The sequence below is a fragment of the Podarcis bocagei genome (genome assembly GCF_964188305.1).
Source record: "Podarcis bocagei genome assembly, chromosome: 2".
Lineage (NCBI taxonomy): Eukaryota > Metazoa > Chordata > Lepidosauria > Squamata > Lacertidae > Podarcis > Podarcis bocagei.
Window position 1 is genome coordinate 977,749 of NC_138126.1, and position 288,358 is coordinate 1,266,106.

At 46.6% G+C, this 288,358-nt stretch overlaps 7 protein-coding genes and 1 long non-coding RNA gene across 13 annotated transcripts in view; 6 read left to right on the top strand and 2 right to left on the bottom strand.

The window, feature by feature from the left end:
* The first annotated feature begins 7,227 nt into the window (after positions 1–7,227).
* LOC308580639 (uncharacterized protein) lies at positions 7,228–95,480 on the top strand. The gene is made up of 2 exons (XM_081182590.1): positions 7,228–9,874; positions 94,516–95,480. Exon 1 carries the CDS (start codon positions 7,652–7,654, stop codon positions 9,428–9,430), a length of 1,779 nt encoding a protein of 592 aa, XP_081038716.1. The 5' UTR covers positions 7,228–7,651; the 3' UTR covers positions 9,431–9,874; positions 94,516–95,480.
* LOC308581367 lies at positions 10,427–11,481 on the bottom strand. The gene is made up of 2 exons (XR_014005014.1): positions 11,090–11,481; positions 10,427–10,679 (listed from the first exon to the last, which is right to left on the bottom strand). It is a non-coding gene; the product is annotated as an uncharacterized lncRNA (long non-coding RNA).
* LOC308579715 (uncharacterized protein) lies at positions 18,871–211,798 on the top strand (the record flags this gene model as incomplete). The annotated part of the gene is made up of 3 exons (XM_081180647.1): positions 18,871–18,928; positions 208,800–210,716; positions 211,758–211,798. The coding sequence occupies exons 2-3, from the start codon at positions 208,877–208,879 to the stop codon at positions 211,796–211,798; spliced, it is 1,881 nt and encodes a 626-aa protein (XP_081036773.1). The 5' UTR covers positions 18,871–18,928; positions 208,800–208,876.
* LOC308580747 (uncharacterized protein) lies at positions 23,521–26,831 on the top strand. The gene is made up of 2 exons (XM_081182876.1): positions 23,521–23,839; positions 24,983–26,831. The coding sequence occupies exon 2, from the start codon at positions 25,063–25,065 to the stop codon at positions 26,623–26,625; it is 1,563 nt and encodes a 520-aa protein (XP_081039002.1). The 5' UTR covers positions 23,521–23,839; positions 24,983–25,062; the 3' UTR covers positions 26,626–26,831.
* Positions 36,588–127,845, top strand: LOC308580586 (uncharacterized protein). 6 transcript variants are annotated; one of them, XM_081182449.1, is made up of 3 exons: positions 99,942–99,969; positions 106,891–107,036; positions 125,647–127,845. In XM_081182449.1, exon 3 carries the CDS (start codon positions 125,794–125,796, stop codon positions 127,459–127,461), a length of 1,668 nt encoding a protein of 555 aa, XP_081038575.1. In that variant the 5' UTR covers positions 99,942–99,969; positions 106,891–107,036; positions 125,647–125,793; the 3' UTR covers positions 127,462–127,845. The 6 variants fall into 6 exon arrangements, with proteins under 6 accessions (XP_081038576.1, XP_081038574.1, XP_081038575.1 ...); XM_081182450.1 differs by lacking the exons at positions 99,942–99,969; positions 106,891–107,036 and adding an exon at positions 36,588–36,693 and having other exon boundaries at positions 125,628–127,845; XM_081182448.1 differs by lacking the exons at positions 99,942–99,969; positions 106,891–107,036; positions 125,647–127,845 and adding exons at positions 36,588–36,693; positions 86,748–89,138.
* LOC308580587 (uncharacterized protein) lies at positions 183,832–192,691 on the top strand. The gene is made up of 2 exons (XM_081182454.1): positions 183,832–186,018; positions 191,727–192,691. Exon 1 carries the CDS (start codon positions 184,038–184,040, stop codon positions 185,955–185,957), a length of 1,920 nt encoding a protein of 639 aa, XP_081038580.1. The 5' UTR covers positions 183,832–184,037; the 3' UTR covers positions 185,958–186,018; positions 191,727–192,691.
* Positions 211,799–244,198: 32,400 nt separating the features above from the next.
* The window catches only part of LOC308580709 (uncharacterized protein), a 263,178-nt gene continuing 219,018 nt past the window's right edge, over positions 244,199–288,358 (top strand). Inside the window, exon 1 of the mRNA XM_081182766.1 lies at positions 244,199–244,304. The gene's annotated coding sequence lies outside the window, so the exon portion shown is untranslated. The remainder of the gene's footprint in view (positions 244,305–288,358) is intronic.
* LOC308581176 (uncharacterized protein) overlaps positions 287,727–288,358 on the bottom strand; it is a 270,653-nt gene continuing 270,021 nt past the window's right edge. The window contains exon 2 of the transcript XR_014004883.1: positions 287,727–287,756. The gene's annotated coding sequence lies outside the window, so the exon portion shown is untranslated. The remainder of the gene's footprint in view (positions 287,757–288,358) is intronic.

Sequence of the window (288,358 nt, forward strand, 5' to 3'; positions counted from 1 at the left end):
GGCAAGGGAATTCCAGAGCAAGGGAATCCCTCCCTGCCTCATCTCCAGCAGGAAGGGGGGATTTCCAGACTGGGACCCTTCCCTCTTAGGGGGGGGAGGGGCTGGGGCCTGGGCAGCTGGATGGATGGATGGACATCAGCCTGCAGAAATGCTCCCCCCCTTCCTCTCCCAGGACTGTTGTGGTCTTGCATGGGAGTGACAAGGCCACACTCAAGGACACCTCTCCATCCAGGGGGGGGAGGGGCTGGTGTTTGAAGCTGGGCTGGGCTGTCCGGGGGCGAAGCCCTTGCTCTGCCTGCAGAAGGACCCCGGCTGAGGGCTTGGCCTGCAGAAGGAGGCCCAGAAGGAGACCCTCCCCCCCCCGGCCTCCACTGGCCCAGTTGGGGGGGGCGGGGGCCGGGTCCCCATGGAGCCCCCAGAGCAGGAGGCCAGAGGCAGCGCCGCCCCCTCGCCTTCCCCTCCGGACACAGGGAGGGGGGGCTGCTCTTGCAGACGTGGCTCTAGGGACACGCGCGTCGGGAAAGGCGCCGGAAGTGGCGTCGGGAAAGGCGCCGGAAGTGGCCAGAGAGGGAAAGGAGGAGGAGGAGGAGGGGCGTCGCTGAAGAGCCCCCCCGCCCCCCCCCCCGCCGCCCTTTCTCTTGCAGAGAAGGAGAGCGGACTAATCCGGAGCCAGGGAGGCGGAGGACCAAGAGGTAAAGGGGGGGGAGAGAAGGGGGGGGAATAGAGGGGGGGACAAGGGGGGAGGAGGAGGAGGAAGAGACCCCCCCCCGCAAGGAGAGCGCCCTCCCTGGGGCCCGTCGACAGGGGCCCCGATCCAGGCCCCGACCCAGGGGGGGGAAGGGGGGACCCAAGACCTGCAAGGTCTCCTGGGCAGCAGCAGCAGCAGCCCCGCCAGACTCCCCTTCCTCCTTCCTGGGGGGCCGAGAGAGGCTCAGCTGCCCTGGCGGGAAGGGGAAGGAGGACCCCAAGCAGGGCTGGGGGTGGGGCTGAGGCCCCCCATTCTCCCGGCTTCCCCCTGGCAGAAATCCCTGGGGTCGTGGGGCGCCTGGCTGGGGAAAGGGAGAGAGGGAGTCCAGGGAAGGGTTAATGGAAGGGGGAGGAGCCTCGACAGAGACCCCTCCCCTTCCATCACATCTTATTCCCCAGTCTCCCTGCTGGCAGTCCCAGATCATCATTGCCATACAGGATTGTCCTGAATACCACCATTTGCTAGCCAAGCCCAAACCCAAAAGTCCCGCTGAGATGATGATTGATAATATTGTCATTTATCCGTTTTAGACCCCTAAGTAGTAGCAATTGCAAGGACATTGTGCTGCTCTCCTCTGCACAGTTCCACCCCTATTTCAGGCCTTGTGGCTGATTTAAATGTTTATCTGCTGATAACATGGCAATATTTAGCAGGTGATATTGGAGGTTTAGCTGGTGATAAACCACAAGTGATATTGTGAGGTTTGGTAATGATAACATTACAATCTTTATCTGCTGATAACATGACAACGTTTAGCAGGTGATATTGTGAGGTTTAGCTGCTACTAACATTACAGCGTTTAGCTGGTAAGTTATCGCAATGTTGAAAAGCAGGTGTTGCCTAGTCCTTGCAGACATTGTGATTCGTAATATATTGCCAGCTCAGTATTAGGAAACAGTTATCACGATGTAAACTTCAAGCCAGTCTTGGGCAATATACCAATTTATCGCCCAGCTCTAATCATGACCTATATTTCTGACCCAGTGTAGCATTGCTGATTTTAGCAGTTTGTCCCCAGGAATCCCTGGGGTTGTGGGGCGCCTGGCTGGGTCCCTTTTGGCTGGGGAAACGGAGAGAGGGAGTCCATGGAAGGGTTAAAGGAAGGGGAGGAGCCTCAACAGAGACCCCTCCCCTTCCAGCACCCCTGACCTCCCCATCACCCAGCCTCCCTGCTGAGGGTGTTGGCTTTCCCAGATCATCTGCATTCACTAGGACTCATCTCCATACTTTGGATTGTCCTGAATACCACCAATTATAGCCTAGCCCAAACCCAAAAGTCCTGCTAGGATGCATCTTGGCTTCCCTGCTGATGAAACTGAGTGTGTGATGATTGAGAATATTTTCATTTATCCGTTTCAGACACCTAAGTAGTAGCAGCTGCCAGGACATTGTCCTGTTCGCCTCTGTATAGTTCCATCCTTATTTCAGACATTGTGGTAGATTGCAATCAGGGTGAATTTGATATAAATCAAATTGATTTCAATCACAATTTACGGTAAATCACTAGTCAGTATGATTCTATTTAAATCAAAAATTTCTGATTTGGTTATACTATTAGAAATACACAGACAGATAATTATGAAATCATTCTGAGGTTTAATAAGTTAACTGTCTATATTTGGACAACGGTTCTGCTGTAATTTATTGGAAGGAGAAAAATAATCATTTCCTTAATAACAACTTAAACGATTTATTTAACTAAAACAATAATATTATAGCATGTTGGTAAAAATATTTTTTTATATCAAAAACAACAACCAAGCAGACTGAGTTTTAGCACACATGAAAAACTCGGAACTTAAGCATTTCACCACCTCCACTACCAGCCACCCCTTTGGATTGGCTTCTGCATCCAGGTGCCTATTCTGTACAGTTAAGTGTTAGTGAAGTTGTTGGAACCCAGTGGGATTGGGAAGAGGTTGCCAGCCCTGAAGAGCCTTCAGCACTTGCCTCAAGTCTGACATGCACAATTATTACACAAAGACCCCAAGATGTGTGGAGTATTCTGCTCACAAGGTTGCACTTTCATTTTTACTGCTTCACACTTAGCTACTTGTGCAGATCTCTTCCACTGCAAACCATCTGTTCATTGAACCTCTTGGAACTTAGAATTTAAGGGGTTGATTCTGTGTATATAATTCTGCATTGGAACAATGGGATTAAGGTTTTCCGTCAACTCTGTATGTTTATTTTATAACATTTTTCCTGTGAAGAAAAGGCATGTTATCTCTGCAGATACACAAATTCACACTTTTGAGAATGGCAAAAACAAGCATCTGTGACAATATCGTCTCTTTAGAAAAACTTCCCCAAATAATCTTACAGAATTCCCCCACCTCCCGCAGAAGCCGCACACCCTTTAAAAAGCACGCCGCTCTTGGGGGCTTTTCCCTGAGGAGGGAGAAGGGACTGACTGGCTGCGTCAGTCCCTTCTCCCACCTCGTAAAAAAGCTCGCAGGAGCCGCACGCTCCTTAAAGGGTCACAGCTCCTGTGGGCTTTTGCGGGAGGTGGGGAATACTCCCAGAGCTTGTCAGGGCTGGCGGGGGAAGCCCGGGATGAAGGCTTGCTGCTGCCCTGCGGAGGCTTCGCAGGCTACCTCAGAAGCCAGAACAGCTAGAGAGAGCGCTGCGCAGCACTCCCTCTAGCTGTTTTAGCTTCTGCCTTAGTGGCGCAACGCCTCCGCAGGGCACCGGGGAGCTCTGCTCAGCGCTCCCTTTAAATAATATTTTTCTTCTTGAATTCCCCCTCTAGAAACTAGGTGCGCCTTATGATCAGGTGTGCCTTATGGCGCGAAAAATACGGTAGGTAGGAGAAAATAACAGAGGCCAACCAGTGTATATGGCGAAGCAAAGCGGCTAGTAAGCCTGATCTTTATTGCAACAGTGTCCCCCCCCCCTCACCACAACCAGGAGGGAGGTGTGCAAGGCCTTAAATAGTCTTTTGAAATTGCCCACCCAAGACCACCCCCCCCCCAAATATCATACAGAAGGAGACTGTCTACAGCAGGAATACATCACAGGAGGCGGTCTACAGCAGAAAACCTGTCCCCAAGGATACCTGTTAATGGTCACTAACTGCATTACCTGGGCAGCCTGGCCATTCTTTTGTGATGGTAAATACTTTAGTTCCTGAATCCAGGTCACAGGCCCACCCTGTTCATCCCTCCTTAACACAGTATTCGTAAGCACAAAGACAATGAGAAGGCTTCCATTTGCCTCCTTTACTGCAGAGGAATATTTGAGTACGTTTCCGGGCACAATTCAAAGTGTTGGTGCTGACCTTTCAAGCCCTGATCGGCCTCAGTCCTGTATACCTGAAGGAGCGTCTCCACCTCCATCGTTCAACCTGGACACTGAGATCCAGCCTCGAGGGCCTTCTGGCGGTTCCCTCATTGCAAGAAGTGAGGTTACAGGGGACCAGACAGAGGGCCTTCTGGGTAGTGGCGCTTGCCCTGTGGAATGCCCTCCCATCCGATGTCAAGGAATTAAGCAGCTATCCTATTTTTAAAAGACATCTGAAGGCAGCCCTGTTTAGGGAAGTTGTTAATATTTAATGCTGTATTGTTTTTAACCCTCAATTGGGAGCCACCCAGAGTGGCTGGGGAAACTCAGCCAGATGCGCTGGGAATAAATAATAAATTATTATTACTATTATTATTATTATTATTATTATTATTATTATTATTATTAGTCTGTGGTGCTCAATGTTTAGATATAGTAAATATTAGGATTTAATTAGAACTTGTGTGTTATAGCGGGGATATGTTATAAGATGGTCTCCTTGAATTTTAGAAAGGGAGTTATGTAAAGGGTTTTTCATGTTTTATCTGTGTTTCTGTGTAAATACTGTGTGTCAGACTGAGAATGTCATCAGGAAGGTCTAGGAAAGGGTGCACCTGCTTCTGAGCATCAGAAATGAGCACGGAAAGAGTTAATATCATTAACCTACCGGAATCGGCCCCCACCCTTTGTAACAAGCAGCTGTAGTTGGGATTTAATATCAGCTCATGAAAAGTTGGGCACATGACCTGGAAAGCTGCCTGGCTCCCTCCGTCTGAAGGCGGAGATATGCACCACACGCCATAGTCGAATTCGGCTGGACTTGCCGTGGGAACGCAGAAGGGGCAAGCAAGGAAGGGGGAGACGGCCAAAGAAACCTGCTCTCCCACAAGTGCCCCCCCCTGCCAATTCCGTAACATTAGCAAAGCCCAAGTTCAAACACCAGCCCCTATTTAAAAGAGGCCCCCGTAATTTCGACACTGGACTGCCCTTTAGGGTTGCCGTAAGTTACTCTTCCAAGTCCCAAAAGCGCGCAGCAACTCCGGTCTATTTTGCAGGGCTGTTGTAATGGGGACACCCTACGCCACCGCCCAGGGCAGCCCAAAGTGACGTATAACCAATTGTTGTTGTTGTTGTTGTTTTCCACAGTGAGACTCCAAGGTCTTCTGTGTCATGTTTCCTGTGCAGTGGACGCTTAGGTTGCAAATGTGATCTGTGCAGGAGGCACATTCACAACCCGCAGCGTCGCGTCTGTGCATTTGTGGGTTGCAATTTGGTGCTTCTGCACATGTGCAAAGAGTGAATTAGTGGTTCTGCACACGCGCGAAACCTGGAAGTAACCTGTTCTAGTACTTCCGCGTTTGGCGCGGTGCACAAAACCGAAAACACACATCTCGAAGCGTCTGTAACCCGAGGTATGATTGTATTTTGGAAGGCAGCGGGAAGGCTTTTCTCAGGGCCTGCTCCATCGTTAGGGAAACTGAGGCAGCCCCCTCAGGCAGCAGATGCAGGGAGGGGCAAGGAGGGGATGGAGCTGAGTCCCATTTGGCCAGCCCTGATTTAACCCTCTATCCCAGGCATAGGCACCTTAAGGCCCATGGGCCAGAAGTTTGGAAAAACTTTAAAAAGTATAGGAACTCACATTAGGTAGTCAAAAATTAGTAATTTAAACAAAATGCTTATAAAAATAAGATAATTACTTAACATTTAGCTTCTGTTACACATTATATCCACATAAGTCAATAGAAAAAGTATCAAGAGATGATGTTCAAGATGTGCCCTTTGGGAAATTTGGTTTTGGCAAACGCAAAACAACATCCTTGAAATCAACACTTGCAATAGGGAAGACAAACATACAAGATTCTGGTTTTTTCCTGAGATATGACACTTGTTTAGAGATTATTGTACACTAAGTGGGACACTTTTATACATATCAATGCGTCCCATGTCTTAGTGTATCAAAGTGCCCCAACAGACATTTTCAATGTCAACTAGCAATTGTTAATAAAACCACTGAACTTATTTGAAAATCACGTGTAATCCTGATTACTAAATGGAATAACTTACCTTTGGTATTTTTAAATGTTAACTAAATGACGTAAAAAAGTGTTGGAACACTTTTACATTTCACATAATTTTTTAGTTGGCCGTGCTAAAAACACACCTACTCTTTTCAAACGCCAACGGCTAAACTGGCGGGCAGCACAGTCGCAACTGTTCTACTCACACATGTATAGACACATTTTGGTGATGTCGCAACACGAATACCATTTCTCGATATTGAAATATTGCTGGTGTGTCAATGTGCCCCGCCTCTCCCATTCCGCATTTTCAGAGGAGGGGGAAGAAGGGGAAAGTGTGTCCCACCAGATAATACTCCCATCCTCCCTGGCCATGGGCCATCCTTACTTGGGCAGGTGGTACTTTGAGTCCAACCACATCTGGAGAGCCAGAGATGCCTGAACTCAGCATAGAAGGTTCCTCTAGGGTTCAGTGTTACCGGGAATTGGTGAACCTGGATCTTAAGGGTTTTTGACAAATTTCCTAGGGATTATGATTGGTATCCAGACCCTAACATGCTAAAGCCAAGGTGTCCACACTGAGCAGCTTATTAACCCTGCTGGCCGCTGGGGAAGACCTTCTGAAGGAAATAATTTCCCCCAAAGTTAATTCCTTCCTTCTTCCGCTGCTGCTGCTGCTGCCCACACTAAAGGAATGTCTGGATGAAATCCCAGGGATGTCTGCCTCCTATTACAAAGAGATACAGTTGATATTCTAGAATAAATTGTGGCTGAGAAATAGTGACTGAGAAATACAGCCAGGGAATATGAAACTGATTTGAAGATTGGTTTGTTCTTTACGCATTATTATTATTATTATTATTATTATTATTATTATTATTATTATTATTATATTATATTCAGGTGGACACACCACGGGTTTCATCTTCTTTCTTTTCTTTCCCACAATCAGTGTTATTCACCTTTAACACTCACCTTTTTCAGTGTCACACATATTTTTATCTTGTGATCTTCAAATGAAGAGAGGTATAACAATTTACTAAGTAATTCCCAGTTGGAGCAGAGCTAGAATATCCAGAAGCCCTTGGCCACCCACGGCAAAGGAGGAAGAACAGTGAGAGAGGCCTGGACAGGGAATCTCCGCTAAGATAAGCCAGTGTCAGGAGGCGGGTGCGAGACCCGGCGGCATGTAATTATTATAAATCATAATTGGGGTGGGTGTCTCAATCTGGCCTTCCCAGCAGTCAGGCTCCAGCTGCTTTCCTTCTGCATCTCCAGCTCTCTCCATTCAATAATGCAAGGCTGAGGGATGGAGGTCCAACCCCAAGAACATGCTCCAACTGAGCACTCCTTCAACCGACCACAAGCACCAAGCCTTGTCACTAGACTTATATATGGGTTTCCCAAAATGGTCACTATGCACCTCCTGAGGCCAAAGGGACGTTAAAATAAGAGCAGGTGTTAATTATAATAGTACTTTGTTCTCTTCCTAGAAAACAAATAGGATTTTCTCCCCACCCCATCGAAAGAAGACAATGGAGAAGGCAGTCAGAATTCTGGTGGGCCACGTCCAATGGAATTAACGAAGAAACCATTTAAATAAATGGAGTGTGAAAAGAGAGAACATAAACAATTTGAAAGTATGGAGTGTGGAAAGAGCTTCACTGGCAGTGCAAAACTTAGAAAACATCAATGGACTCACACAGGGGAGAAACCATTTAAATGCTTGGAGTGTGGAAAGAGCTTCACTGAGAGTGGACACCTTAGAATTCATCAACGGAGTCACACAGGGGAGAAACCATTTAAATGCATGGAGTGTGGAAAGAGCTTCAGTCAGAGTGGACACCTTAGAATTCATCAACGGAGTCACACGGGGGAGAAACCATTTAAATGCATGGAGTGTGGAAAGAGCTTCACTGAGAGTGGACACCTTAGAATTCATCAACGGAGTCACACGGGGGAGAAACCATTTAAATGCATGGAGTGTGGAAAGAGCTTCAGTCAGAGTGGACACCTTAGAATTCATCAACGGAGTCACACGGGGGAGAAACCTTTTAAATGTATGGAGTGTGGAAAGAGGTTCAGTCGGAGTGGACACCTTAGAATTCATCAACGGAGTCACACGGGGGAGAAACCATTTAAATGCATGGAGTGTGGAAAGAGCTTCAGTCGGAGTGGAGACCTTAGAATTCATGAACAGAGTCACACAGGGGAGAAACCATTTAAATGCATGGAGTGTGGAAAGAGCTTCAGTGGGAGTGGACCCCTTAGAATTCATCAACGGAGGCACACTGGGGAGAAGCCATTTAAATGCATGGACTGTGGAAAGAGCTTCAGTCAGAGTGGAGACCTTAGAATTCATCAACGGAGTCACACTGGGGAGAAACCATTTAAATGCATGGAGTGTGGAAAGAGCTTCAGTGGGAGTGGACCCCTTAGAATTCATCAACGGAGTCACACAGGGGAGAAACCATTTAAATGCATGGAATGTGGAAAGAGCTTCAGTGGGAGTGGACACCTTAGAATTCATCAACGGAGTCACACAGGGGAGAAACCATTTAAATGCATGGAGTGTGGAAAGAGCTTCAGTGCGAGTGGATACCTTAGAATTCATCAACGGAGTCACACAGGGGAGAAACCATTTAAATGCATGGAGTGTGGAAAGAGCTTCAGTGGGAGTGGACACCTTAGAATTCATCAACGGAGTCACACAGGGGAGAAATCATTTAAATGCATGGACTGTGGAAAGAGCTTCAGTCGAAGTGCACACCTTAGAATTCATCAACGGAGTCACACAGGGGAGAAATCATTTAAATGTATGGAGTGTGGAAAGAGCTTCAGTCACGGTGGACACCTTAGAATTCATCAACGGAGTCACACAGGGGAGACACCATTTAAATGCATGGAATGTGGAAAGAGCTTCAGTCAGAGTGGAAACCTTAGAATTCATCAACGGAGTCACACAGGGGAGAAACCATTTAAATGCATGGAGTGTGGAAAGAGCTTCAGTCAGAGTGGACACCTTAGAATTCATCAACGGAGTCATAGTGGGGAGAAACCATTTAAATGCATGGAGTGTGGAAAGAGCTTCAGTCAGAGTGGACACCTTAGAATTCATCAACGGAGTCACAGTGGGGAGAAACCATTTAAATGCATGGAGTGTGGAAAGAGCTTCAGTCAGAGTGGACACCTTAGAATTCATCAACGGAGTCACACAGGGGAGAAACCATGTAAATGCATGGAGTGTGGAAAGAGCTTCAGTGGGAGTGGGCACCTTAGAATTCATCAACGGAGTCACACAGGGGAGAAACCATTTCTTCTGCTCCAAAGAAGCAGACACGGAGCAGTGGATCCAAACTACAAGAAAGAAAATTCCACCTAAACATTAGGAAGAACTTCCTGACAGTAAGAGCTGTTCGACAGTGGAATTTGCTGCCAAGGAGTGTGGTGGAGTCTCCTTCTTTGGAGGTCTTTAGGCAGAGGCTTGACAACCATATGTCAGGAGTGCTCTGATGGTGTTTCCTGCTTGGCAGGGGGTTGGACTCGATGGCCCTTGTGGTCTCTTCCAACTCTATGATTCCATGATTCAAATGCATGGAGTGTGGAAAGAGCTTCAGTCAGAGTGGAGACCTTAGAATTCATCAATGGAGTCACACAGGTGAGAAACCATTTATGTGCATGGAATGTGGAAAGAGCTTCACTACTACTGGAAACCTTAGAATTCATCAACGGAGTCACACAGGGGAGAAACCATTTAAATGCATGGAATGTGGAAAGAGCTTCAGTCAGAGTGGAAACCGTAGAATTCATCAACGGAGTCACACTGGTGAGAAACCATTTAAATGCATGGCATTCCCTGGCATAACCAGGAAAGGCTCTGTTCCCAGCTGCACGTCTTGCATGAGGAGGGAAGGGGGCACAGGGAAGAAGGGGCCATACCAGAGCATCTCAGAGCAATGTTGGGAGGGGGCACATGGTGATACAAGTGTGTGTAGAATGCTATCCCCAAAATAACGCAGGCGAGAAACAATATGGATGAGTATAATGTGGAAGGAGGTTCAGGCAGGTCCCAAACCCAGAGTGCTAAGCGTCAGCTTCCTCCAATTCCACCAGCTGCCCCAAGGCACGACCCCCCCTCTGGGCCCTGAGGGTGGAAAGCCTCCTTGCACTTTTGCAACTGGACATGATCCGAGGGAGTCCTCCTGCCAGCAGAGCACAATGCATACTATTGATGTAATTATCTTATTGTTGCTGTTGCCATCAAAGACTGGCTGGATGCAGAGAAGGGGGGGGGAGACCCTTCTTTTCGCTCTCCTAAATCTTCCACCATTCCTGCTTCATGCTTCACTGGATTCCATGAGTTTTAGTTTTATTGGGGGGGGGGGCTTTTCTCTATCCTCTTTCTCCATTCTATCTGACATGTCCTTCCTTCCTCGTCTTCTCTCCAAACTGAAAGGTCCCATACTGAACTGTGCACAGTACTCCAAATGTGTTCACACCATAGATCTCCATAAATAATTTCCATTCATCCTTAAGGAGCAGCCATGAGATTGGTACGTGTCTGTTTACATTCCAGCACAGTATGCTGGGAACTTCTGTTGTGCGTATAGCTTTTGCTTTTCTCTGTCTCTCTGAGAATACAAAGAGAGAGACAGAATGTTTCTTTGTCCTGATTTATGATTAATAAATCTGTAGTTGTAGTATGCTTCCACAAGCCTCACGCCTTCGCTCTGCTTATATAGTGTGCCCTGGCTTCGAAGCTTGGGTCGCTGATTTACATCGGAGCAGAGGCTGATGGGTCTTCGCAGCGGGACGGCTGGAAGGAGATGACCCACCTGGGACTAGCCAGCTGGCCTTGCGACCCTCTGCATGCCAACAAGATCTGCACTACAACCATTAGGAGAGTGGCAGGTGTATTTTCAATCGGTTCCCTAAACATCCCCAGCGTGAGATTTGCAGTTTCCCGAGCCAGTGCACACAGGGTCAACAATTTCCCAGAGTTACCTAGCATGACCCCAAGGTCTCACTCCTGGTCCCTCACCTCCTCCTCATCAGCCCAACGTGCATCTGTTTAATCTTGTTGACCATGAACTGGAACCCTGCCAGAACCAATGGATGGATGGTGCCAGCTTGGTTCTATGACAAAGGAACATGTAAAATGTCAAAAATAAAGAATTCCCCTGAAGGCCTTCATAGGTCTTCCAAAAGTTACTTTCTCTCTTTGACATCTGATGATGATGATGATAAATTATTATGGGGGTGTGTGTTCCACAGGGAGGGCGCCACTACCAAGAAGGCCCTCTGCCTGGTTCCCTGTAATTATGAGGGAACTGCCAGAAGACCCTCGGAAGTGGACCTCAGTGTCCGGGCTAAATGATGGGGGGATTTTCTTTCCTTGTGTTAGATGGATGTTGAAACAAGGTGTGATTGACTAGGCCATGTCTGGATCACAGATTTATAACCAAGAGCCACAATTGCTTTGAAGTCTCCCTGCTGGCAAGGGAATTCCAGAGCAAGGGCCCCAAACTAGACCCCAAGCAGCTATTTAAGGGCAGTGAGGGAAGAATTATGAGTTTGGAAGCCAGGAAGGAAGAACAGTCCTGGAGGAAGAATTATACACATCAAATGGGAAGAAATCAGACATTTACATACTGTATGGGATGCAGCAGGTGGTGAGGGGGGTTTTATACAGCCTTCTTTCTAAAGAAGCAGAGAGAAGCTCCAAAAGCCAGATATATGAGCAGAAATCAGGGCGAATGAGAAGAAATCCACTCAGAAAGCAGGGAGCCCGGGGAATCTGCCTCCTCGGCGCCTGAAACTGAGGCGAGGCTGAGATCCCGAAGGGCGGGAAGTTGGGAAAAGGCGGGAAAAGTCGTTGAGGGGAAGCAGCAGCGGGGGGAGGGGCTCCTCCTCTCTCGCCCCTCAGAGACACGACAGGGACCCTCTTGGGAGGGGGGCAGAAAGGGGTCTCTCTCTCCCCCCCTCACAACCCCATTGCAGCGGGGGGAGGGGCTCCTCCTCTCTCGCCCCTCAGAGACACGACGGGGACCCTCTTGGGAGGGGGGCAGAAAGGGGTCTCTCTCTCTCTCCCCCCTCACAACCCCATTGCAGCGGGGGGAGGGGCTCCTCCTCTCTCGCCCCTCAGAGACACGACGGGGACCCTCTTGGGAGGGGGGCAGAAAGGGGTCTCTCTCCCCCCCTCACAACCCCATTGCAGCGGGGGAAGGGCTCCTCCTCTCTCGCCCCTCAGAGACACGACGGGGACCCTCTTGGGGGGGGCAGAAAGGGGTCTCTCTCCCCCCCCTCACAACCCCATTGCAGCGGGGGGAGGGGCTCCTCCTCTCTCGCCCCTCAGAGACACGACGGGGACCCTCTTGGGAGGGGGGCAGAAAGGGGTCTCTCTCTCTCCCCCTCCCTCACAACCCCCTTGCAGCGGGGGGAGGGGCTCCTCCTCTCTCGCCCCTCAGAGACACGACGGGGACCCTCTTGGGAGGGGGGCAGAAAGGGGTCTCTCTCCCCCCCCTCACAACCCCATTGCAGCGGGGGGAGGGGCTCCTCCTCTCTCGCCCCTCAGAGACACGACGGGGACCCTCTTGGGGGGGAGCAGAAAGGGGTCTCTCTCTCCCCCCTCACAACCCCACTGCAGCGGGGGGAGGGGCTCCTCCTCTCTCGCCCCTCAGAGACACGACGGGGACCCTCTTGGGAGGGGGGCAGAAAGGGGTCTCTCTCCCCCCCCCTCACAACCCCACTGCAGCGGGGGGAGGGGCTCCTCCTCTCTCGCCCCTCAGAGACACGACGGGGACCCTCTTGGGAGGGGGGCAGAAAGGGGTCTCTCTCTCCCCCCCTCACAACCCCCTTGCAGCGGGGGGAGGGGCTCCTCCTCTCTCGCCCCTCAGAGACACGACGGGGACCCTCTTGGGAGGGGGGCAGAAAGGGGTCTCTCTCCCCCCCTTACAACCCCATTGCAGCGGGGGGAGGGGCTCCTCCTCTCTCGCCCCTCAGAGACACGACGGGGACCCTCTTGGGAGGGGGGCAGAAAGGGGTCTCCCCCCCCACAACCCCCTGGCACTCCTCTCATGGCGGAAGGGGAGCCCACCCTCTCCCTGCCGGGCCAAGGGGGTCTCTGGGCGCAGGAGAGCCTGGGGGGAGGAGGGGGGAGAGGAGAGGAAGCGCCCCTTCTCTCTCTCTCAGGCAGCCCCATGTCTCTCCCCCCCCCCGAGGCTGGGTCCATCTCTGGGCTTCACAGAGGACCCCCCTGGGCTGGGGGGGGAGGGACCCCCCCTGGCTTCCCCGGCTCAGCCCCTCCCCCGCTCTCCTGACCCACAGGGGGAGGGGCAGCCCTTCCCTCCTTCTCTCCCCGCAAACCCAGGTCACCCCCAGATATTCATGGAACTTTGGAGTGTCAGGCATAGCCCTACTGGCTTTAGCCCAAACGTAGCAGAGTTTTCCTGCACAGCGAAGAAGCTAGTTGCGGCAGTAATGACTAGTCAGCTAGACTCAGAAGAACTATTTACAGGATTTATTAAAAGGAGAAAATAAAACCAGCAGAGTTTCTGCATACAAATAAAAGCAAAATAAATCCTATCTTTCTTTCTCTCTCTCTCTCATAACCATACACAGCACTTCTAACTCCTAACACACCTCACATCAAACTGTGCTAGCAATCCCTAGATAACAGAGTTGAGTGCTGCTCGTTAACCAATCAGAGTGAGTAGTTTCTAGGTCAAGCAGACCTGGGCTTTCTGCCAAGAGTAAATTGACACCAGCTTGAGTTAATTGGTGAAGCTAGAATCTGCAAGTTTCCCACGAGAACCAATTAACAGAAACTGAAACAGAAACTGAACACCCCCTCACAGATTCTGCTGAACAATTAACACCAAATACACCTATGTAGGAGATTATTTTTCCAGCAAACCTAAACCCTTGCACATTCGCTTGTTCTTTACCTTTGCCAATGGTTTAGTTAACACATCTGCTACATTTTCTTCACTTGACACATAAGTACAGGTGATTACATTGTCTTGTACACAGCAACGTACATTTTGGTATTTTACAGAGATATGTTTGGAACGCGATTTGAAACCCTCTGTTTTACTTAATGTTATACAAGCTTGATTATCAATGTAAACTTGTACTGGTTCTCCACAATTTACATTTAAATCTGCCAACAAATGCTTGAAATAAATCACCTCGTTGCACAATTCACTCAATGCAGCATACTCTGATTCTGTTGATGACACACTTACAACGTCTTGCTTGCGAGACCGCCAGCTGATTAAAGCTCCACCGACCCTTATGACTAGTCCTGTGACAGATTTTCTATCTGGCAAATTTCCCCAGTCACTATCGCAGTAGCAACTCAACATTTCATCCTCTGAAGAATTTAATTGTAACATATAGCCAATTGTCTGTTTGAGATATCTCAGAACTTGTTTTACCCCTTTCCAGGCATTTAGTGTGGGTTTTGAGACCAATCTACTTAATATGCCTACTGCATAGCTAATATCAGGTCTGGACCACTGTGCTATATACAATAAACTTCCAATTACAGAGTGATATACATCAGGATGTTCAAATTCAGGACTCTCATCTATGTGAAGTGTTTTTATGAAACCTGGATCCATAGGCACCGCTGCCCCTTTGCAATCCTGCATCCTGTATGTAGTCAGTAGTTGTTTAACTTTGTTCTGCTGACTAATTAGGCAGCTGCCATCTTGGGCCCAGCACACTTCCAACCCTAGATATGTCCTAACCGGGCCTAAGTCCTTCACTTTGAACTTACTGGACAATTGCTTGGCAAATCTTTTAGTTTGTTTATCTGTTTTGCAGGCATACAAAACATCATCTACATAAATCAGACAAAACTCTTGATCACTGCCTGTACCACGTACATAAACACAATTGTCAGCTATACTCTGCTTGAAACCAAATGACACTAAGGCCTCATGGAAACATTTGTTCCAAGATCTTGCAGCCTGTTTGAGACCGTATAGAGCTTTGTTTAATTTCAACACTCTATTGGAACCTGTCTCATAACCAGGCGGTTCGGCTAGATACAGGTCTTCTGATATTGATGCATGTAAATATGCAGTCTGAATATCAAAATGGTTTAACAGGAGTTTTCTCTTTGCTCCAAGCGTTAGAATCAGCCTTACACTGTCCCCCTTAGCAGTAGGGGAAAAAGTCTCGTCATAATCTTTTCCAGGCCTCTGAGAGTATCCTTGAGCCACTAAACGAGCTTTGTATTTGTACTCTCCTGTCACCAGAGGTTTAAGTTTGTACACCCACCTGCAGCCTACAATCTTTGCCCCCTCAGGCGCTGCTACTGGTGTAAAAACCTTGTGCTCATTCAGAGAGGACATCTCTTCCTCCATTGCCTGTTTCCAGCGCTCTGCCTCCTCTTTTGGTAACTTTAACACCTCCTGAAAACTCTTGGGTTCTGCACTTACACTAAACACATTTGCAGTATCAGGAGAAAAACGCACCGGAGGCACTCCTTTGTTTTGTCTTTTAGATCTTCTGGGAGAAAATTTTTCTTCTGACCCACTTTCCTCCTCAGAACTATGACCTCTCTTTTGTTGCTTAGCAACTGGTCTCTGGCTAACTCCACTTTCTTGAGAGCTCTTATCTGAACTTTCCTCCCCCTCAGACTCTGACTCTCTGTGTCTACCTTCAGAGTCATGAAGCTCCTGGGAAGGTTCAAACCAAACCTCAGTATTGGCATGTAGTCTCTCCCAGCCACTATGTTCACAAAAACTGGCATTCCTGGAGATCACAATGCCATTTGTCCCTTCAGCAAAGCGGAAACCTTTTCCCAGCTCCTGGTAACCCACAAACACTAGCTGTTTGGTCTTAGGATCTCCCTTCTTTCTCATTTGTTTCGGAATTAATACCCAGGCTTTTGATCCAAACACATGCAAATGGTCAATTTTAGGTTTTTTCTGAAACAATTTAAAGTATGGGGTTGTACCTATTGTTTGGTGAAAGAGCCTATTTTGGAGATAACACGCGGTGAGCATGCTCTCCCCCCAATAAGACATGGGCAAATCAGCATCATCAAGCATGGCAAACATCATATCTTGTAAAGATCTGTTTTTCCTCTCTGCAACGCCATTCTCCTCTGGGGAAAAAACGTTCGTTTTTCTATGCCCAATGCCACGCTTTTGTAACCAATCTTTAAAGGCATTTGACATAAATTCGCCACCTCTGTCCGTCTGAATCCTTCTGAGTTTAATGGACAGAAATCTTTCCACAGATGCCACCCAGCCTTTAAACTTAGTGAACACATCACCCTTATTCTTCATGGGAAAAACCCAAGAATAACGCGTGGCGTCATCCACAATTGTTAGTGAAAAGCGCGATCCACCCCTGCTTACAGCAAATGGACCAATTACGTCCATGTGAACCAGCTGTAGCGGTGATTCACTAACTCTGTCGCTTCTGGGGTAAGAGACTCTGTGGGTTTTAACCATTTTACAGACATTACAATCAAGGTACTTGTTACAACTCTTTAAATTACCCCCATCAGCCAATTCAGACATTTTTAGTACACTTTTCCAGCAAGCATGCCCCATTTTCCTATGCAATAAGTGCACACAGTTGTCATGTATAGCTTTGTTATTCACTGCAGGCTGAGATTTACTGACTACTGCTGCAACTTGAGATCCTGCTTTAAGCCAAAACAAGCCTCCCTCTGACTTAGCAGTGCCTAAAATCTCACCAGCCTTCTTAATAATGCAACTGTCTCCTTCAAAATACACTTTAAACCCAGCTTTTAGCAAACAATCTACAGACATCAGATTGCTCCTTAATGACGGCACACAAAGTACATTTTGCAGGCATTCACGAAGACAAGGAACAAAAACTGCACCCCCCGAAATCACTTCGGAAGTACTTCCGTCTGCTAGAGCCACCTGGCTGCGCTGTGCTGAGTTCTTGGAAACAAACAATTCATCTGAATTCACGATGTGGCGAGACGCTCCCGAATCGACCACCCAGACCGCTTGTTTCTCATCAGCAATCTTGACCTCGCCGGTCACCAGCTGAGCCGACTGTTTTTGTTTGAAGAATTTCCTTTTACGCTGCTGCTGCTGCTGATCTCGTCTCTGCTCCTGCACCGGCAACTGAGACTTGACCAACTCCGGACATTGTCGTTTTAGATGCGCTGAAGACCCACATCGGAAACAACGCCTAACAGCAAACGCTGACTCCTCACCGGTACGCTGCTTTTGCTCCACCTCTGGCACGGCATGAGAACTCCTTCCAAACCGCCCACCAGTAGAAGTCTCTGCAGCCAACGCCCTTTCTTGCCTCTTCTGCCAATCTTCAATCAAACGCCCAGTAACGTAACTGACTGATAAATCATGCTCCTGCATGCCTTCTAGAGACAAAACTAAATTATCCCAGCTTTCCGGGAGAGAACTCAAAATAATAGCCACCTTCTCCTGCTGGTCTAAGGCACAGTCTCTTTCCTGTAGCGCAGCAAACTTTAACTGTAAACTGTGTAGGTGTTCCTGCATTGTAACCCCAGGCTGTAACATTGCCTTGTACAATGCCTTGCGAATGAACAGCTTGGAAACCGCTGTCTCACGCACATGGAGTTCTTTAAGTGCTTGCCACACACCTCTAGCTGTCTTGATTCCCCTCACATACGGCAACTGGGAATCTTCCAGCCCCAAGACAATTGTGGCCCTTGCTCTTTGGTCTTTATCGAGGTCTTCATCATCAGGCTTCATAGGAAACTTACTCACCACTTGCCAGAGACGATCCCTCTGCAGCACTGCCTGCATGCGTTCCGACCACAGCAAGTAATTGGAGTCATTCAGACGCTCAAAAGCCATCTGAACTGGTTGTGAGGTCATCTTGAGAGCGATGTCCCTGGAACCCGGAACCAGCTACTCACGACCACTGAGAGAGAAAACAGAAACCACAGCACCCAGCACTCGCACGCTGCAGCTGTTGTCCTTCTGTCCGCTGCGTCACCAGCTCACCACGGTCAGGAACCAGCCAGAAAACAACAACTTCTGGAACTACTGGAACCAACGCCGTTGATGCTGACACCACCACAACTCAGGCTGGCAGCACAATGCCCATAACCTCATGGAACTTTGGAGTGTCAGGCATAGCCCTACTGGCTTTAGCCCAAACGTAGCAGAGTTTTCCTGCACAGCGAAGAAGCTAGTTGCGGCAGTAATGACTAGTCAGCTAGACTCAGAAGAACTATTTACAGGATTTATTAAAAGGAGAAAATAAAACCAGCAGAGTTTCTGCATACAAATAAAAGCAAAATAAATCCTATCTTTCTTTCTCTCTCTCTCTCATAACCATACACAGCACTTCTAACTCCTAACACACCTCACATCAAACTGTGCTAGCAATCCCTAGATAACAGAGTTGAGTGCTGCTCGTTAACCAATCAGAGTGAGTAGTTTCTAGGTCAAGCAGACCTGGGCTTTCTGCCAAGAGTAAATTGACACCAGCTTGAGTTAATTGGTGAAGCTAGAATCTGCAAGTTTCCCACGAGAACCAATTAACAGAAACTGAAACAGAAACTGAACAGATATGATGCCCCCCCCTGGCCGCCATCTCGCCCCCTGCTGTGGGGAGGAGGAAGGAGGGGGGCCAGGTCCCCATGGAGCCCCCGAGGCAGCGCCGTCCCGTCCTCTTCCCATCCCAACACAGGGAGGGGCTGCTCTGCGGATGTAGCTCTAGGGGCAAGCACGTCCCAAAAAGAACCGGAAGTGTCGTCGCGAAATGCGCCGGAAGTGGCCAGACAGGGAAAGGGGAGGAGGGGCGTCAGTGGAGAACCCCCCCCCCGCCCTTTCTATTGCCGACAAGGAGAGCGGACTAATCCGGAGCCAGGGAGGCGGAGGACCAAGAGGTAAAGGGGGAGGGAGAGAAGGGGGGGGAATAGAGGGGGGGATAAGGGGGGAGGAGGATGAAGAGACCCCCCCGCAAGGAGAGCGCCCTCCCTGGGGCCCGTCGACAGGGGCCCCGATCCAGGCCCCGACCCAGGGGGGAAGGGGGGACCCAAGACCTGCAAGATCTCCTGGGCGGCAGCAGCTCCGCCAGACTCCCCTTTCTCTTTCCTGGGGGGCCGAGAGATGCTCAGCTGCCCTGGCGGGAAGGGGAAGGAGGACCCCAAGCAGGGCTGGGGGTGGGGCTGAGGCCCCCCATTCTCCCTGGGGTCGTGGGGCGCCTGGCTGGGGAAAGGGAGAGAGGGAGTCCAGGGAAGGGTTAATGGAAAAGGGGGAGGAGCCTCGACAGAGACCCCGCCCCTTCCATCACCTCTTATTCCCCAGTCTCCCTGCTGGCAGTCCCAGATCATCATTGCCATACAGGATTGTCCTGAATACCACCATTTGCTAGCCAAGCCCAAACCCAAAAGTCCCGCTGAGATGATGATTGATAATATTGTCATTTATCCATTTTAGACCCCTAAGTAGTAGCAATTGCAAGGACATTGTGCTGCTCTCCTCTGCACAGTTCCACCCCTATTTCAGGCCTTGTGGCTGATTTAAATGTTTAGCTGCTGATAACATGGCAACGTTTAGCAGGTGATATTGTGAGGTTTAGCTGGTAATAAACCACAAGTGATATTGTGAGTTTTGGTAATGATAACATTACGATCTTTATCTGCTAATAGCACTGCAATGTTTAGCAGGTGATATTGTGAGGTTTAGCTGGTAATAAACCACAAGTGATATTGTGAGGTTTGGTAATGATAACATTACAATCTTTATCTGCTAATAGCCCTGCAATATTTAGCAGGTGATATTGTGAGGTTTAGCTGCTACTAACATTACAGCGTTTAGCTGGCAAGTTATCGCAATGTTGAAAAGCAGGTGTTGCCTAGCCCTTGCACACATTGTGATTTGTAATATATTGCCAGCTCAGTATTAGGAAACAGTTATCACGATGTAAACTTCAAGCCAGTCTTGGACAATATACCAATATATCGCTCAGCTCTAATTATGACCTATATTTCTGACCCAGTGTAGCATTGCTGATTTTACCAGTTTGTCCCCAGGAATCCCTGGGGTCGTGGGGCGCCTGGCTGGGTCCCTTTTGGCTGGGGAAACGGAGAGAGGGAGTCCATGGAAGGGTTAAAGGAAGGGAGAGGAGCCTCATCAGAGACCCCTCCCCTTCCAGCACCCCTGACCCCCCCCATCACCCAGCCTCCCTGCTGAGGGTGTTGGCATTGCCAGATCATCTGCATTCACTACGACTTATCTCCATACTTTGGATTGTCCTGAATACCACCAATTATAGCCTAGCGCAAACCCAAAAGTCCTGCTAGGGTGCATCTTGGCTTGCCTGCTGATGAAACTGAGTGTGTGATGATTGATGATATTTTCATTTATCCATTTTAGAACCCTAAATAGTAGCAGCTGCCAGGACATTGTCCTGTTCGCCTCTGTATACTTCCAGCCTTATTTCAGACGTCGTGGTAGATTGCAATCAGGGTGGGTTTGATATAAATCAAATTGCTTTCAATCACAATTTACAATAAATCACTAGTCAGTATGATTCTATTTAAATCAAAAATTTCTGATTTGGTTACACTATTAGAAATACACAGACAGATAATTATGAAATCATTCTGAGGTTTAATAAGTTAACTGTCTATATTTGGACAACAGTTCTGTTGGGAGCCAGTGTGGTGTAGTGGTTAAGAGCGGTAGTCACGTAATCTGGGGAACCGGGTTCGCTTCCCTGCTCCTCCACCTGCAGCTGCTGGGTGACCTTGGGCCAGTCACACTTCTCTGAAGTCTCTCAGCCCCACTCACCTCACAGAGTGTTTGTTGTGGGGGGAGGAAGGGAAAGGAGAATGTTAGCCGCTTTGAGACTCCTGAAGGGGAGTGAAAGGCGGGATATCAAATCCAAACTCTTCTTCTTCTTCTTCTTCTTCTTCTTCTTCTTGTAATTTATTGGAAGGAGAAAAATAATCATTTCCTTAATAACAACTTAAATCATTTCCTTAATAACAACTTAAACCCCTTTGGATTGGCTTCTGCATCCAGGTGCCTATTCTGTACAGTTAAGTGTTAGTGCGGCTGTTGGAACCCAGTGGGATTGGGAAGAGGTTGCCAGCCCTGAAGAGCCTTCAGCGCTTGCCTCAAGTCTGACTTGCACAATTATTACACAAAGACCCCAAGATGTGTGGAGTATTCTGCTCACAAGGTTGCACTTTTATTTTTACTGCTTCACACTTAGCTACTTGTGCAGATCTCTTCCACTGCAAACCATCTGTTCATTGAACCTCTTGGAACTTAGAATTTAAGGGGTTGATTCTGTATATATGAATTTGTAAAGGAACAATGGGATTAAGGTTTCCTCTCAACTCTGTATGTTTATTTTATAACATTTCTCCTGTGAAGAAAAGGCATGTTATCTCTGCAGACAAAATTCACACTTTTGAGTCTGTGACAATATCTTCTCATTAGAAAAACCTCCCCAAATTATCTTACAGAATTCCCCCACCTCCCGCAGAAGCCGCGCGCTCTTTAAAGAGCACGCCGCTCTTGGGGGCTTTTCCCTGAGGAGAGAGAAGGGACTGACTGGCTGCGTCAGTCCCTTCTCCCACCTCGTAAAAAAGCTCGCAGGATCCGCACGCTCCTTAAAGGGTGCGCAGCTCCTGTGGGCTTTTGCGGGAGGTGGGGAATACTCCCAGAGCTTGTCGGGGCTGGCGGGGGAAGCCCGGGATGAAGGCTCGCTGCTGCCCTGCGGAGGCTTCGCGGGCTACCCCAGAAGCCAGAACAGCTAGAGAGAGTGCTGCACAGTGCTCCCTCTAGCTGTTTTAGCGTCTGCCTTAGTGGCGCAACGCCTCCGCAGGGCACTGGGGAGCTCTGCTTAGCGCTCCCTTTAAATAATATTTTCCCCCTTGAATTCCCCCTCTAGAAACTAGGTGCGCCTTATGATCAGGTGCGCCTTATGGAGCGAAAAATACGGTAGGTAGGAGAAAATAACAGAGGCCAACCAGAGTATATGGAGAAGCAAAGCGGCTAGTAATCCTGATTTTTATTGCAACAGTGTCCCCCCCCCCTCACCACAACCAGGAGGGAGGTGTGCAAGGCCTTATATAGTCTTTTGAAATTGCCCACCCAAGACCCCCCCCCTCCCAAATATCATACAGAAAGAGACTGTCTACAGCAGGAATACATCACAGGAGGCGGTCTACAGCAGAAAACCTGTCCCCAAGGATACCTGTTAATGGTCACTGACTGCATTACCTAGGCAGCCTGGCCATTCTTTTGTGATGGTAAATACTTTAGTTCCTTAATCCAGGTCACAGGCCCACCCTGTTCACACCTCCTTAAGACAGTATTTGTAAGCACAAAGACAATGGGAAGGCTTCCATTTGCCTCCTTTACTGCAGAGGAATATTTGAGTACGTTTCTGAGCACAATTCAAAGTGTTGGTGCTGGCCTTTAAAGCCCTAATGGCCTCAGTCCTGTATACCTGAAGGAGCGTCTCCACCTCCATCGTTCAACCTGGACACTGAGGTCCAGCACCGAGGGCCTTCTGGCGGCTCCCTCCCTGTGAGAAGTGAGGTTACAGGGGACCAGACAGACGGCCTTCTGGGTAGTGGCACTTGCCCTGTGGAATGCCCTCCCATCAGATGTCAAGGAATTAAGCAGCTATCTTATTTTTAAAAGACATCTGAAGGCAGCTCTGTTTAGAGAAGTTCTTAATATTTAGTGCTGTATTGTTTTTAACACTCGGTTGGGAGCCGCCCAGAGTGGCCGGGGAAACTCAGCTATATGGGCAGGGTATAATTAATATTTATTATTATTATTATTATTATTATTATTATTATTATTAGTCTGTGGTGCTCAATGTTTAGGCATAGTAAATATTAGGATGTAATTAGAACTTGTGTGTTATAGCGGGGATATGTTATAAGATGGTCTCAGTGTATTTTAGAAAGGGAGTTATGTAAAGGGTTTTTTGTGTTTCTTTGTAAATACTGTGTGTCAGACTGAGAATGTCATTAGGAAGGTCTAGGAAAGGGTCACCTGCTTCTGAACATCAGAAATGAGCATGGAAAGAGTTAATATCATTAACCTACCGGAATCGGCCCTCTCCCTTTGTAACAAGCAGCTGTAGTTCTTTTGGGATTTAATATCAGCTCATGAAAAGTTGGGCACACGACCCGGAAAGCTGCCTGGCTCCCTCCGTCTGAAGGCGGAGATACGCAGCACACGCCATAGTCGAATTCGGCTGGACTTGCCATGGGAACGCAGAAGGGGCAAGCAAGGAAGGGGGAGACGGCCAAAGAAACCTGCTCTCCCACAAGTGCCCCCCCCCGCCAATTCCGTAACCTTAGCAAAGCCCAAGTTCAAACATCAGCCCCTATTTAAAAGAGGCCCCCGTAATGATGACACTGGACTGCCCTTTACGGTTGCCGTAAGTTACTCTTCCAAGTCCCAAAAGCGCGCAGCAACTCCGGTCTATTTTGCAGGGCTGTTGTAACGGGGACCCCCTACGCCACCGCCCAGGGCAGCCCAAAGTGACGTATAACCAATCGTCGTCGTTGTGTTCCACGGTGAGACTCCAAGGTCTTCTGTGTCATCTTTCCTGTGCAGTGGATGCTCAGGTTGTGAACGTGATCGGTGTGGGAGGCACATTCACAACCTACAGCGCTGCGTCTGCGCATGTGTGGGTTGCGATTTGGTGATTCGGCACACGCACAAAGCGTGATTTAGTGGCTCTGCACATGTGTGAGCGCTGAAACCCGGAAATAACCCGCAACCCGAAAACGCACAACTCGAAGCATCTGTAACCCGAGGTATGACTATTTTGGAAGGCAGCGAGAAGGCTGTTCTCAGGGCCTGCTCCACCGTGAGGGAAACTGAGGCAGCCCCCTCAGGCAGCAGATGCAGGGAGGGGACGGAGCTGAGTCCCATTTGGCCTGCCCTGATTTAACCCTCTATCCCAGGCATAGGCACCCTAAGGCCCATGGGCCGGAAGTTTGAAAAAACTTTAAAAAGTATAAGAACTCACATTAGGTAGTCAAAAAATAGTAATTGAAAGAAAATGCTTATAAAAAATAAGATAATTAACATTTAGCTCCTGTTACACATTAGCTCCTGTTACACAAAAGTCAATAGAAAAAGCATAAAGAGATGATGTTCAAGATGTGCACTTTGGGAAATTATAAATCCTATTATTGTTATTGTTGTTGTTGTTGTTGTTATTATTATTATTATTATTATTATTATTATTATTATTATCATTACATTCAGGTGGACACACCACTGATTTAATCTCCTTTCTTTTCTTTCCCACAATCAGTGTTATTCACCTTTAATACTCACCTTTTTCAGTGTCACACATATTTTTATCTTGTGATCTTCAGTTGAAGAGAGGTATACAAATTTAATAATTCCCAGTTGGAGCAGAGCTACAATATCCAGAAGCCCTTGGCTTTTTATCTTGTGATCTTCATATGAAGAGACGTATACAAATTTAATAAATAAGTCCCAGTTATTCCCAAAATGGTCACTATGCAGCTCCTGAGGCCAAAGGGAATGTGCAGGGGATGAATAAAAAACTAGAGGTCGAAGGGGACAAAATGTGGCCCAAGGGGTAGAGGATTATAGTGCAGCAGATGAAGAACTTCATAATGAACTTAGGACCCTGAGGAATATTGGCCAGGTTCATGGAACATAGAGCAGCTCCCGTTCCTGTGAGAAACCACTTTTTATAAAACGTAAACCCCACAGTTCAACCGTATTCTAAGATAATGCTGCTTCATTAGCAATAATTAAGGGTTATAAAAGGCTGATGATGCATGACCATTATTTTAAATTATTTCATTTGCCTTTCCTAAACATTTGGAACATATGGAAGACAGGAGAGATTGTACAAGACGTTAAAATAAGAGCAGGTGTTAATTGATGTGTGTAATATTCCTTTGTTTTCTTCCTAGAAAACAAATAGGATTTTCTCCCCACCCCATTGAAAGAAGACAATGGAGAAGGCAGTCTGAATTCTGTTGGGCCATGTCCAATGGGAATAACAAAGAAAGCATTTAAATACATGGAGTGTGAAAACAGAGAACATAAACAATTTGAAAGTATGGAGTGTGGAAGGAGCTTCACTGACAGTGGAAACCTTAGAAAACATCAGTGGTCTCACTCCGGGGAGAAACCATTTAAATGCATGGAGTGTGGAAAGAGCTTCACTACTAGCGGAAGCCTTAGAATTCATCTACGGACTCACACGGGGGAGAAACCATTTAATTGCATGGAGTGTGGAAAGAGCTTCACTACTAGCAAAAGCCTTAGAATTCATCTACGGACTCACACGGGGGAGAAACCATTTAAATGCATGGAGTGTGGAAAGAGCTTCAGTCAAAGTGGAGACCGTAGAGTTCATCAACGGACTCACACGGGGGAGAAACCACTTAAATGCATGGAATGTGGAAAGAGCTTCACTACTAGCGGAAGCCTTAGAATTCATCTACGGACTCACACGGGGGAGAAACCATTTAATTGCATGGACTGTGGAAAGAGCTTGACTACTAGCAAAAGCTTTAGAATTCATCTACGGACTCACACGGGGGAGAAACCATTTAAATGTATGGAGTGTGGAAAGAGCTTCAGTCAAAGTGGAGACCTTAGAGTTCATCAACGGACTCACACGGGCGAGAAACCATTTAAATGCATGGAATGTGGAAAGAGCTTCACTACTAGCGGAAACCTTAGAATTCATCAACGGACTCACACAGGGGAGACACCATTTAAATGTATGGAGTGTGGAAAGAGCTACAGTCAGAGTGGAAACCTTAGAATTCATCTACGGACTCACACAGGGGAGAAATCATTTAATTTCATGGAGTGTGGAAAGAGCTTCACTACTAGCGGAAGCCTTAGAATTCATCTACGGACTCACACGGGGGAGAAACCATTTAATTGCATGGAGTGTGGAAAGAGCTTCACTACTAGCGAAAGCCTTAGAATTCATCAATGGAGTCACACAGGGGAGAAACCATTTAATTGCACGGAGTGTGGAAAGAGCTTCACTACTAGCAGAAGCCTTCGAAATCATCTACGGACTCACAAGGGGGAGAAACCATTTAAATGTATGGAGTGTGGAAAGAGCTTTACTACTAGCGAAAGCCTTAGAATTCATCAATGGAGTCACACAGGGGAGAAACCATTTAATTGCATGGAGTGTGGAAAGAGCTTCACTACTAGCAAAAGCCTTAGAATTCATCTACGGACCCACATGGGGGAGAAACCATTTAAATGCATGGAGTGTGGAAAGAGCTTCAGTCAGAGTGGACACCTTAAAATTCATCAACGGACTCACACAGGGGAGAAACCATTTAAATGCATGGAGTGTGGAAAGAGCTTCAGTCAGAGTGGAGACCTTAGAATTCATCAACGGACTCACACGGGGGAGAAACCATTTAAATGCATGGAGTGTGGAAAAAGCTTCATTCAGAGTGGAGGCCTTAGAAGACATCAACGGACTCACACAGGCGAGAAACCATTTAAATGCATGGAGTGTGGAAAGATCTTCACCGACAGTGGAAGACTAACACTACATCAACCGGCTCACATTTAAATGCATGGAATGTGGAAAGAGCTTCAGTCAGAGTGGAGACCTTAGAAGACATCAACGGACGCACACAGGGGAGAAATCATTTAAATGTATGGAGTGTGGAAAGAGCTTCACTGATAGTGGACACCTTAGGAGACATCAACGGACTCACAGGGGAGAAACCATTTAAATGTATGGAGTGTGGAAAGAGGTTCAGTTGTAGTGGAAGTCTTACAAGGAGTCATTTTGGACTCACAGCTGTCCATGGAGGCACAGGTTAACTCTGTGTCCAGGGCAGCTGTCTACCAGCTCCATCTGGTACGCAGGCTAAGACCCTACCTGCCCGTGAACTGTCTCGCCAGAGTGGTGCATGCTCTAGTTATCTCACGCTTGGACTACTGCAATGCGCTCTACGTGGGGCTACCTTTGAAGATGACCCGGAAACTGCAATTAATCCAGAATGCGGCAGCTAGACTGGTGACTGGGAGTGGCCGCCGGGACCACATAACACCGGTTCTGAGAGATCTGCATTGGCTCCCAGTACGTTTCCAAGCACGATTCAAAGTGTTGTTGCTGACCTTTAAAGCCCTAAACGGCCTCGGTCCTGTATACCTGAAGGAGCGTCTCCACCCCCATCGTTCAGCCCAGACACTGAGATCCAGCGCCGAGGGCCTTCTGGCGGTTCCCTCATTGCGAGAAGTGAGGCTACAGGGAACCAGACAGAGGGCCTTCTCGGTAGTGGCGCCCGCCCTGTGGAACGCCCTCCCATCAGATGTCAAAGAGAAATAATTACCTGACATTCAGAAGACATCTTAAGGCAGCCCTGTTCAGGGAAGTTTTTAATATGTAATGCTGTACTGTTTTTAACACTTGATTGGGAGCCGCCCAGAGTGGCTGGGGAAACTCAGCCAGATGGGCGGGGTATAAATAAATTATTATTATTATTATTATTATTATTATTATTATTATTATTATTATTATTATTACAAGCCATCAAAAGACTCCGAGGGGTAAGAGCTGTAATAGTGGAAACACCTTCAGGCCATCAATTAACTCAAGAGAAGGATTTAGACAGAAGGAGTGTTCATCCTGCTTTGGTTATTATGCAACACTTTTTAGAGTGTAGGACCTGTTTTTCTCTAAGTTGACACTTTCTTTTTTATAGGTTTTATTTTGCTTAAACAGGTAAAAATAAATATAAACAGCCAAAAATTACAAAGGAAAATTTCTTAAGAGTAATGAAAAAAAAGTACAAAAAGTATTGAAGTACATGACACAGAACATAAGCAACTGTAGGAAAGATAAAAGAAAAGAAAAAATGCAGGGGAAATGTGTGTGTGTCCTATGGGGTGAATACAGGCTTTTTTTTTGCGCACCGACCCCTCTTGCTCTCCAGCCTTCGCGGACCTCCCCGCAAGCAGCGGGAGCCAGCGCTGGGCTCCCACGGCTTGCAGAGAGCTGCCTGTTTGGGGGCTGGGGTCGGGGGAAGCTTGGGCCTCCCCCGACCCAGCCCCACGCCTGGGGGGGAAATAATTTTTTCGCCTTTATTTCCCCCCCAAAAAACTAGGTGCGCCTTATGGGACGGTGCGTCCTATAGGGCGAAAAATACGGTAAATAGCCCAGTTTTGTTTTTGGGAATAGTATCTGAAACCATTCCTAGTAAAAATTCTTCCGGTTTCTTGCTAAACGTAGTTATTATCAATCTCTTTATCTCTTCATAAATCATGTTCCAAAATCTTTGTATCTCTAGACAGGACCACCACATATGGTAGTATGTTCCTATCTGTTCCTTACATCACCAGCACTTATTATTATTTGATTTATTTATTTTTGCAAGTTTTACAGGGGTCACGTACCACCTATAGTACGTTTTCATAAGATTTTCCCTTATAAGGAGACAAGCTGTGAATTTTATATTTTTAGTCCATAATTCGTTCCCAATATTGGGTTTGATCGTATGTCCCAGGTCCCTCTCCCATTTTACTGTAATTTCTTTGATATCTTCCTCCTTTTTTGCCAATTCAAAAGTAGTTTGTACATTTTAGAAAGTGTCTTTTGATTATTATATAAAATATCCTTCTCTAGATAGGATATTTTTTTGTCAAATCCTTTGGTTCTTTTATCCTTTTCAAGGGCGGCTTTTAATTGATAATACTCCAGCCAGGATATTCCCTTCTGTTTCAATTCGCCTAGGTCCTTTATTTTTGGATCACTACTTGTTTCCTCTACTAAATCCTTATATGTTAGCCAATCGCTGTTCATATTCAGTCTGTGGACCGACATAGATTCCATTGGTGACAGCCACCATGGTGTTTTGGTTACTACTGATTTTTTACTCCTCTCCCATACTTCATATAATGCCCTTCTCACCATATGATTTAAAAATCCTTTGTGAGATTTAACCTTGTTATAGCCTATGTAGCCATGCCACCCATACACAATATCCCATCCCTCCAGATCTAGGACTTCCATGTTTTTAATTAATATCCATTCCTTAATCCATGTCCAGCACACTGCCTCAAAGTACAGTTTAAGGTCAGGGACCGCGAAGCCTCCTTTTTCCTTCAACTCTGTTAGTAGCTTAAATTTTATGTGTGGCTTTTTTCCCTTGCCAAATAAACTTGGCAAGGTCTTTCTGGCAATCCTTAAAACACTTTACGCCTCTAATTATAGGTATTGTTTGGAACATAAAAATCATCTTTGGCAATACCATCATTTTAACTGTGGATATTCTCCCCCACAGGGACAAATTCAATTTTCCCCAAGTCTCTAATTCTTTTTTTATTTCCTTCCACTTCTTCTCATAAGTGTCCTTATATAAGTTTATATACTTTCGTTCACATCAATAACAGGAAATCAATCTTAAACGCATGCAGCGTATGTGAGCTTTTGTTGTTTGCATGTAATGTTGTCTAGACATGTATTTAAATAATCTATAAAGATGAATGTATTGCCAAGAATGCTGTTTTTGTTCCAATCGTTACAAATTTTAGATAAAACGGACTGTTTCAAGAAGTGGCAGAGAGACATTTCTAAATTCGTCTGGCAAGGCAAGAAGCCCAGAATAAAATTTAAAATACTAACGGATGCAAAAGAAAGAGGGGGATTTGCCCTGCCAGACCTTAAACTTTATTATGAATCAGCAGCTTTCTGCTGGTTGAAGGACTGGCTGCTTCTTGAGAACACAGACATTTTGGACTTAGAAGGTTTCAACAATGTTTCTGGGTGGCATGCATATTTGTGGTACGACAAGGTTAAAGCACATAAGGCATTTAAAAACCATATTGTCAGGAAAGCACTGTTTAATGTCTGGATACGATATAAAGACTTACTTGAAAATAAAACCCTAAGGTGGTTGTCACCGATGGAGGCAAAAGCTCAGAAAAGGCTCAGTATGGAGGCCAAGTGGCCAAAATATTGGGAGATCTTGGAGCAAGAAGGACATAAATTGAAATTGCAGAGTTTTGAGAAATTAAAAGTGTGAGATTGGCTTCATTATTATCTAATAAGAGAGGTATATAATTTGGACAAAAAAATGGGCTTCCAGGTGGAAAAATCAAAGTTGGAAACAGAATTGCTAGATCCCAATACAAAGATACTTTCAAGAATGTATAACTTGCTGTTAAAATGGAACACTCAGGATTAAACGGTCAAATCCGCTATGATTAAATGGGCACAGGATGTTGGACATAACATTATGTTTGCTGACTGGGAACAGTTGTGGACCACAGGTATGAAATTTACGGCATGTAATGCCTTAAGAGAGAATATTATGAAAATGATATATAGGTGGTACATGACACCAGTCAAGCTTGCAAAAATCTATCATTTGCCCGATAATAAATGCTGGAAATGTAAAGAAACTGAAGGTACATTCTTTCACCTTTGGTGAACGTGCCCAAAGATTAAGGCTTTCTGGGAGATGATCTATAATGAAATGAAAAAGGTATTTAAATATACCTTTCTGAAGAAACCAGAGGCCTTCCTCCTGGGCATAGTTGGCTAATTGGTGCCAAAGAAGGATAGAACCTTTTTTATGTATGCAACAACAGCAGCAAGAACACTGATTGTAAAGTATTGGAAGACACAGGATTTACCCACACTGGAAGAATGGCAGATGAAAGTGATGGACTATGGAATTGGCAGAAATGACTGGCAGAATCCGTGACCAGGGAGAAGAGTCGGTGGAAGAAGACTGGAAGAAATTTAAAGACTACTTGCAGAAATACTGTAAAATTAAGGAATGTTAAAATGATATCGGATGGAAAATAAGTGGTATTGGTAAAAAGATTATTAAGAATATGTAAATATGGATTGATAATGGTTATAAACACATGGTTATAATAGGTTAAGATACTGGGTAAAGATAAATGACAGAGGGTAAGGATTTGCTGAAAGGACTTTTAAACGGGAATACAAAAGTGGAGGTGTGAGGAGGTCAAAGAACTAAGGAAAGGAGTTGAAAGGTTATTGAAAGATGTTTGTGTTCTCTTTTTGCTGTTTTGCTGTCTTATTGTATTGTTTTTTGTTCTTTTTTTTTTTTTGCTTTTCTTGATGTATTGTATGATTTATTTTTTTATTGTTCTTTTTATTTTTCTGTATTTTCCAAACCCTTAATAAATATCATTTTTTTAAAAAATAGACATGTATTTAAATAATGAAGGTAACATTTCACAATAGTAAGTAGAATATAATATTTAACGTGAATCTGTAGTGTTGCTTCTGAATGAGGATGGACTGAGAGTGAGCTGGTTTGGGTGTTTGGTGGAGGGAGCTGGAAATGTTTGTATCTGGGAATGGAGAGTTGCTCAAAGGGGAGCTGAGACTGGTAGTGTTGCTTTGGAAGCAGAGTTAGACTAATATAGGAACAGCAGCCTAAGTCCCATTGTTATAATTGCAATAGTGGAACCATGAGGACACAGAAAGATTGAAAGCACCTACTTATATGCCGGAGGTAATCTTGAAACCCTGATCTATTCTTTTGATTTATAGATACATTGTGTCAGATATAATGTGTATAGATATATTTGATGGCAGGAGAAATAAAAGGGGCATTCCCTGGCATAACCAGGAAAGGCTCTGTTCCCAGCTGCACGTCTTGCATGAGGAGGGAAGGGGGCACAGGGAAGAAGGGGCCGTACCAGAGCATCTCAAAGCAATGTTGGGAGGGGGGCACACGGTGATACAAGTGTGTGTAGAATGCTATCCCCAAAATGACGCAGGCGAGAAACAATATGAATGAGTATAATGTGGAAGGAGTTTCAGGTAGGTCCCAAACCCAGAGTGCTAAGGGTCAGCTTCCTCCAATTCCACCAGCTGCCCCAAGACAGGATCCCCCTCTGGGCCCTGAGGGTGGAAAGCCTCCTTGCACCTTTACAACTGGACATGATCCGAGGGAGTCCTCCTGCCAGCAGAGCACAATGCATACTATTGATGTAATTATCTTATTGTTGCTGTTGCCATCATGGACTGGCTGGATGCAGAGAAGGGGGGGGGAGGCCCTTCTTTTCGCTCTCCTAGATCTTCCACCATTCCTGCTTCATGCTTCACTGGATTCCATGAGTTTTAGTTTTATTGGGGGGGGGCTTTTCTCTATCCTCTTTCTCCATTCTATCTGACATGTCCTTCCTTCCTTGTCTTCTCTCCAAACTGAAAGGTCCCAGATACTGAACTGTGCACAGTACTCCAAATGTGTTCACACCATAGATCTCCATAAATAATTTCCATTCCTCCTTAAGGAGCAGATATGGGTTTGTTATGTGTCACATGTCAGTTTACATTCCAGCACAGTATGCTGGGAACTTCCGTTGTGTGTATAGGTTTTGCTTTTCTCTGTCTCTCTGAGAATACAAAGAGAGAGACGAAATGTTTCTTTGTCCTGATTTATGATTAATAAATCCGTAGTTGTAGTATGCTTCCACAAGCCTCACACCTATTCTGTGTCCGCAGTTCGCTCTGCTGATATAGTGTGCCCTGGCTTTGAAGCTTGGGTCGCTGATTTACATCGGAGCAGAGGCTGATGGGTCGTTGCAGCGGGACGGCTGGAGGGAGATGACCCACCTGGGACTAGCCAGCTGGCCTTGCCACCCTCTGCATGCCAACAAGATCTGCACTACAACCATTAGGAGAGTGGCAGGTGTATTTTCAATCGGTTCCCTAAACATCCCCAGCGTGAGATTTGCAGTTTCCTGAGCCAGTGCACATAGGGTCAACAATTTCCCAGAGTTACCTAACATGACCCCAAGGTCTCACTCCTGGTCCCTCACCTCCACCTCATCAGCCCAACGTGCATCTGTTTAATCTTGTTGACCATGAACTGGAACCCTGCCAGAACCAAAGGATGGATGGGGCCAGCTTCGTTCTATGACAAGGGAACATGTAAAATGTCAAAAATAAAGAATTTCCCTGAAGGCCTTCATAGGTCTTCCAAAAGTTACTTTCTCTCTTTGACATCTGATGATGATAATGATGATAATGATAATAATAATAATAATAATAATAATAATAATAATAATAATAATGATAATAATAATAATAATAAAATTATTATGGGGGCGTGTGTTCCACAGGGAGGGCGCCACTACCAAGAAGGCCCTCTGCCTGGTTCCCTGTAATTATGAGGGAACTGCCAGAAGACCCTCGGAAGTGGACCTCAGTGTCCGGGCTAAATGATGGGGGGATTTTCTTTTCCTTGTGTTAGATGGATGTTGAAACAAGGTGTGATTGACTAGGCCATGTCTGGATCACAGATTTCTACACAGGAGCCACAACTGCTTTGCATTCACAAACGCTATGTGAAATATCACGAGTAAATAGAATAATTTAAACAAGGAAACCAACAACAGTATTAAAATTGCAGGGAGAGAGAGAAAAACTGGATTTGAAATGACCCAACCACAAGATGAGAAGTCTCCCTACTGAATGAGGGAAGGGGGGCATGGGGGGGGGGCTTTTGAAGTCTCCCTGCTGGCGAGGGAATTGCAGAGCAAGACGGCCTCTGTCTGTCTGGATCCCTCACTGCCTCATCTCCAGCAGGAAGGGGGGATTTCCAGACTGGGACCCTTCACTATTAGGGGGAGGTGCTGGGGCCTGGGCAGCTGGATGAATGGACGTCAGCCTGCAGAAATGCTCCCCCTTCCTTTCACAGGACTGTTGTGGTGTTGCGTGTGTGTGACAAGGCCACACTCAAGAACAGTTCCCACCAACCAACATTACATCATTCCTCCACTGCCCACAAGAGGGCGATCTTTCCTCTACACATGGTAGAATCCTAGAATTGCAGAGTTGGAAGGGGCCACGAGGGTCATCTAGTCCAGCCCCCTGCAATGCAGGAATATTTTGCCCAAAGTGGGGCTCAAACCCCCGACCCATAGATTCAGAGTCTCATGCCCTACCGGCTGTGCTCTAAAAGGGAGTTTCAGTTCAAGCAGAGCCCAGAATAATTAGGGTTGCCATATTTCAAAAAGTAAAAACCAGGACAAGCCCAAAATTGCAGTGCTTTTTTTTTTTTTTTAGACAAGGCCCCAAATAAATGCCAAAAAAGCCCATGATTTTTTGATTGACTTGTCTTAAATTCAGGACAAAGTGCCATCTTTTGGAAATTCCGCCTTTGAAATCTTTTGCAAGTCCTTCTTTTGAATGGGGTGGGGGGTTTCAATCTGGCCAGTCCCCATACAAAAGAATAAATGGAAATGTATCAAAAAGGGCAGCATTTGGAAACCACCCTGGTTGCAAACCACTCCGGGTCCTTTGGCCTCCTGCTAGCAGAACTGCCTGAACTGCTGGCTCAGCACATGGGAGCAGAGTAGGACTTACTTCCGAGTAAGCAGGCATCGGATGGAAAATTGTGTATCAATATGGCTTTTGGCCGTGAATTTATACCTGTAGCAGGAACCCCCCCCACCCCAATCATTCTGTTTCCACAAACTTCACTCACACTCACACACTACATACGCCACATTTCTGTTATAAATTCATAGAAAATCAACCATACATCGGATTTGCACTGTTCCATTTTTTACTCCATGTGACAAGGACTATCAAAGGGGGGTGCTTGGTTTCTGGTCAGCCATAATCCCTTCACCATCCCAGCACATCCACAGGAGCCCTGCCCAGTTGCTATGTCAACCCTGATAATCCCAGACAGAAGACAATCAAAATCACAAAGAACAGTGGATTCACCACAGGCTGAAACAAAGGACAATGATCAGATCTTCCCTCTGGGGGCAGGAAACTGCAAACTCCCCATTGTCACCTGGAAAGTACTCATGGGGAGGGGGAAAGGAGGAACCAGCTGGGTGACTGGACACTCAGGTTACCACCACAACTCCTCCCTCAACCCCTCCTTTCTGTAATGTATGCATGATGTCAACCCCTCCTTTCTGTAATGTATGCATGATGTTTCTGGGGGTGGGCTTGACCTAGAGGAGGGGAATTTCAAAAGTTTTTATAAGGTCTTGCAGCCCATTGTTCTGGGTCTTTCCTCTCTCCTGCGAGTGAGGGGAATACCCTGTTGCAACAGTTCAATAAAGGCCAAGCCTACAGGCTGCTGTTTTGCTCCAAGTTATCCTGGTTGGTGTCTTTACTTTTTGTCCAAGAGAGCCCTCGGATTTTTTCCTTTAACAACCTACAGCTAAAAGGAAAAATGAAGAAAGACAGTCAGTTAGGATTACCCCCAAAACCCTAAAAACTATTTGTGACCCCCCCCCAGCCAGGCCTCAAAGCCTCGCCTCAAGCATCTGCCCTCAAGTGGTGCAGGGGCTCTCAGATGCAGCTTCCGGGCTGCCTCCACCTTCCCCAACCCCAGCAACTATTCAGCCTGGCTGCCTTCACGGGGTTGCAGGGGATCTGAGGCGGAGGGGGGGGGCTCCTTTAAAATTCTCCCTTGAGGGGAGTGCAGCCTCAAACCCCTCAACGGAAAGGGTGACGGAGCCTGTCCCTCCCCAGCTCAGCAGCCCCCATCCAGCTCCTCTTCCCGTGCAAGCAGCAAACTGATGGATTCTGCAGTCCAGGAATTCCCCCTTTCAAAGGATATCTCAGCCGCGCCCCCCCCCCCAGTAAAAAGTCCTCTGGGGCACGAAGGGGGCAGAGTGTCATATTCCCCGCAAGACCTACATTGGATCCCAGTACGTTTCTGAGCACAATTCAAAGTGTTGGTGCTGACCTTGAAAGCCCTAAACGGTCCAGTATACCTGAAGGAGCATCTCCACCCCCATCGTTCTGCCCAGACCCTGAGGTCCAGCTCCAAGGGCCTTCTGGCGGTTCCCTCCCTGCGAGAAGCCAAGCTACAGGGAACCAGGCACAGGGCCTTCTCGGTGGTGGCGCCCGCCCTGTGGAACACCCTCCCAGCAGATGTCAAAGAGAACAACAACTTCCAGACTTTCAGAATACATCTGAAGGCAGCCCTGTTCAGGGAAGTTTAAATAGGTTATTGTATTTTAATATTCTGTTGGAAGCCACCCAGAGTGGCTGGGGAAACCCAGCCATATGGGCAGGGCATAAATATTATTATTATTATTATTATTATTATTATTATTATTATTATTATTATTATTATTATTATCATCATTATTATTGGTTGGAAGGTCTGTCAATACTGCACTCATTTTACCGGGGGAATCCAGGGGGTGGTGTTTTCAACGGGGGGGGGGGAGAGGGGCTGGTGTTTGAAGCTGGGCTGGGCTGTCAGGGGGCGAAGCCCTTGCTCTGCCTGCAGAAGGACCCCGGCTGAGGGCTTGGCCTGCAGAAGGAGGCCCAGAAGGAGACCCTCCCCCCCCGGCCTCCACTGGCCCAGTTGGGGGGGGCGGGGGCCGGGTCCCCATGGAGCCCCCAGAGCAGGAGCCCCCAGGCAGCGCCGCCCCCTCGCCTTCCCCTCCGGACACAGGGAGGGGGGGCTGCTCTTGCAAATGTAGCTCTAGGGGCGAGCGCGCCGGAAAAGGAGCCGGAAGTGGCGCTGCCAAACGCGCCGGAAGTGGCCAGCCGGAAGAGGAGGAGGGGCGTCGCTGAAGAGCCCCCCCCCCGTCGCCGCCGCCCTTTCTATTGCAGACAAGGGAAGCGGACTAATCTGGAGCCAGGGAGGCGGAGGACCAAGAGGTAAAGGGGGAGAGAAGGGGGGGAATAGAGGGGGGAGGAGGAGGAAGAGACCCCCCCCAAGGAAAGCGCCGTCCCTGGGGTCGCCCGTCGACAGGGGCCCCGATCCAGGGGGGGGAAGGGGGGACCCCAGACCTGCAAGGTCTCCTGGGCAGCAGCAGCAGCAGCAGCCCCGCCAGACTCCCCTTCCTCCTTCCTGGGGGGCCGAGAGAGGGAAGGGGAAGGAGGAGCCCAAGCCGGGCTGGGGGTGGGGCTGAGGCCCCCCATTCTCCCTGGGGTCGCCTGGCTGGGGAAAGGGAGAGAGGGAGTCCAGGGAAGGGTTAATGGAAAAGGGGGAGGAGCCTCGACGGAGACCCCGCCCCTTCCAGCACCTCTTATTCCCCAGTCTCCCTGCTGGCAGTCCCAGATCATCTGCATTCACTAGGACTCATCTCCATACTTTGGATTGTCCTGAATTCCACCATTTGGTAGCCAAGCCCAAACCCAAAAGTCCTGCTAGGATGCATCTTGGCTTCCCTGCAGATGAAACTGAGTGTGTGAGGATGGATAATATTGTCATTTATCCCTTTCAGACCCCTAAGTGGCAGCAGTTGCCAGGACATTGTCCTGTTCGCCTCTGTATAGTTCCAGCCTTAGTTCAGATGTTGTGGTAGATTGCAATCAGGGTGGATTTGATATAAGTCAAATTGATTTGTCCAGTATACCTGAAGGAGCGTCTCCACCCCCATCGTTCTGCCCGGACGCAGAGGTCTAGCGCCGAGGGCCTTCTGGCGGTTCCCTCATTGCGAGAAGCAAAGCTACAGGGAACCAGGCAGAGGGCCTTCTCGGTAGTGGAACGCCCTTCCAGCAGATGTCAAAGCGATAAACAACTACCTGACATTCAGAAGACATCTTAAGGCAGCCCTGTTCAGGGAAGTTTTTAACGTGTGATTTTACTGTATTTTTGGTTTTACGGAAGCCGCCCAGAGTGGCTGGGGAGGCCCAGCCAGATGGGCGGGGTATAAATAAATTATTATTATTATTATTATTATTATTATTAATTTCAATCACAATTTACAATAAATCACTAGTCAGTATGATTCTATTTAAATCAAAAATTTCTGATTTGGTTACACTATTAGAAATACACAGACAGATAATTATGAAATCATTCTGAGGTTTAATAAGTTTACTGTCTATATTTGGACAACATTTCTGCTGTAATTTATTGGAAAGAGAAAAATAATCATTTCCTTAGTAACAACTTAAACAATTTATTTAACTAAAACAATATTATAGCATGTTGGTAAAAAGATTTTTTTTATATATAAAAAACAACAACCAAGCAGACTTGAGTTTTAGCGAACATGAAAAACTCGGAACTTACGCCTTTCACCTCCTCCACTACCAGCCACCCCTTTGGATTGGCTTCTGTATTCAGGTGCCTATTCTGTACAGTTAAGTGTTAGTGCGGTTGTGGGAACCCAGTGGGATTGGGAAGAGGTTGCCAGCCCTGAAGAGCCTTCAGCGCTTGCCTCAAGTCTGACTTGCACAATTATTACACAAAGACCCCAAGATGTGTGGAGTATTCTGCTCACAAGGTTGCACTTTCATTTTTACGGCTTCACACTTAGCTACTTGTGCAGATCTCTTCCACTGCAAACCATCTGTTCATTGAACCTCTTGGAACTTAAGGGGTTGATTCTGTGTATATAATTCTGCATTGGAACAATGGGATTAAGGTTTTCCGTCAACTCTGTATGTTTATTTTATAACATTTTTCCTGTGAAGAAAAGGCATGTTATCTCTGCAGATACATAAATTCACACTTTTGAGAATGGCAAAAACAAGCATCTGTGACAATATCGTCTCTTTAGAAAAACTTCCCCAAATAATCTTACAAAAACCTCTGGAAGAGCATGACATTGTGAATGGATTAATGGAATTCATTTACCCAAAAAATTAAATATTCCATATAAAGCCTCATGCTAGATAATTAAAAAGAAATCCTTATTTCCTGATGAATAGCCTTTGGACTATAATGTAATTAAATATAAAACTATCTTTAGATAGACTTTTTCCTCTAAAAGCATTTTATTTTTTTTTAAATTCTGATTTAAAAAATCTGATTTAAATAAAAAAATCCGATTTTAATTTTTTTAAAAAAATCATTGATTGTATCCACCCTGATTGCAATCTTTAGCTGCTGATAACATGGCAACGTTTAGCAGCTCATATTGTGAGGTTTAGCTGGTGAGAACATTGCAACTGTTAGCTGACGAGTTATCACGATATTGAAAATCAGATATTTCCTAGTCCTTATGCACATTGGATCTGCGATATAATGTCAGCTCAAATATTAGGAAACAGTTAGCACATTAACATCAAGCCCAGCTCTAATTATGACCTAAATTTCTGGCCAAGTGTATCATTGCAGATTTTACCAGTTTTATTTTGCTTCCCATTCTAATAGTATCTCATACATTTTGGAAAGTTTTTTTAAAAAATTGTTCAGTAGTACCTAAGAGACCAACTAAGTTTGTTCTGGGGATGAGCTTTCGTTTGCATGCACACTTCTTCAGATTGGACAATTTTCTACCTGAAATTTGGGAAACACTTTTTCTTTCCTCGCCATAATATCTCTTTCAAACTGTGAACTTTCAGTCCAAAAACCTCTCCCTTTATCTTGTCCAAACAAGATGATTTGATGGTATTGAAACCAATCTGCCATCACACCTCCCACCTCATCCTGTTTATTCAGTTTTATTTCTTCTTCCGAAAAGTCCAAAAGATCTCTGTAAGTTGCCCATTGCTTCTTCCGTATTGCATTTTTTAAAAAGCTGTTGCTTTTGTGGGTGGAAGCCAAAGAGGTGTTTTTCTTTCCAGCGGGTTATTATATTTATCCCATACTGTAAAAAGGATTTTCTGAATAACCTGATTCATAGAGCTCTTGTGTGTTTTAGTTTTATCCTGCCATAAATAAGCGTGCCAACCAAACATATTCTTGTTTGATGTTTAGTCGTGTCCGACTCTTTGTGACCCCATGGACTAGAGCAGCCAGGCACCCCTGTCCTCCACTGCCTCCCGCAGTTTGGCCAGACCCATGTCTGTAGCTTCGAAGACACTGTCCAACCATCTCGTCCTCTGTCGTCCCCTTCTCCTTGTGCCCTCCATCTTTCCCAACATCAGGGTCTTTTCTAGGGAGTCTTCTCTTCTCATGAGGTGGCCAAAGTCTTGGAGCCTCAGCTTCACGATCTGTCCTTCCAGTGAGCACTCAGGGCTGATCTCCTTCACAATGGATCGGTTGGATCTTCTTGCAGTCCATGGGACTCTCAAGAGTCTCCTCCAGCACCATAATTCAAAAGCATCAATTCTTTGGCGATCTGCCTTCTTTATGGTCCAGCTCTCACTTCCATACATCACTACTGGGAAAACCATAGCTTTTACTATACGGACCTTTGTTGGCAAGGTGATGTCTCTACTTTTTAAGATGCTGTCTAGGCATCTTAAAATATTTTCTTACGACCTTTGTTGTAAGAAAAAACCTGCTCCTTTCCCCTTATGGGGTATTCAAGAGCCCATATAGTCCTTAAGTGGGTTCCATATTGGTAGGAGAAAATAACAGAGGCCAAGCAGAGTATATGGAGAAGCAAAGTGGCTAGTAAGCCTGATCTTTATTGCAACAGTGTCCCCCCCTCACCACAACCAGGAGGGAGGTGTGCACGGCCTTATACAGTCTTTTGAAATTGCCCACCCAAGACCACCCCCCAAAATATCATACAGAAGGAGAATGTCTACAGCAGGAATACATCACAGGAGGTGGTCTACAGCAGAAAACCTGTCCCCAAGGATACCTGTTAATGGTCACTAACTGCATTACCTGGGCAGCCTGGGCATTCTTTTGTGATGGTAAATACTTTAGTTCCTGAATCCAGATCACAGGCCCACCCTGTTCACACCTCCTTAACACAGTATTCGTAAACACAAAGACGATGGGAAGGCTTCCATTTGCCTCCTTTACTGCAGAGGAATATTTGAGTACTTTTCTGAGCACAATTCAAAGTGTTGGTGCTGACCTTTCAAGCCCTGAACGGCCTCAGTCCTGTATACCTGAAGGAGCGTCTCCACCTCCATCGTTCAACCTGGACACTGAGATCCAGTGCCGAGGGCCTTCTGGCGGTTCCCTCATTGCAAAAAGTGAGGTTACAGGGGACCAGACAGAGGGCCTTCTGGGTAGTGGCGCTTGCCCTGTGGAATGCCCTCCCATCAGATGTCAAGGAAATAAGCAGCTATCTTATTTTTAAAAGACATCTGAAGGCAGCCCAGTTTAGGGAAGTTGTTAATATTTAATGCTTTACTGTTTTTAACACTCGATTAAACTCAGGGGAAACTCAGCCAGATGGGCAGGGTATAAATAATAAATTATTATTATTATTAGTAGTAGTAGTAGTCTGTGGTGCTCAATGTTTAGGTATAGTAAATACTAGGATTTAATTAGAACTTGTGTGTTATAGCGGGGATATGCCCAGGCTTCAGCATACAGGCAACTCTCTGCAAGCCGTGGGAGCCCAGCGCGGGTTCCTCCTACGTCTTGCGGAGATCTGCGTGACGCCTGGAGAGCGAGAGCGACCCTTCTCGCTCTCCAGGCTTCAGCGAAAGCCTGCATTCGCCCCATAGGACGCACACACATTTCCCCTTCATTTTTGGAAAAGTGCGTCCTTGTCAGTGTTTGTAAAAAGCAAAAAAAAAAAAAAAAAAAAAAAGGAAAGGGTTCTGACCTCCCTTTGTCTCCTCAGTCTCCTTGATATTCTAGAATAAAGTGTGGCTAAGATTCTGAGTCACAATCATGGCTGAGAAATACAGCCAGGGAATATGAAACTGATTTGAAGATTGGTTTCTTCTTTACACATTATTATTATTATTATTATTATTATTATTATTATTATTATTATTATTATTCATTCAGGAGGACACACCACGGGTTTCCTTCTTCTTTCTTTTCTTTCCAACAATCATAATAATAATAATAATAATTATAATAATTATAATTTATTATTTATACCCTGCCCATCTGGCTGGGCCTCCCCAGCCACTCTGGGTGGCTTCCATAGAAACCAAAAATACAGTAAAATATCACACGTTAAAAACTTCCCTGAACAGGGCTGCCTTAAGATGTCTTCTGAATGTCAGGTAGTTGTTTATCGCTTTGACATCTGCTGGAAGGGCGTTCCACAGGGCGGGCGCCACTACCGAGAAGGCCCTCTGCCTGGTTCCCTGTAGCTTTGCTTCTCGCAATGAGGGAACCGCCAGAAGGCCCTCGGCGCGGGACCTCAGCGTCCGGGCAGAATGATGGGGGTGGAGACGCTCCTTCAGGTATACTGGACTGAGGCCGTTTAGGGCTTTAAAGGTCAGCACCAACACTTTGAATTGTGCTCGGAAACGTACTGGGAGCCAATGTAGGTCTTTCAAGTTATATGGTATTGGCGGCCGCTGCCAGTCACCAGTCTAGCTGCCGCATTCTGGATTAGTTGTAGTTTCCGAGTCACCTTCAAAGGTAGCCCCACGTAGAGCGCATTGCAGTAGTCCAAGCGGGAGATAACCAGAGCATGCACCACTCTGGCCAGTGTTATTCACCTTTAATACTCACCTTTTTCAGTGTAACACATATTTTTATCTTGTGATATTCAGATGAAGAGAGGTATAACAATTTAATAAATAATTCCCAGTTGGAGCAGAGCTAGAATATCCGGAAGCCCTTGGCCACCCAGGGCAAAGGAGGAAGAACAGTGAGAGAGGCCTGGAGAGGGAATCTCCGCTAAGATAAGCCAGTGTCAGGAGGCGGGTGCGAGACCTGGTGGCATATAATTATTATAAATCATAATTGGGGAGGGTGTCTCAATCTGGCCTTCCCAGCAGTCAGGCTCCAGCTGCTTTCCTTCTGCATCTTGAGCTCTCTCCATTCAAGAATGCAAGGCTGAGAGATGGAGGTCCAACCCCAAGAACATTGTCCCACTGAGCACTCCTTCAACCGGCCACAAGCACCAAGCCTTGTCACTAGACTTATATATGGGTCTCCCAAAATGGTCAGTATGGACCTCCTGAGGCCAAAGGGACTCTGCAGGTGATGAATAAACATCTAGAGGTCGAAGGGGACAAAATGTGGCCCAAGGGGTGGAGGATTATAGTGCAGCAGATGAAGAACTTCATGATGAACTTAGGACCCTGATGAATATTGGCTTCATGGAACATAGAGCAGCTCCCTTTCCTGTGATAAACCATTTTTTATCAAACGTAAAGCCCACAGTTAAACTGTATTCTAAGATAATGCTGCTTCATTAATGCTTAATTAAAGGTTAGGAAAGGCTGATGATGCATTACCATTATTTAACATTATTTCATCTGTCTTTCCGAAAAATTTCATATGGAGGACAGGAAAGAATGTACGAGATGTCAAAATAAGAGCAGGTGCTAATTGATGTGTGTAATATTCCTTTGTTCTCTTCCTAGGTTTCCTTTCCCCCCCGCTCCTCCCTGTTGAAAGAAGACAATGGAGAAGGCAGTCAAAATTCTGGAGGGCCATGTCCAATGGGAATAACAAAGAAACCATATAAATTCATGGAATGTGAAAAGAGAGAGGAGAAACAATTTGAAAGTATGGAGTGTGGAAGGAGTTTCACTGACAGTGGAACACTTGGAAAACATCAATGGACTCACACAGGGGAGAAACCATTTAAATGCATGGAGTGTGGAAAGAGTTTCACTCAGACTGGATACCTTAGAATTCATCAACGGACTCACACGGGGGAGAAACCATTTAAATGCATGGAGTGTGGAAAGAGCTTCACTGAGCGTGGAAAACTTAGAATTCATCAACGGAGTCACACGGGGGAGAAACCATTTGAATGCATGGAGTGTGGAAAGAGCTTCAGTCAGAGTGGACACCTTAGAATTCATCAACGGAGTCACACAGGGGAGAAACCATTTGAATGCATGGAATGTGGAAAGAGCTTCAGTCAGAGTGGACACCTTAGAATTCATCAACGGAGTCACACTGGGGAGAAACCATTTAAATGCATGGAGTGTGGGAAGAGCTTCAGTGAGAGTGGACACCTTAGAATTCATCAACGGAGTCACACTGGGGAGAAACCATTTAAATGCATGGAGTGTGGAAAGAGCTTCAGTGGGAGTGAACACCTTAGAATTCATCAACGGAGTCACACGGGGGAGAAACCATTTAAATGCATGGAGTGTGGAAAGAGCTTCAGTCAGAGTGGACAGCTTAGAATTCATCAACGGAGTCACACGGGGGAGAAACCATTTGAATGCATGGAGTGTGGAAAGAGCTTCAGTCAGAGTGGAGACCTTAGAATTCATCAACGGAGTCACACGGGGGAGAAACCATTTGAATGCATCGAGTGTGGAAAGAGCTTCAGTCAGAGTGGAGACCTTAGAATTCATCAACGGAGTCACACTGGGGAGAAACCATTTAAATGCATGGAGTGTGGGAAGAGCTTCAGTGAGAGTGGACACCTTAGAATTCATCAACGGAGTCTCACAGGGGAGAAACCATTTAAATGCATGGAGTGTGGAAAGAGCTTCAGTGGGAGTGGAAACCTTAGAATTCATCAACGGAGTCACACAGGGGAGAAACCATTTGAATGCATGGAATGTGGAAAGAGTTTCACTCAGAGTGGATACCTTAGAATTCATCAACGGACTCACACAGGGGAGAAGCCATTTGAATGCATGGAGTGTGGAAAGAGTTTCACTCAGAGTGGATACCTTAGAATTCATCAACGGACTCACACAGGGGAGAAGCCATTTGAATGCATGGAGTGTGGAAAGAGCTTCAGTCAGAGTGGAGACCTTAGAATTCATCAACGGAGTCACACAGGGGAGAAACCATTTAAATGCATGGAGTGTGGAAAGAGCTTCAGTCAGAGTGGAGACCTTAGAATTCATCAACGGAGTCACACAGGGGAGAAACCATTTAAGTGCATGGAGTGTGGAAAGTGCTTCAGTCAGAGTGGAGACCTTAGAATTCATCAACGGAGTCACACAGGGGAGAAACCATTTGAATGCATGGAATGTGGAAAGAGTTTCACTCAGAGTGGATACCTTAGAATTCATCAACGGAGTCACACGGGGGAGAAGCCATTTAAATGCATGGAGTGTGGAAAGAGCTTCAGTCAGAGTGGAGACCTTAGAATTCATCAACGGACTCACACGGGGGAGAAACCATTTGAATGCATGGAATGTGGAAATAGTTTCACTCAGAGTGGATACCTTAGAATTCATCAACGGAGTCACACGGGGGGGAAACCATTTAAATGCATGGAGTGTGGAAAGAGCTTCAGTCAGAGTGGACACCTTAGAATTCATCAACGGAGTCACACTGGGGAGAAACCATTTAAATGCATGGAGTGTGGGAAGAGCTTCAGTGAGAGTGGACACCTTAGAATTTATCAACGGAGTCTCACAGGGGAGAAACCATTTAAATGCATGGAGTGTGGAAAGAGCTTCAGTGGGAGTGGAAACCTTAGAATTCATCAACGGAGTCACACAGGGGAGAAACCATTTGAATGCATGGAATGTGGAAAGAGTTTCACTCAGAGTGGATACCTTAGAATTCATCAACGGAGTCACACTGGGGAGAAGCCATTTAAATGCATGGAGTGTGGAAAGAGCTTCACTGAGAGTGGAAATCTTAGAATTCATCAACGGAGTCACACGGGGGACAAACCATTTGAATGCATGGAGTGTGGAAAGAGCTTCACAGAGTCGACACCTTAGAATTCATCAACGGAGTCACACAGGGGAGAAACCATTTAAATGCATGGAGTGTGGAAAGAGCTTCAGTCAGAGTGGAGACCTTAGAATTCATCAACGGAGTCACACAGGGGAGAAACCATTTAAGTGCATGGAGTGTGGAAAGTGCTTCAGTCAGAGTGGAGACCTTAGAATTCATCAACGGAGTCACACAGGGGAGAAACCATTTCTGCTGCTCCAGAGAAGCAGACACGGAGCAATGGATCCAAACTACAAGAAAGAAGATTCCACCCAAACATTAGGAAGAACTTCCTGACAATAAGAGCTGTTTGACAGTGGAATTTGCTGCCAAGGAGTGTGGTGGAGTCTCCTTCCTTGGAGGTCTTTAAGCAGAGGCTTGACAACCATATGTCAGGAGTGCTCTGATGGTGTTTCCTGCTTGGCAGGGGGTTGGACTCGATGGCCCTTGTGGTCTCTTCCAACACTATGATTCTATGATTCTAAATGCATGTAGTGTGGAAAGCTTCAGTCAGAGTGGACACCTTAGAATTCATCAACGGAGTCACACAGGGGAGAAACCATTTAAATGCATGGAATGTGGAAAGAGCTTCACTACTAGTGGAAACCTTAGAATTCATCAACGCACTCACAGGTGAGAAACCATTTAAATGCATGGAGTGTGGAAAGAGCTTCACTGAGAGTGTAGATAGCTCTTCAATCCTGATGTTCTTACAAAACATCAATGGACTCACAAGGAGGAGAAGCTTTAAGAGTTGAAACCCAACAATCTACCAACAAACTGAAAAAGCAGAAATGATTTGAATGGAAGGAGTGTGGGAAGTTCTTCTATTACCTTATATGTATATAATTTTATATGCAATTTGTTTTTATATGGAATTTATTTACAAATTGCTACATACTTTCCAGATACACATTTATTTCATACTTGACTTCCTCTCCATGGTTTCCCCATAGAATTTTTAAATTGCTGCATATTTCAGATATTTACACCTTACCTTTTCCACACTCTTCTCCAGCAAGTTTTCAACTGTTGTTTTCCATTCAGCTCCTACTTGTGTTTGTACATGTTTACAAAAATTCTTTAAATATTCAACAAAAGGTTTCTACTCCTCCTTAATGTCTGTCTTGATCTCTTATTTTCATAGTTAAATTTGCCAATTTGACATATTCCATCACTTTTAACTGCCGCTCTCTTGATCAAGTGTAGCTATCTCTTGATTTTGCCATTTTTGTGCATAAAGTACTTTTGCTGCTGTCGTTCATCTGTCTTCATGGAACATTTAACCCAGTTATCCCTAAAAGAAATGGTTTCTTCAGGAGCATCACCCTAAGTAAAGTAATTTTCTCCCTAGTTATAATTCATCTGGTTGGCTGAAAGCCACAAAGATGTTTTCTTTTCCAACAAATCCTTATACATTTCCCAAGCTCTTTATAAATTCTTCCTAATTACATAATTAATTACAAAAAAAGTATTTGGTATTTTGCCTTCTTTTGAGATACCTTTCTGCAGTGTTCTGTCTTAGTCCAGTGATACTACTCCATTAAAATCGCCCATAATAATTATATTTCCAACATAAACCCCAGACATACTTTCATCCAATAGTTGGAAGAAATCTTTCTTTTTCCTCATTAGGTGCGTCAGCTCCCACCAATAATATTTTTTTCTCCTTCACCATCACTTTCACTGCAATAAATCTTCACCTCTAAAGATCTGTTTAGAGTCCAGTTTGGAATTCATATATAGTAAAAGGTAAAGGTACCCCTGCCCGAACGGGCCAGTCTTGACAGACTCTGGGGTTTGTGCGCCCATCTCACATCTAGAGGCCGGGGGCCAGCGCTGTCCGGAGAGACTTCCGGGTCACGTGGCCAGCGTGACAAAGCTGCTCTGGCGAGCCAGAGCCGCACACGGAACGCCTCATATATAGTACCACCCCTCTTTTCTTTGTTTTATATGAATTCCTGTCCTAGTCCTTTATTTACCAATCATCATTTTTGTTGTTGTTTCCTTGTGAAAATATGTGTAATTTTATTTCATTTGGTTTTGTTGTTCAAACCATTCACATTCAATGAAAACAATTTTAAATCCATCATTGAATCCTTTAAACAGTTTTAAGTCCCCTTTCCCCTTATCAGCTATCTCCCTCCTCCAGCTCGTCTCCCAGCTCTTTTTTAAAATATATTTCCTCTAGAATGCTTCTGTTTTTATTGGCCCTTGCCATCTTTGTTTCTTCCCTATGTACATAAAAAAATTCCCTTCCAGGAATTCTCAACTAAAGGGAATTGAATTCTTCTTGAGCGCATCAGCCAGAAACTTATAGCTGTCAGGAGTGCTCTGATGGTGTTTCCTGCTTGGCAGGGGGTTGGACTCGATGGCCCTTGTGGTCTCTTCCAACTCTATGATTCTATGATTCTATGGTTCTTTTCTTCAGCAATTTTGAGCATTGTAATCAGTTTTTCTGGTAGTGTGTTTGGAGTTCTTGATCTTGAGTTTCATAAAATCAATCAAACTCCTGGTAGTTTATTTGCTTTTGCATAAGCTGGTTTCACTCTGAAAGCAAGAATCTCCATCAAGTCGGTTTTTTCTTTCTTTCTCCTCTTGTTTCTCCTGCTCTACTTTGGTTGAGGGTGTCTTCCTCGTCTGGCCCATAGTCAAGTTCTTGTTAACACCCAACATTTTTATAGCTTTCCACTTTAGGCAGAGTGCTCCGATGTTCCAGTAACCCCAGAGCCTTATGGGGGGGGCTATACCCACACTCTCTCTCCCACCCCCATGGCACCTGTAGTAAAGTTAGTACTTTGGCCAAGCGGAGAGTGAGGCCTTGTGGGAAACCAGCAAGAATTATGGGAACTAGGTCCTGTTGCTTTAACCCGTAGACCCGTTGGCTCCAAGGGCGTGAAAGGTTTACTATGGGAGAGGAATTCTCTGGATAATGTGAAGGGTTGACACCTGTGAGGGAAGTTATGTATATCCAGCCGGTGATGTTATCTCCCTGTTAATTGCCCAAAGGAGGTGCATTTGCATAAGCTCCAAGAAAGGGAGGAAACAACTTTGATCTAGGCTCTGGAGTCTTAATTGGCCCAGCTGTCAGAAGTTAAAATTATTAGCCCACAAGCTGGTCATTGGAGAATTCAAATGTAACCAAGAGTGGTGATTGGGCCTGGGGGATCTGATTCCACGTGCAAATTAGGGATAAAAGATCTTGAGAATGGCTGGGAAGGCGCGCTCTGCAATCCACAAAATCGCCCGGCTGCTGATGTTCCACCTAAGCACCGGTCTTTTGTGATGAAGATTTCCTAAGACCTCTGAATGCGGATTTCTGAAGGACTCTGAACTCTCCTATCTTTGCCTTAGAGTGTAGAAGTGAGTATTAGCTAGCTATGTTTTGCAACGTTTTTCTTTTCTCTTTACTTGTAATCTACCAAAAGATGTGCCTGCTTTTTAGCATGTTCTTTATGTTTTAAAATAAATTTTAAGCAAGAAACTTTCTCTTGTATTGTGCGTGCCTATCCGGGGGAATAGCTAAATCCAACGCCTAGCTTCTTGGTTGCGCCTTACTAAAGAATTTCTGCCTGCAAGCTTGTGGAAGCAACTTGTAGTTTGGGGTTAACCAGTAACAAAGAAGCACGGCCGTCTCCCTTGAGCTGTGGCTTAAGGTAACCCTGGGACAAGGGAGCCTTACCAGTTCTGTTTCGTCCTGTTTCTGAAAAGGAAAAAGGGTCTGCCAGTGATACGGAAGGGGGGGCATGTCTTCTTTACCTTCTTCGCTACAATATATCCATTTATTCCCAATTGTCAATGTCAAAAGAGACTAAAATCTATGAAATTCATAGAAACTCAACGTGCCAATTTGCTCAATTTCTCTAGGACCCCATGACACCTCCCCTGTCCTCCATAATCCCTCAAGCAAGGTGTCAAGACCCTAATCCTGTCAAATCACTCTGCCAAATATTTCCTCCGGGCAATGCCAGTACATGGATCATTGTCTTCTCATCACTGGTACTCAGGATGTGCTTATCTGCACATATCTCCAGCTCTGCATATCCCCCCTCCCTCCTCCATATGTTAATCCATGTAACCCAACCTCTTCTTAATGTATTCATGATGTAACTGGGATGTATTTTGCACTGTATTCTGGGACATGGAGGGAAATCTCAAAAGTTCATGTCACCCCTTTCTCGCTGTTCAATCTCGCCTTGAACCTGTTGCGCAATAAACTTGGATCTTCTGCAGCTTGCTCCTGTCTCCGGCTGAGCTCATTTTCCTCCGCAGGGACCCGCGGACTTAGTCCGACAAGCTGGGTGGCAGAGCAGCCTTGCACCCAGATTTTGTTGTAACATCCAGCCTTGCTCCAGAAACCTGGTCTGGCCGGAGAGCAAAGACAGGTGAGGGAGGGGCTAATGGTTGGGGACCATTTTACCACAGGACCTGATCTGCTGCGGAGGGTGCATGGCAGGCGACTGAACTCTGATGCGACAACCTGGAAGTCCCAGAGCGGTGCATCAGTTAGAATGGGGTGCTTAAGAAACCTCTACAGATTCTCAAAGGGGAGAAGAAAACATTTAGATGTATGGAGTGTTTGACGTATTTCTCTCAGAGTCCACTTTCCTTTCCATCAATGAACTCAGATAATGGGAAAGCAGTCTTAAATGCATGGAGTGCATGTGAAGTTCTGGTATTTGTATATAAAGTTGTATAGACAGGTCTTTAAAGAAATGAAGGTCATGTCTCACAAGTATAATAGCAGATATAATATAATGTTAGATAGGGAGGGGGAGAATCTGGAGTGCTGGGGTGAGTGATGATGGGCTGAGAGCCAGCTGATTTTGGGGCCTTGGTGGAGAGAGTTGGAAATGTTGGTGTTAGGAGTTGTGGTGGTAGTTTGGGAGCAGGGTTGGTGGGATTAGCATTATAGGAACAGCACCATAACTCCCATTGATGGAACAACAAAGACACAAAAAGACGAAAAGCATCTTGTACATTTTGATGCTATGGCCTGTTGGCTACACAAATAAAGTCTATTCATTCATTCATCTTATACATAGACTGAAAGGGCTTAAGCTCAGTGAGAAAGAGGAGGATTGGTTTGAGAAGACACTGAATTATTTGGGTAGGTTTGAACAATTTGGGGCAATTAAAATGTTTAAAGTTAAATAAACCTTGTGGAGGGAGGAGCGTTAAGGTACAGTGGTGCCCCGCAAGATGAATGCCTCGCAAGACGGAAAACTCGCTAGACGAATTTCCTATGGGCTTGCTTTGCAAGACGAAAATGTATTGCGAGTTCCTGCGGGGGTTTTTTCCTCCCCCCTTTTTCTAAGCCGCTAAGCCGCTTATCCGCTAAGCCGCTAAAAGCCGCTAAAAGCTGCTAAGTCGCTAATAGCGCTAATCCGCTAAGCCGTCAATGGGCTTGCTTCGCAAGACGAAAAAACCGCAAGACGAAGAGACTCGCGGAACAGATTCTTTTCGTCTTGCGAGGCACCACTGTATATAGAATTGTACATATGTTATTATTGAATATTATTGAATATGTATATTATTGAATATTATATAGGTAAAGGTAAAGGTACCCCTGCCCATACGGGCCAGTCTTGACAGACTCTGGGGTTGTGCGCCCATCTCACTTAAGAGGCCAGGGGCCAGCGCTGTCCAGAGACACTTCTGGGTCACGTGGCCAGCGTGACATTGCTGCTCTGGCGAGCCAGAGCCGCACACGGAAACGCCGTTTACCTTCCCGCTAGTAAGCGGTCCCTATTTATCTACTTGCACTCGAAGGTGCTTTCGAACTGCTAGGTTGGCAGGCGCTGGGACCGAGCAACGGGAGCGCACCCCGCTGCGGGGATTTGAACCGCCGACCTTTCAATCGGCAAGCCCTAGGCGCTGAGGCTTTTACCCACAGCGCCACCCGCGTCCCGAATATTGTATACCCAATGTATTTTTTATTAATCTTGGCAGCCACTTTATCTTGGCAGCCACTGATGTAGCGACTTGCTTCATATTTAGCTATTCCATCTCTTTCCATTTGCCAGAGGGGTTTATATCTTGGAACTTTCTGTGTGGAATATATTTTAAGGTTGGTGTTTCCCTTCCTGTTGTAATCTATTATTTCCTGTATTCCCCACCCCAACCCCACTCCGAGAACTTGATTCTTGCTGTGCCATCGACTCTCCCATCTTTCATTGGCATTTTGCCTTTTCCCAGTAGTGATGTATGGAAGTGAGAGGTGGACTGTAAAGAAGGTTGATTGCTGAAGAATTGATGCTTTTGAATTATGGTGCTGGAGGAAACTCCAGCACCATAATTGGACAATGTTCTCGAAGCTACCAGCATGAGTTTGACTAAAGTGCGGGAGGCAGTGGAAGACAGGAGTGCCTGGCGTGCTCTGGTCCAGGGGGTCACGAAGAGGTGGACACGACTAAACGACTAAACCACAACAACAAGGGCTGACTTCCAGCTTTCCATTACTAATTACCATCCATTAATAATTATTTTCCATTAGGAATTATTTTTCTTGAGTGAAGGATTGCCACAACATAAAACAATGTAGTACATGTATACAGAAAGAACAAAGGCTGTTAGGATTTCAGGCTCCCCAATGCTGATTTTATGTTTGATATATTTCACACGCCTGCCTGAGTGGAGCGTGAGAAAGGAAGACTGTCTTATCTCCCTTCCGGTGTGAGACTGTGAAACTACTTTCACTTTTATGTCGTTCTGTTTTGTTGTTGGAGCTGAGGAGAATGGATGCCATTATGCATATGTATGTAAATGTTATGTAAATAAATAGTAGTTTAGAACTACGATGCTTCTTTCTTCTGCTGTGTTAAGCCAGAAGGCTAGTGTGCACAAATCAAGATGGTTTATGTCGCTGGAGAAGGGGATGCCTTTTCCAGAGCTATGCTCACCGGAGGACGCTCGGAGGGAGATCCGGAAGGGGGGCTGCAGGTAGGCCAGAGCGTTTTCCAACAAAGGCTTCCCTTCACTCACCTTCCAATCCGGCCAGACAGGAAGGACTGGCCTCCTAGCTGCGAATCTTGCATGAAGGGGGAAGGTGGCAGAGCAGAGAGTGGGCAGTGCCAGAGAGACCTCGATGCAATGGGGAGGTGGCCTAAGTGTGTGTTAAATGCTTCACTGGAAGCTCCTATCACATTATCCCCAAGATAACACACCTAGGGGAGAAATCCTGTGGATGTCTATAGTGTGCAGGTCCCAGACTTAAGGGTCAACTTTCTACAAATCCACAAGCTGCCTGGAGGCAGGAGCCACCTCTGAGCATTGAGGCAGCCACGAGGAAGCCTCCTTTGAAGGTCATAGGGGCACGTGGACCTGGCGTGGCCAGTTTTCAGGGCTCTTTCCAGGAATGGCTGAACCCATCCTTCACAAGGGAGGCCTGGTGTGCTCTCAAAGGGGTGGGGAAGGGAGGAAGAGGCCCAAAGTCTCTGCCTCCTCCACACCCCCTGGGGTTTAGCCTGTATCTGGACTGCACCACTTCAGCCTGCAAGGAAGACCCTCTTTTCTGGGACACATCACATTGATTCCACCACTTGGGGAAGCAGACCAAGTCAGGGGGGAGGAGATGTCCAGCCAGGACCCTCCTCCCTTGGGAGAAGGAGGGCACTGGGGAGCAGCCCATCCTGCCAGCTGCCTCCCCTGCAGTCTGAGGCGGGACAGATCCTGCCCAGCCATAGATCCACCACTCGGGAGGAGTGCAACTTGCGCTATTGATGCTCCCCTGAGATTTCCTGTAACAGGAATAGCAGCTCTGCTGGGTCACGTCCTTGCATAACAGAATGAGTAACAAAATGAACTTCAACAGGGACAAATGTCAGGTCCTGCACTTAGGCAGGAAGACCCACCTGCACAAATAGAGGATGGGGGACACCTGCCTGACTAGCAGTACATGTGAGAAGGATCCCGGGGTCTTGGTGGACCACTAGCTTAACCTGAGTCCGCAGGGTGATGCAGCAACAAAGAAAGATTATTCTAGGCTGTAGGGTAGGACTCGAACCCATGGCCTCAAGCTGCAAGAAAGGCAATTCTGACTAAACCTTTGCCAGCAAGAGCTGTTTGGCAGGGGAAGAGACTCCCAGGAGAGGGGGCGATGCTCTGGCTCTCTCTTCAAAGGGGGAGAGGAAGGGGGGAGCCCTGGATCTGGAGAGGAGGGGCGGCGGAAGAGCGCTTTGCTACGAAGGGGGAAAACCTTGGCATTTCCATCTTGCCTTTGAACCAAAGCTGTCCTGCCAGCAGCTCACACAAAATCAGCGGAGATATATATATATATATATATATGCTTTCGTAGATTTTCACGGGTACAGGAATGTAGGTTTTGGTGTCTTCGGGTGTCTTCCCGTGTAAGAGTTGGGGTGTCTAGGCGACGTTTCGACGAGGTCTCACTCGTCATCTTCAGGCTGGTGCTTTCGGCTTCTTGTTACTAGAACAGAGCAGGATCTCAGTGTTTGAGTTCCTATAAATACTGTTGAGGGGGTGTGGTGTATAGCCTCCAACGTTCTGGGCAGATAGGAAGTTCCTAGGTTAATGTGCCTTTTCTTCTTTTGTTCATTAATTACTTGAGGGATATCTTGAGTGATTACTTGAGTGATATTCTGAGTACCACTTAGGAGGGTCATTAGGTGTGGATTAGTTGCTAAAGCTTTCGTGTCTTGACCTCTTGACCTTGTGAAGAGTTTTTCTGAGAAGATGGCTGTACTGCACTTAGTTGTGCTCTGGCTTGGCTTCGTGTATAGGGGCGAGCTGTGGTTTTGTGCCCTGTGCCAGCCAGATCTGTGTAGGGATTGCAGGGGGGTGCAGCATCCGGAGGTGCCACTATGGTTTGGCTACTGGATGGTGTCTGTAATTTATCTGTGGAGAGGGTCTGGGTTTGGGTCTGGAAATTAGCCCTCCCCACAAAAACCGACACCAGAACCAGAGGCACACAGAACGCCATCTCCAATCAACCACACCAGACCCAAACCCAGACCCTCTCCACAGATAAATTACAGACACCATCCAGTAGCCAAACCATAGTGGCACCTCCGGATGCTGCACCCCCCTGCAATCCCTACACAGATCTGGCTGGCACAGGGCACAAAACCACAGCTCGCCCCTATACACGAAGCCAAGCCAGAGCACAACTAAGTGCAGTACAGCCATCTTCTCAGAAAAACTCTTCACAAGGTCAAGAGGTCAAGACACGAAAGCTTTAGCAACTAATCCACACCTAATGACCCTCCTAAGTGGTACTCAGAATATCACTCAAGTAATCACTCAAGATATCCCTCAAGTAATTAATGAACAAAAGAAGAAAAGGCACATTAACCTAGGAACTTCCTATCTGCCCAGAACGTTGGAGGCTATACACCACACCCCCTCAACAGTATTTATAGGAACTCAAACACTGAGATCCTGCTCTGTTCCAGTAACAAGAAGCCGAAAGCACCAGCCTGAAGATGACGAGTGAGACCTCGTCGAAACGTCGCCCAGACACCCCAACTCTTACACGGGAAGACACCCGAAGACACCAAAACCTACATTCCTGTACCCGTGAAAATTACGAAAGCAAATATATATATATATATATATATATATATATATATATATATATATATATATATATATATATAATGGCGAGGGAGGGCAGCATTTAGGGTGGTCGTAAGTTACTGCTCCGAGTCCCCAAAGGGCGCAGCAACTCCGGTCTACTTTGCAGGGCTGTTGTAACGGGGACCCCCTGCGCCCCGGCCCTGCCTCCCCCCCGTCGGGAAATGGGGGTGAGACTGACCGGACCCCCCCCCCGGCAAGGGATTAAAAGGGGGGGATATCACCTTCCTGCCCCGGAGGACTTTTTCCCAGTGGGGGGGGTCTCCTTCCCTGCCGCCTCCGGGGATCGAACTCGGGACTTTCTCAGTGTTACGGAAAAATCTGGGTGCGGGGTTACACCCAGCTCATCGGACTAAGTCCGTGGGTCCCTGCGGAAGAAAAATGAGCTCAGCCAGACGCAGGAGCAAACTGCAGAAGATCCAAGTTTATTGCGCAACAGGTTCAAGGCGAGATTGAACAGAGAGAAAGGGGTGACATGAACTTTTGAAATTTCCCTCCATATCCCAGAATACAGTGCAAAATACATCCCAGTTACATCATGAATACATTAAGAGGTTGGGTTACACAGATTAACATATGGAGGAGGGAGGGGTGAATATGCAGAGAGCTGGATGGAGGAGGGAGGGGGGAATATGCAGAGAGCTGGATGGAGGAGGGAGGGGGGAATATGCAGAGAGCTGGAGATATGCGCAGATAAGCACATCCTGAGAAGACAATGGTCCATGTTTGCATAGTCTGTCACCTGGCATCGCCCGGAGGAAGGGCTTGGCAGATGGAAATAAATGGATATATTGTAGCGAAGAACAAGGTGAAGAAGACATGCCCCCCCTTCCGTATCAGTCCCCCATTCGGAGATAGATTTGCATTAAAGTTCTGTAAGAACTTGCAAATCTTTTCTCCGCACCCTAAATCTCGGTGAATGGGATGTGTGGCTTTATGCAAACCTGAAAGGGACTTGCAAGCCATGCCTCTTACGGTCCTTTGCAAGTATAGCAGTGCAGGTAGCTGCATATAGGGTATTATATAAAGAACACCTCTTGTATTTTGTTGCTAAATTACTTGTGGCATTCTAACACTTTGGGAGAGACCATTTACTCAATAGTGTTCTATGCTTTACACCTAGCAGGAAGGTCCACTAATGACTGAAAAATGCAGTTGGTGTTTTGTCCTTCGCCATTTTTGTGTGTTTCTCAGGTGTCAAGCTAGCTCTTCTGTGGTCTCACACTGACATAGTGCTACAGCAACACATCCTGTCTGTTGAATCCCCTCGGGGCTTTCATTTAACCATGTTGCCTGGCATTCACCATAGCTGGCACAGGTTTGGACATCTTGTGAGGGAGATGTCTTCGCCTTGCATCCCCTCATTATCATTTGTGCTGTGGGAGAAAAGAAAGGACTGTTAAAAGGTAAAATTATTTCATGTGAGAGGTCTGTCAGGAAATGCTGTTCCTAAAATGTATAGGCACACACACACACACACACACACACACACACAACAACAACAACAACTTATAAAATTTAAATTCCATTGGGAGGCGAACATTAAGGGTGATTTCCCTCAATGGTTCCAAGTTTTACATAAGGAAATTTGTATAGGATTCACAATCTCCAAACCTTCTCTCCCCCCTCCTCCTTTCTCTCGCTCTCTCTTTTTTGTAAGCTGATCTAGCCTCTGTGCATGTGCAGAGTTCATGTCTCAGCAAACCTTTTATACCATTGAAAATGTTGCATCTTTTGGCTCAATTAGAATAAGGAAGGGAAAGGTAAGGGGTAGATTTTAAAAATAGGGTTAGATTTTAAAACAAAAAAGAGAAACTCAGCAATTTAAGTATTCACCAAAGCTAGCAATTTCAGCCCAAGCAAAAGGAGTGCTTCCTTTATGGACAGGAAAGGGCTATCATTATTGGTCATTTTATCTGGTCATTCGTGGAACAATCAACCGCTCTCTTATTTATGAGTAAAAATGGCCAGAGAGTTAGAATTCATAGGATTTTTTTTTAACATTCTCAGTCATTTCAGCTTTACCATTTGCAGACAAATTTTACTGCCCTTTATTTACAGGATTGGTCAAGGCTAATTCTACTTGACTATATGAATTTTTATGTGCTTAAACTTTTAATAGACTTTTAAGTTTGATTTTTTTAAATAATAGACAAAACGATAAACACTGTAATCATTTAAATGCCTGATATCACCAGTTCTGCTTCAAACATCATGGCTTCACCTCACACCTTTTAAAAAACAAAGAGCAAATCTGGGCTGAATTTCAACTCATCAGCCACAAATTGGGAAAGTTGAAAGGGACCTGGGGTCATCTAGTCCAACCCTAAAATACAGGGTTCATAGCAAGATTTGTACTACCAGAAACACACACATACTTATGTACACAGATACACAGATACAACTGGAGAAGAGATCACAAGCCATGCGCCTATCATGTACTAAGGAATAGGAAAATAAAAGTACCCAATTCTATTTGTTGTTTAGTCGTTTAGTCGTGTCCGACTCTTCGTGACCCCATGGACCAGAGCACGCCAGGCACTTCTGTCCTCCACTGCCTCCCGCAGTTTGATCAAACTCATGCTGGTAGCTTCAAGAACACCATCCAACCATCTCATTCTCTGTCGTCCCCTTCTCCTTGTGCCCTCCATCTTTCCCAACATCAGGGTCTTTTCCAGGGAGTCTTCTCTTCTCATGAGGTGGCCAAAGTATTGGAGCCTCAGCTTCACGATCTGTCCTTCCAGTGAGCACTCAGGGCTGATTTCCTTCAGAATGGAGAGGTTTGATCTTCTTGCAGTCCATGGGACTCTCAAGAGTCTCCTCCAGCACCATAATTCAAAAGCATCAATTCTTCGGCGATCAGCCTTCTTTATGGTCCAGCTCTCACTTCCATACATCACTACTGGGAAAACCATGGCTTTTACTATACGGACCTTTGTTGGCAAGGTGATGTCTCTGCTTTTTAAGATGTTGTCTAGGTTTGCCATCGCCTTTCTCCCAAGGAGCAGGCGTCTTTTAATTTCGTGACTGCTGTCACCATCTGCACTGATCATGGAGCCCAAGAAGGTAAAATCTCTCACTGCCTCCATTTCTTCCCCTTCTATTTGCCAGGAGGTGATGGGCCCAGTGGCCATGATCTTCGTTTTTTTGATGTTGAGCTTCAGACCATATTTTGCGCTCTCCTCTTTCACCCTCATTAAAAGGTTCTTTAATTCCTCTTCACTTTCTGCCATCAAGGTTGTGTCATCTGCATATCTGAGGTTGTTGATATTTCTTCCGGCAATCTTAATTCCGGCTTGGGATTCATCCAGCCCAGCCTTTCGCATGATGAATTCTGCATATAAGTTAAATAAACAGGGAGACAATATACAGCCTTGCCGTACTCCTTTCCCAATTTGGAACCAATCAGTTGTTCCATATCCAGTTCTAACTGTAGCTTCTTGTCCCACATAGAGATTTCTCAGGAGACAGGTGAGGTGATCAAGCACTCCCATTTCTTTAAGAACTTGCCATAGTTTGCTGTGGTCAACACAGTCAAAGGCTTTCGCATAGTCAATGAAGCAGAAGTAGATGTTTTTCTGGAACTCTCTAGCTTTCTCCATAATCCAGCGCATGTTTGCAATTTGGTCTCTGGTTCCTCTGCCTCTTCTAAATCCAGCTTGCACTTCTGGGAGTTCTCGGTCCACATACTGCTTGAGCCTTCCTTGTAGAATTTTAAGCATAACCTTGCTAGCGTGTGAAATGAGTGCAATTGTGCGGTAGTTGGAGCATTCTTTGGCACTGCCTTTCTTTGGGATTGGGATGTAGACTGATCTTCTCCAATCCTCTGGCCACTGCTGAGATTTCCAAACTTACTGGCATATTGAGTGTAGCACCTTAACAGCATCATCTTTTAAAATTTTAAACAGTTCACTGAACAAACAAAAAACTAAGGTACTGGGGAAAAACTTGACATCTTCAGAAACAGATGAGTTTCAGAGGGAAACAGAATTAAATGTGGTTAAAAAAGTGAAATACCTGGGGGTCAACTTGTCTTCCAAGAATTTGAATTTATTTAAAGATAATTATGAAAAATGTTGGTCTGAAGTTAAAAAAGATCTAGAAATTTGGTCAAGACTGAAACTTTCCTTGTTGGGCCGAATAGCAGCTATAAAAATGAATGTTTTGCCAAAAATGTTGTTTTTGTTCCAAACCTTACAGATCGTGGACAGAGTGGAATGTTTTGGAAAGTGGCAGAAGGATATATCAAAGTTTGTTTGGCAGGGCAAAAAGCCCTGAATAAAGTTTAAAATACTAACTGATGCAAAAGAAAGAGGGGGTTTGCCCTGCCAGACTTAAGGTTATACTATGAAGCTGCAGCCTTCTGCTGGATGAAAGATTGGTTGATGTTAAAGAACACTGATGTCCTAGATCTGGAAGGGTTCAATAATTCGCTGGGATGGCATGCGTATTTGTGGTACGACAAGGTAAAAACACATAAAATGTTCAAAAACCATATTGTCAGAAAAGCAATATTTATAGTCTGGACAAAATATAAAGACCTATTAGAAAGTAAAACTCCGAGGTGGCTATCACCAGTGGAGGCCAAGGCTCGGAAAAAAACCCAATATGGAGGCCGGCTGGCCGACATATGGGGAGATAACAGAAAAAATTGGTGACACTTGGAGGTTACAGAGTTATGAAAGACTAAAGGATAAGGTGCAAGATTGGTTTCACTATGCCCAAATTCAGGAGATGTTTAAGATGGACAAAAAAGCAGGCTTCCAGGTGGAAAAATCGAAACTAGAGACAGAATTGTTAGAACCAAAGACTAAGCTATTATCAAGAATGTATAATTTGCTGCTTAAATGGAATACTCAGGATGAGATAGTCAAATCAGCCATGATAAAATGGGCACAAGACATTGGGTACAACATTATGTTTGAAGACTGGGAAAAGTTATGGACCACCGGTATGAAATTTACGGCATGTAATGCCTTGAAAGAAAATATTATGAAAATGATATACAGGTGGTACATGACCCCAGTCAAGCTGGCAAAAATATATCATTTGACTGACAATAGATGTTGGAAATGTAAGGAGGCTGAAGGGACATTCTTTCACCTATGGTGGACGTGCCCTAAAGTGAAGGCCTTCTGGGAAATGATTTATAATGAGTTAAAAAAGGTGTTTAAATACACCTTTCCCAAGAAACCAGAGGCCTTCCTTCTGGGCATAGTCGGCCAAAAGGTGTTAAAGAAAGATAGAATATTTTTTATGTATGCAACTATAGCAGCAAGAATCCTTATTGCAAAACACTGGAAGACTCAAGATTTGCCCACACTGGAAGAGTGGCAAACGCAGCTGATGGACTATATGGAACTGGCCGAGATGACTGTCAGGATCCAAGATTTGGGAGAAGAAGCAATGGAAGAGGATTGGAAAAAGTTTAAGGACTATTTGCAAAAGTTCTACAAATTACATGAACTATAAGAACTCGCACGACTTGGAGAAAATAGCTCCAGCAATGAGAGTGGAGGACATTGAAATTAAACAACAAATTATGGAAAGGACCAATGTTTAAATGGTTAAAAATGTTATTATATTGGCTTTTTAAAGTAAATGGATAATAAGTAATTTAAACTAAAAGGTAAGATTTAAAGTAAAAAAGAAACGCATGTGTCAGAGCTGCTTCCAGATCCTAGCTCACAGAGGATCACGCTAGCCAGCGGTCATTAAGTAAAAGTCTTTATTGAATTACAGTTTCCATTCTCACGCTGCTGTCTGCAACTCTACGTCTACTAGCTAGATCGGCGAGGCTCCGTCTGAGTCTCCGCCCCGTGCGCACCAACTTAATATCCTAGCCTTGCTCCACCTTTTCCTCCTGACTGTCCTCCTCTGGGTCCCTCTACCCCCCGGGGCTTCTTCCTTCCGGGATTCTTCTGACGCTGACCCGGACCCTTCTGCCTCCTTGCGCCGGGCTTTAGGACCTGGTTCCCTTTCGGGGCTGCTCACTGCGCCGCCTTCCTCTGCATTTGAACTTGGCGCGCGCGCCCAACCTTCCACTTTCCTCTTAACCGTTTCTTCGCTCCCTGATGGAGGTGTGGCCACTCCTGACTCCTGCCCTCCCTCCTGTGGTGAGCTGCCAGCGCTTCCCCCCTGGCTCCTTTCCTCTTCCCTGCTTCCTGGCGGTGACGCTGGTCCCGATTTCCAGCTGCTCCCCCCTGAGTCTCCTCTGGCTCTATCTTCCTGGGGTGCCTCCCTAGACTCCCCCCTTGCCCTGGCCACTGGTGCTCCTTTCTGTGAATCCTCTGATTCACTGGAAAGACTGGGAGATCTCGGGTCGTCGTCATCACTCATCCTTTCCTCTGTCTCCTCCCCTTCGCTCTCTGTTTCCTCCCTTGCCCGTGCCTCTGCACCTAAACCCCTGACATCCATCCCCCCCTCGAAGCCCCCCAGTCCCCCCTCCCCTCCTTCCGGTGCTGGAGCTGGGGGCTGCTGTTGCAAAGGGACGAACGTCGGATATCGGTCGCTTCCCGTGGCAGGCCTCCATCGGAACTCTTCCGGGTCTTCCTCTCTGCTCTCGTTGACGACAGTCACCTCCTCTTCCATCTCTGTGCCGCCGTGCTCGAAACCCGGGTCGTCCCCGAAAATGTCCATGTCCGTCTCTCCCGCACTTCCTCCAGGCGGCGTTGCTCGGCCGGAACAGTCCAGCCACTTCCTGCGGAACTGCTCCTCCGGCCTATCGTCCCACCAATACGAGGGTTCTGAGACAGATCCCGAGGGTGACCCCTCCGGGGAACGGACGTCTCGTGTTGGTTCCTCGTCCGAGTCGAACCCCCTGAACGTGCTGTCCGAAAGCGTGGGCGTGAAAAGCCAGTCGTCGAAAAAGTCTGCTGGCATAGGTCTATGTGGGAAGAGGGCATGAAACTCGTCTTTGAGCAGAGGTTCGTCCAAAGCGTAGCCCGGCACCCAGCTGTTCGCACTGGCCGGGGTGCCCTCCCTGGCGAGAAAGTATTCTACTCCCTCTTCCCCCCATCTGGAGTCCAAAATCTCCGTGACTTCGTTGATGCGCTCCTCCTGTGCCACTCCCGCGTGCCCCGTTCCTTCTCTGAGCGGACTCGGCGCCGTTCCGGGTTCCTGGAACCTGTGCGGTGCCTTGTAGGGAGTGAGCACCGATCTGTGGAACACCGGATGCATTCTGGAACCCTCCGGAAGCGCCAGCCTGAAAGCCACCGGGTTGACCTGCTCTTCGACTTGGTATGGCCCCAGTTGTTTATGCCCTAGTTTCTTCTTGGCCAACGACCTGGCCGGCACTGCGTGTGCTGCTAACCAGACCCAGTCTCCCACGTGGAGCTCTTCGCCAACCCTTCTGTGTTTGTCCGCTTGTACCTTGTATGCGTGTTTAGCCAGCTCCAGGTGGCGCCGCAGCTGATCGTGGACTTCCTGCAGGTCCGACGCGAACGCATCTGCTGACTGCGGCTCCCCTTCTCCCCTGCATTCCAGTCCCGGGAAGGTTCTAGGGTGCCGCCCGTTGTTGGCGAAGAACGGCGTGACGCCCGTGGATACGTGCTTCGTGTTGTTGTAGGCAAACTCTGCAAGCGGCAGGTAATCCACCCACGTCGCAGGCTGTTGGTTTGCATAACATCTCAGGTACTGCTGCATGATGGCATTGGCTCGCTCCGCTTGCCCGTTGGTCTGCGGGTGTCTCGCCGACGCCAGATTGATCTTGACGTTTAGGAAGCCCATCAGCTTCTGCCAGAAGTTCGAGATGAACTGCCGCCCGCGGTCGGACAGAATAGACCGTGGCAGACCGTGAACCTTGAACACGTGGTCTATGAACAGTTTGGCGGTTTGCTCTGCCGTGGCCACCTTAGCACACGGAATGAAATGCGCCATCTTGGAGAACAGGTCCACAACCACCAACACTGCCGTCTTGCCCCTTGAGCTGGGCAGATCCGTGACAAAGTCCAGAGCCACCCTTTCCCAAGGTTCGACCGGAGTTTGCAGCGGCTCCAACAGTCCAGCCGGCGGTTTGTGCACCGGCTTTGCCCTCTGGCAGGTGTCACACCTCGCCACGTAGTCTGCGACCTCCCCTCTCATTCCAGGCCACCAGAAATCCCTGGCTACTAATTCCACCGTCTTCTCCTTGCCAAAGTGCCCGGCCGTGGGTGCGTCGTGCAGCTGCTGTAGCACCTTGGCTCGAAGTTCGTCACCCGGCACGTAGATGGCCCCTTTACGGATGAGCAATCCATCTCGTAGCTGGAAACCGTCGGCCGCTGCCTTGCCCCTTTGCACCTCTGCCATCTTTGCTCGTGCGAAGGAGTCCCCCTGCAACGCTCGCCGCACCGCCTCTAGGTCCACGGTCGCCGCGGCGCACGCCCACACTGTCGGTGCAAAGATGTGCATGGCGGCCGCTGGTGTTGCGTCCTCCAGATACTGTGGCTTGCGGGAGAGAGCGTCTGCCATGATGTTGGTGTCCCCCGGGACATACTCAATGCGGAAGTCGAAGTCCGCAAAGAACTCAGCCCAACGTATCTGCCTCTGGTTCAGGAACTGTGCCGTGCGCCAGTGTTCCAGATTCTTGTGGTCCGTGCAAACCTGCACCGTGTGCTTGGCGCCGATCAGAAAGTGCCTCCACGCCTTGAACGCTGCATGAATGGCCAGCAACTCCCTGTCCCATATGGTGTAGTTCTGCTCGGACTTGCTGAGCTTCCTGGAGTAAAACGCTCCCGGCCGCCACACGCCCTGCGGGTCCTTCTGCAGCAGGACCGCCCCCACTGCTCTGTCCGAAGCGTCTGTCTCCACCCTCATCGGCATGCTGGGGTTGACATGAAGCAACTGCTCTTCCGACGCGAAGAGACGCTTGAGGGCCTGAAAGGACTGCTCCGCCTGCTCTGTCCAGATGAACTTCTTCTTCTTGGAGCTAAGGGTGTCAGTGATGGCCGCCGTCTGCATCGCGAAGCCCTTGATAAACTTGCGATAGAAGTTCGCAAAGCCGACAAACCGTTGGACCTCCTTCCGGTTGCGTGGGCTCTTCCAATCCAACACTGCTCGAACCTTGGCGCTGTCCATGGCGAGCCCCTTGTCAGACAGCTTGTAGCCCAGAAAATCCACCTCCGGCACGTCAAATTGGCACTTCTCCAGCTTGGCGTAGAGCCTGTGTTGCTTTAGCCTGCCCAGCACTTCCTTGACGTGCTTGTCATGTTCTTGCTGCGACTCCGAAAAGATCAGGATGTCATCCAAGAAACAGACGCACGTCTTGTAGAGAAGTCCCGCCAACACGTGATGCATAAATGCTTGAAAAACGTGAGCGCCATTTTGCAGTCCAAAAGGCATAACTCTGTATTCGTAGGTACCCAGTGGCGTGAACATGGCTGTCTTCCACTCATCACCCTCCCGCATGCGAATGAGGTTGTACGCCCCCCGCAGGTCCAACTTGGTGAACACCTTTCCCTTCCGTACCTTCGCCAGGAGGTCGTCGATGCGGGGCATGGGGAAGTCCGACGGCTTGGTCACACTGTTCAAAATCCTGTAATCCACTACGAGTCTTTTTTGGGGCGTGTCTCGCTTCTTAACAAAGAATACAGGACTGCCCCCCGCTGCCTTAGACTCCCGGATGAAACCGCGCTCCAAATTATGATCGATGAAGTCTTTGAGTTCCTGCAGTTCGTCCTCAGACATGGAATACAGCTTCCCTTTAGGCAGCGCCGCCCCCGGCAGCAGGTCAATTTTGCAGTCATATGGTCTGTGAGGGGGTAGCCTGTCCGCCTCCTTCTCGCAGAAAACTTCCAGAAATTCTGCGTACTTGTGGGGAATCGCTTGCAGCGTGCCTAGCAGCAGCTGTGACTCCTCTTCGTCTCCTTCCTGCCTGGGTACGATGCAGTGTTCAGCACAAAAGGAAGAGCCGAAGACCAGCTGCCTCTGGAACCAAGCCATCGTTGGGCTGTGCTTGTCCAGCCAACTCATGCCCAATACAATGGGCGTGTCAGACAGTTGAGTGACGTTGAAGCTGATGACTTCCCTGTGATTCCCAAGTCGCATCACCATTGGTGGCGTCTGCTTCACCACTTGCCCCCCTAGCAGCTCCCTGCCATCCACCGTGACAACCTGCAGGGGCAGTGTGGCCGGCAGCAACTGCACAGCGTGCCTGTCGACAAATTCCTGCCCTATAAAGTCCGCGTTGCTGCCGGAGTCGATGGTGATTGGCACGTCCATGGTGATTCCATTGGGCAGCTGGAGAGATGCTGTGAGCCTCACTACTGGTTTGGGCGGGAGGGGGTTCACTGGCTGTAAAATTTCTGGGGACTGCGTCACTAACACGTCTGGCTGGGCCCCAGTGCCTCTTCCTCCAGCCAGACATCGTCGTTTCCCTGCTGTGGTCCTCCCTGCTGCGTTGCTGCATTCACCATTGCTGAGGCTGCAGTAAGCTTGTGGGGCCTCTGGGGACACTCTTTCGCCATATGCCCTGGCAGCTCACAGACGTAACACTTCCTGGTCCCTCTAGGAGGCTTCGCCTTCACTGCTGCCGGTGCTAGGGCTCTGGTTGCTGACTGAGCCCTTGCACCTCCAACCTCCATAGGTTCGGCTCCTCCTCCTGGCGGAGGCGTGGATTGCGCCCGCGCTGCTTCTCTGGGAAAGAAGGAGGGGCCCCCGGCTGGTTCGCGCCCTCCACGTCCTTCGTCCTTGCTCCACGGACGTCCTTCCAGCCTCACCCCCACTGTCAGTGCCCTCTGAACGACCTCCTGGGTGGTTCGGGGTCTCTCCCCCCTCGCTATCTCATCTTTAATCGAGTTGTGCAGTCCCTCCCAAAAGAGGTCTCTTACAGGAGCCGAATCTCTGTCCCATTCCAGGGCGCTGACCAAGGCGAAAAAGCGGGCATGATACTGTCTGACGCTGGCCCTCCCTTGTCTCAGCCCATGCACCTCCTTCCGTGCAAGATCAATGTCAATACTTGATAAGAAACACCCATCCATCGCTTTAATAAAGGCATCCGCATTCTGGAGCGCCGGATCGTTATCTCTCCATAAATTGCGCAACCATGCTTTCGCCTCCCCATGCAGATGGGACATGATGAACCCCACTCTCTCCTGTTCATCTCTAAAGTCTTTATGTAACAGTTGCAGTGCGCACAGTACGTCGGCTCTAAAGTTGGGATACTGTTGCAGGTTCCCATCGAAGTGAGAGAGCAGCCCGCCTGTCCGTCTCGCCAACCCAATTCCCTCCTGCCGGGGTGTTTGCTTTGCCAGTACGTCTAACCTGACCTGGAGATCCCTGCAGGCGGCAGCTGCCTCGTCCTCTCTCTTCCTGGATGCAAGAACCTCGGCGTTCAGTTGTGCCACTGCTTTTCTGAGGTCCTCTATCTGCTGCTCAGCCGTCATGTCTCCTGCCGTTCGTGAGCTCGCTAGTGGGCGCCTGTTTCTCTCCCCTCCTCGAGGCTGCAGATGCCCACAATGTCGAGACGGAGCCTACTGTCAGAGCTGCTTCCAGATCCTAGCTCACAGAGGATCACGCTAGCCAGCGGTCATTAAGTAAAAGTCTTTATTGAATTACAGTTTCCATTCTCACGCTGCTGTCTGCAACTCTACGTCTACTAGCTAGATCGGCGAGGCTCCGTCTGAGTCTCCGCCCCGTGCGCACCAACTTAATATCCTAGCCTTGCTCCACCTTTTCCTCCTGACTGTCCTCCTCTGGGTCCCTCTACCCCCCGGGGCTTCTTCCTTCCGGGATTCTTCTGACGCTGACCCGGACCCTTCTGCCTCCTTGCGCCGGGCTTTAGGACCTGGTTCCCTTTCGGGGCTGCTCACTGCGCCGCCTTCCTCTGCATTTGAACTTGGCGCGCGCGCCCAACCTTCCACTTTCCTCTTAACCGTTTCTTCGCTCCCTGATGGAGGTGTGGCCACTCCTGACTCCTGCCCTCCCTCCTGTGGTGAGCTGCCAGCGCTTCCCCCCTGGCTCCTTTCCTCTTCCCTGCTTCCTGGCGGTGACGCTGGTCCCGATTTCCAGCTGCTCCCCCCTGAGTCTCCTCTGGCTCTATCTTCCTGGGGTGCCTCCCTAGACTCCCCCCTTGCCCTGGCCACTGGTGCTCCTTTCTGTGAATCCTCTGATTCACTGGAAAGACTGGGAGATCTCGGGTCGTCGTCATCACTCATCCTTTCCTCTGTCTCCTCCCCTTCGCTCTCTGTTTCCTCCCTTGCCCGTGCCTCTGCACCTAAACCCCTGACAGCATGAAACAAGGATATAATTTGCTGATGTTTTTATGGTAAAGAATGCATTGTGGGGAGATGTGGGGAAGTCCGATGATTGACTGAAATGAGTTTCGAAATGGTTATTTCTTCTCTCTTCTTTCTTTTCTCTTTTTATAATTGATGTTTTTCTGTGTAAATGACTGAAGATCTTTATCTGTAAAAAATGCAATAAAAATAATTTTTAAAAAATAAAATAAAATTTTAAACAGTTCAGCTGGAATACCATCACTTCCACTGGCCTTGTTATTAGCAGTGCTTTCTAAGGCCCATTTGACTTCACTCTCCAGGATGTCTGGCTCAAGGTCAGCAACCGCACTACCTGGGGTGTACGAGACATCCATATCTTTCTGGTATAATTCCTCTGTGTATTCTTGCCACCTCTTCTTGATGTCTTCTGCTTCAGTTAGGTCTTTACCACTTTTGTCCTTTATTATGGTAATCTTTGTACGAAATGTTCCTTTCATATTTCCGATTTTCTTGAACAGATCTCTGGTTCTTCCCATTCTGTTGCTTTCCTCTATTTCTTTGCATTGCTCGTTTAAGAAGGCCTTCTTGTCTCTCCTTGCTATTCTTTGGAAGTCTGCATTCAATTTCTTGTATCTTTCATTATCTCCCTCGCATTTTGCTTGCCTTCTCTCCTCCGCTATTTGTAAGGCCTCGTTGGACAGCCACTTTGCTTTCTTGCATTTCTTTTTCATTGGGATGGTTTTAGTTGCTGCCTCCTGTATAATGTTGCGAGCCTCCATCCATAGTTCTTCAGGCACTCTGTCCAGCAAATCTAAATCCTTAAACCTGTTCCTCACTTCCACTGTGTATTCATAAGGGATTTGGTTTAGATTGTATCTTACCGGCCCAGTGGTTTTTCCTACTTTCTTCAGTTTAAGCTTGAATTTTGCTATAAGAAGCTGATGATCTGAGCCACAGTCAGCTCCAGGTCTTGTTTTTGCTGACTGTATAGAGCTTCTCCATCTTTGGCTGCAGAGAATATAATCAATCTGATTTCGATGTTGCCCATCTGGGGATGTCCATGTGTAGAGTCGTCTCTTGTGTTGTTGGAAAAGCGTGTTTGTGATGACCAGCTTGTTCTCTTGGCAGAACTCTATTAGCCTTTGCCCTGCTTCGTTTTGATCTCCAAGGCCAAACTTGCCAGTTGTTCCTTTTATCTCTTGAGTCCCTACTTTAGCATTGCAATCCCTTATAATGAGAAGAACATCCTTCTTTGGTGTCACTTCTATAAGGTCTTGTAAGTCTTCATAGAATTGGTCAATTTCAGTTTCTTCAGCACCAGTAGTTGGTGCATAGACTTGGATTACTGTGATGTTAAAAGGTCTGCCTTGGATTCGTATCGAGATCATTCTATCATTTTTGAGACTGCATCCCAGTACAGCTTTCGCCACTCTTTTGTTGACTATGAGGGCCACTCCATTTCTTTTACGGGTTTCTTGCCCACAGTAGTAGATATGATGGTCATCCGAACTGAATTCGCCCATTCCCCTCCATTTTAGCTCACTGATGCCCAGGATGTCAATATTTATTCTCGCCATCTCATTTTTGACCACATCCAACTTACCCAGGTTCACGGTTCTTACATTCCAGGTTCCTATGCAATATTTTTCTTTACAGCATTGGACTTTCCTTTCGCTTCCATGCATATCCGCAACTGAGCGTCCTTTCGGCTTTGGCCCAGCCGCTTCATCAGCTCTGGATCTACTTGTACTTGTCCTCCGCTCTATACAGAATTCTATACAGAACCCTTTTAGCAGATCTTGAAGCTAGTTTGAGTGGGAGTTTACTTCCTTAGACTAAAGAGTGAAAGTTCCTAGATAAATTATCTTTAAAGACTGAAGTGAACATTTTTCCTAAGATAGGGAGAGGATCTCTTATAAAGCATAGTTAAAACAGCCATAGATTTGATTTAAAAGGAATACAAAAGTGACAATTTTCCTGAACTTGCAGAGGAATAGTAAGCCTAATCTATGCCCCCCCCTTGCAGTTTCCTTTAAAGGAAGCTTACTCGGGAGTAAATTTACCTGGCACAGAAGAAGAAGGAGAAGGGGGGGGAAACCCTGAAAGAGACAGAATGAAACAAGGGGGGGGCATTTTCTAAGAAAAGAGGCCAGGACGTCTTATAGAGACTGATATCAGGAGCCTTACAATAACTCTTCTGTCCAACCAAATCAAAGTTAAAACTGGACTCACATAATTTTCTTAGAAGGAACACCATACTTTCATAGGCATATGCTCAATGAAGTACATACACTGCATTTTAGCTTGAGAGAGCAGTTGGCTCAACTAGGCTTTTGCAGCAGAAACATTAGGTTATCAGCACCTTCCAAAATAAGACTGTAGACTCACAATCTCAAAAGTTGGGGCAAAGCAAGAGGTGGGGTAAACATTTGCACACTTCATTCTCATTTTCTCTTATTTAGGACTGCTAAGTTCCAGCATGGCTTCTTTAGATTTAAATTTTGAAGCAAGCTTGCAGTTTAAACTATGCACACTTAAGAAAGGCAGTCTGCCAGAGACAGAAGGAACAGACAACACACATAACAGACAACATGTAAACATACATATTCTCATATATGTATTAACAGACAACACACATAACAGACAACATGTAAACATACATATTCTCATATATGTATTAACAGACAACACACATAACAGACAACATGTAAACATATATATTCTCATCCTTTAGTTGGTTATTGCAAGGAGTTGGGCCACTACCTTTGGCTTCATTAAAACACACCACCAGTTAATCAAACTGGTAGGGCTCACAACGCTTGGTTGACTGGGTACCCCTTTATAGATGCATGCGTTGCTGTTGTTGCTTTTTTTGCTTTTTCCTTTTTTTGGGGTGTGTGTGTCTGGGATAGGGAAGGGGGAAAGAGAGGGGTTGATTAGGATTGGTATGTCTAGGGGTTTGGTATGCTTAGTACAGGGACGTATAGTAAAGAAGAGAAGGGGCTTCTAGTTGCCTGGCAACTTCCTTAGTGGGTTTTAGAGAGCTCTAGCTATCCGGTTCCTTGCGTTCCCTTTTCCTATTTCCTTATTTCCTTATTTCCTATAACCTGGGGTCTCTTTCCACTCTGCCGGTCCTGCCCAGTTCCTCATGGGCTATCCCTCCTGGCAACCTCCTACCTATCGTCACATCTCAGGAAAAGGGGCCCTACTGGACGCCCGCGCCATGCGGTGCCAGATCGGGTGATCCCTGGATAGAATTTTGAATCGAAAACCCCCCTTGCTTTCGGAAGCGGGCTTACGATACACGTGGTACGTAGCTCCGACCGGTGCGGCTGGGATTGATACAGAAAGCCAGACCACTTCCTGCCCCCTAGCAAGGACACTCGGGAAGTTCGGAAAGAGAGCTCCAACCCCTTGCTTTCAACTGGGATGCCCGTTGCGGGGAGTCGGCAATCTTTCAAGTCGGGTCTCTCCGTCTTACTTTCGGGCTCCCAATTGGTGCGGCTGGCTGGAGATTTTAAGGAAAAGAGATAGAGCTCAGAACCCCCCTTTCGGGTTGAGCAGCGGTCCACGGTCTCTCTCACTAACCGGACCAAGAGAAAGGCAAGAAGGAGCGATAGAGAGGAGGGCAGAGAATTCAGTTGCCAGGAGATTCCACCGCCTTCCCACCAGTGCACTGGATTTTCCTTTTTCCTTATACTCACGCGTCTTCTATGATGATCCCGGGATCGATGAATAAGCCGGCTGGATCCCTCTTTTGCTCCCCGGCTGAACTCCTAGGGCTTTCGATTACCGCCCGGAAGATGGCTGGGGGTCCAAAAGGATCTTCCCAGGCAAAATGGCCCGGAGCCGGCTGAAGATTTCGGGGCCCCCAGTCAGCAGCTCGGGAGAACCGCAAGCCCCACGTTGGGCAGCCAACTGTTACGGAAAAATCTGGGTGCGGGGTTACTCTGCCACCCAGCTCATCGGGCTAAATCCGTGGGTCCCTGCAGAAGAAAAATGAGCTCAGCCGGACGCAGGAGTAAACTGCAGAAGATCCAAGTTTATTGCGCAACAATAAGGCGAGATTGAACAGCGAGAAAGGGGTGACATGAACTTTTGAAACTCCCTCCATGTCCCAGAATACAGTGCAAAATACATCCCAGTTACATCATGAATACATTAAGGAGAGGTTGGGTTACACAGATTAACATATGGAGGAGGGAGGGGGGAATATGCAGAGGGCTGGAGATATGGAGGAGGGAGGGGGGAATATGCAGAGCTGGAGATATGCGCAGATAAGCACATCCTGAGAAGACGTAGTCTGTCACCTGGCATTGCCCGGAGGAAAGGTTTGGCAGAGTGATTTTGACTGGATTACTTGAGAGATTATGGAGGACAGGGGAGAGGTGAAGGAGTCCTAGAGAAATTGAGCAAATATATTGTAGTGAAGAAGACATGCCCCCCCCTTCCGTAACACCTTCCATCACATTTTATACCCCAGTCTCCCTGCTGGCAGTCTGGCAGTCCCAGATTATCTGTATTCACTAGGACTCATCTCCATACTTTGGATTGTCCTGAATACCACCAATTATAGCCTAGCGCAAACCCAAAAGTCCTGCTTGGATGCATCTTGGCTTCCCTGCTGATGAAACTGAGTGTGTGAGGATTGATAATATTTTCATTTATCCCTTTCAGACCCCTAAGTAGTAGCCGTTGCCAGGACATTCTCCTGTTTGCCTCTGTATAGTGCCATTCTTATTTCAGACATTGTGGTAGATTGCAATCAGGGTGGGTTTGATATAAAGCAAATTGATTTCAATCACAATTTACGGTAAATCACTAGTATGATTCTGTTTAAATCAAAAATTTCTGATTTGGTTACACTGTTAGAAATGCATAGACAGATAATTATGAAATCATTCTGAGGTTTAATAAGTTAACTGTCTATATTTGGACAACAGTTCTGGTGTAATTTATTGGAAGGAGAAAAATAACCATTTCCTTAATTACCACTTAAACAATTTATTTAACTAAAACAATAATATTATAGCATGTTGGTTTTTATTTTTATAAAAAAACAGCCAAGCAGACTGAGTTTTAGCTCACATGAAAAACTCGGAACTTACGCCTTTCACCACCTCCACTACCAGCCACCCCTTTATATTGGCTTCTGCATTCAGGTGCCTATTCTGTACAGTTAAGTTTTAGTGCGGTTGTTGGAACCCAGTGGGATTGGGAAGAGGTTGCCAGCCCTGAAGAGCCTTCAGCGTTTGCCTCAAGTCTGACTTGCACAATTATTACACAAAGACCCCAAGATGTGTGGAGTATTCTTCTCACAAGGTTGCACTTTCATTTTTACTGCTTCACACTTAGCTACTTGTGCAGATCTCTTCCACTGCAAACCATCTGTTCATTGAACCTCTTAGAACTTAGAATTCTAAGGGGTTGATTCTGTAGAATCATAGAGTTGGAAGAGACCACAAGGGCCATCCAGTCCAACCCCCTGCCAAGCAGGAAACACCATCAGAGCACTCCTGACATATGGTTGTCAAGCCTCTGCTTAAAGACCTCCAAAGTAGGAGACTCCACCACACTCCTTGGCAGCAAATTCCACTGTCGAACAGCTCTTACTGTCAGGAAGTTCTTCCTAATGTTTAGGTGGAATCTTCTTTCTTGTAGTTTGGATCCATTGCTCCGTGTCCGCTTCTCTGGAGCAGCAGAAAACAACCTTTCTCCCTCCTCCATGTGACATCCTTTTATATATTTGAACATGGCTATCATATCACCCTTTAACCTCTTCTCCAGGCTAAACATGCCCAGCTCCCTTAGCTGTTCCTCATAAGGCATCGTTTCCAGGCCTTTGACCATTTTGGTTGCCCTCCTCTGGACACGTTCCAGTTTGTCAGTGTCCTTCTTGAACTATGGTGCCCAGAACTGGACACAGTACTCCAGGTGAGGTCTGACCAGAGCAGAATACAGTGGCACTATTACTTCCCTTGATCTAGATGCTATACTCCTATTGATGCAGCCCAGAATTGCATTGGCTTTTTTAGCTGCTGCGTCACACTGTTGGCTCATGTCGAGTTTGTGGTCAACCAAGACTCATAGATCCTTTTCACATGTACTGCTCTCAAGCCAGGTGTCCCCCATCTTGTATTTGTGCCTCTCATTTTTTTTGCCCAAGTGCAATGCTTTACATTTTTCCCTGTTAAAGTTCATCTTGTTTCTTTTGGCCCAGTTCTCCGGGCCCAAGACAGAACCCTGTGGCACCCCACTAGTCACTCTTCTCCAGGATGAAGAGGAACCATTGATGAGCACCCTTTGGGTTTGGTCAGTCAGCCAGTTACAAATCCACTGAGTGGTAGCATAGTCAAGACCGCATTTTACCAGCTTTACAAGAATATCATGGGGCACCTTGTCAAATGCCTTGCTGAAATCAAGGTAGGCTACATCCACTGCGTTCCCTTCATCTACCAGGCTTGTAATTCTGTCAAAAAACGAGATCAGGTTAGTCTGACGTGACTTATTTTTCAGAAATCCATGCTGACTATTGGTGATCACAGCATTCCTTTCTAGGTGCTCACAGACTGTTTGCTTAATGATCTGCTCCAGAATCTTCCCTGGTATTGATGTCAGACTGACTGGGCTGTAATTCTTTGGGTCCTCTCTTTTCCCCTTTTTGGAAATAGGGACAACATTTGCCCTCCTCCAGTCTGTTCTCCAGGAATTCTCAAAGATGACTCCCATTGGTTATCAGATCACATCTGCCAGTTCTTTTAATACTCTTGGATGCAGTTCATCTGGCCCTGGAGACTTGAATACATCTAAGCTAGCCAAGTATTCTTGTACTGTCTCCTTAGTTATTCTGGGCTGTGTTTCCTTTGCTGAATCATTTGCTCCAAATTCTTCAGGTTGGGCATTGTTTTCTTTATCGGAGAAGACTGAGGCAAAGAAGGCATTGAGGAGTTCAGCCCTTTCTGTGTCCCCTGTTTACATTTCACCATCTTCTCCTCTGAGTGACCCCACTATTTCTTTGTTCTTCCTTTTGCTATGAACATACCCATAAAAGCCTTTTTTGTTGCTTTTAACCTCTCTAGCAAGCCTGAGTTCATTCTGTGCTTTAGCTTTTCTGACTTTGTGTCTACACGTGCTGGCTATTTGTTTGAATTCCTCTTTGGTGGTTTCCCCCCTTTTCCATTTTTTTGTACACATCCTTTTTAAATCTTAATTCAGTTAAAAGTTCTTTAGATAGCCACCCTGGCTTCTTTAGGCACCTTCCATGTTTACGTCTCATTGGTATTGCCTGAAGTTTTGCTTTTACTATCTCCCTCTTAACAAACTCCCAGTCATCATGAACTCCCTTTCCTTTTAGTATTACTGTCCATGGGATCTCACCCAGCACTTCCCTAAGTTTTATGAAGTCGTCTTTCTTAAAGTCAAGAAATTGAGTCCTAGTATGCTTGGCTGCTCCTTTCCGCTGTATAGTAAACTTCAGAAGAGCATGATAACTCGCGCCTAATGATCCTTCCACTTCTACCCCACTAACCAGGTCATCAACATTGGTTAGGAGCAGATCTAAAATGGCTGTTCCTCTTGTTGCTCCTCCCACTTTCTGGACAATGAAGTTGTCTGCAAGGCCAGTGAGGAATCTGTTTGACCTTATGCTCTTGGCTGAGTTTGACATCCAACAAATATCCGGGTAACTGAAGTCCCCCATTACTACTATCTCCCTTCTTTTTGCATGCTTGGCCATCTGTTCCAGGAAGGCATCATCTATGTCCTCCGTTTGGCTTGAGGATCTATAGTAAACTCCCACAATGAGGTCACTGTTATTCTTCTCTCCCTTAATTTTGACCCAAATGCTCTTCACTTTGGCTTTGAGGTTCTAAATCTTGGATCTCTTCACAAGTATACACATCCCTGACATATAACGCCACTCCTCCTCCTTTCTTGTCTGGTCTGTTTCTCTGAAATAGATTGTATCCCCCCATTATTACATTCCAATCGTGGGACTTATCCCACCAGGTTTCAGTGATGCCTATTATGTCATATTTAGTTTGCTGTACCAAGAGCTCAAGCTCATCTTGTTTATTTCCCATGCTTTGCGCATTAGTGTACAGACATTGAAGTCCATTAATCATTCCCCCGTGTCTCTCATTTAAGGATTTTTTCCTCCCACCACTAGGTCTGCGTGCTTGACATGGGCATGTCTGGATCACAGATTTCTGCCCAACACCACTCCTCTTCCGGGACATACCTGTGATGTTTTGATGACACTGTGAGAATGTGTTGTGGGAACTATTAAAAACTCATGTCATCTTTGTTCTGGACATATTATTTTTTGCTCTTCTTAGAGATTGAGACCTTTGTTGCAACAAATAAACGATCAGTCCTTCTGGCCACTGATTTCCTTCCTCATTGCTTGCCTCCCATCTCACGTTTTCTGATCAATCCAGCATCCGCAGGGCTAGACTCCAGCAAAGTTGGAAAGCTCCGCCGGGGCTGCTGCTTCTGTCTTCTCCGGCCAACGCAGCCTCCTGCCCTGCCCTGGCACCTGGCTGGAGAAGCCCAACTGGGGCTATTGGGACGACAACTGGGACAGGTAAACCCAAACATCTTCAGGCCTCTTTGTGGGCAGGCCAAAATCGCTCATTTCCCCCCGAAATATAGTCCGGCCCCCAACAAGGTCTGAGGGACAGTGGACTGGCCCCCTGCTGAAAAAGTCTGCTGACCCTGATCTAGTAGATCCATTGTTGTAACCATATCAAAAAAGTATTTGGTATTTTACCTTCTTTTGAGACACAATCCCTCAGTGTTCTGTCATAGTCCAGTGATACTACTCCCTTAAATTCGCCCGTAATAATTATATTTCTACCATAAACCTCAGACATACTTTCCTCCAATAGTTGGAAGAAATCTCATGTGAAAAGAGGACTTCCGGGGTGGCGCCACCGGCAATGGCGGACTCCCTCTGAACTGGAGGGACTGGCTCCGCGGTAAACAGGGTCTTCTCCGCTATGGCGAAGCGGGGACCCTTTTAAAATCACATGCGGATGAAGCCTGTGACCATGGGACTCGGCGGGCACCTCTAGCGCCCCCCCAATCAGCTAAGGAGCCCACTAACGGGCTCCGAAGTGAGGAGGGGGAAGCGGCGTCGTGCTGTGTCAATCGCTATTTCCATGGAGCGAAGCCGCATAGCTGTTGCCGGAGAGCGCTGCCTTTTTCCTGGGACAATTTGGACTCTAAAATAAGCACCTGTGAGTACCGAGAGTTTGAACAATTGGATATCAAACAAAGATTTGTGAGTAGGGCAGAATCGGACTTTAAAAAACTTAACTTGAATTTGGTACGGAACGGAAAGGGCTAAACAGGAAGTCACTCTTCCGTTCTTTTGTAAACAGAACAAAGCAAAGGCAATTTAAACTAGAGCTTAGAAAATCGTTTTTAAAAGATTGGATTTCAACATTTTAAATTGTGAACCTTTTTTGGGGGGGGACTGTTTGAAGTGATTTTAATTTTCCTCCGTCCTGACCCTGGAGCGGGGTGTCAGGACTGACGTGGAAGTTCATTGACCAAAGACAACTGCTTTTTGACAGATAGTTAAAAGAAGAGAAATTTTGCGATTCCACTGCTCCCTTTTGCATTTTAAAGGAATATATATGGACAAAGTATCTCAAAAAAGGAAATTCTGTAGCAAGAATAAACATAAGTCTTCCCCCTAGGGGAAGCTTGTGAAATTGTAACTAACTCCAAGGAAGCGACATCTGTTACAGAATAACCGTGGGAACAAGTACGTGACCTTGTAGGACAATGCATTCAGAAGCCTTGTTGTGTGCTTTTTACAAAACAAATGCTCTGCTGGAAGAATTACATGAAAAGGTGAACTGGATGGTGACTTCGACTAGAAATCTTTCAACAGGCAGTGGAACATTTTGACCAGACAGTGGGAAAACATGTGGAGCCCACTCAGGATTTAAACCAGGAGTGTGTTTTGACAGAACAGGAGGTTGTGGCATTAAATCAGGAGTGTGTTTTGACAGAACAGACCCAACAGGAGTATGATCTTTTGGATTGTACAAATGAATTTGAAAAGCCAGATCTGGAAAGGAAAAACTTGGTGTGGTTTGGAAATGGGGGGCTGGATTGACCCCCCTATGTTGGGATGTCTGGACTTTATAAATATGGTAATGGGCTGCGAAATGTTCAGGATTACGGAGGCTCTCAATTTTGGAGGGCCCTTGAAACATGCTTTTAAATTCTACATGGAATGCAGCGACGATTACGGAAAAGGGTCTGATCTGTCGAGAAGGGTTAAAAACATTGTCAAGTGGGAGCTACCACGAGCAAGAGACATTGTCAAGCTGGAGTTACCACGAGCAGGAGATAAAGGGAAATTACAGCTATAAATATGAAGAAGAGCCGCGGAAGGGCCATGGAAGTGACTTGAGGGCCTCGGACATAAGGATACCAGGTTAATGGGCTAGTCTGATGAGAATAAGGACTGACAAAACCCGGAACCAGGAGGAAGGGACGTTGGAAAAAAATTGGATTTGTTTGTACCTTTCTTTTTTTTATTACTAGAATGTTTTATAAAGTTGATGAATGATAGAAAAAATGTTGGAAGAAATTACCTGGCTTTAGCAAAGATGCTTAAAGAATTATGAAAGAATATTATGATTATAAGAAGCTGGTAAGGTTAAAACTTAAGTTTTAAATTTTAAGGTTTATTCTATTATAGAAAGATAGGATCAAAATAGTCTAGGGTAATGTAATGACAAAATTTTATGAAACATGGAATGGAAAGGATTTGCTGGGATAATTAATAACTAGGATACAAAGGAAGGGAGGAGGAGGAAGTCTAAGAAAGAAGGCTATGACAGTTAAGGGTCTGAAAACAATGAATTTGTTTTAAAATATTTTTAAAGGTTAGGGTTTTTTGTATTTTTGCCACTTTTTTGTTTTCTTTTTATTGATTTTTTTCTTCTTTTTTCTTCCTTTTTCTACAGTGGGAAGGGGTTTGCTTTTTTCTTTTTACTCTGTTAATTATTTTTATTTTCTGTATTTCCTTTTGATTCTACTTTGTTTGTTTTTTCTTTTGTAATATATTGAAAACTTTAATAAATATCTCATTAAAAAAAAAAGAAATCTCATGTGAAAAGTGGCTCTGAATCTGAAAGTCCCAGTCCCAAATCTTAATCCTGCCACCCTAAGATATTATAAGCAGGCCCCACATACCTCTTTCCACCTGCAATAGGGAGGTTAGAACAACACTTAATACCCTGCAGGGATCACAAGAGCCAGAATTGCTTTGCATTCACAAATGCTATGTGAAATATCACTAGTGAACAGAATAATTCAAACAAGGAAACCAACAACAGTATTAAGAGAGAGAGAAACTGGATTTGAAATGACCCAACCACAAGATGAGAAGTCTCCCTCCTAAATGAGGGAAGGGGGAGGCATGGGGGGGGGGCTTTTGAAGTCTCCCTGCTGGCAAGGGAATCCCAGAGCAAGGGCGCCTCTGTCTGTCTGGAGTCCCTCACTGCCTCATCTCCAGCAGGAAGGGAGGATTTCCAGACTGGGACCCTTCACTCTTAGGGGGAGGTGCTGGGGCCTGGGCAGCTGGATGGATGGATGGACATCAGCCTGCAGAAATGCTCCCCCCCCTTCCTCTCCCAGGACTGTTGTGGTCTTGCATGGGAGTGACAAGGCCACACTCAAGGACACCTCTCCATCCAGGGGGGGGAGGGGCTGGTGTTTGAAGCTGGGCTGGGCTGTCAGGGGGCGAAGCCCTTGCTCTGCCTGCAGAAGGACCCCGGCGGAGGGCTTGGCCTGCAGAAGGAGGCCCAGAAGGAGACCCTCCCCCCCCGGCCTCCACTGGCCCAGTTGGGGGGGGCGGGGGCCGGGTCCCCATGGAGCCCCCAGAGCAGGAGCCCCCAGGCAGCGCCGCCCCCTCGCCTTCCCCTCCGGACACAGGGAGGGGGGGCTGCTCTTGAAGACGTGGCTCTAGGGACACGCGCGTCGGGAAAGGCGCCGGAAGTGGCGCTGGGAAACGCGCCGGAAGTGGCCAGAGAGGGAGAGGAGGAGGAGGAGGGGCGTCGCTGAAGAGCCCCCCCTCCCCCCGCCGCCCCCCCCGCCGCCCTTTCTCTTGCAGACAAGGAGAGCGGACTAATCCGGAGCCAGGGAGGCGGAGGACCAAGAGGTAAAGGGGGAAGGAGAGAAGGAGGGAGGAGGAGGAAGAGACCCCCCCGCAAGGAGAGCGCCCTCCCTGGGGCCCGTCGACAGGGGCCCCGATCCAGGCCCCGACCCAGGGGGGGGGAAGGGGGGACCCCAGACCTGCAAGGTCTCCTGGGCAGCAGCAGCAGCAACAGCCCCGCCAGACTCCCCTTCCTCCTTCCTGGGGGGCCGAGAGAGGGAAGGGGAAGGAGGAGCCCAGGCAGGGCTGGGGGTGGGGCTGAGGCCCCCCATTCTCCCTGGGGGCGCCTGGCTGGGGAAAGGGAGAGAGGGAGTCCAGGGAAGGGTTAATGGAAAAGGGGGAGGAGCCTCGACACAGACCCCGCCCCTTCCAGCACCTCATTCTCCCTGGGGTCGTGGGGGGCCTGGCTGGGTCCCCAAGAGACCAGCTGAGCTTGTTCTGGGGATGAGCTTTCGTTTGCATGCACACTTCTTCAGATTGGACAATTTTCTACCTGAAATTTGGGAAACACTTTCTCTTTCCTCGCCATAATATCTCTTTCAAACTGTGAACTTTCAGTCCAAAAACCTCTCCCTTTATCTTGTCCAAACAAGATGATTTGATGGTATTGAAACCAATCTGCCACCACACCTCCCACCTCATCCTGTTTATTCAGTTTTATTTCTTCTTCCGAAAAGTCCAAAAGATCTCTGTAAGTTGCCCATTGCTTCTTCCCTATTCCATTTTTTAAAAAGCTGTTGCTTTTGTGGGTGGAAGCCAAAGAGGTGTTTTTCATTCCAGCAGATTATTATATTTATCCCATACTGTAAAAAGGATTTTCTGAATAACCTGATTCATAGAGCTCTTGTGTCTTTTAGTTTTATCATGCTATAAATAAGCGTGCCAAACAAACATATTCTTACGACCTTTGTTATAAGAAAAAACCTGCTCCTTTCCCCTTATGGGGTATCCAAGAGCCCATATGGTCCTTAAGTGGGTTCCATATTGGTAGGAGAAAATAACAGAGGCCAACCAGAGTATACTGAGAAGCAAAGGGGCTAGTAAGCCTGATCTTTATTACCCTGTTGCAACAGTGTCCCCCCCCCCCCTCACCACAACCAGGAGGGAGGTGTGCAAGGCCTTATGTAGTCTTTAAGGTGCTACTGGAAGGAATTTTTTTTGTTTTGACTATGGCAGACCAACACGGCTACCTATCTGTAACTCCACCTCCATCGTTCAACCTGGACACTGAGATCCAGCGCCGAGGGCCTTCTGGCGGTTCCCTCATTGTGAGAAGTGAGGTTACAGGAACCAGACAGAGGGCCTTCTGGGTAGTGGCGCTTGCCCTGTGGAATGCCCTCCCATCAGAGGTCAAGGAAATAAGCAGCTATCTTATTTTTATTTTTAAAAGACATCTGAAGGCAGCCTTGTTTAGGGAAGTTTTTAATATTTAATGCTGTATTGTTTTTAACACTCGATTGGGAGCCGCCCAGAGTGGCTGGGGAAACTCAGCCTGATGGGCAGGGTATAAATAATAAAATATTATTACTATTACTATTATTATTAGTTTGTGGTGCTCAATGTTTAGGTATAGTAAATATTAGGATTTAAATAGAACTTGTGTGTTATAGCGGGGATATGTTATAAGATGGTCTCAGTGTATTTTAGAAAGTCTAGGAAGGTCTAGGAAAGGGTCACCTGCTTCTGAGCATCATAAATGAGCGTGGAAAGAGTTAATATCATAAACCTACTGGAATCGGCCCCCACCCTCTGTAACAAGCAGCTGTAGTGCTCATGAAAAGTTGGGCACACGACCCAGAAAGCTGCCTGGCTCCATCCGTCTGAAGGCGGAGATATGTACCACACGCCATAGGCAAATTCGGCTGGACTCACCATGGGAAAGTAGAAGGGGCAACCAAGGAAGGGGGAGACGGCCAAAGAAACCTGCTCTCACACAAGTGCCCCCCCCTGCCAATTCCGTAACATTAGCAAAGCCCAAGTTCAAACACCAGCCCCTATTTAAAAGAGGCCCCCGTAATTTTGACACTGGACTGCCCTTTAGGGTTGCCGTAAGTTACTCTCCAGGGACGCGGGTGGCACTGCGGGTTAAACCTCAGAGCCTAGGCCTTGCTGATTAGAAGGTTTTAATCCCCGTGACGGGGTGAGCTTCCATTGCTTGGTCCCTGCTCCTGCCAACCTAGCTGTTCAAAAGCAGGTCAAAGTGCAAGTAGATAATTAGGTACCACTCCAGCGGGAAGGGAAACGGCGTTTCTGTGCGCTGCTCTGGTTTGCCAGAAGCGGCTTAGTCCTGGCCACATGACCCGGAAGCTGTACGCCGGCTTCCTTGGCCAATAAAGCAAGATGAGCGCCGCAACCCCAGAGTCGGCCATGACTGGACCTAATGGTCAGGGGTCCCATTAGCTTTAAGTTACTCTCTAAGTCCCAAAAGTGTGTAGCAACTCCAGCCTACTTTGCAGGGCTATTGTAACAAGGACATCCTACACCTCGGCCCTGCCTCCCCCCCCCCCCGTCGGGAAATGGGTGTGAAACTGACAGGACCCCCCCCTCCCAGCAAGTGATTAAAAGAGATGAAGGGGGAATGTCACCTTCCTGCCCCGGAGGACTTTTTCGGAGGTGGGGGTGGGTCTCTTTCCATGCTGTCTCCGGGGATCGAACCCGGGACCCTCTCAGGAAAGAATCAAGAAAATGGAGCTTGTTTGGAAGGAGAATTTGTCTGTCCTGGGAGGGAGGGGCCACTCATTCCTCCCCCCCCCCCGGTCAGTGAGCTCCGCTTCCTAGAGAGGCAGGGAGGTTTGGAGGGGGCAAGGGGGAGGGGAGGAGCCTGATCCACATTCCTGGAAGAGGAGCAGCTCTGCAGAGGAGGAGGGAAAAGAGGTGCAAAATATATCTATATATTGGGGGGGGGAGAGAGACTGGGGAGTCCATGGAAGGGTTAATGGGGGCGAGAGAGGCCGGGATGGAGACCTCCCCCCCCCCCAGTCTCCCTCCTGGGATGAGGAGAGATTTGGGAGGAAGGCTGAGCTGGCCAGGGGGTCCTCTGGGGAAAGGGGACCCTTGGAGGTGGAGGGAGGAAGGGGAAAAAGTGTACATTCAGGTAGACACACCACTGGTTTCATCTTCTTTATTTTCTTCCCCACAATGGATGTTTGTTGTTGTTTAGTTGTTTCGTCGTGTCTGCCTCTTCGTGACCCCATGGACCAGAGCATGCCAGGCACTCCTGTCTTCCACTGCCTCCCACAGTTTGGTCAAACTCATGCTGGTAGCTTCGAGAACACTGTCCAACCATCTCGTCCTCTGTCGTCCCCTTCTCCTTCTGCCCTCCATCTTTCCCAACATCAGGGTCTTTTCCAGGGAGTCTTCTCTTCTCATGAGGTGGCCAAAGTACTAGAGCCTCAGCTTCAGGATATGTCCTTCCAGTGAGCACTCAGGGCTGATTTCCTTCAGAATGGAGAGGTTTGATCTTCTTGCAGTCCCATGGACTCTCAAGAGTCTTCTCCAGCACCAGAATTCAAAAGCATCCATTCTTCGGCGATCAGCCTTCTTTATGGTCCAGCTGTCACTTCCATACATCACTACTGGGAAAACCATAGCTTTAACTATACGGACCTTTGTTGGGAAGGTGATGTCTCTGCTTTTTAAGATGCTGTCTAGGTTTGCCATCGCCTTTCTCCCAAGAAGCAGGCATCTTTTAATTTCGTGGCTGCTGTCACCATCTGCAGTGATCATGGAGCCCAAGAAAGTAAAATCTCTCACTGCCTCCATTTCTTCCCCTTCTATTTGCCAGGAGGTGATGGGCCCAGTGGCCATGATCTTCGTTTTTTTGATGTTGAGCTTCAGACCATATTTTGCACTCTCCTCTTTCACCCTCAATAAAAGGTTCTTTAATTCCTCCTCACTTTCTGCCATCAAGGTTGTGTCATCTGCATATCTGAGATTGTTGATATTTCTTCCGGCAATCTTAATTCCGGCTAGGGATTCATCCAGCCCAGCTTTTCGCATGATGAATTCTGCATATAAGTTAAATAAGCAGGGAGACAATATACAGCCTTGCCGTACTCCTTTCCCAATTTTGAACCAATCAGTTGTTCCATATCCAGTTCTAACTGTAGCTTCTTGTCCCACGTAGAGATTTCTCAGGAGACAGATGAAGTGATCAGGCACTCCCATTTTTTTAAGAACTTGCCATAGTTTGCTGTGGTCGACACAGTCAAAGCCTTCTGAATAGTCAATGAAGCAGAAGTAGATGTCTTTCTGGAACTCTCTAGCTTTCTCCATAATCCAGCGCATGTTTGCAATTTGGTCTCTGATTCCTCTGCCTCTTCTAAATCCAGCTTGCACTTCTGGGAATTCTCGGTCCACATACTGCTTAAACCTGCCTTGTAGAATTTTAAGCATAGCCTTGCTAGCGTGTGAAATGAGTGTAATTGTGTGGTAGTTGGAGCATTCTTTGGCACTGCCTTTCTTTGGGATTGGGATGTAGACTGATCTTCTCCAATCCTCTGGCCACTGCTGAGTTTTCCAAACTTGCTGCCATATTGAGTGTAGCACCTTAACAGCATCATCTTTTAAAATTTTAAACAGTTCAGCTGGAATACCATCACTTCCACTGGCCTTGTTATTTGCAGTGCTTTCTAAGGCCCATTTGACTTCACTCTCCAGGATGTCTGGCTCAAGGTCAGCACTGGGGTGTACGAGACATCCATACCTTTCTGGTATAATTCCTCTGTGTATTCTTGCCCCCTCTTGATGTCTTCTGCTTCTGTTAGGTCCTTACCACTTTTGTCCTTTATTATGGTAATCTTTGTACAAAATGTTCCTTTCATATCTCCAATTTTCTTGAACAGATCTCTGGTTTTCCCCATTCTATTGTTTTCCTCTATTTCTTTGCATTGCTTGTTTAAGAAGGCCTTCTTGTCTCTCCTTGCTATTTTTTGGAAATCTGCATTCAATTTCCTGTATCTTTCACTATCTCCCTCGCATTTTGCTTGCCTTCTCTCCCCCGCTATTTGTAAGGCCTCGTTGGACAGCCACTTTACTTTCTTGCATTTCCTTTTCATTGGGATGGTTTTCGTTGCTGCCTCCTGTATAATGTTACGAGCCTCCATCCATAGTTCTTCAGGCACTCTGTCCACCAAATCTAAATCCTTAAACCTGTTCCTGTTTCCTGCTTGGCAGGGGGTTGGACTCGATGGCCCTTGTGGTCTCTTCCAACTCTATGATTCTATGATTCTATGATTCCTCACTTCCACTGTGTATTCATAAGGGATTTGACTTAGATTGTATCTTACCGGCCCAGTGGTTTTTCCTACTTTCTTCAGTTTAAGCTTGAATTTTGCTATAAGAAGCTGATGATCTGAGCCACAGTCAGCTCCAGGTCTTGTTTTTGCTGACTGTATAGAGCTTCTCCATCTTTGGCTGCAGAGAATATAATCAATCTGATTTCGATGCTGCCCATCTGGTGATGTCCATGTGTAGAGTCGTCTCTTGTGTTGTTGGAAAAGCGTGTTTGTGATGACCAGCTTGTTCTCTTGACAGAACTCTATTAGCCTTTGCCATGCTTCGTTTTGATCTCCAAGGCCAAACTTGCCAGTTGTTCCTTTTATCTCTTGATTCCCTACTTTAGCATTGCAATCCCTTATGATGAGAAGAACATCCTTCTTTGGTGTCACTTCTATAAGGTGTTGTAAGTCTTCATAGAATTGGTCGATTTCAGTTTCTTCAGCACCCGTACTTGGTGCATAAACTTGGATTACTGTGATGTTAAAAGTTCTGCCTTGGAATCATATCGAGATCATTCTGTCATTTTTGAGATTGCATCCCAGTACAGCTTTCGCCACTCTTTTGTTGACTTATGAAGGCCACTCCATGTCTTTCTTGCCCACAGTAGTAGATATGGTGGTCATCCGAACTGAATTCGCCCATTGCCGTCCATTTTAGTTCACTGATGCCCAGGATGTCAATATTTATTCTTGCCATCTCATTTTTGACCACATCCAACTTACCCAGGTCCATGGTTCTTACATTCCAGGGTACTATGCAATATTTTTCTTTACAGCATTGGACTTTGCTTTCACTTCCAGGCATATCCGCAACTGAGCGTCCTTTTGGCTTTGGCCCAGCTGCTTCATCAGCTCAGAATCTGCTTGTACTTGACCTCCGCTCTTCCTCAGTAGCATGTTGGACGCCTTCCGACCTGAGGGGCTCATCTTCCAGCATCATAACTTTTATATTCCTGTTGTCTTTGTCCATGGAGTTTTCTTGGCAGGGATACTGGAGTGGCTTGCCGGGTCCTGCTCCAGGTGGATCACGTTTGGTCAAAACTCTCCACCATGACCTGTCCATCTTGGGTGCCCTGCACGGCATAGTTCATAGCTTCTCTGAGTTATTTAAGCCCCTTTGCCATGGCAAGGCAGTGATCCATGAAGGGGACAATGGGTATTATTCACCTTTAATACTCACCTTTTTCAGTGTCACACATATTTTTATCTTGTGATCTTCAGATAAGAGAGGTATACAAATGTAATAAATAATTCCCAGTTGGAGCAGAGCTAGAATATCCAGAAGCCCTAGGTCACCCACGGCAAAGGAGGAAGAACAGTGAGAGAGGCCTGGACAGGGAATCTCCGCTAAGATAAGCCAGTGTCAGGAGGCAGGTGCAAGACCTGGTGGCATATAATTATTATAAATCATAATTGGGGTGGGTGTCTCAATCTGGCCTTCCCAGCAGTCAGGCTCCAGCTGCTTTCCTTCTGCATCTCCAGCTCTCTCCATTCAAGAATGCAAGGCTGAGAGATGGAGGTCCAACCCCAAGAACATTCTCCAACTGAGCACTCCTTCAACCGACCACAAGCACCAAGCCTTGTCACTAGACATATATGGGTCTCCCAAAATGGTCAATATGGACATCCTGAGGCCAAAGGGACTGTGCAGGTGATGAATAAAGATCTAGAGGTCGAAGGGGACAAAATGTGGCCCAAGGGGTGGAGGATTATAGTGCAGAAGATGAAGAACTTCATGATGAATTTAGGACCCTGATAAATAGTGGGCAGGTTCATGGAACATAGAGCAGCTCCCTTTCCTGTGAGAAACCATTTTTTATAAAACATAAACCCCCACAGTTCAACCGTTTTGTAAGATAATGCTGCTTCATTAACAATAATTAAGGGCTATAAAAGGCTGATGATGCATGACCATTATTTTACATTATTTCATTTGCCTTTCCTAAACATTTGGAACATATGGAGGACAGGAGAGATTGTACAAGACGTTAAAATAAGAGCAGGTGTTAATTGAGGTGTGTAATATTCCTTTGTTCTCTTCCTAGAAAACAAATAGGATTTTCTCCCCACCCCATTGAAAGAAGACAATGGAGAAGGCAGTCAGAATTCTGGTGGGCCATGTCCAATGGGAATAACAAAGAAACCATTTAAATACATGGAGTGTGAAAACAGAGAACATAAACTATTTGAAAGTATGGAGTGTGGAAGGAGCTTCACTGACAATGGAAACCTTAGAAAACATCAGTGGTCTCACTCAGGGGAGAAACCATTTAATTGCATGGAGTGTGGAAAGAACTTCACTACTAGCGGAAGCCTTAGAATTCATCTACGGACTCACACAGGGGAGAAACCATTTAAATGCATGGAGTGTGGAAAGAGCTACAGTCAGAGTGGAAAACTTAGAATTCATCAACGAACTCACACAGGGGAGAAACCATTTAAATGCATGGAGTGTGGAAAGAGCTTCACTGAGAGTGGAAAACTTAGACTTCATCAACGGACTCAGACAGGGGAGAAACCATTTAAATGCTTGGAGTGTGGAAAGAGCTTCAGTCATAGTGGACACCTTAGAATTCATCAATGGAGTCACACGGGGGAGAAACCATTTAAATGCATGGAGTGTGGAAAGAGCTTCACTACTAGCGGAAGCCTTAGAATTCATCAACGGACTCACACAGGGGAGAAATCATTTAAATGCATAGAGTGTGGAAAGAGCTACAGTCAGAGTGGATCACTTAGAAACCATCAACGGACTCACACAGGGGAGAAATCATTTAAATGTATGGAGTGTGGAAAGAGCTACAGTCAGAGTGGATCACTTAGAAACCATCAACGGACTCACACAGGGGAGAAATCATTTAAATGCATGGAGTGTGGAAAGAGCTTCAGTCAAAGTGGACAACTTAGAATTCATCAACGAACTCACACAGGGGAGAAACCGTTTCAATGCATGGAGTGCGGAAGGAGCTTCAGTAAGAGTGGACAACTTAGAATTCATCAACGGACTCACACAGGGGAGAAACCATTTAAATGCATGGAATGTGGAAAGAACTTCACTGAGAGTGGATCACTTAGAAACCATCAACGGACTCACACAGGGGAGAAACCGTTTCAATGCATGGAATGTGGAAAGAACTTCACTGAGAGTGGATCACTTAGAAACCATCAACGGACTCACACAGGGGAGAAACCGTTTCAATGCATGGAGTGTGGAAAGAGCTTCACTGAGAGTGGAAAACTTAGACTTCATCAACGGACTCACACAGGGGAGAAACCATTTAAATGCATGGAATGTGGAAAGAACTTCACTGAGAGTGGATCACTTAGAAACCATCAACGGACTCACACAGGGGAGAAACCGTTTCAATGCATGGAGTGCGGAAGGAGCTTCAGTAAGAGTGGACAACTTAGAATTCATCAACGGACTCACACAGGGGAGAAACCATTTAAATGCATGGAGTGTGGAAAGAGCTTCACTGAGAGTGGAAAACTTAGACTTCATCAACGGACTCACACAGGGGAGAAATCATTTAAATGCATAGAGTATGGAAGGAACTTCAGTCAGAGTGGACACCTTAGAAGACATCAACGGACTCACACAGGGGAGAAACCATTTAAATGCATGGAATGTGGAATGAGCTTCACTGAGAGTGGATCACTTAGAAACCATCAACGGACTCACACAGGGGAGAAACCGTTTCAATGCATGGAGTGCGGAAGGAGCTTCAGTAAGTGTGGACAACTTAGAATTCATCAACGGACTCACACAGGGGAGAAACCATTTAAATGCATGGAGTGTGGAAAGACGTTCAGTCAGAGTGGACACCTTAGAAGACATCAACGGACTCACACAGGGGAGAAACCATTTAAATGCATGGAATGTGGAAAGAACTTCACTGAGAGTGGAAAACTTAGACTTCATCAACGGAGTCACATAGGGGAGAAATCATTTAAATGCATGGAGTGTGGAAAGAGTTTCAGTACAAGTGGAGCTCTTACAAAACATCAACAAACTCATACAGGGGAGCAACAATATATATTCTAGGGAAGTGGACCGAGGTTCAGTTGTAGTGGAAGTCTTACAAACCATCAAAAGACTTCGAGGGGTAAGAACCGTAATAGTGGAAACACCTTCAGGCCATCAATTAACTTGAAGAAGAGAAAGGATTTAGACAGAAGGAGTGTTCATCCTGCTTTGGTTATTATGCAACACTTTTTAGAGTGTAGGACCTGTTTCTCTCCAAGTTGACACTTTTTTTTAATAGCTTTTATTTTGCTTAAACAGGTACATATAAATATAAACAGTCAAAAATTACAAAGGAAAATTCTTTGATAGTAATGAAGAAAAAAACCTGCAAAAACACAAAAAATATTGAAGTACATGACACAGAACATAAGCAACTATGGGAAAGATAAAAGAAAAGAAAAAAGAAAAATAGGAGAAAAAGAAAAAGGAAGATGAGCCAAGGCAGGAAAGCTCATCTATTGTACACTTCCGTCAAACTCAAGAGATCATTATTCTTACCAATTAACTCTTATCTGCATTCCAAAGGAATCCCTCATCTTGGTATCAGGGAGCATTTCTCTATGCGGTATCATTCTAAACATAGCCAGGTCTTTCTTGCTGAGCCCTTGTCCCCTAAATAATTATTTAAACATTCCCATTCTTCTTTCACCAATTTTTTAGGTTTATCTCTTATTGCATCCGTCAGGTTTGCGAGCTCCAAGTACTCGCACAATTTGACTACCCATTCCTCTTTAGTGGGTATATTTTTATCTTTCCAGTGTTTTGCCACTATAACCCTTGCTGCTGACTTTGCATACATAAATAGCCTAGTTTTGTTTTAGGGAATATTATCTGAAACCATCCCTAGTAAAAATTCTTCCGGTTTCTTGCTAAATGTAGTTTTTATCAATCCCTTTATCTCTTCATAAATCATGTTCCAAAATCTTTGTATCTAGACAGGACCACCACATATGGTAGTATGTTCCTATCTGTTCCTTACATTGCCAGCACTTGTTATTGTTTGATTTATTTATTTTTGCAAGTTTTACAGGGGTCAGGTACCACCTATAGTACATTTTCATAAGATTTTTCCCTGATAAGGAAACAAGCCGTGAATTTTATATTTTTAGTCCATAATTCGTTCCAAATATTGGGTTTGATCGTATGTCCCAGGTCCCTCTCCCATTTCACTGTAATTTCTTTGATATCTTCCTCCTTTCTTTGCCAATTCAAAAGTAGTTTGTACATTTTAGAAAGTGTCTTTTGATTATTATATAAAATACCCTTCTCTAGATAGGATATTTTTTTGTCAAATCCTTTGGTTCTTTTATCCTTTTCAAGGGCGGCTTTTAATTGATAATACTCCAGCCAGGTTATTCCCTTCTGTTTCAATTCGCCTAGGTCCTTTATTTTCGGATCACTACTTGTTTCCTCTACTAAATCCTTATATGTTAGCCAATCGCTGTTCATATTCAGCCTGTGGACCGACATAGATTCCATTGGTGGCAGCCACCATGGTGTTTTGGTTACTACTGATTTTTTACTCCTCTCCCATACTTCATATAATGCCCTTCTCACAATATGATTTAAAAATCCTTTGTGAGATTTAACCTTGTTATAGCCTATGTAGCCATGCCACCCGTACACAATATCCCATCCCTCCAGATCTAGGACTTCCGTGTTTTTAATTAATATCCATTCCTTAATCCATGTCCAGCACGCTGCCTCAAAGTACAGTTTAAGCTCAGGGACCGCGAAGCCTCCTTTTTCCTTCAACTCTGTTAGTAGCTTAAATTTTATGCGTGGTCTTTTCCCCTTGCCAAATAAACTTGGCAAGGTCTTTCTGCCAATCCTTAAAACACTTTACGCCTCTAATTATAGGTATTGTTTGGAACATAAAAATCATCTTTGGCAATACCATCATTTTAACTGTGGATATTCTCCCCCACAGGGACAAATTCAATTTTCCCCAAGTCTCTAATTCTTTTTTTATTTCCTTCCACTTCTTCTCATAAGTGTCCTTATATAAGTTTATATACTTTCGTTCACATCAATAACAGGAAATCAATCTTAAACGCATGCAGCGTATGTGAGCTTTTGTTGTTTGCATGTAATGTTGTCTAGACATGTATTTAAATAATCTATAAAGATGAATGTATTGCCAAGAATGCTGTTTTTGTTCCAATCGTTACAAATTTTAGATAAAATGGACTGTTTCAAGAAGTGGCAGAGAGACATTTCTAAATTCATCTGGCAGGGCAAGAAGCCCAGAATAAAATTTAAAATACTAACGGATGCAAAAGAAAGAGGGGGATTTGCCCTGCCAGACCTTAAACTTTATTATGAATCAGCAGCTTTCTGCTGGTTGAAGGACTGGCTGCTTCTTGAGAACACAGACATTTTGGACTTAGAAGGTTTCAACAATGTTTTTGGGTGGCATGCATATTTGTGGTACGACAAGGTTAAAGCACATAAGGCATTTAAAAACCATATTGTCAGGAAAGCACTGTTTAATGTCTGGATACGATATAAAGACTTACTTGAAAATAAAACCCCAAGGTGGTTGTCACCGATGGAGGCAAAAGCTCAGAAAAGGCTCAATATGGAGGTCAAGTGGCCAAAATATTGGGAGATCTTGGAGCAAGAAGGAGATAAATTGAAATTGCAGAGTTTTGAGAAATTAAAAAGTAGAGTGCGAGATTGGCTTCATTATTATCTAATAAGAGAGGTATATAATTTGGACAAAAAAAGGCTTCCAGGTGGAAAATCAAAGTCAACATTATGTTTGCTGACTGGGAACCGTTGTGGACCACAGGTATGAAATTTATGGCATGTAATGCCTTAAGAGAGAATATTATGAAAATGATATATAGGTGGTATATGACACCAGTCAAGCTTACAAAAATCTATCATTTGCCCGATAATAAATGCTGGAAATGTAAAGAAACTGAAGGTACATTCTTTCACCTTTGGTGAACGTGCCCAAAGATTAAGGCTTTCTGGGAGATGATCTATAATGAAATGAAAAAGGTATTTAAATATACCTTTCTGAAGAAACCAGAGGCCTTCTTCCTGGGCATGGTCGGCTAATTGGTGCCAAAGAAGGATAGAACCTTTTTTATGTATGCAACAACAGCAGCAAGAATACTGATTGCAAAGTATTGGAAGACACAGGATTTACCCACACTGGAAGAATGGCAGATGAAAGTGATGGACTACATGGAATTGGCTGAAATGACTGGCAGAATCCGAGACCAGGGAGAAGAGTCGGTGGAAGAAGACTGGAAGAAATTTAAAGACTACTTGCAGAAATACTGTAAAATTAAGGAATGTTAAAATGATATCGGATGGAAAATAAGTGGTATTGGTAAAAAGATTATTAAGAATATGTAAATATGGATTGATAATGGTTATAAACACATGGTTATAATAGGTTAAGATACTGAGTAAAGATAAATGACAGAGGCTAAGGATTTGCTGAAAGGACTTTTAAACGGGAATACAAAAGGGGAGGTGTGAGGAGGTCAAAGAACTAAGGAAATGAGTTGAAAGGTTATTAAATTTTTGAATTTTTGTATTCTGTTCCTATATAAACTAATAAAAATTATGCATGAAAAAAAGAAAGGTTATTGAAAGATGTTTGTGTTCTCTTTTTGCTGTTTTGCTGTCTTATTGTATTGTTTTTTGTTCTTTTTAGTTTTTTTGCTTTTATTGATGTATTGTAAGGTATTGTTTGATTTGTTTATTTTTTATTGTTCTTTTCCTTTTTCTGTATTTTCCAAACCCTTAATAAATATCATTTTAAAAAAATAGACATGTATTTAAATAATGAAGGTAACATTTCACAATAGTAAGTAGAATATAATATTTAACGTGAATCTGTAGTGTTGCTTCTGAATGAGGATGGACTGAGACTGAGCTGGTTTTGGTGTTTGGTGGAGGGAGCTGGAAATGTTTGTATCTGGGAATGGAGAGTTGCTCAAAGTGGAGCTGAGACGTGGTGTTGCTTTGGAAGCAGAGTTAGACTAAGATTATTGGAACAGCAGCATAAGTCCCATTGTTATAATTGCAATAGTGGAACCATGAAGACACAGAAAGATTGAAAGCACCTATTATATGCCAAAGATAATCTTGAAACCCTGATCTATTATTTTGATTTATAGATACATTATGTCAGATATAATGTGTATAGATATATTTTGTGGCAGGAGAAATAAAAGGGGCATTCCCTGGCAGAACCAGGAAGGGCTCTGTTCCCAGCTGCACGTCTTGCATGAGGAGGGAAGGGGGCACAGGGAAGAAGGGGCCGTACCAGAGCATCTCAGAGCAATGTTGGGAGGGGGGCACATGGTGACATAAGTGTGTGTAGAATGCTATCCCCAAAATGACGCAGGCGAGAAACAATATGGATGAGTATAATGTGGAAGGAGGTTCCGGTAGGTCCCAAACCCAGAGTGCTAAGGGTCAGCTTCCTCCAATTCCACCAGCTGCCCCAAGACAGGATCCCCCTCTGGGCCCTGAGGGTGGAAAGCCTCCTTGCACTTTTGCAACTGGACATGATCCGAGGGAGTCCTCCTGCCAGCAGAACAATGCATACTATTGATGTACCGGTAATTATCTTATTGTTGCTGTTGCCAACCGCTCTGGGTCCTTTGGCCTCCTGCTAGCAGAACTGCCTGAACTGCTGGCTCCGCACATGGGAGCAGAGTAGGACTTACTTCCGAGTAAGCAGGCATCGGATGGAAAATTGTGTATCAATAAGGCTTTTGGCCGTGAATTTATACCTACAGCTAAAATGAGAAAATGCAGGCCTCAAACTAGACCCCAAGCAGCCTGTGCAGAAGCTATTTCCATCGCCGCGGACATGCACAAACGCGTTTTCCAGCATCGCACTGCATTGGTCAGGCCCAGGGACAATCTCTGCAGGAGTGATAATGGCCCATGGCCATTATCTGGCAACATTCACCAAGTGATCTTGTGAGGTTTAGATGGTGATAACATTGCAATGTTTAGCTGGTGAGACCACGATGTTGGAAGCCAGATATCGCCTAGTCCTTACACCCATTGTGTTTCGCAATATATTGTCGGCTCAAATATTAGGAAACAGTTACCACAATGTTAACTTCAAGGCAGTCTTGGACGATATATCGCCCAGCTCTAATTATGACTTATATTTCTGGCCTAGTGTATCACTGCTGATTTTACCAGTTTGTCTTTTATTTCCCATTCCAATAGTATCTCTTACATTTTGGAAATCACTTTCTCTTTACTCTCAATGATATCTCTTTCAGTGTGCAAACTTTGAGTCACAAAACCTCTCCTTTTATCTTGTATAAAAAAGATAATTTAATGGCATTGTAACCAATCCACTGCTGTACCTCCCACCTCACCCTGTTTATTCAGTTTTATTTTTTCTTCCGGAAAGTCCAAAAGATCTTTGTAAGTTGCCCGTTGTTATTCCATATTGCATCCTTTAAAATCTATTGCTTCTGTGGGTGAAAACCCAAAAGGTGTATTTCATTCCAGCAGATACTTATATTTATCCCATACTCTAAATTTGTTTTTCCTAATAACATGATTCACAAAGCTCTTGTGTGTTTTAGTTTTTTGATACCATGAATAAACATGCCAACCAAAGGTGTTCTCATGACCTTCTAAATCCAGTAGCTTAGTGTCTTTCACTATCACACACTTCTTAAGCCGGCAGAGGCCTCATAGTACAAACATAAATCTGGCAGTCAGAATCCACCTCTCTCCTAAGTATCCATTATAATTTTATATTTAATTCTTGGTTTCTTTCCTCCCAGATAAACCTAAAATGTGTTCTGGAGCTTTCAAAAACTATCAGTTGGTTCTGGAAAGAATGAACACTCACTCAGCCCAACAATGTTGACAGATTGAGATCTCGATCCAAGAACATTTTCCTATCTGAGCACTCCTTCAGCTGACCGCATGCACCAAGCCTTAGAAAACATCAAGGAACTGACATGGGAGAATCCTTTTTAATGTACAAGGCAGAATACAGAGCTTGATATGCATCAAGGGACCCACACAGGAGAGCAACCGTTTAAATGGATGGCGTGTGGAAAGAACTTCAGTAGAAGTGGAAACCAGAGGAGACGTCAACAAGCTCAGACATAGGAGAAGTCATGTAAATGTCAAGAATATAGATGGAGTTTCAGTCAAAGTTTAAATCTTTCATGTATAGACATGAAGGTAGGATCTCACAATAGTAAGCATAATGTAAGATATAATCAAAACAAAATAAAAAAGAATTCCTTCCAGTAGCCCCTTATAGACCAACTAAGTTTGTTATTGGTATGAGCTTTCGTGTGCAGCCACACTTCAGTCCCCAGAGGGGGCGCGTCCTTGGAGAGCCCCCAGCTCTTTGTATTGCAGGAAAGGAAATCGGAATAGAATAGCAAAGCGATGGCAGTGGAGGGCCAGAGAGGACAACAAGGCAGAGCTGTAGGGTGGGGAAGGGGGCAATAGGTGGGGGGAGAAAGGGGCAGAGACCCCCAACAGCAACTCGCTTCCTGGGTGCTATATATTTTTCCTTTTTTTAAATTGGTTTCTCCCCCCATGTTTATTTCCATGCTTATTACATACCAAAAAACAAAACAAAAACCCAATACCGAAAAACGTTACAACTTAAGAGGGGAGGGAAAAGAAAAGAAAATTAACACAATCTGTTAATAAGATAAAAATTATGGCATAAATTAGTGATTGCAATTTCATGTTACAATAAAAATAAAAATCTCATTATCTTTTATACCCGACCTCCCATTTATTCCTTAATTCTTTTTACATGAATTTACTGCCATATCAAAATACTATTTTTTCTATTAATATTTTCACAATCTATAAATATTTATATTTATATAAGCAATTATTAAAAACTGCTGGGATCACTCAAAAGCTGCTGCAGATTTTAACATGGTATAATTTTGTTTAAGATATGTTCTGAAGGCCTCCCATTTTGATACAAATTCAAATCTCGCTTTATTTTTTTTCAGATAGGCTATCTAATTCAGCATATTCAGTCAATTTTTGTATCCACTCTTGTCTAGAAGGAATTATATCACTCTTCCACCTTGTAGCTATAAGAACTCTTGCTGCCACTGTTGCATACAAAAAAGATCTTTACATTTTTTAGGAATATCTGAACCAGTAATGCCCAACAGATATGCCTCTGGTTTCCTAATAAATGAGATTCTTAACTTTTTCTCTAGTTCAAGGTGGATTTCCTCCCAAACTTTCTTTATTTTGCTACATTGCCACCATATATGGTACACTACTCCATTAAATACACCCATAATAATTAGTATTTGGTATTTTGCCTTCTTCTGAGACACTTTCCCTCAGTGATCTGTCATAGACCAGTGATCCTACTCCATTAAATTCACCCGTAATAATTATATTTCTGTCATAAACCTCAGACATACTTTCCTCCAGTAGTTGGAAGAAATCTCATGCGAAAAGTGGCTCTGAATCTGAAAGTCCCAGTCCCAAATCTTAATCCTGCCACCCTAAGATATTATAAGCAAGCCCCACATTCCTCTTTCCACCTGCAATAGGGAGGTTAGAACAACACTTAATACCCTGCAGGGATCACAAGAGCCAGAATTGCTTTGCATTCACAAACGCTGTGTGAAATATCACCAGTGAACAGAATAATTCAAACAAGGAAACCAACAACAGTATTAAGAGAGAGAAAAACTGGATTTGAAATGACCCAACCACAAGATGAAAAGTCTCCCTCCTAAATGAGGGAAGGGGGAGGCATGGGGGGGGGGGGCTTTTGAAGTCTCTCTGCTGGGGAGGGAATTCCAGAGCAAGGGCGCCTCTCTCTGTCTGGAGTCCCTCACTGCCTCATCTCCAGCAGGAAGGGGGGATTTCCAGACTGGGACCCTTCCCTCTTAGGGGGAGGTGCTGGGGCCTGGGCAGCTGGATGGATGGATGGACCTCAGCCTGCAGAAATGCTCCCCCCCCTTCCTCTCCCAGGACTGTGGTGGTCTTGCATGGGAGGGACAAGGCCACACTCAAGGACACCTCTCCATCCAGGGGGGGGAGGGGCTGGTGTTTGCAGCTGGGCTGGGCTGTCAGGGGGCGAAGCCCTTGCTCTGCCTGCAGAAGGACCCCGGCTGAGGGCTTGGCCTGCAGAAGGAGGCCCAGAAGGAGACCCTCCCCCCCCGGCCTCCACTGGCCCAGTTGGGGGGGGCGGGGGCCGGGTCCCCATGGAGCCCCCAGAGCAGGAGCCCCCAGGCAGCGCCGCCCCCTCGCCTTCCCCTCCGGACACAGGGAGGGGCTGCTCTGCGGACGTAGCTCTAGGGACACGCGCGTCGGGAAAGGCGCCGGAAGTGGCGCTGCCAAACGCGCCGGAAGTGGCCAGACAGGGAAAGAAGGAGGGGCGTCGCTGAAGAGCCCCCCCTCCCCCCGTCGCCGCCGCCCTTTCTCTTGCAGACAAGGAGAGCGGACTAATCCGGAGCCAGGGAGGCGGAGGACCAAGAGGTAAAGGGGGAGGGAGAGAAGGGGGGGGATAGAGGGGGGAGGAGGAGGAAGAGACCCCCCCGCAAGGAGAGCGCCCTCCCTGGGGCCCGTCGACAGGGGCCCCGATCCAGGCCCCGACCCAGGGGGGGGGAGGGGGGACCCCAGACCTGCAAGGTCTCCTGGGCAGCAGCAGCAGCAGCAGCCCCGCCAGACTCCCCTTCCTCCTTCCTGGGGGGCCGAGAGAGGGAAGGGGAAGGAGGAGCCCAAGCCGGGCTGGGGGTGGGGCTGAGGCCCCCCATTCTCCCTGGGGGCGCCTGGCTGGGGAAAGGGAGAGAGGGCGTCCAGGGAAGGGTTAAAGGAAAAGGGGGAGGAGCCTCGACACAGACCCCGCCCCTTCCATCACCTCTTATTCCCCAGTCTCCCTGGGGTCGTGGGGCGCCTGGCTGGGTCCCCAAGAGACCAGCTGAGCTTGTTCTGGGGATGAGCTTTCGTGTGCATGCACATTTCTTCAGATTGGACAGTTTTCTACCTGAAATTTGGGAAACACTTTCTCTTTCCTCGCTATAATATCTCTTTCAAACTGTGAGCCTCTCCCTTTATCTTGTCCAAAGAAGATGATTGGATGGTATTGAAACCAATCCGCCACCACACCTCCCACCTCATCCTGTTTATTCAGTTTTATTTCTTCTTCCGAAAAGTCCAAAAGATCTCTGTAAGTTGCCCATTGCTTCTTCCGTATTGCGTTTTTTAAAAAGCTGTTGCTTTTGTGGGTGGAAGCCAAAGAGGTGTTTTTCTTTCCAGCGGATTATTATATTTATCCCATACTGTAAAAAGGATTTTCTGAATAACCTGATTCATAGAGCTCTTGTGTGTTTTAGTTTTATCCTGCCATAAATAAGCGTGCCAACCAAACATAGTCTTACGACCTTTGTTCTAAGAAAAAACCTGTTCCTTTCCCCTTATGGGGTATCCAAGAGCCCATATAGTCCTTAAGTGGGTTCCATATAGGTAGGAGAAAATAACAGAGGCCAAGCAGAGAATATGGAGAAGCAAAGCGGCTAGTAAGCCTGATCTTTATTGCAACAGTGTCCCCCCCCCTCACCACAACCAGGAGGGAGGTGTGCAAGGCCTTATATAGTCTTTTGAAATTGCCCACCCAAGACCACCACCCCCCCCCCCAATATCATACAGAAGGAGAATGTCTACAGCAGGAATAGATCACAGGAGGCGGTCTACAGCAGAAAACCTGTCCCCAAGGATACCTGTTAATGGTCACTAACTGCATTACCTGGGCAGCCTGGGCATTCTTTTGTGATGGTAAATACTTTAGTTCCTGAATCCAGGTCACAGGCCCACCCTGTTCATCCCTCCTTAAGGCAGTATTCGTAAACACAAAGACAATGGGAAGGCTTCCATTTGCCTTCTTTACTGCAGAGGAATATTTGAGTACATTTCTGAGCACAATTCAAAGTGTTGGTGCTCCCTTGGACAAAACAAAGACACCAACCAGTTATAACTTGGAGCAAAACAGCAGCCTGTAGGCTTGGCCTTTATTGAACTGTTGCAACAGGGTGTTCCCCTCACTTGCAAGAGAGAGGAAAGACAAAGAAAAATGGTGTGCAAAGTCTTATAAAAACTTTTGAAATTCCCCTCCTCTAGGTCAAGCCCACCCCCAGAAACATCATGCATACATCACAGAAAGGAGGGGTTGAGGGAGGAGTTGTGGTGGTAACCTGAGTGTCCTGTCACCTGGCTGGTTCTTCCTTTCCCCCTGCCCATGAGTCACTTCCAGGAGACAAAGGGGAGTTGGCAGTTTCCTGCCCCCAGAGGGAAGATCTGATCATTGTCCTTTGTTTCAGTCGGTGCTGAATCCACTACCATATGCAAGTTCTTTGTGATCTTGATTGTCTTCTGTCTAGGACCATCAGGGTTGGCATAGCAGCTGGGCAGGACTCCTGTGGATGTGCTGAGAAGGTGAAGGGATTATGGCTGACCAGAACCAAGCCACCCCCCTTTGATAGTCCTTGTCATATGGAGTAAAATAAAATGGAGCAGTGCAAATCCGATGTATGGTTGATTTTTCTATGAATTTATAACAGAAGTGTGGCGTATGTAGTGTGTGAGTGTGAGTGTGTGTGAAGTTTGTACAAACTGAATGATTGGGGTGGGGGGTTCCTGCTACAGTGCTGACCTTTCAAGCCCTAAACGGCCTCAGTCCTGTATACCTGAAGGAGCGTCTCCACCTCCATCGTTCAACCTGGACACTGAGATCCAGCGCCGAGGGCCTTCTGGCGGTTCCCTCATTGCGAGAAGTGAGGTTACAGGGAACCAGACAGAGCGCCTTCTGGGTGGTGGCGCTTGCCCTGTGGAATGCCCACCCATCAGATGTCAAGGAAATAAGCAGCTATCTTATTTTTAAAAGACATCTGAAGGCAGCCCTGTTTAGGGAAGTTGTTAATATTTAATGCTGTATTGTTTTTAACACTTGGTTGGGAGCCGCCCAGAGTGGCTGGGGAAACTCAGCCTGATGGGCAGGGTATAAATAATAAAATATTATTATTATTATTATTATTTTATTTATTAGGCAGCCAGGCTGAATAGTTGCTGGGGTTGGGGAAGGTGGAGGCAGCCCGGAAGCTGCATCTGAGAGCCCCTGCACCACCTGAAGGCAGCCAGCCGCTCCTCAGCGGATCTCTCAGCGCAAAGCCTCCACTTCGGAGAGATCTCCACCCTGCTCCAGAACAGGGCTGCCTTCAGAGGTCTTCCAAAAGGTATTGTCAGGGTTGCTTCCAGATCCTAGCTCACAGAGGATCACGCTAGCCAGCGATCGTTAAATAAAAGTCTTTATTGAGTTACAGTCTCCATTCTCGAGCTGCTGCGTGCAACCCTACGTCTTATGCTTAGATCGGCGAAGCTCCGTCTGAGTCTCCGCCCCTTGCGCACCAACTTAATATCCTAGCCCTGCTCCACCTTTTCCGCCTGACAGTTCTCCTCTGGGTCCCTCTGCCCCCCTGGGTCTCTTCCTTCCGGGATTCTTCTGACGCTGACCCCCCTGACTCTCCTGTCTCCTTGCGCCGGGCTTTAGGACCTGGCTCCCTTTCCGGGCTGCCTACTGCGCCACCTTCCTGTGCATTTGAACTTGGCGCGCGCGCCCAACCTTCCACTTTCCGTCTAACCGTCACTTCGCTCCCCGATGAAGGTGTGGCCACTCCTGACTCGTGCCCTCCCTCCTGTTGCGAGCTGCCAGCGCTTGATCCCTGGCGCTCTTCCTCTTTCCTACTCTCTGGCGGTGACGCTGGTCCCGATCTCCAACTGCTCCCCTCTGAGTCCCCTCTGGCTCTATCTTCCTGGGGTGTCCCCCTAGTCTCCCCCCTTGCCCTGGCCACTGGTGCTCCTTTTTGTGAATCTTCTGATTCACTGGAAAGACTCGGAGATCTCGGGTCGTCGTCATCACTCATCCTTTCTTCTGCCTCCTCCCCCTCGCTCTCTGTTTCCTCCCTTGCCCTCGCCTCTGCTCCTGAACCCCTGACATCCATCCCCCCCTCGAAGCCCCCTCTCCCCCCCTCCCCTCCTTCCGGTGCGGGAGCTGGGTGCTGCCGTGTCAAGGGGACGAATGTCGGGTACAGTTCGCTTTCCGTGGCGGGCCTCCATCTGAAGTCTTCCGGTTCTTCCTCCCTGCTCTCGTCGACGACGGTCACCTCTGCTTCCATCTCTGTGCCGCCGTGCTCGAAACCCTGGTCGTCCCCGAAAACGTCCATGTCCGTTTCTCCCTCGCTTCCTTCTGGAGGCGTTGCTCGTGCTGGACCCTCCAGCCACTTTCTGCGCCACTGCTCCTCTGGTCGATCATCCCACCAATACGAGGGTTCTGAAGCAGATCCCGAGGGTGACCCCTCCGGGGAACGGGCGTCTCGTGTCGGTTCCTCATCCGAGTCGAACCCCCGGAACGTGCTGGCTGAAAGCGTGGGCGTGAAAAGCCAGTCGTCGAAAAAGTCCGCTGGCATTGGCCTATGGGGGAAGAGGGCATGAAACTCTTCCTTGAGCAGAGGTTCATCTAAAGCGTAGCCCGGCACCCAGCTGTTGGCACTGGCCGGGGTGCCCTCCTTAGCGAGAAGGTATTCTACCCCCTCTTCCCCCCATCTGGAGTCCAAAATCTCCGTGACTTCGTTGAGGCGCACCTCCTGTGCCACTCCCCGTTGCCTGGTTCCCTCTCGGAGCGGACTCGGCGCTGTTCCGGGTTCCTGAAACCTGTGCGGTGCCTTGTAGGGAGTGAGCACCGATCTGTGGAACACCGGATGCATTCTGGAACCCTCCGGAAGCGCCAGCCTGAAAGCCACCGGGTTGACCTGCTCTTCGACTTGGTAGGGCCCCAGTTGCTTATGCCCTAATTTCTTCTTGGCCAACGACCTGGCCGGCACTGCGTGGGCTGCTAACCAGACCCAGTCTCCCACATGGATCTCTTCGCCAACCCTTCTGTGTTTGTCTGCCTGCACCTTGTATGCGTGTTTGGCCAGCTCCAGGTGCCGCCGCAGCTGATCGTGGACTTCCTGCAACTCCGACGCGAACGCATCTGCTGTATGCGGCTCCCCCTCCACCAGTCTTTCCAGTCCCGGGAAGGTTCTGGGGTGCCTCCCGTTGTTGGCGAAGAACGGCGTGACCCCCGTGGACACGTGCTTCGTGTTGTTGTAGGCGAACTCGGCGAGCGGCAGGTAATCCACCCACGTCGCCGGCTGTTGATTCGCATAGCATCTCAGGTACTGCTGCATGATGGCATTGACCCGCTCCGCTTGCCCGTTGGTCTGCGGGTGTCTCGCCGACGCCAGGTTGATCTTGACGTTTAGGAAGCCCATCAGCTTCTGCCAGAAATTCGAGATGAACTGCCGCCCGCAGTCGGACAGAATAGACCGTGGCAACCCGTGAACCTTGAACACGTGGTCTATGAACAGTTTGGCGGTTTGTTCCACCGTGGCCACCTTCGCACACGGGATGAAATGTGCCATCTTGGAGAACAAGTCCACCACCACCAGCACGGCCGTCTTGCCCCTCGAGCTGGGCAGATCCGTGACAAAGTCCAGGGCCACTCTCTCCCATGGCTCGACCGGAGTTTGCAGCGGTTCCAACAGTCCGGCCGGCAGTCTGTGCACTGGTTTGGCCCTCTGGCAGGTGTCGCACCTCGCCACGTAGTCCGCGACCTCCCCTCTCATTCCGGGCCACCAGAAATCCCTGGCGACTAATTCCACCGTCTTCTCCTTGCCAAAGTGCCCGGCAGTGGGCGCGTCGTGCAGCTGATGCAGTACCTTGGCGCGAAGTTCGTCTCCCGGCACGTAGATGGCCCCTTTGCGGATGAGCAATCCATCTCTCAGCTGGAACCCGTCGGTCGCTGCCGTGCCCCTTTGCATCTCTGCCATCTTTGCTTGCGCGAAGGAGTCATTCTGCAACGCTCGTCGCACCGCCTCCAGGTCCACTGTCGCCGCAGCGCACGCCCACACTGTTGGTGCGAAGATGTGCATGGCGGCCGCTGGCGTGGCGTCCTCCAGATACTGTGGCTTACGGGAGAGCGCGTCCGCCATGATGTTGGTGTCCCCCGGGACATACTCTATTCGGAAATCGAAGTTCGCAAAGAACTCAGCCCAACGTATCTGCCTCTGGTTCAGGAACTGTGCCGTGCGCCAGTGCTCCAGATTCTTGTGGTCCGTGCAGACCTGCACCGTGTGCTTGGCTCCAATCAGGAAGTGCCTCCATGCTTTGAACGCTGCATGAATAGCCAGCAACTCCCTGTCCCAGATGGTGTAGTTCTGTTCGGACTTGCTGAGCTTCCTGGAGTAAAACGCTCCCGGCCTCCAAACCCCCTGCGGGTCCTTCTGCAGCAGGACTGCTCCGACGGCTCTGTCCGAGGCGTCTGTTTCAACTCTCATCGGCCTGCTGGGGTCGACATGAAGTAGCTGTTCTTCCGACGCGAAAAGACGCTTGAGTGCCTGAAAGGACTGCTCCGCCTGTGCTGTCCAGATGAACTTCTTTTTCTTGGAACTGAGCGTGTCCGTGATGGCCGCTGTCTGCATAGCGAAGCCTTTGATGAACTTGCGATAGAAGTTCGCGAAGCCGACAAACCGTTGGACCTCCTTCCGGTTGCGTGGGCTTTTCCAATCCAACACCGCTCGAACCTTGGCGCTGTCCATGGCGAGCCCCTTGTCAGACAACTTGTAGCCCAGGAAATCCACCTCCGTCACGTCGAACTGGCACTTCTCCAGCTTGGCGTAAAGCCTATGCTGCTGTAGCCTGCTCAGCACTTCCCTGACGTGTCTGTCATGCTCCTGCTGCGATTCCGAAAAGATCAGGATGTCATCCAAGAAACAGACGCACGTTTTGTAGAGGAGCCCCGCCAACACGTGATGCATGAAAGCTTGAAAAACGTGGGAGCCATTTTGCAATCCAAAAGGCATAACCCTATATTCGTAGGTGCCCAGGGGCGTGAACATGGCTGTCTTCCACTCATCTCCTTCCCGCATGCGAATGAGGTTGTACGCCCCTCGCAGGTCCAACTTGGTGAACACGCTGCCTTTGCGTACTTTTGCGAGGAGGTCGTCGATTCGGGGCATGGGGAAGTCCGATGGCTTGGTCACACTGTTCAAAATGCGGTAGTCCACTACGAGCCTTTTTTGGGGCGTGTCTCGCTTCTTCACAAAGAATACAGGACTGCCCCCCGCCGCCTGGGACTCTCGGATGAAACCGCGCTCCAAATTATGATCTATGAACTCTTTGAGTTCCTGCAGTTCGTCTTCAGACATGGAATACAACTTCCCTTTGGGCAGCGCCGCCCCCGGCAGCAGGTCAATTTTGCAGTCATATGGTCTGTGGGGGGGTAGCTTGTCTGCCTCCTTCTCGCAGAAAACCTCCAAAAATTCTGCGTACTTGTGGGGAATCGCTTGCAGCGTGCCGAGCAGCAGTTGTGACTCCTCTTGCTCCCCTTCCTGCTGGGGCATGATACAGTGTTCAGCACAAAAGGAAGAGCCGAAGGTCAGCTGCCTCTGGTAGCAAGCCAGCGTCGGGCTGTGCTTGTCCAGCCAACTCATGCCCAATACAATGGGCGTGTCCGACAGTTGAGTGACGTTGAAGCTGATGATTTCCCTGTGATTTCCAAGCCGCAGCACCATAGGTGGCGTCTGCTTCACCACTTGCCCCCCTAACAGCTCCCTGCCATCCACCGTGACAACCTGCAGGGGCAGCGTGGCAGGCAGCAACTGTATAGCGTGCCGGTCGACAAAGTCCTGCCCTATGAAGTCTGCATTGCTTCCCGAGTCGACGGTGATTGGTACATCCATGGTGATTCCATTGGGTAGCTGGAGCGATGCGGTGAGCCTCACTACTGGCTTGGGCGGGAGGGGGTCCATGGGCGGTAAAATCTCTGGGGACTGCTTCACTGACACGTCTGGCTGGGCCCCAGTGCCTCTTCCTCCAGCCAGACATCGTCGTTTCCCTGCTGTGGTTCTCCGTGCTGCGTTGCTGCAGTCACCATTGCTGAGGCTGCAGTGTGCTTGTGGAGCCTCCGGGGACACTCTTTCGCCATATGCCCTGGATCCTCGCAGATATAACACTTCCTGTTCCCTCTAGGAGGCTTCGCTTTCACTGCTGCCGGTGCTAGGGCTCTGGCTGCTGACTGAGCCCTTGCACTCCCAACCTCCATCGGTTCCACCCCTCCCCCTGTTGGAGGCGTGGATTGCGCACGCGCTGCTTCTCTGGGAAGGAAGGAGGAGCCCCTGGCTGGTTCGCGCCCGCTGCGCCCTTCGTCCCTGCTCCACGGACGTTCTTCCAGCCGCACCCCCACCGCCAGCGCCCTCTGAACGATCTCCTGCGTGGTCCGGGGTCTCTCCCCCCTCGCAATCTCATCTTTAACCGAGTTGTGCAAGCCCTCCCAAAAAAGGTCTCTGACAGGAGCCGAATCTCTGTCCCATTCCAGGGCACTGACCAAAGCGAAAAAGCGGGCATGATACTGCCTTACGCTGGCCCTCCCTTGCCTTAGTCCATGCACCTCCTTTCTGGCAAGATCCACGTCAATGCTTGATAAAAAACAGCCATCCATCGCTTTAATAAAGGCGTCCGCATTTTGGAGCGCAGGATCCTTATCTCTCCACAAATTGCGCAGCCATGCTTTTGCGTCTCCATGCAAATGGGACATGATGAACCCCACTTTCTCTTGTTCATCTCTAAAGTCTTTGTGCAGTAGTTGCAGTGCACACATTACGTCTGCTCTAAAGTTGGGGTACTGTTGCAAATTCCCATCGAAGTGAGAGACCAGACCGCCTGTGCGTCTCCCCAACCCAATCCCCTCTGATTTGGGTGTCTGTTGCCCTTGCTTCGTAAGCACGTCCAACCTGACCTGGAGATCCCTGTAGGCGGCAGCTGCTTCCTCCTCTCTCTTCCTGGACGCCAGCGCCTCGGCATTCAGTCGTGAAACTGCTTCTCTGAGTTCCGTTATTTGCTGTTCGGCCGTCATATTGTCTGCCGTTCGTGAGCTCTCTTGTAGGCACCCGCTTTCTCTCCTCTCCGCGAGGCCGTGGATGCCCACAATTTGATGGGACGGAGCTTACTGTCAGGGTTGCTTCCAGATCCTAGCTCACAGAGGATCACGCTAGCCAGCGATCGTTAAATAAAAGTCTTTATTGAGTTACAGTCTCCATTCTCGAGCTGCTGCGTGCAACCCTACGTCTTATGCTTAGATCGGCGAAGCTCCGTCTGAGTCTCCGCCCCTTGCGCACCAACTTAATATCCTAGCCCTGCTCCACCTTTTCTGCCTGACAGTTCTCCTCTGGGTCCCTCTGCCCCCCTGGGTCTCTTCCTTCCGGGATTCTTCTGACGCTGACCCCCCTGACTCTCCTGTCTCCTTGCGCCGGGCTTTAGGACCTGGCTCCCTTTCCGGGCTGCCTACTGCGCCACCTTCCTGTGCATTTGAACTTGGCGCGCGCGCCCAACCTTCCACTTTCCGTCTAACCGTCACTTCGCTCCCCGATGAAGGTGTGGCCACTCCTGACTCGTGCCCTCCCTCCTGTTGCGAGCTGCCAGCGCTTGATCCCTGGCGCTCTTCCTCTTTCCTACTCTCTGGCGGTGACGCTGGTCCCGATCTCCAACTGCTCCCCTCTGAGTCCCCTCTGGCTCTATCTTCCTGGGGTGTCCCCCTAGTCTCCCCCCTTGCCCTGGCCACTGGTGCTCCTTTTTGTGAATCTTCTGATTCACTGGAAAGACTCGGGGATCTCGGGTCGTCGTCATCACTCATCCTTTCTTCTGCCTCCTCCCCCTCGCTCTCTGTTTCCTCCCTTGCCCTCGCCTCTGCTCCTGAACCCCTGACAGGTATGTAGTTCTTTCTCTCTTTGACATCTGATATTGGGGGGCGTGTGTTCCACAGGGAGGGTGCCACTACCGAGAAGGCCCTCTGTCTGGTACCCTGTAAATGTGAGGGAACTGCCAGAAGACCCTCAGAAGTGGACCTCAGTGATGATATTTTCTTTTCCTTGTGTTAGATGCATGTTGAAACAAGGTGTGATTGACATGGGCATGTCTGGATCACAGATTTCTGCCCAACACCACTCCTCTTCCGGGACATACCTGTGATGTTTTGATGACACTATGAGAAATGTGTTGTGGGAACTATTAAAAATTCATGTAATCTTTGTCCTGGACATTTTCTTTTTTGCTCTCCTTAGAGATTGAGACCTTTGTTGCAACAAATAAAGGATCAGGCCTTCTGGCCACAGATTTGCTTCCTCATTGCTTGCCTGCCGCCTCGCGTTTTCTGATCAATCCAGCATCCGCAGGGCTAGACTCCAGCAAAGTTGGAAAGCACTTTAAGGTAGGGCACCCCAAGAATTGTTATTTTCACCTGGAAGGAGTTGGGGAGCTGTCAAAACCAAACCCCAGTTTTCCCCATGTGGCAAGACCACCTGGAATAATTTTACCCTTATGATTTCTATATAATCATATATATCCGTATGTATCCATATATCCATGTATCTAACTGATTTTTAATAGCTAAGGCTTCAAGGCTTCAGCAGAACTAAAATGCTTAGATTTTAGAAATCCAAAGCTGACCTCTGTCCCATTTCTCCCCCAGTGTCTTGCTAACATTTGAAGGAAATAATAAATCTGATGTGCTGGCACTTTCCTCCCTTGGAGACAGCTCCTCAGCGGCTGAGTCGGGGGAACTGGAAAAAATAGTTAACCGCAATGTTCTAGCCAGTAGCGGGGGCGGGGGGTTGTCCATGCTTTCAAAATAAGTTTCTTTTCCTCTTTCTTACTGTAAATTGGGGAAAAGGGCAGGCTGACGTACCATCTGAGAAAAAAGCAGAAGCAAGGGCATTCTTTACATGGTCAGGGGAAAAGCTTGTGTGCGCGCTCATTGGTTTGATTTTTGCTGCCATATACGATTATGTCAGGTTGCGGCTGTTTGTGCTGCAGTATAAAACCCCACTCCATAAGGATTTTGCTGCCCAGGCTCTGGAAATTATTCCACTGGGTCATTATTGCTCAGCAATAAAATATAACCTTCTTTTTCTCCACTGCTGTGTCTGTCAATTCTTGGACACAACTTGAGTGGGCCACAGGTATTCTAGATCAGTGTTTCCCAACCTTTTTTGGGCAAAGGCACACTTGTTTCATGAAAAAAATCTTGAGGCACACCACCATGCCAGATGGGGAAAGGTCACTTTTTACTTATGTAAAAAAAAATAAAAAAATAGTAACAGCATAGAAGGTAATGGTTAGGCTAGCATCCCTCTTCCAAATATGCTAGGTTTTTATTTGCAGGGACTGTTGTACATGGGAAGGGGAAAGGAAAGTTAATAGAAGGAAAGGCGGGTGGGAGAGAAAGAGAAAGAAAGAGGGAAGGAAGGGGGGAAGAGAAGTGGAAAGGAGGGAGACCGAGGCGGGGGAGAAGCGTCTGGAGAGTTGCTCTGAAGTTTGGGGGGCCGCGGGGGTGGGCGCGCGTCCCAGGAGGCGGAGGCCAGCCCGGGCTGGGAGCCGCGCCGCGGCCCAGGGGCGGAAGGCGGACCGCGGCTCCTAGGATGTGAAAAGGGGACGGCGGCGCAGGGGGAGGAGACCCGCACGGCTAGGGCAGCGCGCAGGGGGAGGGGAGTGGGCCAGAGGCGGGCGAGGGGGGCCGCGATCCCGCGCGCCGTGAACATGGCCTCCTTCCCCGCGGGCCCCGCCGAGCCCCCCGGCCTGGGAGGGCGGCGCGCCCCCGCCGCCGGAGGAGAGCAGAGGCAGGAGGAGGAGGACGAAGGCGCTGCCGAGGAGGCGCGCCAACTTCTGCCAACTTCGGCACCCGCCCCGTCACCGCAGGCTCCTCCTGGCCGAGAGCCAGAGGACGGCGGCGGAGCAGGAGGAGGAGGATCGGGTTTGGCGACGGCTGCTGCGTCCTCTCCAAGCGCAGGGCTGGCCTCCGCCGCACTCGCCGCGCTTCTCGGCGGAGCAGGTCTCGTGCGTGTGCGAGGTGCTGCTGCAGGCTGGCGACCCCGGCCGGCTGGGCCTCTTCCTGGGCTCGCTGCCGCCCGACGCCGAGGCGCCGTGCCTGGAGGCGCAGGCGGGCGAGAGCCTGGCCAAGGCGCGCGCGCTGCTGGCCTTCCAGCGCGGCGACTTCGCCGAGCTCTACCGCCTGGTGCAGAGCCGGCGATGGGATGTGGGAGGTAGCTCGCTCGCCGCCCCGCGTGTGCCTATGTGGGGCACGTTACAGCCCTGTGACGTCAGCGCCACGCAGGCAGGCAGACGGCGAGAGCCCCGCACTGGGCGGCCTCTCCTCGCTGCCGCCGCCCTGCCTCTCGCCGCCCGACTCGCCCGCCTCCCTCCCATGGCACACCAGGCAACGTCTAGTGTGCCGCGGAACACCGGTTGGGAAACACTGTTCTAGATATCCTTGCCACACCCATGACACAGAAGTTGCAGAGTCCGGCCTGCTGCTGGATGTGTCCCAATCCATAAAACAGTGTTGGAGAGGCTGCGTCTAAGACCACGTCTTTCCTTTTTGGTGGGGAGAAGATAGTGTTCCCCAGGTGACTGCTCAGTGTCCCAGTGGGGCTGCTTTTTTGGGGGGGAGCACTCTTCTCTGCCCCCCCTCCCTCAAGGCTGGCTCCATCTCTGCCCTTCAAAAAGGATCTTGCAATGCAAACATTGGGGGGAGCCCCCCAGCCCTTCTCCCACCCTTCTGATCCACGGGGAGGGGAGCCCTTCTCTATCTTCCTCTCCCTCCCCAAACCTCCCAATCACGTGGCCCCTCTTCCTCCTCCTCTCCAGGCCTCTTCTCTTCCGAAAATGAGGGAGGAGACCCTTCCCCTCTAACCTGCCTCTCTCTTAAACAACTTCTTTCCTCTCTGGGAAGTGGAGCTCAGTGACCAAGGGAGAGGAATGTGGGGCAAAAAGGGATTCTTCCCCGTCCCAGGAAACATCATTTCCCTTCCCTCCAAACAAGCTCTTTCAGTTCTTTCCTGAAAAGGTCTCAGGATCCATCCCCGGCAGCGGCACCCCCCCCCAATCCCTGAAAAGACTCCTCCTGGGGGCAGGAAGGGGGCACAGCCTGACCCCCTCCTGCCCCCTCTCCACTCCCCGCTATGGGGTGCAGAACTTGCCCCAGGACCCCGCAGGGCAAGTCAGGCCCACATCTCCTCCTCCAGCGACGCCCCCACTCGACTGGCAGCCACCCAGAGTGGCTGGGGAAACTCAGCCAGATGGGCAGGATATAAATAATAAATTACTATTACTATTATTATCACTAGTATTATTATTATTATTGGTCTGTGGTGCTCAATGTTTAGGTATAGTAAATATTAGGATTTAATTAGAACTTGTGTGTTATAGCGGGGATATGTTATAAGATAGTCTCAGTGTATTTTAGAAGGTATAGGAAGGTCTAGGACAGGGTCACCTGCTTCTGAGCATCAGAAATAAGCATGGAAAGAGTTAATATCATTAACCTACCGGAATCGGCCCCCACCCTTTGTAACAAGCAGCTGTAGTTGGGATTTAATATCAGCTCATGAAAAGTTGGGCACACGACCCGGAAAGCTGCCTGGCTCCCTCCGTCTGAAGGCGGAGATATGTACCACACGCCACAGTCGAATTCGGCTGGACTCGCCATGGGAACGCAGAAGGGGCAAGCAAGGAAGGGGGAGACGGCCAAAGAAACCTGCTCTCACACAAGTGTCCCCCCCCCGCCAATTCCGTAACATTAGCAAAGCCCAAGTTCAAACACCAGCCCCTATTTAAAAGAGGCCCCCGTAATGACCACACTGGACTGCCCTTTACGGTTGCCATAAGTTACTCTCCAGGGACGCGGGTGGAACTGTGGGTTAAACAACAGAGCCTAGGGCTTGCTGATCGGAAGGTTTTAATCCCCGCGACGGGCTGAGCTCCTGTTACTCGGTCCCTGCTCCTGCCAACCTAGCTGTTCGAAAGCAGGTCAAAGTGCAAGTAGATAAATAGGTACCACTCCAGCGGGAAGGTAAACAGCGTTTCCGTGCGCTGCTCTGGTTTGCCAGAAGCGGCTTAGTCCTGCTGGCCACATGACCCGGAAGCTGTACGCCGGCTTCCTCGGCCAATAAACCAAGATGAGCGCCGCAACCCCAGAGTCGGCCATGACTGGACCTAATGGTCAGGGGTCCCATTAGCTTTAAGTTACTCTCTAAGTCCCAAAAGTGTGTAGCAACTCCGGTCTACTTTGCAGGGCTGTTGTAACAGGGACATCCTACGCCTCGGCCCTGCCTCCCCCCCCCCATCGGGAAATGGGTGTGAAACCGACCAGACCCCCCCTCTCCCTGCAAGGGATTAAAAGAGATGAAGGGGGGTGTCACCTTCCTGCCCTGGAGGACTTTTTTGGAGGTGGGGGTAAGTCTCTTTCCCTGCTGTCTCCGGGGATCCTCTCAGGAAAGAATTGAGAAAATAGAGCTTGTTTGGAAGGAGAATTTGTCCTGGGAGGGAGGGGCCACTCATTCCTCACCCCCCCCCAGGTCAGTGAGCTCCACGTCCTAGAGAGGCAGGGAGGTTTGGAGGGGGCAAGGGGGAGGGGAGGAGCCTGATCCACATTCCCGGAAGAGGAGCAGCTCTGCTGAGGAGGAGGGAAAAGAGGTGCGAAATATATCTATATATTGGGGGGGGAGAGACTGGGGAGTCCATGGAAGGGTTAATGGGGGCGAGAGAGGCTGGGATGGAAACCTCTCCCTCCCCCCCCCCCCGTCTTCCTTCTGGGATGGGGAGAGATTTGGCAGGAAGGCTGAGCCGGCCAGGGGGGGCCCTGGTGAAAGGGGACCCTTGGGGGTGGAGGGAGGAAGGGGAAAAAGTGTGTGTCCCCAGATAAGACTCCCATCATCCCTGGCCATGGAATATGAAGCTGATTTGAAGATTGGTTTCTTCTTTACATATTATTATTATTATTATTATTATTATTATTATTATTATTATTATTATTATTATTATTATTATTATTATTATTATATTCAGGTAGACACACCACTGGTTTCATCTTCTTTCTTTTCTTTCCCACAATGGATGGATGTTGTTGTTTAGTCGTTTCGTTGTGTCCGCCTCTTCGTGACCCCATGAACCAGAGCACGCCAGGCACTCCTGTCTTCCACTGCCTCCCGCACTTTGGTCAAACTCATGCTGGTAGCTTCGAGAACACTGTCCAACCATCTCGTCCTCTGTCATCCCCTTCTCCTTGTGCCCTCCATCTTTCCCAACATCAGGGTCTTTTCCAGGGAGTCTTCTCTTCTCATGAGGTGGCCAAAGTACTGCAGCCTCAGCTTCAGGATCTGTCCTTCCAGTGAGCACTCAGGGCTGATTTCCCTAAGAATGGAGAGGTTTGATCTTCTTGCAGTCCATGGGACTCTCAAGAGTCTCCTCCAGCACCAGAATTCTAAAGCATCCATTCTTTGGCGATCAGCCTTCTTGATGGTCCAGCTCTAACTTCCATACATCACTACTGGGAAAACCGTAGCTTTAACTATACGGACCTTTGTTGGCAAGGTGATGTCTCTGCTTTTTAAGATGCTGTCTAGGTTTGCCATCGCCTTTCTCCCAAGGAACAGGCATCTTTTAATTCCGTGGCTGCTGTCACCATCTGCAGTGATCATGGAGCCCAAGAAAGTAAAATCTCTCACTGCCTCCATTTCTTTCCCTTCTATTTGCCAGGAGGTGATGGAACCAGTGGCCATGATCTTCGTTTTTTTGATGTTGAGCTTCAGACCATATTTTGTGCTCTCCTCTTTCACCCTCAATAAAAGGTTCTTTAATTCCTCCTCACTTTCTGCCATCAAGGTTGTGTCATCTGCATATCTGAGGTTGTTGATATTTCTTCCGGCAGTCTTAATTCCGGCTTGGGATTCATCCAGCCCAGCCTTTCGCCTGATGAATTCTGCATATAAGTTAAATAAGCAGGGAGACAATATACAGCCTTGCCGTACTCCTTTCCCAATTTTGAACCAATCAGTTGTTCCATATCCAGTTCTAACTGTAGCTTCTTGTCCCACGTAGAGATTTCTCAGGAGACAGATGAGGTGATCAGGCACTCCCATTTCTTTAAGAACGTGCCATAGTTTGCTGTGGTCGACACAGTCAAAGGCTTTTGCATAGTCAATGAAGCAGAAGTAGATGTCTTTCTGGAACTCTCTAGCTTTCTCCATAATCCAGCGCATGTTTGCAAGTGGGTCTCTGGTTCCTCTGCCTCTTCTAAATCCAGCTTGCACTTCTGGGAGTTCTCGGTCCACATACTGCTTAAGCCTGCCTTGTAGAATTTTAAGCATAACCTTGCTAGCGTGTGAAATGAGTGCAATTGTGCGGTAGTTGGAGCATTCTTTGGCACTGCCCTTCTTTGGGATTGGGATGTAGACTGATCTCCAATCCTCTGGCCACTGCTGAGTTTTCCAAACTTGCTGCCATATTGAGTGTAGCACCTTAACAGCATCATCTTTAATATTTTAAATAGTTCAGCTGGAATATCATCACTTCCACTGGCCTTGTTATTAGCGGTGCTTTCTAAGGCCCATTTGACTTCACTCTCCAGGATGTCTGGCTCAAGGTCAGCAACCACACTACCTGGGATGTACGAGCCATCCATATCTTTCTGGTATAATTCCTCTGTGTATTCTTGCTACCTCTTCTTGATGTCTTCTGCTTCTGTTAGGTCCTTACCACTTTTCTCCTTTATTATGGTAATCTTTGTACAAAATATTCCTTTCATATCTCCTATTTTCTTGAAGAGATCTCTGGTTCTTCCCATTCTGTTGTTTTCCTCTATTTCTTTGCATTGCTCGTTTAAGAAGGCCTTCTTGCCTCTCCTTGCTATTTTTTGGAAATCTGCATTCAATTTCCTGTATCTTTGGCTTTAGCTTCTCCATCTTTGGCTGCAGAGAATATAATCAATCTGATTTCGATGCTGCCCACCTGGTGATGTCCATGTGTAGAGTCGTCTCTTGTGTTGTTGGAAAAGCGTGTTTGTGATGACCAGCTTGTTCTCTTGACAGAACTCTATTAGCCTTTGCCCTGCTTCGTTTTGATCTCCAAGGCCAAACTTGCCAGTTGTTCCTTTTATCTCTTGATTCCCTACTTTAGCATTCCAATCCCCTATAATGAGAAGAACATCCTTCTTTGGTGTCACTTCTATAAGGTGTTGTAAGTCTTCATAGAATTGGTCGATTTCAGTTTCTTCAGCACCCATACTTGGTGCATAAACCTGGATTACTGTGATGTTAAAAGTTCTGCCTTGGATTCGTATCGAGATCATTCTACAGTGGTGCCTCGCAAGACGAAAATAATCCATTCCGCGAGTCTTTTCGTCTAGTGGTTTTTTCGTCTTGCGAAGCAACCCGATTAGCGGATTAGCGCTATTAGCGGATTAGCAGCTATTAAAGGCTTAGCGGCTTAGCGGCTAAAAGGCTATTAGCGGCTTAGAAAAAGGGGGGGGGAGAAAGCGAAAAAAAATCGGAACACTCGCAAGACGTTTTCGTCTTGCGAAGCAAGCCCATAGGGAAATTCGTCTTGTGAAGCAGCTCAAAAACGGAAAACCCTTTCGTCTAGCGGGTTTTCCATCTTGCGAGGCATTCTTCTTGCGGGGCACCACTGTATCATTTTTGAGATTGCATCCCAGTACAAACTTGACATCTTCAGAAACAGATGGGTTTCAGAGGGAAACGGAGTTAAACGTGGTCAAAAAAGTGAAATACCTGGGGGTTAACTTGTCTTCCAAAAATTTGAATTTATTCAAAGACAACTATGAAAAATGTTGGTCTGAAGTTAAAAAAGATCTAGAAATTTGGTCAAGACTGAAACTTTCCTTGTTGGGCCGAATAGCAGCTATAAAAATGAACGTTTTGCCAGAGATGTTGTTCTTGTTTCAAACCTTACAGATCGTGGACAGAGTGGAATGTTTTGGAAAGTGGCAGAAGGATATCTCAAAGTTTGTTTGGCAGGGCAAAAAGCCCCGAATAAAGTTTAAAATACTAACTGACGCAAAAGAAAGAGGGGGGTTTGCCCTGCCAGACTTAAGGTTATATTATGAAGCTGCAGCCTTCTGCTGGATGAAAGATTGGTTGTTGCTAAAGAACACTGACGTCCTAGATCTGGAAGGGTTTAACAATTCCCTAGGATGGCATGCGTATTTGTGGTACGACAAGGTAAAGACACATAAAATGTTTAAAAACCATATTGTCAGAAAAGCAATATTTATAGTCTGGATAAAATATAAGGATTTGTTAGAAAATAAGACCCCGAGGTGGTTATCACCAGTGGAGGCCAAGGCTCGGAAAAGACCCAATATGGAGGTCGGCTGGCCGACATATGGGGAAATAATAGAAAAAAATGGAGATAATTGGAGGTTACAGAGTTATGAAAGACTAAAGGATAAGGTGCAAGATTGGTTTCATTATGCCCAAATTCAGGAGGTGTTTAAGATGGATAAAAAAAAAACAGGCTTCCAGGTGGAAAAATCGAAACTAGAGACAGAATTGTTAGAACCAAAAACTAAGTTATTATCAAGAATGACTTCCGGGGTTGGCACGATCTGGAAATGGCGGATCCCCTCTGAGCTCCGGAGGGAATCGGCTCAGCGGAGGATGGGTCTTTGCCGTGCCGGCGACACGGGGACCCTTAAAAACCGCAGGCGCGGAAGCCTGCGGACTGAAGACTCGGTGGGTGCCTTAAACGCCCCCCCGATTCACGAAGAGCCTTTTTAAAGGCTGCGGAGGGGATACGGGGGGCGGCGCGGCGCTGAGAGTCGATCGCTACCTCCGCCGAGTGAAGCCGCGAGCCATGACTGGAGAGCGCTGACTTCCTTCCTTGAAATTCGGACTGAAAAATAACCCGTGAGTAAAACGGAATTGGACTTTTAGAAACTTTTCCTGTGAATTTGAGACGACCGGGGTGTGTGCTAAAAGGAAGTCCGCACCCCCCCCCTTTGCAGACGATTTAGAGCAACGACATAAGAACTAAGCTGGAGAGTCCACCCTATAAGGGGTGAGTTAAAAAAGACAGTAACTTCCAAGATTTCGTAAAAAAGTAATTTTGAGCAGGAGAGTGGAGTTTCGGAAGTCTCTTTTTTTGTTGTAAACAACCCCCCCTCCCGGGCCCGGGAGCGCCCTGTTTCGGAGCTTGTGTAAGAGGAGCAGAGTTTGACAGCTGTCAAAGCTGTCAAACGGGCAATTTAAAGTGGAAAAACTTTTATTTAAGATCCCTTTGGATTAAAATGAGTTACAATTGAATAAAATTGTTGGAAATAAAGTAACAACAATAAGTTTGAGGATTGTTGGAGAAAAGAACACTAAGTATCCAGATTCCCTCTAGGGGGAATTCTGTGAAACTACAATGGCTGTGGATGGAAAAATACTAGGGGAAATCGAAAGAATGTTTCAGCTGGTGGGAATCCTACAAGAGCAGACTTCAGCTATGAGTAAACAACTTATGACCTTGACTCCTGGAACAAGCAGTTTTGCTGAATGTAGTGAGGACCTGAATGAGAAAGAATCCACAGCTGAATCTGAAATGATATCTAAAGAAGTGCAAGAGACTAAACAAGAAAAAGAGAAAGTAAAGTTGGAAAGTACCAACCAGGAACTGACACCTGTGGAATATAAGCAAGGAGACTTTTGGATTAAGTTTACTACAAATCTACGAAAGATGCAAAAGACGAAAGTGGAGGCCCCGGGAATTTATGGAATGCAGGACTTTAAAATAAAGAAATATAATTGGGGCCTCCACGCTCACGCTGACTCTGACTTTGACTACGATTTTGAAGATCCAGGCCTTGTGGAAATTCTTCAGCAGCTGTTTCCAAAAATGCGTATGGGAAGAGATTATGGGTTGATTCTGACAGAACTTTTTCGAGACTTGATGACCGACATAAAAGACTACCAACAAGACCGGCGGAGAGGGACTGAAAGAGACTTGAGAGCCTCGGACGTGTGGGACCCAGGCTAAGAACTGACATTTTGGACATGTATTGGGAAGGGACGCAAATCGGGGATGGGAGGGAGGGAAGGATGTATTTAACAACACTCAAAATTATGTGGTTTAGTTAATATGACTTTTATCTAAGATAATTCGGGAAATCGACGGAAGAGAACTGGGGTCCAACTTAGAAAAATTTATTTTGCTTTTTTTTTTAATATATATATAAGGACTAATATGATGCATAAGAGGAGAACTGCCAATTTGCTGATATAATTTTGGGAATAGGGATGCAAGGGAGGGGGTGGGGGGAAGTCAAGGAGTAAGGTTAGGAAAATAAGACTTTCTGAAATTATACATGTTTTTTGTGTTTTTTATTTGTCTGTTTTTGTGTTTGTATTTGTCTGTATAAAATGTGAAAAACCAATAAAAAATTTTTTAAAAAAAAGAATGTATAACTTGCTGCTTAAATGGAACACCCAGGATGAGACAGTTAAATCGGCCATGATAAAGTGGGCTCAAGACATTGGGTACAACATCATGTTTGAAGATTGGGAAAGGTTATTGTCAGGGAACTGCCATCGGAGCATCAGGTGGTGGAGGGGCTCAGGGAGGAAGAAAGAGACTCAACAGCTGAAGCAGGCACCAGCAGGGGGAGGAGTGGAGCTCTGAGGGAATGCGAGCAGGAGGGAGGGCTCAGGGATGCTTCCAGCGAGAACAGTGGGGAAGTATCTGAGTCTCCCATAGGGAGACCCACACCTCGCCGGAAACTGTCACGCCGTGAGTCCAGGAGACGCGTTTCCGTTAAGGAGCTCCTTTGCTGGAAACGCTTCCGCAGGCAGCCACTGTCGGACTCTACTAGTGACTAGAGCAGACATGTCTGAGGAGCTCCGTCACACACTGAGGTTTGTGGGGTCGCACAAACTCTGAGGGAGCACGTTTTCACGCACAAGCAGCTAATCAATCCCTAACAGCAGTCCGACAGTCTTTGTACGCTGCCTGTGCAAGAGAAAGCATCATGAGCGAACCAACCGGAACCGGAGGAGCGGGGGTTGGAGCTGGTCCAAGCTTGGAAGATAGATACCGAGCGTTGGAGGTCCAACTGGCGCTGCAGACGGCGAGGCTGGAGGAGAGAAGGGCTCAGGATGCAGACAAGAAGGGGAGAGCCACTCAGTTCCCCAGAAAGGTACCAGGATTGGTGCAGAAATTTGGGGGGGACCCCAAGGATTACCATGCCTTTAGGACAGAGATGCAATATGCCCTTAATGTGCAGTTTGATGAGTTCCCTGATGAGGAATCGCGAGTTGCTTTCGTAATTGGGCATCTTGAGAAAGGGGCGAGGGACTGGGTTCGACCCCTAATGGCAACGCACAATGACGTACTAAAGGACACGATGAAGTTCTTTCGTGCAATGGATATCATGTTTGCCAGCGATATTGAGGAAGGGGTGGTGCGCAGACAGCTAATGGCTTGCAAGCAGGGAAGCCGATCTGTCCGTGAATACTGGACTGAGTTTACCATGCTGATTCACAGACTGGGTTGGGATTTATCGGCGGCACCCATTCAGATGCTATTTGAAGAAGGTCTTTCTTCGGCTGTGAAAGACGAGCTGTCACGGAGCCCCAGGGCGGAGTCTATGGATCAGCTGACCAAATCTGCGCTGACCATAGGAGCGCGCCAGGAGGCAAGAGCCTTGGAGAGGCGGGAAGGGAGAGGGGAACGTTGGAAGGAGTTCCGCATTCCAGACATTCCTGAGCCAGCTTTCCCGCCGGCAGAGCCGATGGAAATCGGGACAGCGCGCGCGCGCGCATTTTCAAAACCCAGCGAGGGGGCTAAGAAGGAGGGAAAGGGCGCCCGGAAATGCTATCTCTGCCAACAGCCAGGCCACTTTGCCAGAGTCTGCCCCCAGAGGAAGGAATGGCAAGGGATGGTGGGAGCTGTTGAGGGGGGAGAGCAGGGGGGAACGGAGCAGGTAAAAGCCAACGCCTGGTTGCCACAATCGGGGCACTGCAGCCAGGCCAAAGAGCAGTGAAAGTGCCCGTGCCAGAAGCTCCTCAACCTGCTCTAGTGATTGAAGTGTCGCTAGAGCTGCAAAATGGACACCCCCTAAAAATAAAGGCGCTATTGGACTCAGGCAGCTCCTGCAATTTTATGAGCAAGGAGTTTGCTGCTGAACACCAGATACAGACTATCCCTTTAAGCAACCCCCTGCAGGTGACCACGATTGATGGCAGGGAGTTGTTGGGAGGAGGAGTCAGCTTGCAGACTGTCCCAATGATAATGAGGGTGGCAAGGCACACAGAACTGATAGCGTTTAATGTGGCCACCTTGGGAGGCGCTCCCATTATTTTAGGAATGAGCTGGCTAGCTCTACATGATCCGCTGGTTGGCTGGCATCAAAGAGTGGTGTCCTTTGGTTCAGCACATTGCTTAGAACACTGCAAAGGGGAAAAGGGTTCAGCAGGGGCCCAAGCCACCCTAGCAGGGACTGAAGTAATGGAGAAGGTGAAGGTACCACCACAGTATGCAGATCTCAGCGACGTGTTCAGCGAGAAGGAAGCTGACCAACTACCCCCCCATAGGCCCTTTGATTGCCAGATCAATTTACTCCCTGGAGCACAGCTTCCTGTGGGCAAGTTGTATGCCATGTCTGACAGAGAAATGCAGGAGTTGCGAGAGTTTATTGACAAGAACCTGAAGAGAGGCTTCATCAGAGAGTCCAAAGCTGCGGGGGGTAGCCCAGTGTTTTTTGTGGATAAAAAACACACGAACAAACCGAGACTTGTATGTGATTTTAGGAGGTTAAATGCAGTGACTGAACCAGTGGCTTTCCCTATGCCCAGGATTGATGATATTTTGACCAGGGTGAGGAAGGGAAAGATTTTTACAAAGCTGGACCTAAGGGGAGCGTACAACCTGATACGTATAAGGAAAGGGGATGAATGGAAAACCACCATGTTTACCCCTTTGGGGGCATTTGAATATCTCGTTATGCCATTTGGATTACAAGCAGGCTCAGCGTGCTTTCAATCTTTTATGAACCATGTACTGGGCCCTTTGCTCTACAAGAATTGCGTTGCTTTCCTAGATGATGTGTTGGTGTATTCGGAGAATGAGGAACAACATGTGAGAGACGTCAGAGAAGTGTTGAGCAGACTGCAAGCCAACAGGCTGTGGGTGAAACTGGAGAAGTGTCAGTTCCATACCAAGGAGGTGGAATTCCTGGGGTACCGCCTGTCAGACAAGGGATTAGCCATGGATCCCGGCAAGGTACAGGCAGTGCTGGACTGGAAAACACCCAAAACCAAGAAGGATGTGCAGAGGTTCCTAGGGTTTGGAAACTTTTATCGTAAGTTCATCCGCAACTTCGCCCATCTGACGGCGCCCATTACTGACTGTCTCAGCAGTAAAAGGAAGTTTGTATGGACGGCGGAGGCGGAGCGAGCGTTTGAGGAGCTGAAAAGGGCCTTCGCCTCTGAAGAACAACTTCTGCATGTGGATTTACAAAAGAAGCTAAGGGTCGAAACAGACGCATCTGACAGAGCCATAGGGGCGGTGCTTCTTCTGCAGCCGGGGAAGGAGGAGTCAGAGTGGCGACCGTGTGCCTTCTTTTCGCGAAAGCTGAACAAATCCGAGAGGAACTACACGGTGTACGACCGAGAACTTCTTGCTATTTATGAGGCGTTCAGGAGATGGAGGCATCTGCTAATTGGTGCACAACATAAGGTGCAAGTGTGCACGGACCATAAAAATTTAGAGTATTGGAGAACTGCGCGAGTGCTCAACCAAAGGCAGTTGAGATGGGCCCAGGAGTTCTCCAAATTTAACTTTGAGATTTGTTACGTACCAGGCCCAGAGAATGTTAGGGCGGACGCTCTCTCACGCAAACCTGAATATTTGGAGGGGGAGGGAGCACCCGAAGAAACCCATATCATTCCAGAGGACCGCTGGGTGTGTGGGGCGACTTTGGTCGGGCAAAGGGAATTGGTAGAGGGTACGGTGCATGATGCATACGCCCAGGACAAACTCAGGGGTCTCAGGAGGGAGGAAGACAAACCCGGTGGTTTTGAGGAGAGAAACGGGGCATTGTATTACAAGGGAGCGTTATATATACCCGAAGGGGAATTGAGGGAGAAGGTACTCAAGCAGCTGCACGATAGCCCCACAGCAGGGCATTTTGGGCAACACAAGACCATGTGGCTGGTTACCAGGGAATTTTGGTGGCCCAAAGTCAGGGAAGATGTGCGGGAGTATGTGAGAGGGTGTGAACAATGCCAAAGAGCCAAGGGGGAGAGGCGGGCGCCGGCTGGTTTATTAGAACCACTGCCCACACCTGAAAGACCGTGGGAAGCAGTGGCAATAGATTTCATGACTGATCTGCCAAGGTCTAGAGGGAAAACAGCCATCATGGTTGTGGTAGACCTGTTAACTAAAATGGCCCACTTTATAGCCTGCTCACATGCGGTCACAGCAGAAGAAACAGCCAAATTGTTTGTAGAGAATGTGTTTCGGTTGCATGGCGCCCCCTTGAGGGTGGTTTCAGACCGGGGGAAACAATTTACTTCCAGGTTCTGGAGGAAGCTCATGAGCTTACTGCATGTAGAGGTTAATTTCTCAACGGCCCGTCATCCAGAAACCAACGGGCAGGCGGAAAGAGCAAATGGGGTTCTCCAGCAATATTTGAGGTGTTATGTTAATGACAGAGAGAATGATTGGGTGGAGAAGCTGGCGTTGGCAGAATTTGCCTACAACAATGCAGAGAACGTGTCCACGGGGATGAGCCCCTTTTTGGCTAATCACGGGTGCCATCCTAGAGCCTTCCCAGGGGGGGAAGGGGAGAACTGGAGCGTTCCAGCTGCAGAACAGTTCGTTGAAGAAATGGAAGCGATTCATCGCCAGCTCCAACTCAACTTAAACAGGGCTAAGGAGGAATATAAGAGGCAGGCAGACAAAAACAGAAGGGAAGGTGAAAGCATTAGGGTGGGGGACCAGGTGTGGCTGTCAACCCAAGGGTTGCCATTCAAAGGAGGTTGTAAGAAGTTAAGACCCAAAAGGCTGGGTCCGTTTGAAGTCATGCAGCAGGTCAACCCAGTGGCTTTCAGACTCCGGTTACCGAACCACATGAAGCTGCACCCAGTTTTTCACAGGTCGTTGCTGTCACCGTATAGAGGAGACAGTGAAGGGAGGGTCACTAGGGGACCAGCAATGGAGGAGAAGGAACACAGCTACCATGTAGCGGAGATCCTCGATTCCAGGTGGAAGGGAGATCAAGTAGAGTATTTGGTAATGTGGGAAGGGGAACCGGAGTCGGAAAACACCTGGGTTAGGGCAGAGGATGTCAATGACGAAGTTTTAATAGAGACTTTTCATCAGAGGTTCCCACGTAAACCTCAGCCTGTAGCGAGGTTCCGAAGGGAATACTTTGCCACCACCGATGAGGAAGAGGAGTTGGAGGGGTTCCCAGATTCTGAGGAGGAAGAGGATTCAGCGAGCCAGGACGACGATCGATGGAGGGAGTTGTTCGAGACGTCTGAAGATGAGGAAGATTCTTTTCGGGGTTTTAGTCCTTCACCTCCCAGGGGGGAGGAAATGGGAGGGGTGAGGGGGGCCCTGGAGGGGAGGTGGATGTCAGGGAACTGCCATCGGAGCATCAGGTGGTGGAGGGGCTCAGGGAGGAAGAAAGAGACTCAACAGCTGAAGCAGGCACCAGCAGGGGGAGGAGTGGAGCTCTGAGGGAATGCGAGCAGGAGGGAGGGCTCAGGGATGCTTCCAGCGAGAACAGTGGGGAAGTATCTGAGTCTCCCATAGGGAGACCCACACCTCGCCGGAAACTGTCACGCCGTGAGTCCAGGAGACGCGTTTCCGTTAAGGAGCTCCTTTGCTGGAAACGCTTCCGCAGGCAGCCACTGTCGGACTCTACTAGTGACTAGAGCAGACATGTCTGAGGAGCTCCGTCACACACTGAGGTTTGTGGGGTCGCACAAACTCTGAGGGAGCACGATTTTACGCACAAGCAGCTAATCAATCCCTAACAGTTATGCACCACTGGTATGAAATTTACGGCATGTAATGCCTTGAAAGAAAACATTATGAAAATGATATACAGGTGGTACATGACCCCAGTCAAGCTTGCAAAGATATATTATTTGACTGACAATAGATGTTGGAAGTGTAAAGAGGCTGAAGGGACATTCTTTCACCTATGGTGGACGTGCCCTAAAGTGAAGGCCTTCTGGGAAATGATATATAATGAGTTAAAAAAGGTGTTTAAGTACACCTTCCCTAAGAAACCAGAGGCCTTCCTCTTGGGCATTGTCGGCCAAAAGGTGTTAAAGAAGGATAGAACGTTTTTTATGTACGCAACTACAGCAGCAAGGATTCTCATCGCAAAACATTGGAAGACTCAAGATCTGCCCACACTGGAAGAGTGGCAAACGCAGCTGATAGACTATATGGAATTGGCTGAGATGACCGCCAGGATCCGAGATTTGGGAGAAGAAGCAATGGAGGAGGACTGGAAAAAATTTAAGGACTATCTGCAAAAGTTCTATAAATTATTTGAATTATAAGAATTCGTACGACTTGGAAAGAATAGCTCCAGCAAAGAGGGTAGAAGATATTGAAATTAAATAATAAATTAATGAAAGGATTAAATGTTTAAAGGTTGGAAATGTTATTATATTGGTTGACTAAAGTAAATTGACAATAAGTAATTTAAACTAAAACGTAAGCTTTGAAGGTACAAAAGAAACGTATGAAACAAGGTTATAATTTGCTGATATTTTTATTGTTAAGAATGCATTGCGGGGGAGATGTGGGGAAGTCCGATAATAGACTGGAACAAGCTTGAAATAATCAATTTTTCTGTCTTTTTTCTTCTTTCTTCTTTCTGTAATTGATACTTTTTCTGTGTAAATTGATGAATATATTCTATCTGGAAAAAAGCAATAAAAATATATTTTTTTAAAAAAATCGGAACACTCGCAAGACGTTTTCGTCTTGCGAAGCAAGCCCATAGGGAAATTCGTCTTGTGAAGCAGCTCAAAAACGGAAAACTCTTTCGTCTAGCGGGTTTTCCATCTTGCGAGGCATTCTTCTTGCGGGGCACCACTGTATCATTTTTGAGATTGCATCCCAGTACAGCTTTCGCCACTCTTTTGTTGACTATGAGGGCCACTCCATTTCTTTTACGGGTTTCTTGCCCACAGTAGTAGTTATGATGGTCATCTGAACTGAATTTGCCCATCCCTGTCCATTTTAGTTCACTGATGCCCAGGATGTCAATATTTATTCTTGCCATCTCATTTTTGACCACATCCAGCTTACCAAGGTTCATGGTTCTTACATTCCAGGTTCCTATGCAATATTTTTCTTTACAGCATTGGACTTTCCCTTCGCTTCCAGGCATATCTGCAACTGAGCGTCCTTTGGGCTTTGGCCCAGCTGCTTCATCAGCTCTGGATCTACTTGTCCTTGTCCTCCACTCTTCCTCAGTAGCATGTTGGACGCCTTCCGACCTGAGGGGCTCATCTTCCAGCGCCATAACTTTTATATGCTTGTTGTCTTTGTCCATGGAGTTTTCTTGGCAGGGATACTGGAGTGGCTTGCCGGTTCCTGCTCCAGGTGGATCACGTTTGGTCAAAACTCTCCACCATGACCTGTCCATCTTGGGTGGCACTGCACGGCATAGCTCATAGCTTCTCTGAGTTATTCAAGCCCCTTTGCCACGGCAAGGCAGTGATCCATGAAGGGGACAATGGGTATTATTCACCTTTAATACTCACCTTTTTCAGTGTCACACATATTTTTATCTTGTGGTCTTCAGGTAAGAGAGGTATACAAATGTACCGTATTTTTCGCCCTATAAGATGCACCGTCCCATAAGGCGCACCTAGTTTTTTTGGGGGGGAAATAAAGGGGGAAAAATTAATTCCCCCCCAGGCGCGGGGCTGGGTCGGGGGAAGCCCGAGTTTCCCCCGACCCCAGCCCCCAAACAGGCAGCTCTCTGCAAGCCGTGGGAGCCCAGCGCTGGCTCCCGCTGCTTGCGGAGAGGTCCACGAAGCCTGGACGTGCTGAGCACAACGCGTGCAGGCTTCAGCATACAGGCAACAGCATGCAGGATGCGCACCGACCCCCCTCGCTCTCCAGGCTTCAGCGAAAGCTTGCATTGGCCCATAGGACGCACACACTTTTCCCCATCATTTTTCGAGGGGGAAAAGTGCGTCCTATAGGGCGAAAAATACGGTAATAAATAATTCCCAGTTGGAGCAGAGCTAGAATATCCAGAAGCCCTAGGTCACCCACGGCAAAGGAGAAAGAACAGTGAGAGAGGCCTGGACAGGGAATCTCTACTAAGATAAGCCAGTGTCAGGAGGCAGGTGCGAGACCCGGTGGCATATAATTATTATAAATAATAATTGGGGTGGGTGTCTCAATCTGGCCTTCCCAGCGGTCAGGCTCCAGCTGCTTTCCTTCTGCATCTCCAGCTCTCTCCATTCAAGAATGCAAGGCTGAGAGATGGAGGTCCAACCCCAAGAACATTCTCCAACTGAGCACTCCTTCAACTGACCACAAGCACCAAGCCTTGTCACTAGACTTATATATGGGTCTCCAGAAATGGTCAGTATGCACCACCTGAGGCCAAAGGGACTGTACAGGTGATGAATAAAGATCTAGAGGCCAAAGGGGACAAAATGTGTCCCAAGGGGTGCAGGATTATAGTGCAGAGGATGAAGAACTTCATGATGAACTTAGGACCCTGAGGAATATTGGAACATACAGCAGCTCCCTTTCCTGTGAGAAACCACTTTTTATAAAACGTAAAGCCCACAGTTCAACCGTATTCTAAGATAATGCTGCTTCATTAACAATAATTAAGGGTTATAAAAGGCTGGTGGTGCATGACCATTATTTTACATTATTTCATTTGCCTTTCCTAAAAATTTGGAACATATGGAGGACTGGAGAGATTGTACAAGACATTAAAATAAGAGCAGGTGCTAATTGATGTGTGTAATAGTCCTTTGTTCTCTTCCTAGAAAACAAAAAGGATTTTCTCCCCACCCCATCGAAAGAAGACAATGGAGAAGGCAATCAGAATTCTGGAGGGCCATGTCTAATGGGAATAATGAAGAAAACATTTAAATACATGGAGTGTGAAAATAGAACATAAACAATTTGAAAGTATGGAGTGTGGAAGGAGCTTCACCGACAGCGGAAACCTTAGAAAACACCAATGGAGTCACACAGGGGAGAAATCATTTAAATGTATGGAGTGTGGAAAGAGCTTCAGTAGGAGTGGACACCTTAGAATTCATCTACGGACTCACACGGGGGAGAAACCATTTAAATGCATGGAGTGTGGAAAGAGCTTCACTGATAGTGGACACCTTAGAATTCATCTACGGACTCACATGGGGAAGAAACCATTTAAATGCATGGAGTGTGGAAAGAGCTTCACTAATAGTGGACACCTTAGAATTCATCTACGGACTCACACGGGGGAGAAACCTTTTAAATGTATGGAGTGTGGAAAGAGCTTCAGTACTAGTGGAAACCTTAGAATTCATCAACGGATTCACACAGGGGAGAAACCATTTAATTGCATGGAGTGTGGAAAGAGCTTCAGTGGGAGTGGAGACCTTAGAAAACATCAACGGATTCACACAGGGGAGAAACCATTTAAATGCATGGAGTGTGGAAAGAGCTTCAGTCAGAGTGGACAGCTTAGAATTCATCTACGTGCTCACATGGGGGAGAAACCATTTAAATGCATGGAGTGTGGAAAGAGCTTCACTGGTAGTGGAAACCTTAGAATTCATCAACGGACTCACACAGGGGAGAAGCCATTTCAGTGCATGGAGTGTGGAAAGAGCTTCACTAATAGTGGACACCTTAGAATTCATCAACGGACTCACACTGGGGAGAAACCATTTGAATGCCTGGAGTGTGCAAGGAGCTTCACTGATAGTGGAAACCTTAGAATTCATCAACGGACTCACACTGGGGAGAAACCATTTGAATGCATGGAGTGTGGAAGGAGCTTCACTAATAGTGGACACCTTAGAATTCATCAACGGACTCACACTGGGGAGAAACCATTTGAATGCATGGAGTGTGGAAAGAGCTTCAGTGGGAGTGGACACCTTAGAATTCATCAACGGACTCACACAGGGGAGAAACCATTTAATTGCATGGAGTGTGGAAAGAGCTTCAGTCGGAGTGGAGACCTTAGAATTCATCAACGGAGTCACACTGGGGAGAAACCATTTGAATGCATGGAGTGTGGAAAGAGCTTCACTAATAGTGGACACCTTAGAATTCATCAACGGACTCACACTGGGGAGAAACCATTTAATTGCATGGAGTGTGGAAAGAGCTTCAGTGGGAGTGGAGACCTTAGAAAACATCAACGGACTCACACTGGGGAGAAACCATTTAAATGCATGGAGTGTGGAAAGAGCTTCACTAATAGTGGACACCTTAGAATTCATCAACGGACTCACACTGGGGAGAAACCATTTGAATGCATGGAGTGTGGAAAGAGCTTCAGTGGGAGTGGACACCTTAGAATTCATCAACGGACTCACACAGGGGAGAAACCATTTAAATGTATGGAGTGTGGAAAGAGCTTCAGTCAAAGTGGAGACCTTAGAGTTCATCAACGGACTCACACGGGGGAGAAACCATTTAAATGCATAGAATGTGGAAAGAGCTTCACTACTAGTGGAAACCTTAGAAACCATCAACGGACTCACACAGGGGAGAAACCATTTCAATGCATGGAATATGGAAGGAGCTTCAGTACAAGTGGAGTTCTTACAAAGCATCAACAAACTCATACAGGGGAGTAACAATATAAGTCCTAGGGAAATGGACAGAGATTCAGTTGTAGTGGAAGTCTTACAAACGATCAAAAGACTCCGAGGGGTAAGAGTTGTAATAGTGGTGACACCCACAGGCCATCAATTAACTCAAAGAAGAGAAAGCGTTTAACTAGAAGGAGTATGGATCCTGCTTTGGTTATTATGCAACGCTTTTTAGAGAGTTGAACCTTTTTCTCTCCAAGTTGACACTTTCTTTCACATCAATAGTAGGAAATCAGTCTTAATTGCAGGCAGCGTGTGTGAGCTTCTGTTGTTTGTAACGTGGTCTAGACATTTATTTAAAGTAATGAAGGTAACATTTCACAATAGTAAGCCTAATTAATATTTAATGTGAATCTGTAGTGTTGCTTCTGAAAGAGGGTGGACTTGGAGTGAGCTGGTGTTGGTGTTTGGTGGAGGGAGCTGGAAATGTTTGTATCTGGGAATAGAGAGTTTCTCAAAGTGGAGCTGAGACTGGTGGTCTTGCATGAGGAGGGAAGGGGGCACAGGGAAGAAGGGGCCATAGCAGAGCATCTCAAAGCAATGTGCTGGGGGGCGGGAGCCATGGTGACACAAGTGTGTGTAGAATGCTATTCCCATAATGACGCAGGCGAGAAACCGTAAGGATGAGTATAATGGGGAAGGAGGTTCAGGAAGGTCCCCAACCCAGAGTGCTAAGGGTCAGCTTCCTCCAAATCCACCAGCTGCCCCAAGGCAGGAGCCACCTCTGGGCCTGAGGGTGGAAAGCCTCCCTCCACCTTTGCAACTGGACATGATCCGAGGGCAGTGATGGCAAACCTTTTAGAGATGGAGTACCCAAACTGCAACACAAAACCCACTTATTTATCACAAAGTGCCAACTACTGCAATGCGCTCTTTGTGGGGCTACCTTTGAAGGTGACCCGGAAACTACAACTAATGCAGAATGTGGCAGCTGCACTGGTGACTGGGAGCGGCCGCCGAGACCACAGAACACCGGTCTTGAAAGGCCTAAATTGGCTCCCAGTACGTTTCCAAGCACAATTCAAAGCGTTGGTGCTGACCTTGAAAGCCCTAAATGGCCTCGGTCCAGTATACCTGAAGGAGCATCTCCACCCTCATCGTTCTGTCCAGACACTGAGGTCCAGCGCCAAGGGTCTTCTGGCAGTTGTCTCCCTGCGAGAAGCCCAGTTACAGGGAACCAGGCAGAGGGCCTTCTTGGTGGTGGCACCCGCCCTGTGGAACACCCTCACACCAGATGTCAAAGAGAACAACTACCACCAGACTTTTAGAAGACATCTGAAAGCAGCCCTGTTTAGGGAAGCTTTTAATGTTTGATGCATTATTGTAATTTAATATTTTGTTGGAAGCCGCCCAAAGTGGCCCAGCCAGATGGGCAGGGTATAAATAATAAATTATTATTATTACTATAACGCGGCAATTCTACCTGTATATTTAATTTTTTTCTGTTTGTTTCACATTTCTTCTCTATGACTACTGTTGTAATAAATAATCCTTCATAAAAGTTATTTCCTTACATTCTTCATTAAATTGTCTTTCCATTGATCTGTAATGTTATGGTATAACTGAGTGCTTTTTTTCCTAAAAAAAAATGCTTAGGGGGTACTTGTTCCGTTCGCAAAGTAAAGGAAGGATGGAACTCTGATTAATAAGAATACACACAGAGGCTTGAACCAGCAAGACTCTGGGAAGGGTGCGTATAATCGTCTCTCTGTGCTTGTCCGATTCCCACAGCCCCCGCCCCAGGCCGGTTTATTCACAAAAGAACTTTTTACAGTGTGTTCGTAAGAACTAATCAGATTTCTTCTGAGCATTTCCACAAACCCACGTGGGGAGAAAGTTAAACTACTAAAACTAATTAAGCACAAATATTTCTGGGGTAAACAAAGAAGAGCATTTAGCAACCCCGGAGGTCATAAACAAGCAATACACATGATAAGGAGGATGACCAGGAGGACAAAGGATCATTATCTCCTTCATGTGAGATCTGTTTCCTGGCCCTAAGATTAAGATCCTAAGATTACCATATAGAAACCTACTTCAAAGAAACTTGCCCACTATCTCTATGGCCCAGGATGCCTGCCTGGCGAAGCAAGAAGCAACTGGGCTGTGTACGTGACAGGAGAAATGGGCAACAGGGAAAATGGCATGAAAAGGACACGAATGTAGAATCTTATGGGATTTAATCAGAAATTATCGTCAGTATATCAAACCCAGTCAACACAATGTCTTCATTGTGGACACAATGGCTTGATGTACATTTTATAATTCCTCATGGTAATCCCAGCTGATCCCTACAGTACTCTCATTTTGACTCAAGAAAATCACCACCGGGGGAGGGAATAAATACAGTTGTAATTGGGGAAAATAAATACAGTGGTACCTCAGTTTTCAAACAGCTTAGTTCTCAAACTGCTTGCAACCTGAACTCTTCAAACCCAGAAACGAGTGTTCCAGTTTTGGAACTTTTTTTGGAAGCCGAACATGCTCTGTTCTGAGTATAACTTCCGTTTTGAGTGCCATACTTCTGTTTTCCTTGTGAGGGAAGGCGGGCCGGGCGGCAAGTAGGAATGGGATGGGGCTGCTCCGCTAGGCAGCGTTGCTGCTTGCACGGGAAGAGGAGCTGGATCGGGGCTGCTGAGCTGGGGAGGGACAGGCTCCGTCACCCTTTCCGTTGAGGGGTTTGAGGCTGCACTCCCCTCAAGGGAGAATTTTAAAGGAGCCCCCCCCTCTGCCTCAGATCCCCTGCAACCCCGTGAAGGCAGCCAGGCTGAATAGTTGCTGGGGTTGGGGAAGGTGGAGGCAGCCCGGAAGCTGCATCTGAGAGCCCCTGCACCACCTGAAGGCAGCCAGCCGCTCCTCAGTGGAGCTTCCCGCTGCTGCTCCTACTTGTGTGCAAGGAGGAGTGGAGGCAGGGATCTCTCATCGCAAAGCCTCCACTTCTGAGAGATCTCCGTCCTGCTCCAGAACAGGGCTGCCTTCAGAGGTCTTCCAAAAGGTCTTCTGTTCAGTCGTGAACAGAATAATTTAAACAAGGAAACCAACAACGGTATTAAAAGAGAGAAAAACTGGATTTGAAATAACGAAACCACAAGATGAAAAGTCTCCGTACTGAATGAGGGAAGGGGGAGGCATGGGGGGGGGGCTTTTGAAGTCTCCCTGCTGGCAAGGGAATTCCAGAGCAAGGGAATCCCTCACTGCCTCATCTCCAGCAGGAAGGGGGGATTTCCAGACTGGGACCCTTCACTCTTAGGGGGAGGTGCTGGGGCCTGGGCAGCTGGATGAATGGACGTCAGCCTGCAGAAATGCTCCCCCTTCCTTTCACAGGACTGTTGTGGTGTTGCGTGTGTGTGACAAGGCCACACTCAAGAACAGTTCCCACCAACCAACATTACATCATTCCTCCACTGCCCACAAGAGGGCGATCTTTCCTCTACACATGGTAGAATCCTAGAATTGCAGAGTTGGAAGGGGCCACGAGGGTCATCTAGTCCAGCCCCCTGCAATGCAGGAATATTTTGCCCAAAGTGGGGCTCAAACCCCCGACCCATAGATTCAGAGTCTCATGCCCTACCGGCTGTGCTCTAAAAGGGAGTTTCAGTTCAAGCAGAGCCCAGAATAATTAGGGTTGCCATATTTCAAAAAGTAAAAACCAGGACAAGCCCAAAATTGCAGTGCTTTTTTTTTTTTTTTAGACAAGGCCCCAAATAAATGCCAAAAAAGCCCATGATTTTTTGATTGACTTGTCTTAAATTCAGGACAAAGTGCCATCTTTTGGAAATTCCGCCTTTGAAATCTTTTGCAAGTCCTTCTTTTGAATGGGGTGGGGGGTTTCAATCTGGCCAGTCCCCATACAAAAGAATAAATGGAAATGTATCAAAAAGGGCAGCATTTGGAAACCACCCTGGTTGCAAACCACTCCGGGTCCTTTGGCCTCCTGCTAGCAGAACTGCCTGAACTGCTGGCTCAGCACATGGGAGCAGAGTAGGACTTACTTCCGAGTAAGCAGGCATCGGATGGAAAATTGTGTATCAATATGGCTTTTGGCCGTGAATTTATACCTGTAGCAGGAACCCCCCCCACCCCAATCATTCTGTTTCCACAAACTTCACTCACACTCACACACTACATACGCCACATTTCTGTTATAAATTCATAGAAAATCAACCATACATCGGATTTGCACTGTTCCATTTTTTACTCCATGTGACAAGGACTATCAAAGGGGGGTGCTTGGTTTCTGGTCAGCCATAATCCCTTCACCATCCCAGCACATCCACAGGAGCCCTGCCCAGTTGCTATGTCAACCCTGATATTTTTTTTTTTATATAGATTTTTTATTGCGTTTCTTTTCACAGGTTAACAAATTTGTTTACATGGCAACATACAAGAAACATTTTTTATATATATGTATATGAAGAAAAATAAACAAAGAAAAAATATTAAGAAACTTTCCTTAACGTCCTTCAACAGTCCTTCAACTTTTGGACCTCCTCACATCCTCTCAGCATTGCATTCATTGTTCTAGCCAGTTCAGCAATTTGTTATCTTGTTTCTCATCTTATTATACCTTTAAATATATTATGTTACCAATTTCAAAAATTTGTAATTTAATTTTAAGACTCTTAATAAACATAATATTTTGTTTCAAATATGTCTCGTTTTTCCATCAATGCTTACTTTATCATTTGCTTAAAATAAAATGCAGAAGCATAATGTTTCTTAATCGTGCGCTATCTTAACATTCAAACAACTTATAATGTTTTTGCAAATAGTCCTTAAATTTTTTCCAGTCCTCCTCCATTGTTTCTTCGCTCAGATCTCGGATTCTGCCAGTCATTTCTGCCACCTCCATGTAGTCCATCAACTGCGTCTGCCAGTCCTCCAGTGTGGGTAAATCTGGTGTTTTCCAAAACTTAGCGATGAGAATCCTAGCTGCTGTGGTTGCATACATAAACAAGGTTCTATCCTTCTTTGGCACCTTCCGGTCCACCATGCCCAGGAGAAAGGCCTCTGGTTTCTTAGAAAAGGTATATTTAAATACCTTTTTCAGCTCATTATGTATCATTTCCCAAAAGGCCTTTACTTTCGGGCAGGTCCACCAGAGGTGAAAGAATGTCCCTTCTGCCTCCTTGCATTTCCAACACTTATTATCAGAAAGATGATATATTTTAGCCAACTTGACTGGGGTCATGTACCACCGGTATACCATTTTCATAATGTTCTCTTTCAAGGCACTACATGCCGTGAATTTCATACCGGTGTTCCATAACCTTTCCCAGTCCTCAGACATAATGTTGTGTCCTACATCCTGTGCCCATTTAATCATAGCAGATTTAACTGTCTCATCCTGTGTGTTCCATTTAAGCAGCAAGTCATACATTCTTGAAAGTACCTTAGTCCTTGGTTCTAGTAACTCCGTCTCCAGTTTCGATTTCTCCAACTGGAAACCCACTTTTTTATCCATTTTGAATACCTCTTGAATTTGAGCATAATGTAACCAATCTCGCACCTTACCTTTTAGTTTATCCTGGCTTTGGAGCTTCCAATTATCTCCAACTCTTTCAATCAATTCCCAATATTTTGGCCAATAGGCCTCCATATTGGGCCTTTTTTTAGAAATCTTAGCTTCCACAGGTGATAACCACCTCGGGGTCTTACTTTCTAATAAATCCTTATACTTCATCCAGACGGCAAAAATTGATTTTCTGACAATATGGTTTTTAAACAGTTTGTGAATCTTCGCCTTGTCATACCACAAATATGCATGCCAACCATACACATTGTCAAACCCTTCCAGATCTAGGACATCGGTGTTTTCCAACAGAAACCAATCCTTCAACCAGCAGAAGGCTGCAGCTTCGTAGTACAACCTTAAGTCCGGCAGGGCAAATCCCCCTCTGTCTTTTGAGTCGGTTAGTATTTTAAATTTTATTCGGGGCTTTTTGCCCTGCCAGACAAACTTAGAGATATCCTTCTGCCATTTTCCAAAGCATTCCATTCTGTCCACGACCTGAAGGGTTTGAAATAAAAATAACATTTTTGGCAAAACACACATCTTTATAGCTGCGATTCGGCCTGACAAGGTAAGTTTCAATCTTGACCATATATCCAAGTCTTTTTTGATTTCCAACCAACATTTTTCATAGTTATCTTTGAAAAGATTTAAATTTTTAGTGGACAAGGATACTCCCAGGTATTTCACTTTTTTAACCACACTTAACTCTGTCTCTTTCTGATACCCCTCTATCTCTGTAGGTGTCAGATTTTTAACCAAAACCTTAGTTTTTTGTTTGTTTAACTTAAATCCCGCCACCCGACCAAACTCCAGGATAAGTTCCAAAACTCTTTTTGTGCTAGATTCTGGCTCCTGTAATGTCAAGACTAAGTCATCTGCGAAAGCTTTCAGTTTGTATTGTTTCGCTCCGACCACTATACCTTGCACCAACTGGTCCTCCCTAATCATATTCAGCAATACCTCCAGAACAGAAATAAATAACAGAGGGGATAAAGGGCACCCCTGTCGTGTCCCTTTTTCAATTCGAAGTTCCTCCGATACCACATTGTTCACTATCAGTTTAGCTTTTTGTTCTGCATAAATTGCTTCTAATCCATTTTCAAACCCCCGTCCCACTCCCATCCCTTTCAAGTTCTTCTTCATAAACATCCAAGAAATGTTGTCAAATGCTTTCTCCGCATCAATAAAGATTAAAGCAGCCCTTGTGTTTCTAATTCGCAACAGCTCCAATATATCAATAATGTTCCTGGTATTGTCCGACATGTGTCTACCAGGGAGAAAGCCTGCTTGGTCCTTGTGAATTACTTCATTTAATACATTTTTAAGTCTACTTGCTAAAATGTCTGCAAATATTTTGTAATCCACATTCAGGAGTGAGATGGGACGGTAGTTCTTAAGCTGAGTCTTTTCCCTTTCTGACTTGGGAATCAATGTGATGAATGCTTCTTTCCACGTTTCCGGTGCCTTTCTCCCCTCCATGATCTGGTTACAAACCTCCAACAACGGTTGTATCAAGAAATCCTTCAAAGTTTTATAATATTTGGAGGTGAGTCCGTCCGGGCCTGGAGATTTGCCCAGCTGCATGTTTTGGATGGCACCTTCAATTTCCTGTTGAGTTATTTTGCTGTTAAGGATTGATCTTTTATCTTGGCTTATTTTAGGTAGTCCATTTGTTTCCAGGAATTGGTCCATTTCCGATTCTTTCTGAGGCCCTTGTGCGTAGAGCTCTTTGAAATATCTATGGAAACACTTTCTTATTTCTTCTGGTTTCTGAACTATTTTTCCTTGAATCTCCAAATTTGTAACCGTGTTTAACTTTTGTCTTTTTTTCAATTGCCAAGCCAGCAACTTTCCACATTTATTTGCTGATTCAAACGATCTCTGCTTCATTTGTTTGATTTTCCACTCAATCTCTTGATTGATCAGTTTCGAATATTGTGCTTGATGAAATTTGATCTCTCTTAGCACCTCTTTTGACTTTGGTTTAATTCTCAGCTTTTTCTCTCCTTCACTTATTTTCTCTAAAATTTTTTCTTTTTTTCCATTCCAATATTTTCTTTTTATCGAATTCTGTTGAATCAGAAACCCTCTCATTACAGCTTTACTTGCGTCCCAGATTGTTCTTTTCTCCACCGTAGTGTTCAAATTTATTTCAAAGTAGTCCTTTAATGTTTTTTGGGCCTTCTTCACAATCTCTTGATCTCTTAACAAGGTGTCATTCATTCTCCATCTGAAGGATCCAGTTGGAAAAAGTCTCAGTTCCATTTTTAAGGCATTATGGTCGGAGCAGGTTTTTGGGCAGATTTCCACTTTTCTCGTTTTCGGAGCCAGCCCTCTAGATATCCAAATTTGGTCGATTCGTGTCCATGACAAGTGGGCCTCAGAATAGAAGGTTCCTTCTTTACCCAAGGGGTTCCTTGTCCTCCAGATGTCAATCAAGTCCATATTGTCTGTCATTTCAAAAAAGGTTTTAGGGAGTCTGCCGTCTGTTGTCAAGTTTTGATTTTGGGATTTGTCCATATTTGTAGACACCACCCCATTCATATCTCCCATCACAATGATATTAGCATAGTCCAAATAGTCCATCATTGTCTCATGCAGCTTCTTGTAGAATTCTGATTTTCCATCATTTGGCGCATAAATTCCTAATATCAAAATCTTCTCTCCTTGTGTTTGAATTTCAATTGCGAGAATTCTTCCATGATCATCTTTGAATAAAAATTTTGGCGACAGGTTCTCCTTTGCATAAATTACAACACCTCTTTTTTTAACTTTGTCTGATGAGATAAATTCTTGACCAAGTCTTTTATTGATTAATACTTTCCTGTGGAGCCTAGTCACATGTGTTTCTTGCAAACATATTACATCCAATTGTTCTTTTTTTAGGATATGAAATATCCTTCTCCTTTTTTCCGGAGAATTCCCGCCATTTATGTTCCAACTAAGTAGCTGCAGAGACATCCTGTTTTATTTAAAATGTTCTTAAGATGGGGTGTCTTCCTTTTTCTCAGATCCCGAGGGTGTAGGCGTTGGCCCACTTCCGGGCAGTATTGGTGCTGGTAAACCTGGAAGCCAATCTGCTCCTTTTTGGAGATCTTCTCCGTGGTCGTGAAGGAACTTTTGGTTATCTTCAGGTGTTCTTATTTTAACCTTCCTTTCTTTGTAGGTGAAGGATAATCCCTGTGGAAACTCCCACCTATAGGGAATTGCGTTGTGTCTCAGCAATTTTGCTAATTCTGTGTAGGTGGCTCTAAGGTCCAGCAGTTGCCTCGGGATATCTCTGTAAATTTCCACCCTTTTGTCTTGTATTTCAATTGCTTTTTTGAAATGAAGGCCTAGGATCTTGTCTCTCTCTTCCTTTGTTCTTAAAATTATCAAACAGTCTCTGGATCTGTCTTTCCTTACCAGTCTTCCCAGTCTGTATGCCGAGACTATCCTGAAATCTGTATCTTCCTTTAAACCCCAGAACTTCGAGAATTCCTGTGTTAAGTATCCAATCAAGTCTCCTTGCTCGAGTTCCGGGATGCCTCTCAATTTGATGTTGCTCTCGCGGTTTTTCAGTTCCACCATTGACAGATAGACTTGTTGTTCACCCACCTGTTTGTGCAGGGGCCTAACTTCTCCTTTTATTTCTTCAACCTCTTTTTGTAGAACTCCCACTTTCTGGATTGCTTCTCCAGCTAATTCCCGATTTTCCGCTGTTGCTCCTTGCAATTTCTCTATGGCTTGCGTGTGCTGGGAAACTTGGTCAGTCAATTTTTGAATCGAGGAAGTTGCTTTATCTATCTTCACAGACTGGTCGTCCACCTTCTGGTTTAGACTTGATAATTGCTCCAATATTTGTTTTAATAGTGTATCTGACCCACCTGCTGCCATATCTTCCTCAGTGGACTTCTCAGTTGTTTCCCCTTGTTCTCTATGGGTCACCAGTACAGCTGGAACCGACGAACGGCGTCCTTGGGTCAACGTTGTTTGTACAAATTGTCTTCTTTCCTTTTCTTTTTCCTTAGCCTCTTTAGTTTCCTTTGCTTTAGATGCTCTTGTTCTCCCTGCACCACTCATTACACATCTGTCAATGTTCAAGGTCAAATTGTCTGTTGTTCCATGGGAAAGGCAAATTCAGAAGTAAACAACCAGTGAGATGGAATTCAAAACAAAAGTCAGTTCCCAGGATTTTATAATCCGAAAGCCCTGTAGGGGGAGTACCACCAGGTTTCAAAGACAAAGAAGGAAGTAATCCGCCATTAAAGTTCCAAATTGTTTCAAAACAGTAGATTCATTAGTCCAAAAGTCCCTTCATAAACTCAAAGTTTCCCAAAGCACCTTTTATAGATCAACAAAGTTTCATGAAAGGTGCTTGTAACAGTATCCCATTCAGTCTTTTCTGCTCAAATATAACAGTTACGTTTCAGCAAAGTTTTGCAACTGTTTCCGCAGTTTGACACAGTCTCTCTCTCTGGCAGCCCGACAATCTGGCTCTTTAAAAAAGACAGCCCAAAGGAGAAAAAAGATAGGAGGAAAGTCACCATTTACTACTTCTTTTAGTCTATGTCCATTTCCACCTTCAGCTCAGTAAAATAAGCAGATCTTATAGCACGAAAAAGTTTAAGCTTCCCACAGTCCCGTTTCAAACGCTTCCATTTTTAAAAGCTTTGCTTTGATCTTGTCAGCAATGTCGGAAGACGGACTTCCCTTTTCTCGTCTCCCGCTTTCAGCCAAATTTACCGAATTTCTTCTGTCAAATTTAAAACCCCTTTACTCACGGGTATGTTGCTTGCAGTTTAGCGTTGATTTTAGGAAGAAGGATCAGCGCTCATCTGTAACAGCCGCGCGGCTTCGCTTCCGCGGAAAGAGCGATGAACTCACAGCACCGCTACCCCTCCTTCACTCCGGGTCTCCTTACGGGGTCCCTTCTGTGTTTTCGGAGCAGCTTCTGGTGCCCGCCGAGTCCCACGGCCACGGGCTCCCTCTACCCGTGGTTTATCTTGATGGGTCGTCGCTATGCCGCAGCGAACGACCCTTTTCCGCGGAGCCCCTCTTCAGAACTCGAAGAGGACCGCCATTACAGTTTCGCGCCGCCCCCGGAAGTCCCCGCTATGTCAACCCTGATAATCCCAGACAGAAGACAATCAAAATCACAAAGAACAGTGGATTCACCACAGGCTGAAACAAAGGACAATGATCAGATCTTCCCTCTGGGGGCAGGAAACTGCAAACTCCCCATTGTCACCTGGAAAGTACTCATGGGGAGGGGGAAAGGAGGAACCAGCTGGGTGACTGGACACTCAGGTTACCACCACAACTCCTCCCTCAACCCCTCCTTTCTGTAATGTATGCATGATGTCAACCCCTCCTTTCTGTAATGTATGCATGATGTTTCTGGGGGTGGGCTTGACCTAGAGGAGGGGAATTTCAAAAGTTTTTATAAGGTCTTGCAGCCCATTGTTCTGGGTCTTTCCTCTCTCCTGCGAGTGAGGGGAATACCCTGTTGCAACAGTTCAATAAAGGCCAAGCCTACAGGCTGCTGTTTTGCTCCAAGTTATCCTGGTTGGTGTCTTTACTTTTTGTCCAAGAGAGCCCTCGGATTTTTTCCTTTAACAACCTACAGCTAAAAGGAAAAATGAAGAAAGACAGTCAGTTAGGATTACCCCCAAAACCCTAAAAACTATTTGTGACCCCCCCCCCCAGCCAGGCCTCAAAGCCTCGCCTCAAGCATCTGCCCTCAAGTGGTGCAGGGGCTCTCAGATGCAGCTTCCGGGCTGCCTCCACCTTCCCCAACCCCAGCAACTATTCAGCCTGGCTGCCTTCACGGGGTTGCAGGGGATCTGAGGCGGAGGGGGGGGGCTCCTTTAAAATTCTCCCTTGAGGGGAGTGCAGCCTCAAACCCCTCAACGGAAAGGGTGACGGAGCCTGTCCCTCCCCAGCTCAGCAGCCCCCATCCAGCTCCTCTTCCCGTGCAAGCAGCAAACTGATGGATTCTGCAGTCCAGGAATTCCCCCTTTCAAAGGATATCTCAGCCGCCCCCCCCCCCAGCAAAAAGTCCTCTGGGGCACGAAGGGGGCAGAGTGTCATATTCCCCGCAAGACCTACATTGGATCCCAGTACGTTTCTGAGCACAATTCAAAGTGTTGGTGCTGACCTTGAAAGCCCTAAACGGTCCAGTATACCTGAAGGAGCATCTCCACCCCCATCGTTCTGCCCAGACCCTGAGGTCCAGCTCCAAGGGCCTTCTGGCGGTTCCCTCCCTGCGAGAAGCCAAGCTACAGGGAACCAGGCACAGGGCCTTCTCGGTGGTGGCGCCCGCCCTGTGGAACACCCTCCCAGCAGATGTCAAAGAGAACAACAACTTCCAGACTTTCAGAATACATCTGAAGGCAGCCCTGTTCAGGGAAGTTTAAATAGGTTATTGTATTTTAATATTCTGTTGGAAGCCACCCAGAGTGGCTGGGGAAACCCAGCCATATGGGCAGGGCATAAATATTATTATTATTATTATTATTATTATTATTATTATTATTATTATTATTATTATCATCATTATTATTGGTTGGAAGGTCTGTCAATACTGCACTCATTTTACCGGGGGAATCCAGGGGGTGGTGTTTTCAACGGGGGGGGGGAGAGGGGCTGGTGTTTGAAGCTGGGCTGGGCTGTCCGGGGGTGAAGCCCTTGCTCTGCCTGCAGAAGGACCCCGGCGGAGGGCTTGGCCTGCAGAAGGAGGCCCAGAAGGAGACCCTCCCCCCCCGGCCTCCACTGGCCCAGTTGGGGGGGGCGGGGGCCGGGTCCCCATGGAGCCCCCAGAGCAGGAGGCCAGAGGCAGCGCCGCCCCCTCGCCTTCCCCTCCGGACACAGGGAGGGGGGCTGCTCTTGCAGACGTGGCTCTAGGGACACGCGCGTCGGAAAAGGCGCCGGAAGTGGCGCTGGGAAACGCGCCGGAAGTGGCCAGAGAGGGAAAGGAGGAGGAGGAGGGGCGTCGCTGAAGAGCCCCCCCTCCCCCCGCCGCCCCCCCCGCCGCCCTTTCTCTTGCAGACAAGGAGAGCGGACTAATCCGGAGCCCGGGAGGCGGAGGACCAAGAGGTAAAGGGGGGGGATAGAGGGGGGGGAATAGAGGGGGGGAAATAGAGGGGGGAGGAGGAGGAGGAAGAGACCCCCCCGCAAGGAAAGCGCCCTCCCTGGGGCCCGTCGACAGGGGCCCCGATCCAGGGGGGAAGGGGGGACCCCAGACCTGCAAGGTCTCCTGGGCAGCAGCAGCAGCAGCCCCGCCAGACTCCCCTTCCTCCTTCCTGGGGGGCCGAGAGAGGGAAGGGGAAGGAGGAGCCCAAGCCGGGCTGGGGGCGGGGCTGAGGCCCCCCATTCTCCCTGGGGTCGCCTGGCTGGGAAAACAGAGAGAGGGAGTCCAGGGAAGGGTTAATGGAAAAGGGGGAGGAGCCTCGACAGAGACCCCGCCCCTTCCAGCACCTCTTATTCCCCAGTCTCCCTGCTGGCAGTCTGGCAGTCCCAGATCATCTGTATTCACTCGGACTCATCTCCATACTTTGGATTGTCCTGAATACCACCAATTATAGCCTAGCCCAAACCCAAAAGTCCTGCTAGGATGCATCTTGGCTTCCCTGCTGATGAAACTGAGTGTGTGAGGATGGATAATATTGTAATTTATCCGTTTCAGATCCCTAAGTGGCAGCAGTTGCCAGGACATTGTCCTGTTCGCCTCTGTATAGTTCCAGCCTTAGTTCAGATGTTGTGGTAGATTGCAATCAGGGTGGATTTGATATAAGTCAAATTGATTTGTCCAGTATACCTGAAGGAGCGTCTCCACCCCCATCGTTCTGCCCGGACGCTGAGGTCTAGCGCCGAGGGCCTTCTGGCGGTTCCCTCATTGCGAGAAGCAAAGCTACAGGGAACCAGGCAGAGGGCCTTCTCGGTAGTGGAACGCCCTTCCAGCAGATGTCAAAGCGATAAACAACTACCTGACATTCAGAAGACATCTTAAGGCAGCCCTGTTCAGGGAAGTTTTTAACGTGTGATTTTACTGTATTTTTGGTTTTACGGAAGCCGCCCAGAGTGGCTGGGGAGGCCCAGCCAGATGGGCGGGGTATAAATAAATTATTATTATTATTATTATTATTATTATTATTGATTTCAATCACAATTTACAATAAATCACTAGTCAGTATGATTCTATTTAAATCAAAAATTTCTGATTTGGTTACACTATTAGAAATACACAGACAGATAATTATGAAATCATTCTGAGGTTTAATAAGTTTACTGTCTATATTTGGACAACATTTCTGCTGTAATTTATTGGAAAGAGAAAAATAATCATTTCCTTAGTAACAACTTAAACAATTTATTTAACTAAAACAATATTATAGCATGTTGGTAAAAAGATTTTTTTTATATATAAAAAACAACAACCAAGCAGACTTGAGTTTTAGCGAACATGAAAAACTCGGAACTTACGCCTTTCACCTCCTCCACTACCAGCCACCCCTTTGGATTGGCTTCTGTATTCAGGTGCCTATTCTGTACAGTTAAGTGTTAGTGCGGTTGTGGGAACCCAGTGGGATTGGGAAGAGGTTGCCAGCCCTGAAGAGCCTTCAGCGCTTGCCTCAAGTCTGACTTGCACAATTATTACACAAAGACCCCAAGATGTGTGGAGTATTCTGCTCACAAGGTTGCACTTTCATTTTTACGGCTTCACACTTAGCTACTTGTGCAGATCTCTTCCACTGCAAACCATCTGTTCATTGAACCTCTTGGAACTTAAGGGGTTGATTCTGTGTATATAATTCTGCATTGGAACAATGGGATTAAGGTTTTCCGTCAACTCTGTATGTTTATTTTATAACATTTTTCCTGTGAAGAAAAGGCATGTTATCTCTGCAGATACATAAATTCACACTTTTGAGAATGGCAAAAACAAGCATCTGTGACAATATCGTCTCTTTAGAAAAACTTCCCCAAATAATCTTACAAAAACCTCTGGAAGAGCATGACATTGTGAATGGATTAATGGAATTCATTTACCCAAAAAATTAAATATTCCATATAAAGCCTCATGCTAGATAATTAAAAAGAAATCCTTATTTCCTGATGAATAGCCTTTGGACTATAATGTAATTAAATATAAAACTATCTTTAGATAGACTTTTTCCTCTAAAAGCATTTTATTTTTTTTTAAATTCTGATTTAAAAAATCTGATTTAAATAAAAAAATCCGATTTTAATTTTTTTAAAAAAATCATTGATTGTATCCACCCTGATTGCAATCTTTAGCTGCTGATAACATGGCAACGTTTAGCAGCTCATATTGTGAGGTTTAGCTGGTGAGAACATTGCAACTGTTAGCTGACGAGTTATCACGATATTGAAAATCAGATATTTCCTAGTCCTTATGCACATTGGATCTGCGATATAATGTCAGCTCAAATATTAGGAAACAGTTAGCACATTAACATCAAGCCCAGCTCTAATTATGACCTAAATTTCTGGCCAAGTGTATCATTGCAGATTTTACCAGTTTTATTTTGCTTCCCATTCTAATAGTATCTCATACATTTTGGAAAGTTTTTTTAAAAAATTGTTCAGTAGTACCTAAGAGACCAACTAAGTTTGTTCTGGGGATGAGCTTTCGTTTGCATGCACACTTCTTCAGATTGGACAATTTTCTACCTGAAATTTGGGAAACACTTTTTCTTTCCTCGCCATAATATCTCTTTCAAACTGTGAACTTTCAGTCCAAAAACCTCTCCCTTTATCTTGTCCAAACAAGATGATTTGATGGTATTGAAACCAATCTGCCATCACACCTCCCACCTCATCCTGTTTATTCAGTTTTATTTCTTCTTCCGAAAAGTCCAAAAGATCTCTGTAAGTTGCCCATTGCTTCTTCCGTATTGCATTTTTTAAAAAGCTGTTGCTTTTGTGGGTGGAAGCCAAAGAGGTGTTTTTCTTTCCAGCGGGTTATTATATTTATCCCATACTGTAAAAAGGATTTTCTGAATAACCTGATTCATAGAGCTCTTGTGTGTTTTAGTTTTATCCTGCCATAAATAAGCGTGCCAACCAAACATATTCTTGTTTGATGTTTAGTCGTGTCCGACTCTTTGTGACCCCATGGACTAGAGCAGCCAGGCACCCCTGTCCTCCACTGCCTCCCGCAGTTTGGCCAGACCCATGTCTGTAGCTTCGAAGACACTGTCCAACCATCTCGTCCTCTGTCGTCCCCTTCTCCTTGTGCCCTCCATCTTTCCCAACATCAGGGTCTTTTCTAGGGAGTCTTCTCTTCTCATGAGGTGGCCAAAGTCTTGGAGCCTCAGCTTCACGATCTGTCCTTCCAGTGAGCACTCAGGGCTGATCTCCTTCACAATGGATCGGTTGGATCTTCTTGCAGTCCATGGGACTCTCAAGAGTCTTCTCCAGCACCAGAATTCAAAAGCATCAATTCTTTGGCGATCTGCCTTCTTTATGGTCCAGCTCTCACTTCCATACATCACTACTGGGAAAACCATAGCTTTTACTATACGGACCTTTGTTGGCAAGGTGATGTCTCTACTTTTTAAGATGCTGTCTAGGCATCTTAAAATATTTTCTTACGACCTTTGTTGTAAGAAAAAACCTGCTCCTTTCCCCTTATGGGGTATTCAAGAGCCCATATAGTCCTTAAGTGGGTTCCATATTGGTAGGAGAAAATAACAGAGGCCAAGCAGAGTATATGGAGAAGCAAAGTGGCTAGTAAGCCTGATCTTTATTGCAACAGTGTCCCCCCCTCACCACAACCAGGAGGGAGGTGTGCACGGCCTTATACAGTCTTTTGAAATTGCCCACCCAAGACCACCCCCCAAAATATCATACAGAAGGAGAATGTCTACAGCAGGAATACATCACAGGAGGCGGTCTACAGCAGAAAACCTGTCCCCAAGGATACCTGTTAATGGTCACTAACTGCATTACCTGGGCAGCCTGGGCATTCTTTTGTGATGGTAAATACTTTAGTTCCTGAATCCAGGTCACAGGCTCACCCTGTTCACACCTCCTTAACACAGTATTCGTAAACACAAAGACGATGGGAAGGCTTCCATTTGCCTCCTTTACTGCAGAGGAATATTTGAGTACTTTTCTGAGCACAATTCAAAGTGTTGGTGCTGACCTTTCAAGCCCTGAACGGCCTCAGTCCTGTATACCTGAAGGAGCGTCTCCACCTCCATCGTTCAACCTGGACACTGAGATCCAGTGCCGAGGGCCTTCTGGCGGTTCCCTCATTGCAAAAAGTGAGGTTACAGGGAACCAGACAGAGGGCCTTCTGGGTAGTGGCGCTTGCCCTGTGGAATGCCCTCCCATCAGATGTCAAGGAAATAAGCAGCTATCTTATTTTTAAAAGACATCTGAAGGCAGCCCAGTTTAGGGAAGTTGTTAATATTTAATGCTTTACTGTTTTTAACACTCGATTAAACTCAGGGGAAACTCAGCCAGATGGGCAGGGTATAAATAATAAATTATTATTATTATTAGTAGTAGTAGTAGTCTGTGGTGCTCAATGTTTAGGTATAGTAAATACTAGGATTTAATTAGAACTTGTGTGTTATAGCGGGGATATGCCCAGGCTTCAGCATACAGGCAACTCTCTGCAAGCCGTGGGAGCCCAGCGCGGGTTCCTCCTACGTCTTGCGGAGATCTGCGTGACGCCTGGAGAGCGAGAGCGACCCTTCTCGCTCTCCAGGCTTCAGCGAAAGCCTGCATTCGCCCCATAGGACGCACACACATTTCCCCTTCATTTTTGGAAAAGTGCGTCCTTGTCAGTGTTTGTAAAAAGCAAAAAAAAAAAAAAAAAAAAAAGGAAAGGGTTCTGACCTCCCTTTGTCTCCTCAGTCTCCTTGATATTCTAGAATAAAGTGTGGCTAAGATTCTGAGTCACAATCATGGCTGAGAAATACAGCCAGGGAATATGAAACTGATTTGAAGATTGGTTTCTTCTTTACACATTATTATTATTATTATTATTATTATTATTATTATTATTCATTCAGGAGGACACACCACGGGTTTCCTTCTTCTTTCTTTTCTTTCCAACAATCATAATAATAATAATAATAATAATTATAATAATTATAATTTATTATTTATACCCTGCCCATCTGGCTGGGCCTCCCCAGCCACTCTGGGTGGCTTCCATAGAAACCAAAAATACAGTAAAATATCACACGTTAAAAACTTCCCTGAACAGGGCTGCCTTAAGATGTCTTCTGAATGTCAGGTAGTTGTTTATCGCTTTGACATCTGCTGGAAGGGCGTTCCACAGGGCGGGCGCCACTACCGAGAAGGCCCTCTGCCTGGTTCCCTGTAGCTTTGCTTCTCGCAATGAGGGAACCGCCAGAAGGCCCTCGGCGCGGGACCTCAGCGTCCGGGCAGAATGATGGGGGTGGAGACGCTCCTTCAGGTATACTGGACCGAGGCCGTTTAGGGCTTTAAAGGTCAGCACCAACACTTTGAATTGTGCTCGGAAACGTACTGGGAGCCAATGTAGGTCTTTCAAGTTATATGGTATTGGCGGCCGCTGCCAGTCACCAGTCTAGCTGCCGCATTCTGGATTAGTTGTAGTTTCCGAGTCACCTTCAAAGGTAGCCCCACGTAGAGCGCATTGCAGTAGTCCAAGCGGGAGATAACCAGAGCATGCACCACTCTGGCCAGTGTTATTCACCTTTAATACTCACCTTTTTCAGTGTAACACATATTTTTATCTTGTGATATTCAGATGAAGAGAGGTATAACAATTTAATAAATAATTCCCAGTTGGAGCAGAGCTAGAATATCCGGAAGCCCTTGGCCACCCAGGGCAAAGGAGGAAGAACAGTGAGAGAGGCCTGGAGAGGGAATCTCCGCTAAGATAAGCCAGTGTCAGGAGGCGGGTGCGAGACCTGGTGGCATATAATTATTATAAATCATAATTGGGGAGGGTGTCTCAATCTGGCCTTCCCAGCAGTCAGGCTCCAGCTGCTTTCCTTCTGCATCTTGAGCTCTCTCCATTCAAGAATGCAAGGCTGAGAGATGGAGGTCCAACCCCAAGAACATTGTCCCACTGAGCACTCCTTCAACCGGCCACAAGCACCAAGCCTTGTCACTAGACTTATATATGGGTCTCCCAAAATGGTCAGTATGGACCTCCTGAGGCCAAAGGGACTCTGCAGGTGATGAATAAACATCTAGAGGTCGAAGGGGACAAAATGTGGCCCAAGGGGTGGAGGATTATAGTGCAGCAGATGAAGAACTTCATGATGAACTTAGGACCCTGATGAATATTGGCTTCATGGAACATAGAGCAGCTCCCTTTCCTGTGATAAACCATTTTTTATCAAACGTAAAGCCCACAGTTAAACTGTATTCTAAGATAATGCTGCTTCATTAATGCTTAATTAAAGGTTAGGAAAGGCTGATGATGCATTACCATTATTTAACATTATTTCATCTGTCTTTCCGAAAAATTTCATATGGAGGACAGGAAAGAATGTACGAGATGTCAAAATAAGAGCAGGTGCTAATTGATGTGTGTAATATTCCTTTGTTCTCTTCCTAGGTTTCCTTTCCCCCCCGCTCCTCCCTGTTGAAAGAAGACAATGGAGAAGGCAGTCAAAATTCTGGAGGGCCATGTCCAATGGGAATAACAAAGAAACCATATAAATTCATGGAATGTGAAAAGAGAGAGGAGAAACAATTTGAAAGTATGGAGTGTGGAAGGAGTTTCACTGACAGTGGAACACTTGGAAAACATCAATGGACTCACACAGGGGAGAAACCATTTAAATGCATGGAGTGTGGAAAGAGTTTCACTCAGACTGGATACCTTAGAATTCATCAACGGACTCACACGGGGGAGAAACCATTTAAATGCATGGAGTGTGGAAAGAGCTTCACTGAGCGTGGAAAACTTAGAATTCATCAACGGAGTCACACGGGGGAGAAACCATTTGAATGCATGGAGTGTGGAAAGAGCTTCAGTCAGAGTGGACACCTTAGAATTCATCAACGGAGTCACACAGGGGAGAAACCATTTGAATGCATGGAATGTGGAAAGAGCTTCAGTCAGAGTGGACACCTTAGAATTCATCAACGGAGTCACACTGGGGAGAAACCATTTAAATGCATGGAGTGTGGAAAGAGCTTCAGTGGGAGTGAACACCTTAGAATTCATCAACGGAGTCACACTGGGGAGAAACCATTTAAGTGCATGGAGTGTGGAAAGAGCTTCAGTCAGAGTGGAAACCTTAGAATTCATCAACGGAGTCACACGGGGGAGAAACCATTTAAATGCATGGAGTGTGGAAAGAGCTTCAGTCAGAGTGGAGACCTTAGAATTCATCAACAGAGTCACACGGGGGAGAAACCATTTAAATGCATGGAGTGTGGAAAGAGCTTCAGTAAGAGTGGAGACCTTAGAATTCATCAACGGACTCACACAGGGGAGAAACCATTTAAATGCTTGGAATGTGGAAAGAGCTTCACTGTGAGTGGAAAACTTAGAAGACATCAATGGACGCACACAGGGGAGAAACCATTTAAATGTATGGAGTGTGGAAAGAGCTTCAGTCAGAGTGGACACCTTAGAATTCATCAACGGAGTCACACTGGGGAGAAACCATTTAAATGCATGGAGTGTGGGAAGAGCTTCAGTGGGAGTGAACACCTTAGAATTCATCAACGGAGTCACACAGGGGAGAAACCATTTAAGTGCATGGAATGTGGAAAGAGCTTCAGTCAGAGTGGAGACCTTAGAATTCATCAACGGAGTCACACTGGGGAGAAACCATTTAAATGCATGGAGCTTCAGTCAGAGTGGAGACCTTAGAATTCATCAACGGAGTCACACGGGGGAGAAACCATTTAAATGCATGGAGTGTGGAAAGAGCTTCAGTCAGAGTGGAGACCTTAGAATTCATCAACGGAGTCACACGGGGGAGAAACCATTTAAATGCATGGAGTGTGGAAAGAGCTTCAGTCAGAGTGGACAGCTTAGAATTCATCAACGGAGTCACACGGGGGAGAAACCATTTGAATGCATGGAGTGTGGAAAGAGCTTCAGTCAGAGTGGAGACCTTAGAATTCATCAACGGAGTCACACGGGGGAGAAACCATTTGAATGCATGGAGTGTGGAAAGAGCTTCAGTCAGAGTGGAGACCTTAGAATTCATCAACGGAGTCACACTGGGGAGAAACCATTTAAATGCATGGAGTGTGGGAAGAGCTTCAGTGAGAGTGGACACCTTAGAATTCATCAACGGAGTCTCACAGGGGAGAAACCATTTAAATGCATGGAGTGTGGAAAGAGCTTCAGTGGGAGTGGAAACCTTAGAATTCATCAACGGAGTCACACAGGGGAGAAACCATTTGAATGCATGGAATGTGGAAAGAGTTTCACTCAGAGTGGATACCTTAGAATTCATCAACGGACTCACACAGGGGAGAAGCCATTTGAATGCATGGAGTGTGGAAAGAGTTTCACTCAGAGTGGATACCTTAGAATTCATCAACGGACTCACACAGGGGAGAAGCCATTTGAATGCATGGAGTGTGGAAAGAGCTTCAGTCAGAGTGGAGACCTTAGAATTCATCAACGGAGTCACACAGGGGAGAAACCATTTAAATGCATGGAGTGTGGAAAGAGCTTCAGTCAGAGTGGAGACCTTAGAATTCATCAACGGAGTCACACAGGGGAGAAACCATTTAAGTGCATGGAGTGTGGAAAGTGCTTCAGTCAGAGTGGAGACCTTAGAATTCATCAACGGAGTCACACAGGGGAGAAACCATTTGAATGCATGGAATGTGGAAAGAGTTTCACTCAGAGTGGATACCTTAGAATTCATCAACGGAGTCACACGGGGGAGAAGCCATTTAAATGCATGGAGTGTGGAAAGAGCTTCAGTCAGAGTGGAGACCTTAGAATTCATCAACGGACTCACACGGGGGAGAAACCATTTGAATGCATGGAATGTGGAAATAGTTTCACTCAGAGTGGATACCTTAGAATTCATCAACGGAGTCACACGGGGGAGAAACCATTTAAATGCATGGAGTGTGGAAAGAGCTTCAGTCAGAGTGGACACCTTAGAATTCATCAACGGAGTCACACTGGGGAGAAACCATTTAAATGCATGGAGTGTGGGAAGAGCTTCAGTGAGAGTGGACACCTTAGAATTTATCAACGGAGTCTCACAGGGGAGAAACCATTTAAATGCATGGAGTGTGGAAAGAGCTTCAGTGGGAGTGGAAACCTTAGAATTCATCAACGGAGTCACACAGGGGAGAAACCATTTGAATGCATGGAATGTGGAAAGAGTTTCACTCAGAGTGGATACCTTAGAATTCATCAACGGACTCACACAGGGGAGAAGCCATTTAAGTGCATGGAGTGTGGAAAGTGCTTCAGTCAGAGTGGAGACCTTAGAATTCATCAACGGAGTCACACAGGGGAGAAACCATTTCTGCTGCTCCAGAGAAGCAGACACGGAGCAATGGATCCAAACTACAAGAAAGAAGATTCCACCCAAACATTAGGAAGAACTTCCTGACAATAAGAGCTGTTTGACAGTGGAATTTGCTGCCAAGGAGTGTGGTGGAGTCTCCTTCCTTGGAGGTCTTTAAGCAGAGGCTTGACAACCATATGTCAGGAGTGCTCTGATGGTGTTTCCTGCTTGGCAGGGGGTTGGACTCGATGGCCCTTGTGGTCTCTTCCAACACTATGATTCTATGATTCTAAATGCATGTAGTGTGGAAAGCTTCAGTCAGAGTGGACACCTTAGAATTCATCAACGGAGTCACACAGGGGAGAAACCATTTAAATGCATGGAATGTGGAAAGAGCTTCACTACTAGTGGAAACCTTAGAATTCATCAACGCACTCACAGGTGAGAAACCATTTAAATGCATGGAGTGTGGAAAGAGCTTCACTGAGAGTGTAGATAGCTCTTCAATCCTGATGTTCTTACAAAACATCAATGGACTCACAAGGAGGAGAAGCTTTAAGAGTTGAAACCCAACAATCTACCAACAAACTGAAAAAGCAGAAATGATTTGAATGGAAGGAGTGTGGGAAGTTCTTCTATTACCTTATATGTATATAATTTTATATGCAATTTGTTTTTATATGGAATTTATTTACAAATTGCTACATACTTTCCAGATACACATTTATTTCATACTTGACTTCCTCTCCATGGTTTCCCCATAGAATTTTTAAATTGCTGCATATTTCAGATATTTACACCTTACCTTTTCCACACTCTTCTCCAGCAAGTTTTCAACTGTTGTTTTCCATTCAGCTCCTACTTGTGTTTGTACATGTTTACAAAAATTCTTTAAATATTCAACAAAAGGTTTCTACTCCTCCTTAATGTCTGTCTTGATCTCTTATTTTCATAGTTAAATTTGCCAATTTGACATATTCCATCACTTTTAACTGCCGCTCTCTTGATCAAGTGTAGCTATCTCTTGATTTTGCCATTTTTGTGCATAAAGTACTTTTGCTGCTGTCGTTCATCTGTCTTCATGGAACATTTAACCCAGTTATCCCTAAAAGAAATGGTTTCTTCAGGAGCATCACCCTAAGTAAAGTAATTTTCTCCCTAGTTATAATTCATCTGGTTGGCTGAAAGCCACAAAGATGTTTTCTTTTCCAACAAATCCTTATACATTTCCCAAGCTCTTTATAAATTCTTCCTAATTACATAATTAATTACAAAAAAAGTATTTGGTATTTTGCCTTCTTTTGAGATACCTTTCTGCAGTGTTCTGTCTTAGTCCAGTGATACTACTCCATTAAAATCGCCCATAATAATTATATTTCCAACATAAACCCCAGACATACTTTCATCCAATAGTTGGAAGAAATCTTTCTTTTTCCTCATTAGGTGCGTCAGCTCCCACCAATAATATTTTTTTCTCCTTCACCATCACTTTCACTGCAATAAATCTTCACCTCTAAAGATCTGTTTAGAGTCCAGTTTGGAATTCATATATAGTAAAAGGTAAAGGTACCCCTGCCCGAACGGGCCAGTCTTGACAGACTCTGGGGTTTGTGCGCCCATCTCACATCTAGAGGCCGGGGGCCAGCGCTGTCCGGAGAGACTTCCGGGTCACGTGGCCAGCGTGACAAAGCTGCTCTGGCGAGCCAGAGCCGCACACGGAACGCCTCATATATAGTACCACCCCTCTTTTCTTTGTTTTATATGAATTCCTGTCCTAGTCCTTTATTTACCAATCATCATTTTTGTTGTTGTTTCCTTGTGAAAATATGTGTAATTTTATTTCATTTGGTTTTGTTGTTCAAACCATTCACATTCAATGAAAACAATTTTAAATCCATCATTGAATCCTTTAAACAGTTTTAAGTCCCCTTTCCCCTTATCAGCTATCTCCCTCCTCCAGCTCGTCTCCCAGCTCTTTTTTAAAATATATTTCCTCTAGAATGCTTCTGTTTTTATTGGCCCTTGCCATCTTTGTTTCTTCCCTATGTACATAAAAAAATTCCCTTCCAGGAATTCTCAACTAAAGGGAATTGAATTCTTCTTGAGCGCATCAGCCAGAAACTTATAGCTGTCAGGAGTGCTCTGATGGTGTTTCCTGCTTGGCAGGGGGTTGGACTCGATGGCCCTTGTGGTCTCTTCCAACTCTATGATTCTATGATTCTATGGTTCTTTTCTTCAGCAATTTTGAGCATTGTAATCAGTTTTTCTGGTAGTGTGTTTGGAGTTCTTGATCTTGAGTTTCATAAAATCAATCAAACTCCTGGTAGTTTATTTGCTTTTGCATAAGCTGGTTTCACTCTGAAAGCAAGAATCTCCATCAAGTCGGTTTTTTCTTTCTTTCTCCTCTTGTTTCTCCTGCTCTACTTTGGTTGAGGGTGTCTTCCTCGTCTGGCCCATAGTCAAGTTCTTGTTAACACCCAACATTTTTATAGCTTTCCACTTTAGGCAGAGTGCTCCGATGTTCCAGTAACCCCAGAGCCTTATGGGGGGGGCTATACCCACACTCTCTCTCCCACCCCCATGGCACCTGTAGTAAAGTTAGTACTTTGGCCAAGCGGAGAGTGAGGCCTTGTGGGAAACCAGCAAGAATTATGGGAACTAGGTCCTGTTGCTTTAACCCGTAGACCCGTTGGCTCCAAGGGCGTGAAAGGTTTACTATGGGAGAGGAATTCTCTGGATAATGTGAAGGGTTGACACCTGTGAGGGAAGTTATGTATATCCAGCCGGTGATGTTATCTCCCTGTTAATTGCCCAAAGGAGGTGCATTTGCATAAGCTCCAAGAAAGGGAGGAAACAACTTTGATCTAGGCTCTGGAGTCTTAATTGGCCCAGCTGTCAGAAGTTAAAATTATTAGCCCACAAGCTGGTCATTGGAGAATTCAAATGTAACCAAGAGTGGTGATTGGGCCTGGGGGATCTGATTCCACGTGCAAATTAGGGATAAAAGATCTTGAGAATGGCTGGGAAGGCGCGCTCTGCAATCCACAAAATCGCCCGGCTGCTGATGTTCCACCTAAGCACCGGTCTTTTGTGATGAAGATTTCCTAAGACCTCTGAATGCGGATTTCTGAAGGACTCTGAACTCTCCTATCTTTGCCTTAGAGTGTAGAAGTGAGTATTAGCTAGCTATGTTTTGCAACGTTTTTCTTTTCTCTTTACTTGTAATCTACCAAAAGATGTGCCTGCTTTTTAGCATGTTCTTTATGTTTTAAAATAAATTTTAAGCAAGAAACTTTCTCTTGTATTGTGCGTGCCTATCCGGGGGAATAGCTAAATCCAACGCCTAGCTTCTTGGTTGCGCCTTACTAAAGAATTTCTGCCTGCAAGCTTGTGGAAGCAACTTGTAGTTTGGGGTTAACCAGTAACAAAGAAGCACGGCCGTCTCCCTTGAGCTGTGGCTTAAGGTAACCCTGGGACAAGGGAGCCTTACCAGTTCTGTTTCGTCCTGTTTCTGAAAAGGAAAAAGGGTCTGCCAGTGATACGGAAGGGGGGGCATGTCTTCTTTACCTTCTTCGCTACAATATATCCATTTATTCCCAATTGTCAATGTCAAAAGAGACTAAAATCTATGAAATTCATAGAAACTCAACGTGCCAATTTGCTCAATTTCTCTAGGACCCCATGACACCTCCCCTGTCCTCCATAATCCCTCAAGCAAGGTGTCAAGACCCTAATCCTGTCAAATCACTCTGCCAAATATTTCCTCCGGGCAATGCCAGTACATGGATCATTGTCTTCTCATCACTGGTACTCAGGATGTGCTTATCTGCACATATCTCCAGCTCTGCATATCCCCCCTCCCTCCTCCATATGTTAATCCATGTAACCCAACCTCTTCTTAATGTATTCATGATGTAACTGGGATGTATTTTGCACTGTATTCTGGGACATGGAGGGAAATCTCAAAAGTTCATGTCACCCCTTTCTCGCTGTTCAATCTCGCCTTGAACCTGTTGCGCAATAAACTTGGATCTTCTGCAGCTTGCTCCTGTCTCCGGCTGAGCTCATTTTCCTCCGCAGGGACCCGCGGACTTAGTCCGACAAGCTGGGTGGCAGAGCAGCCTTGCACCCAGATTTTGTTGTAACATCCAGCCTTGCTCCAGAAACCTGGTCTGGCCGGAGAGCAAAGACAGGTGAGGGAGGGGCTAATGGTTGGGGACCATTTTACCACAGGACCTGATCTGCTGCGGAGGGTGCATGGCAGGCGACTGAACTCTGATGCGACAACCTGGAAGTCCCAGAGCGGTGCATCAGTTAGAATGGGATGCTTAAGAAACCTCTACAGATTCTCAAAGGGGAGAAGAAAACATTTAGATGTATGGAGTGTTTGACGTATTTCTCTCAGAGTCCACTTTCCTTTCCATCAATGAACTCAGATAATGGGAAAGCAGTCTTAAATGCATGGAGTGCATGTGAAGTTCTGGTATTTGTATATAAAGTTGTATAGACAGGTCTTTAAAGAAATGAAGGTCATGTCTCACAAGTATAATAGCAGATATAATATAATGTTAGATAGGGAGGGGGAGAATCTGGAGTGCTGGGGTGAGTGATGATGGGCTGAGAGCCAGCTGATTTTGGGGCCTTGGTGGAGAGAGTTGGAAATGTTGGTGTTAGGAGTTGTGGTGGTAGTTTGGGAGCAGGGTTGGTGGGATTAGCATTATAGGAACAGCACCATAACTCCCATTGATGGAACAACAAAGACACAAAAAGACGAAAAGCATCTTGTACATTTTGATGCTATGGCCTGTTGGCTACACAAATAAAGTCTATTCATTCATTCATCTTATACATAGACTGAAAGGGCTTAAGCTCAGTGAGAAAGAGGAGGATTGGTTTGAGAAGACACTGAATTATTTGGGTAGGTTTGAACAATTTGGGGCAATTAAAATGTTTAAAGTTAAATAAACCTTGTGGAGGGAGGAGCGTTAAGGTACAGTGGTGCCCCGCAAGATGAATGCCTCGCAAGACGGAAAACTCGCTAGACGAATTTCCTATGGGCTTGCTTTGCAAGACGAAAATGTATTGCGAGTTCCTGCGGGGGTTTTTTCCTCCCCCCTTTTTCTAAGCCGCTAAGCCGCTTATCCGCTAAGCCGCTAAAAGCCGCTAAAAGCTGCTAAGTCGCTAATAGCGCTAATCCGCTAAGCCGTCAATGGGCTTGCTTCGCAAGACGAAAAAACCGCAAGACGAAGAGACTCGCGGAACAGATTCTTTTCGTCTTGCGAGGCACCACTGTATATAGAATTGTACATATGTTATTATTGAATATTATTGAATATGTATATTATTGAATATTATATAGGTAAAGGTAAAGGTACCCCTGCCCATACGGGCCAGTCTTGACAGACTCTGGGGTTGTGCGCCCATCTCACTTAAGAGGCCAGGGGCCAGCGCTGTCCAGAGACACTTCTGGGTCACGTGGCCAGCGTGACATCGCTGCTCTGGCGAGCCAGAGCCGCACACGGAAACGCCGTTTACCTTCCCGCTAGTAAGCGGTCCCTATTTATCTACTTGCACTCGAAGGTGCTTTCGAACTGCTAGGTTGGCAGGCGCTGGGACCGAGCAACGGGAGCGCACCCCGCTGCGGGGATTTGAACCGCCGACCTTTCAATCGGCAAGCCCTAGGCGCTGAGGCTTTTACCCACAGCGCCACCCGCGTCCCGAATATTGTATACCCAATGTATTTTTTATTAATCTTGGCAGCCACTTTATCTTGGCAGCCACTGATGTAGCGACTTGCTTCGTATTTAGCTATTCCATCTCTTTCCATTTGCCAGAGGGGTTTATATCTTGGAACTTTCTGTGTGGAATATATTTTAAGGTTGGTGTTTCCCTTCCTGTTGTAATCTATTATTTCCTGTATTCCCCACCCCAACCCCACTCCGAGAACTTGATTCTTGCTGTGCCATCGACTCTCCCATCTTTCATTGGCATTTTGCCTTTTCCCAGTAGTGATGTATGGAAGTGAGAGGTGGACTGTAAAGAAGGTTGATTGCTGAAGAATTGATGCTTTTGAATTATGGTGCTGGAGGAAACTCCAGCACCATAATTGGACAATGTTCTCGAAGCTACCAGCATGAGTTTGACTAAAGTGCGGGAGGCAGTGGAAGACGGGAGTGCCTGGCGTGCTCTGGTCCAGGGGGTCACGAAGAGGTGGACACGACTAAACGACTAAACCACAACAACAAGGGCTGACTTCCAGCTTTCCATTACTAATTACCATCCATTAATAATTATTTTCCATTAGGAATTATTTTTCTTGAGTGAAGGATTGCCACAACATAAAACAATGTAGTACATGTATACAGAAAGAACAAAGGCTGTTAGGATTTCAGGCTCCCCAATGCTGATTTTATGTTTGATATATTTCACACGCCTGCCTGAGTGGAGCGTGAGAAAGGAAGACTGTCTTATCTCCCTTCCGGTGTGAGACTGTGAAACTACTTTCACTTTTATGTCGTTCTGTTTTGTTGTTGGAGCTGAGGAGAATGGATGCCATTATGCATATGTATGTAAATGTTATGTAAATAAATAGTAGTTTAGAACTACGATGCTTCTTTCTTCTGCTGTGTTAAGCCAGAAGGCTAGTGTGCACAAATCAAGATGGTTTATGTCGCTGGAGAAGGGGATGCCTTTTCCAGAGCTATGCTCACCGGAGGACGCTCGGAGGGAGATCCGGAAGGGGGGCTGCAGGTAGGCCAGAGCGTTTTCCAACAAAGGCTTCCCTTCACTCACCTTCCAATCCGGCCAGACAGGAAGGACTGGCCTCCTAGCTGCGAATCTTGCATGAAGGGGGAAGGTGGCAGAGCAGAGAGTGGGCAGTGCCAGAGAGACCTCGATGCAATGGGGAGGTGGCCTAAGTGTGTGTTAAATGCTTCACTGGAAGCTCCTATCACATTATCCCCAAGATAACACACCTAGGGGAGAAATCCTGTGGATGTCTATAGTGTGCAGGTCCCAGACTTAAGGGTCAACTTTCTACAAATCCACAAGCTGCCTGGAGGCAGGAGCCACCTCTGAGCATTGAGGCAGCCACGAGGAAGCCTCCTTTGAAGGTCATAGGGGCACGTGGACCTGGCGTGGCCAGTTTTCAGGGCTCTTTCCAGGAATGGCTGAACCCATCCTTCACAAGGGAGGCCTGGTGTGCTCTCAAAGGGGTGGGGAAGGGAGGAAGAGGCCCAAAGTCTCTGCCTCCTCCACACCCCCTGGGGTTTAGCCTGTATCTGGACTGCACCACTTCAGCCTGCAAGGAAGACCCTCTTTTCTGGGACACATCACATTGATTCCACCACTTGGGGAAGCAGACCAAGTCAGGGGGGAGGAGATGTCCAGCCAGGACCCTCCTCCCTTGGGAGAAGGAGGGCACTGGGGAGCAGCCCATCCTGCCAGCTGCCTCCCCTGCAGTCTGAGGCGGGACAGATCCTGCCCAGCCATAGATCCACCACTCGGGAGGAGTGCAACTTGCGCTATTGATGCTCCCCTGAGATTTCCTGTAACAGGAATAGCAGCTCTGCTGGGTCACGTCCTTGCATAACAGAATGAGTAACAAAATGAACTTCAACAGGGACAAATGTCAGGTCCTGCACTTAGGCAGGAAGACCCACCTGCACAAATAGAGGATGGGGGACACCTGGCTGACTAGCAGTACATGTGAGAAGGATCCAGGGGTCTCGGTGGACCACTAGCTGAACCTGAGTCCGCAGGGTGATGCAGCAACAAAGAAAGATTATTCTAGGCTGTAGGGTAGGACTCGAACCCAGGGCCTCAAGCTGCAAGAAAGGCAATTCTGACTAAACCTTTGCCAGCAAGAGCTGTTTGGCAGGGGAAGAGACTCCCAGGAGAGGGGGCGATGCTCTGGCTCTCTCTTCAAAGGGGGAGAGGAAGGGGGGAGCCCTGGATCTGGAGAGGAGGGGCGGCGGAAGAGCGCTTTGCTACGAAGGGGGAAAACCTTGGCATTTCCATCTTGCCTTTGAACCAAAGCTGTCCTGCCAGCAGCTCACACAAAATCAGCGGGGATATATATATATATATATATATATATATATATATATATATATATATATATATTTGCTTTCGTAGATTTTCACGGGTACAGGAATGCAGGTTTTTTTGTCTTCGGGTGTCTTCCCGTGTAAGAGTTGGGGTGTCTAGGCGACGTTTCGACGAGGTCTCACTCGTCATCTTCAGGCTGGTGCTTTCGGCTTCTTGTTACTTGCCAGCCTCTTTCACTTGGCTGCTTTTCCGAACACTGGCCGCACTGTTGATGGATTTTCTCCTGCCACGGCAGGTCACCGCTTCTTCCCCTTGTTTTTGCCAAAGCCGCTCTCCAATTTTGCTCTATTCTCCGGTGAATATGCGGTTCCGCAGCAGACAGGTGGTGTGGGCACAGACTGGGGGTTTTCGTAGATCTTGCAGCATCCAGAGGAGGCAGATGTAGTCTCGTCCCTCTGCACTAGAACATCTCTGTTGAATTTTGATGTATTCGTGCAAAGGCGATGAGAGCTGCCGGGAAGCAGCAGCGGCGGCGGCGGCGCCAGCAGCCTCTCCGGACACGAATACATCAAAATTCAACAGAGATGTTCTAGTGCAGAGGGACGAGACTACATCTGCCTCCTCTGGATGCTGCAAGATCTACGAAAACCCCCAGTCTGTGCCCACACCACCTGTCTGCTGCGGAACCGCATATTCACCGGAGAATAGAGCAAAATTGGAGAGCGGCTTTGGCAAAAACAAGGGGAAGAAGCGGTGACCTGCCGTGGCAGGAGAAAATCCATCAACAGTGCGGCCAGTGTTCGGAAAAGCAGCCAAGTGAAAGAGGCTGGCAAGTAACAAGAAGCCGAAAGCACCAGCCTGAAGATGACGAGTGAGACCTCGTCGAAACGTCGCCTAGACACCCCAACTCTTACACGGGAAGACACCCGAAGACAAAAAAACCTGCATATATATATATATATATATATATATATATATATATATATATATATATATATATGTAGGTTTTGGTGTCTTCGGGTGTCTTCCCGTGTAAGAGTTGGGGTGTCTGGGCGACGTTTCGACGAGGTCTCACTCGTCATCTTCAGGCTGGTGCTTTCAGCTTCTTGTTACTGGAACAGAGCTCTGTTCCAGTAACAAGAAGCCGAAAGCACCAGCCTGAAGATGACGAGTGAGACCTCGTCGAAACGTCGCCCAGACACCCCAACTCTTACACGGGAAGACACCCGAAGACACCAAAACCTACATTCCTGTACCCGTGAAAATTACGAAAGCAAATATATATATATATATATATATATATATATATATATATATATATATAATGGCGAGGGAGGGCAGCATTTAGGGTGGTCGTAAGTTACTGCTCCGAGTCCCCAAAGGGCGCAGCAACTCCGGTCTACTTTGCAGGGCTGTTGTAACGGGGACCCCCTGCGCCCCGGCCCTGCCTCCCCCCCGTCGGGAAATGGGGGTGAGACTGACCGGACCCCCCCCCGGCAAGGGATTAAAAGGGGGGGATATCACCTTCCTGCCCCGGAGGACTTTTTCCCAGTGGGGGGGGTCTCCTTCCCTGCCGCCTCCGGGGATCGAACTCGGGACTTTCTCAGTGTTACGGAAAAATCTGGGTGCGGGGTTACACCCAGCTCATCGGACTAAGTCCGTGGGTCCCTGCGGAAGAAAAATGAGCTCAGCCAGACGCAGGAGCAAACTGCAGAAGATCCAAGTTTATTGCGCAACAGGTTCAAGGCGAGATTGAACAGAGAGAAAGGGGTGACATGAACTTTTGAAATTTCCCTCCATATCCCAGAATACAGTGCAAAATACATCCCAGTTACATCATGAATACATTAAGAGGTTGGGTTACACAGATTAACATATGGAGGAGGGAGGGGTGAATATGCAGAGAGCTGGATGGAGGAGGGAGGGGGGAATATGCAGAGAGCTGGATGGAGGAGGGAGGGGGGAATATGCAGAGAGCTGGAGATATGCGCAGATAAGCACATCCTGAGAAGACAATGGTCCATGTTTGCATAGTCTGTCACCTGGCATCGCCCGGAGGAAGGGCTTGGCAGATGGAAATAAATGGATATATTGTAGCGAAGAACAAGGTGAAGAAGACATGCCCCCCCTTCCGTATCAGTCCCCCATTCGGAGATAGATTTGCATTAAAGTTCTGTAAGAACTTGCAAATCTTTTCTCCGCACCCTAAATCTCGGTGAATGGGATGTGTGGCTTTATGCAAACCTGAAAGGGACTTGCAAGCCATGCCTCTTACGGTCCTTTGCAAGTATAGCAGTGCAGGTAGCTGCATATAGGGTATTATATAAAGAACACCTCTTGTATTTTGTTGCTAAATTACTTGTGGCATTCTAACACTTTGGGAGAGACCATTTACTCAATAGTGTTCTATGCTTTACACCTAGCAGGAAGGTCCACTAATGACTGAAAAATGCAGTTGGTGTTTTGTCCTTCGCCATTTTTGTGTGTTTCTCAGGTGTCAAGCTAGCTCTTCTGTGGTCTCACACTGACATAGTGCTACAGCAACACATCCTGTCTGTTGAATCCCCTCGGGGCTTTCATTTAACCATGTTGCCTGGCATTCACCATAGCTGGCACAGGTTTGGACATCTTGTGAGGGAGATGTCTTCGCCTTGCATCCCCTCATTATCATTTGTGCTGTGGGAGAAAAGAAAGGACTGTTAAAAGGTAAAATTATTTCATGTGAGAGGTCTGTCAGGAAATGCTGTTCCTAAAATGTATAGGCACACACACACACACACACACACACAACAACAACAACAACTTATAAAATTTAAATTCCATTGGGAGGCGAACATTAAGGGTGATTTCCCTCAATGGTTCCAAGTTTTACATAAGGAAATTTGTATAGGATTCACAATCTCCAAACCTTCTCTCCCCCCTCCTCCTTTCTCTCGCTCTCTCTTTTTTGTAAGCTGATCTAGCCTCTGTGCATGTGCAGAGTTCATGTCTCAGCAAACCTTTTATACCATTGAAAATGTTGCATCTTTTGGCTCAATTAGAATAAGGAAGGGAAAGGTAAGGGGTAGATTTTAAAAATAGGGTTAGATTTTAAAACAAAAAAGAGAAACTCAGCAATTTAAGTATTCACCAAAGCTAGCAATTTCAGCCCAAGCAAAAGGAGTGCTTCCTTTATGGACAGGAAAGGGCTATCATTATTGGTCATTTTATCTGGTCATTCGTGGAACAATCAACCGCTCTCTTATTTATGAGTAAAAATGGCCAGAGAGTTAGAATTCATAGGATTTTTTTTTAACATTCTCAGTCATTTCAGCTTTACCATTTGCAGACAAATTTTACTGCCCTTTATTTACAGGATTGGTCAAGGCTAATTCTACTTGACTATATGAATTTTTATGTGCTTAAACTTTTAATAGACTTTTAAGTTTGATTTTTTTAAATAATAGACAAAACGATAAACACTGTAATCATTTAAATGCCTGATATCACCAGTTCTGCTTCAAACATCATGGCTTCACCTCACACCTTTTAAAAAACAAAGAGCAAATCTGGGCTGAATTTCAACTCATCAGCCACAAATTGGGAAAGTTGAAAGGGACCTGGGGTCATCTAGTCCAACCCTAAAATACAGGGTTCATAGCAAGATTTGTACTACCAGAAACACACACATACTTATGTACACAGATACACAGATACAACTGGAGAAGAGATCACAAGCCATGCGCCTATCATGTACTAAGGAAGAGGAAAATAAAAGTACCCAATTCTATTTGTTGTTTAGTCGTTTAGTCGTGTCCGACTCTTCGTGACCCCATGGACCAGAGCACGCCAGGCACTTCTGTCCTCCACTGCCTCCCGCAGTTTGATCAAACTCATGCTGGTAGCTTCAAGAACACCATCCAACCATCTCATTCTCTGTCGTCCCCTTCTCCTTGTGCCCTCCATCTTTCCCAACATCAGGGTCTTTTCCAGGGAGTCTTCTCTTCTCATGAGGTGGCCAAAGTATTGGAGCCTCAGCTTCACGATCTGTCCTTCCAGTGAGCACTCAGGGCTGATTTCCTTCAGAATGGAGAGGTTTGATCTTCTTGCAGTCCATGGGACTCTCAAGAGTCTCCTCCAGCACCATAATTCAAAAGCATCAATTCTTCGGCGATCAGCCTTCTTTATGGTCCAGCTCTCACTTCCATACATCACTACTGGGAAAACCATGGCTTTTACTATACGGACCTTTGTTGGCAAGGTGATGTCTCTGCTTTTTAAGATGTTGTCTAGGTTTGCCATCGCCTTTCTCCCAAGGAGCAGGCGTCTTTTAATTTCGTGACTGCTGTCACCATCTGCACTGATCATGGAGCCCAAGAAGGTAAAATCTCTCACTGCCTCCATTTCTTCCCCTTCTATTTGCCAGGAGGTGATGGGCCCAGTGGCCATGATCTTCGTTTTTTTGATGTTGAGCTTCAGACCATATTTTGCGCTCTCCTCTTTCACCCTCATTAAAAGGTTCTTTAATTCCTCTTCACTTTCTGCCATCAAGGTTGTGTCATCTGCATATCTGAGGTTGTTGATATTTCTTCCGGCAATCTTAATTCCGGCTTGGGATTCATCCAGCCCAGCCTTTCGCATGATGAATTCTGCATATAAGTTAAATAAACAGGGAGACAATATACAGCCTTGCCGTACTCCTTTCCCAATTTGGAACCAATCAGTTGTTCCATATCCAGTTCTAACTGTAGCTTCTTGTCCCACATAGAGATTTCTCAGGAGACAGGTGAGGTGATCAAGCACTCCCATTTCTTTAAGAACTTGCCATAGTTTGCTGTGGTCAACACAGTCAAAGGCTTTCGCATAGTCAATGAAGCAGAAGTAGATGTTTTTCTGGAACTCTCTAGCTTTCTCCATAATCCAGCGCATGTTTGCAATTTGGTCTCTGGTTCCTCTGCCTCTTCTAAATCCAGCTTGCACTTCTGGGAGTTCTCGGTCCACATACTGCTTGAGCCTTCCTTGTAGAATTTTAAGCATAACCTTGCTAGCGTGTGAAATGAGTGCAATTGTGCGGTAGTTGGAGCATTCTTTGGCACTGCCTTTCTTTGGGATTGGGATGTAGACTGATCTTCTCCAATCCTCTGGCCACTGCTGAGATTTCCAAACTTACTGGCATATTGAGTGTAGCACCTTAACAGCATCATCTTTTAAAATTTTAAACAGTTCACTGAACAAACAAAAAACTAAGGTACTGGGGAAAAACTTGACATCTTCAGAAACAGATGAGTTTCAGAGGGAAACAGAATTAAATGTGGTTAAAAAAGTGAAATACCTGGGGGTCAACTTGTCTTCCAAGAATTTGAATTTATTTAAAGATAATTATGAAAAATGTTGGTCTGAAGTTAAAAAAGATCTAGAAATTTGGTCAAGACTGAAACTTTCCTTGTTGGGCCGAATAGCAGCTATAAAAATGAATGTTTTGCCAAAAATGTTGTTTTTGTTCCAAACCTTACAGATCGTGGACAGAGTGGAATGTTTTGGAAAGTGGCAGAAGGATATATCAAAGTTTGTTTGGCAGGGCAAAAAGCCCTGAATAAAGTTTAAAATACTAACTGATGCAAAAGAAAGAGGGGGGTTTGCCCTGCCAGACTTAAGGTTATACTATGAAGCTGCAGCCTTCTGCTGGATGAAAGATTGGTTGATGTTAAAGAACACTGATGTCCTAGATCTGGAAGGGTTCAATAATTCGCTGGGATGGCATGCGTATTTGTGGTACGACAAGGTAAAAACACATAAAATGTTCAAAAACCATATTGTCAGAAAAGCAATATTTATAGTCTGGACAAAATATAAAGACCTATTAGAAAGTAAAACTCCGAGGTGGCTATCACCAGTGGAGGCCAAGGCTCGGAAAAAAACCCAATATGGAGGCCGGCTGGCCGACATATGGGGAGATAACAGAAAAAATTGGTGACACTTGGAGGTTACAGAGTTATGAAAGACTAAAGGATAAGGTGCAAGATTGGTTTCACTATGCCCAAATTCAGGAGATGTTTAAGATGGACAAAAAAGCAGGCTTCCAGGTGGAAAAATCGAAACTAGAGACAGAATTGTTAGAACCAAAGACTAAGCTATTATCAAGAATGTATAATTTGCTGCTTAAATGGAATACTCAGGATGAGATAGTCAAATCAGCCATGATAAAATGGGCACAAGACATTGGGTACAACATTATGTTTGAAGACTGGGAAAAGTTATGGACCACCGGTATGAAATTTACGGCATGTAATGCCTTGAAAGAAAATATTATGAAAATGATATACAGGTGGTACATGACCCCAGTCAAGCTGGCAAAAATATATCATTTGACTGACAATAGATGTTGGAAATGTAAGGAGGCTGAAGGGACATTCTTTCACCTATGGTGGACGTGCCCTAAAGTGAAGGCCTTCTGGGAAATGATTTATAATGAGTTAAAAAAGGTGTTTAAATACACCTTTCCCAAGAAACCAGAGGCCTTCCTTCTGGGCATAGTCGGCCAAAAGGTGTTAAAGAAAGATAGAATATTTTTTATGTATGCAACTACAGCAGCAAGAATCCTTATTGCAAAACACTGGAAGACTCAAGATTTGCCCACACTGGAAGAGTGGCAAACGCAGCTGATGGACTATATGGAACTGGCCGAGATGACTGTCAGGATCCAAGATTTGGGAGAAGAAGCAATGGAAGAGGATTGGAAAAAGTTTAAGGACTATTTGCAAAAGTTCTACAAATTACATGAACTATAAGAACTCGCACGACTTGGAGAAAATAGCTCCAGCAATGAGAGTGGAGGACATTGAAATTAAACAACAAATTATGGAAAGGACCAATGTTTAAATGGTTAAAAATGTTATTATATTGGCTTTTTAAAGTAAATGGATAATAAGTAATTTAAACTAAAAGGTAAGATTTAAAGTAAAAAAGAAACGCATGAAACAAGGATATAATTTGCTGATGTTTTTATGGTAAAGAATGCATTGTGGGGAGATGTGGGGAAGTCCGATGATTGACTGAAATGAGTTTCGAAATGGTTATTTCTTCTCTCTTCTTTCTTTTCTCTTTTTATAATTGATGTTTTTCTGTGTAAATGACTGAAGATCTTTATCTGTAAAAAATGCAATAAAAATAATTTTTAAAAAATAAAATAAAATTTTAAACAGTTCAGCTGGAATACCATCACTTCCACTGGCCTTGTTATTAGCAGTGCTTTCTAAGGCCCATTTGACTTCACTCTCCAGGATGTCTGGCTCAAGGTCAGCAACCGCACTACCTGGGGTGTACGAGACATCCATATCTTTCTGGTATAATTCCTCTGTGTATTCTTGCCACCTCTTCTTGATGTCTTCTGCTTCAGTTAGGTCTTTACCACTTTTGTCCTTTATTATGGTAATCTTTGTACGAAATGTTCCTTTCATATTTCCGATTTTCTTGAACAGATCTCTGGTTCTTCCCATTCTGTTGCTTTCCTCTATTTCTTTGCATTGCTCGTTTAAGAAGGCCTTCTTGTCTCTCCTTGCTATTCTTTGGAAGTCTGCATTCAATTTCTTGTATCTTTCATTATCTCCCTCGCATTTTGCTTGCCTTCTCTCCTCCGCTATTTGTAAGGCCTCGTTGGACAGCCACTTTGCTTTCTTGCATTTCTTTTTCATTGGGATGGTTTTAGTTGCTGCCTCCTGTATAATGTTGCGAGCCTCCATCCATAGTTCTTCAGGCACTCTGTCCAGCAAATCTAAATCCTTAAACCTGTTCCTCACTTCCACTGTGTATTCATAAGGGATTTGGTTTAGATTGTATCTTACCGGCCCAGTGGTTTTTCCTACTTTCTTCAGTTTAAGCTTGAATTTTGCTATAAGAAGCTGATGATCTGAGCCACAGTCAGCTCCAGGTCTTGTTTTTGCTGACTGTATAGAGCTTCTCCATCTTTGGCTGCAGAGAATATAATCAATCTGATTTCGATGTTGCCCATCTGGGGATGTCCATGTGTAGAGTCGTCTCTTGTGTTGTTGGAAAAGCGTGTTTGTGATGACCAGCTTGTTCTCTTGGCAGAACTCTATTAGCCTTTGCCCTGCTTCGTTTTGATCTCCAAGGCCAAACTTGCCAGTTGTTCCTTTTATCTCTTGAGTCCCTACTTTAGCATTGCAATCCCTTATAATGAGAAGAACATCCTTCTTTGGTGTCACTTCTATAAGGTCTTGTAAGTCTTCATAGAATTGGTCAATTTCAGTTTCTTCAGCACCAGTAGTTGGTGCATAGACTTGGATTACTGTGATGTTAAAAGGTCTGCCTTGGATTCGTATCGAGATCATTCTATCATTTTTGAGACTGCATCCCAGTACAGCTTTCGCCACTCTTTTGTTGACTATGAGGGCCACTCCATTTCTTTTACGGGTTTCTTGCCCACAGTAGTAGATATGATGGTCATCCGAACTGAATTCGCCCATTCCCCTCCATTTTAGCTCACTGATGCCCAGGATGTCAATATTTATTCTCGCCATCTCATTTTTGACCACATCCAACTTACCCAGGTTCACGGTTCTTACATTCCAGGTTCCTATGCAATATTTTTCTTTACAGCATTGGACTTTCCTTTCGCTTCCATGCATATCCGCAACTGAGCGTCCTTTCGGCTTTGGCCCAGCCGCTTCATCAGCTCTGGATCTACTTGTACTTGTCCTCCGCTCTATACAGAATTCTATACAGAACCCTTTTAGCAGATCTTGAAGCTAGTTTGAGTGGGAGTTTACTTCCTTAGACTAAAGAGTGAAAGTTCCTAGATAAATTATCTTTAAAGACTGAAGTGAACATTTTTCCTAAGATAGGGAGAGGATCTCTTATAAAGCATAGTTAAAACAGCCATAGATTTGATTTAAAAGGAATACAAAAGTGACAATTTTCCTGAACTTGCAGAGGAATAGTAAGCCTAATCTATGCCCCCCCTTGCAGTTTCCTTTAAAGGAAGCTTACTCGGGAGTAAATTTACCTGGCACAGAAGAAGAAGGAGAAGGGGGGGGAAACCCTGAAAGAGACAGAATGAAACAAGGGGGGGGGCATTTTCTAAGAAAAGAGGCCAGGACGTCTTATAGAGACTGATATCAGGAGCCTTACAATAACTCTTCTGTCCAACCAAATCAAAGTTAAAACTGGACTCACATAATTTTCTTAGAAGGAACACCATACTTTCATAGGCATATGCTCAATGAAGTACATACACTGCATTTTAGCTTGAGAGAGCAGTTGGCTCAACTAGGCTTTTGCAGCAGAAACATTAGGTTATCAGCACCTTCCAAAATAAGACTGTAGACTCACAATCTCAAAAGTTGGGGCAAAGCAAGAGGTGGGGTAAACATTTGCACACTTCATTCTCATTTTCTCTTATTTAGGACTGCTAAGTTCCAGCATGGCTTCTTTAGATTTAAATTTTGAAGCAAGCTTGCAGTTTAAACTATGCACACTTAAGAAAGGCAGTCTGCCAGAGACAGAAGGAACAGACAACACACATAACAGACAACATGTAAACATACATATTCTCATATATGTATTAACAGACAACACACATAACAGACAACATGTAAACATACATATTCTCATATATGTATTAACAGACAACACACATAACAGACAACATGTAAACATATATATTCTCATCCTTTAGTTGGTTATTGCAAGGAGTTGGGCCACTACCTTTGGCTTCATTAAAACACACCACCAGTTAATCAAACTGGTAGGGCTCACAACGCTTGGTTGACTGGGTACCCCTTTATAGATGCATGCGTTGCTGTTGTTGCTTTTTTTGCTTTTTCCTTTTTTTGGGGTGTGTGTGTCTGGGATAGGGAAGGGGGAAAGAGAGGGGTTGATTAGGATTGGTATGTCTAGGGGTTTGGTATGCTTAGTACAGGGACGTATAGTAAAGAAGAGAAGGGGCTTCTAGTTGCCTGGCAACTTCCTTAGTGGGTTTTAGAGAGCTCTAGCTATCCGGTTCCTTGCGTTCCCTTTTCCTATTTCCTTATTTCCTTATTTCCTATAACCTGGGGTCTCTTTCCACTCTGCCGGTCCTGCCCAGTTCCTCATGGGCTATCCCTCCTGGCAACCTCCTACCTATCGTCACATCTCAGGAAAAGGGGCCCTACTGGACGCCCGCGCCATGCGGTGCCAGATCGGGTGATCCCTGGATAGAATTTTGAATCGAAAACCCCCCTTGCTTTCGGAAGCGGGCTTACGATACACGTGGTACGTAGCTCCGACCGGTGCGGCTGGGATTGATACAGAAAGCCAGACCACTTCCTGCCCCCTAGCAAGGACACTCGGGAAGTTCGGAAAGAGAGCTCCAACCCCTTGCTTTCAACTGGGATGCCCGTTGCGGGGAGTCGGCAATCTTTCAAGTCGGGTCTCTCCGTCTTACTTTCGGGCTCCCAATTGGTGCGGCTGGCTGGAGATTTTAAGGAAAAGAGATAGAGCTCAGAACCCCCCTTTCGGGTTGAGCAGCGGTCCACGGTCTCTCTCACTAACCGGACCAAGAGAAAGGCAAGAAGGAGCGATAGAGAGGAGGGCAGAGAATTCAGTTGCCAGGAGATTCCACCGCCTTCCCACCAGTGCACTGGATTTTCCTTTTTCCTTATACTCACGCGTCTTCTATGATGATCCCGGGATCGATGAATAAGCCGGCTGGATCCCTCTTTTGCTCCCCGGCTGAACTCCTAGGGCTTTCGATTACCGCCCGGAAGATGGCTGGGGGTCCAAAAGGATCTTCCCAGGCAAAATGGCCCGGAGCCGGCTGAAGATTTCGGGGCCCCCAGTCAGCAGCTCGGGAGAACCGCAAGCCCCACGTTGGGCAGCCAACTGTTACGGAAAAATCTGGGTGCGGGGTTACTCTGCCACCCAGCTCATCGGACTAAATCCGTGGGTCCCTGCAGAAGAAAAATGAGCTCAGCCGGACGCAGGAGTAAACTGCAGAAGATCCAAGTTTATTGCGCAACAATAAGGCGAGATTGAACAGCGAGAAAGGGGTGACATGAACTTTTGAAACTCCCTCCATGTCCCAGAATACAGTGCAAAATACATCCCAGTTACATCATGAATACATTAAGGAGAGGTTGGGTTACACAGATTAACATATGGAGGAGGGAGGGGGGAATATGCAGAGGGCTGGAGATATGGAGGAGGGAGGGGGGAATATGCAGAGCTGGAGATATGCGCAGATAAGCACATCCTGAGAAGACGTAGTCTGTCACCTGGCATTGCCCGGAGGAAAGGTTTGGCAGAGTGATTTTGACTGGATTACTTGAGAGATTATGGAGGACAGGGGAGAGGTGAAGGAGTCCTAGAGAAATTGAGCAAATATATTGTAGTGAAGAAGACATGCCCCCCCCTTCCGTAACACCTTCCATCACATTTTATACCCCAGTCTCCCTGCTGGCAGTCTGGCAGTCCCAGATTATCTGTATTCACTAGGACTCATCTCCATACTTTGGATTGTCCTGAATACCACCAATTATAGCCTAGCGCAAACCCAAAAGTCCTGCTTGGATGCATCTTGGCTTCCCTGCTGATGAAACTGAGTGTGTGAGGATTGATAATATTTTCATTTATCCCTTTCAGACCCCTAAGTAGTAGCCGTTGCCAGGACATTCTCCTGTTTGCCTCTGTATAGTGCCATTCTTATTTCAGACATTGTGGTAGATTGCAATCAGGGTGGGTTTGATATAAAGCAAATTGATTTCAATCACAATTTACGGTAAATCACTAGTATGATTCTGTTTAAATCAAAAATTTCTGATTTGGTTACACTGTTAGAAATGCATAGACAGATAATTATGAAATCATTCTGAGGTTTAATAAGTTAACTGTCTATATTTGGACAACAGTTCTGGTGTAATTTATTGGAAGGAGAAAAATAACCATTTCCTTAATTACCACTTAAACAATTTATTTAACTAAAACAATAATATTATAGCATGTTGGTTTTTATTTTTATAAAAAAACAGCCAAGCAGACTGAGTTTTAGCTCACATGAAAAACTCGGAACTTACGCCTTTCACCACCTCCACTACCAGCCACCCCTTTATATTGGCTTCTGCATTCAGGTGCCTATTCTGTACAGTTAAGTTTTAGTGCGGTTGTTGGAACCCAGTGGGATTGGGAAGAGGTTGCCAGCCCTGAAGAGCCTTCAGCGTTTGCCTCAAGTCTGACTTGCACAATTATTACACAAAGACCCCAAGATGTGTGGAGTATTCTTCTCACAAGGTTGCACTTTCATTTTTACTGCTTCACACTTAGCTACTTGTGCAGATCTCTTCCACTGCAAACCATCTGTTCATTGAACCTCTTCGAACTTAGAATTCTAAGGGGTTGATTCTGTAGAATCATAGAGTTGGAAGAGACCACAAGGGCCATCGAGTCCAACCCCCTGCCAAGCAGGAAACACCATCAGAGCACTCCTGACATATGGTTGTCAAGCCTCTGCTTAAAGACCTCCAAAGTAGGAGACTCCACCACACTCCTTGGCAGCAAATTCCACTGTCGAACAGCTCTTACTGTCAGGAAGTTCTTCCTAATGTTTAGGTGGAATCTTCTTTCTTGTAGTTTGGATCCATTGCTCCGTGTCCGCTTCTCTGGAGCAGCAGAAAACAACCTTTCTCCCTCCTCCATGTGACATCCTTTTATATATTTGAACATGGCTATCATATCACCCTTTAACCTCTTCTCCAGGCTAAACATGCCCAGCTCCCTTAGCCGTTCCTCATAAGGCATCGTTTCCAGGCCTTTGACCATTTTGGTTGCCCTCCTCTGGACACGTTCCAGTTTGTCAGTGTCCTTCTTGAACTGTGGTGCCCAGAACTGGACACAGTACTCCAGGTGTGGTCTGACCAGAGCAGAATACAGTGGCACTATTACTTCCCTTGATCTAGATGCTATACTCCTATTGATGCAGCCCAGAATTGCATTGGCTTTTTTAGCTGCTGCGTCACACTGTTGGCTCATGTCGAGTTTGTGGTCAACCAAGACTCATAGATCCTTTTCACATGTACTGCTCTCAAGCCAGGTGTCCCCCATCTTGTATTTGTGCCTCTCATTTTTTTTGCCCAAGTGCAATGCTTTACATTTTTCCCTGTTAAAGTTCATCTTGTTTGTTTTGGCCCAGTTCTCCGGGCCCAAGACAGAACCCTGTGGCACCCCACTAGTCACTCTTCTCCAGGATGAAGAGGAACCATTGATGAGCACCCTTTGGGTTTGGTCAGTCAGCCAGTTACAAATCCACTGAGTGGTAGCATAGTCAAGACCGCATTTTACCAGCTTTACAAGAATATCATGGGGCACCTTGTCAAATGCCTTGCTGAAATCAAGGTAGGCTACATCCACTGCGTTCCCTTCATCTACCAGGCTTGTAATTCTGTCAAAAAACGAGATCAGGTTAGTCTGACGTGACTTATTTTTCAGAAATCCATGCTGACTATTGGTGATCACAGCATTCCTTTCTAGGTGCTCACAGACTGTTTGCTTAATGATCTGCTCCAGAATCTTCCCTGGTATTGATGTCAGACTGACTGGGCTGTAATTCTTTGGGTCCTCTCTTTTCCCCTTTTTGGAAATAGGGACAACATTTGCCCTCCTCCAGTCTGTTCTCCAGGAATTCTCAAAGATGACTCCCATTGGTTATCAGATCACATCTGCCAGTTCTTTTAATACTCTTGGATGCAGTTCATCTGGCCCTGGAGACTTGAATACATCTAAGCTAGCCAAGTATTCTTGTACTGTCTCCTTAGTTATTCTGGGCTGTGTTTCCTCTGCTGAATCATTTGCTCCAAATTCTTCAGGCCGGGCATTGTTTTCTTTATCAGAGAAGACTGAGGCAAAGAAGGCATTGAGGAGTTCAGCCCTTTCTGTGTCCCCTGTTTACATTTCACCATCTTCTCCTCTGAGTGACCCCACTATTTCTTTGTTCTTCCTTTTGCTATGAACATACCCATAAAAGCCTTTTTTGTTGCTTTTAACCTCTCTAGCAAGCCTGAGTTCATTCTGTGCTTTAGCTTTTCTGACTTTGTGTCTACACGTGCTGGCTATTTGTTTGAATTCCTCTTTGGTGGTTTCCCCCCTTTTCCATTTTTTTGTACACATCCTTTTTAAATCTTAATTCAGTTAAAAGTTCTTTAGATAGCCACCCTGGCTTCTTTAGGCACCTTCCATGTTTACGTCTCATTGGTATTGCCTGAAGTTTTGCTTTTACTATCTCCCTCTTAACAAACTCCCAGTCATCATGAACTCCCTTTCCTTTTAGTATTACTGTCCATGGGATCTCACCCAGCACTTCCCTAAGTTTTATGAAGTCGTCTTTCTTAAAGTCAAGAAATTGAGTCCTAGTATGCTTGGCTGCTCCTTTCCGCTGTATAGTAAACTTCAGAAGAGCATGATCACTCGCGCCTAATGATCCTTCCACTTCTACCCCACTAACCAGGTCATCAACATTGGTTAGGAGCAGATCTAAAATGGCTGTTCCTCTTGTTGCTCCTCCCACTTTCTGGACAATGAAGTTGTCTGCAAGGCCAGTGAGGAATCTGTTTGACCTTATGCTCTTGGCTGAGTTTGACATCCAACAAATATCCGGGTAACTGAAGTCCCCCATTACTACTATCTCCCTTCTTTTTGCATGCTTGGCCATCTGTTCCAGGAAGGCATCATCTATGTCCTCCGTTTGGCTTGAGGATCTATAGTAAACTCCCACAATGAGGTCACTGTTATTCTTCTCTCCCTTAATTTTGACCCAAATGCTCTTCACTTTGGCTTTGAGGTTCTAAATCTTGGATCTCTTCACAAGTATACACATCCCTGACATATAACGCCACTCCTCCTCCTTTCTTGTCTGGTCTGTTTCTCTGAAATAGATTGTATCCCCCCATTATTACATTCCAATCGTGGGACTTATCCCACCAGGTTTCAGTGATGCCTATTATGTCATATTTAGTTTGCTGTACCAAGAGCTCAAGCTCATCTTGTTTATTTCCCATGCTTTGCGCATTAGTGTACAGACATTGAAGTCCATTAATCATTCCCCCGTGTCTCTCATTTAAGGATTTTTTCCTCCCACCACTAGGTCTGCGTGCTTGACATGGGCATGTCTGGATCACAGATTTCTGCCCAACACCACTCCTCTTCCGGGACATACCTGTGATGTTTTGATGACACTGTGAGAATGTGTTGTGGGAACTATTAAAAACTCATGTCATCTTTGTTCTGGACATATTATTTTTTGCTCTTCTTAGAGACTGAGACCTTTGTTGCAACAAATAAACGATCAGTCCTTCTGGCCACTGATTTCCTTCCTCATTGCTTGCCTCCCATCTCACGTTTTCTGATCAATCCAGCATCCGCAGGGCTAGACTCCAGCAAAGTTGGAAAGCTCCGCCGGGGCTGCTGCTTCTGTCTTCTCCGGCCAACGCAGCCTCCTGCCCTGCCCTGGCACCTGGCTGGAGAAGCCCAACTGGGGCTATTGGGACGACAACTGGGACAGGTAAACCCAAACATCTTCAGGCCTCTTTGTGGGCAGGCCAAAATCGCTCATTTCCCCCCGAAATATAGTCCGGCCCCCAACAAGGTCTGAGGGACAGTGGACTGGCCCCCTGCTGAAAAAGTCTGCTGACCCTGATCTAGTAGATCCATTGTTGTAACCATATCAAAAAAGTATTTGGTATTTTACCTTCTTTTGAGACACAATCCCTCAGTGTTCTGTCATAGTCCAGTGATACTACTCCATTAAATTCGCCCGTAATAATTATATTTCTACCATAAACCTCAGACATACTTTCCTCCAATAGTTGGAAGAAATCTCATGTGAAAAGAGGACTTCCGGGGTGGCGCCACCGGCAATGGCGGACTCCCTCTGAACTGGAGGGACTGGCTCCGCGGTAAACAGGGTCTTCTCCGCTATGGCGAAGCGGGGACCCTTTTAAAATCACATGCGGATGAAGCCTGTGACCATGGGACTCGGCGGGCACCTCTAGCGCCCCCCCAATCAGCTAAGGAGCCCACTAACGGGCTCCGAAGTGAGGAGGGGGAAGCGGCGTCGTGCTGTGTCAATCGCTATTTCCATGGAGCGAAGCCGCATAGCTGTTGCCGGAGAGCGCTGCCTTTTTCCTGGGACAATTTGGACTCTAAAATAAGCACCTGTGAGTACCGAGAGTTTGAACAATTGGATATCAAACAAAGATTTGTGAGTAGGGCAGAATCGGACTTTAAAAAACTTAACTTGAATTTGGTACGGAACGGAAAGGGCTAAACAGGAAGTCACTCTTCCGTTCTTTTGTAAACAGAACAAAGCAAAGGCAATTTAAACTAGAGCTTAGAAAATCGTTTTTAAAAGATTGGATTTCAACATTTTAAATTGTGAACCTTTTTTGGGGGGGGACTGTTTGAAGTGATTTTAATTTTCCTCCGTCCTGACCCTGGAGCGGGGTGTCAGGACTGACGTGGAAGTTCATTGACCAAAGACAACTGCTTTTTGACAGATAGTTAAAAGAAGAGAAATTTTGCGATTCCACTGCTCCCTTTTGCATTTTAAAGGAATATATATGGACAAAGTATCTCAAAAAAGGAAATTCTGTAGCAAGAATAAACATAAGTCTTCCCCCTAGGGGAAGCTTGTGAAATTGTAACTAACTCCAAGGAAGCGACATCTGTTACAGAATAACCGTGGGAACAAGTACGTGACCTTGTAGGACAATGCATTCAGAAGCCTTGTTGTGTGCTTTTTACAAAACAAATGCTCTGCTGGAAGAATTACATGAAAAGGTGAACTGGATGGTGACTTCGACTAGAAATCTTTCAACAGGCAGTGGAACATTTTGACCAGACAGTGGGAAAACATGTGGAGCCCACTCAGGATTTAAACCAGGAGTGTGTTTTGACAGAACAGGAGGTTGTGGCATTAAATCAGGAGTGTGTTTTGACAGAACAGACCCAACAGGAGTATGATCTTTTGGATTGTACAAATGAATTTGAAAAGCCAGATCTGGAAAGGAAAAACTTGGTGTGGTTTGGAAATGGGGGGCTGGATTGACCCCCCTATGTTGGGATGTCTGGACTTTATAAATATGGTAATGGGCTGCGAAATGTTCAGGATTACGGAGGCTCTCAATTTTGGAGGGCCCTTGAAACATGCTTTTAAATTCTACATGGAATGCAGCGACGATTACGGAAAAGGGTCTGATCTGTCGAGAAGGGTTAAAAACATTGTCAAGTGGGAGCTACCACGAGCAAGAGACATTGTCAAGCTGGAGTTACCACGAGCAGGAGATAAAGGGAAATTACAGCTATAAATATGAAGAAGAGCCGCGGAAGGGCCATGGAAGTGACTTGAGGGCCTCGGACATAAGGATACCAGGTTAATGGGCTAGTCTGATGAGAATAAGGACTGACAAAACCCGGAACCAGGAGGAAGGGACGTTGGAAAAAAATTGGATTTGTTTGTACCTTTCTTTTTTTTATTACTAGAATGTTTTATAAAGTTGATGAATGATAGAAAAAATGTTGGAAGAAATTACCTGGCTTTAGCAAAGATGCTTAAAGAATTATGAAAGAATATTATGATTATAAGAAGCTGGTAAGGTTAAAACTTAAGTTTTAAATTTTAAGGTTTATTCTATTATAGAAAGATAGGATCAAAATAGTCTAGGGTAATGTAATGACAAAATTTTATGAAACATGGAATGGAAAGGATTTGCTGGGATAATTAATAACTAGGATACAAAGGAAGGGAGGAGGAGGAAGTCTAAGAAAGAAGGCTATGACAGTTAAGGGTCTGAAAACAATGAATTTGTTTTAAAATATTTTTAAAGGTTAGGGTTTTTTGTATTTTTGCCACTTTTTTGTTTTCTTTTTATTGATTTTTTTCTTCTTTTTTCTTCCTTTTTCTACAGTGGGAAGGGGTTTGCTTTTTTCTTTTTACTCTGTTAATTATTTTTATTTTCTGTATTTCCTTTTGATTCTACTTTGTTTGTTTTTTCTTTTGTAATATATTGAAAACTTTAATAAATATCTCATTAAAAAAAAAAGAAATCTCATGTGAAAAGTGGCTCTGAATCTGAAAGGCCCAGTCCAAAATCTTAATCCTGCCACCCTAAGATATTATAAGCAAGTCCCACATTCCTCTTTCCACCTGCAATAGGGAGGTTAGAACAACAATTAATACCCTGCAGGGATCATAAGAGCCAGAATTGCTTTGCATTCACAAACGCTGTGTGAAATATCACCAGTGAACAGAATAATTTAAAGAAGGAAACCAACAACAGTATTAAGAGAGAGAGAAACTGGATTTGAAATGACCCAGCCACAAGATGAAAAGTCTCCCTCCTAAATGAGGGAAGGGGGAGACATGGGGGGGGGGCTTTTGAAGTCTCCCTGCTGGCAAGGGAATTCCAGAGCAAGGGCGCCTCTCTCTGTCTGGAATCCCTCCCTGCCTCATCTCCAGCAGGAAGGGGGGATTTCCAGACTGGGACCCTTCACTCTCGGGGGGGGGGAGGTGCTGGGGCCTGGGCAGCTGGATGGATGGATGGACATCAGCCTGCAGAAATGCTCCCCCCCCCTTCCTCTCCCAGGACTGTTCTGGCCTTGCATGGGAGTGACAAGGCCACACTCAAGAACACCTCTCCATCCAGGGGGGGGAGGGGCTGGTGTTTGAAGCTGGGCTGGGCTGTCAGGGGGCGAAGCCCTTGCTCTGCCTGCAGAAGGACCCCGGCGGAGGGCTTGGCCTGCAGAAGGAGGCCCAGAAGGAGACCCTCCCCCCCCGGCCTCCACTGGCCCAGTTGGGGGGGGCGGGGGCCGGGTCCCCATGGAGCCCCCAGAGCAGGAGCCCCCAGGCAGCGCCGCCCCCTCGCCTTCCCCTCCGGACACAGGGAGGGGGGGCTGCTCTTGCAGATGTAGCTCTAGGGACACGCGCGTCGGAAAAGGCGCCGGAAGTGGCGCTGGGAAACGCGCCGGAAGTGGCCAGACCGGGAAAGGAGGAGGAGGAGGGGCGTCGCTGAAGAGCCCCCCCTCCCCCCGCCGCCCCCGCCGCCCTTTCTCTTGCAGACAAGGAGAGCGGACTAATCCGGAGCCAGGGAGGCGGAGGACCAAGAGGTAAAGGGGGAAGGAGAGAAGGAGGGAGGAGGAGGAAGAGACCCCCCCGCAAGGAGAGCGCCCTCCCTGGGGCCCGTCGACAGGGGCCCCGATCCAGGCCCCGACCCAGGGGGGGGGAAGGGGGGACCCCAGACCTGCAAGGTCTCCTGGGCAGCAGCAGCAGCAACAGCCCCGCCAGACTCCCCTTCCTCCTTCCTGGGGGGCCGAGAGAGGGAAGGGGAAGGAGGAGCCCAGGCAGGGCTGGGGGTGGGGCTGAGGCCCCCCATTCTCCCTGGGGGCGCCTGGCTGGGGAAAGGGAGAGAGGGAGTCCAGGGAAGGGTTAATGGAAAAGGGGGAGGAGCCTCGACACAGACCCCGCCCCTTCCAGCACCTCATTCTCCCTGGGGTCGTGGGGCGCCTGGCTGGGTCCCCAAGAGACCAGCTGAGCTTGTTCTGGGGATGAGCTTTCGTTTGCATGCACACTTCTTCAGATTGGACAATTTTCTACCTGAAATTTGGGAAACACTTTCTCTTTCCTCGCCATAATATCTCTTTCAAACTGTGAAATTTCAGTCCAAAAACCTCTCCCTTTATCTTGTCCAAACAAGATGATTTGATGGTATTGAAACCAATCTGCCACCACACCTCCCACCTCATCCTGTTTATTCAGTTTTATTTCTTCTTCCGAAAAGTCCAAAAGATCTCTGTAAGTTGCCCATTGCTTCTTCCCTATTCCATTTTTTAAAAAGCTGTTGCTTTTGTGGGTGGAAGCCAAAGAGGTGTTTTTCATTCCAGCAGATTATTATATTTATCCCATACTGTAAAAAGGATTTTCTGAATAACCTGATTCATAGAGCTCTTGTGTCTTTTAGTTTTATCATGCTATAAATAAGCGTGCCAAACAAACATATTCTTACGACCTTTGTTATAAGAAAAAACCTGCTCCTTTCCCCTTATGGGGTATCCAAGAGCCCATATGGTCCTTAAGTGGGTTCCATATTGGTAGGAGAAAATAACAGAGGCCAACCAGAGTATACTGAGAAGCAAAGGGGCTAGTAAGCCTGATCTTTATTACCCTGTTGCAACAGTGTCCCCCCCCCCCTCACCACAACCAGGAGGGAGGTGTGCAAGGCCTTATGTAGTCTTTAAGGTGCTACTGGAAGGAATTTTTTTTGTTTTGACTATGGCAGACCAACACGGCTACCTATCTGTAACTCCACCTCCATCGTTCAACCTGGACACTGAGATCCAGCGCCGAGGGCCTTCTGGCGGTTCCCTCATTGTGAGAAGTGAGGTTACAGGAACCAGACAGAGGGCCTTCTGGGTAGTGGCGCTTGCCCTGTGGAATGCCCTCCCATCAGAGGTCAAGGAAATAAGCAGCTATCTTATTTTTATTTTTAAAAGACATCTGAAGGCAGCCTTGTTTAGGGAAGTTTTTAATATTTAATGCTGTATTGTTTTTAACACTCGATTGGGAGCCGCCCAGAGTGGCTGGGGAAACTCAGCCTGATGGGCAGGGTATAAATAATAAAATATTATTACTATTACTATTATTATTAGTTTGTGGTGCTCAATGTTTAGGTATAGTAAATATTAGGATTTAAATAGAACTTGTGTGTTATAGCGGGGATATGTTATAAGATGGTCTCAGTGTATTTTAGAAAGTCTAGGAAGGTCTAGGAAAGGGTCACCTGCTTCTGAGCATCATAAATGAGCGTGGAAAGAGTTAATATCATAAACCTACTGGAATCGGCCCCCACCCTCTGTAACAAGCAGCTGTAGTGCTCATGAAAAGTTGGGCACACGACCCAGAAAGCTGCCTGGCTCCATCCGTCTGAAGGCGGAGATATGTACCACACGCCATAGGCAAATTCGGCTGGACTCACCATGGGAAAGCAGAAGGGGCAACCAAGGAAGGGGGAGACGGCCAAAGAAACCTGCTCTCACACAAGTGCCCCCCCCCTGCCAATTCCGTAACATTAGCAAAGCCCAAGTTCAAACACCAGCCCCTATTTAAAAGAGGCCCCCGTAATTTTGACACTGGACTGCCCTTTAGGGTTGCCGTAAGTTACTCTCCAGGGACGCGGGTGGCACTGCGGGTTAAACCTCAGAGCCTAGGCCTTGCTGATTAGAAGGTTTTAATCCCCGTGACGGGGTGAGCTTCCATTGCTTGGTCCCTGCTCCTGCCAACCTAGCTGTTCAAAAGCAGGTCAAAGTGCAAGTAGATAATTAGGTACCACTCCAGCGGGAAGGGAAACGGCGTTTCTGTGCGCTGCTCTGGTTTGCCAGAAGCGGCTTAGTCCTGGCCACATGACCCGGAAGCTGTACGCCGGCTTCCTTGGCCAATAAAGCAAGATGAGCGCCGCAACCCCAGAGTCGGCCATGACTGGACCTAATGGTCAGGGGTCCCATTAGCTTTAAGTTACTCTCTAAGTCCCAAAAGTGTGTAGCAACTCCAGCCTACTTTGCAGGGCTATTGTAACAAGGACATCCTACACCTCGGCCCTGCCTCCCCCCCCCCGTCGGGAAATGGGTGTGAAACTGACAGGACCCCCCCTCCCAGCAAGTGATTAAAAGAGATGAAGGGGGAATGTCACCTTCCTGCCCCGGAGGACTTTTTCGGAGGTGGGGGTGGGTCTCTTTCCATGCTGTCTCCGGGGATCGAACCCGGGACCCTCTCAGGAAAGAATCAAGAAAATGGAGCTTGTTTGGAAGGAGAATTTGTCTGTCCTGGGAGGGAGGGGCCACTCATTCCTCCCCCCCCCCCCGGTCAGTGAGCTCCGCTTCCTAGAGAGGCAGGGAGGTTTGGAGGGGGCAAGGGGGAGGGGAGGAGCCTGATCCACATTCCTGGAAGAGGAGCAGCTCTGCAGAGGAGGAGGGAAAAGAGGTGCAAAATATATCTATATATTGGGGGGGGGAGAGAGACTGGGGAGTCCATGGAAGGGTTAATGGGGGCGAGAGAGGCCGGGATGGAGACCTCCCCCCCCCCCAGTCTCCCTCCTGGGATGAGGAGAGATTTGGGAGGAAGGCTGAGCTGGCCAGGGGGTCCTCTGGGGAAAGGGGACCCTTGGAGGTGGAGGGAGGAAGGGGAAAAAGTGTACATTCAGGTAGACACACCACTGGTTTCATCTTCTTTATTTTCTTCCCCACAATGGATGTTTGTTGTTGTTTAGTTGTTTCGTCGTGTCTGCCTCTTCGTGACCCCATGGACCAGAGCATGCCAGGCACTCCTGTCTTCCACTGCCTCCCACAGTTTGGTCAAACTCATGCTGGTAGCTTCGAGAACACTGTCCAACCATCTCGTCCTCTGTCGTCCCCTTCTCCTTCTGCCCTCCATCTTTCCCAACATCAGGGTCTTTTCCAGGGAGTCTTCTCTTCTCATGAGGTGGCCAAAGTACTAGAGCCTCAGCTTCAGGATATGTCCTTCCAGTGAGCACTCAGGGCTGATTTCCTTCAGAATGGAGAGGTTTGATCTTCTTGCAGTCCCATGGACTCTCAAGAGTCTTCTCCAGCACCAGAATTCAAAAGCATCCATTCTTCGGCGATCAGCCTTCTTTATGGTCCAGCTGTCACTTCCATACATCACTACTGGGAAAACCATAGCTTTAACTATACGGACCTTTGTTGGGAAGGTGATGTCTCTGCTTTTTAAGATGCTGTCTAGGTTTGCCATCGCCTTTCTCCCAAGAAGCAGGCATCTTTTAATTTCGTGGCTGCTGTCACCATCTGCAGTGATCATGGAGCCCAAGAAAGTAAAATCTCTCACTGCCTCCATTTCTTCCCCTTCTATTTGCCAGGAGGTGATGGGCCCAGTGGCCATGATCTTCGTTTTTTTGATGTTGAGCTTCAGACCATATTTTGCACTCTCCTCTTTCACCCTCAATAAAAGGTTCTTTAATTCCTCCTCACTTTCTGCCATCAAGGTTGTGTCATCTGCATATCTGAGATTGTTGATATTTCTTCCGGCAATCTTAATTCCGGCTAGGGATTCATCCAGCCCAGCTTTTCGCATGATGAATTCTGCATATAAGTTAAATAAGCAGGGAGACAATATACAGCCTTGCCGTACTCCTTTCCCAATTTTGAACCAATCAGTTGTTCCATATCCAGTTCTAACTGTAGCTTCTTGTCCCACGTAGAGATTTCTCAGGAGACAGATGAAGTGATCAGGCACTCCCATTTTTTTAAGAACTTGCCATAGTTTGCTGTGGTCGACACAGTCAAAGCCTTCTGAATAGTCAATGAAGCAGAAGTAGATGTCTTTCTGGAACTCTCTAGCTTTCTCCATAATCCAGCGCATGTTTGCAATTTGGTCTCTGATTCCTCTGCCTCTTCTAAATCCAGCTTGCACTTCTGGGAATTCTCGGTCCACATACTGCTTAAACCTGCCTTGTAGAATTTTAAGCATAGCCTTGCTAGCGTGTGAAATGAGTGTAATTGTGTGGTAGTTGGAGCATTCTTTGGCACTGCCTTTCTTTGGGATTGGGATGTAGACTGATCTTCTCCAATCCTCTGGCCACTGCTGAGTTTTCCAAACTTGCTGGCATATTGAGTGTAGCACCTTAACAGCATCATCTTTTAAAATTTTAAACAGTTCAGCTGGAATACCATCACTTCCACTGGCCTTGTTATTTGCAGTGCTTTCTAAGGCCCATTTGACTTCACTCTCCAGGTTGTCTGGCTCAAGGTCAGCAACCGCACTACCTGGGGTGTACGAGACATCCATACCTTTCTGGTATAATTCCTCTGTGTATTCTTGCCCCCTCTTGATGTCTTCTGCTTCTGTTAGGTCCTTACCACTTTTGTCCTTTATTATGGTAATCTTTGTACAAAATGTTCCTTTCATATCTCCAATTTTCTTGAACAGATCTCTGGTTTTCCCCATTCTATTGTTTTCCTCTATTTCTTTGCATTGCTTGTTTAAGAAGGCCTTCTTGTCTCTCCTTGCTATTTTTTGGAAATCTGCATTCAATTTCCTGTATCTTTCACTATCTCCCTCGCATTTTGCTTGCCTTCTCTCCCCCGCTATTTGTAAGGCCTCGTTGGACAGCCACTTTACTTTCTTGCATTTCCTTTTCATTGGGATGGTTTTCGTTGCTGCCTCCTGTATAATGTTACGAGCCTCCATCCATAGTTCTTCAGGCACTCTGTCCACCAAATCTAAATCCTTAAACCTGTTCCTGTTTCCTGCTTGGCAGGGGGTTGGACTCGATGGCCCTTGTGGTCTCTTCCAACTCTATGATTCTATGATTCTATGATTCCTCACTTCCACTGTGTATTCATAAGGGATTTGACTTAGATTGTATCTTACCGGCCCAGTGGTTTTTCCTACTTTCTTCAGTTTAAGCTTGAATTTTGCTATAAGAAGCTGATGATCTGAGCCACAGTCAGCTCCAGGTCTTGTTTTTGCTGACTGTATAGAGCTTCTCCATCTTTGGCTGCAGAGAATATAATCAATCTGATTTCGATGCTGCCCATCTGGTGATGTCCATGTGTAGAGTCGTCTCTTGTGTTGTTGGAAAAGCGTGTTTGTGATGACCAGCTTGTTCTCTTGACAGAACTCTATTAGCCTTTGCCATGCTTCGTTTTGATCTCCAAGGCCAAACTTGCCAGTTGTTCCTTTTATCTCTTGATTCCCTACTTTAGCATTGCAATCCCTTATGATGAGAAGAACATCCTTCTTTGGTGTCACTTCTATAAGGTGTTGTAAGTCTTCATAGAATTGGTCGATTTCAGTTTCTTCAGCACCCGTACTTGGTGCATAAACTTGGATTACTGTGATGTTAAAAGTTCTGCCTTGGAATCATATCGAGATCATTCTGTCATTTTTGAGATTGCATCCCAGTACAGCTTTCGCCACTCTTTTGTTGACTTATGAAGGCCACTCCATGTCTTTTACGGGATTCTTGCCCACAGTAGTAGATATGGTGGTCATCCGAACTGAATTCGCCCATTGCCGTCCATTTTAGTTCACTGATGCCCAGGATGTCAATATTTATTCTTGCCATCTCATTTTTGACCACATCCAACTTACCCAGGTCCATGGTTCTTACATTCCAGGGTACTATGCAATATTTTTCTTTACAGCATTGGACTTTGCTTTCACTTCCAGGCATATCCGCAACTGAGCGTCCTTTTGGCTTTGGCCCAGCTGCTTCATCAGCTCAGAATCTGCTTGTACTTGACCTCCGCTCTTCCTCAGTAGCATGTTGGACGCCTTCCGACCTGAGGGGCTCATCTTCCAGCATCATAACTTTTATATTCCTGTTGTCTTTGTCCATGGAGTTTTCTTGGCAGGGATACTGGAGTGGCTTGCCGGGTCCTGCTCCAGGTGGATCACGTTTGGTCAAAACTCTCCACCATGACCTGTCCATCTTGGGTGCCCTGCACGGCATAGTTCATAGCTTCTCTGAGTTATTTAAGCCCCTTTGCCAGGGCAAGGCAGTGATCCATGAAGGGGACAATGGGTATTATTCACCTTTAATACTCACCTTTTTCAGTGTCACACATATTTTTATCTTGTGATCTTCAGATAAGAGAGGTATACAAATGTAATAAATAATTCCCAGTTGGAGCAGAGCTAGAATATCCAGAAGCCCTAGGTCACCCACGGCAAAGGAGGAAGAACAGTGAGAGAGGCCTGGACAGGGAATCTCCGCTAAGATAAGCCAGTGTCAGGAGGCAGGTGCAAGACCTGGTGGCATATAATTATTATAAATCATAATTGGGGTGGGTGTCTCAATCTGGCCTTCCCAGCAGTCAGGCTCCAGCTGCTTTCCTTCTGCATCTCCAGCTCTCTCCATTCAAGAATGCAAGGCTGAGAGATGGAGGTCCAACCCCAAGAACATTCTCCAACTGAGCACTCCTTCAACCGACCACAAGCACCAAGCCTTGTCACTAGACATATATGGGTCTCCCAAAATGGTCAATATGGACATCCTGAGGCCAAAGGGACTGTGCAGGTGATGAATAAAGATCTAGAGGTCGAAGGGGACAAAATGTGGCCCAAGGGGTGGAGGATTATAGTGCAGAAGATGAAGAACTTCATGATGAATTTAGGACCCTGATAAATAGTGGGCAGGTTCATGGAACATAGAGCAGCTCCCTTTCCTGTGAGAAACCATTTTTTATAAAACATAAACCCCCACAGTTCAACCGTTTTGTAAGATAATGCTGCTTCATTAACAATAATTAAGGGCTATAAAAGGCTGATGATGCATGACCATTATTTTACATTATTTCATTTGCCTTTCCTAAACATTTGGAACATATGGAGGACAGGAGAGATTGTACAAGACGTTAAAATAAGAGCAGGTGTTAATTGAGGTGTGTAATATTCCTTTGTTCTCTTCCTAGAAAACAAATAGGATTTTCTCCCCACCCCATTGAAAGAAGACAATGGAGAAGGCAGTCAGAATTCTGGTGGGCCATGTCCAATGGGAATAACAAAGAAACCATTTAAATACATGGAGTGTGAAAACAGAGAACATAAACTATTTGAAAGTATGGAGTGTGGAAGGAGCTTCACTGACAATGGAAACCTTAGAAAACATCAGTGGTCTCACTCAGGGGAGAAACCATTTAATTGCATGGAGTGTGGAAAGAACTTCACTACTAGCGGAAGCCTTAGAATTCATCTACGGACTCACACAGGGGAGAAACCATTTAAATGCATGGAGTGTGGAAAGAGCTACAGTCAGAGTGGAAAACTTAGAATTCATCAACGAACTCACACAGGGGAGAAACCATTTAAATGCATGGAGTGTGGAAAGAGCTTCACTGAGAGTGGAAAACTTAGACTTCATCAACGGACTCACACAGGGGAGAAACCATTTAAATGCTTGGAGTGTGGAAAGAGCTTCAGTCATACTGGACACCTTAGAATTCATCAATGGAGTCACACGGGGGAGAAACCATTTAAATGCATGGAGTGTGGAAAGAGCTTCACTACTAGCGGAAGCCTTAGAATTCATCAACGGACTCACACAGGGGAGAAATCATTTAAATGCATAGAGTGTGGAAAGAGCTACAGTCAGAGTGGATCACTTAGAAACCATCAACGGACTCACACAGGGGAGAAATCATTTAAATGTATGGAGTGTGGAAAGAGCTACAGTCAGAGTGGATCACTTAGAAACCATCAACGGACTCACACAGGGGAGAAATCATTTAAATGCATGGAGTGTGGAAAGAGCTTCAGTCAAAGTGGACAACTTAGAATTCATCAACGAACTCACACAGGGGAGAAACCGTTTCAATGCATGGAGTGCGGAAGGAGCTTCAGTAAGAGTGGACAACTTAGAATTCATCAACGGACTCACACAGGGGAGAAACCATTTAAATGCATGGAATGTGGAAAGAACTTCACTGAGAGTGGATCACTTAGAAACCATCAACGGACTCACACAGGGGAGAAACCGTTTCAATGCATGGAATGTGGAAAGAACTTCACTGAGAGTGGATCACTTAGAAACCATCAACGGACTCACACAGGGGAGAAACCGTTTCAATGCATGGAGTGTGGAAAGAGCTTCACTGAGAGTGGAAAACTTAGACTTCATCAACGGACTCACACAGGGGAGAAACCATTTAAATGCATGGAATGTGGAAAGAACTTCACTGAGAGTGGATCACTTAGAAACCATCAACGGACTCACACAGGGGAGAAACCGTTTCAATGCATGGAGTGCGGAAGGAGCTTCAGTAAGAGTGGACAACTTAGAATTCATCAACGGACTCACACAGGGGAGAAACCATTTAAATGCATGGAGTGTGGAAAGAGCTTCACTGAGAGTGGAAAACTTAGACTTCATCAACGGACTCACACAGGGGAGAAATCATTTAAATGCATAGAGTGCGGAAGGAACTTCAGTCAGAGTGGACACCTTAGAAGACATCAACGGACTCACACAGGGGAGAAACCATTTAAATGCATGGAATGTGGAATGAGCTTCACTGAGAGTGGATCACTTAGAAACCATCAACGGACTCACACAGGGGAGAAACCGTTTCAATGCATGGAGTGCGGAAGGAGCTTCAGTAAGTGTGGACAACTTAGAATTCATCAACGGACTCACACAGGGGAGAAACCATTTAAATGCATGGAGTGTGGAAAGACGTTCAGTCAGAGTGGACACCTTAGAAGACATCAACGGACTCACACAGGGGAGAAACCATTTAAATGCATGGAATGTGGAAAGAACTTCACTGAGAGTGGAAAACTTAGACTTCATCAACGGAGTCACATAGGGGAGAAATCATTTAAATGCATGGAGTGTGGAAAGAGTTTCAGTACAAGTGGAGCTCTTACAAAACATCAACAAACTCATACAGGGGAGCAACAATATATATTCTAGGGAAGTGGACCGAGGTTCAGTTGTAGTGGAAGTCTTACAAACCATCAAAAGACTTCGAGGGGTAAGAACCGTAATAGTGGAAACACCTTCAGGCCATCAATTAACTTGAAGAAGAGAAAGGATTTAGACAGAAGGAGTGTTCATCCTGCTTTGGTTATTATGCAACACTTTTTAGAGTGTAGGACCTGTTTCTCTCCAAGTTGACACTTTTTTTTAATAGCTTTTATTTTGCTTAAACAGGTACATATAAATATAAACAGTCAAAAATTACAAAGGAAAATTCTTTGATAGTAATGAAGAAAAAAACCTGCAAAAACACAAAAAATATTGAAGTACATGACACAGAACATAAGCAACTATGGGAAAGATAAAAGAAAAGAAAAAAGAAAAATAGGAGAAAAAGAAAAAGGAAGATGAGCCAAGGCAGGAAAGCTCATCTATTGTACACTTCCGTCAAACTCAAGAGATCATTATTCTTACCAATTAACTCTTATCTGCATTCCAAAGGAATCCCTCATCTTGGTATCAGGGAGCATTTCTCTATGCGGTATCATTCTAAACATAGCCAGGTCTTTCTTGCTGAGCCCTTGTCCCCTAAATAATTATTTAAACATTCCCATTCTTCTTTCACCAATTTTTTAGGTTTATCTCTTATTGCATCCGTCAGGTTTGCGAGCTCCAAGTACTCGCACAATTTGACTACCCATTCCTCTTTAGTGGGTATATTTTTATCTTTCCAGTGTTTTGCCACTATAACCCTTGCTGCTGACTTTGCATACATAAATAGCCTAGTTTTGTTTTAGGGAATATTATCTGAAACCATCCCTAGTAAAAATTCTTCCGGTTTCTTGCTAAATGTAGTTTTTATCAATCCCTTTATCTCTTCATAAATCATGTTCCAAAATCTTTGTATCTAGACAGGACCACCACATATGGTAGTATGTTCCTATCTGTTCCTTACATTGCCAGCACTTGTTATTGTTTGATTTATTTATTTTTGCAAGTTTTACAGGGGTCAGGTACCACCTATAGTACATTTTCATAAGATTTTTCCCTGATAAGGAAACAAGCCGTGAATTTTATATTTTTAGTCCATAATTCGTTCCAAATATTGGGTTTGATCGTATGTCCCAGGTCCCTCTCCCATTTCACTGTAATTTCTTTGATATCTTCCTCCTTTCTTTGCCAATTCAAAAGTAGTTTGTACATTTTAGAAAGTGTCTTTTGATTATTATATAAAATACCCTTCTCTAGATAGGATATTTTTTGTCAAATGCTTTGGTTCTTTTATCCTTTTCAAGGGCGGCTTTTAATTGATAATACTCCAGCCAGGTTATTCCCTTCTGTTTCAATTCGCCTAGGTCCTTTATTTTCGGATCACTACTTGTTTCCTCTACTAAATCCTTATATGTTAGCCAATCGCTGTTCATATTCAGCCTGTGGACCGACATAGATTCCATTGGTGGCAGCCACCATGGTGTTTTGGTTACTACTGATTTTTTACTCCTCTCCCATACTTCATATAATGCCCTTCTCACAATATGATTTAAAAATCCTTTGTGAGATTTAACCTTGTTATAGCCTATGTAGCCATGCCACCCGTACACAATATCCCATCCCTCCAGATCTAGGACTTCCGTGTTTTTAATTAATATCCATTCCTTAATCCATGTCCAGCACACTGCCTCAAAGTACAGTTTAAGGTCAGGGACCGCGAAGCCTCCTTTTTCCTTCAACTCTGTTAGTAGCTTAAATTTTATGCGTGGTCTTTTCCCCTTGCCAAATAAACTTGGCAAGGTCTTTCTGCCAATCCTTAAAACACTTTACGCCTCTAATTATAGGTATTGTTTGGAACATAAAAATCATCTTTGGCAATACCATCATTTTAACTGTGGATATTCTCCCCCACAGGGACAAATTCAATTTTCCCCAAGTCTCTAATTCTTTTTTTATTTCCTTCCACTTCTTCTCATAAGTGTCCTTATATAAGTTTATATACTTTCGTTCACATCAATAACAGGAAATCAATCTTAAACGCATGCAGCGTATGTGAGCTTTTGTTGTTTGCATGTAATGTTGTCTAGACATGTATTTAAATAATCTATAAAGATGAATGTATTGCCAAGAATGCTGTTTTTGTTCCAATCGTTACAAATTTTAGATAAAATGGACTGTTTCAAGAAGTGGCAGAGAGACATTTCTAAATTCATCTGGCAGGGCAAGAAGCCCAGAATAAAATTTAAAATACTAACGGATGCAAAAGAAAGAGGGGGATTTGCCCTGCCAGACCTTAAACTTTATTATGAATCAGCAGCTTTCTGCTGGTTGAAGGACTGGCTGCTTCTTGAGAACACAGACATTTTGGACTTAGAAGGTTTCAACAATGTTTTTGGGTGGCATGCATATTTGTGGTACGACAAGGTTAAAGCACATAAGGCATTTAAAAACCATATTGTCAGGAAAGCACTGTTTAATGTCTGGATACGATATAAAGACTTACTTGAAAATAAAACCCCAAGGTGGTTGTCACCGATGGAGGCAAAAGCTCAGAAAAGGCTCAATATGGAGGTCAAGTGGCCAAAATATTGGGAGATCTTGGAGCAAGAAGGAGATAAATTGAAATTGCAGAGTTTTGAGAAATTAAAAAGTAGAGTGCGAGATTGGCTTCATTATTATCTAATAAGAGAGGTATATAATTTGGACAAAAAAAGGCTTCCAGGTGGAAAATCAAAGTCAACATTATGTTTGCTGACTGGGAACCGTTGTGGACCACAGGTATGAAATTTATGGCATGTAATGCCTTAAGAGAGAATATTATGAAAATGATATATAGGTGGTATATGACACCAGTCAAGCTTACAAAAATCTATCATTTGCCCGATAATAAATGCTGGAAATGTAAAGAAACTGAAGGTACATTCTTTCACCTTTGGTGAACGTGCCCAAAGATTAAGGCTTTCTGGGAGATGATCTATAATGAAATGAAAAAGGTATTTAAATATACCTTTCTGAAGAAACCAGAGGCCTTCTTCCTGGGCATGGTCGGCTAATTGGTGCCAAAGAAGGATAGAACCTTTTTTATGTATGCAACAACAGCAGCAAGAATACTGATTGCAAAGTATTGGAAGACACAGGATTTACCCACACTGGAAGAATGGCAGATGAAAGTGATGGACTACATGGAATTGGCTGAAATGACTGGCAGAATCCGAGACCAGGGAGAAGAGTCGGTGGAAGAAGACTGGAAGAAATTTAAAGACTACTTGCAGAAATACTGTAAAATTAAGGAATGTTAAAATGATATCGGATGGAAAATAAGTGGTATTGGTAAAAAGATTATTAAGAATATGTAAATATGGATTGATAATGGTTATAAACACATGGTTATAATAGGTTAAGATACTGAGTAAAGATAAATGACAGAGGCTAAGGATTTGCTGAAAGGACTTTTAAACGGGAATACAAAAGGGGAGGTGTGAGGAGGTCAAAGAACTAAGGAAATGAGTTGAAAGGTTATTAAATTTTTGAATTTTTGTATTCTGTTCCTATATAAACTAATAAAAATTATGCATGAAAAAAAGAAAGGTTATTGAAAGATGTTTGTGTTCTCTTTTTGCTGTTTTGCTGTCTTATTGTATTGTTTTTTGTTCTTTTTAGTTTTTTTGCTTTTATTGATGTATTGTAAGGTATTGTTTGATTTGTTTATTTTTTATTGTTCTTTTCCTTTTTCTGTATTTTCCAAACCCTTAATAAATATCATTTTAAAAAAATAGACATGTATTTAAATAATGAAGGTAACATTTCACAATAGTAAGTAGAATATAATATTTAACGTGAATCTGTAGTGTTGCTTCTGAATGAGGATGGACTGAGACTGAGCTGGTTTTGGTGTTTGGTGGAGGGAGCTGGAAATGTTTGTATCTGGGAATGGAGAGTTGCTCAAAGTGGAGCTGAGACTGGTGGTGTTGCTTTGGAAGCAGAGTTAGACTAAGATTATTGGAACAGCAGCATAAGTCCCATTGTTATAATTGCAATAGTGGAACCATGAAGACACAGAAAGATTGAAAGCACCTATTATATGCCAAAGATAATCTTGAAACCCTGATCTATTATTTTGATTTATAGATACATTATGTCAGATATAATGTGTATAGATATATTTTGTGGCAGGAGAAATAAAAGGGGCATTCCCTGGCAGAACCAGGAAGGGCTCTGTTCCCAGCTGCACGTCTTGCATGAGGAGGGAAGGGGGCACAGGGAAGAAGGGGCCGTACCAGAGCATCTCAGAGCAATGTTGGGAGGGGGGCACATGGTGACATAAGTGTGTGTAGAATGCTATCCCCAAAATGACGCAGGCGAGAAACAATATGGATGAGTATAATGTGGAAGGAGGTTCCGGTAGGTCCCAAACCCAGAGTGCTAAGGGTCAGCTTCCTCCAATTCCACCAGCTGCCCCAAGACAGGATCCCCCTCTGGGCCCTGAGGGTGGAAAGCCTCCTTGCACTTTTGCAACTGGACATGATCCGAGGGAGTCCTCCTGCCAGCAGAACAATGCATACTATTGATGTACCGGTAATTATCTTATTGTTGCTGTTGCCAACCGCTCTGGGTCCTTTGGCCTCCTGCTAGCAGAACTGCCTGAACTGCTGGCTCCGCACATGGGAGCAGAGTAGGACTTACTTCCGAGTAAGCAGGCATCGGATGGAAAATTGTGTATCAATAAGGCTTTTGGCCGTGAATTTATACCTACAGCTAAAATGAGAAAATGCAGGCCTCAAACTAGACCCCAAGCAGCCTGTGCAGAAGCTATTTCCATCGCCGCGGACATGCACAAACGCGTTTTCCAGCATCGCACTGCATTGGTCAGGCCCAGGGACAATCTCTGCAGGAGTGATAATGGCCCATGGCCATTATCTGGCAACATTCACCAAGTGATCTTGTGAGGTTTAGATGGTGATAACATTGCAATGTTTAGCTGGTGAGACCACGATGTTGGAAGCCAGATATCGCCTAGTCCTTACACCCATTGTGTTTCGCAATATATTGTCGGCTCAAATATTAGGAAACAGTTACCACAATGTTAACTTCAAGGCAGTCTTGGACGATATATCGCCCAGCTCTAATTATGACTTATATTTCTGGCCTAGTGTATCACTGCTGATTTTACCAGTTTGTCTTTTATTTCCCATTCCAATAGTATCTCTTACATTTTGGAAATCACTTTCTCTTTACTCTCAATGATATCTCTTTCAGTGTGCAAACTTTGAGTCACAAAACCTCTCCTTTTATCTTGTATAAAAAAGATAATTTAATGGCATTGTAACCAATCCACTGCTGTACCTCCCACCTCACCCTGTTTATTCAGTTTTATTTTTTCTTCCGGAAAGTCCAAAAGATCTTTGTAAGTTGCCCGTTGTTATTCCATATTGCATCCTTTAAAATCTATTGCTTCTGTGGGTGAAAACCCAAAAGGTGTATTTCATTCCAGCAGATACTTATATTTATCCCATACTCTAAATTTGTTTTTCCTAATAACATGATTCACAAAGCTCTTGTGTGTTTTAGTTTTTTGATACCATGAATAAACATGCCAACCAAAGGTGTTCTCATGACCTTCTAAATCCAGTAGCTTAGTGTCTTTCACTATCACACACTTCTTAAGCCGGCAGAGGCCTCATAGTACAAACATAAATCTGGCAGTCAGAATCCACCTCTCTCCTAAGTATCCATTATAATTTTATATTTAATTCTTGGTTTCTTTCCTCCCAGATAAACCTAAAATGTGTTCTGGAGCTTTCAAAAACTATCAGTTGGTTCTGGAAAGAATGAACACTCACTCAGCCCAACAATGTTGACAGATTGAGATCTCGATTCAAGAACATTTTCCTATCTGAGCACTCCTTCAGCTGACCGCATGCACCAAGCCTTAGAAAACATCAAGGAACTGACATGGGAGAATCCTTTTTAATGTACAAGGCAGAATACAGAGCTTGATATGCATCAAGGGACCCACACAGGAGAGCAACCGTTTAAATGGATGGCGTGTGGAAAGAACTTCAGTAGAAGTGGAAACCAGAGGAGACGTCAACAAGCTCAGACATAGGAGAAGTCATGTAAATGTCAAGAATATAGATGGAGTTTCAGTCAAAGTTTAAATCTTTCATGTATAGACATGAAGGTAGGATCTCACAATAGTAAGCATAATGTAAGATATAATCAAAACAAAATAAAAAAGAATTCCTTCCAGTAGCCCCTTATAGACCAACTAAGTTTGTTATTGGTATGAGCTTTCGTGTGCAGCCACACTTCAGTCCCCAGAGGGGGCGCGTCCTTGGAGAGCCCCCAGCTCTTTGTATTGCAGGAAAGGAAATCGGAATAGAATAGCAAAGCGATGGCAGTGGAGGGCCAGAGAGGACAACAAGGCAGAGCTGTAGGGTGGGGAAGGGGGCAATAGGTGGGGGGAGAAAGGGGCAGAGACCCCCAACAGCAACTCGCTTCCTGGGTGCTATATATTTTTCCTTTTTTTAAATTGGTTTCTCCCCCCATGTTTATTTCCATGCTTATTACATACCAAAAAACAAAACAAAAACCCAATACCGAAAAACGTTACAACTTAAGAGGGGAGGGAAAAGAAAAGAAAATTAACACAATCTGTTAATAAGATAAAAATTATGGCATAAATTAGTGATTGCAATTTCATGTTACAATAAAAATAAAAATCTCATTATCTTTTATACCCGACCTCCCATTTATTCCTTAATTCTTTTTACATGAATTTACTGCCATATCAAAATACTATTTTTTCTATTAATATTTTCACAATCTATAAATATTTATATTTATATAAGCAATTATTAAAAACTGCTGGGATCACTCAAAAGCTGCTGCAGATTTTAACATGGTATAATTTTGTTTAAGATATGTTCTGAAGGCCTCCCATTTTGATACAAATTCAAATCTCGCTTTATTTTTTTTCAGATAGGCTATCTAATTCAGCATATTCAGTCAATTTTTGTATCCACTCTTGTCTAGAAGGAATTATATCACTCTTCCACCTTGTAGCTATAAGAACTCTTGCTGCCACTGTTGCATACAAAAAAGATCTTTACATTTTTTAGGAATATCTGAACCAGTAATGCCCAACAGATATGCCTCTGGTTTCCTAATAAATGAGATTCTTAACTTTTTCTCTAGTTCAAGGTGGATTTCCTCCCAAACTTTCTTTATTTTGCTACATTGCCACCATATATGGTACACTACTCCATTAAATACACCCATAATAATTAGTATTTGGTATTTTGCCTTCTTCTGAGATACTTTCCCTCAGTGTTCTGTCATAGTCCTGTGATCCTACTAAATTCACCCGTAATAATTATATTTTTAGTCATAAACCTCAGACATACTTTCCTCCAATAGTTGGAAGAAATCTCATGCGAAGAGGGGCTCTGAATCTGAAAGTCCCAGTCCCAAATCTTAATCCTGCCACCCTAAGATATTATAAGCAGGCCCCACATTCCTCTTTCCACCTGCAATAGGGAGGTTAGAACAACACTTAATACCCTGCAGGGATCACAAGAGCCAGAATTGCTTTGCATTCACAAACGCTGTGTGAAATATCACCAGTGAACAGAATAATTCAAACAAGGAAACCAACAACAGTATTAAGAGAGAGAAAAACTGGGTTTGAAATGACCCAACCATAAGATGAGAAGTCTCCCTCCTAAATGAGGGAAGGGGGAGGCATGGGGGGGGGCTTTTGAAGTCTCCCTGCTGGCAAAGGAATTCCAGAGCAAGGGCGCCTCTGTCTGTATGGAGTCCCTCCCTGCCTCATCTCCAGCAGGAAGGGGGGATTTCCAGACTGGGACCCTTCACTCTCGGGGGGGGGGGGAGGTGCTGGGGCCTGGGCAGCTGGATGGATGGATGGACCTCAGCCTGCAGAAATGCTCCCCCCCCTTCCTCTCCCAGGACTGATGTGGTCTTGCATGGGAGGGACAAGGCCACACTCAAGAACACCTCTCCATCCAGGGGGGGGGGGAGGGGCTGGTGTTTGCAGCTGGGCTGGGCTGTCAGGGGGCGAAGCCCTTGCTCTGCCTGCAGAAGGACCCCGGCTGAGGGCTTGGCCTGCAGAAGGAGGCCCAGAAGGAGACCCTCCCCCCCGGCCTCCACTGGCCCAGTTGGGGGGGGCGGGGGCCGGGTCCCCATGGAGCCCCCAGAGCAGGAGCCCCCAGGCAGCGCCGCCCCCTCGCCTTCCCCTCCGGACACAGGGAGGGGGGGCTGCTCTTGCAGACGTGGCTCTAGGGACACGCGCGTCGGGAAAGGCGCCGGAAGTGGCGCTGCCAAACGCGCCGGAAGTGGCCAGAGAGGGAAAGGAGGAGGAGGAGGGGCGTCGCTGAAGAGCCCCCCCTCCCCCCGCCGCCCCCCCCCGCCGCCCTTTCTCTTGCAGACAAGGAGAGCGGACTAATCCGGAGCCAGGGAGGCGGAGGACCAAGAGGTAAAGGGGGAGGGAGAGAAGGGGGGGAGGAGGAAGAGACCCCCCGCAAGGAGAGCGCCCTCCCTGGGGCCCGTCGACAGGGGCCCCGATCCAGGCCCCGACCCAGGGGGGGGAAGGGGGGACCCCAGACCTGCAAGGTCTCCTGGGCAGCAGCAGCAGCAGCAGCCCCGCCAGACTCCCCTTCCTCCTTCCTGGGGGGCCGAGAGAGGCTCAGCTGCCCTGGCGGGAAGGGGAAGGAGGAGCCCGAGCAGGGCTGGGGGTGGGGCTGAGGCCCCCCATTCTCCCTGGGGTCGCCTGGCTGGGGAAAGGGAGAGAGGGAGTCCAGGGAAGGGTTAATGGAAAAGGGGGAGGAGCCTCGACAGAGACCCCGCCCCTTCCATCACCTCTTATTCCCCAGTCTCCCTGGGGTCGTGGGGCGCCTGGCTGGGTCCCCAAGAGACCAGCTGAGCTTGTTCTGGGGATGAGCTTTCGTGTGCATGCACATTTCTTCAGATTGGACAGTTTTCTACCTGAAATTTGGGAAACACTTCTCTTTCCTCTCAATAATATCTCTTTCAAACTGTGAGCCTCTCCCTTTATCTTGTCCAAACAAGATGATTTGATGGTATTGAAACCAATCCGCCACCACACCTCCCACCTCATCCTGTTTATTCAGTTTTATTTCTTCTTCCGAAACGTCCAAAAGATCTCTGTAAGTTGCCCATTGCTTCTTCCGTATTGCATTTTTTAAAAAGCTGTTGCTTTTGTGGGTTGGAGGCAAAGAGGTGTTTTTCTTTCCAGCAGATTATTATATTTATCCCATACTGTAAAAAGGATTTTCTGAATAACCTGATACATAGAGCTCTTGTGTGTTTTAGTTTTATCATGCCATAAATAAGCGTGCCAACCAAACATAGTCTTACGACCTTTGTTGTAAGGAAAACCTGCTCCTTTCCCCTTATGGGGTATCCAAGAGCCCATATAGTCCTTAAGTGGGTTCCTTATAGGTAGGAGAAAATAACAGAGGCCACCCAGAGTATATGGAGAAGCAAAGCGGCTAGTAAGCCTGATCTTTATTGCAACAGTGTCCCCCCCTCACCACAACCAGGAGGGAGGTGTGCACGGCCTTATATAGTCTTTTGAAATTGCCCACCCAAGACCACCCCCCCAAAATATCATACAGAAGGAGACTGTCTACAGCAGGAATACATCACAGGAGGCGGTCTACCGCAGAAAACCTGTCCTCAAGGATACCTGTTAATGGTCACTAACTGCATTACCTGGGCAGCCTGGTCATTCTTTTGTGATGGTAAATTTCCTGAATCCAGGTCACAGGCCCACCCTGTTCATCCCTCCTTAACACAGTATTCGTAAGCACAAAGAAAATGGGAAGGCTTCCATTTGCCTCCTTTACTGCAGAGGAATATTTGAGTACGTTTCCGGGCACAATTCAAAGTGTTGGTGCTGACCTTTCAAGCCCTAAACAGCCTCAGTCCTGTATACCTGAAGGAGCGTCTCCACCCTCATTGTTCTGCCTGGACACTGAGGTCCAGCACTGAGGGCCTTCTGGCGGTTCCCTCATTGCAAGAAGTGAGGTTACAGGGAACCAGACAGAGGGCCTTCTGGGTAGTGGCGCTTGCCCAGTGGAATGCCCTCCCATCAGATGTCAAGAAATTAAGCAGCTATCTTATTTTTAAAAGACATCTGAAGGCAGCCCTGTTTAGGGAGTTTTTAATATTTCATGCTTTACTGTTTTTAACACTCGATTGGGAGCCACCCAGAGTGGCTGGGGAAACTCAGCCAGATGGGCAGGGTATAAATAATAAATTATTATTACTATTATTAGTAGTCGTCTGTGGTGCTCAATGTTTAGGTATAGTAAATACTAGGATTTAATTAGAACTTGTGTGTTATAGCGGGGATATGCCCAGGCTTCAGCATACAGGCAACTCTCCGCAAGCCGTGGGAGCCCAGCGCGGGTTCCTCCTACGTCTTGCGGAGATCTGCGTGATGCCTGGAGAGCGAGAGCGACCCTTCTCGCTGTCCAGGCTTCAGCGAAAGCCTGCATTTGCCCCATAGGACGCACACACATTTCCCCTTCATTTTTGGAGGGGGAAAAGTGCGTCCTTGTCAGTGTTTGTAAAAAGCAAAAAAAAAAAAAAAAAAAAAAAAAGAAGAAGAAGAAAGAAAGAAAGAAGGAAAGGGTTCTGACCTCCCTTTGTCTCCTCAGTCTCCTTGTCGGCACAAAAAGAGTCCACGAGAATATTCTTGCAGAGTTTTATTCTTAAAAGTCTTTGTGCAAAACACGACTGAATAACTATACACACCAGCACCAACCAACCAACCAACTAACCCAAACACCAGCCTCAGCAACAAACTAACATTTCATGCTGACCCAGCTTTATTCGCATTAAAGAAACAGCGGCCATTTTAGCCGTGACACCCCTTCTGTTTCTTAAATGCGAAAAACCCCAACAGAAACAATGCATACATACATTATATACATAAATCCAGTTTTGTCAACGTGTGTTCTTCTTCCCTGAAGAGAACCCCTTCTGCTTACGTTTCTGCCTCGATTGCTGTCTCTGCTCCACGTCGTCTCCTGGAAGTCTTGCCCTGCATTGACGTTGGAGATGCCCGGGTTGGTTGCATCTATAGCACCTCCTCACCGCCATGGCCAAGTCCAAACCTTGGCGTTGCTCCATTGGCAGATTCTGCTGCTGACCCCCTCGACTGTAACTCCTCCGCTCTTGGAGTTCAGCCTGTCTATCTGATCTTCTTTCTGCTTCTTCGGTCAATCTGCCAACCACATACTCAAGGGTCAGATCTTGGGGACGCATACTCTCCATGCTGTTAATCGCGGGCAACCAGCTTTCAGGCAAACTTGAAAGGATAATGTAGGTTTGGTCAGTCTCATCATAACGCTTACCTCTCTGCTGTAGTTGAAGAAACAGAGATTTCAGCGTTTGAAGATGAGTTGCCAAACTCACCTTCCTTCATAACAGTCCTGAACAGCCTGGTCAGAGAAATGATAGTTCCGGCAGTTTCTCTGACATGCATTGCCCTTAATAAATTCCAGCACTCAAACGCTGTGCTGGCATTTGCTACATGCAATAACTGAGAGTTGCTCAAACACAGCATAATTTGGGCACGGGCCCTTTCATCCAGCCGTTTTTTCTCAGCAGAGTCCCGTCTCAAAACCTCAGTTTCAACACAGTCCCATAGTCCATCTCTCCTTAACAACTGCTGCATATTAATTGACCAACTCAGCCAGTTGCTTTCTGAGAGAAGTTCAAAAGGGATGCCTCCACCAATATTTACAACTTGGGAAGGCTGGAAATCTGCCATCTCTGCTGGTGCTTGCTGAGCCCCTTCTGTGGGGCCTCCAGCAATCTCTCCTGACTCTCTCTTTAGAGTCCAACTGGATGGTCCTGCCTGGCACTCACCGGCTTCTAGCTGCTGCCTCTGTTGACCCTCAGGTCCCGCCTAGCTCTGCAACTGGTGTAGCCGCTCTGTGAGTCGCCTACTGTGGTCCTCTAGCAGTTCAAACTGTTCCAGTAGCCGACACTGAGTGCTTTCCTGATCCTCAGATCCTAGCCGCTCCAGCGTCGCTGCAGACAGTTACAGCTTGCCACCAACTGCTCCAACGCACAGCCACTGGCTTCGTACACCACCAGGACTCACCAGCTCCCTGCTGAGATGCTGTCAGTCATTTTGCACTCTGCAGATGCTCAGAAACACTGGGCCCATAACCTGTCAGTGTTTGTAAAAAGCAAAAAAAAAGAAGGAAAGGGTTCTGACCTCCCTTTGTCTCCTCAGTCTCCTCGTCGGCACAAAAAGAGTCCACAAGAATATTCTTGCAGAGTTTTATTCTTAAAAGTCTTTGTGCAAAACACGACTGAATAACTATACACACCAGCACCAACCAACCAACCAACTAACCCAAACACCAGCCTCAGCAACAAACGAACATTTCTCACTTATATATACAACTTGGTGCAGACCGCTGAGTCATGCTGACCCAGCTTTATTCGCATTAAAGAAACAGCGGCCATTTTAGCCGTGACAGTCCTATGGGGCGAAAAATACGGTACTTAACACTTAGCTTCTGTTACACATTATATCCACATAAGTCAATAGAAAAAGTATAAAGAGATGATGTTCCCTTTGGGAAATTTGGTTTTGGCAACCGCAAAACAACATCCTTGAAATCATATTATATTTAGAAATGACTTTGGCCACGTAGTAAACAACAGGTTTTTTCTTTTCAAATTTAATGAGTTTAGAGTTTATTGTACACTAAGCGGGGCACTTTTATACATATCAATGCGTCCCAATGTCTTAGTGTATCAAAGTGCCCCAACGGACATTTTCAAAAATCTAACAATTGTTAATAAAGCCACTGAACTTATTTGAAAATCACCTGTAATCCTGATTACTGAGTGGAATAACTTACCTTTGGTATTTTTAAATCTTTTTTTTTAAAATAATATTTATTACTTTTAAACCTTACAAAAAAGAGAGAAGAAAAGAAAAAAAAGAAAAACAAAAGAAAGAAAAAACAAAACAATACAATATATAAACAATACACAACACGACATTAACACATTAAACAAAACAACAACAAAAACAATTCAAAAAGAATACACATCATACCATCTCAATACCCTCTCTTTCATTCCCTTGTTTCATCGACTTCCTCTCACCTCCCATTTCTATAAATTATTTCAGCAAGTCCTTTCCATCTTTCTCTATTTTCTGTCATATAGTTATCTCAACATATTTTAACCTTATTTTCCATTAATACTAAAATACGTATTTATGCTTAATTCCTTATAACATTTCTACTAAAGCCATATAATTTCATTCCAACATTTTCCTAACACTCATTAATTTTACATTACAGTGGTGCCTCGCAAGACGAAAAGAATCCGCTCCGTGAGTCTCTTTGTCTTGCGGTTTTTTCGTCTTGCGAAGCAAGCCCATTGACGGCTTAGCGGATTAGCGCTATTAGTGGTTTAGTGGATAAGTGGCTTAGCGGCTTAGAAAAAGGGGGGGGGAGGAAAAAAACCCCGCAGGAACTCGCAAGACATTTTCGTCTTGCGAAGCAAGCCCGTAGGAAATTCGTTTTGCGAAGCAACTCCAAAATGGAAAACTCTTTTGTCAACTCCAAAATGGAAAACTCAAGTCCAGGTCCCAGAGGTCAATAAATCCCTGCATGAAGGGATCTATCCAACTTTCCTTCTCCAGTCCAAGCGGGGCTCCAATCCTCAAAATCTGACTTTCCCTAAATTCAATCATAAAAGGCATCAACTTATAGTCATCAAATTACATCTGTAAGGCTGGGGCTCTCTCCCTGTCCACTTGTGCTATTTTAGGTTCAACAACAACAACTTTCTCCCCCGCCTTCTCTACAATTTGCCATGTCAAAGTAGATCCCTGTATCGATTCCTGAATAGTTTCTGTATTAATGTTCGCTTTTTGTCCAAAATTAGTCACTTTTTGTCCCAAGTTATCAATTTTTATAGTCATCACATCCGTCTTCTTGTGGAGCTGTTCCAGTGAGTCATTTATCTTACATAATGCAACCACTAAGGCTTCTTCTGTCAACATTCTTAACAATCCAAGGTCAGTCCCAGATTCTCACAGTTTTTTATCTTGCAGCTGGAGATCCCCCCAGCTCAACTCATGTAACAATTTCAAAAGCTTCTTCTAGAGGGAAACAATTTCGATTTGTATCAATCCTTTTAAGCACAGTTCAAACAATAAAGTTAGTTTCAATTTTCAGTTACTTTTACTCCTTTTTAAACGCAGAGGGAGACAATGGAAACAATGTATTTCTCTTATTTAACTAGCTGTCAACGAACGATCTATTCAGATTCAATGGGCAATTCCAAAACGTCGGTCTTACTAGCAGACCGTTTCCAGGTTCAGAGCGGTGGTAATTTGACTTTCTTCACTCTCTCCTGCAGGCTTACACGATCCAAAATTTCCCCCCTCTTCTCCTGCTTCCAAGGGGGGTTTAGTGATTTTAACCGATGGAAGTTTAATCCTTTACGGAAGGCTTTCCAAGACTTGCAGCCTCTATGCTTCAGTCTATTTACAAAAAGGGGAGGCGGACTTCCTTTTTGAAACCTCCCCGTTTCGGTGCCAAATTAAGACGTTTAAAGATCCAATTTTCCGTTCTACTCACGGGTAATTGTTTTAGAATCAAATTGTCCACAGGAAAAAGTCAGCGCTCTCCAGCAATAGCAATGCGGCTTCACTCCGTGAAAGAAGCAGTCAATTCGAAGCACCGCGCCACTCACCCGTCGCTCCAGATCCCCGAAAACAGGTTTCCCCGTGAGTGGAGGAGGCGCAAAAGGTGCCAGCCGAATCCCACGTTCACAGGCTTCTCCCGCCCGTGATTTTTAGTGGGTCTCCGCCTTCGCTGTGGCGGCCAGACCCAGATTTCCACAAAGCAAGTTCCTCCCGATCAGAGGAATTCAGCCATTACTGGAGGCGCTAACCCTTAGTGTATCAAAGTGCGCCAATGGACATTTTCCAAATTCTAACAATTGTTAATAAAGCCACTGAACTTATTTGAAAATCACCTGTAATCCTGATTACTGAGTGGAATAACTTACCTTTGGTATTTTTAAATCTTAACTAAATGACGTAAAAAAGTGTTGGAACACTTTTACATTTCACATAATTTTTAGATGGTCGTGCTAAAAACACACCTACTCTCTTCAAACGCCAATGGCTAACTGGCGGCCAGCGCAGTCGCAACTCTTCTACTCACACCTGCATAGGCACATTTGGGTGATGTCGCGACACAAATATCATCTCTTGATATTGAAATATTATTGGTGTGTCAATGTCCCCCTTGCGTCAATGTGCCCCACCTCCCCCATTCCGCATTTTCAGAGGAGGGGGGGGAAAGGGGAAAGTGTGTCCCCCCAGATAAGACTCCCATCCTCCCTGGCCATGGGCCATCCTTGCTTGGGCAGGTGGTACTTTGAGTCCAACCACAACTGGAGGACCAGAGATTTGCGGAAATAAATCTTTGGGTCCAGGCAGCGCTTCCTCGGCGTAGGCTCTGCTGACCTGGCCAAAGAAATGCAGAGTAGCAGCGGTCCTGCTTCCGTGTGAGATAAAGGGATAAATCAAGTCCAAAGACAGTCCGTTCTTATCTCCAGTAGCTTTATTTACAGAGTAATAAATCCATCAGACACCATCGGAAACTTCGGCCGTTTCTCTGTGCTTTCCAAAAGCACACTCACAGCAGCTTCTAAGCTGAGCTGCTTCTCTGTCCGTTGCAGAGACAGATCTGAAGAGCGTCAGAACAACATCCTGTGACGCACTTCTCTGCATCGAGCTCCTCCCAGCTCCTCCCAGATCCAGATGCAGGACACCACGGAGTTTTAACCTTGTCAGTTCCAAACTCCACACCCCCTCTTGTCCTGCATCTGGAGACAATAGCCAACAATGCTTTCCCCATACACAGACCCTCACAGAACTCCTCGTGCTTCTGGAAGGTTAAGGTTTTGTGAAACCATCAGCGAGGTTCTTGGTTGAGGGACAGTATTTCAGAGCAACTAGCCCCTCACGAACGCTCTGACATACATTCCGGAAACGTATGTCCAAATGTTTGGTCCTCGCCTTGAACTGCCCTGTCTCAGCCAATTTGAGACATGGTTGATTGTCTTCATGCACCACAACGGGCAGACAATTCTCTCCACAGATTTCCTCGACCAAACACACATAGAACTCCAGCTCTGCAAACCTCTGATAGCACACTGAACTCAGCTTCAGTAGATGAAAGCGCTATGAGACTTTGCTTCCGGGACCTCCACCCCACTATTGAGACCCCAAACTTCACCCCTAAGCCTGACACTGATTTGCGGTCCTCAAGATTAGCCCAATCCGAATCCACAAAGCAAGTCAGTTTGACTTCTCCTTGTGCTGGCAACCTAAGACAAAAGTCTTTGGTTTCCTGCAAATACCTCAGAACTCTCTTGATGCCATTCCAGGCTTGTATGCTAGGACTTGAAGCCTCTCTACTGAGCAGATTGACAGCAAATGCTATGTCTGGTCTGCTCCACTGAGACAAGTACAACAAACTCCCTAGGGCTGACTGAAACACTTCAGTATTTTCGAACTCAGCGCGTTCTACTTGCTGGCTGTCCTTCACAAAACTAGTCTCCATAGGACTTCTCACTCCTGCACAATCACTCATCCTGAACTTCTCAAGCAACTGTTCAATCTTACCTTTCTGGCAAAGCAAGAAGCTTCCATCCTCAGTCCTCGCTATCTGGACGCCTAGGTAAGACTTGACATCTCCAAGCTGCTTCAGCTTGAACCGTTTTCTAAGCTCTTTAGCAAACTTCTCCACCTGTTCACCTGTCTGTGCCATGATCAACAAATCATCAACAAACACCTGCACCACTTGCTGTTTCAAGCCTGAATCTCTAATGTAAAGACAACTGTCTGCAAGAGATCTCTTAAAACCTAGCTTTTCTAAGGCTTCATGTAGACACATCTTCCAATTCCTGGCAGATTGGCGTAATCCATAGATGGATTTGTGCAACCGCCACACGACGCCTGGCTCACTGACTTCAAACCCTGGAGGAGGAAGCATGTACAACTCCTCCTGGAGACCTGAGTTCAGGTAGGCGACATCTACATCAAAATGGTTCACCTTCCAACCTCTCTGTGCTGCTATCGCTAAAAGCGTTCTCAGAGTCTCTGCTCTCAAGGTCGGCGAATAGACCTCTGTGAAGTGGACACCCTTTTTCTGTGTGAATCCTCGGGCCACTAATCTCGCTTTATACTGTGGTTCTCCCGCTTCTGTGGGTTTAAGTCAGTAAACCCATCTGCAGCTAACAGCTCGCTGGTTAGCCGGTAGCTGTGTGAGTGAGAACACACCAAGAGACTCCATTGAGTTCATCTCCTTCTGCATCACCTCATGCCATTTGCTAGCTTCTTCCTGAGGCAACTTCTGAACATCCTCAAAGGATTCAGGTTCACACCTAGCCACACCAACCCAAACACTAGTGGCTTCATACCTTTCAGGTGGCTTTCCTTTCATTGATTTTGCTGATCTCCTCAGCATGAACTCTGGAACTGCACCTGATTCACCTGGATCAGCCCTACTATCCCGTGTCAGAAACCTCCTCCTCTGACCTGCTGCGCCATTTCGGGCGTACAGCTGGTTCTGCTGGTGAGGATGGCTCACTCCTTGGCTCAGACTTGACAGAAACCTGTGGAGGGGTCCTGGGACTCCCTTTTGGAGAGATACGGAGCCTCTCCCTTGGAGAACCCGACTCTGGACTCTGTGGCTGTGGACCGTGCACCTCAGCAACAGGTTCAGCCTCGTCCTCCTCCTCATCTGAGTCTGACAGAACATCCGGGTTCCTGTGAAGACGTTTCCACCCACTCTGCTCGCAAAACTCAGCACTGCCACTAATGAGCAGCTTAGACTGGTTGCCAGTAGGGTATGCGAAACGCCACGCCTTTGAACCCGGCTCATAGCCTACAAAGATCATCTTCCTAGACCTTGGCTCACCCTTTCTGTGCATGGCCTTTGGAATGAGAACCCAAGCCTGACATCCAAAAACGTGGAAGTAGTGCACCTTCGGCTTCTTCTGATGCAACAAGAAAAACGGTGTGTTGCCTACACTGGAATTGTACACCCGATTCTGCAGAAAGCATGCTGTCTTATAACTTTCAGCCCAAAAGCGCTGTGGCAACCCTGAATCTGCCAGCATTGCGTTTGCAGATTCCTGTAGTGTGCGAAATTTTCTCTCTGCAACCCCATTCTGTTGCGGAGAGCAGGGGGCCGTCAATCGATGACTGATACCCTTCTGCCTGAAAAACGATTGCAGCGCAGAACCTGTGAACTCCCCCCCGCGATCAGATTGAAAGGAAATCACCCTGGTAGAGAACCAGAGCTCTACCGCTGTGATCCAATCTCTGATCAGTGCAGCTGCTTCTGACTTCTGTCTCAGTGAGAAAAACCAAGTATGTCTAGAAAAATCGTCAATCAGAACCAGAATCCATTTAGACCCAGCTAAAGAAAGTGTTGGCATGGGACCTGATAAATCTGCATGCACCAACTCAAAGGGTTTGCTGGTTCTCCTCTCTGACCTGGGGTATGTGCATGTTGTGACCTTCGATTGCTTACAGGCTTGACAATCTAGGTATCTGCCACATGCCTTGAACCTACACCCAATTGTGTTCTCTGTGGCTTTTCTCACAAGCGACCACCCCGCGTGTCCAAATTTCCTGTGCCACATGTGAATACAATCATTGTGTGGTGGGATGTTTGCACACTGCACTTGTGCATCTTCAATGGACTCTCCACTAGCCCCATTTTCCACCAGTCCCATTTTTCCACCAACCCCATTTTCAATAGGCATCCCCACCAGAAACAGCCTGTCTTTCCTCTCAACACTGTAGATCTTCTTCCCATCCCTGTAAAAGGAACACAAATTGTTAGAGAACAAAACATCGAATCCAATAGCCATTAATGCTGACACACTCAAAAGAGAGTGGGCAAGCTCTGGAACAAAAAAAGCTTGCACCTCACAATCTAGAAAAGAACATTATAAAGACCCAGATTCAGTCAGTGGTCTCCGAGACCCATCCGCTAAGTGAACATAACGTTCAGTTTTAACTGTCTTGCAGTTTCTCAGGAGCTCCCGTGAATTCACGAGATTGTGAGTAGCACCTGAGTCCACCACGAAAGATAAAGTGCCTCTCTGGCTGTCTTCCAAAGTTGCCATGGCGCTGCTCGCACCCACACCGGGGCTTCTGCAAGTGTCCTTCCTGGTTGCCATGGTTGCAGCCTCCCCTCGACTGAGACTTTTGTCTTTTCCCAGAGACACCATCGCAGCTGTGAGGTGAAAAGACGCCTTGTCTTTGTTTTTCTCCCGGCCTGCAGCTTTCCCACGTCTGGCTCTGGGAACTTGCTTTGTTGACGTTCCACGCCGGCCGGTGTCCTTGGCACCATCCTGCGCCTCTAGTGGACAATTGCGGACCAAGTGTGTGTTGCTACCACACCGATAGCATCTCTTGGAAACAAAGGCTCTCACACAGTCCTCACCACTCCTGGCTGCTGCCCCCCCACTCCTTCTTGGGGTGCAGCCTGCGCCCTCTTTCACAGCCCTCTGCCGCTTTGATTCTATGTCAATCAAGTGTCCGCTAATATATTCGATCGTAAGATCCTGCGGCGGCATCGTTTCCATCATTAGAACCAAGTTCTCATAACTCCTGTCCAAAGAGCTTAAAAGCGTATAAGCCTTAAGTTCATCTGGGAAGGGCACATTGAGCTGACGCAGCTTACTGAAGATAGCATCTGAGCAATGTGATGCCTTATCGGCTCCCCTGGGGACAGCCTCTTCTCAAACAGAGAACGTATCACTTGGATCTTTGCCCCAGCTGTGGTCCTCTGATGTATTCTAGTCAGAGCAGACCAAATCTGATGACAGGTAAGTAAGCCATCAATATGAGGGAGCTGCGACGCTTCAATCGCCATCACCACATGGGACATGGCCTTCTTGTCTTTCTTTGCCGCCGCTGCAGCCCTCTCCACATCTGCAGCTGCTGCATTGGGCCCGGCCACGACTGGATCGGCCTGCGTGCATTCCCACAGCTGCTTTCCTTCCAGCCAAATACATCTGTTTGGACCAGTCCTCCCAATTGGCTCCATTGAGCCTTTCAAAGGGGATATTGAAGCTCTCATGGCCCTGCTGTGCCTGAGCAGCAGCCATCTCCTCCCCCCGGGGCTTCAAACGTACTCACTCTGCCAGCCAGCTGGTCCTCCGAAGCAGCCGTCTCTCTTGGCTCTTGGCTCCGATCACCAGCATTCCTCACTGCCCTTCCTGGCAGGAGATCACAGCAACTCAAAGCTGGCAGTCTTCCTTCTCACACTTGTCAGGAAACACGGAACTTCCATAACCTTTGCGGAAATAAATCTTTGGGTCCAGGCAGCGCTTCCTCGGCGTAGGCTCTGCTGACCTGGCCAAAGAAATGCAGAGTAGCAGCGGTCCTGCTTCCGTGTGAGATAAAGGGATAAATCAAGTCCAAAGACAGTCCGTTCTTATCTCCAGTAGCTTTATTTACAGAGTAATAAATCCATCAGACACCATCGGAAACTTCGGCCGTTTCTCTCTGCTTTCCAAAAGCACACTCACAGCAGCTTCTAAGCTGAGCTGCTTCTCTGTCCGTTGCAGAGACAGATCTGAAGAGCGTCAGAACAACATCCTGTGACGCACTTCTCTGCATCGAGCTCCTCCCAGCTCCTCCCAGATCCAGATACAGGACACCATGGAGTTTTAACCTTGTCAGTTCCAAACTCCACAAGAGATGCCTCAACTCAGCACAGAAGGTTCCTCTAGGGCGCAGTGTTACTTGGGAGTTGGTGGAACAGGATCTTAAGGGTTCTTGAGACATTTCCAAGGGATTATGATTGGTATCCAGACCCTAACACTATAAAGCCAAGGTGTCCACACTGAGCAGTTTATCAACCCTGCTGGCCGCTGGGGAAGACCTTCTGAAGGAAGTGGTTTGCCCCCAATGTTAATTCCTTCCTTCCTCTGCTGCTGCTGCCCACACTAAAGGAATGTCTGGATGGAATCCCAGGGATGTCTGGCTCCTATTACAAAGAGATCCAGTTGATATTCTAGAATAAAGTGTGGCTAAGATTCTGAGTCACAATCATGGCTGAGAAATACAGCCAGGGAATATGAAACTGATTTGAAGATTGGTTTCTTCTTTACACATTATTATTATTATTATTATTATTATTATTATTATTATTATTATTATTATTATTATTATTATTTTACATTCAGGAGGACACACCACGGGTTTCCTTCTTCTTTCTTTTCTTTCCAACAATCATAATTATAATTATAATTATAATTTATTATTTATACCCCGCCCATCTGGCTGGGCCTCCCCAGCCACTCTGGGTGGCTTCCATAGAAACCAAAAATACAGTAAAATATCACACGTTAAAAACTTCCCTGAACAGGGCTGCCTTAAGATGTCTTCTGAATGTCAGGTAGTTTATCGCTTTGACATCTGCTGGAAGGGCGTTCCACAGGGCGGGCACCACTACCGAGAAGGCCCTCTGCCTGGTTCCCTGTAGCTTTGCTTCTCGCAATGAGGGAACCGCCAGAAGGCCCTCGGCGCTGGACCTCAGCGTTCGGGCATAATGATGGGGGTGGAGACGCTCCTTCAGGTATACTGGACCAAGGCCGTTTAGGGCTTTAAAGGTCAGCACCAACACTTTGAATTGTGCTCGGAAACGTACTGGGAGCCAATGTAGGTCTTTCAAGACCGGTGTTATATGGTATTGGCGGCCGCTGCCAGTCACCAGTCTAGCTGCCGCATTCTGGATTAGTTGTAGTTTCCGAGTCACCTTCAAAGGTAGCCCCACGTAGAGCGCATTGCAGTAGTCCAAGCGGGAGATGACCAGAGCATGCACCACTCTGGCCAGTGTTATTCACCTTTAATACTCACCTTTTTCAGTGTAACACATATTTTTATCTTGTGATATTCAGATGAAGAGAGGTATAACAATTTAATAAATAATTCCCAGTTGGAGCAGAGCTAGAATATCCAGAAGCCCTTGGCCACCCACGGCAAAGGAGGAAGAACAGTGAGAGAGGCCTGGACAGGGAATCTCCGCTAAGATAAGCCAGTGTCAGGAGGCGGGTGCGAGACCCGGTGGCATATAATTATTATAAATCATAATTGGGGTGGGTGTCTCAATCTGGCCTTCCCAGCAGTCAGGCTCCAGCTGCTTTCCTTCTGCATCTCCAGCTCTCTCCATTCAAGAATGCAAGGCTGAGAGATGGAGGTCCAACCCCAAGAACATTGTCCCACTGAGCACTCCTTCAACCGGCCACAAGCACCAAGCCTTGTCACTAGACTTATATATGGGTCTCCCAAAATGGTCAGTATGGACCTCCTGAGGCCAAAGGGAATGTGCAGGTGAGTAATAAACATCTAGAGGTCGAAGGGGACAAAATGTGGCCCAAGGGGTGGAGGATTATAGTGCAGCGGATGAAGAACTTCATGATGAACTTAGGACCCTGATGAATATTGGCTTCATGGAACATAGAGCAGCTCCCTTTCCTGTGATAAACCATTTTTTATCAAATGTAAAGCCCACAGTTAAACTGTATTCTAAGATAATGCTGCTTCATTAATGCTTAATTAAAGGTTAGGAAAGGCTGATGATGCATTACCATTATTTAACATTATTTCACCTGTCTTTCCGAAAAATTTCATATGGAGGACAGGAAAGAATGTACGAGATGTCAAAATAAGAGCAGGTGCTAATTGATGTGTGTAATATTCCTTTGTTCTCTTCCTAGGTTTCCTTTCCCCCCGCTCCTCCTTGTTGAAAGAAGACAATGGAGAAGGCAGTCAAAATTCTGGAGGGCCATGTCCAATGGGAATAACAAAGAAACCATATAAATTCATGGATTGTGAAAAGAGAGAGGAGAAACACTTTGAAAGTATGGAGTGTGGGAAGAGTTTCACTGACAGTGGAACACTTGGAAAACATCAACGGACTCACACGGGGGAGAAACCATTTGAATGCATGGAATGTGGAAAGAGTTTCACTCAGAGTGGATACCTTAGAATTCATCAACGGACTCACACGGGGGAGAAACCATTTAAATGCATGGAGTGTGGAAAGAGCTTCACTGAGCGTGGAAAACTTAGAATTCATCAATGGAGTCACACGGGGGAGAAACCATTTAAGTGCATGGAATGTGGAAAGAGCTTCAGTCAGAGTGGAAACCTTAGAATTCATCAATGGAGTCACACAGGGGAGAAACCATTTGAATGCATGGAGTGTGGAAAGAGCTTCAGTCAGAGTGGACACCTTAGAATTCATCAATGGAGTCACACAGGGGAGAAACCATTTGAATGCATGGAGTGTGGAAAGAGCTTCAGTCGGAGTGGAGACCTTAGAATTCATCAACGGAGTCACACAGGGGAGAAATCATTTAAATGCATGGAGTGTGGAAAGAGCTTCAGTCAGAGTGGAAACCTTAGAATTCATCAACGGAGTCACACAGGGGAGAAATCATTTAAATGCATGGAATGTGGAAAGAGCTTCAGTCAGAGTGGACACCTTAGAATTCATCAACGGAGTCACACAGGGGAGAAACCATTTGAATGCATGGAATGTGGAAAGAGTTTCACTCAGAGTGGATACCTTAGAATTCATCAACGGAGTCACACGGGGGACAAACCATTTGAATGCATGGAGTGTGGAAAGAGCTTCAGTCGGAGTGGGCACCTTAGAATTCATCAGCGGAGTCACACCGGGGAGAAACCATTTAAGTGCATGGAGTGTGGAAAGAGCTTCAGTCAGAGTGGAGACCTTAGAATTCATCAACGGAGTCACACTGGGGAGAAACCATTTAAATGCATGGAGTGTGGAAAGAGCTTCAGTGGGAGTGGACACCTTAGAATTCATCAACGGAGTCACACAGGGGAGAAACCATTTAAGTGCATGGAATGTGGAAAGAGCTTCAGTCAGAGTGGAAACCTTAGAATTCATCAATGGAGTCACACAGGGGAGAAACCATTTAAATGCATGGAGTGTGGAAAGAGCTTCAGTCGGAGTGGACACCTTAGAATTCATCAACGGACTCACACGGGGGAGAAATCATTTGAATGCATGGAGTGTGGAAAGAGCTTCACTGAGAGTGGAAATCTTAGAATTCATCAACGGACTCACACGGGGGAGAAACCATTTAAGTGCATGGAGTGTGGAAAGAGCTTCAGTGGGAGTGGACACCTTAGAATTCATCAACGGACTCACACGGGGGAGAAACCATTTGAATGCATGGAGTGTGGAAAGAGCTTCAGTCAGAGTGGAGACCTTAGAATTCATCAACGGACTCACACGGGGGAGAAACCATTTGAATGCATGGAGTGTGGAAAGAGCTTCAGTCAGAGTGGAGACCTTAGAATTCATCAACGGAGTCACACTGGGGAGAAACCATTTAAATGCATGGAGTGTGGAAAGAGCTTCAGTGGGAGTGGACACCTTAGAATTCATCAACGGAGTCACACAGGGGAGAAACCATTTAAGTGCATGGAATGTGGAAAGAGCTTCAGTCAGAGTGGAAACCTTAGAATTCATCAACGGACTCACACAGGGGAGAAATCATTTGAATGCATGGAGTGTGGAAAGAGCTTCAGTCAGAGTGGAAACCTTAGAATTCATCAACGGAGTCACACAGGGGAGAAATCATTTAAATGCATGGAATGTGGAAAGAGCTTCACTCAGAGTGGATACCTTAGAATTCATCAACGGAGTCACACGGGGGACAAACCATTTGAATGCATGGAGTGTGGAAAGAGCTTCAGTCGGAGTGGGCACCTTAGAATTCATCAGCGGAGTCACACAGGGGAGAAACCATTTAAGTGCATGGAGTGTGGAAAGAGCTTCAGTCAGAGTGGAGACCTTAGAATTCATTAACGGAGTCACACAGGGGAGAAACCATTTAAATGCATGGAATGTGGAAAGAGCTTCACTACTAGTGGAAACCTTAGAATTCATCAACGCACTCACAGGTGAGAAACCATTTAAATGCATGGAGTGTGGAAAGAGCTTCACTACTAGTGGAAACCTTAGAATTCATCAACGCACTCACAGGTGAGAAACCATTTAAATGCATGGAGTGTGGAAAGAGCTTCACTGAGAGTGGAACGCTTAGAAAGCATCAACGGACTCACACAGGGGAGAAACCATTTAAATGCATGGAGTTTGGAAAGAGCTTCAATAGAAGTGGACACCTTAGCAAACACCATTGAACTCACAGAGCGAAAACCACTTACTTATATGGAGTGTAGATAGCTCTTCAATCCTGATGTTCTTACAAAACATCAATGGACTCACAAGGAGGAGAAGCTTTAAGAGTTGAAACCCAAGAATCTACCAACAAACTGAAAAAGCAGAAATGATTCGAATGGAAGGAGTGTGGGAACTTCTTCTATTACCTTATATGTATATAATTTTATATGCAATTTGTTTTTATATGGAATTTATTTACAAATTGCTACATACTTTCCAGATACACATTTATTTCATACTTGACTTCCTCTCCATGGTTTCCCCATAGAATTTTTAAATTGCTGCATATTTCAGATATTTACACCTTACCTTTTCCACACTCCAGCAAGTTTTCAACTGTTGTTTTCCATTCAGCTCCTACTTGTGTTTGTACATGTTTACAAAAATTCTTTAAATATTCAACAAAAGGTTTCTACTCCTCCTTAATGTCTGTCTTGATCTCTTATTTTCATAGTTAAATTTGCCAATTTGACATATTCCATCACTTTTAACTGACGCTCTCTTGATCAAGTGTAGCTATCTCTTGATTTTGCCATTTTTGTGCATAAAGTACTTTTGCTGCTGTCGTTCATCTGTCTTCATGGAACATTTAACCCAGTTATCCCTAAAAGAAATGGTTTCTTCAGGAGCATCACCCTAAGTAAAGTAATTTTCTCCCTAGTTATAATTCATCTGGTTGGCTGAAAGCCACAAAGATGTTTTCTTTTCCAACAAATCCTTATACATTTACCAAACTCTCTATAAATTCTTCCTAATTACATAATTAATTACAAAAAAAACTATTTGGTATTTTGCCTTCTTTTGAGATACCTTTCTGCAGTGTTCTGTCTTAGTCCAGTGATACTACTCCATTAAAATTGCCCATAATAATTATATTTCCAACATAAACCTCAGACATACTTTCATCCAATAGTTGGAAGAAATTTTTCTTTTTCCTCATTAGGTGCGTCAGCTCCTACCAATAATATTTTTTTCTCCTTCACCATCACTTTCACTGCAATAATTCTTCACCTCTAAAGATCTGTTTAGAGTCCAGTTTGGAATTCATATATAGTACCACCCCTCTTTTCTTTGTTTTATATGAATTCCTGTCCTAGTCCTTTATTTACCAAGAATCATTTTTGTTGTTGTTTCCTTGTGAAAATATGTGTAATTTTATTTCATTTGGTTTTGTTGTTCAAACCATTCACATTCAATGAAAACAATTTTAAATCCATCATTGAATCCTTTAAACAGTTTTAAGTCCCCTTTCCCCTTATCAGCTATCTCCCTCCTCCAGCTCGTCTCCCAGCTCTTTTTTAAAATATATTTCCTCTAGAATGCCTCTGTTTTTATTGGCCCTTGCCATCTTTGTTTCTTCCCTATGTACATAAAAAAATTCCCAACTAAAGGGAATTGAATTCTTCTTGAGCGCATCAGCCAGAAACTTATAGCTGGTTCTTTTCTTCAGCAATTTTGAGCATTGTAATCAGTTTTTCTGGTAGTGTGTTTGGAGTTCTTGATCTTGAGTTTCATAAAATCAATCAAACTCCTGGTAGTTTATTTGCTTTTGCATAAGCTGATTTCACTCTGAAAGCAAGAATCTCCATCAAGTCATTTTTTTCTTTCTTTCTCCTCTTGTTTCTCCTTCTCTACTTTGGTTGAGGGTGTTTTCCTCGTCTGGCCCATAGTCAAGTTCTTGTTAACACCCAACATTTTTATAGCTTTCCACTTTAGGCAGGGTGCTCCAATGTTCCAGTAACCCCAGAGCCTTATGGGGGAGCTATACCCACACTCTCTCTCCCACCCCCATGGCACCTGTAGTAAAGTTAGTACTTTGGTCAAGCGGAGAGTGAGGCCTTGTTGGAAACCAGCAAGAATTATGGGAACTAGGTCCTGTTGCTTTAACCCGTAGACCCGTTGGCTCCAAGGGCGTGAAAGGTTTACTATGGGAGAGGAATTCTCTGGATAATGTGAAGGGTTGACACCTGTGAGGGAAGTTATGTATATCCAGCCGGTGATGTTATCTCCCTGTTAATTGCCCAAAGGAGGTGCATTTGCATAAGCTCCAAGAAAGGGAGGAAACAACTTTGATCTAGGCTCTGGAGTCTTAATTGGCCCAGCTGTCAGAAGTTAAAATTATTAACCCACAAGCTGGTCATTGGAGAATTCAAATGTAACCAAGAGTGGTGATTGTCCTGGGGGATCTGATTCCACGTGCAAATTAGGGATAAAAGATCTTGAGAATGGCTGGGAAGGCGCGCTCTGCAATCCACAAAATCGCCCGGCTGCTGATGTTCCACCTAAGCAGCCGTTCTTTTGTGATGAAGGTTTTCTAAGACCTCTGAATGCGGATTTCTGAAGGACTCTGAACTCTCCTATCTTTGCCTTAGAGTGTAGAAGTGAGTATTAGCTAGCTATATTTTGCAACGTCTTTCTTTTCTCTCTACCAAAAGATGTGCCTGCTTTTTAGCATGTTCTTTATGTTTTAAAATAAATTTTAAGCAAGAAACATTCACTTGTATTGTGTGTGCCTATCCGGGAAAATAGCTAAATCCAATGCCTAGCTTCTTGGTTGTGCCTTACTAAAGAATTTCTGCCTGCAAGCTTGTGGAAGCAACTTGTAGTTTGGGGTTAACCGGTAACGAAGAAACACAGCCGTCTCCCTTGAGCTGTGGCTTAAGGTAACCCTGGGACAAGGGAGTGGTGGCAGCCTTACCAGTTCTGTTTCGTCCTGTTTCTGAAAAGGTAAAAGGGTCTGCCAGCCTTGCTCCAGAAACCTGGTCTGGCCGGAGAGCAAAGACAGGTGAGGGAGGGGCAAATGGTTGGGGACCAGTTGACCACAGGACCTGATCTGCTGCAGAGGGTGCATGGCAGGCGACTGAACTCTGATGCGACCACCTGGAAGTCCCAGAGCGGTGCATCAGTTAGAATGGGATGCTTAAGAAACCTCTACAGATTCTCAAAGGGGAGAAGAAAACATTTAGATGTATGGAGTGTTTGACGTATTTCTCTCAGAGTTCACTTTCCTTCCCATCAATGAACTCAGATAATGGGAAATCAGTCTTAAATGCATGGAGTGCATGTGAAGTTCTGGTATTTGTATATAAAGTTGTATAGACAGGTCTTTAAAGAAATGAAGGTCATGTCTCACAAGTATAATAGCAGATATAATATAATGTTAGATAGGGAGGGGAGAATCTGGAGTGCTGGGGTGAGTGATGATGGGCTGAGAGCCAGCTGATTTTGGGGCCTTGGTGGTGTTACCGGAAAAATCCGAGGGCTCCCTTGGACAAAACAAAGACACCAACCAGGATAACTTGGAGCAAAACAGCAGCCTGTAGGCTTGGCCTTTATTGAGCTGATGCAACAGGGTGTTCCCCTCACTTGCAGGAGAGAGGAAAAGACCCAGAAAAATAGTGTGCTAGGTCTTATAAAAACTTTTGAAATTCCCCTCCTCTAGGTCAAGCCCACCCCCAGAAACATCATGCCTACATTACAGAAAGGAGGGGTTGAGGGAGGAGTTGGTGGTGGTAACCTGAGTGTCCTGTCACCTGGCTGGTTCTTCCTTTCCCCCTGCCCATGAGTCACTTCCAGGAGACAAAGGGGAGTTTGCAGTTTCCTGCCCCCAGAGGGAAGATCTGATCATTGTCCTTTGTTTCAGTCCATGCTGAATCCACTCCCATATGCAAGTTCTTTGTGATCTTGATGGTCTTCTGTCTGGGATCATCAGGGTTGGCATAGCAACTGGGCAGGGCTCCTGTGGATGTGCTGAGATGGTGAAGGGATTATGGCTGACCAGAACCAAGCCACCCCCCCTTTGATAGTTCTTGTCATATGGAGTAAAATAAAAATGGAACAGTGCAATCCGATGTATGGTTGATTTTCTATGAATTTATAACAAATGTGGCGTATGCAGTGTGTGAGTGTGTGTGTGTGTGAAGTTTGTACAAACAGAATGATTGGGGTGGGGGGTTCCTGTTACAGTTCCCCCCTTCGGAGATAAGATTGCAAAGGTGGCTACTTTGCAATCCTTTTCTCCGCACAATTTAAGGTGGTAAATATTAACCTGCTATTCTCCGTCCCAGATGCGTGTGTCCATGGGAACCTGAAAGGGACTTGGATGTCATGCTTCTTAAGGATATTTGCATAGAAATATAATGGTGTAACAGTGCACATAGTTGGACATAGGATATCATGTAAAATTAATATTTTGTTGCTCAGTTACTTGTGGCATTCTAGTACCTTGGAAGAAATGTTTTCTCAATAGTGGCGTATGCTTTACATTTAGCAGGAAGGTCCACTAATGACTGAAAAATGCAATTTGCTTTGTCCCCCGCCATTTTTTGTGTTCTCAGGTGTAAAGGTAGCTCTTCTGTGGTCTCACACCGGCCTGGTGTCACAGGAGTGGCAATCCCTGGTGAATCCACTTAGGGCTTTCATATCAACCATGTTGCCTGGCACTCACCACAGCTGTCACAGGTTTGGGCACTTCATGAGAGAAATGTCTTTGCACCTTCATGTATCTTATCAGCTTCTCCTTGGTAAAGTGAGTTTTAGCACATTTTTAAAAGGGTAGGGAAGTTGGCAGAGTGCCAGGTGGAACAACGAAATGTGGTTATAAATTTATCTAATTCTAAACATTGGACTACATAATAGCCTGGTCTGTTAAAAGGCATAAAATGTATGAGAATCCTCCACTGGGTTGTAAGGAATAAGACATTAAACATAAAACACAGAAAAATAGCCCCAAAAATAGCCCCCCCCCCATTTGTGGAAATAACACACTGTCAGACACATTTCAACATTCCTACGTAATAACACATAATACAAAACAAACTAATTAAATATTAGTTGCATATCTTGAGACAATTGGGATATTTATGTATGCATCTTTTGAATCCTGGAGCACAGTCTTGAGGTTCAAAGTGAGAAGATGTCCTTGCAATTCAACTCCACCCCCCTTTGTCAGCCCCACTTCCCCTTTGAAAGAAATTGCTGTGGCCACTTTGAAAACTTTGGTGTCTGTTGTTGTTGCTGCTGCAGGTAATAGTCTTGTGGTGGCGAAGCTTTTCATCGGATCTGTAGTAACACATCTGTAGAAGTGATATCCTGTAAGGGGCAGGGTTTTGGGGACAGAGTTAGAAAAGGGAAGGGGCGAAAGGCAAAAAAGGATGTCCTTCAGTTTCCGTGGGAAGCTGCAAATAATAAAAATCTTAGCGGAATAAGCATTTTATTCCTTTCAATATTATTATCATGTTTCCATATAATTACTGTTATTATCTGCTTAGTTCGTTTGCTTTCCTTCACTTTGGAGAGAAAGAGAACTGTAAAAAAATACAAGGTTAAAATAATAATGAAACACACACACACACACACACACACACACACGCACAATGACTTATGAGGAACGAAAAATAAATAAATGCTAAGACACACAATTTTAAGAAATCTGAAGTAACAATGAAAATAAAAGAGTGTTTCTTGATGTGACAACATTGGCTTGAATGTTAATAGCAAAATACTGGGAAATGACTTAATACCAAGAAAAAAATGAATGGCAATTTAAAGTTGTGCAAGTACCTTGAACTAGCCAAAATGACAGAATTAATAAGAGATGCTCAGGCCAAAGGTAAACAAGTACCATTCCACAAACAATGTTTGGTTGTGCTTCGATTAACTTCATAGACATCATGGAAAAACGGATTAAATAAATGAAAACAGATTATTTGTAACTTAAAAAGTGTCAAAGCCACAAAGAGATGGAAGTCGCTAATATAGCAGGAATTCAGACTTGTTTCACAGAACAGAAAAAAAGTTGCTGTGGGAGGGGGGGAAAGGGACAAACACTTTGTTATCGGGGTTCACATATCCTGTTAAAAGGGGAAATTATTTAATGTGAGAAGCCTGTCAGGAAATGCTGTTCCTAAAATTCCCATGGGGGGGGGGGAATGCTTTGATATTTACCTGTGAAAAGAATTTGGCATGTTAAGATTTGGAACCTGGAAAGCTCTTGACTTTTGATGGGCTAGGTTTTTTTTAACCCTTTTGTCTTACGTAGCCCCTGGAGCAAAGACACATTAAGGGTGATTTCCCTCAATGGTTCCAAGTTTTTTTACATAAGGAAATTTGGATAAGTTTCTCCCTGCAGGTGAAGCTCTCAAAACCTCCTCTCTCCACCCTACAGTTCCCCCCTTTCCTCTCTCTCTCTTTCTCTCTCTTTTTTTTGACTGATCTAGCCTCTGTGTATGTGCAGAGTTCATGTCTCAGCAAACCTTTTATACTATTGAAAATGTTGCATCCTTTGGCTAAATTACCATTTGAATAAGGGAAGGGTATGGAGTAGATTTTAAAAATAGGGTTAGATTTTTTAAACAAAAAAGAGAAACTGAGCAATTAAAGTATTCAATAAAGTTAGCAATTGTAGCCCAAGCAAAAGGGACTGCTTCCTTTATGTACAGCAAAGGGCTAATATCCCTCTGGCTATTCGCGGAACAATGCCACGCCCTTATATATGGGAAAAAATGGCCAGAGAGTCAGAATTCATAGTTTTAATGATAAACACTGTAATCACTCAAATGCTTGATATTACCAGTTGTGCTTCAAAACATCCCAGCTTCACCTCTCACCTTTTAAAACTAAAGAGCAAAGCTAGGCTGAATTTCAACTCCATCACCACACCAGAATTTAAGAATTACCCTCCAAGGCTTGCAGACACATGTTCCTTCCACACAGCCACAAATTGGGAGAGTTGAAAGAGACCCTGGGGTCATCTAGTCCAATCCTCCAAAATATAGGGTTCACAGCAAGATTTGTACTATCAAAGAGACATACACATTTAAGTACAGATTTACAACTGGGAAAGGAAACATCTATGCTCCTATCATGTACTAAGGAAGAGGAAAATAAAAGTACCCAACTTTACACAGAACCCTTTTAGCAGATCTTGAGGTAGTTTGAGTGAGTTTGCTTCCTTAGACTAAAGAATGCAAGTTCCTAGTGAAATGATATTTAAAGGAAGATTGAAGTGAACAGTTTTTTTCTAAGATAGGGAGAGGATCTTTTATTAAGCATAGTTAAAACAGCTATAGATTTGATTTAAAGGGAACACAAAAGTGAATAGGAAAGTGAGATGCAGGGTACCTTGGGAAAGATTGCTCCCCCCTCTTTGCGGTTTCCTTTAAAGGAAGCTTACTCGGGAGTAAATTTACCTGGCACAGAAGTAAGAAGGGAGAAAAAAACTGAAACAGATAGAATGAAACAAGGGGGGGGGCATTTTCTGAGAAAAGAGGCCAGGAAGTCTTATAGAGACTGATATCAGGAGCCTTACAATAACTCTTCTGTCCAACCAAATCAAAGTTAAAACTGGACTCACATATTTTTCTTAGAAGGAACACCATACTTTCATAGCATATGCTTAATGAAATACATACACTGCATTTTAGCTTGAGAGAGCAATTGTGCTCAACTAGGCTTTTGCAGCAGAAACATTAGGTTAACTTCACATTCCAAAATAGACTGGAACACAGGTGTACTCACAAACTCAAAAGTTACAACAAAACATCATTTACCATTAGACTTAAAATCACCCTCCTCACTTAAACTAGAGGAAGGAGGTGGGGTAATCCTCCTTTCAGAACACAAGTAGCACGTATACAGGATTTTACCACTTGGGAGGAAAACTCTCTTTTAGAGCCTCTCAAATAACAAACATTTGCACACTTCATTCTCCATTTTGTCTTGTTTAAGATTGATAAGGCCCAACATGGCTTCCTTAGATTTAAAATTTTTGAAGCAAGCTTGCAATTTAAAAACTATGTGCATTTAAGAACAGTCTGTGGATGCCGAGGCCAATGTAAATACAAACCCTTGAAATATTTCTAAATCTTTGAGTACATCTCTTATTCATTTTCCTTATTTATTTATTATTCTTTGTTCAGAGAAACTAAGATCTCTAATGCGTGGGCTCTCAGGCTGGGCTGTTATTATATCTACTGCCTTCTGAGCACCATTAAGTTTACGGTTTCATGTTCTAGCTTTAGGTTATAGTTTAACAACACAAATTTGATGTGTTCAGCTCTCCCTAAGGGTTCACACCCTGATTTTGTTGAAGGATCCCTGAGGTGGCCGCTGTGCCCTGGGTTCCAGGTGGTGAGCCTAAGCCACGCACTAAAAGTTACAACGGTCTCGTACTTTGTACTTGAAAGACCATTTTGCCCCTTTATTTTATTTTTTCCCAATTGGAGATGGCAAGGTGGAGGGGCATATTAGAATCCTCTCTGGGGCAAAAAGGCTTCATGGAAGCTTTGTTGCAAGGAGGAGTCCAGCTAGGGTGTTTAGTGAGCTCCCATTCTCTCATATGTTATTATTGAGCCTTTTCCCCCCGTTAACGAAATACGCTAAAGACAGAAAGAGTGGAAACACACACACAAGGGAGGAGGGGCAATGGGAAAGAAAGGGGGGACAGATAAAAGATCCTTTCAGTACTCAAAGTACCATTGACTAACACAATTCCTACTTATCTATAAACCACGAATTAATTTCTGGAAATCTCAAACCTGAACCTGAAACAAACCACGGGTCTCTCTGCCCAGAAACTCAAACCACGGGTCCCTCTGCCCGGAAACTCAAACCACGGGTCTCTCTGCACGGAATTCCTTTACCTCAGCGCTGTTTACAAGACTAATCCTAGTGTGGGGCCCCAATTTCCCCCTCTACCATCCACGACAGCCTCCTGCCTAGCCTTTGAGACTAAGTTTGGAGTCCCCTACTGAACGCCTGCGCAATGCAGTGCCAGATCGAGGTCCGAGAAAACAACCAAGGTTTGAAAGGAAGCAAATGACCTTGCGTTAAAATACTTTTGAAAAGATGCCACCGGACGACTCCGAGGGAAGACGTCAGAGAAACAGTAAAAGAGCCACACTTTCCCGGACTCAATTCCAAGATGGAAAACGGGGGAGAAAAGGAAAAGTTTTAGACGTCCCTAGACGACTCCGAGAGGTAACGTCTGACAGAAAAGTTCCGCGATTTCCTGGCCACTTTCCGAAAGGGAAAATCGGGGGAGAAAAGAGGAGAGTTGAAAACGTTCCCAGCCGACTCCAAAGGGTAACGTCAGAAATGAAAGAAGGAAAGTCTGGCTGTTGTGGGGACGTTACTTTCCCACCCCCCCTCCCAATGTATTTACTTCAAACCATACTCACGTTCGAAGATGTCCCCCGCGGATCCCGGGATCCTTTCCCATTAGCCGGCTTGACCTTGCCTTTGCTCCCCCTGGTTGGGCTTTTGGTGACTGTCAGGGGTTCAGGAGCAGAGGCGAGGGCAAGGGAGGAAACAGAGAGCGAGGGGGAGTCCGAAGGAAAGATGAGCGATGACGACGACCCGAGATCTCCGAGTCTTTCCAGTGAATTGGAAGATTCACAGAAAGGAGCGCCAGTGACAAGAGCAAGGGGGGAGCTTAGGGGGACACCCCAGGAAGAAGGGACAAAAGGGGGTTCAGAGAGCAGCAGTTGGAAATCAGGGCCAACGTCCCCAGCAGAGCGCAGTGGGGAGGAAGGGCGCCAGGCATCGGGATCAGGCAGCTCGCCGCAGGGGGGAGGGCATGAGTCAGGAGTGGCCACACCTCCATCGGAGAGAGAAGAAACGGTCACACGGAAAGTGGAAGGTTGGGCGCGCGCGCCAAGTTCAAATGCACAGGAAGGCGGCACAGTAAGCAGCCCGGAAAGGGAGCCAGGTCCTAAAGCCCGCCGCAAGGAGACAGAAGGGTCCGGGGGGTCAGCGTCAGAAGAGTCCCGGAAGGAAGAGACCACGGGGGGCAGAGGGACCCAGAGAAGAACGGTCAGGCGGAAAAGGTGGAGTAAGGCTAGGGTATTAAGTTGGTGTACAGGAGGCGGGGACTCAGACGGAGCTTCGCCGGTCTAGCTCATAAGAAGTAGAGTTGCGCGCTGCAGCTTGAAAATGGAAACTGTAAATCAATAAAGACTTTTATACAGTGAATGCTGGCTAGCGTGATCCTCTGTGAGCTCGGATCTGGAAGCAGCTCTGACAGTGACGATTGATTACCGCCCGCAAAGAGGAGGCAGGGAGAGGAAGAAGGATCCCTGGGCTAAGGTTGCCCAGTGGCGCCCGATCGCCTCTATCTCCCTCCTCACCTTTGCAGGAGAACCAAGTGTCCCTGAGCATGGTCGCCAAAACTGTTACCGGAAAAATCCGAGGGCTCCCTTGGACAAAACAAAGACACCAACCAGGATAACCTGGAGCAAAACAGCAGCCTGTCGGCTTGGCCTTTATTGAACTGTTGCAACAGGGTGTTCCCCTCACTTGCAGGAGAGAGGAAAAGACCCAGAAAAATAGTGTGCTAGGTCTTATAAAAACTTTTGAAATTCCCCTCCTCTAGGTCAAGCCCACCCCCAGAAACATCATGCATACATTACAGAAAGGAGGGGTTGAGGGAGGAGTTGGTGGTGGTAACCTGAGTGTCCTGTCACCTGGCTGGTTCCTCCTTTCCCCCTGCCCATGAGTCACTTCCAGGAGACAAAGGGGGGTTTGCAGTTTCCTGCCCCCAGAGGGAAGATCTGATCATTGTCCTTTGTCTCAGTCTGTGCTGAATCCACTCCCATATGCAAGTTCTTTGTGATCTTGATTGTCTTCTGTCTGGGATCATCAGGGTTGGCATAGCAACTGGGCAGGGCTCCTCTTGGGAGGGGGGCAGAAAGGGGTCTCTCTCTCCCCCCCCTCACAACCCCCTTGCAGCGGGGGGAGGGGCTCCTCCGCTCTCGCCCCTCAGAGACACGACGGGGACCCTCTTGGGGGGGAGCAGAAAGGGGTCTCTCTCTCTCCCCCCCCTCACAACCCCCTTGCAGCGGGGGGAGGGGCTCCTCCTCTCTCGCCCCTCAGAGACACGACAGGGACCCTCTTGGGAGGGGGGCAGAAAGGGGTCTCTCTCTCCCCCCCCCTCACAACCCCCTTGCAGCGGGGGGAGGGGCTCCTCCTCTCTCGCCCCTCAGAGACACGACGGGGACCCTCTTGGGAGGGGGGCAGAAAGGGGTCTCTCTCTCTCCCCCCCCTCACAACCCCATTGCAGCGGGGGGAGGGGCTCCTCCTCTCTCGCCCCTCAGAGACACGACGGGGACCCTCTTGGGAGGGGGGCAGAAAGGGGTCTCTCTCTCCCCCCCTCACAACCCCATTGCAGCGGGGGAGGGGCTCCTCCTCTCTCGCCCCTCAGAGACACGACGGGGACCCTCTTGGGAGGGGGGCAGAAAGGGGTCTCTCTCTCCCCCCCTCACAACCCCATTGCACTCCTCTCATGGCGGGAGGGGACCCCACCCTCTCCCTGCCGGGCCAAGGGGTCTCTGGGCGCAGGAGAGCCTGGGGGGAGGAGGGGGGAGGGGAGAGGAAGCGCCCCTTCTCTCTCTCTCGGGCAGCCCCATCTCTCTCCCCCCCCCCGAGGCTGGGTCCATCTCTGGGCTTCACAGAGGACCCCCCCCTGGGCTGGGGGGGGAGGGACCCCCTTGGCTTCCCTGGGTCCGCCCCTCCCCCACTCTCCTGACCCACAGGGGGAGGGGCAGCCCTTCCCTCCTTCTCTCCCCGCAAACCCAGGTCCCCCCCAGATATGATGCCCCCCCCTTGGCCGCCATCTCGCCCCCTGCTGTGGGGAGGAGGAGGGAGGGGGGCCAGGCCCCCATGGAGCCCCCGAGGCAGCGCCGTCCCCTCCTCTTCCCATCCCAACACAGGGAGGGGGGGCTGCTCTTGCAGACGTGGCTCTAGGGACACGCGCGTCGGGAAAGGCGCCGGAAGTGGCGCTGGGAAACGCGCCGGAAGTGGCCAGAGAGGGGAAGGAGGAGGAGGGGCGTCGCTGAAGAGCCCCCCCTCCCCCCGCCGCCCCCCCCCGCCGCCCTTTCTCTTGCAGACAAGGAGAGCGGACTAATCCGGAGCCAGGGAGGCGGAGGACCAAGAGGTAAAGGGGGGGATAGAGGGGGGGACAAGGGGGGAGGAGGAGGAAGAGACCCCCCCGCAAGGAAAGCGCCCTCCCTGGGGCCCGTCGACAGGGGCCCCGATCCAGGCCCCGACCCAGGGGGGGGAAGGGGGGACCCCAGACCTGCAAGGTCTCCTGGGCAGCAGCAGCAGCAGCCCCGCCAGACTCCCCTTCCTCCTTCCTGGGGGGCCGAGAGAGGCTCAGCTGCCCTGGCGGGAAGGGGAAGGAGGAGCCCAAGCCGGGCTGGGGGTGGGGCTGAGGCCCCCCATTCTCCCTGGGGTCGTGGGGCGCCTGGCTGGGTCCCCAAGAGACCAGCTGAGCTTGTTCTGGGGATGAGCTTTCGTTTGCATGCACACTTCTTCAGATTGGACAGTTTTCTACCTGAAATTTGGGAAACACTTTCTCTTTCCTCGCCATAATATCTCTTTCAAACTGTGAAATTTCAGTCCAAAAACCTCTCCCTTTATCTTGTCCAAACAAGATGATTTGATGGGATTGAAACCAATCCGCCACCACAACTCCCACCTCATCCTGTTTATTCAGTTTTATTTCTTCTTCCGAAAAGTCCAAAAGATCTCTGTAAGTTGCCCATTGCTTCTTCCGTATTGCATTTTTTAAAAAGCTGTTGCTTTTGTGGGTTGGAGCCAAAGAGGTGTTTTTCCTTCCAGCTGATTATTATATTTATCCCATACTGTAAAAAGGATTTTCTGAATAACCTGATTCATAGAGCTCTTGTGTGTTTTAGTTTTATCCTGCCATAAATAAGCGTGCCAACCAAACATAGTCTTACGACCTTTGTTGTAAGGAAAAACCTGTTCCTTTCCCCTTATGGGGTATTCAAGAGCCCATATAGTCCTTAAGTGGGTTCCTTATAGGTAGGAGAAAATAACAGAGGCCAAGCAGAGAATACGGAGAAGCAAAGCGGCTAGTAAGCCTGGTCTTTATTGCAACAGTGTCCCCCCCCCTCACCACAACCAGGAGGGAGGTGTGCAAGGCCTTATATAGTCTTTTCAAATTGCCCACCCAAGACCACCCCCCCCCCCAATATCATACAGAAGGAGACTGTCTACAGCAGGAATAGATCACAGGAGGTGGTCTACAGCAGAAAACCTGTCCCCAAGGATACCTGTTAATGGTCACTAACTGCATTACCTGGGCACCCTGGGCATTCTTTTGTGATGGCAAATACTTTAGTTCCTGAATCCAGGTCACAGGCTCACCCTGTTTATACCTCTTTAAGACAGTATTCGTAAACACAAAGACAATGGGAAGGCTTCCATTTATATTTGAGGACATTTCTGAGCACAATTCAAAGTGTTGGTGCTGACCTTTCAAGCCCTGAACGGCCTCAGTCCTGTATACCTGAAGGAGCGTCTCCACCTCCATCGTTCAACCTGGACACTGAGATCCAGTGCCGAGGGCCTTCTGGCGGTTCCCTCATTGCAAAAATGAGGTTACAGGGAACCAGACAGACAGCCTTCTGGGTAGTGGCACTTGCCCTGTGGAACGCCCTCCCATCAGATGTCAAGGAATTATGCAGCTATCTTATTTTTAAAAGACATCTGAAGGCAGCCCTGTTTAGGGAGTTTTAAATTTTTAATGGTTTGTTGTTTTTAACACTCGATTGGGAGCCGCCCAGAGTGGTTGGGGAAACTCAGCCAGATGCGCTGGGAATAAATAATAAATTATATTATTATTATTATTACTACTACTACTACTACTACTACTACTACTACTACTACTATTATAGGTCTGTGGTGCTCAATGTTTAGGCATAGTAAATATTAGAATTTAATTAGAACTTGTGTGTCATAATGGAGATATGTTATAAGATAGTAAGAGCTGACAGTAAGCTGTTCAACAGTGGAATTTGCTGCCAAGGAGTGTGGTGGAGTCTCCTTCTTTGGAGGTCTTTAAGCAGATGCTTGACAACCATATGTCAGGAGTGCTCTGATGGTGTTTCCTGCTTGGCAGGGGGTTGGACTCGATGGACCTTGTGGTCTCTTCGAACTCTATGATTCTATGATTCTAAGATAGTCTCAGTGTATTTTAGAAAGGGAGTTATGTAAAGGGTTTTTTCTGTTTGATCCGTGTTTCTGTGTAAATACTGTGTGTCAGACTGAGAATGTCATCAGGAAGGTCTAGGAAAGGGTCACCTGCTTCTGAGCATCAGAAATGAGCATGGAAAGAGTTAATATCATAAACCTACCGGAATCTGCCCCCTCCCTTTGTAACTGTTGAATGGTTTCTTTAAATGTAAAGGTTCACTAGCTCTCCCATTACCCTGGGGGATGGGTTGGTGGTTGGGTCATGTTTGTTTGTTAATCTGCCCCCTCCCTTTGTAACAAGCAGCTGTAGTTCTTTTGGGATTTAATATCAGCTCATGAAAAGTTGGGCACACGACCCAGAAAGCTGCCTGGCTCCCTCCGTCTGAAGGCGGAGATATGCACCACACGCCATAGTCTAATTTGGCTGGACTTGCCATGGGAACGCAGAAGGGGCAAGCAAGGAAGGGGGAGACGGCCAAAGAAACCTGCTCTCCCACAAGTGCCCCCCCTGCCAATTCCGTAACCTTAGCAAAGCCCAAGTTCAAACACCAGCCCCTATTTAAAAGAGGCCCCCGTAATTTCGGCACTGGACTGCCCTTTAGGGTTGCCGTAAGTTACTCTTCCAAGTCCCAAAAGCGCGTAGCAACTCTGGTCTATTTTGCAGGGCTGTTGTTGGCCGGCTAACTGGCGGCCAGCGCAGTCGCAACTGTTCTACTCACACATGTATAGGCACATTTGGGTGATGTCGCGACACGAATATCATTTCTCGATATTGAAATATTGTTGGTGTGTCAATGTCCCCCTTGCGTCAATGTGCCCCACCTCCCCCATTCCGCATTTTCAGGGGAGGGGGAAGAAGGGGAAAGTGTGTCCCACCAGATAAGACTCCCATCCTCCCTGGCCATAGGCCATCTTTGCTTGGGCAGGTGGTACTTTTAGTCCAACCACATCTGGAGGGCCAGAGATGCCTCCTCTCAGCATAGAAGGTTCCTCTAGGGCTCAGTGTTACTTGGGAGTTGGTGGAACTGGATCTTAAGGGTTCTTGAGACATTTCTGAGGGATTGTGATTGGTATCCAGACCCTAACACTATAAATCCAAGGTGTCCCCACTGAGCAGTTTATCAACCCTGCTGGCCGCTGGGGAAGACCTTCTGAAGGAAATCGTTTTCCCCAAATTGCTTCCTTGCTTCCTCCGCTGCTGCTGCCCACACTAATGGAATGTCTGGATGAAATCCCAGGGATGTCTGGCTCCTATTACAAAGAGATACAGTTGATATTCTAGAATAAAGTGTGGCTAAGATTCTGAGTCACAATCATGGCTGAGAAATACAGCCAGGGTATATGAAACTGATTTGAAGATTGGTTTCTTCTTTACACTTTATTATTATTATTATTATTATTATTATTATTATTACATTCAGGAGGACACACCATGGGTTTCATCATTCTTTTCTTTCCAATAATCAGTGTTATTCACGTTTAATACTCACCTATTTCAGTGTCACACATATTTTTATCTTGTGATCTTCATATGAAGAGAGGTATACAAATTTAATAAATAATTCCCAGTTGGAGCAGAGCTAGAATATCCAGAAGCCCTTGGCCACCCACGGCAAAGGAGGAAGAACAGTGAGAGAGGCCTGGACAGGGAATCTCCGCTAAGATAAGCCAGTGTCAGGAGGCGGGTGCGATACCCGGTGGCATATAATTATTATAAATCATAATTGGGGTTGGTGTCTCAATCTGGCCTTCCCAGCAGTCAGGCTCCAGCTGCTCTCCTTCTGCATCTCCAGCTCTCTCCATTCAATAATGCAAGGCTGAGAGATGGAGGTCCCACCCCAAGAACATTCTCCAACTGAGCACTCCTTCAACCGACCACAAGCACCAAGCCTTGTCACTAGACCTATATATGGGTCTCCCAAAATGGTCAGTATGGACCTCCTGAGGCCAAAGGGACAGTGCAGGTGATGAATAAAGATCTAGAGGTCGAAGGGGACAAAATGTGGCCCAAGGGGTGGAGGATTATAGTGCAGAGGATGAAGAACTTCATGATGAACCTTTTTTTTAAATGATATTTATTAAAGTTTCAAAGAAAAGATTACATAAAGAAAAAGAGAAGAAAAAGAGAAAGAAATAAAAAAGAAAAAAATACAAAATACCGAAAAAAGATAAAAAACACTTAAAAAACACATCAGTCTTTCCATGCCTTACATTTCATTTCCTTGCTTCCCTGACCTCATCACACCTCCCTTTTTGTATTCCAGTTCTATTAGTTAATTCAGCAATTCCTTTCCCTCTTTGTTTTTGTCTTAATCCTTTAACTTAATAAATTATAACTTTGGATTTTCACCTGTTAACAATCCATTTTTACATACACCTTTATAACATTGCTGCTAACACCACTTAACTTCATTCTGACATCATTCTAATATTCATTAATTTTGCAGTATTTATGTAAATAGTCTTTAAATTTCTTCCAGTCTTCTTTCACCGACTCTTCTCCCTGGTCTCGGATTCTGCCAGTCATTTCCGCCAGTTCCATATAGACCATCACCTTCATCTGCCATTCTTCCAGAGTGGGTAAATCTTGTGTCTTCCAATACTTTGCAATAAGTATTCTTGCTGCTGTTGTGGCATACATAAAGAAAGTTCTGTCCTCCTTTGGCACCAATTGGCCGACCATGCCCAGGAGAAAGGCCTCTGGTTTCTTCAGGAAGGTATATTTATATACCTTTTTCATTTCATTATAGATCATCTCCCAGAAAGCCTTAATCCTTGGGCATGTCCACCAAAGGTGAAAGAATGTACCTTCAGTTTCTTTACATTTCCAACATTTATTATTGGGCAAATGATAGATTTTTGCAAGCTTGACTGGGGTCATGTACCACTTGTATATCATTTTCATAATATTCTCTCTTAAGGCATTACATGCCGTAAACTTCATACCTGTGGTCCATAACTGTTCCCAATCAGCCATCATTATGTTATGTCCAACATCTTGTGCCCATTTAATCATAACAGATTTCACCGTTTCATCCTGAGTATTCCATTTCAACAGCAAGTTATACATCTTTGACAAAATCTTAGTTTTGGGTTCTAGCAGTTCTGTTTCTAATTTTGATTTTTCCACCTAGAAGCCAATTTTCTTGTCCAAATTGTATGCCTCCATTATCTGATAATAATGAAGCCAGTCTCGCACTTTATTTTTTAGTTTCTCAAAACTCTGCAGTTTCAGTCTATCTCCCTCTTGTTCCAGAATTTCCCAATATTTCGGCCATTTGGCCTCCATATTGAGCTTTTTCTGAGCTTTCGCTTCCATCGGTGACAGCCACCTTGGGATTTTGTTTTCCAGTAGGTCCTTATATCTTATCCAGACATTAAAAAATGCTTTCCTGAGAATATGATTTTTAAATGCTTTATGTGCTTTGACCTTATCATACCACAAATATGCATGCCATCCAAATACATTATTAAAACCTTCTAAATCCAAAATGTCTGTGTTTTCAAGAAGCAGCCATTCTTTCAGCCAGCAAAAAGCTGCTGATTCATAATAAAGTTTAAGGTCTGGCAGGGCAAATCCACCTCTTTCCTTTTCATCCGTTAGTATTTTAAATTTTATTCTAGGCTTTTTGCCCTGCCAGACAAATCTAGAGATATCTCTCTGCCACTTCTTGAAGCAATCCCTTTTGTCCAAAATTTGCAATGAAACAGAAACAACATTCTAGGCAATACATTCATTTTTATCGCAGCAATACGGCCTAGCAGTGAAAGCTTCAAATTTGACCAAATTTCTAAAACTTTTTTCACTTCAGCTCAGCATTTTTCATTATTGTCTTTGAATAGATTCCCATTTTTTGCTGTCATGTTAATCCCCAGGTATTTCACTTTCTTAACCACTGTTAAACCTGTCTCATTCTGAAACCTCTCTCTCTCAATCGCTGTTAATTTTTTCTCTAAGACCTTTGTTTTTAACTTATTCAGTTTAAATCCTGCAACTTGACCAAATTCTTGAATCAGTTCCAAAACCCTTTTAGTACTAGATTCTGGCTCCTGTAATGTCAATACTAAGTCATCTGCAAATGCTCTCAATTTGTACTGTTTAGCTCCGACTTGTACACCTTTAACCAATTGGTCCCTTCTAAACATATTCAGCAGGAACCCCAGGACCAATATGAAAAGCAATGGGGAGATTGGGCAATCTTGTCGTGTCCCTTTTTCTATCTTAAATTCCCCCGTCACCACGTTATTTACAATTAATTTAGCCTTTTTTCTGAATAAATTGCACTTAACCGTTTTCAAAGCCTTGGCCTACCCCCATCCCCTGTAGGTTCTTCTTCATAAAACTCCAAGAAATGTTGTCAAAAGCTTTCTCCGCGTCCACAAATATAAAAACTGCTTTAGTATTTATGTTCACTTGTAATTTTTCTAAAATATTGATTATGTTTATCACATTATCAGACAAATGTCTACCCGGGAGAAAGCCTGATTGATCTTTATGAAGAACTTTATGATGAACTTTAGACCCTGATGAATCTTGGCCAGGTTCATGGAACATAGAACAGCTCCCTTTCCTGTGAGAAACCACTTTTTATAAAACATAAACCCCCACAGTTCAACCGTATTCTAAGATAATACTGCTTCATTAACAATAATTAAGGGTTATAAAAGGCTGATGATGGATGACCATTATTTTACATTCTTTCATTTGCCTTTCCTAAAAATTTGGAACATATGGAGGACAGGAGAGATTGTACAAGACGTTAAAATAAGAGCAGGTGCTAATTGTAATAGTACTTTGTTCTCTTCCTAGAAAACAAATAAGATTTTCTCCCCACCCCATCGAAAGAAGACAATGGAGAAGGCAGTCAGAATTTTGGTGGGCCATGTCCAATGGAACTGACGAAGAAACCATTTAAATACATGGAGTGTGAAAAGAGAGAACATAAACAATTTGAAAGTATGGAGTGTGGAAGGAGCTTCAGTGGGAGTGGACACCTTAGAATTGATCAGCGGACTCACACAGAGGAGAAACCATTTAATTGCATGGAGTGTGGAAAGAGCTTCACTACTAGCAGAAGCCTTAGAATTCATCAGCGGACTCACACAGGGGAGAAATTATTTAAATGCATGGAGTGTGGAAAGAGCTTCAGTCAGAGTGGAAACCTTAGAATTCATCAACGGACTCACACAGAGGAGAAACCATTTAATTGCATGGAGTGTGGAAAGAGCTTCACTACTAGCAGAAGCCTTAGAATTCATCTACGGACTCACACTGTGGAGAAACCTTTTAAATGTATGGAGTGTGGAAAAAGCTTCAGTCAGAGTGGACAGCTTGGAATTCATCAATGGACTCACACAGGGGAGAAACCATTTGAATGTATGGAGTGTGGAAAGAGCTTCACTACTAGCGGAAGCCTTAGAATTCATCAACGGAGTCACACTGGGGAGAAACCTTTTAAATGTATGGAGTGTGGAAAGAGCTTCAGTCAGAGTGGACACCTTAGAGTTCATCAACGGACTCACACGGGGGAGAAACCATTTAAATGCATGGAATGTGGAAAGAGCTTCACTACTAGCGGAAACCTTAGAATTCATCAACGGACTCACACAGGGGAGACACCATTTAAATGTATGGAGTGTGGAAAGAGCTACAGTCAGAGTGGAAACCTTAGAATTCATCAACAGAGTCACACGGGGGAGAAACCATTTAAATGCATGGAGTGTGGAAAGAGCTTCAGTCAGAGTGGACACCTTAGAATTCATCAACTGAGTCACACTGGGGAGAAACCATTTAAATGCATGGAGTGTGGAAAGAGCTTCACTACTAGCGGAAGCCTTAGAATTCATCTACGGACTCACACTGGGGAGAAACCATTTGAATGCATGGAGTGTGGAAAGAGCTTCAGTTGGAGTGGACACCTTAGAATTCATCAACGGAGTCACACTGGGGAGAAACCTTTTAAATGTATAGAGTGTGGAAAGAGCTTCAGTGGGAGTGGACACCTTAGAATTCATCAACGGAGTCACACAGGGGAGAAACCATTTAAATGCATGGAGTGTGGAAAGAGCTTCATTCAGAGTGGAAGCCTTAGAATTCATCAACGGACGCACACAGGGGAGAAACCATTTAAATGCATGGAGTGTGGAAAGACCTTCAGTCAGAGTGGAGACCTTAGAAAACATCAACTAACTCACACATGGGAGACACCATTTAAATGCATGCAATGTGGAAAGACCTTCAGTCAGAGTGGACAACTTAGAATTCATCAACGGTGTCACACTGGGGAGAAACCATTTAAATGTACACAAACCCTAGTAAGGAGAAACAACCTCCTAAAACCCGGCCTGGTCTCCAGAAACAAGAGCTCCAAAAACTAAAAAGGAAAGATGTCCACCTGCAAGACCTGCAACTTCAAGAGAATGAAGATGAGGATATTTTCTCCATGGAAGAAAATACTCTAATTAGGCAATTTTGCCATTTTCCATCTCCAATACAAACAGAAATATTAGAAAGATTGGATATGCTAAGAACTAAGCTGGCTGGGAGAGATATAAACAAGGAAATCTATGTGGACGTTCATACAAAGAACCAGACTTCCTATAATCTGAACCCAATACTAGAACAAAACCCAGCGGCCTGTCGGCCATGTTATCTTCTGACAATGGCTGAGATTAACCTACCCCCAATTAAGGAAGCTTGGCACACTGAAGAGAACACTACACCATCTCCAATAAGGGGAACCATCCCGAAGGTGAACTCACCAGGCTCTTGGGACAAGCTGAGGTACCTAGATGAGGCAGAATTAGGCCACAATCAGGTACCGGAAAAATACCTACAGAAAGAGATAACACACTTCAAAGGCCCGGTGACCACTAATGTCAGTATTCAACAGTCAACAGCTGAAACTATAGAACATTTGGCTAGTTTGCCATGTATGGAGAGCAATGGGCCGGCTCATAAAAAAGTAATCCCTAAAAGCACCTCGGGAAATAATTGACAAAGATCAGACCAGAGACAAACTCCAGCCGGCTCCCTATCTCCGCGGAAATCCGACATCATTAGATATGAACAGACTCAACCCTCACTCACAAATCAAGCAAAAGCAGTTCTTTCCTTAAAAGACGCAGTCAACCCATCCCAGAGCCTTAAAATTGTCTCCTGGAATGTTAACGGCTGGGCGACAAAGCAAATGGATCCTGAAGTAATGAATTTCATCTCTTCCTTCGACATTGTGTGCCTCCAAGAGACCTGGTCCCAACAAAGTATCGCTCTCCCAAATTATTGCTCCTTTAACTCTTGTGCTCGTAAACTAACCAACAGGGGTCGCCCCCAAGTTGGCCTTGCCTGTCTTATTTCAACCACCTTATCTCACACTATTTGCGAGGAAATTAAATCTTCCCCTTACTTTCTCACTATAAAGATCCATCTCCCAAAGACCAAAAACCCATGGTTGATAACTACAGTATATCTGCCCCCAGTAATTAACGATTCCGACCGCAATGAAAGATGGTCTGAACTTTCGTCTTGGCTCCATGATCTTCAAACAACTAACCCAGGACTTCCTCAAATCCTCTTAGGCGACTTTAATGCAAGAATAGGTCCCAATGACGATGATATAGTTTCTCCCGCGGCACTCCTGGACAACCCCCTGCAGCCCCCCTGGGGAAACAGATGCTCTCTTGATCCTATAACAAATGCATCGGGGAGACTGATGGTCCAATTGGCCATGGAAAATGATCTCTGCATCGCGAATGGTAACATTACTCCCTTGTCCTCGCAGCAATTAACGTGTATCACTTCCCAGGGAACCAGTGTTGTCGACTACATTTTATTGACGCCGGAGCTATTCTCAATTTCTACAAAAATGGAAGTGGCTGAATATTTTGGTGGTGACCACCTTCCATTGACTCTATTGTTAAACCTAACAGAGCCACCTTCAGTCCCCTCAAACTACAGAACTATGGTACAAAGCCACCCTGTATACAAAACAAAGAAATGGACAAGCCTCAGCTCCTCTCCTGCCCTGGACATACAAAAATCATTTGATACGCTTGCAGCTCCCTCTGATCCAATCCTGCCTGCTGATCAATACCGGAAATTACTTGATGCTTTCTCAACAATTTACATAACCACCACCTCGCCTACTCACCAATGTCTTTCCTCTGAATCGCCTTGGTTTGACAAGGAATGTAAAGCCTTAAGAAGGCGAATTAGGAAAATGGTCAGAATCATCAAATTTTCCAATGACCCCCAAACCCGCGCAAAGCTCATAGATATTAAAAGAACATACAGAAACATGATTCATCGCAAGAAACAGCAGCACATCCTTGAGGCTTGGTCCATTCTTCGTTCGGCTGTAGAGAGGCATGACTCCCGCTCCTTCTGGTGCTTAGTTAGACCTTCGGCACCATTCAATCCAGCTACCCAGATTTCCGTTGATGAATGGATTGCCTATTATTCAACCAGTTTTGCTTCTCCAAATCTTCTTACAGATCTCCCTCAGTCCCCGTCGGACCTCTGTTCCTGCTCTCTTAGTCCCACTTCCTCAATAAACTTTACCTCAACTCGCATTTTCAACATCATAATGTCAATGCGAAGGAATAAGGCCCCCGGCCCAGACATGGTCCCGTTAGACCTTTTCCTGACTGATCCTCTTTGGTGGAGTGAACACCTGACTCCTGTATTCACCGCTATCTCCTCTGCCCTAGACATCCCCGACTCCTGGAGAGAAGCTATAATAGTTCCGATCTTCAAAGGCGGCCAGCCAAACATCCCTAGGAACTATCGCCCCATCAGTTTATTATCCATCCCGGGGAAAATATTTGCCGCTGTTTTATTGGAGGAACTTCTCTCATGGGTCCAGGGGAGGAACATTCTACCGCTGGAACAGATTGGTTTCCGAAAGTCAGCGTCAACCATGGACCACTGTCTAACTCTCTATCACCTTGCCAGTAAATACACTGCTCCAAGGCAAGGCCACCTATTTGCCACTTTCATGGACCTGGAGGCCGCCTTTGATTCCATTCCTAGGCAGAGATTATGGTCCAAACTTGCCCATCTGGGAATTGATTCGCACCTCCTCTCCCTAATTATTTCCCTTTATTCAAACATCACAGCTCGCGTCCGAAGTGGTCCAAACGGCTCCCTCACTACTCCATTTCCAACGGCCAAGGGCGTCCGACAAGGTTGTCTCTTGGCCCCTTTATTGTTTAATCTCTATCTTCACGATGCAATTTCCACTTTGAAGCTAGCATCTAAGTATCCTCCTCACTTAGCAGGCCACCCCGTTGCTTCCCTTTTCTATGCTGATGATGCCATCATCTTATCCAGAACAGCTGCGGACCTAACAAATGTAGTTAACGCATTTACCGCCTATTGTAAGGCGGAAGCTCTTAGTATTAATTATAAAAAATAGAAAGTCCTCCACTTCACTCGTTCCCGCAAACTCAAATTGGAGCCGCTTAAGACCACAGGTGGCTACTTAGAAAAGGTAAAAGCCTTTAAATATTTAGGCGTAATATTCACTTATAATCTCTCCTGGACCACCCATCTACAATCTGCCTTTCTTGCTGCAACCACGACCTCTAATGCCATTGTCCGATTCTACCACCAGAAGGGCGGCAAACACCTTCCAGCAGCAATTCAAATATTTAATGCCAAAGTTGTCCCTAAATTATTATATGGATGCGAAGTATGGACTACAGCAATATCAGGTAACTTGGATCGCCCACTTCATATGTTTCTGAGATCTCTTTCCAGCGTCCCGAGATGTGTCTCAGGTGCAGCCCTACGACTCGAATTCGCCCAGTCCTCAATTGTTAAACGAGCATGGAGCCGAGCCATTTCCTACAGCTTCCACTTACTAACATCGGATGCTCGAATTAGAGGTGGTTTTTCCAATCTGATCCTAAGAGATATTCATAATTCCCCTTGGAAAACTACAATCAACCTCAAATTCTGCTCTCTTCTCAATTTCAACTGTAAAACTGTCCTTAACTTAGAGTGTATCAGCCCGGCAGCCCTACCTCTAATTAAAAAGAAACTACAGCAACTTGACTTTTCTAACACAGCTTCCTATGCAAGAGGACCGTGTTCAGGCCTAGCCCTAGCTATTCCACCCCCTGAAGGGATCCCTCTATACTGCTTCACAATTTCTTCGGAGGCTAAGCGTAGGGCCTTTACCTGTGCCCGTCTCAACTGTTTTCCTACAGCAGTTCTGTCGGGTCGTTATTCCAGAGTTCCCATTGCAAATAGAACATGCTCTTGTAATGACATGTCCCTGGAGACTATGGAACATGTAATGCTCTTCTGTCCCAACTGGACAGATGAAAGATCTCGGTTTTTAACTCCCCTCGTAAATAAGCTTCATCTCCCAATCCAGCCTTGGATAGTGTCCCTCTTTCTGCAGGATTCTGATTGTTGGATTACCGAGATGACAGCTAACTTCCTGCTTAGTGTGATGAAGAGGAAAGCGGCACCAACTTCTTCTTTAACACCACAGCTGCAGTCGATACGCCGCACAACCGAACGAAGTTCCAAGTAGCCTTATTGTACAAGGACAATCGAGCTAGGACATATCTGATGAGCTGAAGGACCCTTTAACGGTCCTCCTCCAGCCTCAGCAGTTTTCCCCCCCAGTTTTTTTCTCTTTGTTTAAGTAATCGCCCAGGACGATATCTACCTTTACCTCCCCACCCCTATTTTATGTTGTTATCTCAATGTATATCATGCTATGGCCACACGGCTAATGCAATAATTTTAATTAAAATTCAGGAATGTATGAAGTGTGGAAAGAGCGTCGGTGCAAGTGGAGTTCTTACAAAACATCAACAAACTCATACAGGGGAGAAACCATATAAGTCCTAGGGAAGTGGACAGAGGTTCAATTGTAGTGGAAGTCTTACAAACCATCAAAAGACTCCCAGGGGTAAGAGCTGTAAGACTGGAAACACCTACAGGCCATCAATTAAAGAAGAGAAAGGGTTTAACTAGAAGGAGTGTGGATCCTGCTTTGGTTATTATGCAACGCTTTTTAGAGTAGAACCTTTTTCTCTCCAAGTCGACACTTTCTTTCACATCAATAACAGGAAACCAGTCTTAATTCCATGCAGTGTATGTTAGCTTCTGTTGTTTGTAACGTAGTCTAGACATTTATTTAAAGTAATGAAGGTAACATTTCACAATAGTAAGCCTAATCTAATATTTAATGTGAATCTGTAGTGTTGCTGCTGAATGAGGGTGGACTGGGAGTGAGCTGGTGTTGGTGTTTGGTGGAGGGAGTTGGAAATGTTTGTATCTGGGAATGGAGAGTTTCTCAAAGTGGAGCTGAGACTGGTGGTCTTGCATGAGGAGGGAAGGGGGCACAGGGAAGAAGGGGCCGTAGCAGAGCATCTCAAAGCAATGTGCTGGGGGGGCGGGAGCCATGGTGACACAAGTGTGTGTAGAATGCTATTCCCATAATGACGCAGGCGAGAAACCGTAAGGATGAGTATAATGGGGAAGGAGGTTCAGGCAGGTCCCCAACCCAGAGTGCTAAGGGTCAGCTTCCTCCAAATCCACCAGCTGCCCCAAGGCAGGACCCACCTCTTGGCCTGAGGGTGGAAAGCCTCCCTCCACCTTTGCGACTGGACATGATCCGAGGGCAGTGATGGCGAACCTTTTAGAGATGGAGTACCCAAACTGCAACGCAAAACCCACTTATTTATCAGAAAGTGCCAACTACTGCAATGCGCTCTTTGTGGGGCTACCTTTGAAGGTGACCCGGAAACTACAACTAATGCAGAATGCGGCAGCTGCACTGGTGACTGGGAGCGGCCGCCGAGACCACAGAACACCGGTCTTGAAAGGCCTAAATTGGCTCCCAGTACGTTTCCGAGCACAATTCAAAGCGTTGGTGCTGACCTTGAAAGCCCTAAATGGCCTCGGTCCAGTATACCTGAAGGAGCATCTCCACCCTCATCATTCTGTCCAGACACTGAGGTCCAGCGCCAAGGGCCTTCTGGCAGTTGTCTCCCTGCAAGAAGCCAAGTTACAGGGAACCAGGCAGAGGGCCTTCTTGGTGGTGGCACCCGCCCTGTGGAACACCCTCCCACCAGATGTCAAAGAGAACAACTACCACCAGAATTTTAGAAGACATCTGAAAGCAGCCCTGTTTAGGGAAGCTTTTAATGTTTGATGCATTATTGTAATTTAATATTTTGTTGGAAGCCGTCCAAAGTGGCCCAGCCAGATGGGCAGGGTATAAATAATAAATTATCATTATTACTATAACGCGGCAATTCTACCTGTATATTTAATTTTTTTCTGTTTGTTTCACATTTCTTCTTTATGACTACTGTTGTAATAAATAATCCTTCATAAAAGTTATTTCCTTACATTCTTCATTAAATTGTCTTTCCATTGATCTGTAATGTTTGTTGGGAATACTGCCAGGGAGATATAGTCCATCATGGCCCCAAGCCGGCTGCCGGACGTCCATCGATCTCCCGTAGACAGGCAGATCCAGCAGTTAGCGACACGAAGCCTCAGAAATAGATTGCCACATTCTAGGCTTGTGCACACTGTTTATCAGCAGAAAACACAGCCAGAAAGCTTGCACCGCAGAAGAGCATAATTTACAGACTTTATTTAGCGTTGAACAGAACAAAGGAAAACATGACCGTTCTGAGCCAGTGTCTCTGGCCGACTGCAAAATCGAAAGGAACAGCAAAAACTTAAACATCCTGTGAACAGGACATGCGCAGACTCTGTGGCTCACAAAGCCTGCTCCCTTTTAAGGTGGAACGGAAATATCCTAACATCCTCCCCCTTTCCGTGTAACCTGTAGTACCTGTGGTTCAACCCAATTGCAACCTTTGTACATAAACTTTAAGTTGTTCTCTGTTAACAACCTTCGACAACAGATCAGCAGGAATTTCATTTCCTGGCATGTAGGACACCTGAATGAGTCCTTTCTGAATACACTCTCTTGCACGATGTAGCTTAATCTGCAAGTACTTGGTCCTTTGCTTGCAACTCTCTGAGTTCAGCAAAGCCAAACAAGATCTATTGTCTTGATACACTTGTACAGGACATTTCACAGTCACCCTGATGTCCTTAAACAGTTGCATCAACCATTCACAATCCATGAGTGAAAATGACAGAGCATTGAGTTCTGCTTCACAGGAACTTAGGCTCACTGTTGTTTGCTTCCTGCACAACCAGTCAAACAGGCAGTGGTTGTACATGTAGCATACTCCAGAAGTGCTTGTACCATCCGTGGTGTCACTTCCAAAACTAGCATCTGCAAAGATTTCAAGACCTCCAGTCTTCTGACTGGTGAACCTCAGCCTGTAGTGCATAGTCCCTTTCAAATAGCGGGCTATGCGCTTCAGAGCTTTCCAATCCTGAACCGTAGGATTGTTGGCATGTCTGCTAAGCAGATTACAGCTTACAGCTATGTCAGGTCTCGAACATCTGGCAATGAAATTCAGCTTGCCTAGAATGCATCTGTATAGCGTTGTGTCAGAAAACGCTTCAGCAGTACTGTCTACCTGGTAACCTGTCACCATCGGTGTGTCTGCTGGGTTTGCATCAACCAAATTCAACCTGGTTAACACATCAGCAATTTTCTGTGTTTGGTGTACCAGAAAATTACCTGCTTGGTCCTTCTCCACCTGCAGAGAAAGATAGTTGGATACCTCACCAAGATCCTTCATGTCTCCTTCATGTCTCCTTCAGCTGAGCTAGGGTGCTTTGGTAAAAAGCCTGATTCTTCCAAAATATCAGAAGATCATCAACAAAACATAAACAATACAGTTTGTTTTGCCCCTCCTGCTTGACAAACACACATGGATCAGCATTACCCTGAAACATGACCGAGCCAGTGTCTCTGGCCGACTGCAAAATCGAAAGGAACAGCAAAAACTTAAACATCCTGTGAACAGGACATGCGCAGAATCTGTGGCTCACAAAGCCTGCTCCCTTTTAAGGTGAAACGGAAATATCCTAACAATGTTATGGTATAACTCAGTGCTTTTTTTCCTTTTAAAAAAAATGCTTAGGGGGTACTTGTTCCGTTCGCAAAGTAAAGGAAGGATGGAACTCTGATTAATAAGAATACACACAGAGGCTTGAACCAGCAAGACTCTGGGAAGGGTGCGTATAATCGTCTCTCTGTGCTTGTCCGATTCCCACAGCCCCCGGCCCAGGCCGTTTTATTCACAAAAGAACTTTTTACAGAGTGTTCGTAAGAACTAATCAGATTTCTTCTGAGCATTTCCACAAACCCACGTGGGGAGAAAGTTAAACTACTAAAACTAATTAAGCACAAATATTTCTGGGGTAAACAAAGAAGAGCATTTAGCAACCCCGGAGGTCATAAACAAGCAATACACATGATAAGGAGGATGGCCAGGAGGACAGCGGATCATTATCACCTTCACGTGAGATCTGTTTCCTGGCCCTAAGATTAAGATCCTAAGATTACCATATAGAAACCTACTTCAAAGAAACTTGCCCACTATCTTTATGGCCCAGGAGGCCTGCCTGGCGAAGCAAGAAGCAACTGGGCTGTGTACGGGACAGGAGAAATGGGCAACAGGGAAAAGGGCATGAAAAGGACACGAATGTAGAATCTTATGGGATTTAATCAGAAATTATCGTCAATATATCAAACCCAGTCAACACAATGTCTTCATCGTGGACACAATGGCTTGATGTATATTTTATAATTCCTCATGGTAATCCCATATGATCCCTACAGTACTCTCATTTTGACTCAGGAAAATCACCACCGGGGGAGGGGATAAATACAGTTGTAATTGGGGAAAATAAATACAGTGGTACCTCAGTTTTCAAACAGCTTAGTTCTCAAACTGCTTGCAACCTGAACTCTTCAAACCCAGAAACGAGTGTTCCAGGTTTGGAACTTTTTTTGGAAGCCGAACATGCTCTGTTCTGAGTATAACAACTTCCATTTTGAGTGCCAGACTTCTGTTTTCCTTGTGAGGGAAGGTGGGCCGGGTGGCAAGTAGGAATGGGATGGGGCTGCTCCGCTAGGCAGCGTTGCTGCTTGCACGGGAAGAGGAGCTGGATCGGGGCTGCTGAGCTGGGGAGGGGCAGGCTCCATTACCCTTTCCGTTGAGGGGTTTGAGGCTGCACTCCCCTCAAGGGCGAATTTGAAAGGAGCCCCCCCTCCGCTTCAGAGCCCCTGCAACCCCGTGAAGGCAGCCAGGCTGAATAGTTGCTGGGGTTGGGGCAGGTGGAGGCAGCCCGGAGGCTGCATCTGAGAGCCTCTGCACCACTTGAAGGCAGCCAGACCGCTCCTCAGCGGAGCTTCCCACTCCCGCTCCTACTTGTGTGCAAGGAGGAGTGGAGGCAGGGATCTCTCAGCGCAAAGCCTCCACTTCTGAGAGATCTCCGCCCTGCTCTTGGAACAGGGCTGCCTTCAGAGGTCTTCCAAAAGGTATGGAATTCTTTCTCTCTTTGACATCTGATATTGGGGGGGGGGTGTTCCACAGAGAGGGTGCCACTACCGAGAAGGCCCTCTGCCTGGTACCCTGTAAATGTGAGGGAACTGCCAGAAGACCCTCGCAAGTGGACCTCCGTGATGATGGGGGGATATTTTCTTTTCCTTGTGTTAGATGGATGTTAAAACAAGGTGTGATTGACATGGGCATGTCTGGATCACAGATTTCTGCCCAACACCAGACCTCACCTGGAGTACTGCGTCCAGTTCTGGGCACCACAGTTCAAGAAGGACACTGACAAACTGGAACGTGTCCAGAGGAGGGCAACCAAAATGGTCAAAGGCCTGGAAACGATGCCTTATGAGGAACAGCTAAGGGAGCTGGGCATGTTTAGCCTGGAGAAGAGGAGGTTAAGGGGTGATATGATAGCCATGTTCAAATATATAAAAGGATGTCACATAGAGGAGGGAGAAAGGTTGTTTTCTGCTGCTCCAGAGAAGCGGACACGGAGCAATGGATCCAAACTACAAGAAAGAAGATTCCACCTAAACATTAGGAAGAACTTCCTGACAGTAAGAGCTGTTTGACAGTGGAATTTGCTGCCAAGGAGTGTGGTGGAGTCTCCTACTTTGGAGGTCTTTAAGCAGAGGCTTGACAACCATATGTCAGGAGTGCTCTGATGGTGTTTCCTGCTTGGCAGGGGGTTGGACTCGATGGCCCTTGTGGTCACTTCCAACTCTATGATTCTATGAAATCTTTTGCTAGTCTTTCTTTTGAATGGGGTGGGGGGTTTCAATCTGGCCAGTCCCCACACAAAAGAATAAATGGAAACGTATCAAAAAGGGCAGCATCGGGAAACCACCTGGTTGCAAATCACTCTGGGTCCTTTGGCCTCCTGCTAGCAGAACTGCCTGAACTGCTGGCTCCGCACATGGGAGCAGAGTAGGACTTACTCCCGAGTAAGCAGGCATAAGATGGAAAATTGTGTATCAATAAGGCTTTTGGCTATGAATTTATACCTACAGCTAAAAGGAAAAAAGACGAGGTTCTTTATGCAGGCCCCAAACTAGACCCCAAGCAGCTATTTAAGGACAGTGAGGGAAGAATTATTAGTTGGGAAGTCAAAATAAAAAAATTCCTTGCAGTAGCACCTTAAAGACCAACTAAGTTAGTTCTTGGTATGCGCTTTTGTGTGCATGCACACTTCTTCAGATACACTGAAACAGAAGTTGCCAGATCCTTCTATATAGTGAGAAGGTGGGGAGGGGTATTACTCAGAAGGGTGGTGGGAATGGGAGATTGGCAGATAGCTGAGATGAGCCTGTTGACGACTCTTAACGACTGCAATAGGTCTTACAGGAAAAGGCAAGGGGCGAGAAGGTGAAAAATGGCTTAGTCATGTATAATGAGATAACAATCCAATGTCTTTGTTCAGACCACCTTCTCAGTATATAGAAGGATCTGGCAACTTCTGTTTCAGTGTATCTGAAGAAGTGTGCATGCACACGAAAGCTCATACCAAGAACTAACTTAGTTGGTCTTTAAGGTGCTACTGGAAGGAATTTTTTTATTTTGACTATGGCAGACCAACACGGCTACCTATCTGTAGTTGGGAAGTGACACTGGCAGGAAGGAAGAAGAGTCCTGGAGGAAGAATTATACCCAGCAAATGGGAAGAAATCAGACTTTGACATACTGTATGGGATGCGGGCAGTGGTGAGGGGCTTTTTATATAGAAGCAGAGAGAAGCTGCAAAAGCCAGATATATGAGCAGAAATCAGGGCGAATGAGAAGAAATCCACTCAGGAAGCAGGGATCCCGGGGAATCTGCCTCCTCGGCGCCTGAAACTGAGGCGAGGCTGAGATCCCGAAGGGCGGGAAGTTGGGAAAAGGCGGGAAAAGTCGTTGAGGGGAAGAAGCAGCGGGGGGAGGGGCTCCTCCTCTCTCGCCCCTCAGAGACACGACGGGGACCCTCTTGGGAGGGGGGCAGAAAGGGGTCTCTCTCTCTCTCCCTCCTCACAACCCCATTGCAGCGGGGGGAGGGGCTCCTCCTCTCTCGCCCCTCAGTGACACGACGGGGACCCTCTTGGGAGGGGGGCAGAAAGGGGTCTCTCTCTCCCCCCCCCTTCACAACCCCATTGCAGCGGGGGGAGGGGCTCCTCCTCTCTCGCCCCTCAGAGACACGACGGGGACCCTCTTGGGAGGGGGGCAGAAAGGGGTCTCTCTCCCCCCCCCCTCACAACCCCCTTGCAGCGGGGGGAGGGGCTCCTCTTCTCTCGCCCCTCAGAGACACGACGGGGACCCTCTTGGGAGGGGGGCAGAAAGGGGTCTCTCTCTCCCCCCCCCTCACAACCCCCTTGCAGCGGGGGAAGGGGCTCCTCCTCTCTCGCCCCTCAGAGACACGATGGGGACCCTCTTGGGGGGGAGCAGAAAGGGGTCTCTCTCTCCCTCCCCCCCTCACAACCCCCTTGCAGCGGGGGGAGGGGCTCCTCCTCTCTCGCCCCTCAGAGACACGATGGGGACCCTCTTGGGGGGGAGCAGAAAGGGGTCTCTCTCTCCCTCCCCCCCTCACAACCCCCTTGCAGCGGGGGGAGGAGCTCCTCCTCTCTCGCCCCTCAGAGACACGACGGGGACCCTCTTGGGAGGGGGGCAGAAAGGGGTCTCTCTCTCCCCCCCCTCACAACCCCATTGCAGCGGGGGGAGGGGCTCCTCCTCTCTCGCCCCTCAGAGACACGACGGGGACCCTCTTGGGAGGGGGGCAGAAAGGGGTCTCTCTCTCCCCCCCCCTCACAACCCCCTTGCAGCGGGGGGAGGGGCTCCTCCTCTCTCGCCCCTCAGAGACACGACGGGGACCCTCTTGGGAGGGGGGCAGAAAGGGGTCTCTCTCTCCCCCCCCCACAACCCCATTGCGTTCCTCTCATGGCGGAAGGGGACCCCACCCTCTCCCTGCCTGGCGAGGGGGCAGCCGGGCCAAGGGGGGAGAGCCTGGGGGGAGGAGGGGGGAGAAGAAAGGAAGCGCCCCTTCTCTCTCAGGCAGCCCCATGTCTCTTCCCACCCCACCCCCCGAGGCTGGGTCCATCTCTGGGCTTCACAGAGGACCCCCCCCTGGGCTGGGGGGGGGAGGGACCCCCCCTTGGCTTCCCCGGCTCAGCCCCTCCCCCGCTCTCCTGACCCACAGGGGGAGGGGCAGCCCTTCCCTCCTTCTCTCCCCGCAAACCCAGGTCCCCCCCAGATATGATGCCCCCCCCTGGCCGCCATCTCGCCCCCCTGCTGTGGGGAGGAGGAGGGAGGGGGGCCAGGCCCCCATGGAGCCCCCGAGGCAGCGCCGCCCCGTCCTCTTCCCATCCCGACACAGGGAGGGGCTGCTCTTGCAGATGTGGCTCTAGGGGCAAGCGCATCCCAAAAGGAACCGGAAGTGGCGCCGGGAAACGCGCCGGAAGTTTCCAGGAAAGGGGAGGAGCCGGGGCGTCAGTGGAGAACCCCCCCCCAGCCCTTTCTATTGCAGACAAGGAGAGCGGGCTAATCTGGAGCCAGAGAGGCGGAGGACCAAGAGGTAAAGGGGGAGAGAAGGGGGGGAAATAGAGGGGGGCATAAGAGGGGAGGACAGTGAGACCCCCCCGCAAGGAGAGCGCCCTCCCTGGGGCCCGTCGACAGGGACCCCGATCCATGCGACCCAGGGGGGAAGGGGGGACCCAAGACCTGCAGGGCTGGTCTTGCAAGATCTCCTGGGCAGCAGCAGCAGCCCCGCCAGACTCCCCTTTCTCTTTCCTGGGGGGCCGAGAGATGCTCAGCTGCCCTGCCCGCCCCCCCTGGACGCCTTGGCGGGAAGGAGAATGAGGACCCCAAGCAGGGCTGGGGGTGGGGCTGAGGCCCCCCATTCTCCCTGGGGTCGTGGGGGGCCTGGCTGGGTCCCCAAGAGACCAGCTGAGCTTGTTCTGGGGATGAGCTTTCGTTTGCATGCACATTTCTTCAGATTGGACAGTTTTCTACCTGAAATTTGGGAAACACTTTCTCTTTCCTCGCCATAATATCTCTTTCAAACTGTGAGCCTCTCCCTTTATCTTGTCCAAACAAGATGATTTGATGGTATTGAAACCAATCCGCCACCACACCTCCCACCTCATCCTGTTTATTCAGTTTTATTTCTTCTTCCGAAAAGTCCAAAAGATCTCTGTAAGTTGCCCATTGCTTCTTCCGTATTGCATTTTTTTAAAAAGCTGTTGCTTTTGTGGGTTGGAGCCAAAGAGGTGGTTTTCTTTCCAGCGGATTATTATATTTATCCCATACTGTAAAAAGGATTTTCTGAATAACCTGATTCATAGAGCTCTTGTGTGTTTTAGTTTTATCCTGCCATAAATAAGCGTGCCAACCAAACATAGTCTTACGACCTTTGTTATAAGAAAAACCTGCTCCTTTCCCCTTATGGGGTATCCAAGAGCCCATATAGTCCTTAAGTGGGTTCCATATTGGTAGGAGAAAATAACAGAGGCCCTCCAGAGAATATGGAGAAGCAAAGCGGCTAGTAAGCGTGATTTTTATTGCAACACTGTCCCCCCCCCCCCACCACAACCAGGAGGGAGGTGTGCAAGGCCTTATATAGTCTTTTCAAATTGCCCACCCAAGACCACCACCCCCCAATATCATACAGAAGGAGACTTTCTACAGCAGGAATACATCACAGGAGGCGGTCCACAGCAGAAAACCTGTCCCCAAGGATACCTGTTAATGGTCACTAACTGCATTACCTGGGCAGCCTGGGCATTCTTTTGTGATGGCAAATACTTTAGTTCCTGAATCCAGGTCACAGGCCCACCCTGTTTATACCTCTTTAAGACAGTATTCGTAAACATAAAGACAATGGGAAGGCTTCCATTTGCCTCCTTTACTGCAGAGGAATATTTGAGTACATTTCCGGGCACAATTCAAAGTGTTGGTGCTGACCTTTCAAGCCCTAAACGGCCTCAGTCCTGTATACCTGAAGGAGCGTCTCCACCCCCATTGTTCTGCCTGGACACTGAGGTCCAGCGCTGAGGGCCTTCTGGCGGTTTCCTCATTGCAAGAAGTGAGGTTACAGGGAATCAGACAGAGGGCCTTCTGGGTAGTGGCGCTTGCCCTGTGGAATGCCCTCCCATCAGATGTCAAGAAATTAAGCAGCTATCTTATTTTTAAAATACATCTGAAGGCAGCCCTGTTTAGGGAGTTTTTAATATTTCATGCTTTACTGTTTTTAACACTCGATTGGGAGCCGCCCAGAGTGGTTGGGGAAACTCAGCCAGATGGGCAGGGTAAAAATAATAAATTTTATTATTATTATTATTATGATGATGTCTGTGGTGCTCAATGTTTAGGTATAGTAAATATTAGGATTTAATTAGAACTTGTGTGTTATAGCGGGGATATGTTATAAAATAGTCTCAGTGTATTTTAGAATGGGAGTTATGTGAAGGGTTTTTTTGTGTTTGATCCGTGTTTCTGTGTAAATACTGTTTGTCAGACTGAGAATGTCATCAGGAAGGTCTAGGAAAGGGTCACCTGCTTCTGAGCATCAGAAATGAGCATGGAAAGAGTTAATATCATAAACCTACCGGAATCGGCCCCCACCCTTTGTAACAAGCAGCTGTAGGTCTTTTGGGATTTAGTATGGGCTCATGAAAAGTTGGGCACATGACCCAGAAAGCTGCCTGGCTCCCTCCGTCTGAAGGCGGAGATATGCACCACACGCCATAGTCGAATTCGGCTGGACTTGCCATGGGAACGCAGAAGGGGCAAGCAAGGAAGGGGGAGACGGCCAAAGAAGCCTGCTCTCCCACAAGTGCCCCCCCCTGCCAATTCCGTAACCTTAGCAAAGCCCAAGTTCAAACACCAGCCCCTATTTAAAAGAGGCCCCCGTAATTTCGACACTGGACTGCCCTTTAGGGTTGCCGTACGTTACTCTTCCAAGTCCCAAAAGCGCGCAGCAACTCCGGTCTATTTTGCAGGGCTGTTGTTGGCCGGCTAACTGGTGGCCAGCGCAGTCGCAACTGTTCTACTCACACATGTATAGGCACATTTGGGTGATGTCGCGACACGGATATCATTTCTCGATATTGAAATATTGTTGGTGTGTCAATGTGCCCCACCTCCCCCATTCCGCATTTTCAGAGGAGGGGGAAGAAGGGGAAAGTTTGTCCCCCAGATAAGACTCCCATCCTTCCTGGCCATGGGCCATCCTTGCTTGGGCAGGTGGTACTTTGAGTCCAACCACGTCTGTAGGGCCAGAGATGCCTCAACTCAGCATAGAAGGTTCCTCTAGGGCTCAGTGTTACTTGGGAGTTGGTGAAATTGGATCTTAAGGGTTCTTGAGACATTTCTGAGGGATTGTGATTGGTATCCAGACCCTAACACTATAAATCCAAGGTGTCCACACTGAGCAGTTTATCAACCCTGCTGGCTGCTGGGAAGACCTTCCGAAGGAAATCGTTTTCCCCAAATTGCTTCCTTCCTTCCTCCGCTGCTGCTGCCCACACTAATGGAATGTCTGGATGAAATCCCAAGAATGTCTGACTCCCATTTCAAAGAGATCCATTTGATATTCTAGAAAAAAGTGTGGCTAAGATTCTGAGTCACAATCATGGCTGAGAAATACAGCCAGGGAATATGAAACTGATTTGAAGATTGGTTTCTTCTTTACACATTATTATTATTATTATTATTATTATTATTATTATTATTATTATTATTTATTATTATTACATTCAGGAGGACACACCACGGGTTTCATCTTCTTTCTTTTCTTTCCAAAAATCAGTGTTATTCACCTTTAATACTATTTCAGTGTCACACATATTTTTATGTTGTGATCTTCATATGAAGAGAGGTATACAAATTTAATAAATAATTCCCAGTTGGAGCAGAGCTAGAATATCCAGAAGCCCTTGGCCACCCAGGGCAAAGGAGGAAGAACAATGAGAGAGGCCTGGACAGGGAATCTCCGCTAAGATAAGCCAGTGTCAGGAGGCGGGTGCGGGACCCGGTGGCATATAATTATTATAAATCATAATTGGGGTGGGTGTCTCAATCTGGCCTTCCCAGCAGTCAGGCTCCAGCTGCTTTCCTTCTGCATCTCCAGCTCTCTCCATTCAAGATTGCAAGGCTGAGAGATGGAGGTCCAGCCCAAAGAACATTCTCCAACTGAGCACTCCTTCAACCGACCACAAGCACCAAGCCTTGTCACTAGACTTATATTTTTTTATATAAAATATTTATTAAAGGTTTTAAACAATACATCACCAAACACATAAAACACCATCACCAACATAGAAAAAAAGTAAACACAAAGCAAATAACATACAGCATAATTAGATTTCAATAAACCAAATTTCCATAACCTTCCTTTCGGACCTCCTCACATCTCCCTTTCCTGCGTTCCCATTTATAAAGTTATATTCAGCAGTGCTTCACCTTCTTTCAAATCTTATTTTGTAATTTTCAAATATTATGTCTCCAATTTTAAACTTTATTATCAAATATTTAGATATTTAAATTTGACATAATATTAATCAAAATTTCAACCTTGTTCTTATAGTTCGCTTATTTTCATACATCTTTCCACTAAGTTACTAATGCCAGATTATTTCCTATCCTGCATCATCTTAACATTCATACAATTTACAATGCTTTTGCAAGTAGTCCTTGAACTTTTTCCAGTCCTCTTCCACTGTCTCTTCTCCCAGGTCCCGGATTTTGCCAGTCATTTCTGCCAATTCCATATAGTCTATCAGTTGCGTCTGCCATTCTTCCAGCGTGGGCAAATCTTGTGTCTTCCAGTACTTTGCGATGAGTATTCTTGCTGCAGTTGTCGCATACATAAAGAAAGTTCTGTCCTTTTTTAGCACCATTTGGCCGACAATGCCCAAAAGGAAAGCCTCTGGTTTCTTAAGGAAGGTATATTTAAATACCTTTTTTAGTTCATTATAGATCATTTCCCAGAAGGCCTTGACCTTTGGGCACGTCCACCAAAGGTGAAAGAATGTTCCTTCAGTTTCTTTACATTTCCAACACTTATTGTCTGGCAAGTGGTATATTTTTGTAAGCTTGACTGGGGTCATGTACCACCTATATATCATTTTCATAATATTTTCTTTCAAGGCATTACATGCCGTAAATTTAACACCGGTGGTCCACAATCGTTCCCAGTCAGCAAACATAATGTTGTGGCCAATGTCCTGCGCCCATTTTATCATAGCTGATTTAACCGTTTCGTCCTGTGTGCTCCATTTTAACAGCAAGTTATACATTTTTGAAAGTACCTTAGTTTTAGGTTCTGTTTCTAATTTCGATTTTTCCACCTGGAAGCCTGTTTTTTTTATCCAAATTGAAAGCCTCCCTGATCTGAGCATAGTGTAACCAATCTCGCACTTTGTCTTTTAATTTCTCAAAACTATGCAGTCTCCAAGTGTCTCCATCTTTTTCTAATATTTCCCAATATTTCGGCCATTTGACCTCCATATTGAGTCTTTTCTGAGCCTTAGCTTCTATTGGTGACAACCACCTTGGGGTCTTATTTTCTAATAAATCTTTGTATTTTATCCAGACATTAAACACTGCCTTCCTGACAATATGGTTCTTGAAAGCTCTATGAGCTTTTACCTTGTCGTACCACAAATATGCATGCCATCCAAATACATTGTTGAACCCTTCCAAATCCAAGATATCAGTGTTCTCAAGAAGTAGCCAGTCTTTCAACCAGCAGAAAGCTGCTGATTCATAATACAACTTTAAGTCTGGCAGGGCAAACCCTCCTCTTTCCTTAGCATCAGTTAATATTTTAAATTTTATTCTGGGCTTTTTGCCCTGCCAGACAAATTTAGAAATATCTCTCTGCCACCTCCTGAAACACTCCATCTTGTCCACAATCTGTAAGGTCTGAAACAAAAACAGCATTTTTGGCAATACATTCATCTTTATAGCAGCAATTCGACCCAACAAGGAAAGCTTCAATCTTGACCAACTTTCTAGGTCCTTTTTAATTTCTGACCAGCACTTTTCATAGTTATCCTTAAATAAATTCAGATTTTTAGCTGTCATATTTACCCCTAGGTATTTCACCTTTTTAACCACATTTAAGTCTGTCTCTTTCTGAAACCTTTCTGTTTCTAAAGTTGTCAATTTTTTTCCAAAACCTTAGTTCTCTGCTTGTTTAATTTAAATCCCACCACCCGACCAAACTCTTGAATCAGTTATAACACCCTTTTCGTACTAGATTCTGGCTCCTGTAATGTCAAATCCAAGTCATCTGCGAAAGCTTTAAGTTTATACTGTTTGGCTCCGACCTGGATTCCTTCAACCAGTCGGTCCCCTCTGATCATGTTCAAGAGCACCTCCAGAACCGAAATAAATAACATTGTTACTAGACTTATATATGGGTCTCCCAAAATGGTCAGTATGGATGTCCTGAGGCCAAAGGGACTGTGCAGGTGATGAATAAAGATCTAGAGGTCGAAGGGGACAAAATGCGGCCCAAGGGGTGGAGGATTATAGTGCAGAGGATGAAGAACTTCATGATGAGCTTTGAACCCTGATGAATCTTGGCCAGGTTCATGGAACATAGAGCAGCTCCCGTTCCTGTGAGAAACCACTTTTTATAAAACATAAAGCCCACAGTTCAACCGTATTCTAAGATAACGCTGCTTCATTAACAATAATTAAGGGTTATAAAAGGCTGATGATGCATGACCATTATTTTAAATTGTTTCATTTGCCTTTCCTACAAATTTGGAACATATGGAGGACAGGAGAGATTGTACAAGACGTTAAAATAAGAGCAGGTGCTAACTGTAATAGTACTTTGTTCTCTTCCTAGAAAACAAATAGGATTTTCTCCCCACCCCATTGAAAGAAGACAATGGAGAAGGCAGTCAGAATTCTGGTGGGCCATGTCCAATGGGACTAACGAAGAAACCATTTAAATACATGGAGTGTGAAAAGAGAGAACATAAACAATTTGAAATTATGGAGTGTGGAAGGAGCTTCACTGACAGTGGAAAACTTAGAAAACATCAATGGACTCACACAGGGGAGAAACCATTTAAATGCATGGAGTGTGGAAAGAGCTTCGCTGAGAGTGGACACCTTAGAATTCATCAACGGACTCACACAGGGGAGAAACCATTTAATTGCATAGAGTGTGGAAAGAGCTTCAGTCAGAGTGGACACCTTAGAATTCATCAACGGAGTCACACGGGGGAGAAACCATTTAAATGCATGGAGTGTGGAAAGAGCTTCAGTGGGAGTGGACACCTTAATATTCATCAACGGAGTCACACTGGGGAGAAACCATTTAAATGCATGGAGTGTGGAAAGAGCTTCAGTCAGAGTGGACACCTTAGAATTCATCAACGGAGTCACACGGGGGAGAAACCTTTTAAATGTATGGAGTGTGGAAAGAGCTTCAGTGGGAGTGGAAAACTTAGAATTCATCAACGGACTCACACAGGGGAGAAACCATTTAAATGCATGGAGTGTGGAAAGAGCTTCAGACAGAGTGGAGACCTTAGAATTCATCAACGGACTCACACAGGGGAGAAACCATTTAAATGCATGGAGTGTGGAAAGAGCTTCAGTCAGAGTGGACACCGTAGAATTCATCAACGGAGTCACACAGGGGAGAAATCATTTAAATGCATGGAGTGTGGAAAGAGCTTCAGTCAGAGTGGAGACCTTAGAATTCATCAACGGAGTCACACAGGGGAGAAACCATTTAAATGCATGGAGTGTGGAAAGAGCTTCAGTCAGAGTGGACACCTTAGAATTCATCAACGGAGTCACACGGGGGAGAAACCTTTTAAATGTATGGAGTGTGGAAAGAGCTTCAGTGGGAGTGGAAAACTTAGAATTCATCAACGGACTCACACAGGGGAGAAACCATTTAAATGCATGGAGTGTGGAAAGAGCTTCAGACAGAGTGGAGACCTTAGAATTCATCAACGGACTCACACAGGGGAGAAACCATTTAAATGCATGGAGTGTGGAAAGAGCTTCAGTCAGAGTGGACACCGTAGAATTCATCAACGGAGTCACACAGGGGAGAAATCATTTAAATGCATGGAGTGTGGAAAGAGCTTCAGTGGGAGTGGAAAACTTAGAATTCATCAACGGACTCACACAGGGGAGAAACCATTTAAATGCATGGAGTGTGGAAAGAGCTTCAGACAGAGTGGAGACCTTAGAATTCATCAACGGACTCACACAGGGGAGAAACCATTTAAATGCATGGAGTGTGGAAAGAGCTTCAGTCAGAGTGGAGACCTTAGAATTCATCAACAGAGTCACACAGGGGAGAAATCATTTAAATGCATGGAGTGTGGAAAGAGCTTCAGTCAGAGTGGACACCTTAGAATTCATCAACGGAGTCACACGGGGGAGAAACCATTTAAATGCATGGAGTGTGGAAAGAGCTTCAGTCAGAGTGGACACCTTAGAATTCATCAACGGAGTCACACAGGGGAGAAACCTTTTAGATGTATAGAGTGTGGAAAGAGCTTCATTAGGAGTGGACACCTTAGAATTCATCAACGGTGTCACACTGGGGAGAAACCATTTGAATGTATGGAGTGTGGAAAGAGCTTCACTACTAGCGGAAGCCTTAGAATTCATCAACGGACTCACACAGGGGAGAAACCATTTAAATGTATGGAGTGTGGAAAGAGCTTCAGTGCAAGTGGAGTTCTTACAAAACATCAACAAACTCATACAGGGGAGAAACCATATAAGTCCTAGGGAAGTGGACAGAGCTTCAGCTGTAGTGGAAGTCTTACAAACCATCAAAATACTCCCAGGGGTAAGAGCTGTAAGAGTGGAAACACCTACAGGCCATCAATTAAAGAAGAGAAAGGGTTTAACTAGAAGGAGTGTGGATCCTGCTTTGGTTATTATGCAACACTTTTTAGAGAGTAGAACCTTTTTCTCTCCAAGTCGACACTTTCTTTCACCTCAATAACAGGAAATCAGTCTTAATTCCATGCAGCGTATGTTAGCTTCTGTTGTTTGTAACGTGGTCTAGACGTTTATTTAAAGTAATGAAGCTCACATTTCACAAGAGTAAGCATAATATAATATTTAATGTGAATGAATCGTGTTGCTGCTGAATGAGGGTGGACTGAGAGTGAGCTGGTGTTGGTGTTTGGTGGAGGGAGCTGGAAATGTTTGTATCTGGGAATAGAGAGTTGCTCAAAATGGAGCTGAGATTGGTGGTCTTTCATGAGGAGGGAAGGGGGCATAGGGAAGAAGGGGCCGTACCAGAGCATCTGAAAGCAATGTGCTGGGGGGCGGGAACCATGGTGACACAAGTGTGTGTAGAATGCTATCCCCAAAATGAAACCGTAAGGATGAGTATAATGGGGAATGAGGTTCAGGCAGGTCCCCAACCCAGAGTGCTAAGGGTCAGCTTCCTCCAAATCCACCAGCTGCCCCAAGGCAGGAGCCACCTCTGGGCCCTGGGGGTGGAAAGCCTCCGTTCACCTTTGCAACTGGACATGATCCGAGGGCAGTGATGGCAAACCTTTTCCAGACTGAGTACCCAAACTGCAACACAAAACCCACTTATTCCTCACAAAGTTCCAACTACTGCAGTGCACTCTGTGTGGGGCTACCTTTGAAGGTGACCCGGAAACTACAACTAATCTAGAATGCGGCAGCTGGACTGGTGACTGGGAGCAGCCGCCGAGACCACAGAACACCGGTCTAGAAAGGCCTATATTGGCTCCCAGTATGTTTCCGAGCACAATTCAAAGCGTTGGTGCTGACCTTGAAAGCCCTAAACGGCCCCGGTCCAGTATACCTGAAGGAGCGTCTCCTCCCCCATCATTCTGTCAGGAATAAGCAGCAACGCAAGAGCGAGCTGCAGGTGTCTGCAAAGCAAAACAGGATGTTGATGTTTGGGACTGTACCATGGGAACAAAGCGGCAGTCTATTCACTGTACTGAGCACTGGATGTTAGCTCAGAGTGTCATCTGACCTGTACTGGAAGTACAGGGGTGGAGTTTATCTTCTCTACTGTTGGAGTCTGGAGAGTGCAGACGTGTTTCTCTGTACTGCTGCAAAGACAGAAATAAAGACATGTAAATAGATTTTTGTCTGTCTCTTTCCCCTCCCTGAGGGAAGCAGGGAGGAGGGAGGAGAGGTGTGTCCCTCTCACGCTGAGTGGGATTGCCGATAGTGACCTTGCCTGTATCCTGCCGGGAGACGCAGATGGGGAGGTCAACAAGGATCTCAAGCCGAATGCCTGGAGTGTGGCCAGTTACCTCTGACTGCGGCCTGAGAATCCGACACATTCTGCCCGGACGCTGAGGTCCAGTGCCGAGGGCCTTCTGGCGGTTGTCACCCTGCAAGAAGCCAAGTTACAGGGAAACAGGCAGAGGGCCTTCTTTGTGGTGGCACCTGCCCTGTGGAACACCCTCCCACCAGATGTCAAAGAGAACAACTACCACCAGACTTTCAGAAGACATCTGAAGGCAGCCCTGTTTAGGGAAGCTTTTATTGTTTGATGCATTGTAATTCAATATTTTGTTGGAAGCCGCCCAGAGTGGCCCAGCCAGATGGGCGGGGTATAAATAAGAAATTATTATTATTACTATAACATGGCAATTCTACCTGTATATTTAATTTTTTTCTGTTTGTTTCACATTTCTTCTTTATGACTACTGCTGTAATAAATAATCCTTCATAAAAGTTATTTCCTTACGTTCTTCATTAAATTGTCTTTCCATTGATCTGTAATGTTATGGTATAACTGAGTGCTTTTTTTCCTAAAAAATAATGCTTAGGGGGTACTTGTTCCGTTCACAAAGTAAAGGAAGGATGGAACTCTGATTAATAAGAATACACACAGAGGCTTGAACCAGCAAGACTCTGGGAAGGGTGCGTATAATCGTCTCTCGGTGCTTGTCCGATTCCCACAGCCCCCGGCCCAGGCCGTTTTATTCACACAAGAACTTTTTACAGAGCGTTCGTAAGAACTAATCAGATTTCTTCTGAGCATTTCCACAAACCCACGTGGGGAGAAAGTTAAACTACTAAAACTAATTAAGCACAAATATTTCTGGGGTAAACAAAGAAGAGCATTTAGCAACCCCAGAGGTCATAAACAAGCAATACACATGATAAGGAGGATGGCCAGGAGGACAGCGGATCATTATCACTGTCAGGGGTTCAGGAGCAGAGACGCAGAGAAGGGAGGAGACAGAGAGCGAGGGGGAGGAATACGAAGGAAGGATGAGTGGGGATGACGACCCGAGATCACCGAGCCTGTCTAGTGAGTCCGAGGATTCCCAGAAGGGAGCGCCAGCAGTCAGAGCAAGGGGGGAAAGCAGGGGGACACCCCAGGAAGAAGGGTCCAGAGAGGGATCAGAGAGCAGCAGTTGGAGATCGGGACCCACGTGCCCAGCCGGGAGCAGCGGGGAGAAAGGGGACCAGATATCGGGTTCCGGAGGCTTTCAGAAGGAGGGAGGGCATGAGTCAGGAGTAGTCACGCCCACCTCGGGGAGCGATGAAACGATCAAGAGGAAGGTAGAGAGTTGGGCGCGCGCGCCAAGTTCAAATGTAGCGGAAGCTGGCGCAGTAAGCAGCCCAGAGAGTGAGCCAGGTCCCAAAGCCCGCCGCAAGGAGGCGGAAGGGTCAGGGGGGTCCGCGTCAGAAGAGAGTAGGAAGGAAGAGACCCAGGGGGGCAGAAGGACCCAGAGACGGAAGGAAAGGCGCGGGAGGTGGAGCAAGGCTAGGGTATTAAGCTGGTGCGCTAGAGGCGGAGACTCAGACGGGTCTTCGTCGTTCTGACCTAGAAGAAGTAGGGCTGCACATTGCAGTTTGGAAATGGAACCTGTAATCCAATAAAGACTCTTTTAACCTGAACGCTGGCTGACGTGGTCCTATGTGAGCTGGGACTGGGTGGCAGCCTTGACAGTAAGACCCGTCTCTAAAGCTTCTGACACCTGATACCTCGCAGCGGAGACAGAAGCAGCTAGATGAGGAAATCGGTGTTTGGGAGCAAGCTCACGACGGTTGGCAGAGATGACGGAAGCAGAGAAAATTTCAGCGCTGCAACAGGCAGTAACCCAATTGAATGCGGAGGTACTGGCATCCAAGAAAAGGGAGGAGGATGCGGCAGCCGCCTACAGAGATCTCCACGCCAGGTTTGAAGCATTGGTTAAGCACGGGCAGCCAGGACCCAGACCGGAGGGGGTTGGGTTGGCACGGAGAGCAGGAGGGCTTGTGGCTCACTTCGATGGGAATTTACAACAGTACCCCAATTTTAGAGCAGACGTAATGTGCGCACTGCAACTGCTGGCAAAAGACTTTAGAGATGAGGAAGAGAAAGTGGGGTTTATACTATCCCATTTGCATGGGGATGCAAAAGCGTGGCTACGCAATTTGTGGAGGGATAAAGATCCGGCGCTTCAGAGTGCAGATGCCTTTATCAAAGCGATGGATGCGTGCTTTTTATCTACCATTGATGTGGATCTTGCCCGACGGGAGATTCATGGACTGAAACAAGGGAGGGCGAGCGTCCGGCAGTATCACGCCCGCTTTTTTGCGCTGGTCAGTGCCTTGGAATGGGACCGGGATTCGCCCCCAGTCAGGGACCTGTTCTGGGAGGGTCTGAGCTCTGCTGTTAAGGATGAAATTGCGAGGGGGGAGAGGCCCCGGAGCACGCAGGAGGTGGTCCAAAGGGCGCTGACTGTGGGGGTGAGGCTGGAAGAACGTCCATGGTGCAGAGATGAAGGACGTGGAGGGCGCGAAGCAGCGAGAAGTTTCTCTTTCGTTCCAAGGGAAGCAGCGCGTGCGCAATCCACACCTCCGCCAGGAGGGGGAGTGGAACCTATGGAGGTGGGAGGCGCCAGGGCTCAGTCAGCTACCAGAGCCCCTGCACCGGCGGCAGTCAAGACTAAACCTCCTAGAGGGACCAGGAAGTGTTACATATGCGACAGCTCTCAACACTTGGCGAAAGAGTGTCCCCAGAGGAGCTCCAAGCACACTGCAGCCTCCGCAACGGTGAAAGCGGCCACGCAATACAGCGAACCCCAGCAGGGAAACAACGATGTCTGGCTGGAGACAGAGGCACTGGGGCCCAGCCAGACGCATCAGTGAAGCAGTCCCCAGCGATATTGCAACCCACGGACCCCCTCCCACCCAAACCAGTAGTGCAGCTCACAGCATCTCTCCAGCTACCCGATGGCGTCACTATCGAAGTGCCGCTTTCTGTGGATTCTGGAAGCAACGCAGACTTTATAGCGCAGGATTTTGTGGAGCAGCACGCTATACAGCTACTGCCTGCCACTCTGCCCCTGCAAGTCGTCACAGTGGATGGCAGAGAGTTGCTAGGGGGGCAGGTGGTGAAGCAGACGCCACCAATGGTGATGCGACTTGGTAACCACAGGGAAGTCATCAGTTTTAATGTCACCCGACTGTCGGACACGCCCATTGTGTTGGGCATGAGTTGGCTGGACAGGCACAGTCCAACGCTGGCTTGGTACCAGAGACAGCTGATCTTCGGCTCCTCTTACTGCGCAGAACACTGCATCCTGCCCAGACAGGAGGGAGAGGAGGAGGAATCACAACTGCAGTTGGGAACGTTGCAAGCAGTCCCCCACAAGTACGCAGACTTTCTGGAGGTCTTCTGCGAGAAAGAGGCAGACAAGCTACCACCGCACAGGCAATATGACTGCAAGATTGACCTCCTGCCAGGGGCGACGCTACTGAAGGGGAAGCTGTATTCCATGTCTGAGGACGAACTACAGGAACTCAAACAGTTCATAGATCACAATTTGGAGCGCGGTTTCATCCGGGAGTCCAGGGCAGTAGGGGGCAGTCCTGTTTTCTTCGTGAAGAAGAAGGACACGCCCCAAAAAAGACTGGTGGTGGATTTTCGCCTCTTAAACAAGATGACCAAGCCCTCTGATTTCCCCATGCCCAGGATTGACGACCTGCTGGCGACAGTGCGCAAGGGACGCGTGTTCACCAAGTTGGACCTGCGAGGGGCGTACAATCTCATCCGCATGAGGGAGGGCGATGAGTGGAAGACGGCCATGTTCACGCCTCTGGGCACCTACGAATACAGAGTGATGCCGTTTGGATTGCAAAACGGTTCTCACTGTTTTCAAGCTTTCATGCATCATGTGTTGGCGGGACTCCTCTACAAGAAGTGCGTCTGCTTTCTGGATGACATCCTGATATTCTCCGAATCGCAGCAGGCACATGACCAAGACGTTAGGGAGGTGCTGAAGAGGCTGCAGCAGCATAGACTGTACGCCAAACTGGAGAAGTGCCAGTTCGACACGAAGGAGGTGGATTTCTTGGGTTACAAGTTGTCGGACAAGGGGCTAGCCATGGACAGCGCCAAGGTTCGCGCGGTGTTGGATTGGAAGAGCCCGCGCAACCGGAAGGAGGTCCAGCGGTTTGTCGGATTCGCCAACTTCTATCGCAAGTTTATCAAGGGGTTCGCGATGCAGACGGCGGCTATTACGGACACGCTAAGCTCCAAGAAAAAGAAATTCATCTGGACGGAGCAGGCGGAGCAGTCCTTTCAGGCACTCAAGCGTCTCTTCGCATCGGAAGAGCAACTGCTGCATATCGACCCCAGCAGACCGATGCGGGTAGAGACAGACGCGTCCGATAGAGCAGTGGGAGCTGTCCTGCTGCAGAGGGACCAGCAGGGTGTCTGGAGGCCGGGAGCGTTCTACTCCAGAAAGCTGAGCAAGTCGGAGCAGAACTACACCATCTGGGATAGGGAGTTGCTTGCCATTCATGCAGCTTTCAAGGCGTGGAGGCACTTCCTGATCGGCGCCAAGCACACGGTGCAGGTCTGCACGGACCACAAGAATCTGGAGCACTGGCGCACGGCTCAGTTCCTGAACCAGAGGCAGATACGTTGGGCGGAGTTCTTTGCTGACTTCAATTTCCGAATTGAGTACGTCCCAGGCGACACCAACATCATGGCGGATGCACTGTCCCGAAAACCGCAATACCTCGAGGAGGCGACGCCAGCGGCAGCCATGCACATCTTCGCGCCAACAGCGTGGGCGTGCGCTTCAGCCACAGTAGACCTGGATGCGGTGCGGCGGGCGTTGCAGGACGACTCATTCGCGCAGGCGAAGATGGCAGAGGTGCACAAGGGCACGGCGAAGGGCGACGAGTTCCAGATACGAGACGGCTTGCTCTTACGTAAAGGGGCCATCTACGTGCCGGGAGACGAACTTCGCGCCAGGGTACTGCAGCAGCTGCACGACGCACCCACGGCCGGGCACTTTGGCACAGAAAAAATGGTGGAATTAGTCGCAAGGGACTTTTGGTGGCCCAGATTGAGAGGGGAAGTCGCGGACTACGTCGCGAGGTGCGACACCTGTCAGAGGGCCAAGCCGGTGCACAAACCACCGGCGGGACTGCTGGAACCGCTGCAAACGCCGTTTGAACCGTGGGAGAGAGTGGCCCTGGACTTTGTCACGGATCTACCCAGCTCGAGAGGCAAGACAGCTGTACTAGTGGTGGTGGACTTGTTCACCAAGATGGCACATTTCATACCGTGTGCGAAGGTGGCCACGGCAGAACAAACAGCCAAACTGTTCATAGATCACGTGTTCAAAGTGCACGGGCTGCCGCGGTCTATACTGTCCGACCGCGGCCGCCAGTTCATCTCGAATTTCTGGCAGAAGCTGATGGGCTTCCTGAACGTCAAGATCAACCTGACATCAGCGAGACACCCGCAGACCAATGGGCAAGCGGAGAGGGTCAATGCCATCATGCAGCAGTACCTGAGATGCTATGCCAATCAACAGCCTGCGACGTGGGTGGATTACCTGCCGCTCGCCGAATTCGCCTACAACAACACGAAACACGTGTCCACAGGGGTGACGCCGTTCTTCGCCAACAATGGGAGGAATCCCAGAACCTTCCCGGGACTGGACAGGGTGGGGGAAGGGGAACCGCAGACGGCGGACGCTTTCGCATCTGAGTTGCAAGAGGTCCACGATCAACTCAGACGGCAGCTGGAGCTAGCGAAGCACGCATACAAAGTGCAAGCTGACAAGCACAGGCGAGTTGGCGAGGAGATCCGAGTGGGAGACTGGGTCTGGTTGGCAGCCCACGCAGTGCCGACCAGATCGTTAGCCAAGAGGAAGCTGGGGCACAAGCAACTCGGTCCATACCGAGTCGAAGCGCAGATCAACCCGGTGGCTTTCAGGCTGGTGCTACCGGAGGGTTCCAGGATGCATCCGGTGTTCCACAGGTCGGTGCTCACTCCCTACAGGGCACCGCACAGGTTCCAGGAACCAGGAACGGCACCGAGTCAGTATTCGGAGCGGACGGAGGCGGGGAGATTGCCACAGCAGGACCCCATCAACGAAGTCACGGAGATTTTGGACTCCAGATGGGGGGAAGACGGAGTAGAATACCTCCTAGCAAGAGAGGGTACACGGGCCAGCGCTAATAGCTGGGTGCCAGACTACGCTTTGGAGGAACCCCTGCTCAAGGACGAGTTTCATGCCCTTTTCCCACACAGACCCATGCCAGCAGGCTTCTTCGACGACTGGTTGTTCACGCCCACGCTTTCCTCCAGCACGTTCCATGGCTTCGACTCGGACGGGGAGCCCGCACCGCGCACACGTTCCCCAGAGGGGTCACCGGAGGGTTCGGCGTCCGACAACTCGTATTGGTGGGACGATCGGCCAGAGGAGCAGTGGCGCCGGAAGTGGCAGGAGATGCCAGGTCCAGCGACAGACGCAGATACTGACATGGACGTTTGCGGGGAGGATCTTGGTTTCGAGCACGGCGGCACTGAAATGGAGGCGGAGCAGATCACCGTTGACGAACGCGAGGAGGAAGACTCGGAGGTCTTCAGTTGGCGGCCAGCAACGGGGAGCGAACTGTATCCGGCATTCACTCCCGTGATGATGGAGCACCCAGCAACCACCCTTGAAAGCGGGGAGGGGGGAAGGGGGGGGCTTCGAGGGGGGGATGGATGTCAGGGGTTCAGGAGCAGAGACGCAGAGAAGGGAGGAGACAGAGAGCGAGGGGGAGGAATACGAAGGAAGGATGAGTGGGGATGACGACCCGAGATCACCGAGCCTGTCTAGTGAGTCCGAGGATTCCCAGAAGGGAGCGCCAGCAGTCAGAGCAAGGGGGGAAAGCAGGGGGACACCCCAGGAAGAAGGGTCCAGAGAGGGATCAGAGAGCAGCAGTTGGAGATCGGGACCCACGTGCCCAGCCGGGAGCAGCGGGGAGAAAGGGGACCAGATATCGGGTTCCGGAGGCTTTCAGAAGGAGGGAGGGCATGAGTCAGGAGTAGTCACGCCCACCTCGGGGAGCGATGAAACGATCAAGAGGAAGGTAGAGAGTTGGGCGCGCGCGCCAAGTTCAAATGTAGCGGAAGCTGGCGCAGTAAGCAGCCCAGAGAGTGAGCCAGGTCCCAAAGCCCGCCGCAAGGAGGCGGAAGGGTCAGGGGGGTCCGCGTCAGAAGAGAGTAGGAAGGAAGAGACCCAGGGGGGCAGAAGGACCCAGAGACGGAAGGAAAGGCGCAGGAGGTGGAGCAAGGCTAGGGTATTAAGCTGGTGCGCTAGAGGCGGAGACTCAGACGGGTCTTCGTCGTTCTGACCTAGAAGAAGTAGGGCTGCACATTGCAGTTTGGAAATGGAACCTGTAATCCAATAAAGACTCTTTTAACCTGAACGCTGGCTGACGTGGTCCTATGTGAGCTGGGACTGGGTGGCAGCCCTGACCATCACCTTCATGTGAGATCTGTTTCCTGGCCCTAAGATTAACATCCTAAGATTACCATATAGAAACCTACTTCAAAGAAACTTGCCCACTATCTCTATGGCCCAGGATGCCTGCCTGGCGAAGCAAGAAGCAACTGGGCTGTGTACGTGACAGGAGAAATGGGCAACAGGGAAAAGGGCATGAAAAGGACACGAATGTAGAATCTTATGGGATTAAATCAGAAATTATCGTCAATATATCAAACCCAGTCAACACAATGTCTTCATTGTGGACACAATGGCTTGATGTATATTTTATAATTCCTCATGGTAATCCCATCTGATCCCTACAGTACTCTCATTTTGACTCAAGAAAATCACCACCGGGGGGAGGGGATAAATACAGTTGTAATTGGGGGAAATAAATACAGTGGTACCTCAGTTTTCAAACAGCTTAGTTCTCAAACTGCTTGCAACCTGAACTCTTCAAACCCAGAAACGAGTGTTCCAGTTTTGGAACTTTTTTCGGAAGCCGAACATGCTCTGTTCTGAGTATAACTTCCGTTTTGAGTGCCATACTTCTGTTTTCCTTGTGAGGGAAGGCGGGCCGGGTGGCAAGTAGGAATGGGATGGGGCTGCTCCGCTAGGCAGCGTTGCTGCTTGCACGGGAAGAGGAGCTGGATCGGGGCTGCTGAGCTGGGGAGGGGCAGGCTCCATTACCCTTTCCGTTGAGGGGTTTGAGGCTGCACTCCCCTCAAGGGCGAATTTGAAAGGAGCCCCCCCTCCGCTTCAGAGCCCCTGCAACCCCGTGAAGGCAGCCAGGCTGAATAGTTGCTGGGGTTGGGGCAGGTGGAGGCAGCCCGGAGGCTGCATCTGAGAGCCCCTGCACCACTTGAAGGCAGCCAGCCGCTCCTCAGCGGATCTCTCAGCGCAAAGCCTCCACTTCTGAGAGATCTCCGCCCTGCTCCTGAACAGGGCTGCCTTCAGAGGTCTTCCAAAAGGTACGGAATTCTTTCTCTCTTTGACATCTGATATTGGGGGGGGGTGTTCCACAGAGAGGGTGCCACTACCGAGAAGGCCCTCTGCCTGGTACCCTGTAAATGTGAGGGAACTGCCAGAAGACCCTCGCAAGTGGACCTCCGTGATGATGGGGGGATATTTTCTTTTCCTTGTGTTAGATGGATGTTAAAACAAGGTGTGATTGACATGGGCATGTCTGGATCACAGATTTCTGCCCAACTCCAGACCTCACCTGGAGTACTGCGTCCAGTTCTGGGCACCACAGTTCAAGAAGGACACTGACAAACTGGAACGTGTCCAGAGGAGGGCAACCAAAATGGTCAAAGGCCTGGAAACGATGCCTTATGAGGAACAGCTAAGGGAGCTGGGCATGTTTAGCCTGGAGAAGAGGAGGTTAAGGGGTGATATGATAGCCATGTTCAAATATATAAAAGGATGTCACATAGAGGAGGGAGAAAGGTTGTTTTCTGCTGCTCCAGAGAAGCGGACACGGAGCAATGGATCCAAACTACAAGAAAGAAGATTCCACCTAAACATTAGGAAGAACTTCCTGACAGTAAGAGCTGTTTGACAGTGGAATTTGCTGCCAAGGAGTGTGGTGGAGTCTCCTACTTTGGAGGTCTTTAAGCAGAGGCTTGACAACCATATGTCAGGAGTGCTCTGATGGTGTTTCCTGCTTGGCAGGGGGTTGGACTCGATGGCCCTTGTGGTCACTTCCAACTCTATGATTCTATGAAATCTTTTGCTAGTCTTTCTTTTGAATGGGGTGGGGGGTTTCAATCTGGCCAGTCCCCACACAAAAGAATAAATGGAAACGTATCAAAAAGGGCAGCATCGGGAAACCACCCTGCTTGCAAACCACTCTGGGTCCTTTGGCCTCCTGCTAGCAGAACTGCCTGAACTGCTGGCTCCGCACATGGGAGCAGAGTAGGACTTACTCCCGAGTAAGCAGGCATAAGATGGAAAATTGTGTATCAATAAGGCTTTTGGCCATGAATTTATACCTACAGCTAAAAGGAAAAAAGAGACGAGGTTCTTTATGCAGGCCCCAAACTAGACCCCAAGCAGCTATTTAAGGACAGGGAGGGAAGAATTATTAGTTGGGAAGTCAAAATAAAAAAATTCCTTCCAGTAGCACCTTAAAGACCAACTAAGTTAGTTCTTGGTATGAGCTTTCGTGTGCATGCACACTTCTTCAGATACACTGAAACAGAAGTTGCCAGATCCTTCTATATAGTGAGAAGGTGGGGAGGGGTGTTACTCAGAAGGGTGGTGGGAATGGGAGATTGGCAGATAGCTGAGATGAGCCTGTTGACGACTCTTAACGACTGCAATAGGTCTTACAGGAAAAGGCAAGGGGTGAGAAGGTGAAAAATGGCTTAGTCATGTATAATGAGATAACAATCCAATGTCTTTGTTCAGACCACCTTCTCAGTATATAGAAGGATCTGGCAACTTCTGTTTCAGTGTATCTGAAGAAGTGTGCATGCACACGAAAGCTCATACCAAGAACTAACTTAGTTGGTCTTTAAGGTGCTACTGGAAGGAATTTTTTTTATTTTGACTATGGCAGACCAACACGGCTACCTATCTGTAGTTGGGAAGTGACACTGGCAGGAAGGAAGAACAGTCCTGGAGGAAGAATTATACACAGCAAATGGGAAGAAATCAGACTTTTCCATACTGTATGGGATGCAGGAGGTGGTGAGGGGCTTTTTATATAGAAGCAGAGAGAAGCTCCAAAAGCAAGATATATGAGCAGAGATCAGGGCGAATGAGAAGAAATCCACCAAGAGAGCAGGGATCCCGGGGAATCTGCCTCCTCGGCGCCTGAAACTGAGGCGAGGCTCAGATCCCGAAGGGCGGGAAGTTGGGAAAAGGCGGGAAAAGTCGTTGAGGGGAAGAAGCAGCGGGGGGAGGGGCTCCTCCTCTCTCGCCCCTCAGAGACACGACGGGGACCCTCTTGGGAGGGGGGCAGAAAGGGGTCTCTCTCTCTCTCCCTCACAACCCCATTGCAGCGGGGGGAGGGGCTCCTCCTCTCTCGCCCCTCAGAGACACGACGGGGACCCTCTTGGGAGGGGGGCAGAAAGGGGTCTCTCTCCCCCCCCTCACAACCCCCTTGCAGCGGGGGGAGGGGCTCCTCCTCTCTCGCCCCTCAGAGACACGACGGGGACCCTCTTGGGAGGGGGGCAGAAAGGGGTCTCTCTCTCTCCCCCCCCCTCACAACCCCATTGCAGCGGGTGGAGGGGCTCCTCCTCTCTCGCCCCTCAGAGACACGACGGGGACCCTCTTGGGAGGGGGGCAGAAAGGGGTCTCTCTCTCTCCCCCCTCACAACCCCCTTGCAGCGGGGGGAGGGGCTCCTCCTCTCTCGCCCCTCAGAGACACGACAGGGACCCTCTTGGGAGGGGGGCAGAAAGGGGTCTCTCCCAGAAAGGGGTCTCTCCCCCCCCCTCACAACCCCATTGCAGCGGGGGGAGGGGCTCCTCCTCTCTCGCCCCTCAGAGACACGACGGGGACCCTCTTGGGAGGGGAGCAGAAAGGGGTCTCTCTCTCCCCCCCCTCACAACCCCCTTGCAGCGGGGGGAGGGGCTCCTCCTCTCTCGCCCCTCAGAGACACGACGGGGACCCTCTTGGGAGGGGGGCAGAAAGGGGTCTCTCTCCCCCCCCTCACAACCCCCTTGCAGCGGGGGGAGGGGCTCCTCCTCTCTCGCCCCTCAGAGACACGACGGGGACCCTCTTGGGAGGGGGGCAGAAAGGGGTCTCTCTCTCTCCCCCCCCCTCAGAACCCCATTGCAGCGGGTGGAGGGGCTCCTCCTCTCTCGCCCCTCAGAGACACGACGGGGACCCTCTTGGGAGGGGGGCAGAAAGGGGTCTCTCTCTCCCCCCCCCTCACAACCCCCTTGCAGCGGGGGGAGGGGCTCCTCCTCTCTCGCCCCTCAGAGACACGACGGGGACCCTCTTGGGAGGGGGGCAGAAAGGGGTCTCTCCCCCCCCTCACAACCCCCTTGCAGCGGGGGGAGGGGCTCCTCCTCTCTCGCCCCTCAGAGACACGACGGGGACCCTCTTGGGAGGGGGGCAGAAAGGGGTCTCTCTCTCTCTCCCCCCCTCACAACCCCCTTGCAGCGGGGGGAGGGGCTCCTCCTCTCTCGCCCCTCAGAGACACGACGGGGACCCTCTTGGGAGGGGGGCAGAAAGGGGTCTCTCTCTCCCCCCCCTCACAACCCCCTTGCAGCGGGGGGAGGGGCTCCTCCTCTCTCGCCCCTCAGAGACACGACGGGGACCCTCTTGGGAGGGGGGCAGAAAGGGGTCTCTCTCTCCCCCCCCCCCCTCACAACCCCATTGCAGCGGGTGGAGGGGCTCCTCCTCTCTCGCCCCTCAGAGACACGACGGGGACCCTCTTGGGAGGGGGGCAGAAAGGGGTCTCTCTCTCCCCCCCCTCACAACCCCCTTGCAGCGGGGGGAGGGGCTCCTCCTCTCTCGCCCCTCAGAGACACGACGGGGACCCTCTTGGGAGGGGGGCAGAAAGGGGTCTCTCCCCCCCCTCACAACCCCCTTGCAGCGGGGGGAGGGGCTCCTCCTCTCTCGCCCCTCAGAGACACGACGGGGACCCTCTTGGGAGGGGGGCAGAAAGGGGTCTCTCTCTCCCCCCCCTCTCAACCCATTGCACTCCTCTCATGGCGGAAGGGGACCCCACCCTCTCCCTGCCGGGCCAAGGGGGTCTCTGGGCGCAGGAGAGCCTGTGGGGAGGAGGGGGGAGAGGAGAGGAAGCGCCCCTTCTCTCTCAGGCAGCCCCATGTCTCTCCCCCCCCCCCTGGGGCTGGGTCCATCTCTGGGCTTCACAGAGGACCCCCCTGGGCTGGGGGGGAGGGACCCCCCCGGGCTTCCCTGGCTCAGCCCCTCCCCCGCTCTCCTGACCCACAGAGGGAGGGGCAGCCCTTCCCTCCTCCTCACTCAGCCCCTCCCCCGCTCTCCTGACCCACAGGGGGAGGGGCAGCCCTTCCCTCCTTCTCTCCCCGCAAACCCAGGTCCCCCCCAGATATGATGCCCCCCCGCAGCCATCTCGCCCCCTGCTGTGGGAAGGAGGGAGGGAGGGGGGCCAGGCCCCCATGGAGACCCCCGAGGCAGCGCCGTCCCGTCCTCTTCCCATCCCAACACAGGGAGAGGCTGCTCTATGGACGTAGCTCTAGGGGCAAGCGCATCCCAAAAGGAATCGGAAGTGTCGCCGCGAAATGCGCCGGAAGTTTCCGGGAAAGGGGAGGAGGGGCGTCAGTGGAGGAAATCCCCCCCCCGCCCTTTCTATTGCAGAGAAGGAGAGCGGACTAATCCGGAGCCAGGGAGGCGGAGGACCAAGAGGTAAAGGGGGAGAGAAGGGGGGGGAATAGAGGGGGGGGATAAGAGGGAAGGACAAAGAGACCCCCCCCAAGGAGAGCGCCCTCCCTGGGGCCCGTCGACAGGGGCCCCAATCCAGGCGACCCAGGGGGGAAGGGGGGACCCAAGACCTGCAGGGCTGGTCTTGCAAGATCTCCTGGGCAGCAGCAGCAGCCCCGCCAGACTCCCCTTTCTCTTTCCTGGGGGGCCGAGAGAGGCTCAGCTGCCCTGCCCCCCCCGGAGGCCTTGGCGGGAAGGGGAATGAGGACCCCAAGCAGGGCTGGGGGTGGGGCTGAGGCCCCCCATTCTCCCTGGGGGCGCCTGGCTGGGGAAAGGGAGAGAGGGAGTCCAGGGAAGGGTTAAAGGAAGGGGAGGAGCCTCGACAGAGACCCCTCCCCTTCCATCACCACTTATTCCCCAGTCTCCCGTCTGGCAGTCCCAGATCATCATTGCCATACAGGATTGTCCTGAATACCACCATTTGCTAGCCAAGCCCAAACCCAAAAGTCCCTCTGAGATGATGATTGATAATATTGTCATTTATCCATTTTAGACCCCTAAGTAGGAGCAATTGCAAGGACATTGTGCTGCTCTCCTCTGTACAGTTCCACCCCTATTTCAGGCCTTGTGGCTGATTTAAATGTTTATCTGCTGATAACATGGCAACGTTTAGCAGGTGATATTGTGAGGTTTAGCTCGTAATAAACCACAAGTGTTATTGTGAGTTTTGGTAATGATAACATTACAATCTTTATCTGCTAATAGCCCTGCAATATTTAGCAGGTGATATTGTGAGGTTTAGCTGCTACTAACATTACAGCGTTTAGCTGGTAAGTTATCGCAATGTTGAAAAGCAGGTGTTGCCTAGCCCTTGCACACATTGTGATTCGTAATATATTGCCAGCTCAGTATTAGGAAACAGTTATCACGATGTAAACTTCAAGCCAGTCTTGGGCAATATACCAATTTATCGCCCAGCTCTAATTATGACCTATATTTCTGACCCAGTGTATCACTGCTGATTTTACCAGTTTGTCCCCAGGAATCCCTGGGGTCGTGGGGCGCCTGGCTGGGTCCCTTTTGGCTGGGGAAACGGAGAGAGGGAGTCCATGGAAGGGTTAAAGGAAGGGGAGGAGCCTCAACAGAGACCCCTCCCCTTCCAGCACCACTGACCCCCACCCCCATCACCCAGCTTCCCTGCTGAGGGTGTTGGCTGTCCCAGATCATCTGTATTCACTACGACTTATCTCCATACTTTGGATTGTCCAGAATACCACCAATTATAGCCTAGCCCAAACCCAAACGTCCTGCTAGGATGCATCTTGGCTTGCCTGCTGATGAAACTGAGTGTGTGACGATTGATGATATTTTCATTTATCCGTTTTAGACCCCTAAGTAGTAGCCGTTGCCAGGACATTCTCCTGTTCGCCTCTGTATAGTTCCAGCCTTATTTCAGACGTTGTGGTAGATTGCAATCAGGGTGAATTTGATATAAATCAAATTGATTTCAATCACAATTTACAATAAATCACTAGTCAGTATGACTCTATATAAATCAAAAAAATCTGATTTGGTTACACTATTAGAAATACATAGACAGATAATTATGAAATCATTCTGAGGTTTAATAAGTTAACTGTCTATATTTGGACAACATTTCTGCTGTAATTTATTGGAAGGAGAAAAATAATCATTTCCTTAATTACAACTTAAACAATTTATTTAACTAAAACAATAATATTATAGCACGTTGGTAAAAATATTTTTTTTATATCAAAAACAACAGCCAAGCATAATGAGTTTTAGCACACATGAAAAACTCGGAACTTGTGGATTTCACCACCTCCACTACCAGCCACCCCTTTGGATTGGCTTCTGCATTCAGGTGCCTATTCTGTACAGTTAAGTGTTAGTGCGGTTGTTGGAACCCAGTGGGATTGGGAAGAGGTTGCCAGCCCTGAAGAGCCTTCAGCGCTTGCCTCAAGTCCGACTTGCACAATTATTACACAAAGACCCCAAGATGTGTGGAGTATTCTGCTCACAAGGTTGCACTTTCGTTTTTACGGCTTCACACTTAGCTACTTGTGCAGATCTCTTCCACTGCAAACCATCTGTTCCTTGAACCTCTTGGAACTTAGAATTTAAGGGGTTGATTCTGTATATATAAATCTGCAAAGGAACAATGGGATTAAGGTTTTCCCTCAACTCTGTATGTTTATTTTATAACATTTTTCATGTGAAGAAAAGGCATGTTATCTCTGCAGATACAGAAATTCACACTTTTGAGAATGGCAAAAACAAGCATCTGTGACAATATCTTTTCATTAGAAAAACTTCCCCAAATAATCTTACAGAATTACCCCACCTCCCGCAGAAGCCACACGCTCCTTAAAGGGTGCGCAGCTCCTGTGGGCTTTTGCGGGAGGTGGGGAATACTCCCAGAGCTTGTCGGGGCTGGCGGGGGAAGCCCGGGATGAAGACTCGCTGCTGCCCTGCGGAGGCTTCGCGGGCTACCCCAGAAGCCAGAACAGCTACAGAGAGTGCTGCGCAGCGCTCCCTCTAGCTGTTTTAGCGTCTGCCTTAGTGGCGCAACGCCTCCGCAGGGCACCAGGGAGCTCTGCTTAGCGCTCCCTTTAAATAATATTTTTCCCCTTGAATTCCCCCTCTAGAAACTAGGTGCGCCTTATGATCAGGTGTGCCTTATGGAGCGAAAAATACGGTAGGTAGGAGAAAATAACAGAGGCCAACCAGTGTATATGGCGAAGCAAAGCGGCTAGTAAGCCTGATCTTTATTGCAACAGTGTCCCCCCCTCACCACAACCAGGAGGGAGGTGTGCAAGGCCTTTTATAGTCTTTTCAAATTGCCCACCCAAGACCACCCCCCCAAATATCATACAGAAGGAGACTGTCTACAGCAGGAATACATCACAGGAGGCGGTCTACAGCAGAAAACCTGTCCCCAAGGATACCTGTTAATGGTCACTAACTGCATTACCTGGGCAGCCTGGCCATTCTTTTGTGATGGTAAATACTTTAGTTCCTGAATCCAGGTCACAGGCTCACCCTGTTCATCCCTCCTTAAGGCAGTATTTGTAAGCACAAAGACAATGGGAAGGCTTCCATTTGCCTCCTTTACTGCAGAGGAATATTTGAGTATATTTCTGAGCACAATTCAAAGTGTCGGTGCTGACCTTTCAAGCCCTAAACGGCCTCAGTCCTGTATACCTGAAGGAGCGTCTCCACCTCCATCGTTCAACCTGGACACTGAGATCCAGCGCCGAGGGCCTTCTGGCGGTTCCCTCCCTGCAAGAAGTGAGGTTACAGGGAACCAGACAGACGGCCTTCTGGGGAGTGGCGCTTGCCCTGTGGAATGCCCTCCCATCAGATGTCAAGGAATTAAGCAGCTATCTTATTTTTAAAAGGCATCTGAAGGCAGCCCTGTTTAGGGAAGTTCTTAATATTTAATGCTTTACTGTTTTTAACACTCGATTGGGAGCCACCCAGAGTGGCTGGGGAAACTCAGCCAGATGGGCAGGGTATAAATAATAAATTATGTGTCTGTGGTGCTCAATGTTTTAGGTATAGTAAATACTAGGATTTAATTAGAACTTGTGTGTTATAGCGGGGATATGCCCAGGCTTCAGCATACAGGCAACTCTCCGCAAGCCGTGGGAGCCCAGCGCGGGTTCCTCCTACGTCTTGCGGAGATCTGCGTGACGCCTGGAGAGCGAGAGCGACCCTTCTCGCTCTCCAGGCTTCAGCGAAAGCCTGCATTCGCCCCATAGGACCCACACACATTTCCCCTTCATTTTTGGAGGGGGAAAAGTGCGTCCTTGTCAGTGTTTGTAAAAAGCAAAAAAAAAAAAGAAGAAGAAGAAGAAGAAGGAAGGGGTTCTGACCTCCCTTTGTCTCCTCAGTCTCCTTGTCGGCACAAAAAGAGTCCTCGAGAATATTCTTGCAGAGTTTTATTCTTAAAAGTCTTTGTGCAAAACACGACTGAATAACTATACACACCAGCACCAACCAACCAACCAACTAACCCAAACACCAGCCTCAGCAACAAACTAACATTTCATGCTGACCCAGCTTTATTCGCATTAAAGAAACAGCGGCCATTTTAGCCGTGACACCCCTTCTGTTTCTTAAATGCGAAAAACCCCAACAGAAACAATGCATACATACATTATATACATAAACCCAGTTTTGTCAACCTGTGTTCTTCTTCCCTGAAGAGAACCCCTTCTGCTTACGTTTCTGCGTCGATTGCTGTCTCTGCTCCATGTCGTCTCCTGGAAGTCTTGCCCTGCATTGACGTTGGAGATGCCCGGGTTGGTTGCATCTATAGCACCTCCTCACCGCCATGGCCAAGTCCAAACCTTGACGTTGCTCCATTGGCAGATTCTGCTGCTGGCCCCCTCGGCTATAACTCCTCCGTTCTTGGAGTTCAGCCTGTCTATCTGACCTGCTTTCTGCTTCTTCGGTCAATCTGCCAACCACATACTCAAGGGTCAGATCTTGGGGACGCATACTCTCCATGCTGTTAATCACGGGCAACCAGCTTTCAGGCAAACTTGAAAGGATAATGTAGGTTTGGTCAGTCTCATCATAACGCTTACCTCTCTGCTGTAGTTGAAGAAACAGAGATTTCAGCGTTTGAAGATGAGTTGCCAAACTCTCACCTTCCTTCATAACAGTCCTGAACAGCCTGGTCAGAGAAATGATAGTTCCGGCAGTTTCTCTGACATGCATTGCCCTTAATAAATTCCAGCACTCAAACGCTGTGCTGGCATTTGCTACATGCAATAACTGAGAGTTGCTCAAACACAGCATAATTTGGGCACGGGCCCTTTCATCTAGCCGTTTTTTCTCAGCAGAGTCCCGTCTCAAAACCTCAGTTTCAACACAGTCCCATAGTCCATCTCTCCTTAACAACTGCTGCATTTTAATTGACCAACTCAGCCAGTTGTTTTCTGAGAGAAGTTCAAAAGGGATGCCTCCCCCAATATTCACAACTTGGGAAGACTGGAAATCTGCCATCTCTGCTGGTGCTTGCTGAGCCCCTTCTGTAGAGCCTCCAGCAATCTCTCCTGACTCTCTCTTTAGAGTCCAACTAGATGGTCCTGGCTGGCACTCACCGGCTTCTAGCTGCTGCCTCCGTTGACCCTCAGGTCCCGCCTGACTCTGCAACTGGTGTAGCCGCTCTGTGAGTCGCCTACTGTGGTCCTCTAGCAGTTCAAACTGTTCCAGTAGCCGACACTGAGTGCTTTGCTGATCCTCAGATCCTAGCCGCTCCAGCGTCACTGCAGACAGTTACAGCTTGCCACCAACTGCTCCAACGCACAGCCACTGGCTTCGTACACCACCAGGACTCACCAGCTCCCTGCTGAGATGCTGTCAGTCGTTTTGCACTCTGCAGATGCTCAGAAACACTGGGCCCATAACCTGTCAGTGTTTGTAAAAAGAAAAAAAAAAAAAAGAAGGAAAGGGTTCTGACCTCCCTTTGTCTCCTCAGTCTCCTTGTCGGCACAAAAAGAGTCCACGAGAATATTCTTGCAGAGTTTTATTCTTAAAAGTCTTTGTGCAAAACACGACTGAATAACTATACACACCAGCACCAACCAACCAACCAACTAACCCAAACACCAGCCTCAGCAACAAACTAACATTTCTCACTTATATATACAACTTGGTGCAGACCGCTGAGTCATGCTGACCCAGCTTTATTCGCATTAAAGAAACAGCGGCCATTTTAGCCGTGACAGTCCTATGGGGCGAAAAATACGGTACTTAATACTTAGCTTCTGTTACACATTATATCCACATAAGTCAATAGAAAAAGTATAAAGAGATGATGTTCCCTTTGGGAAATTTGGTTTTGGCAACCGCAAAACAACATCCTTGAAATCATATTATATTTAGAAATGACTTTGGCACGTAGTAAACAACAGGTTTTTTCTTTTCAAATTTAATGAGTTTAGAGTTTATTGTACACTAAGCGGGGCACTTTTATACATATCAATGCGTCCCAATGTCTTAGTGTATCAAAGTGCCCCAACGGACATTTTCAAAAATCTAACAATTGTTAATAAAGCCACTGAACTTATTTGAAAATCACCTGTAATCCTGATTACTGAGTGGAATAACTTACCTTTGGTATTTTTAAATCTTTTATTTTTAAATAATATTTATTACTTTTAAACCTTACAAAAAAGAGAAAATAAAAGAAAAAAAAGAAAAACAAAAGAAAGAAAAAACAATACAATACAATATATAAACAATACACAACACGACATTAACACATTAAACAAAACAACAACAAAAACAATTCAAAAAGAACACACATCATACCATCTCAATACCCTCTCTTTCATTCCCTTGTTTCATCGACCTCTTCTCACCTCCCATTTCTATAAATTATTTCAGCAAGTCCTTTCCATCTTTCTCTATTTTCTGTCATATAGTTATCTCAACATATTTTAACCTTATTTTCCATTAATACTAAAATACGTATTTCTGCTTAATTCCTTATAACATTTCTACTAAAGGCATATAATTTCATTCCAACATTTTCCTAACACTCATTAATTTTACATTACAGTGGTGCCTCGCAAGACGAAAAGAATCCGTTCCGCGAGTCTCTTCGTCTTGCGGTTTTTTGTCTTGCGAAGCAAGCCCATTGACGGCTTAGCGGATTAGTGCTATTAGTGGCTTAGCGGATAAGTGGCTTAGCGGCTTAGAAAAAGGGGGGAAAGGAAAAAAACCCCGCAGGAACTCGCAAGACATTTTCGTCTTGCGAAGCAAGCCCGTAGGAAATTCGTTTTGCGAAGCAACTCCAAAATGGAAAACTCTTTTGTCTAGCGAGTTTTCCGTCTTGCGAGGCATTCGTCTCGCGGGGCACCACTGTATTTCCATAGATAAACTTTAAACTTTTTCCAATCTTCTCCCACCGTCTCCTCTCCCTGGTCTCGGACCCTGCCAGTCATCTCCGTCAATTCCATATAGTCCATCAACCTGGTGATCTTCTGTCCGAGGCTCTTAACTCTTTTCCAAGTCCCTTCTGCAAGTCTTCTTCATATTTATACATGCACTTTGCTTTGTCTTCTGCTGATCTTGTTCTTATTTTCCCTCCTTTGATGCTGAAGAGTAGATCTCGGGGAAATTCCCACCTAGCAATGTTTTTATTCCTTCTTGACAGCTCAACCAAATCTCCATAGTTAAAACTAAGATCCCAAAGATATTTCAGGACGTATTTCAAAGTTCCTCTAAATCTGGAGGTCCCCACAACTCCAATCTCCTCCTAACCCAAGTCCAGGTCCCAGAGGTCAATAAATCCCTGCATGAAGGGATCTATCCAACTTTCCTTTTTTTATATATATAAAATTTTTATTGGTTTTACAAAAATTTTTAAAGACAAACAAACACCTAAAAAAAAACAACATAAAACATACAAACACGTATAATTTCATAGGATTTTTTCATAAACCTCTTTTCTGGGACTCCCCCATACCCCCCCTTTCTGCATTCCAATGTCCATAATTTTTTAGCAACTTCTAAATATTCCTTTCCAACCTCTGTCATCTTAATCTTTTCTATAGTCTGTTCTTATGTCACTGTATCCCTTTTTTTTTCCTGCAAACCTCAACATTCTAACATTCATCAAGTTTATAATGGTCCTTAAGGTATCTCTTAAATTTTTTCCATTCTTCTTCCGCCGTCTCTTTTCCTTGATCACGGATTCTGCCTGTCATCTCGGCCAATGTCATATAGTCCATCACTTTCATCTGCCATTCTTCCAGAGTAGGTAGATCTTGTGTCTTCCAATACTTTGCGATGAGTATTCTTGCTGCTGTTGTAGCATACATAAAGTTCTATCCCTCTTTGACACCAATTGGCCGACAATGCCCAAGAGAAAGGCCTCTGGTTTTTTAGGGAATGTACATTTAAGTACCTTTTTCATTTCATTATAAATCATTTCCCAGAAAGCCTTAATCTTCGGGCATGTCCACCAAAGGTGGTAGAAGGTACCTTCAGTCTCTTTACATTTCCAACACTTGTTATCGGGCAAATGATAAATTTTTGCCAGCTTGACTGGGGTCATGTACCACCTGTAAACCATTTTCATAATGTTTTCCTTTACGGAATGCTGTGATCACCAATAGTCAGCATGGATTTCTGAAAAATAAGTCATGTCAGACTAACCTGATCTCGTTTTTTGACAGAATTACAATCCTGGTAGATGAAGGGAACGCAGTGGATGTAGCCTACCTTGATTTCAGCATGGCATTTGACAAGGTGCCCCATGATATTCTTGTAAAGAAGCTGGTAAAATGCGGTCTTGACTATGCTACCACTCAGTGGATTTGTAACTGGCTGACTGACCGAACCCAAAGGGTGCTCATCAATGGTTCCTCTTCATCCTGGAGAAGAGTGACTAGTGGGGTGCCACAGGGTTCTGTCTTGGGCCCGGTCTTATTCAACATCTTTATCAACGACTTGGATGATGGACTCAAGGGCATCCTGATCAAATTTGCAGATGACACCAAACTGGGAGGGGTGGCTAACACCCCAGAGGACAGGATCACACTTCAAAACGACCTTGACAGATTAGAGAACTGGGCAAAAATAAACAAGATGAATTTTAACAGGGAGAAATGTAAAGTATTGCACTTGGGCAAAAAAAAATGAGAGGCACAAATACAAGATGGGTGACACCTGGCTTGGGAGCAGTACATGTGAAAAGGATCTAGGAGTCTTGGTTGACCACAAACTTGACATGAGCCAACAGTGTGATGCGGCAGCTAAAAAAGCCAATGCAATTCTGGGCTGCATCAATAGGAGTATAGCATCTAGATCAAGGGAAGTAATAGTGCCACTGTATTCTGCTCTGGTCAGACCACACCTGGAGTACTGTGTCCAGTTCTGGGCACCACAATTCAAGAAGGACACTGACAAACTGGAACGTGTCCAGAGGAGGGCAACCAAAATGGTCAAAGGCCTGGAAACGATGCCTTATGAGGAACGGCTAAGGGAGTCGGGCATGTTTAGCCTGGAGAAGAGGAGGTTAAGGGGTGATATGATAGCCATGTTCAAATATATAAAAGGATGTCACCTAGAGGAGGGAGAAAGGTTGTTTTCTGCTGCTCCAGAGAAGCGGACACAGAGCAATGGATCCAAACTACAAGAAAGAAGATTCCACCTAAACATTAGGAAGAACTTCCTGACAGTAAGAGCTGTTCGACAGTGGAATTTGCTGCCAAGGAGTGTGGTGGAGTCTCCTTTGGAGGTCTTTAAGCAGAGGCTTGACAACCATATGTCAGGAGTGCTCTGATGGTGTTTCCTGCTTGGCAGGGGGTTGGACTCGATGGCCCTTGTGGTCTCTTCCAACTCTATGATTCTATGATTCTACGGCATTACATGCCGTAAATTTAATACCGGTGTTCCATAACCATTCCCAGTCAGCAGACATAATGTTATGACCAATATCCTGTGCCCACTTAATCATAGCCGATTTAACTGTTTCATCCTGTGTATTCCATTTCAGCAGCAAGTTATACATTCTTGATAAATTCTTAGTATTGGGTTCTAACAATTCAGTCTCTAGTTTTGATTTTTCCACCTGGAAGCCAATTTTCCTATCCTGTTTAAAAAACTCCATTATTCTATCCAACTTTCCTTCTCCAGTCCAAGCGGGGCTCCAATCGTCAAAATCTGACTTTCCCTAAATTCAATCATAAAAGGCATCAACTTATAGTCATCAAATTACATCTGTAAGGCTGGGGCTCTCTCCCTGTCCACTTGTGCTATTTTAGGTTCAACAATGACAACTTTCTCCCCCGCCTTCTCTACAATTTGCCATGTCAGAGTAGATCCCTGTATCGATTCCTGAATAGTTTCTGTATTAATGTTCGCTTTTTGTCCAAAATTAGTCACTTTTTGTCCCAAGTTATCAATTTTTATAGTCATCACATCCGTCTTCTTATGGAGCTGTTCCAGTGAGTCATTTATCTTACATTTGAAATCAAACCTTTATTAGGCATTATGCAAATAAAACCATAAAAGAGAAAATAACATGTAAAAGCCTTGAGATATATATAAAAAGGCAGCAGTTTGCTACATACACACACATATATATACATATAGAATCAGTGGTTTTCCTTGTTAACCTGCTCCTTGGAGGGCTGCTACCAAAAACTCAGCTACCCCCGCCGTTACCCTTTGGTCAACGTCGGATAGGCAGAATCCCACACATTCACCTTGCTGGGGTTCCAGACCACCCAAAAGGGGGGACAGCACGCGTTGACGGAGCGTACTGTACAATGGGCAATGGAAGAGAATATGCTCTACAGTGTCCGGGATATTCATAGAGCATCTGCAGAATCTCTTGTTTCTAGGGATATTTTGATATCTTCCCCAGACAAATGCTGAGGGAAAAACATTCAACCGGGCCAGCATAAAAGCCCTACGTTGGGCTGGGATTATTAATTTAGTGACGTAATTGGCTCTGCTATCTAAGATATTTAAGTCATAGAATATGGGGGAGCAAATTTTGTTTACAGCTGCCATAATATTTTGTCTCTCGACATCCTTTAGTCTAGTTAGGATATTACGGAAAATGTATTGCTCATTAGAATTGTACAGGGGCTCCAGCTCGATGCCTAAAGATTCAATCTTTTTTTCGAGGTACTGATACCATCTTGATTTATAGGAGTCTTTGAGCAAATCAGCGAGCAGGCGTGATGGAGAGCAGCGAAAATGGCAGCGTAACCAGTACTTTATTGAGGTGGACCAGGCCCAGTATTCCATTGTGTGTATGCCTATTTCTGCACACATTGTTTCATATTTGATCACAGCTTCTCGGCCTTTTGGCTAAGATCAAGTGTAGTATTTATCTTACATAATGCAACCACTAAGGCTTCTTCTGTCAACATTCTTAACAATCCAAGGTCAGTCCCAGATTCTCACAGTTTTTTATCTTGCAGCTGGAGATCCCCCCAGCTCAACTCATGTAACAATTTCAAAAGCTTCTTCTAGAGGGAAACAATTTCGATTTGCATCAATCCTTTTAAGCACAGTTCAAACAATAAAGTTAGTTTCAATTTTCAGTTACTTTTACTCCTTTTTAAACTCAGATGGAGACAATGGAAACAATGTATTTCTCTTATTTAACTAGCTGTCAACGAACGATCTATTCAGATTCAAAACGTCGGTCTTACTAGCAGACCGTTTCCAGGTTCAGAGCGGTGGTAATTTGACTTTCTTCACTCTCTCCTGCAGGCTTACACGATCCAAAATTTCCCCCCTCTTCTCCTGCTTCCAAGGGGGGTTTAGTGATTTTAACCGATGGAAGTTTAATCCTTTACGGAAGGCTTTCCAAGACTTGCAGCCTCTATGCTTCAGTCTATTTACAAAAAGGGGAGGCGGACTTCCTTTTTGAAACCTCCCCGTTTCGGTGCCAAATTAAGACGTTTAAAGATCCAATTTTCCGTTCTACTCACGGGTAATTGTTTTAGAATCAAATTGTCCACAGGAAAAAGTCAGCGCTCTCCAGCAATAGCAATGCGGCTTCACTCCGTGAAAGAAGCAGTCAATTCGAAGCACCGCGCCACTCACCCGTCGCTCCAGATCCCCGAAAACAGGTTTCCCCGCGAGTAGAGGAGGCGCAAAAGGTGCCAGCCGAATCCCACGTTCACAGGCTTCTCCCGCCTGTGATTTTTAGTGGGTCTCCGCCTTTGCTGTTGCGGCCAGACCCAGATTTCCACAAAGCAAGTTCCTCCCGATCAGAGGAATTCAGCCATTACTGGAGGCGCTAACCCTTAGTGTATCAAAGTGCGCCAACGGACATTTTCAAAAATCTAACAATTGTTAATAAAGCCACTGAACTTATTTGAAAATCACCTGTAATCCTGATTACTGAGTGGAATAACTTACCTTTGGTATTTTTAAATCTTAACTAAATGACGTAAAAAAGTGTTGGAACACTTTTACATTTCACATAATCTTTAGATGGTCGTGCTAAAAACACACCTACTCTCTTCAAACGCCAACGGCTAACTGGCGGCCAGCGCAGTCGCAACTCTTCTACTCACACATGCATAGGCACATTTGGGTGATGTCGCGACACGAATATCATCTCTTGATATTGAAATATTATTGGTGTGTCAATGTCCTCCTTGCGTCAATGTGCCCCACCTCCCCCATTCCGCATTTTCAGAGGAGGGGGGGAAAGGGGAAAGTGTGTCCCCCCAGATAAGACTCCCATCCTCCCTGGCCATGGGCCATCCTTGCTTGGGCAGGTGGTACTTTGAGTCCAACCACAACTGGAGGACCAGAGATTTGCGGAAATAAATCTTTGGGTCCAGGCAGCGCTTCCTCGGCGTAGGCTCTGCTGACCTGGCCAAAGAAATGCAGAGTAGCAGCGGTCCTGCTTCCGTGTGAGATAAAGGGATAAATCAAGTCCAGAGACAGTCCTTTCTTATCTCCAGTAGCTTTATTTACAGAGTAATAAATCCATCAGACACCATCGGAAACTTCGGCCATTTCTCTGTGCTTTCCAAAAGCACACTCACAGGAGCTTCTAAGCTGAGCTGCTTCTCTGTCCGTTGCAGAGACAGATCTGAAGAGCGTCAGAACAACATCCTGTGACGCACTTCTCTGCATCGAGCTCCTCCCAGCTCCTCCCAGATCCAGATACAGGACACCACGGAGTTTTAACCTTGTCAGTTCCAAACTCCACACCCCCTCTTGTCCTGCATCTGGAGACAATAGCCAACAATGCTTTCCCCATACACAGACCCTCACAGAACTCCTCGTGCTTCTGGAAGGTTAAGGTTTTGTGAAACCATCAGCGAGGTTCTTGGTTGAGGGACAGTATTTCAGAGCAACTAGCCCCTCACGAACGCTCTGACATACATTCCGGAAACGTATGTCCAAATGTTTGGTCCTCGCCTTGAACTGCCCTGTCTCAGCCAATTTGAGACATGGTTGATTGTCTTCATGCACCACAACGGGCAGACAATTCTCTCCACAGATTTCCTCGACCAAACACACATAGAACTCCAGCTCTCTGCAAACCTCTGATAGCGCACTGAACTCAGCTTCAGTAGATGAAAGCGCTATGAGACTTTGCTTCCGGGACCTCCACCCCACTATTGAGTCCCCAAACTTCACCACTAAGCCTGACACTGATTTGCGGTCCTCAAGATTAGCCCAATCCGAATCTACAAAGCAAGTCAGTTTGACTTCTCCTTGTGCTGGCAACCTAAGACAAAAGTCTTTGGTTTCCTGCAAATACCTCAGAACTCTCTTGATGCCATTCCAGGCTTGTATGCTAGGACTTGAAGCCTCTCTACTGAGCAGATTGACAGCAAATGCTATGTCTGGTCTGCTCCACTGGGACAAATACAACAAACTCCCTAGAGCTGATTGAAACATTTCAGTATTTTCGAACTCAGCGCGTTCTACTTGCTGGCTGTCCTTCACAAAACTAGTCTCCATAGGACTTCTCACTCCTGCACAATCACTCATCCTGAACTTCTCAAGCAACTGTTCAATCTTACCTTTCTGGCAAAGCAAGAAGCTTCCATCCTCAGTCCTCGCTATCTAGACGCCTAGGTAAGACTTGACATCTCCAAGCTGCTTCAGCTTGAACCGTTTTCTAAGCTCTTTAGCAAACTTCTCCACCTGTTCACCTGTCTGTGCCATGATCAACAAATCATCAACAAACACCTGCACCACTTGCTGTTTCAAGCCTGAATCTCTAATGTAAAGACAACTGTCTGCAAGAGATCTCTTAAAACCTAGCTTTTCTAAGGCTTCATGTAGACACATCTTCCAATTCCTGGCAGATTGGCGTAATCCATAGATGGATTTGTGCAACCGCCACACAACGCCTGGCTCACTGACTTCAAACCCTGGAGGAGGAAGCATGTACAACTCCTCCTGGTGACCTGAGTTCAGGTAGGCGACATCTACATCAAAATGGTTCACCTTCCAACCTCTCTGTGCTGCTATCGCTAAAAGCGTTCTCAGAGTCTCTGCTCTCGAGGTCGGCGAATAGACCTCTGTGAAGTGGACACCCTTTTTCTGTGTGAATCCTTGGGCCACTAATCTCGCTTTATACTGTGGTTCTCCCGCTTCTGTGGGTTTAAGTCAGTAAACCCATCTGCAGCTAACAGCTCGCTGGTTAGCCGGTAGCTGTGTGAGTGAGAACACACCAAGAGACTCCATTGAGTTCATCTCCTTCTGCATCACCTCATGCCATTTGCTAGCTTCTTCCTGAGGCAACTTCTGAACATCCTCAAAGGATTCAGGTTCACACCTAGCCACAACAACCCAAACACTAGTGGCTTCATACCTTTCAGGTGGCTTTCCTTTCGTTGATCTTGCTGATCTCCTCAGCGTGAACTCTGGAACTGCACCTGATTCACCTGGATCAGCCCTACTATCCCCTGTGTCAGAAACCTCCTCCTCTGACCTGCTGCGCCATTTCAGGCGTACAGCTGGTTCTGCTGGTGAGGATGGCTCACTCCTTGGCTCAGACTTGACAGAAACCTGTGGAGGGGTCCTGGGACTCCCTTTTGGAGAGATACGGAGCCTCTCCCTTGGAGAACCCAACTCTGGACTCTGTGGCTGTGGACCGTGCACCTCAGCAACAGGTTCAGCCTCATCCTCCTCCTCCTCATCTGAGTCTGACAGAACATCCGGGTTCCCGTGAAGACGTTTCCACCCACTCTGCTCGCAAAACTCAGCACTGCCGCTAATGAGCAGCTTAGACTGGTTGCCAGTAGGGTATGCGAAACGCCACGCCTTTGAACCCGGCTCATAGCCTACAAAGATCATCTTCCTAGACCTTGGCTCACTCTTTCTGCGCATGGCCTTTGGAATGAGAACCCAAGCCTGACATCCAAAAACGTGGAAGTAGTGCACCTTCGGCTTCTTCTGATGCAACAAGAAAAACGGTGTGTTGCCTACACTGGAATTGTACACCCGATTCTGCAGAAAGCATGCTGTCTTATAACTTTCAGCCCAAAAGCGCTGTGGCAACCCTGAATCTGCCAGCATTGCGTTTGCAGATTCCTGTAGTGTGCGAAATTTTCTCTCTGCAACCCCATTCTGTTGCGGAGAGCAGGGGGCCGTCAATCGATGACTGATACCTTTCTGCCTGAAAAACGATTGCAGCGCAGAACCTGTGAACTCCCCCCCCCCCCGCAATCAGATTGAAAGGAAATCACCCTGGTAGAGAACCGGAGCTCTACCGCTGTGATCCAATCTCTGATCAGTGCAGCTGCTTCTGACTTCTATCTCAGTGAGAAAAACCATGTATGTCTAGAAAAATCGTCAATCAGAACCAGAATCCATTTAGACCCAGCTAAAGAAGGTGTTGGCATGGGACCTGATAAATCTGCATGCACCAACTCAAAGGGTTTGCTGGTTCTCCTCTCTGACCTGGGGTATGTGCATGTTGTGACCTTCGATTGCTTACAGGCTTGACAATCTAGGTATCTGCCACAGGCCTTGAACCTACACCCAATTGTGTTCTCTGCGGCTTTTCTCACAAGCGACCACCCCGCGTGTCCAAATTTCCTGTGCCACATGTGAATACAATCATTGTGTGGTGGGATGTTTGCACACTGCACTTGTGCATCTTCAATGGACTCTCCACTAGCCCCATTTTCCACCAGTCCCATTTTTCCACCAGTCCCATTTTCAATAGGCATCTCCACCAGAAAGAGCCTGTCTTTCCTCTCAACACTGTAGATCTTCTTCCCATCCCTGTAAAAGGAACACAAATTGTTAGAGAACAAAACATCGAATCCAATAGCCATTAATGCTGACGCACTCAAAAGAGAGTGGGCAAGCTCTGGAACAAAAAAAGCTTGCACCTCACAATCTAGAAAAGAACAATATAAAGACCCAGATTCAGTCAGTGGTCTCCGAGACCCATCCGCTAAGTGAACATAACGTTCAGTTTTAACTGTCTTGCAGTTTCTCAGGAGCTCCCGTGAATTCACGAGATTGTGAGTAGCACCTGAGTCCACCACGAAAGATAAAGTGCCTCTCTGGCTGTCTTCCAAAGTTGCCATGGTGCTGCTCGCACCCACACCGGGGCTTCTGCAAGTGTCCTTCCTGGTTGCCATGGTTGCAGCCTCCCCTCGACTGAGACTTTTGTCTTTTCCCAGAGACACCATCGCAGCTGTGAGGTGAAAAGACGCCTTGTCTTTGTTTTTCTCCTGGCCTGCAGCTTTCCCACGTCTGGCTCTGGGAACTTGCTTTCTTGACGTTCCACGCCGGCCGGTGTCCTTGGCACCATCCTGCGCCTCTAGTGGACAATTGCGGACCAAGTGTGTGTTGCTACCACACCGATAGCATCTCTTGAAAACAAAGGCTCTCACACAGTCCTCACCACTCCTGGCTGCTGCCCCCCCACTCCTTCTTGGGGTGCAGCCTGTGTCCTCTTTCACAGCCCTCTGCCGCTTTGATTCTACGTCAATCAAGCGTCCGCTAATATATTCGATCGTAAGATCCTGCGGCGGCATCGTTTCCATCATTAGAACCAAGTTCTCATAACTCCTGTCCAAAGAGCTTAAAAGCGTATAAGCTTTAAGTTCATCTGGGAAGGGCACATTGAGCTGACGCAGCTTACTGAAGAGTCAGCATCTGAGCAATGCGATCCCTTATCGGTTCCCCTTGGGACAGCCTCTTCTCAAACAGAGAACGTATCACTTGGATCTTTGCCCCAGCTGTGGTCCTCTGATGTATTCTAGTCAGAGCAGACCAAATCTGATGACAGGTACGTAAGCCATCAATATGAGGGAGCTGCGACGCTTCAATCGCCATCACCACATGGGACATGGCCTTCTTGTCTTTCTTTGCCGCCGCTGCAGCCCTCTCCACATCTGCAGCTGCTGCATTGGGCCCGGCCACGACTGGATCGGCCTGCGTGCATTCCCACAGCTGCTTTCCGTCCAGCCAATAATACATGTGTTTGGACCAGTCCTCCCAATTGGCTCCATTGAGCCTTTCAAAGGGGATATTGAAGCTCTCATGGCCCTGCTGTGCCTGAGCAGCAGCCATCTCCTCCCCCCGGGGCTTCAAACGTACTCACTCTGCCAGCCAGCTGGTCCTCCGAAGCAGCAGTCTCTCTTGGCTCTTGGCTCCGATCACCAGCATTCCTCACTGCCCTTCCTGGCAGGAGATCACAGCAACTCAAAGCTGGCAGTCTTCCTCCCTTCTCACACTTGTCAGGAAACACAGAACTTCCATAACCTTTGCAGAAATAAATCTTTGGGTGCAGGCAGCGCTTCCTCGGCGTAGGCTCTGCTGACTTGGCCAAAGAAATGCAGAGTAGCAGCGGTCCTGCTTCCGTGTGAGATAAAGGGATAAATCAAGTCCAAAGACAGTCCGTTCTTATCTCCAGTAGCTTTATTTACAGAGTAATAAATCCATCAGACACCATCGGAAACTTCGGCCATTTCTCTCTGCTGTCCAAAAGCACACTCACAGCAGCTTCTAAGCTGAGCTGCTTCTCTGTCCATTGCAGAGACAGATCTGAAGAGCGTCAGAACAACATCCTGTGATGCACTTCTCTGCATCGAGCTCCTCCCAGCTCCTCCCAGATCCAGATACAGGACACCACGGAGTTTTAACCTTGTCAGTTCCAAACTCCACAAGAGATGCCTCAACTCAGCACAGAAGGTTCCTCTAGGGCTCAGTGTTACTTGGGAGTTGGTGGAACTGGATCTTAAGGGTTCTTGAGACATTTCCAAGGGATTATGATTGGTATCCAGACCCTAACACTATAAAGCCAAGGTGTCCACACTGAGCAGTTTATCAACCCTGCTGGCCGCTGGGGAAGACCTTCTGAAGGAAGTGGTTTGCCCCCAATGTTAATTCCTTCCTTCCTTCCTCTGCTGCTGCTGCCCACACTAAAGGAATGTCTGGATGAAATCCCAGGGATGTCTGGCTCCTATTACAAAGAGATCCAGTTGATATTCTAGAATAAAGTGTGGCTAAGATTCTGAGTCACAATCATGGCTGAGAAATACAGCCAGGGAATATGAAACTGATTTGAAGATTGGATTCTTCTTTACACATTATTATTATTATTATTATTATTATTATTATTATTATTATTATTATTATTATTATTATTATTATTATATTACATTCAGGAGGACACACCACGGGTTTCCTTCTTCTTTCTTTTCTTTCCAACAATCATAATTATAATTATAATTATAATTTATTATTTATACCCCGCCCATCTGGCTGGGCCTCCCCAGCCACTCTGGGTGGCTTCCATAGAAACCAAAAATACAGTAAAATATCACACGTTAAAAATTTCCCTGAACAGGGCTGCCTTAAGATGTCTTCTGAATGTCAGGTAGTTGTTTATCGCTTTGACATCTGCTGGAAGGGCGTTCCACAGGGCGGGCACCACTACCGAGAAGGCCCTCTGCCTGGTTCCCTGTAGCTTTGCTTCTCGCAATGAGGGAACCGCCAGAAGGCCCTCGGCGCTGGACCTCAGCGTCCGGGCAGAATGATGGGGGTGGAGACGCTCCTTCAGGTATACTGGACCGAGGCCATTTAGGGCTTTAAAGGTCAGCACCAACACTTTGAATTGTGCTCGGAAATGTACTGGGAGCCAATGTAGGTCTTTCAAGACCGGTGTTATATGGTATTGGCGGCCGCTGCCAGTCACCAGTCTAGCTGCCGCATTCTGGATTAGTTGTAGTTTCCGAGTCACCTTCAAAGGTAGCCCCACGTAGAGCGCATTGCAGTAGTCCAAGCGGGAGATGACCAGAGCATGCACCACTCTGGCCAGTGTTATTCACCTTTAATACTCACCTTTTTCAGTGTAACACATATTTTTATCTTGTGATATTCAGATGAAGAGAGGTATAACAATTTAATAAATAATTCCCAGTTGGAGCAGAGCTAGAATATCCAGAAGCCCTTGGCCACCCAGGGCAAAGGAGGAAGAACAGTGAGAGAGGCCTGGACAGGGAATCTCCGCTAAGATAAGCCAGTGTCAGGAGGCGGGTGTGAGACCCGGTGGCATATAATTATTATAAATCATAATTGGGGTGGGTGTCTCAATCTGGCCTTCCCAGCAGTCAGGCTCCAGCTGCTTTCCTTCTGCATCTCGAGCTCTCTCCATTCAAGAATGCAAGGCTGAGAGATGGAGGTCCAACCCCAAGAACATTGTGCCACTGAGCACTCCTTCAACCGGCCACAAGCACCAAGCCTTGTCACTAGACTTATATATGGGTCTCCCAAAATGGTCAGTATGGACCTCCTGAGGCCAAAGGGACTCTGCAGGTGATTAATAAACATCTAGAGGTCGAAGGGGACAACATGTGGCCCAAGGGGTGGAGGATTATAGTGCAGAGGATGAAGAACCTCATGATGAACTTAGGACCCTGATGAATATTGGCTTCATGGAACATAGAGCAGCTCCCTTTCCTGTGATAAACCATTTTTTATCAAACGTAAAGCCCACAGTTAAACTGTATTCTAAGATAATGCTGCTTCATTAATGCTTAATTAAAGGTTAGGAAAGGCTGGTGATGCATTACCATTATTTAACATTATTTCATCTGTCTTTCCGAAAAATTTGATATGGAGGACAGAAAAGAATCTACGAGATGTCAAAATAAGAGCAGGTGCTAATTGATGTGTGTAATATTCCTTTGTTCTCTTCCTAGGTTTCCTTTCCTCCCGCTCCTCCCTGTTGAAAGAAGACAATGGAGAAGGCAGTCAAAATTATGGAGGGCCAAGTCCAATGGGAATAACAAAGAAACCATATAAATTCATGGATTGTGAAAAGAGAGAGGAGAAACAGTTTGAAAGTATGGAGTGTGGGAAGAGTTTCACTGACAGTGGAACACTTGGAAAACATCAACGGACTCACACGGGGGAGAAACCATTTGAATGCATGGAATGTGGAAAGAGTTTCACTCAGAGTGGATACCTTAGAATTCATCAACGGACTCACACGGGGGAGAAACCATTTAAATGCATGGAGTGTGGAAAGAGCTTCAGTCAGAGTGGACACCTTAGAATTCATCAACGGAGTCACACGGGGGAGAAACCATTTAAATGCATGGAGTGTGGAAAGAGCTTCAGTCAGAGTGGAGACCTTAGAATTCATCAACGGAGTCACACTGGGGAGAAACCATTTAAATGCATGGAATGTGGAAAGAGCTTCACTGAGAATGGAAAACTTAGAATTCATCAACGGACTCACACGGGGGAGAAACCATTTAAATGCATGGAGTGTGGAAAGAGCTTCAGTCAGAGTGGACACCTTAGAATTCATCAACGGAGTCACACTGGGGAGAAACCATTTAAATGCATGGAGTGTGGCAAGAGCTTCAGTCGGAGTGGAGACCTTAGAATTCATCAACGGACTCACACGGGGGAGAAACCATTTAAATGCATGGAGTGTGGAAAGAGCTTCACTGAGAGTGGAAACCTTAGAATTCATCAACGGAGTCACACAGGGGAGAAATCATTTAAATGCATGGAGTGTGGAAAGAGCTTCAGTAAGAGTGGAGACCTTAGAATTCATCAACGGACTCACACGGGGGAGAAACCATTTAAATGCATGGAGTGTGGAAAGAGCTTCACTGAGCGTGGAAAACTTAGAATTCATCAACGGAGTCACACGGGGGAGAAACCATTTGAATGCATGGAGTGTGGAAAGAGCTTCAGTCAGAGTGGACACCTTAGAATTCATCAACGGAGTCACACAGGGGAGAAACCATTTGAATGCATGGAGTGTGGAAAGAGCTTCAGTCAGAGTGGACACCTTAGAATTCATCAACGGAGTCACACTGGGGAGAAGCCATTTAAATGCATGGAGTGTGGGAAGAGCTTCAGTGAGAGTGGACACCTTAGAATTCATCAACGGAGTCACACAGCGGAGAAACCATTTAAATGCATGGAGTGTGGAAAGAGCTTCATTGGGAGTGGACACCTTAGAATTCATCAACGGAGTCACACAGGGGAGAAACCATTTAAGTGCATGGAATGTGGAAAGAGCTTCGGTCAGAGTGGAAACCTTAGAATTCATCAATGGAGTCACACAGGGGAGAAACCATTTAAATGCATGGAGTGTGGAAAGAGCTTCAGTCGGAGTGGAGACCTTAGAATTCATCAACGGAGTCACACAGGGGAGAAATCATTTAAATGCATGGAGTGTGGAAAGAGCTTCAGTCTGAGTGGAAACCTTAGAATTCATCAACGGAGTCACACAGGGGAGAAATCATTTAAATGCATGGAATGTGGAAAGAGCTTCAGTCAGAGTGGACACCTTAGAATTCATCAACGGAATCACACAGGGGAGAAACCATTTGAATGCATGGAATGTGGAAAGCGTTTCACTCAGAGTGTATACCTTAGAATTCATCAACGGACTCACACGGGGGAGAAGCCATTTAAATGCATGGAGTGTGGAAAGAGCTTCACTGAGAGTGGAAATCTTAGAATTCATCA

Excerpts from the sequence above, each read along its gene's own strand:
- LOC308580747 (XM_081182876.1), top strand. The coding sequence starts at position 25,063 with ATGGGAATAACAAAGAAAGCATTTAAATACATGGAGTGTGAAAACAGA.
- LOC308580639 (XM_081182590.1), top strand. The coding sequence starts at position 7,652 with ATGGAGTGTGAAAAGAGAGAACATAAACAATTTGAAAGTATGGAGTGT.
- LOC308580587 (XM_081182454.1), top strand. The coding sequence starts at position 184,038 with ATGGGAATAACAAAGAAACCATTTAAATACATGGAGTGTGAAAACAGA.
- LOC308580586 (XM_081182448.1), top strand. The coding sequence starts at position 86,828 with ATGGGAATAACAAAGAAACCATTTAAATACATGGAGTGTGAAAACAGA.